The sequence below is a fragment of the Apteryx mantelli genome, chromosome 7, assembly GCF_036417845.1.
Source record: "Apteryx mantelli isolate bAptMan1 chromosome 7, bAptMan1.hap1, whole genome shotgun sequence".
Taxonomy (NCBI): Eukaryota; Metazoa; Chordata; class Aves; order Apterygiformes; family Apterygidae; genus Apteryx; species Apteryx mantelli.
The window spans coordinates 25,959,601-26,247,772 of record NC_089984.1 but is presented as its reverse complement, the minus strand read 5'-3'; the positions used below and the strand labels follow the sequence as shown (position 1 = coordinate 26,247,772).

General features: G+C 37.8%; 4 protein-coding genes across 5 annotated transcripts; 2 read left to right on the top strand and 2 right to left on the bottom strand.

Annotated features, from left to right (window-relative positions):
- Window positions 1-17,158: 17,158 nt before the first annotated feature.
- On the top strand, window positions 17,159-22,764 carry SLC35G1 (solute carrier family 35 member G1). Its single transcript, XM_067299527.1, has 3 exons — window positions 17,159-17,372; window positions 21,225-21,405; window positions 21,946-22,764. The coding sequence occupies exons 1-3, from the start codon at window positions 17,159-17,161 to the stop codon at window positions 22,703-22,705; spliced, it is 1,155 nt and encodes a 384-aa protein (XP_067155628.1). The 3' UTR covers window positions 22,706-22,764.
- Window positions 22,765-67,567: 44,803 nt separating this feature from the next.
- On the top strand, window positions 67,568-213,143 carry PLCE1 (phospholipase C epsilon 1). Its single transcript, XM_067300059.1, has 31 exons — window positions 67,568-68,899; window positions 114,052-114,340; window positions 148,860-149,176; window positions 165,354-165,499; window positions 167,283-167,541; window positions 168,236-168,444; window positions 173,036-173,711; window positions 174,153-174,335; window positions 175,254-175,371; window positions 175,766-175,925; window positions 180,210-180,332; window positions 180,418-180,554; window positions 181,010-181,248; window positions 182,426-182,487; window positions 182,634-182,799; window positions 184,522-184,629; window positions 185,079-185,195; window positions 185,286-185,444; window positions 186,489-186,618; window positions 190,406-190,530; window positions 191,266-191,383; window positions 195,994-196,125; window positions 198,093-198,380; window positions 199,184-199,347; window positions 200,240-200,501; window positions 201,423-201,541; window positions 202,578-202,706; window positions 203,453-203,662; window positions 205,576-205,737; window positions 205,898-206,116; window positions 207,287-213,143. The coding sequence occupies exons 1-31, from the start codon at window positions 67,706-67,708 to the stop codon at window positions 207,464-207,466; spliced, it is 6,900 nt and encodes a 2,299-aa protein (XP_067156160.1). The 5' UTR covers window positions 67,568-67,705; the 3' UTR covers window positions 207,467-213,143.
- Window positions 207,614-230,733, bottom strand: NOC3L (NOC3 like DNA replication regulator). 2 transcript variants are annotated; one of them, XM_067300058.1, is made up of 21 exons: window positions 230,674-230,732; window positions 228,596-228,803; window positions 228,029-228,155; window positions 225,905-226,062; window positions 225,725-225,784; window positions 224,587-224,717; window positions 223,773-223,934; window positions 222,980-223,073; window positions 222,584-222,759; window positions 222,247-222,375; window positions 221,711-221,842; window positions 221,212-221,292; window positions 220,272-220,372; window positions 219,739-219,811; window positions 219,601-219,664; window positions 219,442-219,513; window positions 218,304-218,485; window positions 217,950-218,078; window positions 217,218-217,315; window positions 216,299-216,383; window positions 207,614-214,648 (listed from the first exon to the last, which is right to left on the bottom strand). In XM_067300058.1, the coding sequence occupies exons 1-21, from the start codon at window positions 230,680-230,682 to the stop codon at window positions 214,517-214,519; spliced, it is 2,403 nt and encodes an 800-aa protein (XP_067156159.1). In that variant the 5' UTR covers window positions 230,683-230,732; the 3' UTR covers window positions 207,614-214,516. The 2 variants fall into 2 exon arrangements, with proteins under 2 accessions (XP_067156159.1, XP_067156158.1); XM_067300057.1 differs by lacking the exon at window positions 222,247-222,375 and having other exon boundaries at window positions 230,674-230,733.
- A 395-nt stretch (window positions 230,734-231,128) lies between these two features.
- TBC1D12 (TBC1 domain family member 12) lies at window positions 231,129-282,209 on the bottom strand. Its single transcript, XM_067300056.1, is given in 16 exon segments — window positions 231,129-232,825; window positions 233,692-233,950; window positions 235,770-235,879; window positions 236,212-236,340; window positions 238,182-238,253; window positions 239,010-239,104; window positions 242,116-242,196; window positions 242,904-243,010; window positions 243,387-243,504; window positions 245,823-245,905; window positions 249,017-249,132; window positions 256,325-256,381; window positions 263,783-263,906; window positions 281,184-282,145; window positions 282,148-282,188; window positions 282,191-282,209. Coding segments are annotated over 16 exon segments (2,442 nt in total). The 3' UTR covers window positions 231,129-232,756.
- Window positions 282,210-288,172: the final 5,963 nt, after the last annotated feature.

Below are 288,172 nucleotides of genomic sequence, written 5' to 3'. Positions count from 1 at the left end.
GAACCAGCCAGCTCAATCTCCTCTGCTATAGCGCTGTAATCGTTATCCTGAGTTAACTTTTTTCTGAGTTGTGGGAATTCACTCTTAGGTTTAAAGGAAGAGCTAAAAAGCCTGCAAGACTGTCATTCACTAGAATTTGTAATTCACAATACCTGTCAAACTAGCTATGGTACGGTCTAGGGTGGTATGGGATTAGTCTGGTGGATTAATCTACTAAAGTATGCAACTGTGTTATCAGTTTGGCTGTTCCTTCAGGCACTAGTGAGGCCCTAATACTTTGGGAAATTCTTTATGCCTATGTAGTTTTTGGAATGGCAACTAGTCACTATAAAATGCTGAATCTAAATCTGTTCTCCTTGGAAAATCACTTTCCATAGTCAATTTATGTCAGCCTGAGTTTCACAGGGACGGCAGTCAGTTTATTATTGTGCAAATGTCACATTTCATTGCACTGCATAAGGAATTAGGGTATTTTTAGAGCAGAACTCATGACAGTCAAACAATCCTTAATGTAGAAGAGAGTAAAGGCTCATTAGGTAACTCCCTATGTTGTTTCTTCCTCATTTCAGAGATGGGCATTTTAACAACCCCTTTGGGTATAAGGCCATATGCAATCCTCGTTCTTTGCTCAGAATTCCTTCTGGTATCAATGGAAGTCCCAGGCAAAAACTAGAATAGGACTTTTTATCATATATTTACACTTTAAAAAAATAATTTGAAAAATCCACTTCTTTCAGCACAGTATTTGTTACTTCTGGCTGACTAGTTGTATTCTGTGGTTGTAATGGATTTTCTAAGCTCCCTAATAGTTTTGTTTATGACTGACAGAGTATGTGAAGTACTGAAACTACTATAGATATTGAAGGTTATTAATGGATGATCCTGCTGGTCTTTGATATTGTGTAGTCATTTTAATGTCTAAGACAGAAACAACTGTTAATGGAATTGTTGTATTCCTAGAGCTACTTAATTATATTTTTAACAGACTATGAATATAAAAGAATATACACTTCTCTACTCTGGAAGTAATATATAGAATACATTCAGAATATCTGTATTACACCATGTGTAGCTTTTTTCTTTGTTTAATGTAATGTCTAGGATTTGCAGGTCTCTCTCTTTCTGCTTATTTTCATCTAAAAATATTCCAAAATGCACTCTTTCCACATACATTCACTAAGGAAAAATCTTGTTTCTGTAAAGTAAAAAAATAAACAGAAATAGGGATAAATTGTATCATATGGTGAGTTCTGTTTGTGTTGCATTTTTATTAGAACTTTTCTGAATTCTTTTATTTTCATTTTTTAAACTTTATTTGAATGGTTGATAACAGCCATTCAAAGTACACTTCAGGATGGGAAATAATTATTAGCAGATAATGGTGCGTGTGATATGTTTTGATATGTTCTAGTGGGAAGCTAAACATCTGTTTAACATTGTTACTTATGTATGTGATCATTATGATATACTGTGTTAGTATGCAATGGAAAATAAAGAATATATAAACCATATAAATAACAAACAGTCCTTAGACTGTTGATGAACATTACTGATAACAGCATCAAGAAAAATCAGAGAAGTCAGCATGCCCAAAATGTTAAAACTGGGGACAGAAACTGGGGACACACCGAGTGTCAAAAAAGTCCTGGATTCTTCCATTTCAAGGAAATATTTTCCTGATCATTGGACACATAACATGTTCCTTCTCCATGAAGATCCTTCAAAGTCCGCACAATCCCCCAGTCCTTGCAAAATACGGCAAGAGACTCATGAACTTAACCTGCTCCATCCACGACGTCGACTTGTGACAGATCCTTTTCCTCCTGGCAGGGCCTTGGTAGCGGGCGCTGCGCCCCCCCAATGGGGACCCGTGGGGAGGTAAGCGTGCTGCTGGCCTCCAAACGCCACGTCAGCAGAAGGGAAGTCCCAAACCAACCAGAGCTGATAACTCACTTGGCTCTTGTCTCCCCAGGTGTCTAGCACGCTTTCCCTCTGGTTTGTGCACATGCATTGCAAACAGCTGGAGCCCTGAACATGCTAGTGAAGCTGTGATTTAGGCTTTTATTGATTACAATGGCTAAACGTGTTTTTGTGGTCAGGAACTAACCCGTATGTGTGAGGGTCTTGGAGAGCTCAGTTTGACAAAACGGAGCTACTGCACACTGCCTGACTTTGTGCTAACGTTAAGTTTTCTTCATTGCGTATTACTCTGTCTTCTAACGGCTGGTGTTACTGGCATGTCGCTGTTTAGGGTTCACTGTATCGAAGTGCTCAGACACCAACCCATTGCACAGGAGTTTTCCTGAAATGAACTGGGACTCCGAGGAACTCCAGTGTGCTATACTCAAGTGTTGCTGTATTGGTACTTGGAGACTCTGAATTTCTCCAATTAGTTATGCTAGTGTAATACTTCCGTCTTCAAATTTGTTATGGCAGAGAGTATTTTGCTCCCAAATATGCATATTTGTACTAACATAATTTTTTATTTGTTCTCCAAATAAATTGAAGTGGATGATGGTTTTCTGTATGTATGTTACTAGCCCAATCTCCCATTCATCCAATCAATTTTTAATTTTAATTCAACCTTAGTTTATGTCCCATATTGAATTATATCAATTGTAAAAGGACTTTCTGCCCCATTCTCACTTCCTGTTTGAAGACCTGGATAGTGACAACAGTATGTTAACAAGTTGTCAACCTGCCCAGATGGTAAATATCCAAGAATGCTGAAAGAGCTCAAGGATAAACAGGCTGATCTACTAACAGAGCAACACAGAATATCCTTCACTAAAAATCATTTATGTGCAAAAGAGCTGAAAGTAACAAATATTTTGTTTTTAAAAAAAGTTCCTGGGATGATCAAGGGAGTTTCAGACCACTAAGATCGCATTTATATCTGGTCAAATATCTGAAATGATAATCGAAAACAGAAGTGTAAAATTTCAGGAGAGAGTAGACAACTAAGCAAGTGGGACAGGCTGACAAGTAGAATTTAGGGTTCATAAATGCAAAATATACGGGAAAGAAATGCTCACAAGGTTTTAAATTAGCTCTAAAGAACTGGACATAGCTGTGAATAACTCAGTAAGAAACGGACCTCAAGCAATAGCTATAGCAAAGGGCAAACAACATGATACCATGTACAGAACCGTATGGAGAATGCAACACTATATATTATGGCAAATCAGTGCTGTTGCCTTATCTGAGACACTGTATGTAGCACTATCCTCTCCCTCTCAAAAACACACTGCAGAATTATTAGGGACTCAGAGAAATGTGGTAAAACTCACTGAAGGTGTGGAAAAATAATCAGAAAAGGAGAGACTGAAAATACTGGAACTGTATTTTGCTTAAAAGGGAGGTATGGAGGGGATATGAGGACAAATATAAAATAACCTGTAGCATAAGAAAAGGTTATTTGAGATTCTGTTCTCCCTGGCTCAGTACAAGAACAAGATGGCATTTCACTTTGGCAAACACCAAGCCATAAAAGAAAATACTTTCCCACGCAAAATTAAACTGTGGCATTCATTGCAATAGGCAGTTGTTGAGAACAAGTACATGACGTTCCAAAAAAACAGTTAAATGGACAAATTACAGAACATGTTTAATTCTCATTTTTTAGCTCCTAAAATAATTTCTAGTTAATAGGGAGGAGGAGGTTCTTTGCACTTTTGTCAGAAGCATCTGGCTCTAGCCAACCGAAAAAAGGATAGCCAAGCAGCTGGATAATGAGTTTGCTTCAGTGCAACATTTCCTATATTCAGTCCTTGAGACACATTGCTCAGAAATTAGCTCATCTTTGTTGCTGAGATTCTCAAAATAAAATATATAGTATGTACATATGAACTATATTTACCAGATCAGGAACTGAGCACACAAGCTTTCAGGAGTATTTACACTATTAAAAACAGAAACATTGGAAAAATCTGGGAGATATCAGAAACATATGTTTGAAGGATACCAACAGTTAGAAAATTTTGGCAAACTATTTGCAAGTGCTTGAAAATGTAATTGCACAACTTTGTCTGGTTTCAGCTATGTAAGTCTTGACAGAAGTCCCTTGGGAAGAACTGAACTCTTTTTATACACTTTTTATACAGTTACTATTAAGAGTTGCATTGTAGAACTGTAGAAATAACTTATCAACTGAATATTTCATGACTGACCAGGCAACAACATTGTCCTGTGAGTGAATTTCCAGAATACAAGAGCAGTTCACCAATTTTGGCAAAACAAACAAACAAACAAAAAACCCCAGCAACTTTCCAAGCAGCGGCGAAGTTTGAAAACCCCATCCTGCTCCCTTTTCTCCTCCGTATACCATAATATGGTGATATTCTCCATTAAGGAAAAACACTGGCAAATATGTTGATCTGGTGGGCAAATGTAAATGAAGAAAAAGGACAAAGTTGAAACAGAAGCAATAGTTTGGGGTCAGGAAATCTCTCTGTTTTCAGAAAGTTTAGTTGCACCTGGGAATGTCTAAATTTTCTGATATGTAGAACATTAATGAATGGATAAATTCATTTTAATGTTACATGTTTGAAGGTACTAGCAACCTGGATTATAAACTGCAAGCACCAATAAAAAAAAACACACTACTTTTAAATAATCCATATGAGCTGTCATTCATCCAGTCTTAACCCCTCTCTCAAATTTTTCTCAAGCACTGTTTAAGATAACTATAACTCCTTCAACTTAGACTCACTTCAAGGCTGAAACTAAGAAAAATATCTGGTACAGCAGCCAGTAGGAAAGCTCTGCCTTTCTATACAGGGCTCTGGAATACATCAAACTGTAACAGCAGGAAGATAATCATACTGTATTAGTTTGAACCAAATAGGAAATGAATGTTTGTTCCAGAATTACAACTTGCTATTTCTGAATTTCTGTAAAGTTATTTTGAGAGCAGTGACACTACCAAAGGACCTAAGAATAAAAAAGTAAGCTAATTTGAATTGCTTCTCAGAAAATCCTACTATTGGGGTAGTTATTATTGTTGTCTAACAGTATGCACAAATGTAAGATGTAAGTAGGTAAAGTTGAAAAATTTTGGGAAAAAAAGTGAAAATGAGTTAATTCAATTACATGAACTGTAAAGTGTACTTGGCAAGACTATTACACATAAACTTTATTACTGTAATATCACTGTATACAACTGGAGCTGTCTTCAGCCAGTAAGTTGCAGAGTTTTGTTTCGCTGTCTGCGAGCAGCTCCGGACCCTGCCCTGTGACGGCCCCAGGGACAGGAGCCCACGGCTGCCCTGGCAGCGAGGGCGCAAGCTCCACGCATGGCTCCACATGCCCACTGCCAGGACGCACAGCCACGCACTGTCCTCTGGCACTCCTCCTGAAGCCGAGGAAACTCAGCACCACCACGGGGCCGCTGGCTCCTTCATTTCCCCATTTTGTTAATACTTCAGAGGGAGTCGTGAGTTTATAAGTGTCATCATCCCCAAGCTCACTTCATGGTCACTTGCCGGGGAGGCAAAACCAGACTGCAGAGCTCAGCACGCCCTGCAAAACCAGGCTCAGCCCAGGCCCGAGGGGCTGCCCTACCAGCACGGTTAGCAGCATCGGAGCTAGCCGAGGTTACAAGGACATGAACATAACCATTCTGGGTTAGGCCAAGGTCCATCTGATCCAGCATCCTGCCTTCTTGGCCAGAAGTGACACTTGTAAAAAAAAGGGTATGGGGAATAGAACATAGTGTTTTCCCAGGATACCCTCTGAGCTTCCAGCAAGGAAGGAAAAGAAATGATGCTTCCTGCCTTAAGGAAGCACTCTGTTGGACAGCAAAATTCCCTGGAACCAGGTACGTTCTGCATGCATGAAATCTGCATTTTTTTCATATGAGTAACAGAGAGACTGTTGTTCTGAATGCAGCTCCTGGAGGTAATAAAGGAGTGCTGACTTTATTTAAAAAAAATGAAAACAAAAAGGACCCCTCCAATATCTGTGACTTTGACAAATGGAAGAGATTTTAAAACCAATGTTGCAATGTTTCGCTTCCACAACACTTGTTAAGAGTTACATTTCAGATCATCCCACTTTGAACACACTAGTACAAGTAAATTGAGAGGAGCAGATATTGCACTAGCATGTCAGAACAAGACAAGAGGTGCACTGGCTGAATTGGGTTAGTATCTTATAATGCAATTAGATATGTGTGATAGAATCCCAACACACTAATACTGATCCATCACCTGTGACAGGGTGACATTGAACATTGCATTCAATTTTTTTTCTGGAGAAAAGTAAAAGCCAAGAAAGAATAACTTCCTTTGAGTGAAGCATATAAACGAATGCTTAATAATTCATAAGAGATGCAATTGAGAAAGTTTTCCCCTTTCTGCCCTGCAGAGCAGCCCCAGGCAGATACTTACAGAACAGGAAATGTACTTTGACAGCACCAAGAAATACAGTTGATTGAAACAGTTCCCTCTCCTTCCACCAAGATAAAATATACATTCAGTCCTTTCTGTTGCTGAAGAAAAGCAGCTAAGGTGACAGCGAGAAAAACATACTTTAACAAAATTTCTTCTTTTAACAGCCACAAATGCCAGTGTAGAACAAAACAAAAACAAGCCAAAATGATCAGAGGCAAATCTGAGCAATTTCCATTTCCCTCCACTCCTCTTTGTGAGCTCCTAACACTCAATGACTCAGATCACCTGTACTTCTACTACCCACTTTCATACCGTACTGCCTGCCAGAAAATAAATCTCTGGAAAATCACCATCAACTTTAAAATTACGCAATTCAGTTTTTGGTTACCCTTTCTCTTTTCTCCACAGTACTGGCTGCTGTGAAGAAGAAAGAATATCCTTTACCTTGTTTACTAGTAATTCTCTAATGCAGTAATTTAGAAAGAGCATCTATTTAATCACATGATTTCTGTTCAAGCATTCTGCAGCACAGTAACTGATACCTGCTGCCTCTTGCTGCTTCCTATACCTAGAGTTCAGAGACTATCTGCCCTTCCCTCTTCCAAGAACTCTGGTTGCAGTAGTCACACTGAACAAGCTGATATAATAACCACTGCTTAATAACTATGCTGTACATAAGTGGCAATTTGCACAAAGTAATAGGCTGAATTCCTAGGCAATTTCCAAAAGCTCCTCCAAAAGAGCACTGGAAAAAAACAAATATTTAAAGTTATCAAAATTGCCGAAAATGGCTTTTTGAAACTTCCAGAAATTGGGATGGATTTGGGAAATAGTTTTAAATTTAAAAGATGCTGGGGGCTGAAAATGTCCAAATGTTAAATTTAGATATTTCCAAAACAGAGTATTTCACTTCAGAATGTCAAACTGTTTATTTCTACTGTTCTCAGTAAAAAAGTTTTCAACTCTATGTTTGGCAAAAAAAGGCATGAATTAAAAAAGGGTGAAAGTTGAAATCAGATGTAGAAATATTTTAGTAAATTAAAGGAAACATTTAATTTTGGGCCTAACAAAATGCTTTAAATTAATCATAAAGAAGCTACTTTTTCCCTCCCCAGGAGATTTATAATATTTGAAATGAAAGTTTCAGTTGGCTCCAGACCAGGGTTTTTTTTCAAAAAAAGTTTATTTCTTACCCAGCACTAAATCCAAATACCATGTTTTGTCTGCCTTTAGTTCTTTCAATTAAATGTAGTTGTGCTAATAGGAAGTGTTGTTCCCACTCGTTTTTCCCTAGTCGCTGACTATTTGCTTATCAGACTGTTTTCTCAGATTAGCAATGGTCCTTTTCAAACACTTCAGAAGTACCTACCAGTGCAACGCACACACACACGCCAGCGTGAGCCTTTCTCCTCTTACACAGATCAAACACCACCAATGCTTTTTTTCCCTTTTTTTTTTTTTTTTTTTCTTTTAGCTCACTACATTTCTGTATGTCCTGGATGGTTTTACTCTGTGTGAGTAAAGATAATTAAAAGGGAGGAGAAGTTTATAGTTTTATAGCTAATCTCATGTTTGCCTTCCTAGCAATAGTCCTGAGATGCCAGATCAGAGAGGACAGTAAGGGAAAGGGAACGTTCCAAGGCTGCAAATTCTTGGCGCCTTAAATGACCCTAATAAATCAGTGGGAAAGGAGTGATGAGAATTACTGGGTAATACTAAATCTACGTTCCTCAAGTATAAAAAATTATGTGCATTTTCCTGGAAAACTTTACACACAGAATGGACTCAGACGCTTTCAAGCAACCAAATGAAGCAATATGCCCAATGAAACCCCACCCTCGTTTCTCTTGCCAGAAAGGGGATTTTTCCAAATTTAAACTTTTACGTCTTCTCTGGTTCTTTTGCCAAGTTTACATTCAAAATATACACATTCTCCTAAAGAAGTGTAGCCTTGGCAGTGTATGCTTTATCAACTACTGCTGGGAGTTTTATACACGTATGAGTTCTGTTCATTACCCTCACTGTGTCACAGTATAAACTAAGTATGATTTAGTTTTTTACCTGTCTTCTAGCATGTTGATTGAATCCCTGACAAATCAGATTTCAACAACATCATTTCATCTTTTGATAGCATGCTGCCTCTATCAGAGTCATATTACTTTTGCTTTAAATAAGGGAATACAGCTATAATTTATAAAATTCTCTCTTTTACATAGGAGAACATTTTCAAGTTATCTTATACATTTTTAGATATACCTATGTAGTGGTTGTGTGTACTATCATTGTTTTCAAAGACTCAGAAAATTTTGATGGCAGTTTTGATTTTTTTAAGTTGCACACTACTGCTGATCATCCCAGAGGAACTCAACCAGTTCTGTGTGTCAGCAATCTAATCCATGTATAATTGAAGAAACTGTACGCAATCCCTGCATTTGTATATGCACCTGAGATACTGAGACAAACATGTATCACTAGACATGTAAATAACACATATGCAGTTAAAAAATCTGGTCATTAAGGCTAACTCAGTGAGTTTTGCATTTTTAGCATGATCTAAGTGTTACATGATAACAATAACCCATAAGACTTCACTGCAGTAAAACAGCAAGTGATACTATGTTCCCTGTGAGTTCCAGGGCAAACACCTGAACGACACGTGCCACTGTGCAATACAAAACTTAGAGTAGTTTGGCCTGTGGTAAATAGATTTACGGTCAATAAAAACAGCACTGCAGTTCATTTTCTTGTTTCACAGTGAGCTACTAAAGTTCACTCTATTGGTTTGCTTAGCTGTGTATATTCTTCAGGGTACGCAAAAGGATAATCAAAGAAAGAAAGAGGAAGAATCAAATAGCTTTTTTATTATGAGATTGAAGGAAGAGATTTTGTTGACCTAGAAATACTGAAATAGCAGCTTTTTTCAGTCATGCCTTTTACATGTGCTTAAAGAAAAATGAAAATGACATCATATTTTAAATTTAAATACCACCAGCTAGATTTGCATAGATTCCCCAGAAGTTTATGTGAAATAAAATAAACGCTAAGCTTACAGTGTTTAGTGCACATGAGAAGTTATTTTTAAATTATCTTCCCATGAATACTAGCTACAGAAACTTGATTACTTAGCAAGCACTGTATTTAAATCCATCACAGGATAGAGGCAATGCCATATGACCTTTACCTGACCAAAATCAGACAAGCAGCATAGCTTCAATACTGCATTGAAAGCAGGCTAGCAGGTATAGAAGTAAATTTGAATATTTTCCTGTTTATCAATTATTTCTTCAGTTCTTCAGGGGTAAAAAAAAAATCTTTCATTTTGAAAACCATAAAAGAAGATTTTGGCTAAATATACTCCTTACTTCTGACTTAATGTACTTCTTGTCTCAATACATTCAGTCTCCTGAACAGCAACTGCTAATAGTGCATTCTGAAAAATGCAGTTAAAACAGAACCCCAGGATCTCTCCATTACATTTACTGTAATCATGGGATTCCCTATTGTTATAATGTTCTACCCTATCTCCAGTTATTATAATACTATTCAGTACTAGCACCACCTCAGGAGGAAGAAAACTGCAATACTCCAACCATGTTCTTTGACACAAGATTTGATGTGTATACAGCAGTCATGTTTGCATGACATGTGGCAGCAATTTTGTGGTGATGGCAAAGCTGAGTATCATTCACCTTTCCTATAACAGTGAAGCCAAAAAAGAGCGTGCTGGGTCTCTTCTAACACTTCAGGGAGACATAATAGATGCTGAGAAGTGCACTGGAAGTATGATGGAGCAACAGCAGTTCATATGGACCACATCTTCCCAGGACTGTGAGGCTGTTTGCAAGGATTACTCTGGTGACTGTCCTGTGAGAAGACACTAAGATGAATCATCTCATCTACATTCACTCAGCAGCTCTAAGGGCACCCTTGGTATGTCCTGAACTCAGCCACACTGCCCATTGCACACCTTCCACGCACTGCCTACGCCACATGCCTGTGTAGCACTCCCAGCAGGACTATCACACACTCATCAGTTCAGCCCAAATTCAACAGCAGCGTACCCACAACCAGCCTACACTGTAACCTTTGTCTTTGTTCACCTAAGGGGCCTTGCCTGAATTATACCTTTATGCACCTACAGCAAAAGACCAGACCCAGGCCTTCAGTCTTGTAGTTTCCCTTTTTTCCCCTGGGCCTGTCTGTGCCTGTACCTGGATGTAGATATGGCAAGACATAGCCCGTACGTCTTGGCCTGCCTGAATGGCTGCAGAGAACAAGCAACCCACTACTCTTTCTATTAAAGCACAGGGGCCAAGGCATAACCAGGGCACACTCTGTGGGCACCTGTCATCTCGGAGGCATTTGATCAAAGGCATGGACTCTGGGGGAGCCACTGGGATATCCTTCAGGAGGCCAGAAGGATACCAAGGGAGCTCAATAGCATCCAGGAACACAGCACAGGTGACAAGGGATTGAGGACTGAATAGGAGGAAAAAAAAGCCTTTGGGGATTTAGGTGGTCATGTAGGCAGTGGAAAGAGGGCCAAGGAAGAGAAGACTGAGAACTAAGGTCTCTCCCTAAGGACTTCGTAAAGAAAAATACATGCTATCCACTTATCCCTGGAAAGAGCCAAAAAATACATTGTTTTTTAGGACAAAGCACCTTTACTCTCTTAATTCAAGCAGGACATAGGCAAAAAAAAAGGGCCTTGCAAGCAGTCTCCAAAGCACAACAGTCCCACGGTTTTGAGGATTATCAGGCCTCCAAAGGCCACACAAAACCCTGGATGGAGAAGACTGTCTCTTGATCAGTCTTGGAATATTATAAAACCAGGCACATAGAGAAGAACCAAGGACACATTGCCAGAGTCCTGGAACAAAGATGTTGTAAAATCAGGTGACATCAAAACCAACTTCCTGTTGGTTTTGCTTTGAAAGGATATTGGTTTGGGGATATATTTAACCTCCTATCCTCAAATGCTCCCTGGGGTTCTGTTCAAATTCAGGTCCCCCCAAGAATTTCTTATGATTCATAACTCAATCTGAGGTCAATCTGAGCAATTCTCTGAGCAAGCCTTAACCTCCATACCTAACTTTAGAAACCCAGACCTTCCTTAGGCATGGCAAGGCAGAGCCATTTCCTGCTGAAACAGTAAACAAAGTTTTTTAATGATCATCCGTGTACTTAACTATAAACAAATTGTTAATCCACTGTGAATAAAATTATTATTTTTTATTCACTGCCTGGAAATCTGGGATTCATCCTTCCTTGAAAAAATTATCTATAATAAAGTATTATATGTTTAAATAAGCATATATTCAATCACCATATTTTCTGTAAACGTATAAACAATAACAATACATATAGTTGGTTGGTAGCTGTCGATCAAGGCAAGCCTAAAGGATTGTCCAATGAAATGGACTGAAAGCAAGCTGACCTACAGTGCTCAAAGGGTTATGATCAGCTTCACAAGCTGGAGGGCAGCCACTAGGGGTGTTACCCAGGGGTCAATACTGGGTCCAATACTGTTTTAGCATCTTCATTAATGACTTAGATGTGTTCCCTCGGCAAGTTTGAAGATGATACAAAATTGGGAAGAGGGGTTGATATGCCAGATGGTTGTGCTGCCATTCAGAGGGATCTTGTCAAGCTGGAGAAATGGGCTGACAGGAGTCTCATGAAATTCAACAAAGGAAAGGGCAAAGTCCTGCACCTGCAGAGGAATAACCCCATGCACCAGTACAGGCTGGGGGACAAGCGGATGGAAAGCAGCTGGGGTCCTGGCAGACAACAAGTTGAACATGAGCCAGCAATGTGCCCTTGTGGCAAAGAAGGCCAGTGGTATTCTGGGCTGCATTAGGAAGATCATTACTAGCAGGATTAGGGAGGTGATCCTTACCCTCTACTCAGCACTGGTGAGACACATCTGGAGTGCTGGATCCAGTTCTGGGCTCCCCAGTTCAAGAAAGACATGGACATACTGGAGCGAGTCCGGCAAAGGGCCACTAAAACGATTAAGGGATTAGAGCATCTGTCATACAAGGAGAGGCTGAGAGAGCTGGGACTATTCAGCCTGGAGAAGAGAAGGCTTGGGGGGATCTAATCAGTGTGTATAAATATCTGATGTAGAGGACTAAAGAAGACAGAGTGAGACTTTTCTCAGTGGTATCCAGTGACAGGACAAAAGCCTATGGGCACAAATTTAAATAAAAGAAATTCCATTTAAGCATAAAACTTTTTTTTACTGTGAGGGTGACAGAGCACTGGAGCAGGTTGCCCAGAGAGGTTGTGGAGTCTCCATCCTTGGAGATATTCAAAACCCGACTGTATCCAGTCCTGAGCAACCTGCTCTAGCTGACCCTGCTTTAAGCAGGGGGGTTGGGCTAGACAATCTCCAGAGGTGCCTTTCAACCTCAGCTGTTATGTGATTGCCAAACAACTCTGGGTTGACCATAAGTTTGAATAAACAACCTGGGCAATGGACTTCCTTGGTTCTGCAATAATAATCTGTTTTATAGCATTCCTGTGCAGAGGTAATGGTTATTACAATGCACTTAAGAGTTGGATGCATTTCAGGAGCTGATACAGTAATTCTTATCTATTTTGTTGTTAAACCTTTTCAGAAGGAAAGGAACAAATGTAAGGTTACTATTTATTGTGCTACTTTCTTTGCACTGGTCAATATTAGTTTTAATGAATTTATTGTCAGACAATTTAAATTCCAAATTAAGATCTTAAAAGTGGTTTTACAGTAGTAGCATTTTCATAGAATGAAAAACATCAATACAAGTTTCTGCTTTGATTTAAATCTCCCCCTATTTTTAGAGCTCAAACAGTACATAACTGTGATGACGCAGCTTTGTTAAGATCAAACTGGGATACACATAACTAGCAGTGTTCTGCGTGCAGTACCCAGAAATGCAGCCTGCCATCTTTTCCTCCTGTGCTATGCAGAGCCACTGCTGCCCCTATATGAGGCAAAGAAGGGCTAATTCAGTTCCAGCACTCCCTGGGTTCACATTTTATAGTTCTCACTAAACCTCCAAGAGGCAATGGTGTTTCAAAAAGCTTATTAGGATACCTCAGCGTTGGATAAAAGAAACAATGTAATAGAGGATAAAGTTCTCATAATCTCATAAAAAACTCCCATGGTTCTCCATGAAACTCATGTAATTGCTTTGTCATTTGTGTCTGTTTCTGTTAGAATCTCTGAAAAGCCGCTCTGAGGAGTCTGAGACAGCATTTGCAGGCAGGGAGATGGGAACTGAACACCAAAAGATCACTCACGAGGCACACGGACCCAGCCCAGATGATTCATTACCGTACTTAGAAGATTCTCCAGACTAAGTGCCTGTCAGGGCTATATCTCAACCTGAGATGTAGCACTGACTTGTTCTTGGGATTTGTGATGACAATAAATGTCTGCCTAAATTCTGGCTGAGAATGAGAATTTTCCTCCTTTGAAAAGAGTAACCTGAGAAAACTCTCTGTGTGGAAAGGAGAGTGGGTGACTGGAGAAGTGGCTCCCTCTCTGTGCTTATGATATTATAAAAAACAATTTAGATAAATAAGCCCATGCTAGCTGCTGTTGCATTTGAATTTTGTATATGGGAGCACTATCGGTCAGAGTATTTGGTCAAAATGTCCGAGTTTACTAAATCTTTTTCTTGTGGACTTTGCACACAGGAAAGATGCTACAGGAGAAGCTTACTCTTGTGCTGTTGATTGCAGTTGAGTAGCTGAGGACGGTAACTCAATTCTTCACATCCATCAACATCTACTTTAAAGAACTAAACACTAAACTAAACTTTAAGAATTTTATGACCAAGCTGACAATGTGCTGGGGAAGGGGATAACTAGTTCTCAGAACTATATTACATACACAAGGCTTAATCTGTATTTGAAAGGGCTACATAAAAAATTAACTTGTCACATTTATGCAGCTACTTAATTTTCCTACCTAGTGCAGCCTGACTACAAATTACATTTGTCTACTGGTTAGTTTGGGCAGCTGCAACTGCTCCGTCATTTTGGAAGTGCTCTCCCTATTCAGAAAAAGAGAGTTGTACTTTGCAAATAGAACTTGGAAGCTTTCAAGCTGAGACAAGTCTGGCAATTTCACTGGCAGTTTGACCAAGAGCAAACAGAACACTTTATATATCTTGGCATAAACAAACACTGCCCTTAGATGTTCCTGTTCAAAGCCAGGCACAGGGGGAAGGGCTACAGAGTCTCCTTCAATCTCTCTCCACAGGGCAGTATTTGGCATTGTGGCACTTCAAAAAATTATTTGGAGTCAGAAATCATAAGAATTCATTATATTTTGTACTGTGATTGTTTGTACTATGAATAAAAAATATTTGCTCTGTTCTTATTTACTCAACTGGCTCAAGTCAACCGGCTGCTTCTGCTGTCCCTGGCTATAGAGGTAATCTACCTAATGACTACAGAGGCAGGCCCTTTTGCAGGTACTTGCCCTGTGTAGGTCTGGTTCACACTCTCCGGCCAAGGGAAGTGCCAGATCTTCCTCCTAGAGGCCTGAGGGATTGCTGCCCACAGGAAGACTGATGAGAAGCAGTATTTCCACTGCTGTCTTTTGCTAGAACCTATCTGGGGAAGGATAGTTTTAAATTGCTGTTGGTGATTCAGAAAACAGTGACCTATAAAGGCTGCCTGGGGGGCTACAGAGAAGTATAAGCTTCTTGGCAAAGCAGCGTGCTTTCATGTGCGTTTGCACCTCCTCCTCTAAATTAAACCAAACTCTGATTGATAGATAAATGCATTACACAAAACTAACTGCCTCTTCTTAATTAAGGATGTTTGTTTGGGAAACTTTGCTGGCCTGATTGTCCCCTTTGTGGGACATGCAACTGCTGTCACAGCTCCTCAATGGACAGATTTGGTATAGCTTGCTTTGTATTGGACTGTACTGAGGAATTGTAATAAAGTAGGATGCATCTAGCGCAGCAGCTAATTACTTATCTTCTTGGTCTATAGCAAGAGGAGCTTAGATAATATAAACATTTACAAAGATTTAAGCCTGACTTTAACACAGATTTTTTTATTAGTTTTTTTCTCTTTTTTAATAATTGATGCAATAACACACATGTAACTTTTAGAGTTATCTGTGAAAGCAGTCTGGTCATATTAATCAGCTGCTAGCTCCTAGATAATGAAATACTTAGAGCCTCTGGTGGGTTAGCACAGACTATAAAATGTGCTAAATCAGAGACAAGGAAAGCTTGAAATAGCTGGTATGAGGCAGCTTGAGGGAAAGCTTGAAATAACTTGTGTGAAATAGCTTATATTTACTATTTAATACTGTTTTTGCTAAAGTTGTAGATTTCATTTCCCCTTGTTAATAATAAATAAATAAATAAATAAATAAAATTAATTTATGCAGCTAAAAGATTAGTAGGAGCATAAATCTTTTATTTGAATGAAATTCCTCCCTACTTTAATTATTGATAACATTCACAATTTATTCTGCGTCTTTTTCTCTTTACTCTTTGACAGATAAGGAAACAGAGCTGCTCTATTTCATATTTCTCCTGGCCAGCTCCTCTTTCTGATTCTCCTGCCTAAACATATAGGCAGCACTGTTTTTTAAAAAAATATACCACAAGAAAGTGGTTAAATGATTTTCCCACCCTACTAACAACCCTTTACAGTATTTTCATATGCCCATAGAAGCAATAAATTGCCCACTGAATCTCCCCTGCATCCCCATTTTGACCTCTACGAATGCGGCTGATGCAGGTAGCAGTGCTCTCAGGTACAGATGACGGTATTGTTCAGTGACATGACAATTAAATTTTAATGGGCCCATTGAAAGGAAAGCCGAGCTATTTAAATCGGTGTAGAGATTGGATTAGAAGGATTTCACACTGTGACATACAGAGCATGGAAAAACCGTCATAAAAGCTCAATTATCTCGGTTAGACACCAGTGCAAAAGCCCCCTATGATGGGCTGCACGCCCCGCTGCCTTGAGGTTTCACTCAGAAGTTGCTACATGCTTTTATTTCAGATGCTCAGATGAGGCAAGAACACCCCTAAAGCAACTTTGCGTCATCCCTTTCCACAGTTCTATTTCCTCGCAAGCGCACGGCCTCAGCCCGCTCCTGTCAGCGGCAGCCCGCGGGCGGCGCCACCCGACACCTCGCAGGCCGCAGAGCCCCCTCCCTCCCCCGCAACGGCGGCAACGGCCGGCCCCAACGGTCACCACGCGCGGCGGGGCGCGGCCAGGCAGGGCCGCCCGCGGCCCAGAGACGGGGTCGGTTCCGTTCCGCCCGCTGCCGCCCCGCCTCGCCTCTCGCCTCGCCAGCGAGATGCGAGCTCCCCCTCCCGGGTCGCGCTAGGCTCGCTGCCTCCTCGCCGAGACCCGGCGCGGCCCAGGCCCCGGGCTCGAGCAGCGCTCGCTGGGGAGGCGGCAGCGGCGCCCCTCACAGGGAGCGCGGGAGGCAGCGCGCCCTGCGAGGACGCCGCGGCGGAGGTGGCAGGGCGCTCGCTCCTGCCCCCGGCAGGGGCCTTGGGCTCCTGCCCGGCTTTCGGGCAGGTATCTGCAACGGGGGGAGAGCGGAAGCCCCCCAGTCGCGGCCCGGACTCGGCGGAGCCCAAGCCCCGGCCTGGCGTGCTGCCTCCCCGCCTCGGGCGAGGGGAGGGGAGGGAGCCGGGGCGGCACGGGGCGGCGGCACCGCATGCGCAGGACGCAGGTGCCTGCCGGCTGCGAGGAGCCGGTAGCATCGCACGCAGCCGCGCGTCCTCATGGTGCTGTGTCAGGGCGGCGAGGCTGCTGCCGCTGCTGTCTCGGCTGCCGGCGGGAAGGAGCCGGAGGTGCCGCTGAGCCAGGAGGACGATGCGGGGCTGGGGCAGCCGCAGCTGTGCCCGGCGCCCGGCGCGGAGGCGGCGGGCGCTGAAGAGCCCCGCGTTTGTGGCTGCTGCTCGGGCTTGTCCTGGCCGCGCTGCTGCAAAGCACCCGGTGAGGAGGGGGAGCCTGGCAAGCGGGGCAGGGGGCAGTGCCCTCCTGGCTGGCGCCCCGCGCCCCCGGGGTGACATTGCCGGCGGGGCGGAGGAAGAGGAAGCGGCCCCGAAGGCACCCGCGCTCCTCGCCCGCCGTGACGGGGCCCGGAGCGCGCCCGCGCTGCCGCAGGGGGCGCCCGGCACCTGGGCTGCCCGCCGGCGGCGGGGAGGATGCAGCGGCGGGGCTCCGCCGGGCGGGCGGGCGGGCGGTTCACCTGGCGGCGGCGGGGGGACCCGCGGCCCGTGCGCGGCCCTTTGGCCGCCGCTGTGCCCAGGCGGCTTCCCGGCTTCGGTAAAGCCAAGCGCCGCGGCTGTAGCAGGCTGAACTTGTGGCAGTCAGTGCTTCCTGAGAGGGGCACCAGCAGCGCGCTGGCGGTGAGCGGAGGGACTCGCGTACTCCCAGCTGCGACTGCCCTGGCAACTCTTTCTTACTTCTGTGTGAGCGCGCTCTTTAGTCTTAATCTGCGTGCTTCATTTTGACACTGGATTGTTTTGAATTGGTAAGGCCTTTAACTTACTGAGAAATATGCTACAGTGTGTTTTCCATAAGCTTAATGTGGCTTTAATAGATGCAGTCTTAAAATACTTGACTTTTGAAGTTGTGCTCCGAAGTACTGTATTATGCTAAATTTTTACATTTTAAGTAAACCTATTGAAAGTGTGTTTCCCATGTAAATATGGAATAATTGATTTTTCAGCAGAGAATAGTTAAAATAGCAGTCTTTGGTAAATGAGCTGTAGAGAGCCCCAAAGAGATAGTGTAAACTTCACTGGTGAAGAGCACTAATATCACTTCTGAGTCAAAGCTTGGAAAAAAACAATATTTGAAACCCTGTGGAATTTGCAGTTATTCACCCTGCTGTTTTTTTTTTTTTAGTAGTCTGCCTGGCTGAATGTTAATTGAGTCAATAGCTGCACTGTATGAATCATGCCCACATCTTGTCCACATGACCATGGTTAGTTCATAAGCAGGCTGGTGTGCTGCTTGTGCACACTCTTGCCTGTGCTTCTTAAGGTGTTAAGAACGGATGACCCTTTCCTGGCTCTCTTGAAGGTCTGGGTCGCCTCACCAACCTCTTTCCCCATAGGCAGTACTCTTCTGCCTCTGCTACTATTCTCAAGTTTCATGTACATGAGAAGTGTTGGGGGTTTTTTGCCCCCAGTGTATTTATTTTTCAAGTATAAAAACTCTTCATAAGAGAACATGACATTAAAATGCAGACAAAGAGGGTTTACACATAGAAAAGGGGGGGTAGTAGGATGTATTCAGCTAGGACTTAAAACAAGAGTTGTAAGATTGTTTGAAAACCTTAGATATAGAGTTGGCCAGATAATAAATTTGGAAAATCAAAGAGCTGCTGAAATACTTCTGTTTCCTCAAATGTGTTAGCCACTCAGGAAAGAGCACTTGTGTACTACTTTGACCTTTTTTATTTTTAGACTGCATGGGTTTGTTTGTTTGTTTGTTTTATCAGAAGGTATAAGTTCTTAAGTATCTTGATGGTAATTGGTTAGTGTTTGGAGGCTTAATGTTTAGTTGGGTGGGAATGTTATCTTAACCTAACTTCTTCTTAGAATACACTTTGAAATAAGAATTCTAGAGAACTGTAATTCTTGTTTTTGGTGGAAGAGCTTGTACCATTTTATTTTTAAAAGGAAATACCACACTTTCTCATTGCATTGAGTACATGCTTTGGCACTATGAGATGTTGATGGCTTAAATTCTAGTGTTATAAGATACCTTTTCTGATATGCTTGGTATATTAGGTAGTTTACAAAAGTATGAGTTCCTTCTCTTTTTCTTTGTTCCTTCAAATTCAAAGCTTCTGGGTATAACATCCTTTTAGCTTCATTTTCTTTAATTCTATTTATTTTTTCCATTTCAACACTTCTATTATTTAGATTGGCTTCCTTCTGTAGTAATCAGACAAGCTATCATGCCTGAAATAAAAGTTAATAGTTCTGTTTGTACTGTGTTCTTCCATAAGCCAGCCTGTGTTTGGGTTTGCCATTTGACTTACAGGCCACTCTGATTCCTCTTGCTTTAATATTTGAGACACTGTTGACTTTGTATTTCTTTTGCATGACTGTGTGGATTAGGACATTGTGTAATTTGTGAACATGTCTTTCTGCTCTGTTTCACAACTGGTAGATGTCCTGGACCAATGCTGGTTAGGGGCAATTTTAATAGTTGCTTGTATATAAGTGGCTGTTGCTAAATAGAAATATTTTTATCTAGTAGAAATTGCCATTCATTTTCAGCAGTAGTGTGACTGGAGTTCTGAAATTATTTTGTCTTCTGCAAACTTTAAGTTCTGGTTGGAGTTGCAAAGCCTGCTGTCTTCAAAACAGATAAAGCTAGAACCAGTGTGACACACAAGGTACCAACCCACAGTCTCAGCTCTTAGATAGCAAGAAGCAGTTTCTCAACCTTGAATGCTGATCTCCGGGAGGATCAAATGGATTGTGACAAGGTTTGTTAATTAAAAAAAAAAACTTCCTCAAAACCATATTAAGTTGCTAAGCAACTCTCAGCAGTGCCCTGCTGATTATGCTGTAGAGGATCTGTAAGGCTCACTGGCTCCCACACAGTGTAACATGAGGCATCTTTTATCAAAACAGACTGCTTCAGGAAGATGGAGTTCTCACTCCTATCTTTAGAGGGTGTAGTAGAAGAAAGAGTAACCCCCAGTATTTTATGCATACAGAAAGACAAAAAGATGGTGAGATGGTAATACCCCACTCTACTACTCAGATGGGTTCTCTTTTCTATGGTGTTCACCTCTAGTTTCAGTGCAAAGACTGTTCCTCTTCAGCAGCAAAGTTGTTTTCAAAAAGACTGCTTTCTTTGGAGACAGTGGTGAGGTCAGCAGCAGTTCACCCTCTCTGCTTTTCTTTTTTTCATAGCTGAGGGTGGAGAAGGTGGGTGGAACAAGGAAGACTATGTCGCTGAAGGGTGCCTGAGGCCATGTGGAAGCTTGAATAGAAACCATCAGGCTTAGGAACTGACTTCAGGAAGACAGTCTGATAGATGAGTGTAAACTAAGGTGAAACTTAGGTCTTCATGGAACTTTTAGGGATATCAGCACTTTACAGCAGGCAAATGATGTTTTAAAACTAAGCACTTAAAATTCTTCTGATTTAAAAAATCTATGTTTGATGCTCATTAGAAGAAGATATTTAGATTCTTACAGCAAGATAAAAAAGTTACGTAAAACTTGTGTAGCCCTAGGTCAAATTTAGGGTGTTTTGTTATACCTGATGCTTATCTTACAGCTCATGTGAGGTGCTTCCACTGTTTTTACAAATTTGTTTGTGCGCGGGCATGCTGGGCACGTGAGAAAAGGAACTAAATTGCTGCTTCCAGGCAGTAAGTTTCAGCGTTTCGTAATCTTTTCATGGACCTTTTTTGCAGTTGTATTTAGTGATCTTTGGGTGGTGGTCAGAATGATACAACACATCCTGTTAATGAATCTCCCAAACTAGAGCCTGATGCCTCCAAGAAGTAAAGCCTACTAACTGTTGTAGAACTGTGAGAAGTGTGGGGATAGTTTTGCATCAAAACTGTTCGATTTTACTTTTATCTCCTGTTTAAGGAAAAAATGGAGACCCGTGGCAGTCAATGAAACATATTCTCAAGGTATATCTGGTAAATAAATATAGTATTTGCATTTGGTTTTTTGCTTTCCTTTTCCTCTATCCCAAGCATAGCTATAAATTCATACAGCATTGCAGTATACAAAGCCATCTGAGAAATCTGGTAGGTAGCTAGGTCATTATTAACTGGAGGGGTTTTTTTAATCTGTTGCAGGAACAAAGAAGAAAGCTTCCTGTCCAGGACTTGGTCTGTTTTATACTGTACTGGCTGCCTTCCTTTTCTCGGTGACCTCTTTATTTCTAAAAAAAATAGAAGATGTGCACGCCGTAGAAGTGAGTGCATTTCGATGCGTTTTCCAAATGGCATTTGTTCTTCCTGGTTTAATATACTACAAGTAAGTGTAGCAAATGTTTGAATTAAGAGTTATTTCATAAAAATACATCCAGAATTATCACTCAAATTGAAATTTAAATCACATTGCAATATTAATTCAAACTTTAATTGAATAAATTGCATTGTTTTGGAGCAGCATCTACTACTTCTGACTAGACTAGTTGATAGTTTCTCAATACATTTCAGCAAACTGAAAATCTTTGACTCCCTGAATTGTGGAAGTTTCAACAGGGATTATATCAGATGTATTGATCTTCCATGAAGTGCTGTTATTAAAAATAAAAGGTAATTTGTAGATATTCTTCAGTTATTTTGCAAGCACAAATTTAATACCTAGAAGAATGACTCTGAATGTGATTGAGGGTTATGGAAATGAATAGGTCTGTGTGATCAGACAGTTTGAAATACTTTGACATTTGAAATGAAAAGTCTGTCATTTTGAAAGTCTATACAGTTAAATGTAATTGAATGTTGGTCACGAAATAAGCAAGATAGTAACACTAATGTGACTTTTTTCTTTCTTTCTTTCTTTTTTTTTCAGAACAGGGTTTTTGGGACCAAAAGGTAAAAGAATCTATCTTTTCTTCCGAGGATTCTTTGGCTCTAGTGCGATGGTTCTTCTCTACTATGCTTTCCAAGTAATGCCTCTAGCTGATGCCACTGTTCTAACTTTTAGCAGTCCTGTTTTTACATCATTGCTGGCTTGGATCTTTCTCAAAGAGAAATACAGTATTTGGGATCTTCTGTTTACCCTCTTCGCAATCACTGGAGTGGTCCTTATTGCCAGACCACCATTTCTTTTTGGGTCAAACATTACAGGGATTGAAGGAAATTACACAGATCATCTTAAAGGAACTATAGCAGCAATTACAAGCGCATTATCTGCAGCTTTGACTTTTGTTATACTAAGAAAGGTGGGAAAATCTGTGCATTATTTTTTGTCCATTTGGTATTATGCAGTAATTGGTTTAACTGGATGTGTTATAACATTGTTTCTTGTGAATGAATGGAGTTTACCCTATTGTGGTAAAGATAGAGTTCTTCTAATATTAATAGGTGTTCTAGGGTTAGGGGGTCAGATATTTCTTACAAAAGCATTACAGATAGAAAAAGCTGGACCTGTTGCCATAATGAGAACAATGGATGTGGTGTTTGCTTTTATTTTACAGATTCTTTTCCTTAATCATCTACCAACTTGGTGGACTGTGGGTGGTGCCCTTTGTGTAATAGCTAGTAGTTCTGGAACTGCCATTCGTAAGTGGCAACAAAGCTCAAAAAAAGCTAAACAAAATGAAATCTAACAATTCAGACACTATCTCATTACAGAAACATAAATAATCTTGAGAAATACAATATTTATTTATTTTAAATATTTCATTTATCAAATTATAGTATCCAGTTATACCCAATAAAAGTCTATTTTTCTTTTTAAAACAAAATCGAAGCTGTCTAGACAACTGATTAGGTATATGCTTTTTTGTCTCGTCTTTAGGCACGCAAGTATGAGAAGAAGATCTTTAAAAGTTGCTTGCTTCCTGTCTAAAGTGGATGATAGTTATTGGGCAAACACTTTTATTTTCCTTTAATTTTTAATCCTTCTGATTCTCCACTTAGACCTGTCTCCTGAGAAGTGGAAATCAAGGTCTTGCAGGCTAATTTCATATTATTCTGTGCTTGATTTCCAGAGGGACTGCAGTACAAAAAAATTAGACTACAATGAAGAATTACAGCCCTATAAACATCCAACTTTCATAGGACAGATAAAGCTTGCACATTTATAGACTTTCTAATATTTTTGCACAAAACAGATGCCAAATATGTAAGGATTTATTTTTGACTGAGCTCTAAATGAACAAAGGATGTTTCATCTTTCCAAGTAATGTCAAGAGAAAATATAATGTGAAAATTATCAGCTTTGCTTTCTTTTCAAAAAAATTTTTAAATTTTTGCACTTGGTTTACTGACATAATGAAATAACCAACTCTCGCTGCTTTAATGTAATGTTCCTGATAAATGTTTCTTTGGTTGCTGCAGTCTTGGTGATGAGAGACAGCAGTTATTCACAAGTGGTATACAAATTAGCTGTTTCTTGTGGTATGGAATGTTATGCTGTAGCTGCACTCTTCTTTAGTCTATGCAAAAGAAAAGTTTTTTTTTTTTTTTAAGTATTTAATATAGATTAATTTAAATGCTGCTTATGACTGCTCTGTTCAAATTTTTTGTACAAAAAAGTTCTTTATGAGACCAAGTTTAAGTTCTCTTGACCTTCATAAAGTTAGGTAAATGCTTTATTGTAAACCATCCTATTTCCTAAGAATATACTGGAGAGCACAGACTAATCACATTTTCACAGAAAATGCGAGTTAGCCAAGGTCATAGTAGAGAAACTAAAGAATGGGAGGGTGGAGTTAGGCATACGTGACTCATGACATGGAGGCACGCACACTACTTCAGGCAGGGCTAGTCAGCCGCTTCAGGCCCACTTCTCCAGCTGCCGCTGTTAAATCTGCAGCTAGCCACTTGCACAGTTTCTCATTTTAATAGACTGTATCTTAATAGCGACAAATACTAAGGAAAAACTGAGTCCTGCTATTGATCTGTTTCCTTCATGTTTGAGGAGGAATGTATTTTCAGTGTCATGTGGGGGGATTTTCCCAAGTGGATTCATCCATACTTTTGGGTCTTATCTCAGTAGCACTTAAAGAACGATTTAACTTGTATCTGAATTTGGCCCTTTACTTTGCTTCATGAGGTGCTTTTCAGTCATTTACACTTGCTCCAGTACTTTCCTAAAGGAGGGGAATGTTGTATTCTCCACACTTCATACACTACTTCTAATGATTTTTGGAAAAGAAAATACGTGTTTTCTCATTTTGATTTACAGATGTCTAGTCACACAACCTTTTCTTATGCCAGTAAGCATTGCAGCCTGGCAGGGCAGATGTAGCGGAGTTGATTCCTGAAGGACTGGAACCTGTATAGTCCTTTGGGATGCATCTAGATGGTAGGAGCTATCTTTGCACAAGATTCTGTTTTTAAATGTATGTGGATTCAGGGTGTTGGTTTATGGACACGAGCAGGTTATGTTTCAGTGACGGAAGTGGTTCCTGCCTATAGCTGTCCATTCTCTGCTTCTCCTGAAAGCTGACATTCAGCTACTCCCAACAGGGTCAGGAATGGTCTGAAACTGCTTTCACATCTCTTTGCAGCGCAGTGTAATAATGAAATTCCAGCTTAGCACCCGTTTCTATTAATACTTGGTATTGTAAACTGGGACTGTTTCTTCTGCTGCTCAGTCATTCTTGCCATTGAGCAACAGCTTTCAGGAGAGGGAAGGACACTGACATTATTTACTGCTTCTGTCCATGTTTAATATGACTGTGTTTAAATTGACACTCATAAAGGTACAGTTCCATAGCAGGTCAGATTGACTGTAAATTTGGCTTGTCAGCTGGTCTTGGTCCATCCCCTTGTGCCAGTGCTCGTGCTTATCTGATTATGTGGTGAGCTGGCCCTGGGAGCTGATCCAGCTAAATAACCTTTTTCTAGGGTTGTTGGAGATGGCAAAACCAGAGTAGCCTGAGCTTGATGACAGTATCAAAACATTAAGAAGGGGAATTAGATAATAGTTAATTAGATAATAGTTATTCATAGATAATCTATGAATGCTGTTTCATCAGTACAAAATAAAAATAACGTGCAAGTTTTTATTGAAAAATCTTTAAGTCATATATGATTGCAATGGTTATGAATCTTGCTTACACTTAGAAAAATACAGACTACTGAAGAAAGGACTCTTTCTGGCACTGGATATGTATGCAAGTGCAAAAAGTAAGCAGACCTGAAACCAACAACTTGGTATAGTAATTGGAAACTTTTTTCTCAAGTTCTAGTTGAAACTTTGTTAAATATACTTCCATATTAGTAGTGCTGGAAGCCCTAGATAATTTTTTTTATTTTTTTTGCTTGATCCAAACCTATATGTTTGTCTAAGACTCCATCTAGTTATTTTCTTTTGCTGTTCCTCAACCTTCTCAAAATTTTGTCTTCATAGAGAGAAGAGCAGAATAAATCTGGAGGTTTTTTGCATCTATTTGAAACAGAAACTCTTTGTTTCCATGGGTATTCTCATACTCAGTTCTATAAAGAGCTGAGCAAGTGCGTCTCACTTAGATGAGACATGAAGGCAATTTAGTAAGTTCTTAAAGTATCTAAACAAGTTCCTGTGTTGCAAAACACTATTTCTGGAGCATTATTCTGACTTTGAAATATCTTTCAGAGAATTTTTAACCAGTGTGAGAATGATGGACTTAGTTAGTGGTTCTGTAGTCATTTGTTCTCTTCATAAAGCATGACTTCTACAACTTGCTTTTCCAGGTTATTTTGCAGGTGTAAGATTTAAGCTTTAAGTTTTGGGGATTTTTTAACCACCTCAATCTACATTTGAGAAGAAAATCAATTAAAATTGACTTTAGAAGTTGAAAACTAAATTTTTCTTGAAAACCTTTAAGAGGTTTCACTCCAAATTATACAAAAGTATAGTTACTAAAAATACTGTTTTAGGGTAATTGAAAATATTTTGCTACAATGCCCAGTAGGATAGTCGCACTTTTTTTCCCAGAGTTTACATTTTGAGAATCTGAAATGAAACTGGCTGAACCGTGATTTTTCTAGGTGACGCTTCTAGAACTTTTTATTCTTCCCTCTGATAGATTTTTACTTTTGAAAGCTTTTTTTGTTTTATAACAGCAAATTCTCAGGGTCTCAAATGTTATTTTTCTAAGTTGTGAGTCAGAAATATATTATTAATGTTCATCACCTCTAGTGTCCTCTAGTGATGGTTATAGTATTTCTAAGTTTGTACTTTAATTTTCTAAATTTTTCCATTGTGATATTACAGAATATTGTTGCATTGCAATTGCTATAAAGCTAGTTACATTTCTCTTGAATTTCAACATATTGATTTCAGTATGCCTTGAACAGAAAGAGTAATAAATAATTACTGGTTGTGTTGTACATAAATCTAGGGTAAAAAGATTTAATTGTTGCTGTGTCAGTTTAAGCATGTTTTGGTTTTTGTTTTTTACTATGCAAAACACTGTAATCATCTGTTGTGTCTTCAGTATGACTTTGTAGCCTTAAAGCCTTATGTACCTGAATCCTTTATGTAAAGCTGAAAAAGCTATATACTGTCACTGTGCTAATTCCTTTTGGGTTAAGTTGGTTGTCAAAATCTGCTCTAAAAGCTCCCTAAAAACACCTGTACTGAGAATTCAAGAAGTTCATTGTGTAGACAAAGGCAGTCTATGTAATTAAAATGGATTTCCTACATTTCTCTAACACCAGAAATGGAGTGACCTCAGCATAAAAGCACTGGTGAAATAACAAGTTCAAGCTGTAATTTTTTTCTGAAACCTTAAACTGGGATCTTTCACAGTTCCAAAAGCTGTTTTTAAGACAGACCTTTGTGTAATTGATAATGACAGGATGGGTCTTAGTACCTTTATTTATCATTTAGTCTAAAGACTTCTTTCCCATTATTTTTTCTTCCTTAATGAGCTTTGTTCGGGAGCTGTCTGTTGGAGGAAAGCTAATTTTTAAAGAGGCAGCCTCTTAAAAGTTCCTTCCTTTGCGAACTGGCAGTAGTCAGCCAGGAAGAATCTGTTTTCCAGTTCTCTACTAAACATGCGGGCTCACCCTTGGCATCAATCCCACGATGGTAACAAAAGCATGATCTCTGTTCATGGATGCATTCAGGATTGGTAATGCTGGCAGCAGATGCGTAACACTGACTTCAGCAGGACATTGCAGTTACCAAGGGAATGTTTTTCTGGCTGTAACTGCCTATTCAAAAGAATGTTGTGACTTCATATTCCTGCAGATGCAGGTAACCTTGGCACAGAACGTACATAGAGTTCTGTGAATTGTTGGTGATAACACTTCTGTATATCAGAATGAGTAATTTCATATGTTATGTGAGCTATTGTTTGACAAAAATGGGGTAAAGATACCCTCAGCATAAAATAAAGGATTTTTATGTCCTTTATATTCTTGAACATATGTTGAATGATAAGTTTTGTAGAAGTTACTGGCTTTGTTATGTAGTATTATATTTTTATAGACAATTCTTATATCTTGAAATGTTAAGAATATTTTCATAAGAGGTTTATATTCACAATTGATAATAAAATGAACCTGAAGAATTAATCTTTGGTTTTTTTGTTTTTTTTATTGATTAGTAGAACGTATTTGAATGTAGTGATTGTAAAAGCTTTTATGAAAGAACTGTTAACCAAGCATGGTCCCTGTTAAATATGAGCATATGCCTCAAATTCTGGTACTGTTAATATGTTATGTCACTTTTTATACCTTGCAACAAGCTTGAGACAGCAAGGAGCTCAGTCAGCTTTCTCGAGGCAGCAGTACCTTAACTGGAAAACCTATGTGACATTGACAGGTCAGTAAAGTTAAATTTTCCTGTTTCCAAGTGGCAGTTTTGTTTTGTTTTGTTTTTTTCTTCCATATATCATCTCAAGGAGACCAGTCTTGGTTTGAGTAGTCTTGCTTCTTATGCAACAAGGTGATCCTTGGTTCATCCCAGTGCTTCCCATTACCTAGTTGCTTCAACAATTAACTTCTCATCAAAGAGAAAGAGCAGAAGAAAGACTGATCATCTTGTTTGTAAAACCACCATCACTTTGATACATATCACAAAAAGACTGTAGTAAATTTTATATTATCATTATAAAAGTGCTCCCCTCCCCAGACTGCAATTTTGTCTGGCTTTGTGAGAGCAGAAGGTAGCGGAACTGGACAAGGGAGTTAGTCTGCTTGAGAGATTTGTGCGTGTAATGAATCTTTATTTCTGTGTGTGACTTAACTTGGTACTAGAGAGAAAACAAGATGAGGGAAGACTAGTTACATAATGGGGAATTATTAGAAGCGTTAGTCTATCTACGCACTACCCTCCTCTTTACCTTACATGCCCCCAAATTAACTCATCATCGGCTGACTTGATGCCATCTGTTTCTCAGGCGCTGAAATAAGTAAAGGAAGAGCAGGGTACTTTCAAGAGAGCCTCCTGTGACAGGCATAGGCAGGAGAAGACTAATTGTGAAGGATTTCTGTGGAAAATCTTTCCCTTGGGGAAGTTCTGTAGATTCTTTGGAATTTTTATTAAAAAAAAAAAAAGTCCCTTGATAATAAGCGTGGAAGTTTAGTAAGTGTTAAAGGAAGGGGAAAAATAGATATTTGGATAGACAACATAAAATCTTCCTTATTTACAGATTGATAGTGACATACTGCATAGGCGGTTAGGGATATTATAAATACTAAGACTCTTGAAACAAGATTATAGAACTATGTCTACCCATTCCAAATAAAGCAAATACAATACTTTTCAAAGGAAAAATAATATCGCAGTTCCTACTGGGAAAACAGACTTCACCAAAGTTACAAAATACCTAGAGGGTTCCTCACACTGATCATTACTGACTTAATAAAACATTCTAAGTATCCCCCCAAATGGAGGCAATACAAGAGATATAATATGCAGATTAAACATTCAAATGGGTTTCCGTTGATTCTTTTGAGTCATCAGTTAACTTTGTATTGAATTTCATTTTCTGACAATAAGGAATAAATTTCCTCACTGTGTTATCCTGTCAAGTGGCAGTAAATTCTGAAAAGGATTATGAGAAACTACTTTGTCATCTGATCTTACCTATTGAGTAAAGGCAAGATTAGAAATTGGAGTTAGGCCTGCTGGTATAAAGTGATTCTGGCGTCTGTATAACAGAGATTGATGGAAAGAAGACATTTTCATGTTTTCTCATCAGTGAGTATGATAAATTCTTTAAATTTAATTTCTACTTTGCAGTGTGACTGTGTTGTCAGTAGGTGGGGCTGTCTTATTTCTCATTGTGTAAGGTTAAGCTCTGTTAAAATTCAAATGTGCAGTTTTAGACAATACAAGTTCCAATACAAATGTGTGATGTATACAGTATTATATAAATATCTAAGTTTAAATAGAGTCCAAATGCTATCAAAGCACTTAAATGACTATACAGGGCTTGTCCTTTTCAGCTACTTACTAAAATCCTGTGCAAGGCTTTCCATTCTCTCATGTTTTAATCTACATCCAGCACCCTGTGTGAAAGTAAAACACGTATTCCACACGAGTACAGGAGGGTTTTGACACTGTTCTCTCTGAGGTTCTCTAAGCTGTGTGCTGCCCCGCAATGTGCAATGGGCGTAGCAAGGGGGGAGAGGGCCTGCCGCCTGCAAACCAACCTCAGGGGGGTTGGAGGGAGGTTGCGATACAATTGGCATATCATCGTTAGTAATGATTTTGCTGAATATTATACTGTCTAGTATATGTCCTAAGCATCCTAAAGAAGGGCATTTCCTTCTTGTTTTGAAATTCTTCGGGGTAATTTGTGACTGGTTAGGATAAATTTAGGATAATAGTCACTTGTAATTTTGTGCAGAAATAGGGCGCATGTGCTGGCTGACTGGTTGATGAGCACGTAACCATTGCCTCCTATTTTTCTCCTGTTTGGGTCGGGGGGGTTACAGGTACAGCGGCTGTTCTGCTGTAATTTTGGGGGAGAGGTCTAAATAGTTTTTGAGCATGTTTCTTAGGTGCTGGTGCTCAGGCAGCGTCTGTACGTCTTCTAGCTCCTAATCCCTAGGGTTCTGTTGCCAAATGTTTCTAATGCCAGGGTTTCTCGGTAGCACTGTCGCTCTGGTCACCATAGCTTAAGGGTACAGACAGGGTCAGGTGTGCTGGAAGACAGTCTGTTCAGTCCGACCAGCTAAAAATGGAAAACTCAGGCAAGGTTTTAAGCACAGAAGCTGCAGGCTTGAAGATGAGTAGAGTTTGGAAACAATTGTTTCAGCTTCAATTTAATTAAAGGTGGGAAATATTAGAGAGGGGGAGGTGATACATTTAACTGCTGAGAGCTAGAGAAAGATACTTATGTCAGGCTGTTTTTCATTGGAAAGTTAGCTGGAAGATTTTTGCTGGTGTTAGCTGGCACTGAGCAGGTGTCACTCTATTTTATAAGAAATACTAGAAAGTTTGGGGAAGCTAAGAAACATTGAAGTAGAGTAAAAATCTGTTTAGTATTACTCGGAAAGGCTATGTTGCAATTCCCTTTCATATAAAGTACACTGCAAATCAGATATATTAATATGCATTTTATATGTTCCCATTTGTATTTTTTTTTTTTAAGACAAACATGTCTTTATGTTACCATAAAAACTGTTCAGTGACTATCAAGCAGTGATCAGGAAGTGAAAGGAAAAGCTCTATGCTTTTAAAAATGAATCCTGATTTTATTTTTTCACTCTACCAGAAATATTTTATGCCAGGCAGTGCCTTAGGTGTGTTAAATTTTTCATTAAACATCTTTATATAATATGAGTAAGGCTTTACCTTTTATTATTTGCAGTAATGGCATAGGATAGCCATACGAGAGCACTGTTAGCCAATGCTTTTTACTCTTGCCATACGGCAGAATATTCTTCTTCATTATTAGAGATGGAGAATGATAAAGAAAAACATTATAATCTGAAATCTCCTCTGGGAGGACTACAAATAGCAAGGTAGTCTTTTCTAGCCCAGAAGAATTCTCCTTGTGTTACTCATCTCACTATTCTGCCTTGCTTGCCAGAATCACAAAGTTGTATTTCCCTTGCAATTTGTTAGTTCCTATTCTGTACTAGAAAAGGTAGCTATTTCCAATTTACGATGTGATCAGCCCTGATAGGCCTTCTTGTATTTTTAGGGAAGGAAGGAAGGTATGAAATAGATTCTCTACTGTGCAGACTTCAGAATTTATAGATACTGTATTTTATATCATAGAAACCGTATTTCCTTAATGAGTGGAACTGGCAAATCTTAATGTAAATTTCTATCATAAATCATTGTGACCCTCCCAGCTTTAGTGAACAGCCTTGTGTGTCTCGTGTTCGCTTGGAAGGGAGCGGAGAAAAGGGAAAGGAAAAGCACGTGTGGGGAAAATCTTTGGACTTTCATTGGCAAATTCTCTCTAGCAAGACTCTCCTGATGGGCCCTGTCTGTGTGATTGGGGATGGATTTAAGGAAGAGAAAGAACAGTTTGTTCTCCTCTGATTATATAAGAATACCCTGGACAGTGTTGCTCACTTCAGCTTACAACTCTTATCACAGGATTAGAATGGAAGAAAATAGGAAAACCAGTGTTAAACCCATGATTTTTTCTGTACTATGTCTTTCCTGAAACCTGGAAACCTTGGTTTTTAGGTAATGGATGCTATTTTATATTAAACTGTAACATTCTAGATGACAAAGTTTAGATCAACAAACTGTTACGTACTGTTTTCCTCAAGAGGAATATACTTGGCAATTTGATTCAGCTCTTTTATATTTTCTAGAGGACACTGTTGTCCTTCCAAGTTTTGCAGTGTCCAGAGACATTTTGTAACATGTTTTTCTAATTTGCCTTTTGTCTCCTTTAATGGGATATTTAGAGCTTCATTTCAGGATTGAAGCATTTATCTGTAGTCTTTACTGATTCAATTTTTGTGACAGGACAGATTTCCTCTCTACAGGCAGGTAATTAATGAAGAAGCATTCTTTACATTTAAATTCTCCTGTGTAAATGTTCTCAGTGCACTAGGAACTTCTAGACAGAAGCATGAAAGATTAAGCTGCATTTTTTTTTTTTTTTAAGCAGTGCCTAGTTCTCTTGAGATTAATGGATATTTTTAGGCCCCCTAACTTTTGTATCGATCATACAATGCTTACGTACAATCTTCTATAAAGAATGCTGGCCACACAGAGTTTCTCAGTTGTACTTACTGTCCTCTGTCAGATGTGCAAGTGAGGATAGTCACTACACTTGTACTCTCAAAGGGAAGGGTGTATTATGTCTGTGGAAGAGTCAGTGACAGTGCAAAAAAGGAAAATGGCATGGCAGATTGGTCAGGACACTGCAATACTCTTCTAATCCTGCACATAATGAAGATTAATATGATTTAGAGATCATATGTCTTGTGCTCCATGTCTGCTCAAACACTCCCATTTATGGACTATTCACTGGAAACCCAATGAGCTTTACAACACACTAGCAACTTGCAAATTCTAAATTAAAGGGGCTAACCAACACTATAAAATCTCTAAAGGCTAAAATTTTGTATTTTGAACAAATTATTTAGCCCTTCCCATACCATCCCCTTTCCCAAACAATTTGATTCTATAACAACATTCTTATTGCCATAATCTGGATGACAATATTTTGCATATGATTTTAGGTCATTAGAATGTGTTGTTGATTTTCAGGTTTTTGTTTGCTTCTTAATTTTATTTTTACAATTTTGGTGAAAATTGCAGGTGTGCTTATTTTGATATGTTATCACACTTTGAGGAATTTTTCTCGTTTGTTTGGCATTTTTGGCATTAGATGCCTAATAACCACATGTATTTGTTTTCTTAACATTAGCATATGATCCAAGTTATAATTAGTGCCCCTGTTAAAATGTAACATGTCCATAAAATACAGCATATGGATATTCTGATGAAAGGAAATTGGGAGATGTTGCTTTTATAAAGCTGAAAGCTGCAGAGCAGATGTGGAAGGAATTACTGCAAAGAATCTCAACTGGCATATTAAAACAGAAGCTGAAGTATTTTTTGTTTTGTTTTCATTATAAAAGAAAGAATGCTTTACTAAAGTTCTGTTCTATTTAAGGTTATACAAAACTGAGTTGTTCAGGACTAGATAAGAAATTTTATGCATTGATGTGACAATGGAAGTAGAAGGGGTTTTTTGTTTTAAATATTTAGTAGTAAAAGTTCACACGATTGTAAAATGTATATTTAGAAATTACAGTAAATTTAATAATGTTCCCTTTTGGGGGAGAAGGATATCATAGATATTGCAAAGTTCATGTCCTTTTTTAATTTCACAAGCAAAGAACAAAGTTGCGATTACCCTTTTTGCAGTCTGATTGTCTGGCTACATTCATGGAAAGTCCTAGTCATATTAACTCATTTTTGAATAACCATTAAAATTAACTCTAAATACTCCCACGTTCTCACAGTTTAAACCTCTAATCAGCCAACCTGAATCTGTAGAAAAAGATAGATTATTGAAATCTATAAAAATAAGTAAATAATAAATCATTGAAGTGCCTACCAGGAATCTGTGGATGCTATTACAATACTAAAAGATGTTTCTCACTTTATTTTCCTACCAATTAATTAATTAGTGTAATGCTACATTAGAATTATAGAAAAAGTGTGAATTACTATTCATGACCTTCTTTCTGAATAATTTGGGGAGGTAATGGACTTGTTTATTTCTTTTTCATAAGTCTACTGTTGTTTAGAGCAATGCATTCCGTATTTTCATTCTCTATTGTCATCACTTCTAAAAAGCAAGATGAATTGTCAGGCATTAAATAGCAAAGCCACATGAACAACAAATAGGTTTTCATGTACATCTTTGATGTTCCTAGCTATCAAAGAAATAATGTTGAATTAATGTATCAATCAAATACTGCTGATAATATAACTATATGTTGTTATGACAAACCCAACACGCAAGAGCACAGTGATAGCAAGAGTCAATGTCATGTAATTAACGGAACTATAAAGGAGCTTAATCTAAAAAGTGGGTTGCTTTTAAATTTAAAATTACAGAATGTAGTCTTCCAACATTGGACAAGGTGGTTCCTTCAACCTATCACTTCACAGAATTTTATTCTTGAGGTTTTTTTGACAGTATTAAATGTCAAAGTAGTGTAAAAGACCTTTTGTTACGTCTCCAGAATTCATGTGCACTAGCAAATGCTAATCAAAGATGGCAAAAGTAATTGGTTACACATTGGAATATCTGGGATAGTCACATTGGAATATCTGGGATAGTCCAATCATGTGTTTTCTTAATAAAATGGATTCAATTTTATTTTTGCCGGATTGCAATAAGCTACCAGTTTAAGCGTATACTGGAATCTACCTCAGTTCAATAGCTTTTAATGAGAAAAACAAAGAATAGCATTACATTCTTATTCGAGAACTAAATTTGAAAAAGACACACAAGGGGCCATGCTTTCTTTTTTTAAATAAACACTGTGTTGTATAACCAAACCTACCTTGGTTTTCTGAATAATGTCTAAATTATACTTGGGAGCTATCTATATGCAATAGAATGGCGGGATTCCAAAATGCAAGTGTGATAAGGATGAATTTGTCTCTGTATGATGTGACATCGGACCTTGGCTTCTCCTGGCCTAAGTTAACTCCTTGTAAGATGTAGATCACAAGTTGCCCAGTGGAGACTTAAGATTAATTTAGCCTGCTTAATGGTTCTTAGACTTTCAACTCTCCTTTAAATTTAATCACCAACTACTCACCTTGTTAACTTGCTTCCTTTTTCCTGTTCTAACCCTCTTTTGTTAACAATTACATAAATCTCCATGGTTATAATACCTCTTTTTCTAGGATAGTAGTTCCCCAAAACAGTTATTGAAGTTTTGTGTGCAGACTGATTTTTGAGTTCTGGAGACGTTCTGGAGACATTCGTTTTCCAAAAGTAAATGCAGTTGTTTTCTTGCAACTACTTATACAGGGTAGGAGAATATAGCGAACATGAAACACATGTAATGAAGATGTTCAGAGAATCTGGATTCAGTGTGTTTTTTAAGATGTGTTTTTTAAGATTGAACAGTAAAAGCTGCCAGTTATTTCTATTTAAACTCTATCTTAATTCATATGAATGAGATAATAAAAGCGTATATAGAAGATAGCTCATTTACCTTTAGACTTTATACATAAATTTTTATATCCCAGTTTTGATATTACAACAGGCTCTAAAAGGGACTAGCTAAATATTTAATTTCAGGATGAGGCAAACTTTTAGTTGAGTTCTATATAACTTCATGTTATACAAGACTTTGGTCCATTCTGCAGTCTTTATATGTTAGTAATTCCAGAAACTTCAGTTTTTATTAGAAAACTAGAAGTAACTTAGAGATGCTTGTGTTTTTTTTTTTTTTTTTAAATAAGGTTATAGTTTCTTCTTAAGCAGTCTAAGAAGAATCAGGTAATAACCATGTTAGTACTTTGAAACAGATGTCAGCTTCTGAAAAAGGTACTTTCATTCTGGTATTATTTTCAGGAAGGATGTGTATTGCACAGATCTCATGTTTTGATGCTAAGATTGTGTAGTGTTAGCAAGTGGGATCATTATTAACTATTTCAAGCATTAGAAACTTATTAAAGATTAGTCTTAGTCTTGAGCTGATGATATTTCATCTATAGTCATAACCTTCAAGAACATTTTGAGAAGGCAAAATAAAAATCTGTGAATATTAAACTTTGTATGTACAATAAATGGTCTTATCTGACTGTAGTAAGAAGTGTTTCTGTAGCACAAGTAACAAATTGTATTAATAGCAAATATCAGAATTAAGATGTAAAAGAATAACAGCCCATTGGAGAAGGCAACAACATTTCTGACAATTTTAGGGGATTCCCTCCCTCCTCCTCCTCCATGTTTTTAATAATTAAAAATATAATCATATATCTGTGCAAAGGAACAACTTTTGCCAAATTTCACACGAAAACACTGCAAGATGTTGAGATAAACTTTTTCTTTTATGTAGAACATACTGTGACTCATCTAGAATGAAACATCTTAATGTTAAGAACAAAAATACTAATGTAGTTTGTAACTATGTGCTTTACAATATTATGGCCCATCACGTTGGCACCTAGGCTGTTCAGATATATTACAAGAAAAATATACTCTTTTTTTTTTTTTAAAGTATCTCATAGCATTAACAGTTTTGACTGGCTACCTAAACTGAGTCTTCTCTTCTTGAATTTGGTCAAATGCATACAGTGGCAGGGTGCCAGTAAAAGGAACAGAATACTAAAGTGACCCTGCAGACTGGCCATTGTTCAGACGTAGGCATTAAAGACAACACAGGATTTATAATTTATTACATGAACAGCACTTTGTCCTGGCTGCCTGTTTGCAGAGATGACAGTGCTGGCAGTCGGCTCATTTCTTGGTTCGCTGATGAAGTGAAGCTCTGAGTATAAGAATAGTTTTGCCTTCAAAATAAAGGCTATGGAGATGAGAGCAGTACAGCCTTTGGTAAAGCTTTTCTGAAAATGTAGATCAGGAGAAACAGACTAAAAAAAAAATACTGTTCAAGAGGATGGTCAGGTGAACCTGAACACTTAATGGGATTATACAAAGATAGATACACCTAATTAGCTCAGATAAATCAGGCTGTATTGTTTAGCTACTCAGGATAGTATTGCCTCCAGGTTGGATCATGTAATTTCATTCAAGAAACAACAAATGTTATAATTTTTGATTTATAAGAGATTTTACTGTGCATTTGAGGAACTTTAAATCTGAGACTGTTTGGGAACTTGATCAAGTAATAAAGTTGGTTTCTCAATACTCAAGATTTTCATAGGTGGCTCTACAATTTGATCTGGAATGTCACTGTTTCTTTATTACTTGCCACTTTACTATCACTAATTTTTATGCACTGTTCTTGACCCCAAATTCTCCTAATTAATTCAGTAATAGACAAATATATCTTCTGTCTTCTGTTGTCAGGGAGAATTAACAGAAAATTATAGTGTAATACCTTTATTCAATTGGCAGTAGTAGTACTTTGTTTGACTTTCATTGTTTGTAATACACCCTGAACTGTAGGATGAAGTAAATAAGAATTATTCTTCCAAAGTTTTAAAAACCTGTATTCTAATATATTTTCTAACTTTCAAAAAACTTTCAAGGAATAATGGTGTAGCAAAAATTAATACTAAAAATGCATCTAAGTTAAATGATGGGAATACAACTGAGGCATAAAAGGCTTCTTTTAACTTGGTTCTTATCAGGAGTTACTCCACTGAAATATGACATTTCTCAGATTATAACCTGTATGACCAAGAAAAGAATTAAAGCCATAATACAATGATTTCATATTTATAAATATTCTTATCAGAAATTTTCTGTTGATACCTGAAAACAACATTATTCTTTAAAACTTACTTCAAGAACTTTGGTATTTCTTCCAAAGACTAGCAACTACACTAATGATTTGAAAGCCAAACAGCTAAGGTCAATTAAAAAAAAAAGGCATATTAAAATTTTCAGCCTATTAGTCTTTTTTAGCAGTTATTTATATAGATTATTTCTTCCTAATTTAAATATCAAAAAGTCTTTGAGCATGTTCATTAGATTTTCAAAATGACCCCCAGGACTGCTGGTGTGATATATAATAATCAGATGGGTAGATAAAACTTCACATCATGTAAAGTGACATGAAATCTTTAATATAGCTACAAGGCCCCTGGAACATTTGTAAAACAACAGGCTTGATTAGAAACTTCCAGTCCAGTTAATAATTTAAAAACAATTTCTGCAACTCAAGTATTTTGTTTTCCATGTGTTTATTATTTTGAATCAATATGGAAATACTGATTTTACTTGTTTAGCAATTTACAATAAAATCGTTTCAAAATCATGCCTTTACTAAGATAGTTGTCATAACTGAAACTGCCTGTCCATAAAAACTTCTCATAGGGCAGAATCATCTTGTGATTGAAATAACTGTGCCTAGAAAGAGAGCTGAGCTGGCTCTGACACAGCAGCCTCCATCATGTGTCCAGTGGCTATAACTGGGTAGAATGGTAATTGGTCTAAAGGAAGAGAGAATTTATCGTAGATGAGGCCTATGTGTTCCTTCCCCCCCAAAATCCACATCCATTAGAAAATCACTGAAATTTTTGATATACTGGAACCAGAATGCAGTTGAGAAAACATTCTCTGTCCTTGTTTTCATGCGTTTCTAATTTTCTTTTAGGATTTCTCTTTGCATGCATGTGTGTGCTTTTCTTTAGTCCTAGCTGAAGGGTGAATTTTGGAGCAAAGCCTGAGGAAAAACCTTTTGGCTATTTTTTTTTATTAAAAGCACATTTTAAATGTTTTATATAATTTGTTAAATAAATTGTTTAAAGATATTGTTATAAAGTACAATGATTAAAGACAATATTTCTTTATACATTACACTGCAGGTTTTAGGCAAGCAATCAGTGTTCACACTGAGCATAGGAAAAAGTCAGGTATTCTTCAGTTCTGATCCCAGTACTCTAGTTACTTTTTCTCTGTGATGTTGGGAAAATCGCCTAAGTGAACTCACATTGATTTAGTTTACCCATCTGTATAGTATGAATAATACTCACCATCTTGCAGAAATATGTGGGATTTAATATTTATGCATCACTTTGAAGATCATCTCTAAATAAATTTTGTAATCCAAAATACATGGTAGCTAGAAGATTGTCGCTGGTAAGAGCTAAAAGACATACCAGTGTTTTCTCAAACTCCTGTATTTTTCTCTACCTATAAATACTATATATAAAATGGTAGATTAGTAAAACTTTAAGGTAACTGAACCTCCACCTTGAGCTTATATGTTCGCTTTATGTTGCTAGCGAATCTAGCGGCATGGTGCAATTCAGTTGGATGTGTTGTCTTTTCATATTGTCAAGCCTGATGAAGTAGGGTAGCCTGATGGAGTAGGGTATGGCAGACTAACATAGCCAGTTCTCATACGAAGGGACGGTGGGCACTAATGTGAGAAAAAAGACAACTGAAGCATTCTGAAAGCACCTTCTACTTGACAGAGACAATGTTAAAAAGAAACTATGATCTGCAAGTCAAGTCCAGTCCAGCAGAAAACTTTTTTTTTGTCTGTACAGTGTTGAGGTGAAGCAGCTCAAAATTTACCCCTGCAAGATTCAGGTATGGACGTGCCGCAGGGAGGAGCAGAGTCTGGATGCTGTTGAGTGCCTGAGACGACTCCCACCTCGCAGACAAATTGGTTGGGGAAGAAGGTCAGTGACTGTTGCTCAAGGGAGTTCTGTAGTGCGTACAACCAGGAAGAGAGGAAAAGAAGAGATCCAAAATGTATGACTACTGCAGTAAGGGAGGCAAGCAAATTACCTGAGGAACTATTGCAATTGGCAGCTTTCCAACACATCACCAAGGAAATGACCATTACATTTAGGAGGGAGGTCAGCATCTCAGAGCACCATATACTTATGTTGGAAGTGAAAGACTATGGCTTATGTGAACCAAAAATGTATATTCAAACTGCAAATTTGTCTTTATCATGACCTGCACATGTCTTCTGATTTGTTTTTAAACACAGAAATCACATTTATAACATTAGGCAGGAACTTATTTTTTAGATAAACCTAGGCATGTTATTCCTTCATATTTAATTTTTGTTAAGCTACATTGCTTTTCAGGGATGCAATTTCTGAACTACCTATCACATAAAAACAATTTAGGAAGAGGGCAGCTAAGTCAGAAAACAGCAGTCCTGCAACTTTAGAATCCTGGAGATTCTTTCCTACAGTATTCAGAGAAATGAATACCATCCTAGAGGAAATGACCATCCTAATTATTTTGTAGGGAGTATCTGTCACCATTATATCTGACTTGTAATTTTCACATTGTTATAAGTTTTCCATCTGGAGGTATATTGATATCTCCCATTATCACAGTAGTTTAAAATCTAACTAAATAATCTTCTAGTGTCCCCTTTGGGCATCAAAGTCTTCAATTTACAGGTGAGGAGCTGGATCTCAGGAAGACATCCTTAATACAACAAATTGCTTGAGCATGTTATTGATCTTTCATATGTTACATTGTCCCATTGATGTCTTGTGTACTTGAAGTTAGACAGATGCCTTAATATTTTGTTGAATCAAGGATACAGTGACTTCTAAAAATTTTCCATTCTGTAATGCGTGTCATTTTCTTTTCAGCATAGTATACTTTTTGTTGTACTTTTGCAAGCTGAAAAAAAAAATCAAGTGCTAACGGGTTGTGAGGGAAAATTTATATATGTATTTTCCACAGGAATAGTGTGATAATAACTTTCCTGAACTTTTTTAAACAAATGAAAAAGCAGAGAGAAGCTGGGAAAAGCTTCCATGGAAAGGTTCCTGTTGCCTTTATGTTTAGAGGGTAATGTATTGCTGCTACTGTAGTGCTGAAAATATGTGCATGATTTGTTATGAAGTGATTGCTCTGACTCTGACACTAAAAAAATGTAACGTATACTAACATATTATTAATTTAATGTATTTTGGGTCAGTGTTCAGCATACTGAAAGAATATATGAAAGTACTGAAAAATATACAGATTACAGGCATGCATATTGAAAACAACATGAATTGGAAAGGGAAAGCAAAGATTTACTACTCAAGTTTTACCCATTGCAAACAAATAGTGTTATGCCACGTTTTTGACAGTACTATCTGCAGTGAGTGAAGTCTAGGCCACACTGGAGGCAAGGTGAATATTGCGTTTTCTTTAGGATCCATATTTCATCCGATATATTATTTATTTCAGCATAGGATGATTAATATTTTCAGTTAGCTTAATTTTAATTAATTAACATAAAATTAAATAAAAATTTAGCGTAATTGACCATTCTCATGTCTCCTAAACACTATATGCTGCTAAAAAGATCGAGGTGGTTGGAGATAGTGGACATATTTTAACTCTTTGTTCTAATAATCAAAATCTTTAAGCCACAGAAAGAATCAAACTAAGTAATAAATGTAAAGTTGTGAAGTCATAAGTGAATAAATACTGTAATACTATGCCTGCACCTAGTTGTGTTAAAAAAAAATGTAACTTTTTTGAAAATCTTTAACTTCTGTAGGCTTTTAGTGGATAATTTCATTGACTTTTGTCATGTATTTGTTGAATTGTTGACTTTCTCCACTGTGATTACCATCTATATGGTATAAATACACACTATTGCATTTCTATTAGCCTTACAGGACAATTACTACAGTGAGCTACAGAGTGATTTCTGAAGTGAATAGAGTATGTAATATCTAGCAGTAAACCTGAGTTTCAAGTTTTCAGATTTGTTCTTCCCTTAGAAAATAGTACGAGTTCCCTACATTGGAAGGGAATGAAGTAAATTAACTGTAAGTTTTACAGTCCTGTACTGGGACACAGTCTCCACATACCTTAGTTATGAGAACTGGTGTCCTTCATATATAACTGCCCAAAATAAAATTGTGTGTAATCTATGGCCAACTTTCACCTCTTTAAAAAAATGAGAATGCTTCCTTTAAAATCCGACTTCACAACGCGCTACTTTACGAGGCTGTTTTTCTCCTTGTTTTACTCCGCAGGGAACAGCTCGCGCGCAGAGGTGCTCAGTCGCGTCCCCCGGCCCTGTTTTTCCACCGAGCAGCTGGAAGCAGGGCGGTGTTTCCCCCCTTCCACCGGCTCCAGCCTTTCTTCCCCTGGATAATGGCTGGCAGCGGAGCACGGGGCAGAGGCCGCGCCGCTCAGCGAACTCCTCAATGGAGCCGTTGTTTCCCCTGCGACGGCCCGCGCCGCTCCCTGCACGGCGACGAGGGCGATTTAAAAAAAAAAACCACCCCCAAACCCACCCCGTGCCTAACGGCCGGGCGCCCCCCGCGCGGCGGCCGTTACACCCGGGTGGGCGGGGCGGGCGCGCGGCACGGGGCGCGCGCCCGCATTCCGATGCGCTGAGGCAGCCGCGGCCCGGCCCCGGCCCGGCTCGGCCCCCCGGTCCCGGCTCGGCCCGCCCCCGGCCCCGGCCCGGCCCCCTCCCGGCGCCGGCCCGCCCCCGCCCCCCGCCGGCCTTCATTCACCGCGCGATGGCCCTGGAGCGGCTCCCGCTGCGCGGGGCGTCGGGGCAGGCGCCGTCCCTCGGCGGTCTCGGAGCGCTGCGCGCGACGCCCTGAGCAGCGCCGTCCCTTCGCGAGAGGTGGGAGCGCGCTCGTCCACGGGGGAGCAGGGAAAGCGCGGGACGTGCGCGCTGTCCGCCGCGGGAGGGAAATTTGGGGGCTTGCTTTTTGTTCGGATCCTTCTGTTTCCGCGCTCTGGTGCTGTTCTGTGGGTAAGCGCACGAGGTGGGGGGAAAGCAGCTGACTTTGCGGCGTTCAGAGGGGTATCGGTGCTGTGGCGCTCGCCCGCCAAACTTTTAGGACGTTCAAATGCTGCCCTAAGAGGGGGAAGGCTGCAGGGGAGCAGCGACAGAACACGCCTCTGGCTGCAAAGCAAGCTCGGTGCTGCTGCAAGGAGCTGTGCTAGGTGCTGTATCCACCGGGGTGCGGGGCAAGCGCGTGAAGCGTTAAAACTTCGTAAGCTGAATATATAGTATAGCTAACACACGCGAACTTTATAACGGCGCGTGTATCAGCGGAGGGCTGTCTCGGGGGAGGAGGCAGGCAGAAGCGCCAGTGCAAACGCTCACCCGCAGCCCGCGCATTTGGGTCCGCGAGCGAGGTTCTGGCGCTGGTGCATAGGTGCCCCCGTCCTGCCCACCCTGGCGGGCCCGGGACCGCCGCGCCGCCCGGGGGGGGGAGCAGCCCCCCGCCGCCGCCGGGGGACTCCGGCCGGCCGTCACCGCTGCCGCCCCCCGCCCCGCGCCGGCCAGAGGTGCCGCGCGGCCGCCTCCCGCCGAGGAGGAGCCTGCGGCGGGGGCAGGCAGCGCCGGCCGCCCCGGGAGCCCGGCCGCCCTCGCCCGCGGCTGAGTCAGTTGCCGGCGCTGCCCTCGCGGCCCCTCCCGCCCGCGGCCCCCGGCCCGGCCCGGCCCGCCGAGGTGGGCGCCTCGCGCGGCGCCGCCGGGCAGCGGCGGCCGTTGGGCGCTGGCAGCGCGCGGCGGGGGCGGGAGCGGGGGCGGCTCCGTCCCGCAGCCGCTGGGGCCGCCGCCGGCCGGGGCAGGAGGAGGAGGAGGAGGAGGAGGAAGATGCCGGCGAGAGGCTGAAAGGTGCGTGCTGCTGCTCGCCCGCGGCGCTTTCGCGGGCTCCCCCCCCCCCGCCCCGCCTGGCGCCCGGCCCGGCCCTCAGCGCCGCTGCCCCCGGCGGGGGAGCCCTTTCCGCGCCGGCGGGGCCCCGCTGACAGGGCGCCCTCGCGCCCCCGGCGGAGCCTTTTGCTTCGGGTTTCCCTCTTTTCTTCCAGGAGGGGTCACGCAGAGCCAGAAGGCAATTTGGTTGGGGTGGGTTGCACTCTTCCTACGTGCTGTAGATCCGTGCGATTTCCTCCTTCGCTTTCCACGTTAGTTCTCACTTTCTTATCCGTTGTGACCGTGCAAACAGGTTTTACTTTTTTACGTTAAAAATGGCTAATTGTATTCCGACAAAAGTGGTGTAGCTCACGTGAGATCTGGCGTTGGAAAGAGCCTGTAAAGTTTTAAGTTACTGGGGTGAAATTGTTTCTCCTCCTCCGCCCCCCCCCCCCGCCCACCCTTGCTCTGTGGCTCACAATGAGCCCCTCATCTTGCAGGCTATAAACATCCCTCGCAGGCGCTGCGGGCCCCCACGTCCAGGCCATGAAGGGCGAATACATTCTTTGCTAGCTCCAGACTGCTCTTCGACGTGCTTGGTAAAGTGCAGTTGTGTTACAAAGGCTCTAAATCTGCAAACACTTATGAGAGTAGTCTCACTGAAGTGTTTGTAGGATCAGGACCAAAGTGGTTGAGATGCGGTGCTTATCAGTTCTGCTGCACACTCTTGGGATGCCACTAGCGTAGATGATATGGAGAAGAGCCTATAGAGGTGGCTGCAAACCAGGCTTCTGATAAAGGAAGTTTAAGAGCTAACTAGAATGCCACAGAAATGGATAAAGGATCGGCTATACTTCAAGGAACAGTAAAAGGTTTAGAGTGTTTCATAGTTTTCACTTGAGTGAGGAGCAGTTAGGCTTGCTGTTAGAGGACAAAATCTTGCTAAATTTTAATACTGCACATTTTATATATTTGAAGGGGGATTAGAGAACCTGCCAATTATAAAAAATCTTTAGGAACTACTGCAAAGCAGTGACCATTACGTAGTTTAAGAAGTCATATATTTCCAACTACTGATAATCATCTTTGATCTCTGGTGTATCATTCTATGAAGAGTCAAAGTCAAACAACCTATATCTATGGTTGTTACAAAAACAAAACAAAAAACACCTAAACAAACCTGGGAGCAAAACAGAAACAAGCACTTTGTGTTTTAGGAAATGCTTCGTATTTTGTACCACCAGTAAAAACTATAGAGAGAAGTGCCCAAGTCATGAAGGAATCTAGTCTGTGCATGAATTAGCAAAAGATTACTAAAAAATCTGCTTTCTTTCTTAGTCATCCAAATAGAATTTATTCATATTCTGCCATTTTGAGGTATTAATGCAGTATATTATAATGATTTCATTCCTATTTTCACATATTTTGAGAAATGTTTGTTACTAAGAATCTTTGTGCCAGAGAATGCAACATCTTCTCAACTTACATTGGTTGAAAGTACATCACATAAAGTCAATAAAAGTGTATTGTTCAAGCCAGAGTTCCAACAACTGAATAAGAAAAACATCAAAGTCAAACTTCTAGTTCAAGAAACATGAAAACCCCACTGCAGAATAAAAAATTACTGAAAGCTTTATCTATTGGAAATCATGGAACAAGTTCCTAAAAAAATTGATAAAATAATTTGAGATTTGGGAAATTTGTAAAATGAGGGGAAAAAAATTCCCTATATTTAGTTTATCCAAAAAACGGTTCTGAAACAATTTGAACAAGCTTTGTGACTACCTGTAGAAAAGCATATTTCTTGTATCAATGGACTGTTTGATTTAAGAGAAATATAAATAATAACATCCAGTGACTAGAAGCTGCATGGAGATCCAGAATAAAAGCAAAGCACATTGCAAAATGACAGTTGTAACTGCTTATGAAGGATTGTGGTAGATTTATAATCTGGAAACTTTTAGCTCCAGATAGGAGCTGCTCTTTTTTGGAGAAGAGCTGTTGTAATTTGGGAATAGTTCTTGAATTTGAAACAAGAATTAGTTAAAGGAAAGCTTGTGTTATAAAGAAGGTAGAAAATAATTAATCTATTAGTTTATTAAAAGTTCATGCTTTGCGTAGGGATTTTCTGTTAAACCTTAAGATATTTTAGCGATCAGCTTAATTTATCTGCATGCTTATAAAAGTGTTTCTTTACTGTTTTTAAAAGAAGAAAAACTTAAAGCTCTGTGGAACAGGGACTGTCACTTTGCTTTCTGTTTGTACAGTGCCTACCACAAAATGGATACAGGTTCATGACTGTGAGTCCTGAACTTTATAAATGATAATAATAGTTTTATTAACAGTAATGCATATCTTATTTGTTGTATATACTTTTTGAAAATACCAATAGCTGAAGCATTGGAATGAGTCATGTAACTGCAGCATGGAGTGGCTTATTCTCACATCTGTTCACAATGCAGTTATTGATAGTGTCATTTGAGTAAAGGCTATCAAATTGTGCCTGTATCTTTAATATGCAGTCTGATTAATTTTTAAGTAAGGCTTTTCATCATGGCTTTATTTTAGAAAGTTATTAGCATGCTAAAATGAAACCTGTGTTTTTCCTTATGTTAATTCTGTCCCTTCTCCAACCTTCTTAATCTCTTTTAAAAGAGAGTTGTTCCATGTGTGTACTTGAGGGCCTACATGACTGAATACACAGTATATGAGAGCAGGACAGCTTACTCTGCATACTGCTTTGTTTGTCTTGGCGAGCCTACACATATATCTGCTTGTGGGTGGGGTTTCCAGGATCATGGTTCTGCCAGATATTGGTCATACTTCGCTCTTTTGATTTTTGGAGCAAAATTTCCGTTTATCGTAATAAAAATTACCTTGAAGAGATGAAGTTGAAGCAGTGACAGTGATGTTTTTCCCTGAACTTTCTATATGGGAGTCTCTTTAAACTTTTGCTCTTGTGGTACAGAATTTTGGTCTTACTTGAAACAATGGAGTTAATTGGTAAATACATCACTGTGGAATGAAAATCTGGCCCTGGTGTCATATACTCTATCACACTGATATTTCTGTGCAAGACATTATTAATATTAAATTTTAAACCAAGCCATCTACAATATTCTCTTCTTAACTACCTCGTCACTCATAAATAATCCAACATGCTAAAACAAATGCTAGAACACTGATATGCTTGCCATTGGTTTCTGAAAACTGGTAAGCTATCAGGGCCAGAGGGGATGAGTTTGACATTAAGCTCTGTCCACCAAAACTACCTTCTACACTACATCATCTCTGTCAGTAAGCTGTTGGTGAAGGTGTCTCGGGTGATATCACCTCTTTCAGTGAATGATTTAAACTAGCAATGACCCAAACCTTGTGGAATACATGATGTGCTACAGAGAATTGCCTTCCATGTTGTTTATGTCTGAAGCTCTTACATAGCTCAGCATAACTTTCGACTCTGGAGACAATGCAAGCTTGCATCTTATGCAAGGACAAGTATTCTGTGGGCCAGTATATTTACTGTACAATTTTATTCACAGTAGTCTGAGGCATATCTTAGTAGATTAAATAGGCTGTCAACTCTGGGATACTTTTTATTCTACATTGCTATCAAAAAATAATATTTAATAATTTGGTAGGACATCTACAATGGAGCTGTTCATTTAAAAAAGTAAATGAATCATTATATTTTTCAATTGCTATACCATTTCATAAGTAACTAAAGAATATTGAAAATACCGGAATATTTCGGTTTTGATGTTACTCGTATTCAAATGTTTTAAGTGAGACAGAAAAGGTGGAAACATTGAGTGCAAAGTCAAAGCTACATTTAAAAACATTTATTTTTGGGGTGATGGTTTTACTCTATTAATATGCACAAGTGCTGCATAACTTGCATCTAATAATAGTATGTTTTGTTAAACAGATGATTCTCCAGTTGCATTGACCTTGCCTTGTGTAGTAGGACCTTGCTGTCTGTTGTTTCAGACAATGCTCTGATGTGGGACCTCTCCTCCCACAGTGTTTTTCTTCATCTGCGCTACAGCATACAGCAAGAATGCTGCTGCAGTGATCTCTGGTATTTGAGGTTTTTGTTACACTGCATCTTTTTTTTTTCCCCCAACATTTTTATAATGCGTTCCTTTATTCCAAATGCAAAACTCTGTTGCTTGGATTAGGTTAATTTCTTTCTGTAGCAGTGCAAATATCTTTCAGCAGTATTAATACCCAACTGGGTTTCCCTTTGGAATTTAGCAAGATATAAAGGGGTTGTGTAGCAGAGTAGCTACTGCTTTCTCCACTACCACCAGTTCCCATTAAAGAACATCCTGTAGATTTCCTCCTGAGGAACTCCCTTGATGTGAATGCTTCCCTTTTAATTTCTTCAGTGTTGCTGTGACTGTTGTGGATTGCAGCTATTTACCACATTGGAGAGGAAAAAGAAAACCCAGTGTTTTAATATCCAGGCTGAATTGCCTTCTGCAGGTGGTATTCTGTTTCTCATCTAATTTTAGGTAACTTTCATACTCTGCCATTTTTCAAAAATGTATTTTCAACTAGTTAGTTACTGTTCAGACAAGTATATTAAAATACTTTTATAATCAGATTGTTGCATTAATGGTCAGAGATTGCTGAGAATTTTTTAGTATTTATACTTTTACCAACTAAAATTCACACTTCTCATGACTTTCAAAAGTATTAGATGTTTGTTCTGTGACCAACTACATCAATTCTACTGAAAACTATGGGAAAAAGCTCTAACTATGGGTATTTCTTGTGAAAGCTTCAAGTCAGTGTATTCCCTGCTCACTTTGTGTACACCCGTTTTGGTTCAGCATGCTTATGGGACGTAGTAACAGTAGAAGAATATCTGAGGCAGCAACTCTGTAGATTTCTGACTGCAGGAGAAGCTGACAAACATGCACCCTCCTATTTGGTCCTGTAGTTCATATTTACTATTTAGCTATGCTGTGGGCTGCTCTTCTGTAACAACTTGAGTGGCAAAGGTGTCAAAGAGTGCTAGACAGATAATGCTTCTTGAAGTCTTTTGTATCATGGTACTTCTGCATTTTTTAGATGAAATATATTTCTTAATGTGACTTCTTTAGAGCCCTTGAAATTTTTCAGTGTAGCTGTTATTTTTGTGAGTAGTCTGTTGTTTTCATTTTTTCCCCAAAGGACAAAGTGGGCATACAAAAAGAGAATCTTGCATAATTACCTTTGCTCTGCAGTGATAACACCATTTTTTCCCCCTCTGTTTATGCTTCTCTTAATGGTAAGCTTGTGGAAGAGAAAGCAAAAATAGGAACTATAAAATCAAGCAGTCAGGCAGCTGCTTATACTACAAATATTTTAATCTTAATAACCACTCAAAATGTTGACATTATAACTGACTTGAGTATGCGTCTGTTCTTATTTTGTGATTTATTCGGCAAAGTATAAACAAGAAGTCTCACTTAGGTGTTGTTCACTCAGTACACGCATAAATGAAATACAGAAAAATTTAATGTATTTTAAAGGTGCATGGCTTCATATATGCCATAAAACAAACCCTCCATGGCTATCGCATTTAAAGACATTCCCAATTTCATTAGCCTTGATAATTTAAATATATAAGTCCAATTATAGGGCTTTTTTCTTTATTTTATTTTTGTGGAGTGAATTTAGAAGGCACCTATCACTGTTTTGGCATCTGTCATTGTATAACAATTACACAAAATAATATCATCCGAATTAAATATACTACTCCTTTGAGTAGTCTTGATGCATTCTCAGGATATGTAGTTGGCAGACTTAGTGTTTCAGTTTCAAAACTTTGTGCTTCCTTTGTTTTTTGTTTTGTTTGTTTCCAAAATGATCTGTTCTCTGCGTAAGATACAGTTGTTGGAGGGCAATTCTGGTAATAACTGCTTATTGCTCCCTGCCCATCAATAATTTATCCAGTATCAAATTTTGCTCTTGTTCTGGATGTTTCCCCGTTTCACCTTCCCCATCATGTCAAATTTTGTTTCTTGTTACTCAGAGTCAGATTCTAAGAGGGCGTGATTGATACTAGGGGGGAGTAATACTATTTCATTCTTCCATGTCATCAGTACTTTTGGTTTGACAGAACCACAATATAAACAGTATATATAAATTAGTATATAAATATAGATTAGGATATTGTCAATCATTACCTAATACTGTATTATTACAGATTGCTGTCCGCAAGAGAAAATTCAATGGTAGCATGCTTTCATTTCCATGTAGTGCAACTTCCTGTGCCTGGAAGCCAGGAATTCCATCTCTGTTTTCAGGGTGTGTTTCAGTGTCTCTGTCAGAGATATTTGTCCCAGAGTACCCTTGTATCCAAACAGATTGGGCACCTGCTGAAGCTGCTTATCAGCTAAAAGGGTCAAATCTAATAGGCTGACTGTGTATTTACACACATCAAAGTCTTTTCCTCCAGCAAGCATATCACTTAGTAGCACTGTTACCTTTCTCTCCACAAGACCTCTCAGTGAGCCAGGATCTAGCAGAACTGCTCAGTTGTGCCCAAATGTTGAATGAAGTCCACGGGGTTTCTCACAAAGCAGAATTCCATAATTTACTGAGAAGGGAAAAGGGGACAGCTTTTTTTTTCCTAAGAATTAAAACTTCCCTGTCTGCACTCCTGACTCATATCTAAAACAGTTCTTTTTATACTTTAACTTTGAAAATAGGGGCTCTTCTGTTGAGTATACCATGTCATAGAAACCTGCAACCCTTCCTACATTTTGGATATATAGGTTATGTCGTATGCCTCTGTTACAGATAACATTATGGAATAATTAACATAAAGATGCTACCCGTCAACTAGTCAAATAGCAATTTAAAAATGCCAGTTGCTTGTACAGTGTTAACTCGTACTGAAAAAGTTGAGAGACTTCCTAATTTTGGAAAAGTCATAATGTTGACCTTATATATTTCTTCTCTTTCAAGCAACAGTAAGCATCTGGGTCTGTACTGTATCTGTCAGTGTATTTCTGGATGGGTTCTTCTTGTCTCTATAGAAAATTATATTAGCTTAGCCCAAATTCTTGTGACATTGGATGTTGCTGTTTTTATTGCATTATTTATTCCATGTTGGCAGAAATATGGTGTGTGTAAAAACACAGTTTTTGCTATCCAGCCATCTTTTAGTCCTCTATTAAAACAGATTTCAGAGATTGTATTACAGAATTCCACTACAGAGTTGAACTAACTTGCAGTCTGAAATGGATATGTTTGTTTGTTTGTTTATTTATTTATTAAGATGAAGGAGAACGGACTTTTTAACCTAAACCAAACTTCTTTCTTAGTACTTATACAGAAAACATTTGTAGATGAAGATCTAGAGTTTAAACTCATTTGGGAATACAGATGAATCCCAAAGTGTATTAATCAGTTGTTTCCATTCTCGTGAAACTTTCCTTTAAGCAAATGAAAGTTAAGAATATACGTAGTAAGCAGAAGTCAAAATGTTATGATCATTTCAATTTAATTTAAAATCAAGCTTTAGTGGCCAATTTTGCTGTATAGCAAGACTATAGTATTAATTTTGTTATTTTTTGTTTGTGTTAAGTAGATTTTGTCAACTACCAATCTAGTTGTGTAGATGAAATTTAATATTGCTTATATATGGTTATCAAAATGTTTTGGATTTATTATAGAGACAGAATATTCTTTTTGAACATTAGTTTAGGGCTATGGGTAAGGGGATTATCAATTTTTAATGCATTGTTTTTAATGCATTATTTTTAGCGATCTGCTGAACTGTTTCTTGTTCCAACAGATTCTGAGTTAGCAAATGTTTTGTTTTTAACTGAAATTCTATGTATCACTCAAAATTAATTATGAACATTTTTTGGAAAAATACTTTTCTTCTTGTTGAGATTACCCTTGTGCAGAAAACTGTAGAACTCCATGATGGCTTAACCCTTCTTATTTCTGTGTAAGAGGAGATAATAATGACCTGGGAAGACTGGAGAAAATATGAAGTCTGAGGTTTTTCTGCCCTTCATTAATTTTTTGTAGGTTCTTTCCTATAACAGAATAGGAATGGCTTATACATGAGCAACAGTGTTGGATGCAAATGGTCTTTCCTACTTTTCCAAGATAAGGAAATACTAGAATTCTGGATTTCTTTTGTAAAACCAGAAAAAATTGGTAATTTGTGATATTAATAAATGGATAACATCTACAATTTAAATTTATTTGCCCAATTATGTTTTTACTCAACCCAATCAAATTCCATTCCAGGAGCTTGCCAGCAAGCTGATTCTATTGTGAAAACTGTGTTGTCAGCAACAAATGTTCCATGCATCATTTTCCAAATCCTTGTTCTGCCTCCCCCTGTATCATTAGTTTGGCTTAAAAATTTTAAGTGTGGAGCCTTCATTTTTGTCTTAAAATTCTTGAGTCATTATTGTTCCCATTTTCCTATTGTTTTTATAACTAAACTTACTGTTTTTAATTAAAGCTGAGATTCTGAGTAATTATGTAACAGTAGGACTAGGGTCGTCTTAAAAAAAAAAAAAAAAGGCATTTTCTAAGACTGTAAGAATTACAATGCTATAAAGCCTGTTTAGAAATCATTTTTCCGTACTATTTGAACTGTGATTCTAGATTTGCAAGCGAGATTCAGTAGTGGTTTGTAGAAATAATCAGTTCTCTAGAGAGCAGCTTATAAAACAGATCAATGTTAAAATATGCAGTAACATCTTTCAAACGGCCATATAGTATTAGACTACAATGCCTGGATTCTTTTTCAAGATCCAGATCATAAATCTGTTTGGAGTTTTGTTACCTGGTAGGCATAGGAATCATACAGATGTTTGGACAGTAAAGGGTTGTCAGGAGGTCTTCAGGTCCACCTCTCCAGAAGAGGCAAGTTTGTGTGTTGTGGCAGATGGTTATTCAGTGTGTTCTCTTAAAAATTTTAAATGTCATTCTACTTTGCCAAAAGCTTACCTCCATGTTCATGTAATCCACTCATTTCATTCCGTATATTCTTTATTCTGTTGTGCAAGTTGATAATGAAAGTATTTACCTTTAGCAGGCAGTTGTCCCAAGTTGTACGTAAACACTGTTCCTGAGGCTGACATTTCTGAGAGCAGAAGGCAATGTGTGACAGTTGTAATGGTGCAGTACAACTTTATACTGTATAACAGCTTCTGTGTACTCCTGAACTTTGTTTCAAATGAGTGCTGTTTGGGATTGACTTGTGAGTTTATGGCGGAGCTGTAAAGATGTTTGAGGAAGGTGTGCACAGATTTAAAGCAAGGCAAAATAGTTTGGTGTAACAGCATTTGAGCTATGATGGCCAATAAAATATCTAATCTGTACATGACTCATTCTCTGCTTTAAACTCTGTGCCTTCCTCTGACTTAACATGGTGCGCTCAGATTACTTTTATTTTCCTGTATGATGCCATTTTCAGTCCTTTATCAGCTTTTCTTTGTTCATTCCAACTCTGACCCCCTCTCCCCCCACTGAAAAGAGGAAAAAAAGCTCCAAACAGAATCAAAAATGAAAACCCTTCTCTTGCTATTCTTGCTTGAAATGCTCTCAAACATTTCAGGTGCATTTGACTCAGTGAAGGCAATGGACACTTTGCAAAACAGCCTCTGACTCCTAGTTTTCCCACAATATCCATCTTGCTTACAGTAAGGCACTATTCTATTAGCAACTATGCATCCCGATAAAGGTTTTGAAGTCTGAATTGAGACAGAGACTGTCTCAGCTCTTGGCTGATGAATGCAAAGAAAGTTGGCCATGTTCCCTTTACTTGCCAGAAAAGCAAGAAGGCTGAGGCCCTTCCTCCGCTGAAGGCAAAAAGGGAGCTCTGATCTTTCTCCATGTGGATTTTGCAAGTATTGAGTCCCTGACCTGCTCTTGGTAGGACTTGTCTCTCCCTTGCTTGCTGTGTGTGGCCCAAAGCCCCCAGGAAAAAAGGTTTTATCTAGATGAACCTGTGCTTTTTTCTCTCTAGTTGTTGTCTTGCGTATCAATAAAAAAAAATCCCATCTCTACATTTACATTATGGTTTTTATGCATGTTGCTTGTCTCTGTTACTCCCTTTCTACTAGATATAAAGGCCTACTAGCTTCATCTTTTAATATTTGATATACATATATAATTAAAACAGCATAGATCTTCTTGTCAATTAGTATCACACTATTGTAGGTTCGAGTGTAGGCACTTTCAATTGCTGGTCATCTGCCATAGAGAGCTTTTATGCTTTCAATATTTGGATATCTGACAATCCGTTAAATCACGTATGGTTATAATAAAGTATAATAAAGATAGTAAAGAAGGAAGTTATCAGTGAAGTCAGGGCTTATTTTTAATATATGCCGATACAGTTTTAAAATATGTTTAATTCGTTATTGTCAAATCTTTGTAATTTGTAGTACTAAAATTAAGATATCAGATAAACTTGAGTTTAATAGTAGTACAGTAATAATAGCTACTGGCATGTATTGCTAAACATGATTGACAGATAACCTAAACCTGTTTTGTCCACATATGTTAATTACATGCTGAAAAGTAACTAAAGCAGTGACATGAAGATTCCTGTCTATTAATTCTGTGAACTGATGTAAAGCATATTGTTGATATCACTGACATGCATGAGGTGCACTCAGCATGCTGAGTATCAGGATAAAGGCTCTGTGCTGCTCAATTTTGTTTGATTCCTCTTCTAAAGAATTTAAAATACAGTTTAAAACATAACTCAGGTGAAAAAAAATATTTTGTATTCCTAATTTTCAGCCCTGTAAACTCAGAGATGTGAAACTCAGGCTGCTTTATTTCTGCCATGGTTTTTATCATTGTTAACAGTGATGCTGCAACCTTAACAAATACAGTAATAAACGTGCCAACAGTTAATTGATTTCACACTTCTTTCTAATTGTGTTGTGGCTGCAGAGTGAGTAGAAACAAACAGAAGTGTAAACTTACTTCTTTTGCTGAATAAATAACTGCCATTTTGACTGCACAAGAAGCAATCTGGATGATTATAATACCTTTTGTGTGTTCTTCTCAACATAACTGTACTTAAGTGTATATTGAGGTTCCTATGTAATTTTTTATGGCCAGCACATCATGAGAAACAAGGTTTTTTTTGTTTTGTTTTTTTTCTTAAGTGGACTGTGAATCATAATTCTAGGCAATAATTATGTACGGGGGAATTGTGTACAGCTATAATGCACAGTTACATAAATCACATGGAACTGAATATTGACTTTGTAGTTATGACAGATTTTTCTGTAATGTGCGTAGTCTTTATTTTTCATAGAAAAGTTGCATGCAAAATAAGTTATGATATGCGTATATTGCACTTTCAATAAAATTTGTTGAAGCAGTATAGTACTACTAGCATTATTACTTCCATTGATGTTTCCTCTTATATAATGACATCAGACTTCTTAAATAAAAAGTCAGCATTAATGAACTGTTAATAAAGCCAGAAAACTATACAGAACCCACTAAAGGGCTTGGGAAATGCTGTATGTTTCTAATTTAACCTCTTAGGTTACTCTCAGGAGCTGTTCTGAGTTTGTGAATTACTTGGAGAGGTCTACAGTAGATTTTGGTTTTGAAGAGAGAACTTGCTTTTTCTAAACTAAATTTCATTCTACTGATTTTATTTTTCTTAAAATTAGGTAAAAAGTGAAAGAAATATACCTTAAATAATTTTAGATCACTTTGGAAATCATTAATAACAAGATGATTAATAAAAAGGTGTTAATTGTATTTAGCAATTGCATTGCTAAATAATTCCTGCTAAATTAACAGGAGCAAAAGAGCAGGTTTGAGGAGACACTTAACCGTTTGCAAGATTAATTCATTATAAAAATAACAGGGTTACTGTTTTTCTTAAAAACATATTTTAAAAGATCCTAGAATTTAAGGGATGGCTATTGATTTGGAAAAGAAGGCAACAAAAAAAGTGTGGTTGAGCAGGTAACTATTTTGAGATGTGGCAGTAGAATGCCTAAGACAGATGAACAATAAGTAATTGGAAAACTCAAAGGACTGGTTAGTCTGCTGTGATTTATGTATGCTGGTTTTATATATTGGTTCTTCGTAGATACTGTTTTTTGTGTTTTGTTTTGTTTTTTTTGTTTGTTTTTTTTTTAAGCTGACCTCAGTTCTTGCATATGATCTGCTTCTTCCTTGTTGGCTTCCTAACAACCAGAAAATAACATATAGGAAAGCAATGCCATCCATAATGCAGACTTGTGTCTTAGTTTGAAACCTCTACACCAATGTTGTTTCCTTACTCTGATTTTTCTGAAGGGTTATTGTCAAATATTTTTATTTTTTTTTAATTATTTCTAGAAGAGACTGAACTAAGTAAGTTTTGAATTGTTACAGTCTTCAGTAGGCTCTAGTTATTGAAGAGTGATATTTTCCCTCTCATCCTTTGCACTGAATTTCTAACATATTTTCTTTAACTGTCTTGGCCAGTACTATTTGATTATACATTTCAGTTTTTATCTCTGCTTTTTATTTTTTCACTAGTGCTATGTAATCTAGTCTTCTTACTTCAACCTGTGTACTTTTTTAATGTGTAATTATTTTTTCTGCTCATTTTCTCAAGAAACTCTTCTATGTACCATATTGGGTTACATTTTGTTTTGTTCTGTTTTGTTTTTTATTCTGTAGGTTGCATACAGCCCGTTTTATAGACTGCATAAAATTAATTTCACAGGGATGAGTAGGTACAGTAGCAGTAAAATCTATGAATTCATTCTCCATGGCTCAGTTCTATCTTTCTAGAGCCTGTCCTTTCAAGTCTGTCTGTAGACATTTTGGGGATTTTTTTTTTTTTTTTTTTTTTTTTTTTTTTTTTTTTTTTACTTTTTTAGTTGCGGAAAGGTAGGGAGGACTATAAGTAGTACAGTAGTTTCAGATCTGAAATTTGCATGGTCTTGCTCCTGCGTGAGTGGGTACAGAGACCTGCTGTTGTTTAGATGATTGCGTCTGAATAACTGTAATGCAGATTTAACTTTCAAATTTTGTAAATCATTAAACAAACTGCAAAATGCTATGTTAAAAATATTCCTAAGTTAATGAAACTTGTCATTCCAGTCAAGGAAATACCTCTGAAATCTTCATTTAGACGCATATGCAAGGCAGTAAACGCAAGGATAAAAAGATGACTACCTGATTGTGCTAAGGGACTGGGAGATAAATGATGAAATAGAATGCAAATAAATGTAAATTTTTTCTACCTACATAACATAGTGAAAAAACTCTTTAAGAGTTCTGTAAAACCATGAATAATTTTTTCAGCAGTTAAGAACTAGAATATTAGAAATTATTATTTAAACAAAGAACTCCACATAATATTTCAGATATTAGTCAAGAAAATGGAGAGCTTCAGATTAACTGTTGTACCTTGTGAGTACTAGTAAAGGTGATATTGTAGAAAGTTTACCTTTTGCCTGCAAGTATTGATGAAACTGTCTTTTGGCAGAATAGGCAATAGGAGCTTATGAGGCTAGAATAGCAGCAGGTAAGTCTAGAGTATCTGGTTTCCATTTTTTTTGCCTCACCTAGGCAGAGTCCTAGAGTCCTTGTTGTCATCTTGCCCAAGAGAAACCTGATTACAAGGGTTTTTGCTTCTCCTTATCTTTCAGTTTGCCACCTAAATAAAGGCCTGATAATATTTGATTCAGTATTTCAGAATAATCTCTTCATCACCATTTTTGTCATTCCAGTTGCTGGTGACATATAAATGTCTCTATTCAGTGTGTCATTTGGGTGTCACTTGATCCAATCAAAAAACTTCCTCAACTTCCTCTTATCATTTGTAATAATAAAAATGTAGCCCTTGCTCACTGAGAATCAGAGCTTGTTATCGGGAGCAGCAGACTTGGGCTGCTCCCTGAGGGAGGACGAGCCAGGAGCTGAGGGTCTGTCACCAGCCCAGTGATCATCGGACCAGCATGAGCTGACCGGTCGGGTGCAATGTCAGTCCAAGTAGTCCAGTCTAAAGGTTATGAGCAGCAGAGAGCAGGGCTGGGCACAGATCTGCCTATCACATGGCCCAGCCCAGGAGCAGGGGCTACAAGCCTGAGCTGAAATGGCTCCTGTGCCCATGGGTGGGTGTCCCAGGTGAGGCTGCTTATGGCAGTTAAGGACTGTTGATGCACTCAGGGCCTTCTGAAACAGATCTGTGATGATCCTGGGTTAACATCACAGATTCTTAAGCTAGTTGCAACATTGTCCGTTGTTATCATGCCCGAATATGTTACAGAACACAGAGTAGTTTCATATCCATTAAGCATTACAGCAGAAATAACCTTGAGCATTTCAGCATTCCATGGCCAGTTCATTATCTTTTACAGTACTTTTGTGGTTGGTTCTTTGGCTTGTTTAGCTGTGACACTAACTGTTTCTTTTCTGGTGCTTTCCCTTCTCCTTTGCTGAATGGTGGGAGATGGATCAGGCATATGGTTGTGTTTCTTTCCTGCTAGGACCTTTTAGAAGGTCCTAAGAAAGATATTAAGCAACAAACTGTTAGCAGTACAGCTACACAATCATGTGGATATAAACTAGTCTTCCTGCTTGACTGAGAAAGTGTAGCCTATATATGTTTAGACATAATATCTTATTACCTGTATATATGAATATGAGAACATATGCGTATCTAGTCTGGAAAAAAAATCCCTTGATAGCATTTTCAGATTTTAATGAATCATTGCTGTTTGGATACTGGCAGTTTGGCACACCTTACTGCCTATGTCAAAGAGGAGGGTGTTTTAGAGAAGGAAGTCCAAATTATGACTGCATTTTTAGCCTGGTTTCTTATGGAAGGGACTTTACACGGTCACACTGCATGCCTGTATATCTTTTCTGCCAACTTTTGAACTTGTCCTATAGCAATCAGGTTTATCACAAAGGTACAGGGCTCAAAAAATTAAAGATTCAACAGATTTCATGAAGATACTATTCAAATACAAGAGAGGAGTTCTATAAATGATTCTGACTGTGAAGAAGTTGCTCTGTGAGTTTGCACATTATTGGATAACAGACAATCTGTATAGGAAAAAGTCCTTAGTAATACCCTAATTGTAAGAAAAATTTCAGTTGGAGTGGGGACCTTAGACATCAAAATTATTCAACTCTGAGACAGAAATCTGCAGAAAGCCAGGATAAACTATTTCTGGGAGTAAATGAGGTATATAATACTTAGTTATTCTATATTCTCTTTTTTTCTATGTTCTGTGTTTTTCAGTATACTTTTACCGACTGCATACTCCTCACGGACACTAAGTATCTTCTGAAATGTTTGTCTCTTACTTTTATCAACAACTTCACTCTGTATTTAAGTTGCATTCCATCTATTCAGGTGAAATGACAAGACTTTTAAGAAATGTAACAAACTTTCAACAAGTGATTGTTTACATTAGATAAGTCTAGAATTAGCTTTTGCCAAACATTCTTATCCCAATTAACTGTATTGTGAAGACTAAAGTAAACTAAAAAATCTGGGATAAAGTCCCATTTTACCAAGACAGCAGACTTTAATTTTTAGAGTTCTTAATTCTTATTATTCATGAAGCAACTAGCTTGACCACGGTAACAGAGTGGGTTGTTTTATGAGAATTACACTTGTTAAACGCTTGCTGAAGGTTATCTTTTTCTTCCGAATGAAAGGGTGAAGTCCATGTACACAGTTATAACATATTAACTGGAAGCTGAATAAAACCCTGAAGAAGAATCTCCTAAGTGCACAAAAATGCTTAATAGCAAAGATAGGCTAAAGTTAGGAACTCTTGTAGTTCCTCAAAATCTGTGAATGGATTTTGGCATGAGCTGTATATGAAGTTCATTTTATGTGGTAGTCTTTTCTTGTCATCCTTTTCAAGTGCCTAAGCTTCTTACCATTTTTCAGGAATTCCTTTGTTGCGTTCAGGACAAGAAAGTGGAAAGCATTATTCTTGTCCCTTGTGTTACTTCTGAAAGCATCAACAGGAGGAAAGTCAGACCTTTATGATTTTTCCTACTAGCATAACAGAAATGTTAGATTGGTTAGTGACATGAAAGATATGACATGAAAAGGTAATGATAATGGGAGACTTCTGTAATGTCAGGAACTGAAGGAAATTGCCTTTCTTTGCAATTTTGAGAAGAATTTTGGGGACCTAATTACAGTGTACATTTATAATTTACACTTATTCAGTATAATTTTCAAAGTAAAATTGAAGACCATAGAGTGAAAGTTTTGGATCCATAGCACAAAAAGAGAAACAAGCAACCTCATACCTTTATACATATATTCAAGCTTAATTGACTGTATTAAGCACATCAGAGTCCTTGGCAGACCAAAAGCTCTGTAGTAAGTGTGAGAGCTGTAGTCCTAGGGATCATAGTCTGCAGGCCACTTCCATAAAGACTTTGAAAGATAACCAAGAAAAATAAGTAAGTCTGCGTTTGCTCAGCAAGTATACATTCATTGGAATCATTTTAAAGATCTGTATATGAAGAATGGCCTAAATACGAGCATCAGAATGATACATGGAGATGTGGTATATTAACCTTCAGACATTTGTCTCTTTCAAATAGGCTAAACTGTTTAAGAAAAAAAAAATAAAGTGGAACTTAAGGAAAGTGGAAATTGCTGTAAACATACATTTTTTTCTGTGTCTGGTTCCATTTATCTTGGAAGACATGACAGTATATTACAAAGAAACCTTCTAATTGTGACCCTGGGTATATTTATGTCCTATGTATTTATTGAATAAAATTGAATTAATAATATTTGCAATGTGGATGACAGTGATGTCTACAATAGTTTTTAAATATAAAAACCACGATGTTGCTAATTGAAAATTTGTAATAACAGAAACACCAGGAAATTGATTATGTTGATAATGATCTCTTATGTTGACATTGTAAATATTGCTAAAAATAATTTGTAGTTCAGTGTGGTTTGCTCCTTGCACATTTAATTCTAGTAAAAGCCAACATCTTAGAGAATGCTTCATGGCTTCAATGAGTCAGATGTCATGGTGGGCATTTTCCCAGAGAATGATGCAGTTGACAGAGCAGTCGCAGGCAAAAAATGAACATAGTCTTGATTTGGGGAGCAAATACTGTTTGCTGTTTGACCAGTGTTATTTTCAGGCTCACAGTGCTTAAAATCTTGAAGTGTTAGAACTGAAGTAGTGTTACAAGATTATTTCATATATTTTCAGGGATGCTTAATAGTGTTATGAAAATGACATTTGTCCTAAGCAGATATTGACTATCCTCTAAGCAACAAAACAGCTTTTTTTTTTTCCTTTCCCCTCCTGCATTCTGGATAAAGCATGATAATGACTCTCTGAACACCTCTTCACATACAGATTAGGTTGTTCATTGTTACTTGAAATATATACTAAGGTTCCAGTTTTAATAGATTTACTCTTGTTACAGTTATGACAGTTGAGTAATAATATGTAACTGATTACTCGAGTAACATTTTTAATAGCACCAATCTGGTTTAACAATGTGAATAAAAGTGTTAATTTGGGTTTACAGAAGATAAACTTTAGTGATGTATATGCTTCTAACATACCATCAGGCATATTTTAGTAGCTAAAAATTTTTTTTTATGGATTTGTTCTGTTCTCACCAACACAGCAAGAATTACAGCTAATGGCATATGGGCAGGACAGTGAGAGGAAGGGAAATGAGAGGAGACTTGGGTGCTTGTACAAAAAAATAAGGATGAAGGAACAAGAAGAGGAATCTAAGGTGTTCTTGTCACTCATTGTGTGACCTAGTTTCGAGTAATTTTAAAATTCAGATAAAGTAACAGTCTTTATGGCAAGGTGCAGTTGAAATACATGTCAGTGTGCTGCTTTAAGTCCCTTAAGGGCATGGTTTCACGTTGGGCAGAAATGCCAAACTAGCCCAACAGGAAGGCTGCTTACCAGTGACACTTCATTGTTAACTAGGATTAGATAAGAAAGGGGACTGCCAGGGCTGGAGACTCCTGCTGAGGGTTGGTGTGTGTGTGGGGGGGGGGGGGGGCAGGGATTTCAGCCTTGTGATCCCAACCTCTCTGCTCTCCCTTTAGGAAAGGGGAGGATGAGAGAAAATGGGGTTGATAGGATATTTGAAAAATGGCTCTTTACCCTGAAGCTGAACTGGCATTCAGTTATAAGCTGCTGAGCCAAGGCTTGTAGATCCTCAAAATTAGTACTTGTTCTTGCACTGTCCAAATAGGAACTTATAGCTGTACAAACTGATTTGCTGTTCTGTTTCACTGCCACAGCTTAGATGCCAGTGCGGGGAAGAGCCTTGCTTGGGGGCATGGGTGGTGCTCCAGGCAGGTCATGGAGTGTGGTTGGCATGCTATGATGTCTGAACGCTGTCCACAAGTCCGAAGGGTGTAACCTGTTATAGGCCTGGGCTAGTGGCTGGCTAGCTGTGGGACTGACTTCTAAAGGCCAACTGACTTAGACAAACAGTATCCTTTGGTCAAGGTAGCATCCATGAAAGCATTATTGTACCAAAATGAACTAGCAAGAGAATGGGATCTGAGCATAAAATGCCAAAATCCTCACTGCTGTACCATTGTGATCCTGTGGTGTTTTTTTGCAAGTGAGGGCCTGCAATCAGTCTCTTACTTGCATTTCTTTTCCTTAGCATTCAGGAACCCTGTTGCCTTTCAAATAATGCAGATTTCCCTGGTACACATACTGAGTTTATTTGTGATAATGATTCTGAAGAGAGAGACTTTGATGACAGGAAAAAATGGAGGGAATATACCTTCCTTCAAATGAAATTTGGATGCAGTCCTAGGTTATTGTTGACTTTTTACAGACATAACAAGGTTATGCTTCCAGGTGGCAGATTTTGAATGTGCTAACCAAGTTCTTGGAACAATAATGCTTATATGTAAGCAGGGCTTCTCAGGATCATCAGATCCCAGTAAGAAGATGATCCTTGAGTATTTTCCAGAATATTTAACACTGGGTGGCAGGAGTGAAGGAACTTATTTATTGACTGGGGAGGAAACACATTAATAGATGCTGTGGAGAACTTGGAAACTTGTTAAAGCATAAGTCGAAGATATGAATGTTGGCATTGAATCCAGGGGAGTGCCAAAATCTTCAAAAGTGGACAAAGCCTTGAAATGAGATAGTGGCTAAATTATTTCCCAGTTTGAAGCTGTAAAAGTTTCAAAGGATTTGGGTGATCAGTTGCTGGTACTCACAGAACACACATGGTCAGTGTTGTGAATATGTTATTTGCTGTTCGCTCAAGATCTGTGCAAGATCCTTGGCAGACTTGAGTGAGGCAGTTCTGATCCAATGGTGAGAAGGATGTATTACTAGGCTAAGCTAATAGTGTTAAATACTGAGCTAATTATCTGGAATCCTGCTTGGGGTAGAAGGGGACAAACCTGTTGCTTGCCTTTGTCTCTTTGTGCTGTGTCTAGTTCATGTATTCCTTCCATGTAGTTCAGTTTCTAGCTAAACCAAAGTTGGAACGAATTTAGGAAAAGGGAGTTTGTACAGAAGCCAAAGAGGAGGATGGGTTTCTGATGTTTTCACACAGAAAAAGACAACCCCCTTTCCTTAGACTTAATCCTCATGCAAAGAAGAAAGGCAGTGAGAACCCTCTAATAGGTCTGGGGATCAGCTGTGGAGAGGTAGAGGACTGATGGCAGATCTCCACTACATGGAAATGATTAAGGAAAAATCACAACATGCATAGTGCAATTTATTGCCAGTAGTCACCAGATGAAAAAGTTAATAAAGTTGCTGCCTAATTAAACCATGTCCCCTGCATCTTGTCTGTTTTCCTGTGTGTCTGAGACAAGTTGCAGCTGCTGTTCAGTTGTTTGACCTCACATTTGGCTTCAAGGTGAAAATTTTTCAGCAGGCTATATAGAATGCAAAAAATCCACCTATTTCTTAATACAGTGATCTCTAATCCTGGTGGTTCTAGTGATCATAGATAATGGTGGGGAGTTGACTAAAGCTTTTCTGAATAACTCTTTTAAGTTGATTAAATGAAAATATATCTGTCCAACAAGCATCCTCATATATTTATCTAGTGATCTTTCCCTTGATAGCCTAATGTTTAAAAAGCTCTGAAATTCTCACAGATCATGTGACTAGTATGATCCTTCAGGTGCCTTTCCTTAGTCTAAATAACAGTGTAAGTCATAATATTCCCTGATTTTTTTCACTGAAACAGAATTTCTATGGTCTTCAAAACGAATTACCTTAAGTAATGAATTAAAAGTTTAACTGATACTAAATTAATGCAGCTTTTTCATCTTTGGTTATGTTGGAAGTATGTTTCACCTAGGCAGTTTTAGACTTTAATCCCAGATAGATTTTTTTGTTGAATAATGAATTATTACATGTTATTAATATTAATAATAATATTAATGACTAGGACTGGCTTGTGCTTTAAGTCTTAAGGTGAACACAACACAGGAAAAGAAAAAGTAGACAAATCAGTTTCTCAAGTCTGAAAGCATGTGACACGTTTTGCGCGTGTGTGTGCTGAAAGGTTGCCAAGTTGTTTATTTTCATTATTCAGTTGTCTTTGTTGGCTGACCTCTGCATCCAGGATGATTCACTAATGCTGGATCTAATTTCTTATATTTTTACTTTCCTTTACTGCTAGAAGGAGCACATTACATTTCTGACATAACTAAAGCCTTGTAAAGTGAACCAGTGTAGTTATTAATGGATTTCATCAGCTAATCTCGTGGCTTTAGAAAATGTCAGCATGTGTTGAGTACAATGGAGGCTTAATAGTCTACTTCATGCATTTTTATATTCAGATTTAACTGTGAATCGCAGTGTTTTGCGTGAATATGCAACAGACAGAATATGATTTTGAATAACTTCCGCATTGTTTTTGTATGTGAATGTGTGCATATGTTTCCATGAGGTTTTTAATAAAAGGCTCTAGGCTTTGGCATTGCGTGTGCAGGTATGCAAGTCAGGGGAGCCATGGGAAGTGAAACTTCTGCCATTTTGCAGTAAGCTACAAAATACTGTTTTATTGGTTGAGCTTGAGTTTTACGCTCAACAGCATTTATGGCACAGTGTTAACACAGTTCTTCATAACATGTTTAATAAATTCCAACAGTTTAAGGAATTTGCTGGGCACAGTGAATTGAAATCTGTTGATTAGAGTGGAAAGCAGGGGCTGAAAGTGGTGTAATGAGGGACACGTGAAACCCTTGTCTGTTCAGCAGAGCTGCTGCTTCAGGTATTTTGCAGTTCTCTGTAGATCAGAGGCTTGCTGATGACCCTTATTAATGCCTTCTGCCCTAACACAGTTTTTATTATGCTTGTTATTTCATGAGATTTTAGTGTACTGCTACACTAGATAGCTTTTCTCATAATCTATGATTTTTATGTTCAGGGTGCATTTAGATGTCAGAGCAAACATGGTCTAAAGTCAAGTTGCTACTGAGAAGTGTGGTCCTATTTTCCTTTCTGGGCATTCCTAATATTTCCTTTTCATGGGATATAGTGATCATGTGGTGACAAGGTGAATCAGCTCGTTTGGAAGAAAAGAGTTTCCTGACAAGTCAGCTAGATGAATCAACTTAACTCTATGGCCTCCTGAGCTCTAGGCCCACAAGCTGGGGGAAGTGGCGACTCAAGGTCAAAAGTGAGGAGTGAGACTGCCAGTTTTAGTGGCAGCTGGCTGTTAGATTGGCATAGCTGAAACATCAAACTGCATTTACAAATTGCAGTGATGTCTAAATCAACTTCAGCAGCCTTTCCATCCATTCCCTTTGCTGCTCATTTCCTCTCGTGTGGTGTTGCAGCACACCTATAAGTATGATCATGATGATCCGAATTGGGAAAATGATCTAGCTGTAAAGTAACTTGAGCAAAAAATTTTTGAGCTGGATCAGTTCCCTATCACATTGCAGTGGTCGTGAGAGGATGGGAACAGCTGGACATGGGTAGGGAGCTGCTTAAGCAGACATTATTCTTGAAGATATATATTTCAGACATAGGCCCAGATAAAAAGAGAAGAGTGACGCTGATAGAGAGAAATGGGGCAGGCATATAGCCTGTGGAGCTGACGGGAAACGTGACCTCGGATGGGGAAGATTAAGATAAAGTTCTAGAGAAAAGAAAAGGCGAATCCTGCGAGAGGCAGTTTGGAGAGTGTGGACTCTTTGGCATAAGAGAGAGGTGGGAGAATGATATTGAAAGAAACTTCTGGGAAGACTGTGAAGAGCAATTCTGGCCCCTGAGTGAGCTTTGTTGACAGAATCGGGGAAAGAAGTGGACTTGTAATTATAGCAGCTTTCAGTTCACAGGAGTGCATCAGTGATAGGATTCCCCCCACACACACACCCAGTTTCTCCATATAGAATGATGTAAAGAAACTTAATGTGTATGGTAAGCTTTTTTGTTTTTTAAAGTCTTTGTGTAGTGTTAAAATTGAATAATGAAGTTGCTGGCTTTTCCTGCCGTACATAATGACGTTGTTTTATAAGAATTTCATTCAGCAACCAGTATATTTTTTGCAGTGACAGTCCATTCCATTAATTTTATTTCTGGTTTAGCAGTATTACAGGGAGTACATTTATGAATATATTACAGTAGTTTGTGTTTTCATTGGATTGTCTGGAATTTTTCTGGTGCAGACAAGATGAATCAGTAGACTGAGGTGTTTTGATAGATGAAAGAAATCCTCCAAAAATTAGTACTGAAGAATATTATTAATACATGTACCTGCTTTGTACTTTTTACAAGTATTATTTTTATTAGGTATAGCAACAAAGAGACTTAAGAGTAAAAATAAAATCAAGAAAAAACAGCTGCTTCTCCTTCTATCTCCCCTAGCTCTTTCTCCTATGATAAGCATCATCATATGTAGATTTGGACTTGAAGACACAAAAATGATTGTCAAAAGAAATAAGATTGGAACATTTCTAGATGAATTTCTCACACTTTTCCAAGTGTGTTGTGGAAAAAAGTTACATAAGCTGTTATCTAGGGATTAGAAGAGAAAGAAGTAGTGGGGAAGAGGGATGGGAAATGGTAGAAGATTATTACTGATACTCTTTTCTCTTTTTGGTGCTTAAGCTTAAATACTTTATAATATAAGCATGTATTTATGTAATTTTCATTCACCATGATTTATCTGGGCATGTCTCTATTCTTGTTTCCTTTACTGAACTAATGATAACCTCTTCTGATTCCAAGGTTTACTTCTACTGTGCTGTATACAGGAAAGAAACTGAGAATTAATGGCGAGGTTGAAGGGCAAGTTAACTTTTTTGCCTAAATAAGGCATATAAATAAGTACAGGGGTCGAGAAGATTATTGATAACGTTTTAGTCTCTTATCCTGGTACGCCTTCATGCTTGTCTTTTTCAGTGATAAACTTTTAGCAAAAATTGTGTTTTCTTTATGATATCAAAGTACCAAACACAGCATAAGGGTTACTGGGAAGAAAAAAAACCCAAAAAACCTCAAAACACCAAAACAACTGTTGTCATGATAGACTTCAGTTTTGAACAGGAAAAGAATTAGCTATATTTTAAAAAACAGCATAAGTTTAAAAATAATATTTTTTTCTTCAAAATATTTTAATTATCCTGGCTTTAAGTTAGAGAAATTATAGATAGTAAACTTTCTTATTTCAGTTTGCATATATATCTTGTAAGTTCAGTTACTTACAGTGTAATTTCAGTGTTACAGCTTCAGTAAAATTAGTTTTATTCAGTCGTGTAGCTTTCTGTAGTGTAATGAAGACACTATTTAAATACATAAAATTGATTGCAATTTCCCCAAATTGGAAAGTGAGACTTGTAAAGACATATTTAAACTTGTATTTTGAAATTCTCTAGGTTTCAGTGTAATTATCTTCTGATGTTTTGTGTTCCTTCTCTTTACATAAAAGCCATTTCTTTGTGTTGTAATTGTGATTGTGGACATTGTGCCATGGATTCTGTTAAATATATATATATATATATATATAATATATGTATTTTTTTTCTTTACAGAAAACCAACTTTTTGGATGTCCTGCAGAGAGATACGTCTTTGGCATGGATTATACGTTCACTTTTTTTCTTTTTCTGCACCCCGAGGCAACAATATTTGTGCTACATCTGATAGAAGAATTAATTGTGGGAAAAGTCAAATGGCTATGTCACATTAAGAAGCTGATTTAAGAGTGTTTATATATCATGCAAATAATCCACAGCTGGGAAAGATTAATAGCCCAGTAGTTAAACGAATTACTCTTTTCTTTTTTTTTCCTTCCACCCCCCCCCCCCAATTAAAAAAGAACAAGTAACCAACGTATGTTTTACTGTGTGTTTCCTGATTATTTAGCATTGAATCTTTTATTGCACTGAAATCATGGTGTGATGGTTGGTAGAATCCCCTCAAACAAATATCCAACAGCTAAAGATTGTGTGTCAAGATGACCTCTGAGGAAATGACAGCTTCTGTTCTTGTGTCTGTGGTACAGGGTAAAGTGATACCTGCTCAGTCAGCTGGAGATGAAAATAGTGAAAATGCTTTGAACACCAGTGTTATAAAAAGACATACTGCCAGCCCGGGAAGACAAACCACACACACGCTTTCATACTTACACAGACTTGAACAAGAAAGTCTTCAGGGCTCTCTGCCCAAAATATTCTCTCTGGCAAATGAAGAAATGGCTGATGACAATAGTAATGAAAACTTCTGGGGGAGGAACAGCCCCATCCCTGATTCAATGGAATTTCTTAATATTAACCGTAACATTGTACAGAAAAACTATAAGAGCAATATTCCATGCAGCCAGTTATATAAATCATGTGATTCTTTAGTAGGGGGAGATATGTGCCTGGAAACTGGAATTCCTGTTTCACTGGAAAGAACCATGCTTGCTGAAATTCAGTTGAAAGTGGATGGACCTTCGTTAAGAAGCCAGTCAGCTGTAAATAAGAATGCAACTACCGATGCTGATAAGGTAGCCTTTTTTCACTTTCATTGTGCTAGTGAAAGAAATGTATCGAAGGCTTTGTGCAATTTACACAACAATTTCATTTTGGATAACTGCTTGCAGCCAGTAAGTACTGACGATGATCACACCACTGGTTCTACAGCCTGCACTTGCAGATTAGTGGAGTTGACAAATAATTGTGAGAATGGAAATGGGCAACAGTTGTATGATGGTTGTGACACTTTAAGGGATAAGTATTTATGCCTGGAAAGAGCAGCAAGAAAGGTTAAAGTGGCATGCTCAGGTCACAACTTCTGTGGAAATAACTTTACTGGAAGAATGCCCTCAAAGCCCTTTCTGAGCCATTTTGAAGACTGCAGTGATAACTGTGAAGAAGAGATGGAGGAGGATTTTTTTAGAAACAAAAAGGAACGTTCCACTTTATTAATAAGACGTTTTTGTAAAAATGATAAGGAGGTTAAAAAATCAGTTTATACTGGAACAAGAGCAATTGTTAGGACTTTACCTTCAGGGCACATAGGAACTGCGTCTTGGAATTATGTTGAACAAAGGAGAAACGGCAGTGGCTTGAAGCATTGTAGGATTACAACAGAACAGCTAACTGTAATTCAGTCCTTAATAAAATGGGAATTTAATTCCTTTCTTCAGAAGTCTTTGTGGTATGAGGTAAGCTTTTCATAGTTTTTTGTTTGTTTGTTTCTGTAAGACTTTTGCTAACCTGATGACCTTTCATTCAATGAAATGCCTTTGACTGACAAACATTTAGTACCACCTAATAGGATATTTCATCTAACCATATTGAATCTCAGCCTTGTGTTGAACACTGCTTTTTAGAACTACATAAGCTGAATTATTAAAAACTCATTTTGGTTTAAAATTAGCATGAGGGAATAATTATAATTTTACATTTCTATAAAATTGTATTTATGGATAATTATGCACATTTATATAATCTTTAATTATAATTATATGAAATTGTGTCAGTGATAGCAGAAGAATGGACTTGATGGCCCAGGAGCTCCATGATGATTGTGTCCTCCAATAATATCCTAATATCCTTCTAGAAACTAATATTTTTCTGTTTAGGTAGATGATTAAAGAGTTGTAAGTACAGCTGTCCCTCAGTTCTTGTATCAGATAGCAAAGCTTTATGGTGGTGTTCATTACTGTGATACTCACTATCCCAACCAGTGAAGAGTAGATACTTGCTAGTGCAGCATGTGCCCTGGTGGGTGATCACGCTGCACTAAAGGCATCAGCTCAGTGTGTTTCTACAGTCTTTTATGCTTTGTGGTGGGGAGGAGGAGAAGGGAGGGAAGGGAGAATGTTGCATTGCTGAGATCTAGGATAACTTTCACTTACGCAAATATGGAGAGGTAAGGATGTGTTCAGGATTCTTCTTCAGGTATTTCCAGTTTAACTTAACTGACATGTCTGCTGTGTTTTCTCACCACTGCCACATAAAACTGAGTGTATAACATTATTGGGTGTGAAAGGTTTAATTTGAACGCTTTTGTAGTACATATACAAACACAGCAATAACTGTAATAAATTCTGTCTGTGAGTGAACAAAAGATTAACAAGTACAGTAAAACAGTCTAACTACAATGCAGAGTGTCTTCTTGTGTTGAAAAGAGGCTTAAAACTACATGTTTTAAGTCTGTCTTCTTCCAGATGGACACTTCTGAAATTTTTTTTGTACCAACCTCTGTATTTAATCTTCTAATGTATAATAGGCATCAAACATTCTTAGCATTAGTTTTCTGTTATTTTAGTATCAAAGATAATTTCTGTAATTTCTATGTGTTTATGGTTTGTTATTAGCCTTACAGATGCTTTTATACAAACATGAAATTAATACTGTGGACTTTTCAAATACTTATTAAACATATGTACTGAGTTAAAATAGTGTAATGAATTGTGAGCATTTGTAGGAAGTGTTCATGTTAATAGATGAAGAAGGAGAAAGTAGCAAATGAATGTGGTAATTTGTTCTTTCTTTCCCCTTATCTCACCCTTTGAGTATGCATGTGTTTGGAACAGCTAAGTGAACAGTAGCTCTGTTTTTCAGGGCAAAAAAGTCAGAGAAATTCAGTTTTCCTAATGGTACTGGTGTAACAGAGAACAATAAAGACCTTTATGTTTTAAATGGGAAAATGTGGGTCTCATTGGTGCATATCTCTAACATAATTTTAGAGCTAATTTTGGAAAGGTACTGAATTGTTGTCTTTTTTTTTTTAATTTTTTGACTGTTCGCAGTATAGGAAGGTAGGACTGAGGCTTTGGATTATATAGAAAATACAAGAAATAATACTTTTTTAAATGTAGCATATGATTACTGCTTTTACATATTTTATATACAGATTTAGACTTCTCCGCTGTGTAGTTAGTGTGCATTGTCAGAGAGAAGATTTTTATGCTGAATTACTTTTTTTCCTAATTTTTCATGTACTTGTGTAGCCCTGTCCATCTGATAAGGATAAGCATTGCGCTGTGCATGTGTTTAACCTGGCTGTTGTGTCTATACATGAGAAATGTGCTTGTCAGTGTCAGAACAGTGAATGAGTGCAGGCCCTCATGTCAGTCCATCTTAAAGCTGTCCCAGACACCTTTGAAGACTTTGCCATGGAAACAAATACTGGGAGTGCAAGCTCTGTTGTTAGCTTTGCTTGCACTGGTGCAGCATGTCCACTTTTTTGGTCCAACTCAGCTGCATCACATTAGCAATCTGTAGAATTATAAAAGTCATAGTTTCTAGAATCATTAAACCTTCTGTGCCTGTGACACATTAGGTTCATAGTGCTGACGTCCGCCTCTTTTTTTTTTTTCCTGATAGGGTGGTGTTTCTGTGGTAGTGTTATATAATATGACAAAAGTATTCAGGTGCACTATTGACTAAGACATAAAATATGAGCAACTCGCTAGGCTACCCCCTGGGTGATTTTCTCAAACCAGGTGAGTGATCTGGTGATCTCCAGATGACAGTGTAATTGCGCAACAGCATAGCTGCAATGCATAATAATTGAATTTTGTAGTTAAGCTTATTTTGTAGGTGTCAGCACCGTCTTTGCTGTGTCATTACGTTCCTGATACCCATAGCTGAAGCTTTAAGAGGCAAGAATTCTGCTGGCTTGCGTTCTCTCCAGCTGTTTAGGCTCTACTGACATGCCAAAACCAAATGCAATAGCAATTGAAAAAAACCCTTAATTATTATCACTACATCTGTTTACAGATAGAATCTTAACTTTTGTCTGATAAAGGAGTGTTTCATAGTTAATTTAATTGGTATAATATTTCAGCATCTATGATCATTGCACATTTTTTCATGTAGGTTAAATTCATTTCAGTGTTTTTGATTCAAGTGTAAAACTGATTTAATGCAAGGATTCGTGATTTCTTGCATGACTAATGTAAGGATTCTTGTAGTAAGAATTCTTGCTTGCCATACAGTTGACCAATAATCAGCTGGTGGCATCTGTTAACTAATAGTTAAGGAGAGGAAAAAAGATTGGGAGGTAAAGAGTTTTACTGCCTTGTTTAAGAAATGTGATATCTGAAACAATCAGCTTGGAAAATACTTTTAAAGGAAACAGAGCCAGACAGAAGAGGCATAAGAAGTTTTCCCTTTAATATATGGTGTGTGTTTGTCTGAAATTTTTTATTTAAATTCTTCAGAATTAGAATTAATATTTTAATTCTGAGCCTATAAAGAGGTTAATTCCCAATTCCCCTTCCCCCTCCTCCACCCTTCCCCCTTGGGCTGTCCCAGCAACTCTAACCAGTGTATCTTTCTGTTGTATGCTTTCTGACTTCTCTGAAAATACAATTTATGTAACTCAAGTTGATTCCAGAATTTTGGGCGTCATTATGCTGGAGATGTTTGCATTACAAAAATGACTTTTCAGATAGATTGGTGTTTTGCTGTCAGTCATGGAATTAACATCTACTTTGACTATTCTCACAACCAATCACACTAACTAAATACAGGAGCACTTTACATTACATGAAAACATGTACTTGTATGTTTATGATCAAAAGAAATGTTAGTAGTGCTGTTTGTTCAGAGGAGGAGATTTTGTTGGGGGGGGAGTACTTTTGTCAGGTGTAGGATTTACTATTTACCTTTTATTGTCAATATTTTGTCAGAATGAATAGTGTACCCCTCTTTTATCTGACAGTATCTTGGAGGACACATTTTCTGGTACAAAACATGTAATTTATATAATTACAAGACCTATGCAGATTCTTAAGAGGTAAAACAAGAAAACTTGGAAGCATCTGATTTACCCTGTGTACTAAGGACAGTATGAGAAGCATAAGAGTCTTTGAGTACGTGTTTTGTTTCACTCGGATGACTAGTACGATTTGGTGAAACAGAGGCGCAGCTCAGTAGAGTGGCCCCGGGAAACCACCTGGCAGTAGGAGTGTTGCTAGTGAAGTCGCTCTGCCAAGCTCTGTGAGGTTCCCAAGCCACAAAGCAGCCTAAGAAACTAAAATCTCATAGGTGTTCTCTTGTCGGTTCGTTTTAAATTGTTTCTGTAAGAGTTTCAGGTCTAGATTCGCTGTGCTAAGAACATCATTCTGATAAGATTATATGTTTTTTCCACACTTTCTTCTTGCTCCATATTTAAAAAGAAGAAATTATTTAAATGGACTTCTGCATGTTTCCCTCCCACTTTTGCATGTATGCCTAAAATGTTACACTGCTCTTTATGCTAAAGTTTATGCTGCACTTTTTTATTATAAAAAGACAGTTTGCAATTCTCTACCGTATATGGATGTTACTATGAATTACAGACAGATTTGGGGTTTGAGATTCTTTTGTTTTCCCACTTGGAAATAAAATTTCTTAGTCCAACAGTCTGAAAGGAATTTACAGGAGAAAAATGACATAAAGCGAATAAAGCAAGTGGCCTGGGTTCTCTTCCCATTGAACAATCAGTTTTTTCTCTGACTGTGCACGAGTATCTTACCTGTTACTACTGTTGTCATGTTTCTAAACAAAAAGGTTTATTCATATGTTAAAGTAGTTTGAAGGAATGGATGAGCTTTGCTTTGTTCTATCTTGACCCTGCATTACTTTTTTATTTGTGTAAGAGTTACAGCCTTTTATTTAAAGGAAAAAAAAAAGTTCATGAGTGAAACTGACTAGTTGGAAAGAAATCAGGGAAGCAAAAGAGGAGCCAAATAGGCATGAAATTATGTTTTCCCTTCAGTAAGTGCTGTAAAAATAAATTGAACTTTGTTAAATGAAGCTCTGTACTTGTATTTGCTTTGGGTTGAGTTACTCCAGTTTTATAGGCTAGCTTTAAAAATAGAACTTTTACCTTGTCTGCCTAAGTAGTCAATTTTATTGCTATAATGTGTGATAGAGAGAAATCTGTTCGTACTTTGTGTTATTTTGCAGTTGCCTTACAGCTTTAACAATTTGGGGCCAAATTATGAACAATGAGTTTTAGCTGTGAGCACACTTATGTATTTAGAGCCAATAGTGTGGGAGTCTTGGCAAGAGCAATACATTATGTCTTCAGTTTTTCCACATTTTCTGACTTTCCTTCTAGTGACTGTTCATTAACTGTAAAGAAGCATGAAGATCTGTTTTAGAAAATCTCCCTGCAGCACGCTGAAGAGTTTATTTTAGAGTGTTATAAAGTTATCCCTTCTTCTAAATTGTTTTTAGTTTAAAAACTAATTTATCTCAATTACATATATGAACTATTGAAAAGTTTTGACCGTTCACTCTGGTATGTATGAATAAAATCTGTGCTGTATAAAGATTGCTCTGTTGGTGAGTGGGTAATTAAAATCTGAACTCATGAAGTTTCATACATATTTTCTTTAATTTATCTTGCTTTTCTACAGTCTTTTGGAATCTTTTAGAAAATTTATAAAAGAGAATAAGCTTGGGCTGACAAGAACCAATAGGCATATATCTTCTTGGTATGAAATTTTAAACAGGGACTTGTAGGAAATTTTCTGTTCTTGTAAAATGATACCTGCAGGAAAAAGGCCACAATATTTAAGGCATCCTCCATGAGATACAAGGTTATTCAGTTTCTTTATTTATGAAAAGTGTTTTGATATCATATAGTTATGAGCATCTGGTTACAAAGTGTGTGTGTGTATATATATATATATATATATATAGTAGTCAGTAGTATGTTTTTGGATATAGTAGTGACAGCTTAAAGAAAAGGAATAAAACTTGAACATAATGCAGCTGTCACGTACTATCCAAATACATATGAACCGGGTTATCAAGCGACAGGAAAGCTCTGAGCGCTCCCCCACCAAGGAAAGCTAATTGCCCGAGTGCAGCAGCTGGAAGCCTGGTGACTCAGGGCAGTGTGACAGCTCGCAACTTTCACCAGGAATGTCGGAAGTGGGGCAGCGCTGGGAACATAAACATTCAGTCGTGGCATTCCTAACTTCTCTTTCCCTTTTCTTACTCTCCTAATAACTTCACTAGAAAATTGCAAAACTAGAAGCTAGTCTTTATCTGCAAAACACACATGTCGTACAGTGCTCATACTGAGATGCAAAATTGTGTGGCAGAATCCATTTTGTTATCACTTTTAAAACCATAACCATAGTCATTTTTAAAATGAAATTGAAGCTTCATGTTTGAAATGTGCTTATCAATCCTCTAGATGAGCATGAGAGAGGAATATCTGATCATTCTTACTTATAGATGGTGGTATTGTCCTCACTTTTGTAGAAAGTTCAAGAGTCTTTTCATTTATGGAATTATAATACTTACTGTACAAAGTTACGATTTTCTTAGAATAATAAATGCTCAAGGATAGATACCTACAAATAAGTGTGCTACGACAGTATGGGAACATGCAACAGTAACAAAAAGTTTGTTTTTATTTTGAAATCAGCACATGCACCTGCTATAGGACTCTCTGAACAATTTAACTGTTGTGAAAACGGTAGATTTTTCTTTTTAGCTTTTCCAGTAACTATAATGTCTGTTGACTATTTCCAGCATTTGGACTTCAATTTCATAATAAAATTAATGTGAGCTTCTTTTGAGATGATTAAAAGTGATTCTTATACTCTCCATGACTATCTTGATTTTATTCTCCTGACATTTTAAAATTATTTTCAAAAAATCACATCAGATACAGACTTTCTTTAGTAAAATATGAGCAAAACAAAGTATGTGCTGTAGCTGCACTGGTTTGATACTGCGACAGTCTTAGTTCTTAAAGTGTTCACAAATTCTCCTCAAGTATTAAAGAGTGGGTGAAATTCTGGTCATACTGAAATCTGTTTAAAATCTCCTACAGGGCAATGTGACTTGGAAGGAAAAAAAAAAAGTATGTACAAAACAGTTATGGGCTTCATGGGATCCAGAATTTTACATTAAATCTTTTAATAAATGAATTCCAAAATCTTACATTAAACAGTTTTAAAACTATAGCTTTAAACTAAAATTATTGTCTATATAAATATGTATAATGCACTGAAAAGATGGTCAGTTTGGAAGGCTTAACTTGATACTTAAAACCTCCTTGAATTGTTAGCTGCAGATAGCAGTACCCTTCAGTTGCACAGGCTGTTACTTACTGTTCATATTACCACTCTGTTCAGAAGCCCTACTTCTGGACCTGACCCTGTTGTTCTAGCTGTCTTACAAACAAGTGATGATCTCAGCTGCTCTGTAGACTTAGAGACTGGTAGTTGTATCGCTCAGGCATTGGGTAAGAAGAATTACTGCCAAACTCTTTCATGCTGTGGCCTAACTTTCAGCAGGCTTAGTTAGCTCTGTGCTACACTGTAGTCTGCAGCATGGACATACCAAGTTTCTAGTGGTTAAAAAACAAAAAACAAAACCACCAAACAGTTTTTCCACCAGCATGAACTGTTAATGAACTGTTTGGTGATTTTGGAGATACATGCATAAAAGCAAACAAAAACTAAGGTAATTTTTATATATATATATATATATATATATCCAATCAATAGTAAAATACTATTAGTCTGAAATAAGGTTTTAATAATTCTGTATGGTTTATCTCTCAGCAAAACCATAAGAAAGTATCTGAGCCGTGGAGAATTGTTCTAAATGTTGTTTTTGCTTGGACCAAGAAAAAGACCTCAGAGAGAGAACTGTCTTCAGTCTCCTCTGTTTTAAATTAGGAGTTTGTTGTCTTGAGTAACTTTGTGGACTTAGAGCATCATGCTACACACTTGAGGCAATTATAATACGACCCTGTGCATGTGCCATATATTTTACTTTATATAAGCACAGTACAGTTGCCATGGAAACTATAATATTGGACTTCCTATCTATTGTTTACTATCTTAGTATTGCACTAAATGGTTAATGTTTTTAAACATAAATGTGTTTTTGAAGAAGAAAAGAGGTTATTTCATGAACACTTGAATATTTGCCTTTTCTGAGCTTTACTTGTATTCTGACTCACCTACATGTCCTTTTGAAATTCGCACCATTTAAAATACACCAAGGGAGAATTCTAGAAATGCAGAATTTTTTGGATTCTGAACATTTCATTGACATCTAGTGATTTGCTAAGAGCATGAAGGAGACTTTGGTGTCTCTATTAATGCCATCTCACTCGATAGGTTGCGACTATGTAGAGGGTCGGTAGAGGTTATCAACAAACTGGAAGTAAAGCAGGGATCATATGTAAAAGAGCAGTGTACTAATTTTCCTATTCTCTGGCAGTCCAGAAATACAACTGGGCCTTTTTTTTTTAACCAATAGGTGAAAGGGGACTTTTACAGTAATTTGAATGCTTCCTTTAAGCAACAAAGTTCCTTAAGCTTTCATCTTTAGCAGGCATTTGTGAATCATTTCATATTTAATTTGCCTTGCCTGGTGTTTCTGTGCCATTGGTTTGGAAAGACTGTGAATCCAACCTTTGCAAATGGTAGATCACTTTTGAGTCTTTTTTTTTAGTTTTGAACATGTTTCTCATCACAGTTTAGCTTTGACCAGCTGTTTCCTGTTTTTCCTTACAGTGGTTCAGCTGTTGAGGAGATAAATGCATCAATGGTTTCTTTCAGAATTAAAATTACTTTTATAAAATGAGGGAAAATTAAAACTAATAAATCAGATACCATTAAAAGTAAAGGTATGGTGAAGTTCATAAGATGAAGTTGTGCTTGCTGTACCTAGAAGATTTTTCACAGATTAAAAAGCTTTTGCTACACAAGAAGCTCTTTTGATGCAGGAAAATAAATCCATCATCAGAAACACTAGAGTGATTAAGCTTTGTGTGGGGGATTTGGTATGTGCGACTGAATTTTTTCAAGCAGTTCCAATGCAATATTTTTGTGTCCCTATGGGAATGTATTGGTTTATCTGATCTGTGATCTAGGTAACAACCTGACCAGTGCATGCATAAGTTTCTTTTCAGGATTTGGCCTGATTTGGATAGTGGATATGTTGTTTTTGTAATCATACAAACTATTTTGGAATTTTAGAACTGAGTTTGTACATGTATTTTTGCGGCATAAACCAAGATAGTTCTTTGGGTTTTTTTTGTAGTTGTTTTTTTCATAGTGAAGTTCTCCATATGCAGATAGCAGCTGCATCTTTTCCTGGCTTCAGACATCTTTCTTCAGGACCTTTAAATGAGTTATTTACTAACCAGGAAGGTGTTTATATAGATAGTAGGGGAACTACTGCCTTGCCCTCTGTCTTCAGGATTGAGGTTGTTACTATGTAGGATATGGAAGGATCACTTGTGCCCCTTCTTGTTTGGCCTGACGTAGAAGGCTGTCCTGTAGCATCCAGCATCGCCTGTCCCTTGCGGTGCTTTTGTCCTCCTTGTGACCTCTGTGGCCAGATCTTTCTTAGCCTGCACCCTCTGACATAATGGAAAAGCACACAGCGAAGGCAGTTGGCATCACATCAACTCCAATGACTAGTGATCCTCGCTCCCTTGGTTGAAGGCTTTAAATATTTTATACCTGTTAGGTCATTGAGTTTCTTATCAGTGGGTAGCAGAGGAAGAACTGGGGCCTTGTCTGTAACGAAGGTCCCAGCCCCAGAACTGTAGAGCATGCATTTGCTCCCCTGGACAAGGTGCTGTTTCCCTAGACTGCTTTTTATTTCTGCCCATTCATAGGCCCTACCCCAAACCATTTTCTAGGACTCCGCAGAGTTCTGCAAGTACCAGCCTTGATGACCTGTATCTCTCAGGGTATGTTCCAGCTGTTGCCATTTGAAAAAGACAGCCCTGCAGCTTGCGCTGTCTTTGTTTTGTCATGGTCTTTTCAGGCCTTTTCTCCCAGGTTCCTTTTGGAAGATGACCCAAAGATCTGCTCTCTCTTTCTAGGCTTCCTGATCCTGGAAGTCTCCATGGGACTTCTCACTGAATTCTGGGAGGGGAGGTGGGAATGTTGGTTTTTTGTTTTGGGGTTTTTTTTTTTTTTTGAAATTCTAGTTTTTTGTATCTCCTCCTAACTAGCTTTGCTCTTTTTACTTCAAGTCTATCAACAACAGTCTGTTCTTGCTCCCCAGTGTCATTCTTGAACTTACCTTCAATGTTTTGTTAACAGGCTTCAGCTTGCTTACTACTCATACACTGGTGGTCTTTATGGAGCCTTCTTACCCCTCAGTCTTCTGCATAGAGAAAAGCTTCCCAGTTTATTTCCCTTCAGTTATCTACTACTGGATAGTGTTTTTCATACTATTCACTATCTACTATCATGATCTACTCTTTAGCTGAGTCTAATAGTTAAGGCTGTAGTTCCTTCTTCATGCAATTGTGTAGCCTGTATAGCAGTCCTGCTTTTGTTAGGTTATGTTAGCTGTGTTGAGCTCATATCTCTTTGCATATGGCATCTGTACCATTTACAAGTATTATATTTTGGTTTGAGCATTTTTCTGCTTCTTCCTTTCCATGTTCTTTTCAGATTCTTCTTCCAGGAAAGTTTAGTAAACAGCATTTAAACTTCACATTAGATGATTGATATGCACATGCTTGTGGTATTACACTTTCAGACTGGAATTGGCTTTCAAAAAGAGCTGGTATTTTGGGCTGAAGCTAAATGTCCATTTCAACATAGTATCAGAGAGTATTACATTTGTAACTCCTTTTTTTTTCCTTTTCTCTTCACCAGTGAAAAAAGATGTGTTTATTCATTAGTCTTTATATTAGGAGTTAATGACCAGATTCCTCTGATCCTTGCTTGTTTTCTCCAGTCTGCCAAGAACACAAGGAAAACAACAGCCAAGATGAAAGCAGATTCACAGGAAATATCCATCTGGTTGTGACTCAGTTGGATCTGAGGGGACAAAAAAAAAAAGAAAAAGAAAACTTCTTCATTAAGTAAAAGAAGTGGAAATTCATTTAACAGTACTGGGCAGAATTTCCTAATGAGGTATAAAAGGTTAACTGAAAGAAGTAGTGAAAAGGAGCCAGTGAGTTATGAAGAGCTTGGAAGGAAAATAAAAGAGATAGTTGACAAAGAGTCTTTTGAATTTTGCATCTTTAAAAATATAGAGAAAAAACCCAAAATCTTACTTCTAAACCTAACAAGAAGTAAATGTTTTGCTCCTTTTCTGTGGAAATAAGACATATCTAAACCAGTGCTAGAACTATCATGATTGATCTGTGTGAAGGTTGCACTTTCAAGTAGAAGTATTAGGAAAATTAAAAAGAATTTGGAGAGAGATTGTTAGTCATATTTTGATTGCTAAACCATTATGAACAGAGGCGCTCTGGCAAGGCTTGGTGTGACAAGGCTGAGCATGTGTGGCAAGGGTCAGTTGGGCTGTTTTGCTAGTTTGTTCAATTTTTAATTAGATGGTGTTTTCTTTTTTTTTTTTTCCCCAGGAATATTTTCTGCTATGGTATGCATCTAATTAAAATAATATACTTCATAAACTGTTTTTTTTTTTTTAAAAAAGCACATCTGGAAGTTGAGAAAATGAGTTTCAAAGTCTGAAGAAAAAATTAGACTTAGGGTTCTTGTCTGAGAAGTAAATGAAATCCCTGTATACGGTGCAGTTAAACTTAATTTTGGAAAGGCTGAAATTCCAAAGTTTCTTAAAAGACTAAGATGGGGCATATCAGAAAATTTAACATGGTTATTGATACCTGAGTCTCTCTCCTTGCTTCCCAGATTCTTAAAGGCTACCACCTCTTGCCTGTAAAGAGGAGCAGGGCTTCCAAATTCGGCTTGCTCATGTATTAGTATCATCGTGGTAGCAGCAGCATTTAACAGTGTGCACATGCAGGAAGAGGTATTTGATTGCTTAGGTGACATTTGTGTATGCACCACAGTGTGGAAACCCATGCTCCACAATTTGGCTGAATCCAATTGGTAAGTTTGTGGTTTTTGACTGAGATGAGATTATTTTCTGCATGTTCTGTCAATAAATAAATATTAAACTGACTCAAATCTAAGACAGTCTAGACCATAATGTGATCTCCTTTTTTTGGGAAACAGAAGAAAAAATTAATGTTAAATATCATTTTTTGAGAAGTGAAAATATAGTGTCCCCAAAGATTCCTGTAAGCCCTGTATTATTATCCTGTAGTCTAACTCATCCCTCTGCCCCAGCTCCTGTCCAGAAGTCCTATTTCTTTGCTTCCCTTTTCTCTGTCCTGCAGTCTGTAGAGTAGGGGCTGGATGGCACAGTGTGCCTGCACGGTAATAAAACAAGTTCAATTTTTCCAGATACTTCTTTTGAATAAACCCTTGCCTTATGTCCAGGCCAAAATATTAAGATATTAAACTCTTCAAGACTCCTTAAGAGTGGGAAACAACTTCCTAATGAATTGTCAAGATTATCATTTCTGAGAAAATAAGTAGCTTATAACAACTGACATATAAAAAAGAGCAATTGTTCAGGGCGTATGTGTATAGAATAAATCATTACTGTGTAACATTGAAAGCCATATTCTTTTTTCTTCTAGATATTCCTCTCTCTCTGAAACTGTTTTTTGCAAGAAGAAAAGTCCATAAATTAAAAAATGGATTAAACGCTGAGCGGTTGTTAAGAGGAAATTTGAAACCGCAGTGTTTCTGTAATATGGCAGAATGTTGTTGCCATTGAACATTCTGAGGTTTTATATTTTTGTACTTTCCTAATTTTTAATTTATATGTTTTATGATGGTAAGCAAGTCATTCAAATCAGTTTGTCCCTACCACAAACTATCTGCTTACTGAAGAACATTACCCATTTTTCCCTATTATCTGGCCTTTTGTGATAGAGAGGTTCTCTTTATTAATGTGTCTGTTAAGAGATGTGGTCTGGCTGTTGATCCTCCACATTTATTAACAAAAGACCTAAGTATGAATGAGGGTTATAAAAGAAATGCTGCTTTTTATTTCCTGCCTGAGTCAAGTTTAATGCTAGGATCACAAAACTTTGTAAGTCATTGGTTCAAAGACTGGCCTGTTTGCTACTTGTTGCAAGTTGCTACTCTCTAACCAGCTGTTGACATTATGTCTAAAATGGTTGCTCTGTCTTGGTGTAATACCATGGACAGATACAAATGATCTGACTCCCATCAATCGAGAAGGCATGGAGGTTTGAACTGTACTTTATCAGAGCTGATCCTTCCAAAACAGGAGGGAGATGCTGTGAGAAAGCTTTATTTATACAGTAATTTATGTTATACTACTTCTTTGAAGGTAAAATTCACATTTTAATACTATTCAAAAGCATTATGGTCAACATTTTTAAATACAGACATTTAAATTATATGCCCATAATTCATGATTAGTCTACTGGATAAAATTATCATGATTTTAGAGATGTTGAATGTCTGATATTTCTCATAAACAGACCAGCTACATTTTGAAGTCTTGTTATGGATTTATAGGCCAACTGGAAAATTTGGGCCTAAATTCCACTGAAACACTGTGTTTGAAAATGTTGACAAGACCTCTTTCTGTTTGACTACAGTATCTGTGTAACTGTCATCACTGATTTCCACTTAGATCTGGTTTGTATGTATATACAGATATATGCATGTAAGTGTGTATTTTTTTATATATGTATATATATATTTTGCCAGATCATAAATAACCATGAATATATAATGCCCGTAATGATAAAGTCTTTGTCTAGCTGTGGTCCTTTTGACAATACAACTTATTTCATTAGAGAACTTGGATAAACTATAGTGGTAGAAAAACCCTTATGCTTTCTTTATCCCCAAACTGTGTCTCTGCAAGGATGGTTTTGCAGTATAACTTTACTTGTAGAACTATATTAGCATCTCCTTGCTAGGACAGAGAAGGCCAGGGTTTCAGAATGCTTCATAGATGCTTACGTTGATTTTGATTTTGAAAGCGTGTTCCTTATTCTGTACCTTGATTGCAACACACGTCTTTTTATGTGTTGTGTTGAAACAGTATATAATTTCTAAATTACTGTTGAAATGTATAAAGTTAGAAGAAAAACAGAAGAAGTTTATCTTTTTCATCGGTGTCGCTGAACTTTGATAGTATTGCAAGTAAAACGTGAGGCATGTGCCATCTGGTGGATAAAATTATTTATACAGTTTTATTGGAAATCTTGTTATATTTAACAAGCAGCTTCTATTAACATTTTAAATCAATTTCTGTTCTATGTTGCAATATCTCTTTAATTGACATTAGTGGATATTTCTGTAGTCATAAGCAAAGGAAAAAAATTCTGAAAGCGTAATTCTTTATTATTTCAAAGACAAAATGAAATTCCAAACTTGGTTCCTGTATATATCACATTACTAGGAAAAAAAAACACCACCCAAAACAAAATGGAAAAGTAACCATTTTTACTCCACTTTAAATACTAATTTTAAAGGTTTTAAAATGTCCAGTTAGACAGAGATCTTCTCAGAATTGCCTTGCTCAAGCCCCTGCCTTATTGCATATTATAGTCTGTTTGGTATAGTCTTTGCAAAAAGACTGGAGATTGCTCTACACGTGCTCCGACACGGCAGGTGAGCCTGGAGTAGCCTTTCAGAGCTGTCACGGTCATGGCGTACAGTGGCCTTCAGGTTCTATTGCCTGCAGCTCAGAAGTGCTTTTATTCAGCAGTTTGGGGCACAGGTTCTTCAAGAAAGTTTTGTGCACAAGGCTCTGCTTTTAAAAATGTTAGACTGCTAGTAGGTGTGAATGTAGACATCGCTTGGGTATTTTAAAAACCTAGATTAGGAAGATGAAGTAGAAAGTATCACCAGTATTCGAATACTGTTCTTTTCACATGAATGTGTGCATGATGTCAGGATTTAAGCTTCAGGGTTGTTTACTGAATAGACAGAGCGTGGCAACATGAAGTCCATGTATATTGATTCTCATAGAGAACTTCTCTATGTTGGTTCTTATTCTTTACTGTTTTAGTGGACAGGGAGGAATCTAGCATCCTGTTACATATTGGAAGACTATTATTGTGACTTCCTCATTTTTTTCCTTTAGACTGAACAGACCTAATTTATTCATTTTGTTTTTTTTTTTGTCTGAACTTACCATTTCAGAAAATAATTGAAAAATTACTTCATGTGTCTTTCATACTGTGATTTACTACAGATTTGATCAAATGAAAGCAAGTTAATTCTTATGGTCTGAAAAGGAATGAATTATTCAAATATATTGTAATCAATGCATGTGTGAAATGGAATTGTCATCACCAGGTCGTGTACAGGTATCTTTCCATTATCTAAGGTAATGGTGAGGAGAGATCTGAAATATGACACAATGGAAAAAACAGGTAATGCTGTTGCTTCTGCACAGTCTTGATCTCGCACAGGTAGTTCAGGTGTCTGCACTGTGCTACACAGCGTTCCCAGCTCTGAAGGTTTATTAGTTCAGTCATGGCACACACACAAAATGGAGATTTAATTGCATGTGGAAACACTTACAGTTTGTTTTAATACTGGAAGTAGCTGGTTTCTTTAGAAGTATTTTAAATGATACTTTTTGACAGTAGATTTACTTTTAGTAGACTTAGGTTTATAACGTGATTCAAATTTCATGGCTTTGTTATATTTCTTGTAACTAATTTATTTCTCAACATTCAACGAAAAATAACATTTAAAAATCTAGAAGAACAAGTGTTCACATTATTTGCAAAAATCACGGTTAAATGTTTTTGCACCTCCCTATAACTGAGCTTATTTCTGAACTAAGCTGCTTTGGCACTTTGTGACAAGTATTTTATGAAGGAACAGTGTGTACAAGCTCACACCCCTATTAACCGTTTCACTGGTTGGGGAGTGCATGTTCAATGCAATGTTCAGTAGAGCATTGCTAAAATGGCTACAGGTTTGTGCTTCTTTGCATGGTCCCGTATTCTTTCAAATAAATACTTATGCTATATTGGGATCCAGTTCTTCAGTTTGTGCTCTGAGTCTTACTGTGCCTAAAATGTTTTACGTGGTTATTTACCCTCAAAAACCCACAGGACTGCAGAGGATTCAACAAACACTGGGATCTAAAGTTGCTTTAAAAAGATCTTTTCCTTCAGTTTTGTAAGCACTTTCCACTTGCTGTTGTCTTTTTTCCATGAAATGCTGAATGAGTCCTTTCATATTATATTAAAAAAAAAAAATCACATTTTCCCCCAGTCTGATTGAACAGTGGTCAGACAAAAGAGAAATAGAAATGAATTCTGGCCTGAAACAGGCTAAGAGATTCAAAAAAAAAAAAGAAAAAAAAAAAGAGATTAGATATGTTTTCCTATCATTCTTGGAAAAAGGTACTTAAAAGGAATTCTTAAGGATTCCTTCAGGCAAATTATGGTGGAGCCCTCCTCCACTTTCATTGAAGACTTGGGCAGAAGTTTTTTCTTGTTTTCATTTCCAGCTTAAGAGGCACAGTTAGGGAGGTAGGGCTTCTTTCACCCTACAAGACCAAGCAAAAGAGTTACGGCAGTCCCATTAATTTCTTTAAAGGCTTTATGATGGCCTGTAAATAAACTAATTTGAATCCCAATTTTTATTTAGAAAAATAAAGTTCAAAATAGAGAATTCCATGTTGTAAATGACAAAATTTACTTTTCTGGGATCTTGTCTCCCTTTACCAGGTTGAGAATCTTCACAAAGTGGTGTAGAATTAGGGACTCAGTATTTTACTGCCTTTCTTCTACAAACCAGACAAAATACTCCTTCCCTGAGGTGAATTTGCCAGTCATGGGACTGGCATGCTACCCAGCATTCATGGCTTTCTGTGTTTATTTGGCTTGGACAGAGGCGATATTTTATTTTGGATAGGGTCCTATGTCATTGCATATGTTTATGTGAATATAAACAAAAAGAAGATTCACTCCAGGCAAATGATATGAATATGAAAAAAAAGATTTATTCAGTTTGCTTTGTTTTGTTGCTTAAAATGTTATCTATGTTCACATATATATTTGAAAAATATTTTAAAAATGGTAGTTATATATATGTGTAGTTATATATATGTGTATATACACACATATGTATGTAGTTATGTAGTTTTGCTCTTGGTAAAATGACAAAATGAAACATGGTTTTTGTGTACAGAGCGGTGCAAACAGTAAAGGAGGTAGATCAGATTGTAAGTGCAAATTTAAAAATGAAATTTAATTTTTCAGCCTATACTGCTATGTATTTCAAGCAAGTTTAGGTTTTAAATTAGGAACTTTTACAAAAGCTCAATCAAGCCCTGATGCAAACTGTGAATCATATGTTTGTATTTTAGAAGATTGGAGAGAATGTTATTATGTAGCTTGATGATTTCTTTTATTATCCTTAAGAGTTGAATAATTTCTTCAAAACCAAAGCTGGACTTTTTCTTAATTCTATACTTGAAGATGTCAGTGCATGGAAGCTTGGAAAAGTAAGCTATTCATTGAGATACCGATATCTGGAAGTTCTCAGGTGATAGATTTTTGTATATAAAAAAGGAATTATTTTTCCTGTAAAGCATAGGAGTAGCAAGTGGTGATAAAATAAAAATTATGAATGTTTCCCAACTGCATAAATTGGGAAGAAAAAAGGGATTTTGACCTGTTAACCAAAGATACTGTACAGTAATTTCAAAAAACATCATAACATTACTCATTAAAGTCTTTATCAGCAGATTTTTAAATGTTGGATATCAGATCCATTGTTGGAAAAAAACTGATTGCCAGTTTGACTTCCTACTATTTGAATAAGATTTTGGACAAAGCTTTTTTTGCATGTGTTTGTACTATTGTTGTGGCTGTAGAAAATAATTTTCCTACCAGTAGGTGGAATCAGATGAAAATCTTAACAATTAAACACAGTGTGTAGCTGTATTGTCTGGTCTGGCCAAAAGAAAGAATCTGAGTTTGCAGTTCTCAGATAATAGCAGCTTTCTAAATAAAATTTAGCTCAGAATATATATTATATTTACAAATAGCATAGCTTTGATTCTGGTTACCTACATGCCAGAGTGCACATATTTTATGATGTTTACCACTGTCAGATTGTAAAATATTCTCCTGGATGTCTTCCTTCTTACGGCCTTGTTCAAATATTTTCTAGAATTTCTTTCTGTTGACTTTATGGGCATTACCTTAGTGAAAGAAAATCCATAACTGACCAGTAGGCAGTTTTTTCCAGGCAACTTTTTTTTTTTGTAAATCTTAAATCTACCAATCTTAAAATTACCAATATTGATCTATATGATCCAAAAAGTAATGTGCCAAAAAACTTGGGAAAATGTGAACTTCATAGGCAGTATTTTAGAAAATAACCATCATTCTAATTCTTCAAAATTAGATTTGCTTTCAGTCTTATTTTATGACAAAAGCTGGCATTATAATTTCTTTTCTTTACATGACTCAGAAGCATTCAGAAGAAAAAAAGTGAGGAAAGGGAATGAAGGTTTCCTATTTATATTGTGTGTGTGAAGTTGTGGCAGAGCTGATACTTTGTTAATGTGATGTGTAATTATTAAGAAGATAACAGGATTGTCACGTGTTTGCATTTCCTCTGAAAAATCTGAGCTGTTGCGCAAAACTTGATCTAAGAGCAACTGACTCCTACACCGACGTATCTTTACCCAACTCATAGAAAGAGGTATGTGATCCCTTGGAAGAGTCATATAGTAAGCAAAGGTTCACCTAATCTTGTAGTTGTGGCAGGTGAGGGAGAGTTGTTCAGTGATGAGAGGGATACTGGAGGCTAGAAGTCACAGATTTTACTTCAGACTCTTCCTCTGAGTAGTTCTTACTTTTGAGATGTTATTTGCATACTTATTTTCTTCACTTCTGCCATATTTGTAAAACTATTAGTATTACTTACTGACTTTGGGGTATAGCTTTCCCACCTCTTGAGCCTTTTGGAAAGTAAGAGAAAAATTCACCTAACTAGTAGAAGTAATAATTTTCAAAAAACTTTAGAAATTAGGAAGTGCAAAAGAAAGAAGATATTAAAGTCATTAGTAACAGACATTTCTGGCAAGGCTTTAGCACAGCTTTTCCAGTTGGTCTTTGTCAGGTATAAAAAGCTCAGGCTAGACTTCAGTCTGTTTTTATGAATTCCTCTAAAATGGCCTCCTGGATTTTTGTCTTCCTTGTTACCAGTAATTTTATGAGTTGGAGAGTTCCCATTTATGTTCTTGGAGGAAATAATTTTTCATTGGAATGTTTTTCTCCTTTCACTGAGGAGAAACTTTCCAGGGACAGTTTGGATCAAATCATATATGTGATGAAAAGCTTAAGTTACTGGAGCTCAAAATATAGCTCTCTTTCTCAGTGAGGGGACTGGACTACTTAGCATGTTGTAAATGCATGTCTTGGTACAGACCCAGGTTCCATAGAGTCTAAGAAGTTAAAGCCCTTTGGGAAAAACTTACACAGGCAAATTTCATGAAATATATGTAGGAGAACTTGTAACACCGGAGTTCTGCATCTGTTTTTTTCTGCTTTGGGACAAGCTTGGCAAGCAGACCAAAGAGGATATGTTGGATGTTGTTTTGATTCCTCCTCCCCAGCTACTTCTGCATACTGTAATACCATTTCTTGTAGATTTTTGCTCTCCTCCAATTCCATTCATATAGAGAAGTAGAAAGCTAATGACATGTATTTAATAGTTTGTAGGAAATGTGTGCATTTCTTCCATACTATAGCACAAATTTTCTGCTCTTTCTGGTGTCAAAGCAGGCCAATAGTACTGCAATTAAAGCTATGTTGTAATGGACAGACTCTTAAAGCAAGAGTCAGTATAGTTGGTCTTCTACAGAGATGGTTTGTTCTCCTTGGAAAAAGAACAAAGCCAAATAATAGTGTGGGTCAGAGCACCTTCAACTTTCTGTCAAGAAAAGCCTGCAGCTGGGGAGAATTTCATCTTCTGCTAAAGCAAGTTGCACCAGCAGTTGCTCATGCACTGGCAAAATAAACTATTAACTGTCATCCCTCAGGCATTCTGCAGTGGTTTGTTTACCTAAAATTCCTTGACATTAGTGAGAAAACATAGCTTTTCTTTTGAGGATTGGTATAATAACAAATAACAAAAAAGCTGTTGGTGTGGGGTGGAGGGAACAACATTGTTAAATTGTTGGATACAGATGAGTGGAATCTGTTGTAAATCTTCTCATACCATTAGGTTACTATGTTGGGGCACTGAAAGAACAAGGAAAGCCTATTTGACAGGAAAATTATTTGGTTTTCTTGCTAACTCTGTGCTAAGACAAAGAGAGCAATGATATCTTACTAGTGCCTGCCTCCTGGGTGCTTCAGGCATGTCTTTGCTTATATCTAGTCCTGCATGTGATACTTGGTGTTTCTGGTGAGATCTTAGAAGAAGCTCAGGCCTGAAAGCTTAAAGAACTGATACTTGTCAACCTTCTTCTCCCAGTCTTTTTTTGTGCAGAGAGGCACTTCAGGGCATTGTGAATTTAGTTAGACAAGCCTGTTTGTGTAGCAAATAATACGTTTAGGGCCTTGGGGACATGGTGATCTTCAATACAACTGATAGACAGCATCACCAAACTATACGTGGAATTTAGATACTGTTTTGTTCTTCTGCACAAGCCCTAAGTCCCCAAAGAGGAAAGAGAATTTCATTTTTTATCTGCCAGGAGTGCACTTAAATTGTATTTGAACAAATCTGTTAGACTTTTGTTTTGTTGGGACTGCCAAGAACAGATTGGCTGTCTTGAAATACTTCTTTGCATAGTGGATCATGCTGCACATTCAAGAAGCTTAAAAGAGTAAAGGAGTTTCTGTACTAGATGGTATCAGGGTTAACACTATTCAGGTACTGATGTAGTCATAGGCACTTAGAGCGAAGGTTTTATTGAGGACTCCAGGAGTTTGGAATTTTCAGTTCAAATTATGTCCTTTGATCAGGTACCTTGCTAAATTTTCAAAGAACACTATTGCAACTATTGTAGAGCAATAATCATGAAAAGAATGTAGATCTTTACAGCCTGTAATATGTGGTTCTACAGCTGCTAATCTGTTGATTAGCTTTGAAGTTACTCCTTTTTATTTATTTTATTAGTTTTTCTTGTCACTTCACTTTTTTCAAAGCCATTTTGCTAACAGATAGCTGTGTCCTTTAAAATGTCCATATACTTGAATATATCAGTGCAGTATGAACTAAATGTCTGTACTTCCTGCCAACAAGCTTCGAATGTATTTTTGAATAAATTCTATTGTAATTAAGAAAAGTGATTAAAATTGCTTTATCCTAACTTTATTATATTCACTAGTTTGCTTAATTCAGAAGGACTCCTGTTGCCCTACTTTACAGTGGAATAGAAGCTGTCACTGGGACTGGAGAGTTTATAGAAGAGATGGGCATCTTTTCATTAATATCTCATATGTAAAAATAGGGCTACCCTTTATGGAGAAAGTGGTTTTGGTGAAATGAAGGAACAGGCTTGTCATGTAAGATGTCCATTTTCTAAGTATTAGATCTAGAAACAAAACTATCTGTAGCCACTTCTCCTTGTTTCCAGTGAACTTTTGGCAGGCCAGCTAAGGATGAATAGTTGTTTTTGTAATGTGTACTTGTAAAACATGCATAATTATAGGAGATTCCTTTGAAGAACTAATCTGTGCTGCAAACCTCAGCTTGATTAGGAGTGCATCCAACATGTTTCCTGTGGGAGAGGTATCTCAAGATATTTGAGATATGCCCTATCAAAGATATTAGATTTTGACTGATGTTCTTCCACAGAGTAAATCAGTAGCTAGAAAACAGAAAGCAGAGTATATGCACCTACCACATGTTGTCTTTCTGCCTAGAAACACAGTCATCACTGGGCATGAATTAGGTAAAGAAGAAATAGGACTACCACCTTCTCCCTCAATAATTTCCTCTATGAACTCTCCTTCCATTGTACTGGTCCTGTTGCCTTCTGCTCCAACATCGACTCATCAATATTTCCCAATAATATAATGAAGTTTCTGCATGTGGAGGAGATGCGTTTACCCTGTCTTTTCGTGCTTGGGAATTCCATGAAAAGATTTTAATCAGTATGGATGCCATTGAAATGATATGTCTACTAGACACAAATTGTCACAGAAAAAAAAAAGAAAAAAAAAGCGCCAAATTTTAGAATATCCTGTAGTCATGCCTTGTCTTCCACAAAATGCATTTCCCCGGACAGTAACAGACAGGAAATCTCCTTTGAGTTGCTACACTTGAGGAAATAAACTGCAAGCTGGTATCAGGGAGTTTTGGGTAGTAAAGAAGGTGGTTTAATGTCAAGGAATACCAGAAAATCAGTGATTAGAGATAAAGAAAATATTTTCTTGAAAGAATGTTTTTCCATGGATAGCTACTCTATGATAAATTTACATTTCATGATTTTTAGTAAAATTAAGGATTCTGTAGAAAGATAGATACAACTCTTCCAGAAAGTCATGTTCAATGAAAACATGCATGTGAAATTGTCTTTGCTTCAGTTCTGGAACAGTGAGCAAACTGTATTGTAGCATCAATTATAATGCCAGAGCTAACAGTATTGAAAATGGCTATAATGCACTAATCTTTGTAGTATTTAATGACAAATCTACAGAAAAGTTTCTTGGAATGATGTGTAGTAAAAACACTTAAAGTTAGGAATATAAATATGTATATTTAAGAATATTTTAAAGTTTTCTCTAACGTACGCAATATCTTTTCTTTCTTGTCAAACACAACCATGAAAATGGACATACTATGCAAGTTTTGAAATGCTGGAAGAAGTTTAATACAGAAAGGAAAAAATATTCTGATTATTTTTGACCCCAAAATTCTTCTGAACTAGTGAGGCCAGATAGTTTTGTAGGATTTATCTTGTAATAATTCTTTCCTTGTTTAAAAATTTTGTGACAAATGAATGTTAGGTGTAATGTATGTGTTTTTGTAAGTAATAAATTGTGTATTATGTTTAAAGTTAAAACACACCAAACAAGATAGATTTTATTCTTTAATAATGAACATTCAAAATATATTTATAAAAAAAGCATTAGAAACCCATAGTTCTGTTCACTGGGCAGTAAACCTTAGCAAAAGCTGTATCAAGTATATGATTTTTCATATCTAGTGTCAAATATATATATTTTTCAAATATATGATACCAAATAAATTAAATACAGAGAGAAGATTTCTTTCCTCATCTTTCCAGTTTCATAAGCTTTCATGACTGTGACCTGTGGTTGAATATCTGTATGACACTGTAGATTGAATAAGTATGAGAATTGAATTTATACGCTTAAAATCTAGATAAAGAGAAGGCAATAAAAAATCACTAGTATTACAGTTTCCATCAACTGATAAAGGTTTTGTGAATTCTGTTGTTTTTATGTTTTTACTGATCTCAGGTATTTCCTACTATCTTTACGTTATTTGCTAGATGACTTGTTATATTTAATAACACTACTAAGTACTATTAATACAATATTAAAACACTGTTACAACTTAATAATTTTTTTCAAAAATCATTGTGTCTGTTTTGTATAGGATAGGACAAATCATACATAATGGTCTTTGCTGCCATGTACCTTTTTCTCTCTATTTGTTGTTATTGGTTAATTATTCTTATAAAACACTGAAGGAAGCTGTCTGGTTTTACTGACAGTTGGGCGTTTTGCCTGGTTTTTACTTTCCTGACACTCCAGCATGCAACTGTAGCATATTTTTTCATTGTTTTTCTTCTGTGTTATTTTTTCCATAATGATACTAAAGGAAGGTATTTTAAAGAAAGTGAGGGGTGAGTCATATTATTCAAAAATATTTTCAAAAGATTTGCAATAATCACATTTAGTGCACATAGTCTCTGCTACTTGATGACTTTTCTACTTTTACATTTATCGTCATTACCTTTATCATACTTTCTTTTTTTATTCCATGGTTCATTATTCTCACTTATCATTGCTTTTCAGTCAGTGTTCAGTCTCTGCAGATCAGTGTTTTTAGATTATAATAGATAAATGCAACCATCTTGGTTGTTCTTGATTTAATAATTCTATTTTTGCTGTTGTCATCAGTGATGATTTCTGACTTTAGCTCATTTAGATTATGTGAACTTTTCTACTGATGCACATACTTGGAATGGCCTAGTATTACAGAGCTGAATTGTAATCATCCATTGGGTGACAAGTTTGATGCTTCAGTGTGAATATGGAAATTCGATATTCCGTCTGATGTTAAATTCTTTCTAAATTTCTCTCTGAAACTCTTCTGGTCATATTCCTCTGAAGATACCTTTCTTGGCCAGTCCTTCCCTTATAAAAGTAAGGATTGTAGTCATAGTTATCATTTATGTCATGTTTTTATAGTTTCAAAGTGCAATAATGTTTACAAATTTTCACATCTCTCATGTGGATTGATAAATATTTTTTCTTCAATTTGAAAATAAAACAATGGTGACAGAGATATAGTGAATTTGTCCAAAACCACATAATGAGTCTGTGACAGAGCTGGATTTGAATCAAAAAAGCCTTGATGCACAATCCTGTATTCTTATTTTCGTAACTTATATTGTATTTTTTGTTGTACTGCAAGGAGACTAGACGGTCTACTCTGGTAACTTGAGTGAGTGGCTGTTCCAGGCAGTTGTCCGATGATCTTCAAGCAAATAAGCAGTTCATGAACATGCAAATTTCCAAAGAACAACCGTTATTTGGATAGTAAGAGAAGGTCTGATGTCTTTAAAAAATGTTCCTCTCATCTTGGTTGTGTATGTTGTGATTGACAGCTGGTTGACAACACAGTTTCTGGTACACTGTATTTTATAGCAGCCAAAGAGTAGCTCTGAGTTTAGACATAGCTTGATTTGGATCTTTGCATCTTTTTTGTTATATCACAGAATTACAGAATGGTTGAGGTTGGAAGGGACCTCTGGAGATCATCTAGTCCAACCCCCCTGCTCAAGCAGGGTCACCTAGAGCACGTTGCACAGAATCGCATCCAGGCGGGTTTTGAATATCTCCAGAGAAGGAGACTCCACCACCTCTCTGGGCAACCTGTTCCAGTGCTCTGTCACCCTCACAGTGAAGAAGTTTTTCCTCATGTTCAGATGGAACTGCCTGTGTTTCAGTTTGTGCCCGTTGCCTCGCGTCCTGTTGCTGGGCACCACTGAAAAGAGTCTGGCTCCATCCTCTTGACACCCTCCCTTAAGATACTTGTACATGTTAATAAGATCTCCTCTCGGTCTTCTCTTCTCCAGGCTAAACAAGCCCAGCTCTCTCAGCCTTTCCTCATAAGGGAGATGCTCCAGTCCCCTAATCATCTTTGTGGCCCTTCGCTGGACTTGCTCCAGTGGTGCCACATCCCTCTTGTACTGGGGAGCCCAGAACTGGACACAGTACTCCAGATGTGGCCTCACCAGGGCTGAGTAGAGGGGGAGGATCACCTCCCTCGACCTGCTGGCAACACTCTTCCTCATGCAGCCCAGGATACCATTGGCCTTCTTGGTCACAAGGGCACATTGCTGCCTCATGCTTAACTTGGTGTCCACCAGCACTCCCAGGTCCTTCTCCGCAGAGCTGCTTTCCAGCAGGTCAACCCCCAACCTGTGCTGGTGCATGGGGTTATTCCTCCCCAGGTGCAGGACCCTGCACTTGCCTTTGTTGAACTTCATGAGGTTCCTCTCCGCCCACCTCTCCAGCCTGTCCAGGTCCCTCTGAATGGCAGCACAGCCCTCTGGTGTATCAGCCACTCCTCCCAGTTTTGTATCGTCAGCAAACTTGCTGAGGGTGCACTCTGTCCCTTCATCCAGGTCATTGATGAAGAAGTTGAACAAGACTGGACCCAGGACTGACCCCTGGGGGACACCGCTAGCTACAGGCCTCCAACTAGACTGCGCTGCTGACCACAACCCTCTGAGCTCTGCCATTCAGCCAGTTCTCAATCCACCTCACTGTCCACTCATCTAGCCCACACTTCCTGAGCTTCCCTATGAGGATGTTATGGGAGACAGTGTCGAAAGCCTTGCTGAAGTCGAGGTAGACAACATCCACTGCTCTCCCCTCATCTACCCAGCCAGCCATTCCATCAAGATAACACTAACTTTGATTCATCTAGGCAAGTATATCTTGAGAAATCTCTACTGTAACCTGTGTGTAAAATTGCAGAAGAGTAGGAATAGCACAGAAAAGTAAGAGTAGAAGAGTAGCACTGCTTTGTGCTGTCCTTTTATTTCATCATTTTTAATGCAAAGATTTAGCTCCTTTACACATATCTCTATTTTCTTAGCAAATCCACACCTGATATATTTTCAAAGCCCTTTTCAAGGTCATTTGTATTAGGATGCTAGTGGTTTGTGCTCAGTGTCTCCTGAGAGAAGCAGTACTGAAATCAGAGCCAAAATGGGTAGGGCATCATGGTGTATACTGTCTTTACTCCATTTATATTCTAAACTTCAGTGAGGGTGGACATAATCTGTACTGAAATTGGAGAAGTTCATAAACTCACCTTATAGGAGTCTTCCTGAGGAGTGTAAGGTTATGAAACCACAGAATATCTGCTGTGCTGCAGTACTTGAATGTTGGCTCCTTTATCTGTACTTTAATCTGTAAGAAAATGGATACATAAAGCTGCTTATTTCAGTTTCTGCACTGGGAAGAATTCTCTTTTGTGCACTTTGTGTTCCTCTGTGACCCTGATATATTCTTGAAGTAGCATAGAATCACCCATGTAATCGTTAGACTTACAAAAATTGCATGTGAAACAGGCTTTTCTTTCTAAATTATGCCCCCTTGTGAAGAAATATGGTGGGTTAATAGTAAAGGACATCTGCAATTTTACAGCAGGGCAGTGTACAGCAACATCAGAAGTATGCTTGGGAACTGTTTCAAGATGACAGTAATTAGAAATCATGTTCTTGTGTTTATATAATTTGGCTCAAAGTTTGTACCTATTAATCTGTATATTTTCTGGAGAAATATAATTGTATTAGTAGTTTAGAGATGAGAAATCTAATGTGGGAAGAATTATTTTACTTTTACTTACAATGAGTTTACATCATGCCAGCGACATACTTGGTATTTATAAACAATTTTTAGAAATTGCTTAGTTGCTAATGTTGTAAAATGTTTTATTTGTTTAATTTCCTACAATACCATAAGTCTAAATAAAGCAGTATTTTCAGATAAATTTAGCATTGCATCATTTCATTTGCAATAATGCAAATGTGAACTACAGTATGTCAGCAAAATTAAATATTAAATATTTCACATTTTATTTGCTGTAGGTAAACTAAAATGCATACAGAGTTTTTATAATGAACAGATTTCAGCTGGCTGTTGGAAGAGTAGAGCTGTAGGAGCTGCAGAGGTGAGGCAGCACCATGTGAAATGCAGCGAAGGGATTAAGATTTGGCAATACACTTCTTTTCTCTCCAGGCTCTTAGTCTGTAGACGAGAACAGACTGTCATCTTGTATTGCTGAAAGCTATCTTGCAGTTTCTGCTTGTGTCTGCTTGTTTCAACTTCTATACAGTTCTGTCATTTTTACTACCAGTTGATATGATATGGATATAGGAATGGTGAAACACAAGGGAAGAAGGTATGGTTCATATAATATAAAATATAAAAAAGCTTTTCTTACTGCAGGAATAACAGGAAGACTTTTCTTGTTCAGCAAGAAGAATGTAGTGCTGCAGAAGAATATATTCTTGGTGTATAAAACAGGATGTTTCTTATTGGAACATGCTTTTTTATTCAAGACTTATTCTGCAGATGTAAACAATTAGTAAAAGTATGTTATTTGCCTTTTATTTAAATTGTGCATAGTTTTGCATGAACATTTACGAGCTTGCAGTGGTTAATTGATTGTAAAGCCGCTTACAGAATTTTAGTATTTAAAGTTACAAAACTTGGATGAACTTCTGACTGCTTGTATTGTTTGGTTAGTATTTGGTCTAATTCTATAAATATAGTATAGTTATAGGCTTTGCTTTTTCATGCTTTTTTGTTTCAGTAAACAAAATTCTTGTACTTAGACACAGTTAATGATGTCGGCATTAAAACCCCCAATGAATATCTCACTGTTACATTAGTATGATACTGTAAATTGATGAAGAAATATTGCCTGTACAGTGAGGATTTGTAGAAGATGCTTGCCATTCACTAGTGAAGTATATTGAAATCATAAAGTGAATATATAGTATTTGGGTTTTTTTGAAAATAAAGTATAAATACAAGCAAATTATGTAGCTAACATTTCACCCAATGTAATCGATAGAAAAGATTTTAGTAGAGATACAACCAGGATGACAATGGATTATTGTGTATATTTTTATAAATACAAAAAATACAGTTTTGTCCTACTCTCCCATCATATGCCTTTGAAACTAACAGGCAGCTCAGTACACACTAGTGGTCGTAGTGAGAGAATTTCTTCCTTTTCTCAACTGTATGTTGTGCTTTAAATAGTTGAATAAACTTGAAAATTGTGTAATGTTTGAGTGTACTGGGCTAGTCTTCCAGTAAAGTGCTGTATTTCAGGAATTTGAACTATTAATGGTACTTTCGAGTTGGCCCAAGAAATTTAGTGTGTAGGTTGGATAATGAGGAATCCAAGTGTCTGCTTGTTAAAGTAATGTAATAATATTCTTTTTATTCTGTGACCTGTGATGATTATCAAGAGTAAGTTGTGATAATTTTTCTTAATGAACACAAACTATGTCTTTGCGACAACTTTTCTCATTTCACTTGTATAGCAGGAGGCGTTTTGCCTCTCTAATGCTTAGGTAGTTTAGTGTTGTAGCTTTACTTATGTTAAAATCAAACAGGTTGGGAATATTACAGTAAAGCTTTGAGGTCTTCAGTAAAGGGTTAAAATACCTACTTTTTTCTTTGTGCTGCTGTGCAATTATATAACAAAAGGTAGTTACATAACTGGAGCTTGATACGTTATGATTATTATTAAAAGTCATTTATGCTCTGATAATGTTTGGTGGCATTAGGCCGTGGGACTTATTTTACCAGGTGCTGTATAAATGTATGGGAAGATAAAATTTCTGTTGTAAAGTGTATACACAGTCATGAAACAAGTGGGCCGTGGGATATACAGGTATAGCATGCTATTAAATGATCATAATGGTAAGTAGCGTGTACAGGAATATGGATTTTTGCTGGGCGTGTTAGTAAGTCCAGAGGAGTAATGCCCTGTGAGGAAAGTATAGCACAGGCAGCCAATCGAGATAAAAAAGAATATCAGATTAAAATGTTAAATTACAGTCATATAAGTTTGTCAAGTAAATAATGAGGGTACAGGGTTATCTAAACCTCCTTAACTCAGTTTACAGAATAGTATTAGCTTCCATATTTACTCCTTACTTTTCTATTAATTTTGAGAGAGATTGTGTTTGATTCTAAGTGTTCTTTTTTGCATCAGTTATTTTAATAATACTGAGCTAGTGTTCCACATTTTCCACCTTAAATTTTTAAAAGCAGCTCTTTTACTAAATTTTCACTATTGCTTCATTTTCTGTTTTCATAAGGTCTTTGACAGATACATCTTCATAGAGAGGTTTCATTTCAGAGGACTGAATTAGTACAGTTTGCAGAGTAACTTTTGAAAAGGAGGAATGTAAAGACTTGGTTTTAGAAGTGTGGAAGTTTGTCTCTCTAATGGAAATCACTTTTTTTTCACCACAGCATTGATGTTTCCTTTTTCTATGCTAGTATGGTAATGTTTTTGTGGAGTTTCTTTATGTATGTAAAATATCTTGGGTCTGATGAGACTTCTGTTACTAAATGCATGCAGTTTTTTCCATGGGAATGGATTGTCCTTGATATGCCACTGAGAACCTAAGGGACTGAAAGTGATCTTTTGTTTCTTTATTCTGTACTAAAGTAAAGATCAATTAGATCTATATAACCTTTGTAAGGTATTTTTTTTCTATTTTGATCACTGATAGTGGCTCAAATTCTTATCATAGTGCTATTTGAGCAAGAGAAAGATTTCTGTTTACTTTCAGAATGATGCTACAGTGATCAAAAATCTGTGTAAAGATCTTAACAGTGTATTTGTCATTTAGAGTATTTGAGGTTTTAGTAAAATATGCTATTCCTGGAGTTTCATGAAAACATACTGTGCTTTCAAGGTTTTCTGTCCTTCTATGATGATAAGTTATTTCAAGCTATAGGGCAAACAAGCACTTCTGCTTGGGAATTCATTGAAACATCCAATACAAATTCTCCTCCTTCAAGTACATGCATACTTGACTATGTGCAGGAAAATTTGGTGCAGTTAATTCAAAACAAATCTGTCGTCAGCTCTCTCAAAGCTGTTCACTGGCACTATTTCTCACTAGGATGAACCTTTTAAAAAAGTTTAAAAAATCCTAAATTGGGCATGTGCAATTGTAGATAAATAAGTCCATTTTTTTTTAAAACTGGTGGGATGGTATGCAAGGAAAGCTTGTAATAGGAAACTAAGTTTTGTCCTTCATTTTGAGAACATAATCATTAATATATAGGTCACTTTATGCATGTAATTCATTGTAATATAATTGCAGTTTATAAAAATGATTACACTGAGTAGGATGGCTATGAATTTTGCTAAGGAAGCCGTTATATATACAAAGTTTAGTTGAAGCTAACACTAAAGCAAAATAAATCTCATGGATGCCTAAACTGTAGTCCCTGGATCTGTAACAATCCCCAGAGAATAAGGAAAGTTAATTTAAAATATTTTTGTTCTTCTGGTCTTAAGCCAGATGCCTTAAATTCTAAAAAATCGAGCCTCAAGTGACATTCCACTCCAGTGGGAAAGGCAGGAGAACATACGCTCTGGTCCTTCAGAATCACATTTGCTTTATTAGTGGTTAAAAATCATAATTTACATGGTGAACTAACTCCCCCGCTCCCCCTCCTCACTCTCTCCATTCCCCTCGCCCCTCCCCTCTCTGCCCTCTCCCATCTCCCCCCCCATCTCTCCCTCCCCCCTTCCCCCTCGCTCTCCCCCTGCTTTCCCCCTCTCCCCCCCTCCGCTCCCCCTCTCCCTTTCCCTCTCTCTTCTGACCCACACAGTTACTTTAGAAACACCTTTTACTCTGATGAAGGAATTAGAACTTTTGAATATTGCAGAACATTAGATTAGCTCTTTTGTGTATTTTGGGCAGCAAGAACTGAACTGGAAATACAATTAATGAATCATCTTCCCTGGTTTTGATCTTGGAATTGGCTTCCAGGCTCTGTTTGGAGACAGGACAAAATAAACCAATCAGTTTTAACCTAATGTGGTAGTGTTTACCATCATTTCATTCTTTTAGCAGATTTGGATGAAGGCATTCAAAGCTCTTCTAGTAATAAGTATTTCTGTTAGTACAGTTTTATTCTAGTATGCCGTTGTCTTAATAGGAATATGGCAATTAGTGTATATTACCTATCCACCATCAAAGTTATGGGTCACAACATAAAAATATGTGAAAATTCAGCATACTGTGTTCTGCAGGACAGTTGTTAAGTGTAAGGCAACATTTGAACACGGCAATTGAAAACAAGAAAAGGAGATTCTTTCTTTAGGTCACTGGTTTACCTGTTCCCAGCTGCTGTCTCTCAACTGAAACTCTCCAGTACTTGAGACGCTTCCTATAGATAGAAAACAACCTTCCTCGGAGATTAATGGCGAGGGACAGTGACTAGGGTTGAAGGTACTACGCACTTGATTCAAGATATGAACGTGAGTAAAATCGCTTCGCTCTACCGTGCTGGTTTATTGCAATTGCTTACTTTTTAGCCAAAAAATTTCTCCTAAAAATTTGCAAGATTTTTTTAGGATTGTTAGTAAGTGTTCATCATGAACAAAAACTGTTGGGTATGAAGGACAGTGATTAATGAAAACTCACAGTTACTTTTTATTGGTAAATCAAGATTAAACATGTCATTTTAAAATTAAGCTCAGATTATGAATATTCTGTTGTTACTTTGGGCAAGGAATGGTGCCTTTTCTATTTCTAGGTAATTAAAAAAAAACTTAGAGTGGAAAATGCCTCTTTATAGAACAAAGTTATTTTGTTTCATGAAATCATGTTCTGTAGCCTGACCTAAAAGTCTATTAAACAGTTCAGTCATGAAAACTCTGAGAATTTCCTGGCCCCTAAGTACTATCCAAAATAATCTTATAATTATTCATGTGACCCTAAGAACCCAACAGCTGAAGTACAAGCAAACAAATAGGCATGGATTCAGTGTCTACAAAATTAGAAAATGAGAACTAGATTTCCTGTGCTAAGGAAAATGCTCCCAAGTTGTTCTGTTATTAGCTATGGGCAGGATGCAGGAGTTTTACGGATGTAGTAATATACCAACTGGCCTTTACACCAATATTGATTATAATTTGTCATAAATGAAAATATTTAGAGATACATCTAGGTTATGTGGCACTTCACATATACATAATATTATGTTTCTGATAGATTTTAGAATCCACCTTTGGGAAGATCTACCTTTCAGCGTATGTCCACAGTGTATAGTACAATAAAATCCCAATATGGGTGTTCCTTTGATTTAAATAATAATAGTGACAGTATAAATATAAAGACAGTTTTATTACATTTGCTTTTACTTAACATTATAATCATTTCAGTGTTAGTTATTAAAATATAAGAGAAAGTGATACACACACACACACACACACACATATGTATCTTTCTAGTAATTGCAGTATTAACATTTGAAGTATTACAATTTTTGAATATCAAGGACCAAAACATTGAGGAACTGGAGATCTTCCCAAGAATTTTGATTGTTTTTTACTAGCTGGCATATCCATTCATGGGCCCTTAATAAAGTTTGTGTAAGATATTTCTCATATTTGCTTTGAGCTTGAGGCCTTTCATAAGAAATTGTAGGCAATTCCTTTAGTAACAAGGATGCAACGGCGCACAGTGTAAAATCAGAATAATTCAATTCTGTGAACTTTAAACCCTACCCTTAATTGTTTTTTGACTTTTAATGCCAAAAAGACAAAAATCTAAGTCTGTGTGCTTTCCGAATCAACTGTATAAGTATGCATAATGTAATCATATTTTTGCAAAGAAGTGGTAAAGCCAGAGTTCTGCAGAAATAGTTGTAGCTAAATAGATAAGATTTTAGAAAGAAGAAGAAAAACAGAACGTTAAAACCATTAAAATGGGGGGGGGGGGGAGGCCCCAAGGAGGGCAGGGCACCTTCCTTAGGCTGGGCCAGGAATGTTGAAGTCGTGAGCGTTCAGATTGGGGAATAGAGCTTGGGAGCCTGGTCCTCAGCGGCCATCCTTTCGGTTTTCTGTTTGTTTCTTCCTTTATAAGAAGCTCTTGTTGACAAGAGATGTTTTAATTTTTTCCTATTCTGTCATTTGTTCCTCAAACTTACTGTCAATTTATAGTTCAGAAACATGGAACTAAGTTTGTCCTTCAAAATTGTTTAAGCAAGCAGTGCACGTCTGTGTGTGCAATTATTTTTAAATGTATAAGTTCTGTGGAGGCCTTTCCTCAAATGGGAGAATTACTTTTAGTAATGTGAAAACACATACAGATTTCTATCTCGTGCTGTTTTTTAATTTTAAAGGAAAGCTAGACTCACTAGCGCTACACATGTAGGATAATAGTTGAAATGAATGAAAAGAAGCAGAGAAAGTAGGCTGTTTAACTCCCTTGATTGGCAAGGCGACAGATTTCTCTGAGGAAAGGCTTGGCCTTCATCTGTCTTGAATGCACCTATCTCACACTCAGGGTTTGGGAAATGAAAAAGATGAACATTATACTTGTTTGGAAACTTTGTTGACCTAATTATTATAACTAATTTATGTTGACCTGTGAAGAAAGTAAGCACTTATATATGTACTGAACACAGATTTTTGTGGTTTCTATTAGTATTTCTTATTATTTATTAGTTGCACTGGAAAAGTTCTAAGATCTCATTTTAATAGTGGTACCACATTATAGTTTGCAGTTCCAAATGCAGAGAATGAAGGGTGGAATTTACTGTGTAGAATTGCATCTTTCTTGAGTTGAAATTATTCAATCATGGCACATGTAATATTCTGGCATCTAAGTAGTTTAATTATGAATGATGTCAGTCACCTTTCTGACATGGAGTTTTAATCCTAATTACTGTCTATTTTAGATATTGTACTTAGTTACAGTAAAACACCTGTTCTTCTTTGGAAAAGTCAATCTGCTAGTCTCTTTCTTGCTTTAAATACTTTTTATAGCATATCTGAAAAATTTTAAATGAACAGAATATCTTTGTTTTACTGTATTCACTTGCAAGATAATCAGTAAGAGGTATCGAAAGTCATTAAATATGAACAAGTGTAGTATGATTTTAGAACAAAATATGTGCAGTGTTTATACATTTTTTGTTAAAAACTCAGTAGACAGTTTTGAAAACTGATAACTCAAGAAATTCCGGTCCACATGATCAGCTGTTCAAAAAGTGGACCACATCAATCTAGTGAAACGATCAGCTTCTCAGCAAAGAATATATGAAGAACATTAGTCTGGAGTTATTTTTAGAGTAAGGTTGAAATAGCACAGTTTAAATACAATGTATTTAATTTAATTAGCTTCTAAGACAGCATATTGTTTGTAAGAGCAATCTGTTGATAAAAATTTTGAGCAAATAAATAAGCACTCATTTCGAAAATGAAAAGAATAGCGGCTGCAAGAACTGACAAGAGCAAACAGTTAACAGAAATTAGCCCAGAGAACTAAGTTGAGAAGTAGGAAAAAAATATAAAAATTACGGTTTAGACTGAAGGAAAAGTTAGAAAGAAAACTTAGTAATCAAATACTTCATAACTATTAAGAAAGTGTATATTTTCATGTATACTTTTGTGTCAACAAAAACAGAAATAGGAAAGGCTGACCAGAAATTGATCTTTTTGGTACCTTATCTGGATCAGATTCCAGAAATTTTGGCTACTTTCACAATTTTGTAAGTCTTTGACATGACATTTTTTCATGTTGATGAAAAGTGATGTGAAGAGCTCCTATGTTTTTTTTTTCTTTAGTGTCATCCTTTCACTTTCTCCTAGTTCAAGTAGAAGTTTTAAATACTTATGAACAACTTTTCAAATGCCAGTTAGTTGATGCATCTTTTGTCAGCCTCTGTTTGATATCTGAAGCTGATTCTTCGTAGTAGTTATTTGGGTCTAATGCGTATTACCTGTCATGAGAAGTGACAAGCATTATTTTACAATTCCTTCTGCATAAGGATGGACAAATCTTCATAAAAGTGGGACTTTGAGAGTGGAGATGCTTTGATAATTCTGTGCCCCATTTATATCAAACTGTTTTTTCTAACTTCCAAACCAGTGAAGTTAATTTGTAAAGTCTTTGTATTACTTTACTTTGTCCTTTTTAATATATCACAAGGAAAACTACTGAAATCATGATTATTTCTTGAAGATCTTTAGAATTTAATTACTTTACGACCTAACAGCTGCCCACGACATGATTATTTACTGTTAACATTTATTCCTCTTGCTGTTAAGGAGGTCATCTAAGAAGTCCATCCTTCCTTCTATAGGGGGTTTTTAAACAATAAGTAGTAGTGTCTGACAGAAATAGGAAGGTAGTAAATAATACCAACCAAGTTCTATCAAAAGTGAAACTGATGACTTGTTACAAGTTTGGGGCTGGCTGTTATGAATCCTGGTCATGAGTAAATTCAACTCTCAAATTCATTTGGGAGAGACGTACTTTTTCTGTCTTTTAAAACTGTATCATGATTTCCTTTAGATCAGGAGTGAAAAGTTTTCCCTACTAAAGACATTGGTGATGTACCAGAACTGAATGGGGATGGCTGATATCATTTCTCAAAAATGTTGAGTTACATTTAAAGTTTGCCTCTGCAAGACAGTTTGATCCTCATTAAATTCAGTTTCTGCTCCTTGAAATGATCTCATGCTTAACAGGATGCAATTCATAATAAATATTGGCTGATGAGGTAATGCACATTCTGTAATTGCAATTGAAGCTGTAGAAAGTTCACAGAGCATCAGTTAATGAATATTAATGTTTGGGCACATCTGTGCTTTCTCCCTGTTTTGGCAATATTCCAGCTGCCATCCATACCGCTTTCTGTCTTACTGGGATGAACTAATCTGTTTCCCTGCAAGTCCTCTACTGCTCTGTCCTCTTTGTCCAGTTACAATATACTGTGTAAAAATTGAAACACAGCAGAAATTGCTGTTGAATAAGTGAGCATTATTGCTGTGTAACATGGCGCACTGTCTTGTGCTCTGTCCTGGCGCTCTACAGAGACCCTAGATCTTCTTAATTATTGATGAGAGAGAACGTTTGAAAAGCCTTTGAGAGCAAATGTTGCAACAAGAATGTTGGCAAGACAAATGCTAGAAGCATGACCAAAGGGGACAGGTCACTGCAGTATTTGATATAGATTGTCAAAACGTAAAGCCCATGTACAGGAAAACAAAGGCAAACGTGGGCCTCCAACAGTGCCTGTAACACTTGTCATTATTACAATAGCAGAATTTTGCCACATGCCACAAGTGAAGTAGAATTTGTGGCTCATGCTGAGACCACGTAGCTTCTGAGTATTCTGGAGCCAGCATTGATTCTAATGATGAAGAGGTGCCTGAAAACCATTATTGCTCTCCTGTGATGTATTCTTTCCTTTAGATGTGTAAGGAGACTGAGACACTTCTATAGACACCTCATCTGCCAGAAGAACACACCATGCCCTGGGGAAGGTAACTTCCTTTCAACTCAGGAGATTTATTCCTGTTGTAAGAAAAAAGTGATAGTATATCTATCCTAGACTGTATCTTGGCATTGTCTGTGGTGGGTTTTTCTTTGGCCCAGCTTTGTCAGTGGGAGGCCCCAACACACGGCAAGCTCGTTTTTCACGCTGCCTGCAATTGCAAATGATGCCAACAGAGATCTTTTTTGAAATCCGTAGTTTTGTGAAAAGCATTGAAAAAGTCTTTTGTCACAACTCACAAATTTTACTAAACTTCCTTTCTTTCCTCTTTTACATACTCATTCTGGTGACTACATTGGGATCAATTCAAAGCATCATCAGTGCAGTCATATTCAAGTTCTTTCTACCTCAGCTATCTACTCAGAAATCTTCCCTTTTATCTTTTGTGGCGCTTCCACACTGGTCTGTTGCTGCAGTAAACAGCATGTCTCTGGCATTCTCAGGGTGGTACTTGGTTTTCTTCTTTATAGTGCTCCAGAGTAAATGCAAAAAACACCTACGGACACACCATCCTGAAAACGCCTGAGCCACCCTGTAATAAATAATGCATTTGTCAGAATTGTGCAAAGTTGTAGCTGTATTGATTAGTGTGTGTATCTGACATTTTGAACAAGGTTTTTTTTACCTCCCAGATGTGACAACACCACTCCTAGTATGTTATGAAGTACATTTCAAATTATACTATTGCACTGTACCCTCTTATTTCCTAGGCATTTTTTCAAGTACAAAATAGCATTTCAGCAGTCCGGAGATATTTTAAGGCATTTTTCCATTACAAAAATTAGCATCTCAGCAGTTAAGATATTCTGTTTAAGCACCATGTGAAAATGCTTAGAGATAGTAAGATATGAGCAAATTAAAATGTAGAGGGCACTGTTAACCCCTGATATTCTGAACAATCTTTGCACAGTTGCTTTTACTTCACTGCATATGCGCGTGTTCATAGCTTTAACTTTGTGGCTAATGAGCTGTTACTGTGGCTCTGAGATTACCTCCATCCAGGTCTCCAAAGGTTATTCTTTGTCATCCTGACATGCTGTAGCAGATGCTGGGCATGTCGCACTATGCAAAAACAGTCCTTTATTGCAGTTTATTGAAGAGAGATGCATCGCTGCACCGAATGGCCGTGTTTCAGCAAAGGTTCCTTCAGGAGATGGCAGTTCTCTTATTGGTAAAGCTGCAGACAGACTAGGTGGCAAGTGCCATTGCTGAAATTACTATCTGTTTGGCTTTGCAGGGCAGTTTTCGGCTGGCACAGCCAAAACTGAAGGGTGAAATTCAAATAGCTCTACAAAAACTGTTGGGTATGAAGAACAGCATCATGATATGGAACAATTTTTTTTTTTTAATCTAGGATGGTTGTTAATAGTTTAAAAATGTTGCCTGTTAGCCAAAAAAAGATGGATCATGAGATGCTGGGAGAGCATTCATGGGAATTTGTGAGCTTGACCCCAATTCGCAGAACCGCAATTGCTTCCAGCTAGCTTTTTCAGTATTTGCCACAGTATACCTAGGGAGAAACCCTGCAATAGGGTGTCATGCCAAGCAAGAAATTAAAGAAGCTTGGGGTACCCATATACAATACGTAGTGTTTTGTAAGGAAGAAGTCTCTATTCTGTGAAAACAAGATTCTGTTGCAAACAGCTGGGCTTGTGAAGACAGCTGCAACACACCATCTAATACTCAAATGTTACAGTTAAGTGTGGAACTAGAGTCTCTGCCCCCTGAGAAAACTTGCATAAAATTTTGCTACAAAAACACTTTTTGCCAGATTCTTCTCTTTGTAATTTTATTGCACACTTGGCAGGCATAGTATGTTGGTATTAAAATACGATAATTTTATGGAGTAGACTCTGTTTGGACAAACTTGCTGAATTTATAATGATCTCTACAAACAACCAGACAAGATTGCCTATTGCTTATGTCGTAAATTTTCTCAGTCCGATTTCTTTTGGAGGCAGGGTTTGGGTTTCCAGAATTAACTCACTTTATGCATGAATTGTGGAGGGGTTTCAACTTTAACAGCGTTCTGTATAATAAAAGCTTCTGTATATCAAAAGAGATTAAAAGTGAATCTCATGCAAATTTGAGTTGCAGTATAGTTTACTAAAGGTTGTAGATGACTCTTTGTCATCATCCAGTTCCTCTTGAACGGTGAGTTAGGAATGGAATTTAATTGACCACAGCTTTTATCCCTTGCCTTACAGAAGCCTCGTAAAATATTCGAGTTTGGTAAGACACTTACTGCAATAGCCAATCAAATTTTTTGCTATGTGCTCTTTTGGTCGTGAGCCATGGACAGCTGAGTGCCACCAAGACAATTATGTTTAAACAGTCTAGATGTCTTAACTTTTGTACTCCAAGCACTGAAAATACTTACAAAAAAACTCAGATGAGTTCAATTTTTCAGAAGGATTTCGGAAGCCCTCACCTATTTCATCACTAATGCAAACAAGACATGCCAGTGAACAGAGCTCAGAAACAATTGCGATAGAGCAGAGACCTTTTGCTGTTCACAGCATTATCTCTGTCAAACTCAGTATCCTCCTTTAGCTCTGAACAGCCCGCATAAAGGTTTGAGATGTGGGGCTCTAGCATGGCTTCTTGAGGACATAAGTACATGATAGGGAAAAATAATTAGTAATAATAGTGTACTAGAATAATGTAGTATACTAGACATACTGGACATAACAGAATTTAGAGTGTTTAATGTATTTCTGTTCTTATCGTGAATCATTTAATCAAAAATAGTTGCAATAGGGTCATGTTTTAGAAAGTCCATTAGTTAAAGATTTCCTTCTTCCTGTAAACCAGAGAAGTATGGATACTGAATGGTACCTCTATTTTTCTTTTTTTTTCCTATGAAAGTCATGTAGGGCTGGTCAATCATTGCTCTTTTGTAGTGCAGAATATTTGCAGTGATGCACGTTTGAACCCAATACCTGGTCACCTCCAGTGTCTCTTGCTATTATTATTATTTTTTTTAATTTTATAACGGTAATTTTGTTGTTGGAAATCTTGTCAAAGATTTGTTTTTATCTTGGATCTCTAGAATTCATATCTTAACTCTGAAACCAACTAGCTGATGACAGAGTGTGTAAGATTGTCCAAAATATGATAAAATTTTCAATTTGTTCATTTAAAAAACTAATGCTTGCAAATATTTGCAATTTTACAGAAGGTTGGCCATTTTGTAGAAGAAATTTCAGTTATAATGAAGTTGTATGCAGCTGTTTGTTAATTTGCTGTTGAATATTAAATATTTGCTTTTAGGTGTGTCTTTACATTTTGTTACAAATTAAAAATATTTTTCAGACTTTTCAGTTAGTTTAACGGGAACAATAGAAAAATTGATACATCCATTTTTGCTGCAGCTTTGAAAGTTTTATTTAAAAAGTTTCTTTCCTTTGCCATTACAAGCATCCATCTGTACAGAATTTGATTTTGCGGGATATCTTCCTAACTGAATTTTTTTTTGATAGTGAATTTCTCTGCAGAGATACCTGATACCTGTGTGAGAACACACAGAGGAAGCTGGTGAGGGAAACAATACAACTAGGCTGTATGGTGCTGTCAGCAATAAGCAGGTACAAGCAAGAAAGCCTTCTCAGAACTGGGTTCTCTGCCAAGCACAGTGCTGAGAAGTGGGTAACTTCCATTTTTTAGACGAGCAGGCCTGTACGGTGCCAGCCAAGTGTCTTTGTACCTATAGCTTTTGTTCAGACTAGATAATTGCAAATGGAAAGTAGAGAATTAGCTATATAAAATAATGGTATTCATTTCTATTTATGCACAGCAGAAAATACTTTTTTGAAAGTATGAGCTAGATGAAAAACAAGGTCAATAATTATTCTGTATTGTCTTAGAGTTCTATACAAGTTGGCATGATCTGAATTTAAATCCCAAATCAGCGTTTCCTGTGATACTATTAATTGTGACTAGGTTCTTATGTTCTATAAAACTTGTGCTCTCAAAGGAAACACTTAAGTGGTCTTCCAGACATACTATCCAGAGAGTTATTACTGGATAATCTACCATTCTAGTTTACAGGCATTTAAAATTGCTTTAAAAATATCTAACAAATCAAGGTGTTGTGTAGCAGGAATGCTGCACAAGTGCTGTATACAGCACTCTGTAACAGAAACGTTCTGTAGGTAGTGATTTCAAGATTAATTTGTTGGTAGGCAAACAAGAATTCAGACTGGAATGTGTAGTACAAATTGAGCATGTATATACCTCTTATATTTCAATGTTTCATTTTGAGCCTTCAGGATATATCAGAGGAGGCTTTTTAAAAACAGTTTGGACAGGTACCTGTCAGAAATGATGCATTTATTTGTTGAGGTCCCTTTATGACTTATTTTCTATTATTTTTATAGCATAGTAGTAATAAACATACTTTTGCACGGCTGATCTTTGCTTCAAACTTTTTGAGTACACATATTCTTTATTATTATAATAAAGTTAGAGAAATTAAGCCTGTATACTAACTCAAGGGAATCTTTGATCTGTTCTTAAGTCCATTTTCTGGAGTTCATATGCGATGAGCAGCTTGTAGATGTTTGGCAAAATGATGACATGCCCTGAGGTTCTAAGCTAAATACCTGAAGCAGAAAAAAATATGAAAAGAGAAACAGCTAAAACACTATAATAAACAGAAAGAAAAGCATGTAAGTTTAAGTAAGAAATCAGAAAAAGTATTTTTGTGAACTTCTGTATCCAGTATTTCTGGTACATTGGCACTTGTGAACTCCAGCTTCATTTGGGATGAATATCAGTCATACACTGTAATGATAAGAATGGCCACAATATTTAGGTTTCTGCTGCTTTTACGTAGTAAACCTACAGTAGCATGTCTGGAAAAAAGGACATAATACAACTTGTAATTGTAGAGATGATTAATTAGAAAAACAAGTTAAAAGAGAAAAATTCTAAGTAATTTCAAGACCAGCTTGACTGAATTGTTCTTACAGTTATTTTTAACAAATATCTTAACAACATATTTCTGTTGTCACTGTAAAGAAGTTTTATTGCCTGAAGGTTATCAATAAGTTAACTTGCAGATACCATTTAAAATTATTAGAAGCAAAATTGAATATTTTAAAGTTTTTATGATTTATTAGATACATTATACAGAACAGCTGAAAGATATATTTTGTTTCCATTTATTTCCCAAATACAGACTTGTTTGTAAGGCTATAAGGATGGAATTCTGCCTGAATTTATTTTTTATTTCAATGTTAATTTTCATTTTTGAGTTGGAAAGTGTGTTTTTCTTCTGCAGTCTCCTGGAAAACTTTCTGTTAGAAGTAATTTTTATATTCTCTTTACTTACCGCCAACAACTCTTCTTAGACTTTAAAAAGCAGAAGAAAGTAAAAATGTCTTAAAGCCAGAGGATACTCATTTAACTGCTATATTAGTACATGAAGTTACCTGTTTTAGCTCATTTCTTATTTTCAAGTATCATGTAAAAAAAGAAAAAAGTATATTAGAATGTATGTTTTTTATTTTCTAAAGTAAATCTTTTGATCTTGTAGTTGCACATAATTTTACCATTTACATGTATGCCCATTACAGTGGTATAGATAAGAAAGCTCCCCGGAGGTTCCTCGCTGTAATCAGATCAGCAGGTACTGCTGCACTGACTATCTAAAAAGAAATTTGAGGTATTTCAGCACCTTTTGATGCACATACTCCCCACTGTTTTCTTGAGGATTCCTGCCTGGTGGGTGTGTGGTATGCGAGATACCTCAGCACCGGACTGCCGATGGCTTTGAAATCTTTAATTTGATATGAAAGGCAAGAGTGAATCAGGAGCGATACACCTGTGTGTATCATTGTTATCTGCCAGGTTGGCTGTCTGGTTAATGCTGCATTTTACTCTTTTTGGTTCACCTTTTTAATTACAGCAATCATGCTTTGGTGGAGATCTAGATCGATGTAACTACATCTGTCAGGATGAACTGTGAGCCCTCATCTGGAATCAACCTTTTCATCTCCCGGGCAGAATTAATCTTTCCTATTGTCTGGTGCAATCTCACTGAAAGGTGATTTTCCGTATCAGTTACCTGATGGATATGCTCCTATCCTGATGGTTTCAGTTTTTTTCAGTGGCTTATAAGTATATGCATTATGAGTCTGTATTTTTTTTTGTAACTTCATCTGTGTGCAGAAGAAGTAACACATTCAGAGCTTTAACACATCAAAACAGACAGTATTTGAAAATGTTATATGAAGCGTAGAGTCTTTGGAGACAGCTAGTGCCCTGAAGTCTTTATACAATAGAGATTAACACCATTATTCTATATATAATCTTTCCAGCAAAACACTGTCGCCTATTTCTGTCAACAAATGGTTTCTTTGCTTTGGCGGCTGAAAGAAATTTTAATTCCGTGTAGGCAGCAGAACATGCCTTTATAAGTTGCAGAACCCAATTTTAAAAATATTTTGGAAGGTAACTGCAGTTTTGAGAAGTTAAATTATTTTCACTAACTAAATATTTTTTTTAACATGCTAAAATGACTAATTATGTCTGCTATGTGTGACATACTCATAATCTATGTATGAGACAGGTTCACTATTTTACAGTACACCTTTTGGAAAGGTGTATCATATGCTCATCCCACTGTGCCCTGCAGACTCTTTTCTAGTTACAAGGTAGATGGGCTATGATCTGCATGTGGCCTCTGCTGATAATGCACACTCTAAGAGTGTATTTTTCTTCTGAATGAAGGTGAAGATGAGCAATGTTCTTACTGAGAGATTAAGAATCCACAAAATAGTTGTATACCAAAAAAAAAAAAAAAAAAAAAAAAAGGCAGGTAAGGAGGCTCAAGTGAAAGCTTAATATTTCAAGAAGCCTGTTAGGAAAAAAAAAAACAACAAACAACTGAGATACAAAATAAATTTTTGAAAACCTGCAGAAAAAAGAAATGATAAGATACCTCAGCACTGCATTGAGTAATGAATCACGGAGGATATATTTCTAACAGAATTGAGTTCTACAAGTCATAGTCACAATGCAAAGAAAAGTTTCTTTTTTATTAAATTCTATTTTAATAAATACATCAGTGTTCTTTTGAAATCATTGGATTACATTACCATTTAATACATTATTATATTTTAAATAAAAGTTGACTGGTCACCCCAATAAATTATTAATACAAAGTTAACAAAGCTAAGATAAGAAATACATTTTTTAATAAATGCTGCATGATATTTAATTTCTTGTGTTATGGCAAAAAGTAAACTCCAAAATATTAATTAGAATTTGAAAAATTTTGAGCAGTTGCTTCCGCTATTTTCAGTGTCTTTACCTGAGTGAAAGAATTACGCTGTTGTTCACAAGTCCTGTTGATAGCGGGCCAGGCACCGCGTGGGAGTAGCACGTTTGGACCCTCCTCGGTTACACGACAGGGTCAATGCAAGGCACGCGGCAGAAGCGCAGCACCACGGGACTGGGAGCTGCTCGCCTCTTTGGTTATGTGACTGGACTTGTGCCTGGCCTACGGTGAGAGTGCAGGTGCCCACGTGTGACTGTGCAGACAGTTTCTGGGTGCGCTTTCTGCCGTGTCAAGGGATAGCTGCGTTTTGTTCAGCAACAAGAAGCACGCCGTTCATCACAAAAACTTGTTTCTTGTTTCATAAAGCTTGTTTCTTGCCCACGTCTAGGGACTGGTGAGAGCAAAATTTGTATATTTTTATTTCCTACATTAACATCTGTTTTTTGTGACATTTAATAAATACTGAGTTTTAAAATACCTATTTCAGATAAAATCGCTTTATTGACTTATGTGAAGGTACTGATTTAACTGATAGAATGGCAGTTATATGTATGACTGAGCATTTGGGGGAAAACCGCATGAAAATTGTCTCAGCAGCTATGCTGGTGACTGTTAAAATCATCTTTTCCTGTCTTAATTTTTAGTTTGGTAGTTTACACTGTTTAATTACAGAATACAGATCATTGAAACAAATTATTGAGGTTAATCAGTAAGTCAGCCTACAAGAATGCAAAGAATCAAGTCTTTCCTTGTATAATAAATGAAAAGATTTATTCCAGATTCTTGCTTTGATCATTAGGCTCTTTTAAATAAGCAAACATTACTTAGCTGCTAAGCCACAGCCTGAAGTTCATTAGTGTGTGAGCACAAATATTGGAAAAAGAGTACTAAACCAATATTAGATAGAGGACCTGTGCGTAGGCTGGAAGTAATGCAATGAACGTGACACCAGAACGTTCTGAAAGGTTGTTCACAGTGATTAAAACCACTTCTGTTCACAAAAACCCTCCCCACTCAGCAAGAAAAAGCACGATGCTTGAATGGACATGTGTTTCTGCTACTAAGGTCTGTAAGATTTTACTGAGAGTACAAAATATTGTATAGTCTTATAAATAATTTCATGTATATTCTACATTTTAAATGTTGACCAGATTTATTGTTGTGGCACATCTTTATATTATGGTGATCCTTAAAAAACTGTTTTCCATTAGAATGCTTTTAACTATAGTTTTAAAGCTAGAATGCAGTCTTATTTAAAGAGCCAGTCTGGGAGCCTCATGCAAAATCTTTACAGATCAGTTTTGGATTCTTAGAATTTTCAGGCTTAATACATAAATGCAGTGTTCTAGCACAGTGCTCTCTTGCAGAGGCTGCTGAACTTTACAACAAGTCATGCTAGTTTTGATGTTCAGTGTATAAAGCAAATGAACTAACACTTCATGTTTTTGTATTCTTCACAGATCTTCAGTACAGTGGGAGAAGAAGAAGGAGCAGAAGATATTTTTGAATATTTTCCTCATCTTCTGAGAAAGCTCCCAACTTTAGATGCAGACTGTGTATGCAAAGGTGTTGGTTTTTGTGTAAAACCATGTGTAACAGGTGCTTACTGTCAATATCGTGCCACTTTACAGAGGACTGCACTCTCTAACTATATAACTGGTGCTTTACTAGAAGCGACGACATCATTAGGAGCAAGAAGTGGTCTTCTAAGTATCTTTGGAGGATCAACTGGAAGAACAATGCTTAAAGGTAATAAAGATTTAATGTTTGAACCCTATCCACCTTAAGTATAGGGAGTATTGAAAAAAACACAATACTATATCATATTCTGTACTTTAGGTACTCGTGAGAAATTAACAGATAAAAAGATTTTTGTGTTCTCAAAATTTTTCTTTGCAATGCACTATCTCATAACTAGCTGTACTAAAGTAAAATTGTTGTAAAGCTTAAGAGTCTTATTACAAAAGTAGACAAATTTTCTTTTTCTTTTTTTTTGTAGAAATATTCCTATCTGCATCCAATAATTAATGCCTAAGCCATTGTTGTTAGGGTGTTCCTTTGTATAGTATGTCAAATATTTATACAAGAGCTCCTGTTCATGGGCTGACTTGGTTTGGGATTTCAGAAAGGAGTAGGCACTATACTTTATTATTGCTGCAGTCATTGTTATTTACATAGCACTATGTGATAAGTATGTACGATTCATTACTTATTTCCTGTTGGTCTTCTCCTGGATCTGTCATCTTTCTAATATCTGATCACTTCAAATACCTTAGGGATTGTCTATATGGAAAATATCTATTGGATAATGGTTGTTACATCCTAACTATCCATGTTGATAGTCTGCAATAAGAATACCGTTCTGTGGTTTAGTTTGGTCAATTTTGGAAGTTAAACAAGAAAAAGGCATTCTTGGTATAAATTCATTGCATAAAAACAGGGTTTTGTAAAGAAGAAAAATTGTATTTTAAATTAATGCCTATTATATTTCCCAAGATAATCAACCATTTGGGGATTATCACCATGTTATCTTTTAACAAAAGGAAGTAATATCTGTGTTGTACAGTTGTAGAATTGAAGCACATAGGTATCACAGTTTGCCCAAAAGTTGTACAGGAATATGACAAAATCATTACAGAATTCTCAGTGTAGTTTCTTAATGCAGACACTGACCTTATTTTACAGACAACTAACGGTATAGTTTGTACTCAGATCAAGATGTCATATGCAATTGCATCCCTATGAGTGGGCCTTTCTGGTTTTAATTAGTTTCTCTTTAGGTGGGTCAAATTACAGAGAAAGGCACTAAAATGGTATAAGAGCAGCAGGTACAGGTGGCAAACTGTAACATCTGAGTGAATTTCAGTAGCATGTTGAGCAGCATGACTAACCTTCACATATCTATTTTGAACGTCCTCTGGGAGACAGAGGTATGTACAATGTTGTGTCCTATTGTTTTTTCTTTGGCTTTTGTTTGTTTTTTATTTGTTCTGGGGATGGAGAGATGATTGCTTTACAAAAACAAACAAGCATATGTGTTTCTGTGGCACCTATGGAGAGCAAGGATAAAGACCTGAACTTAGTGGTGCAGAGTGGTGGACTTTCTGCCTACAGAGTGGGAGAAGAGAACAGGGGATTTGATGTCCCAGCCTTGGATGAGACCCTAAGGATGTTCTGTCCCCTCAGTACAAAGCTTGGCCTTCCAAGGGCAGGATGTCGTGGGGACCGAAAAGCCCAACTTGTCATCTGAGAACTATAGGCAGAACCGACAGGTCTGAAACTGGAAGCAACTTAGTCACCCTGGCAGTTTTCAGTCTCAGCAGAAGTAGCTAGCTCAGGCTCACTGACATGCTAATGTGGCCGTACCTTTTTTTAGAACCTGAGCTAGTAACTGCGCGGGTTTGCACTGTGTACCAGCACACTTTGCACTAGTTTGGGGATCTCAGCAGTGGCCTGTATTATATAGTGTACACTTGCTTTGTTATATTCTGAGCTCAAGCAATTGAGTACTTGAAGAAAAACACCAAGATGTTGAACTTGATTTGAAATTCCGTGGGGAGTCTGTGTAGAGAGCAGAGGTAAGATTTGATTTACTCTAGCGGTCTCTGTTGATGAGGAGATGTTCTGTAGTTTTCTGGATGTGAAAGATTCTTTTTCAGGTATGTCACAGTGATACAATATAGCCAAGAAATGACAAAGATACCAGCAACAATTATTTTTCCTCAGAATGAGGCAGACTCCTCTCTAAAATCGCTTATGGAGAGTGTTACTTGGAGATGTTATTACCTGATGTTATTACATTAGCTTTCAGCAAGGAATCCAAGAGTATTCTGAAGTCAGAGCCGTGTTGATCATTCGTGATGCAGATTCGTAAAAGGGTTTTTTTCATCAGTCCAGAATCCTCTCTTGGATTTAACTTCAGTTATGATTTACTCTCACCCAAACCTGAGAACTTTTAATTGATGTTGATAACAGCTCTGTTGTCCGATGCAATGGAGTATTTATTATAGAATACAACGTGTCATCTGACCAGTTCACTTGTTGTCTGGAGTTGTACAAAAGGAAATACATTGATCCTAGCGTGGTTCAATAGTGAAGGTGATACTTCCATCAGTGTTTGTGGACTGTAGTGCTCCAGAAATGGTTCAAACTATTGCGCATCTAATCAAGACTTTGCCAATTTTTCTCAGACGAGATAGCTATATACATGTGTCGTATGTTGTAGAGAGATCCAGCAGATGAAAACAAGTGTCTGCTTTGACATTCAGAGGTTTTGAGTACCAACGTAGTAATTTCAGTGCTGTGTGCTAGCCTGAATTAGTATCTGCAACAGGAAATTTAGCATTGTGTCTTTTTAGGTTGGGTTTCTTCATATTGCTCAGCCTGTTGAAGAAAGGAGGGAAGACCCCGCTCTGATTTTGCCATCATTGTTCTGGTCAAGAATAGCAAGAGTTTCTTGCTACTGTTTTTCACAGGCAGTGAAAGGACAGGACAGACTTTCAGCTTGTTGGCTTGCTCTAGTAAAAACTTTAAGCATAGGTAATTGACGTTCACATCTTCATAATTAATGTGTTCATTTATTGTTGTTTTACTAGAACGTTAGTGTTACAATTCTTCATTTAAATCCTACTTAGAAAAAGAATCTACAATGTAGTAAGATATTATAGTACAATGGAAGATCCAAGTAGAAAGGCCCTGATAGCAGTGCAGGTGAGCACTGATGAGAGCATGAAAGAAAGAAATTATAGACATGTCTGGTTTGTACGTGTCATGCTGTTAACTCTTCACTCGCTCGTCAGTACGGCACTTGACCTGTTGCTGACTCATTCAGACCTGAACTGCAGTGTTCTCATGAGGCAGGGAAATCCCCTCTGGAGACTGGTTTGAAAACAACATAGGCAGCCCCAGTTAATAATCCTTCAAAATATGACTCCTTCTGGTTGTGGCACTAGCTGAGATAGTGACAGTTGAGCATCATTGCACCATAGTTCATTGTACAGAGTAGGCATGCCCAAATTCAATTGGTATTGTACCGATTGCTTGAATAAAATAAAAGGAAACACTAGCAAATGAAAATGTGAACAGCAATAACATTGACATAGATGGAACTGGAATATGTTATGAAAACAAAAAATTCTATACATTTATTTTAAAGTGCCTTCAAAAGTAATTTGCTATTTTATATAGGAATAAATAAAGGAATTGCTGAATTATCTAGTTGCGATTCTGCCACTCAGAAAAAAACTTTGCAGTCAAACTTCCTTTGTGTTATAGATCCTATTTACATTTTGATACCTAAAGATGTTGTAAATAAAAGCTAAAGAAGTGATGAATTATTAAGTAATTGTAGTAAAACATTTGTGTGGTGGATCTGGTTCAATAGATATTTTGCCTTGTAAAGATACACTACATAAAGCCATTTTAAAAGCCAAAAGCTTTACACCATTGAAGGTTTGCTATATTGCACTTTACATACAGTATTAGACACTGACAAATATTCTTGTGTGCTAGAGTAAAAGCTTAAACAACTGAGGTTGTGAATTGATGTTAAGTGGCAATTCCTGTGTAAACTGTTCTTTGCCTCTCTCCCCCTCCTCGGTTCTTGTTCTTTTGCGTAAAAGAATTCCGTAAAAGAGGGGAATAGTAAGGGGTAAAGTCAGCTTAAACTATTTTGCCATTTTGTCAAATCATGTCCTGAGTTAAAGATCTCTAAAAAGCCTTAGCTATTTGAATACATATTATGCATTTCAGTTTGTTGAGTTAATAGGACTTTGTCAGAATGTTTACATACAACATAGGCAAAATTATATTATGTTTAAAAGACGCTGTGATAAATGTTTTAGTTTTTAATGCCTGTATACATTGTCATACATTTTATTTAAACATATCATTACCTTTGTGCAGGCATTGTGCAAACATATTCTTAAGTGTAAGAGGATTTTGTTTTTATTTGATTGAAGAATATGGATTGTCTGGGTAATTCTGAATTTATTTTGTAAAAAAGTTTGGGACTAGGAGGGTTGTATTTAAAATTACCAGTGAAAAATTATATTAAAGAAAAAGGTATTTTAATAATTTATATGAAAGGAAATTTAGTTTAAATGAGGTATCTTGCAAGTAAACATAACAAATTGTTGGTTTCAGTTTATTGGCTTAAAAAATTTTTTTTTTTAAATTCAGTATGGTTCTTTGTCTTCCAAACTAGGAAACAGCTTGGACAGACTATTTTTGCAGGGCTGGGGAATATTGTCTACAGACTGTGGTTTTTTGGGAGCTCTTTTCTTGTGCTGTCAGAGAAACATGACATGCTGGAGGAAGTAGAGAGTAACAAATGTGTGACTGTGCTGAAAGGAAAATTTGAGTAATCCACCTATGCAATTTGTTCAGTGATGGTGATAGTTCTCTGATGAGAAAAAGTTTCCATCTGAACCTGAAAGGAAGGATTTTATTCTACTTGTAAAAATAATAATCATAAACAAGTTGACTAATTTTGTAGTGTTTTTTTTAAGAAGTTCATTTACAGGTTCAGTGTATTCGTACAGTTCACTGTATGACTGTAAACTGTAAAATGTCACTATTTACAGGGCATATGGCTAGACAGCAGGTATAGAACTTGGTTGCTTCCCCACATGCCTTTTGGTTTTGTGGGCACTGCATTTTTAGTGCAATTTGTCAGCTCTGTGGTACTCAGAATTGCTGACAACCTTTTTACTTATGTTTTCTAAAGCTGTGAAAAAACAGAAAGGTTTACCTGTTTTGTGTCTTGAGCATACGACTTCCCACCATACCTTACCAAGACAGTTGAAACAGCCAGCAGAGCACAAAACTTCTTCGCTCTCATCTGTTCACAGAAGCCCTCACAGTAGCACATGCAACATGGGCTGGACCTGTGCTATTTAGACCAGGAATAGATGCTTTTTTCAGAGGTGAGCGGCTTGCATGGAAAGTGGTCTAAACTCTTCCCTTTCTCTTACCAATGAAAAAATTCTAGCTTGTGCGCCTATGCTGGTCACTAGGACACCAATATGAGGGAGAATGAACTTTTTTCTGTTAAAAAGATCACAAGCCATTTAGAACGTTATAGCTCAGACCAATAACTTAAGTCCAACTTAAGTTGGACTACTGAATTCCACACTTCAAGATTTCTGAAGGTGTAGCCACATACAGACTGCATTGCAGTAAATCCAGTCTTGTGCTGAAGACGTGTGTCATGATACCAATGTCTCTGTCAAGTGGAGGTATATCTTCCACCAGGTAAAAACATTCCTCAGCTTTGCTACCACAAGTTAAGTTGCAATACAGACCTGAAACTGTGGACACAGTTTAGATATAGTTGCAAATCTAGAATAAAAAATTTAACTATTTCTTCTCTTGTTGCAACTAGGAATGATGTTCATGTGTGTTAATCTACACTGATGCTCTTGGAATGATTTTTGAACACTGTTCTTAAAGCTTCAAAAGTGGAAGTGAGTTTATTAAAACTGGTCTTTATCAGTCAGTCTTGAAAAGATCTCAAGGTCTGCTGGTTTTATGCTTAGAGGACCTCTTTTGAACCAGATAACATGCCACTAATCTTCTTCCAATAAGTTTGCAATTTCTGGAAACAAATAAAATCTCCCTTGCATAATGTATTTAAAGAGAAGTCCATTACTTTAACGGGAGTGTCTTTTCATAATTCAAAAGGAAGAGTTCTCAAAACCTTTATAGGCTCTGTAGTTAGGCATTTTTTGTGGTATCTGCCCTGGACATGGGGTTTCTGCAAACACAGAGTCCCCAGTTCTGGGATGGTCCCCTCAACTTGTGCCTCAGTACTAAAAAAGTTGCAAGTTCTTAATGTTCAGTCCTTTAAGAGTTCACTGGGTGACCAGAGCAATAACCTTACAGTCATGAGTAGTCCAGCTCCTGGAAATACTGTTGCGAGGTTTTGTTCAATAGCTAAGTACCCTAAATGCTCTGAGTCACTAACAAAAGGACTTGTAGCCTTGCTGGCAGATTTGCCCCAACTCTTTGCCAATTCATGTGAAAGCTTCCAAATATACCAAACCTCAAAAGCCTGAATTTCAAGTCAAGTGCTTCTGGGATTGACAGCCGTAGCAGAACTGCTGGACTTCTGTCATGGAGATAGGAGTTTAAAAAGCCTTGAAGGCGTTGCTCCGTAGGAGACTTACCTCTTGGGCCTGGAGCAGTAAGCTTGGAAGCCCTGCTCTCAGAAACTCTGAGATTTCAGGCTCCCGACTGAGGAGCTGCAACTCAAGTCCTAGTAATCTAGGAACAGTTTGAGAGTCCAGTCTCAGGCTGTGCTCGGGAACCACAGATGCCTGGAGTTCCCACAGCTGGTCAGTGAAATTCACATTCTTGTCAGCATCTTTCTTACTATAGAGAATGTAATTTTTGCTTAACAATCCTGACATCATTGTCTCTGTAATGTAATTTAGAATTTCTGGTTAGCAAGAGATTTTGAGAATGTGTTTCAATAGGATTGAAACCAAATTTCTTCCCATAGAAAGGAAATCGTACATCTTCAGCCTTTTCTGCTGCTTACAAAGTGATTGTTAGAGAAGTTTGTTCACAGTTGTTAATGAGCCAGAATTTTCACTGGAATCATATTTGAGGATTCAGTCCTTGTTGTAGTTCATGTGTTGTTGACATTTTTTTAACACAAAATGAAAAAAAAATTTTTTTTCTTAAGCAAAGAACTAGGGTATGTGAAAACTTGTGCTATGTATTTGATACTTGTATCCAAAGTCATTGTTAATAAAAAAAACTTGCACCCTTCCTCCCTCAGTCCCATTAAGAGAATAACTTCTGTAGCTTTGTAATCTAAGAAAAAAAAGTGTGGGGGGGGAGTGAAAAGTCTGCAGTCTCTGAGGATGGAGCGCGCAACAAACATTTTATCTCAAAATTTTTTTGTTTAGCGTCTTTCAAAGCTATTTAAATCTGATGCTGCTTTCTTAAATGTTATGTATTAGACTACATTCTTGATCACTGTCATTCATCTGCCAGAAAAAGGACAGCCAGAAGCTGTTTGATAGATGACAACAATTTTTGGGCAAGAACAGAAGAAAACTCATTCGTCATGAACATGTAGGGAGAATATATTGGTTTTAGGAAAAATCTTCTTTTTCATTCATTCCTCAGTATTCAGAGATTACTTTTTTTCTATAATCAGACTTTGCCATTAGGCAAAAATTGGGTAATAAAGAGGACCTAAGGCTCTGTGGCTTTTTCCACTACTATTTCCTGTACTTTGTGCACAAAGCTTACCGTCACTGGGGAGCTTCCAGGATTTCTGAAGCTGAGGCAGTTGTCTAACCGCTATGTGTCAGAGTCGTGAGCTATATAAGCTTTATGTGCACAGATTTTGGAGGGCCAAAACAATTTAGCTAGGATATGTGTTTGGGCCCAAAAGTTAAGGCCAGCTAGAGTGGGGGACAGAGCCAAAGTATTGTCAGAATGAGCTGATTATAACCTGAAAAGAAGAAACTTGTCTCAAGCTGAGATTCTAAGGCAAGAAGATGGGTCAGGCGACATGCTGTAGGAGAGGAAATCAAATCCAGGAGATGTGGCCGACCAGATGGCAAGTAGGTAATGTGGCCTAAGGCGTGGGTGTGGGTCAGGAAACCAGGGGTTTCAGGCTACCAGGTTGGCTCCAGGACGTAGAGCAGGAAGACCAGGAACAAGCTCAGGTCATCTGGTGAATTAGGAATGAAGTGATGGGAAGCACAGGTGAAGGCTGAGGCGGGGAAAGCAAAAACGATTTGGGAGTGCAGCTGTAGCCAAGTGACACTTGGAGGAGTTACAGAAGCTCACCTACTGGTCAGGCCTGTCAGGCGCTAGATGCAGCCAGGTTGGGGCACGGCAAGAGCAAGAGAAGTAAGACCCTTTCCAACATTAATTTAGCAAAAACTTTGTTTAATTCAGCATGCTTAATACATTGTGGGCGCAAACAATTAAGCTCCACCAGCACAGCTCATCCTGCCCTTATGGTTTTCTTTCTGGTTACAGTGACATACATTACTGCGACTTGCAAAGGTACATAGTTGCATCAGGCAGTAGATTCAAGAAAGGCAGTAGATTTAAGAAGTTAACTAACAGTAGCAAATAAAAAAACAATAAGTAGCAGCCCCCCCCCCCCACACACACACAAAAAACAACCCCCAAAAGGCCATCTGTAAAACGGTACAGGAATGTACATGTTTATATGAATCTAGAGATCTTAACAAATATATAGAGCTAAGCAGTTAAGAAACGAAACTGAATTTGTGATAATTTTATAATAGATTTTAGTTCCAATAATATCTTTTGGCAGTTTGGTAAGCAGATGATCCTTTAATCCGTGCAGCTGAGACTCTGCTTCCAGCATTTTTTCTGTTGGTAGTCTATAGCTGCTCTTTCCACCAGCAGAAAAGAGTTTAAATGCACACCGTGAGTCTGACCCTACTATTAGAGCTTCGTTTTGAGGACGGGAATGAAGGATATGCTAATATGTCTGGGGATGATGTCTAAGAGATCAGAAGTTTGTGCAAACAGTAGGGTTAGTTTCAAAATCAAATTTCACAGATGTGCAAAGAAGAGTAATTAGTCTTCAGAAAAAATGAAGTGGAATTCTAAATGCAGATCATTAATCTCTAAATTGCATTTTATGTTTTTAAAATCTGAACGTCTGTTTGAATGGGCCTTGTAAAAGTAATGTCCATGGGAACTTGTAAAGTGTAGAATGGAACTTCTTTGGTATGTTTGTGTTAGCATGTCAGTCAAAAGCAAAAAACCCCAAGTATCTCAAGCCGTTGAGTCATCTCTAAAGATTCCCTTGAAGTTCTGTTTCTAGGAAATGAATTAGAAGATCAACACATTTGTAGTACGATGCTATTTTATTTAAAATCAGCAACAAATTTTGTAATTAAATTCTAAGATATGCTGTACAGTTTTCTTAGTAGAACTAAAGAGTTTTTTCTTTAGATTTTCAGATATTTGCTTTTATAAATTGTGTGATATTCTTTAATATTGACCCTATAACGATGAGGAATATTTAATCTAATGGTTTATTTTGTATTTTATAGATAGTTAGCATTAATAAAATTAAGGAATAAAATTGATTTTAACATTCTATACTGTATTTCCATGATGTTTCTTATATTATCATATTTAATATGAGTTCTTCAGAAATCTAAATGGAAGTTGGAAAAACACTGAATTGTCATTTTTTCAGTTAAGGATATGCTAGTGTTGTCAATGAGAAGAAAATGTAGTGGTGTGTTGGCTGAGTTCCATGACAGTTCCTTCAGCAGTGTTTTTTCAGACCAGACATATATTCACCATATAAACAAAGTGACTGTAAGTGTACTACTTGCATTCCAGTTCTGCACAGCTCGCGCCCTCAGACTTCCTGGGGAAACGGAGAAAGGGTTCTCGTGGTAGTGTATTCTTTTTAAAGCTTGTGTACTCTAGCAAATTTCGTAACTGATTTTCCACGGATGTAGTCCTGCTGCTTGTTAAGGTGATGTAAACCGTATGTAGGCAAAGCTAAGGTTAGAATGACGAGAGAGAGTGATAAAAATGCCAGAGCTGATAGGAACTGCTGCGAGGACCAAAGCAGAATTTTGGAGTCTATGTAGTTTACTAACATAGATGCAGTCTGGAAGACTATGTTGTCTTTCTAAGTCCCTCAAATTGTAATTTTTTTACAGTTAATCATACTCTTGGAACCTTGGGAAGGTTTTCTTCTTTGCTTCTCAAAGGAACTTTTTTGGATTGTTGCCTAAGCCATAGCCCTTTGTCCCATTAAAGCTGATGCTATTTCATTTCACTAGAGAAACTAGTGCAGAGTACATAATGGCTGTAAAGGTAGAGCATTTGCTAATACAGAAACCCATGCCACAGTTTTTGTAATGCTTCAAGTAAAGTTTCCTAAAACAAAACTAACTCAGTTTATTACTTTTGGCCTGTTTAAACAACACTGATATAAATATAACTTGTGCAAAAGCTTGGGTGTAGGCTAACTTATTTCTTAATATACGATATTTAAAGACAAAAATCCAGCAGAATTAAACTGGCTTTTGTTTATAACTGTGCTGTCAAAATCGAATGCTTTTAGTCTTAGCAGGATGTTGTGCTGGTCCTTAATTTCTAAACTTCCTTCCATTCGACTGCCGATGTTTCGGCTTTTCTCTGAGGAGGTGGGTAACCTGACCTTTCTGTGCACGAGCCAAGCGCGAGTCTTCCTCAGGGCTTACACAAGGCACGCGGGTTAGGCGCTTTGCCACGGTTTGTGGCTTTAAACTGAGCAGCTGTTGCCTGACTGTTAGTTTGGGCAAGTGCAGTGCACACTCTTGGTGTGATATTGGAAGTACCTGCTCTTCTGGCATTTTAGGGGGAATCTAAGATTCAATGGAAGACACTTTTGCTGGTAAGATTTGTGTTTTTATTGCCTGTAATACAAGGTCCTGCTATGTTTAAGAAGTTAAAGCGATAGTTTTATCTGCAGAGTTAGAAGTAGATTGGGTGGGATTTTTTTTACTCTAATGTTGGATCTATAATGTATACATTTAATAATAATGCTTTAAGGACACTTAAAACTGTTTCTATGTGGAAAATGAAGTAGGGATTTAATATAAACAATACGAAATGTAAAGGTCTCTCTCGCTCTTAAGTGTGTATTTTGTGTTTCAACTTGTTTGAAATGGAAAATATAAATATTTATAAGTAATTTAGATATAATTTGCATTTATTTGGTTCTTACTGCAACTATTTCAACATCAACTTAAATTATATTGTGAGATATCCCTTTGCTTCTTGTTCTACAAAAATAAGTGACATATGAAAAACGCTGGACTAAATATAAATGCCAGATATAATAACATTTTGAAAGTACTAGAGCAAGGCAATTGATTATTTTTTAAGTTTAAAATTTAGTCAGATGTTGCAAGATAGCAACATATTTTTGCATGTAAATCCACCTCTGCTTTTGTTCTTATAAAAGCCCTTTTTTGTGCATCTTCAGTATATGTTATAATTTGTAATGAATTTGTGTTTTGTGGATGCTTAAGGCAGCTGATGTTTTTTCCTTTTTGAATGATGTGAGTGCATAGTGACATGTAAAGGAAATACTTCATACCTAACTGAAAAATACATATGTTATATTATTATGTTCTGTTCTGTTTTAGGCTAACCCTCACATTTCCCTAAACTGGCTATTAGATAAAGAAAAACATTTACCTTTCAAAAAGAAAGTATCCCTTTACCCTTATCCTTACACCTTTATTTTCACTTCAGTGATTTAGAGCGCAAAAGAAAAGCCCTGACATCAATTATATCTGTATTAATTACAAAATAATAGGATTTTAATCCCTTTATTCAGTCAGTGATAACCACTGTAAGATACCTAATAGGATTAACAGAAATTGAGGGAAAATGGTATTAGTTAATTTAAGAAATGTTAAAATTACAAATTCAGCTCAAACCTTGGCTTTGATAGGCTGATTTGTGGTGTTTCTGGTTTTGAATTCAGATAGAATTATGCATGCATTTGCTAGAATAGTAGCTGATATGAGAGGGTTTGATAGTGCATAGTTTGTTTTTTTATTTAAATGACTTCTATATTGACATACTTCCTAACACCTAAGTATTTTCTTTGGAAATAGTTGTATATATAAAAATGCATTGCCATGTCTTTTAACAATTCTGAAATGAGTAAATTGTCAAAGAGATTATCAAACCCAAAAAACCAACCCCCCCAAATTGCAATTAATTTACTTACAAAGTATCAGAACAGTAACAAAAGAACTGGAAACACAAGCTGAGGCTGAAAGTAGTTTTCTTGTGATTAATTTTGAGGGCTTTGCACACTGGTACAGTAATTAAATACTTTTATACTTTATTTCCCATGGACCGGGAACAACAGGTTATGTGCATATTTTTGGCTGTCTTTATGAAATCAGATGTTTAGATCTCCTAGGAACGGGGTAGATCTGGTTCTGTTTCATTAGCTCTCCTCTCTTCTCTCCCTCCTCCACATCACTGTTTCAGTTCTTCTTCTCTGTGATATTATAGAGTAAAGTACATGTCTTTTGACTTCTTATATTGCCACAGCAAGAAGTGGTGTCTTCCGAGAGCATTATTCATTGGGGAAAAAAGGAAATTTAATCTGGAAATGAATTAAAGTTTGGAATGCCTTTTAATTTGTTACTGTTAGATTTAGAGAAGGTTTATCTGAAGTTGCCCACCTGTATTTACTTGTCAAGAGTAACATGGCCTTTTAAACAATTCTTTTAAGACTTTTTCTCATAAATTGTTCTTCTACAGAGTTTTCAGAAGTAGAAGAATTCAGATTGGTGACAGTGTTTGCCTTTGGGCCCCAATCCTGAAAATACCCATGCCGAAAGCCATTGAACTATATATGATTTTTTGACTACACTTTGTTTTGTAGGATATTTGCAGGGACTAGTACCATTTCCTGCCATCTCCAGCTGTGGAGCTGCAGCCACTGGGACAGTAGTGAGACTTTGGCAAATCTCAGAACAGCGTAATATGCCAAATATCCAGGTTACTTTCATGTACTTAACCATCTTGAGCCCCTCAATGTCCTTATCTATTAAGGTTAAGGTTAAGAACTTTGTCTTTTAAAAGTCTTTAAAAAGTCATTTTTATTGGTGAATGAATTAAAAATTGGGTATAATCATAACAAAAACCATAACAGGCCATTATGACATTAATAATTTAAACTAAGAAACCAGTGCAATAACTAATTTGAAGTTTAAGGGACGAAGAAATGGTTAGAGTGGTCAGTAAAGTATGCTTTTGCTGTATTTTCTGAGAAGAGTTATTTAATAGTTATTAGTTGTGGTTTTGTCAGTGTAGGCACAGATACTTTCTTGACTGAAAATATACTTGTAATTAGTTTTTTATAAACTTATTTGTGCTGTCATACACTAAAGGGCTGTGAAATAAGTCAGTTATTATTTAAGCTTACTATTATCCTCAATTTTAGAGAGAAAAAGAACAGCAAAAGCAGATTTTTTTTCTAGGTTTCAGGTCTTTGTAATGCATTTTTCTGAAACGGCCATGAAGTAAAAATGATCAAATTTTAAATCAAATAGTTATCCTCTGCTGCATAAGTAAAGGATGTGTGAATTTAAAACCTAAAAGCCACCACCAAATCATCTAAATATGTTCATGGAGCACAGAAGGGAAAGAGGTGATGGCTTCAGTGAGTTGGTTGTCTTGGTGGTGGTATCAGCAGCAGGATTTTGCATATGAACTTAGTCTTCAGGAGAAAAAAAACTTTAGAAATTTTTCATAGCTATATGTAGAGTGAATTGTTTTATAAAAGACAACAGAGAAAAACGAAAACATATTGAAAGATAGAGTATGCAGAGATACAACTAGAATTGTGTCAATACCTAGGAATTCTATTTGCTACGTAAACCAGAAAGTACTAGACTTTTTTGTGAGTAAAAACAACCAACCCCAACCCAAAACTTATTTTGAATCTTGAAAGGGAGGATAGTCTTGTTTTGTCTTTGTGGAATTATGTCATTTTCAAAAGAAGAAATGTACATCAATTTCAGAAAATATCAAGGTAAGTCCTGATTTTTACAAAATGTATGAACTAATTGGCTAAAATGTTGGCTAAATTCAACATAAATTCATAAACATTTCAGTCACTTAAATGTGAAATTTTCAATGGAAATCATTTTATCCTAAAGTTTTGTGCATCGGTTTGGGGTTTAACACGTGCACTTCTTCAAAATATTTTCTTTTTAAAAGTTACTTCTTTTTACTTATAAAATGTTACATCTGTGAAAAAAGATAATCTCTTTCTTTGTTTTCCAAAAGCCACATAAAAAGCCTGAAAATGGCTGTTCTATATTCATGTCTTATTTGACTTACAGAAAGCTTTTATGGACTACATTCCTGCATATTTGAACTTTCTCTCACGTGACTGAAAGTTAAAGAACAAGCAGCATATTGGGCGTCACGTACTCATTGATACAAAATTATGTCCTCAAGTTCCATTTCTAAACAACCTCAATATTTGCATAATTTGGAAATTCACTACATCTTTTTAAAAGCAAACAAAATTACTGTTTTCCATTACTTTTGGACACCACAATGAATGGAGTTACAGCCATTTATTTGATGGTAGAATATGGTTAGTATTAAAACATTTTATTTCTCAGTAATAGCTACAATAATGAAATAATTTCCTGAGCAATGAAAGTAGTATTTTCTTATTCTACTGTGCAGAAAGTTATATCACTGCATGTGAGAGCGGAAGGATTGGTGAGAAACAGTCTGCAAGAAAAAGTACTGGATGATTACAGGTCATCACAAGCAGTCTTTTAGTTAAGTATGTCACATTGTGGTAGTTTGCTATTTTACTGGGAGGCAGAAAGAAATGTGTCATATATAAAAGCAGTGTAGCAATCCTCAGTGTTGTCATCACTGACTGTCCAGTTTTGAGCGTTTATTTCAAAGATGATGTGAAACAACTAGAGAGAGTGCAAATGACAGCTGAAAGAAAAGGTCTAAAAATACTAATATGAAGAAAGATTGAAAAAAATTGTGATTGCTCTATACAGAAAAGTCAGGACATGCATGATAGTCTTCAGATAGATAACAGTTGCTGTAAGGGGAAAGTAGGATGTTCTTTGTATCTACTGGGAACAGGACAAAAAATAATGGATCTGAACTGCAACAGCTCACCATAGGTATCGTGGGAGAAGGGAGATTTGAGGGAGGAGGGAATTCAGTCAAATCAAAGCAATTCTCTGTGTGAAGGATGCTGAAGAAAATGGACACAGGCGATGTTGGCTGGCATAACTAGCAGAACAAAAGCAGCAAAGGTGGTGAGAAAGCAAATGTATAAGGCTGAATACAGAGTCACTAATTTCAGAAAGAACTTGCAGGAAAGAAAAGGCAGGAGAGGCCAAAAAAAAAAAAAGTTTGGTAATTGTAAGGATGATGGTGCTACAAATTTTAAGACCGGAGGGCAATAGCAGCGCGTTATTTGGAAAAGCAAGTCAGTTCAGAGAATTGTAAAGCCTGATGTTAACAGAGACCTCTAGCTATCGTCTGACTTCTTTTATAAGAGATCATTCACTTTAACCCAGTTGTCTCTATTTTAAGCCCACTAGTTGAAAGGCAGCACTGTTAATTTAAAGCTTTCAGAGGATGCCTCAGAACTATCATCCATGTGCATAGCTTTTTCCAGGGGTCAGTGACACTCAGTCAAAGGGATGTGACTTATTTCTAGTTCCAATTTGTCCGTCATCAAGTACCAACTGTTTGTTCTTGTTACACCTTCTGCTGGACTGAAGTCTTTAAAAATTGGTATTTTTTTCCTGTTGGAGACGTTTACATGTATACTCCAGTCAAATCACCTCTCAATTCTCACTATGTTGAACTAAAGCTACACATTTCTGATCTAAATCTCTCCCTCCAAGTCTTTTTATTCAACCTTGGGATACTTTTATAGCTCTCTTCTGCATGCTCTGTGGTTTGTCTGTACCTTTAAAGAATGTAGAAAAGATACAGCATTATTGGTATCATCAGTGATTTGGGCAGAAGGTTTTTTTTTTTTTTTTTTGTCACCTCCTTTTTGCCACCTCCTCCTTCTAAAAGCTCATAACAAACATTTGCTTTTAGCATCCCTTCATATTTTTTTCAGAACTACTGCTCTTCGAGAAGCAGACCTCCATTGCATAGATATGGCCTGTAGTTCTTGTTTCAGAATAGCTCCTACTTCGAAATGCGTAACTTAAAGAAAGAGTTTGAACGGTGCTGGTTTGGCAAGAAGAAACTGCCCTGTTCCCATCATTTGTCTCTTAACAAGTCTTTGTCTGATAGGTAAATTTTGTCAGAAGTTGTTTTATCTTTATTTCCATATATTGACAAAAATTTTGAGTGGGATAAGCCTAGTACTGATCTGTGTCAAGTCTATTTATAAGAACCCCCATTTTACGTTTCCGCAGTGGCAGCTATATTTACAGATCTGTCAGTTATCCAGTTCTTAATCCACTCAAGGTATGTTATATTAGTTATATATTGAGCTGATTTAAAAAAGGTCAGTGTCAAGTGGTACTAATAAATTTCCTTATAAAAATATATTGGCAGTATGTTCATATTTTTATCATCCAGATTTAGCATACCATCAGCTAGTGAAATCTGCTGAAGACCTGTTTGGCTTGCAAGTACACTAACTGGCATTAGTTAGATGATTTTCCTGTAATTCTTCATAAAATGGACCCTGTATAAGATTTTCCAGTATTTTACCTGGCATTGATATTAGGCCGTTTGCTTGCCTTTTTGTAAATATTGGCACAATATTACTGTTTTTCCAGTCTCCTGGAATTTTCCGTTTTTCCCAGATTACAAAATCAGCAAGTGAGAGAGCTTTCTGCCATTACTCAGGTATGAGAGAGCTGAACATGTTGCTTTTAAAACGTTTGTAGAAAGAGTCTGATAGTGTCAGCTTTGACTTCTCAGCAGCTCCTGTGACTGTGCCGAGTGTGTTTCGCTCAGCTGCGTCCCACCTTTTGTGTCTCTGAAACATCAGTTCTTCCTCGGGCTGCACGAAACCCGAAGCATACCAGAATATCCGTCGCGATGGATGAAGGCGTTAGAGCTAGAACCGGTTTCTGAGGGTGTCACCAGATTTCAGCAAGCAACACAGCAGTTCATCTGTTTTGTAACTGTTAGCCTGGTTAAACCGCAGCTATCGGAATAGGCTGAATTGATGGGTCTTGTAAAGAGAAGTCTCAGAGACCAGGTAGATTATTAGCAAATGGTAAAAGAGCTGCAGTGTATCTAACCGCTAGCTCAGAATGAGAAATTATTAGTCTTATTTTAAAAATGAAGAACCAGCAGACTGAGAGAGTGAGATGCTTGCTGCTGTTTTTCAGGAAGTTTGTTGCATTCCCTGAGATCCAGGCCGTGGCGTTTGCTAGAAGCTTCTTTACTTTTCAACAGAGGATTCAGGCTGTGATGTGTTATTGCTGCTTCTCCTAATAAATTTGCAAATCAGCTTTTACGTACTGGTGTTTAGCTCTGGAAGTAACTTAAAAAAAGAAAAAACTTAACTTTCCTGCATCTGAGTGCTAAGTAACCACAGAAGCAGTACCGCAAGAGGCAGTCGGTGGTTCTTGTTGTGCTCCCGCAGTGCGTGAGTGAACCCACGGACTTAAGGATATTTGGAGCAGTTGAGAATCTCGTGCGTGTTTTGTTGAATCTAGTAAGATATTTAACTACATCAGTTTGAGGTTTTCATTCAATGAGAATTTTATAAATTCATATACAAGTGCGATGCATTTATTCTGTTACCAAGTTAGTTTTTTCTGGTATATTTGTGGATAATTTTTAAATGCTCTGGTTTGCTTGTACAGATGTGTTTTCCACTTAGTGAAATTTATCTTTTTCTACAGGTCTGGCAAAAGGTGCGCGTGCCACAAATTTCCAATAAGCTGCATTTTAGGTCTCATGGTTGTATTCCATGGAATTTAAGAGTTGCCCTAGCATTTGCTGACTTAGGATGGAAGTGAATTTTCCCTTTGCCTGTAATCATTTCATTTGTGTATTTATGAAGATTTACTTGCACATGGACAGTGTGTATTTGCTAACTTTTTTCTGGTAATATTGGTGAGAAAACCATTTTACTAGCTCATCAAGAAAGATGACCAGAAAAATTTAAAGACTGTAAAGCATTACATTCTATATTCACTGACACATGGACATTTAAATTGAATTAAATGATATTCGTTAGCAGAATGGTATTATAAAGTAAAATACTAGAATTTTATGGAGTCCAATTATGGACTGGGCAAAATATTTCTTTTTTTGTTTGCTTGTTTGGAATGCTAATAATTTCTCATGAAAAAGTGTATGCTCAGAGTTTTCATCTTATGCACAATAGAAGTAATAATTTCACAAATAGAGAAATCATTTTGACTAGTTACATATTCACACAGAGTAATACGTTTTCTTGATGTTTGCTGTGTTCCTATTTCTAGAATTATCGGCTATAGTGTCAAGAGAAGTATTTTGTTTGATGAGTAGTCTTTCCATTATGGATAGACACATTGAACGTGAGGCTGTAGCTAAACATGTATGCAAATTACTAGAATTACAGGAGTTTCGGGAATATTGATTTATATGAGGAAAGCTTTCACGAGGTGAAACCTTGGCCTTGTCAGTTGGTGGCAAAATTGTCAATGACATCAATGGAGTCAGGATTTCATGCAATATTTTTTTATATTTGAACTAATAAAATTTTAAGAACTATTCCTTACCTCTGTATCATATCAGGATTGATTTTGCTACATTTAACCATCCTGGACAAATGTTTATGTAGGTTAAATTAAATTACCTTAAATCGTGATTTGATTTCTACTGTTCTCTTTGTCATTTGTTTCGTGACTAACATCTGTCAGACTTGCATTATGCTGATATTACAGTGACATCTGTATAATGTATATTTATTGAGCTAATGCCAAACTAGCAGTGATTGACTAGCTGCATTTGACCCAACAAGTACCTAGCTCCTGGTGAGTTACACGTTAACCCAGCTACCTGGCTTCGTCTACTCAGTTTTGCAATTTACACTAAATTGTGGGCTGCCCTCAGTAAATTGCCTGGCTAGGTGGTGAGTGCGCCTGGCCGCAGCCGCCCCACGCCGCCGTCACGGCTCTGCCGGCAGCGGGGAGGGAGCCGTCGTGGCTGGACGCTGCGGTCATTGGTATAAGCGTTGAAATGCAGTGCCCCTGCATTCGGTGTGTGCTGTCCGTCAGTGGATGGACTCCGTGGTCTGCTCAGTTATATTGACCTGATCAGAACACAGGTTTTGCTGAATTTTATTTCTCTTTTTCCTTTTAAAGTGCCTTCCAGCATCCTTTAAACTGAACTGGCACAGTCTTTGTGATTCCACAAGGTTTGCTAAGAATAGCTGGGTAGTAGCAATACTTTCTTAAAAGAAATACTGGCATGATATAAAACTTATATAACATCACAAGCATGACTTACTATGATGGGAAGTTGTGAAAGCATGTTAATCTTTTATAAAAATAGTATATGAATTTCCTTTAGCTTCCCATCATCCTTCTCACGTGGGAAAACTAGCTTGCTAAGGATTCCCACTGTTACAACTCATTTGAAAGTTTTCTGGTAATTGGTGTAATTAGATGTTTGCATTAAAGGACACCTTTTAAAATTTGGAAATTACATTCTATAATGAAGAAGTTATTTAAAAGCTTCTTTCATTTGTGTGGACTCTTTAAGCAGTCTTGTTCTTTACTTAGTAAGTTTAGCTACAGTCGTTGGTCTCTACCAGACTGTTACTCTAGCACACTGGAAACTTGCATTGAAATTGCACCTTAGGACAAATGTGGGACAGGAGTGCTATTCTAGGCAGAGAGACTGGTTCTACTTTTCCCAAGTTAGAGAGGGCAGTAATCGGCATAAGCAAAAGAGCTTGATTATTTCCCTTCAGAAACAGCACTATGGCAAAAAATAGATCATATTCCTCTGTAGTTACATGGTTCCCCTTTCTCGGGCTGGATTCCTGGGTTATAGTTTAACCCTACATGAAAAACCCTAACTGGACATGCTTTATAAACTTACAATAATCTAATTTTAGTAGGCACTACATATTCACCAATGAGTTGGGAAAAGGAGTATCTCAGTGGGGGGAGGAGGAGGGAGAGAACATAAACTAAACCACCGCAAAAATAAACAATAAACTTTTATTAGCAATGACGCCTGTTCTTTTCTGCACTGATCCCTTTTCACGTTGCATGTGGTAGTTTATATGTGAGGTGCTCTCCAGCTCCCTTTGGCTACCCCAATTGGCAGATGCTCTTCAGGGTTCGCTCAGCTTTCAGCTCAGTGTGTGTTTCCAATCACTTGCATCTTTGATAGTGCAGAATGTGTGTGGAAGAAACATGCTACGTGACAAGAAAATTTTAAAAAGTTACAGTAAAGTAATTACAAACTTTTTGACCTGAGAACACTCGTAGAATTTAGCCCATGATATAGTATTTTTCAGAGGAAGAGTAAAACCTGTTTCTAGTTTTGTTTTCACTTTATATCCTTTTTTGTTTTCATTATACCTCTCCTTCCCAGCCAGTAAATGTCAAAGACATTTATCAGTTGCTAAAATCATTTTAAAGCCAAAGTATCTTTTTTAATTCCTCCAAATATAGTCCTTTAAGACAAACATGCTTAACTCAATGAGACTATACCTGTATAATTCAAAATTGCTTTTACAGAAGCTTATAAATTTGACTGTATTAATGCTAGCTGTGAAGATAGTCCATAATTAACTCCAACTACAGGAAAGGAAAAAGTGTAAATTACATATAACCAGCCTTAATTTCTTTTAATCCAAATTTTAAAAATTGTATCTATGCTTACCTAGGAATATATGGAAGGATTCCAGCACTGACATGGTCTCTAGTTTTGCTTCTGTGTTTTGTGCATCCTAGGTAGGACACGGACAAAATGACATTGGGAAGGCAGAAACCAAAGCTGAGGTAGCACAGCTCTGGATTTGTGGGGGTAGTGGGACTAGGCAGCTGATCGCCCTAACAGCCCGTGCCAGGCTGTGTGAGCAGAGCCGCTCCTCTGCTGCCCAGCCTTCCTGGTGGGGGTTGTGGCTCTGATCGGCTTATTGGGTCACTGTGTACGACTGAAGCTTGCAGAGGTTTTCCTGTCAATTAACTGTATATTCACTTGTTGCATCTAAAATGTTCCCCCTCCTCCATCTTCTTGACTAGTTCCAGCGAATATTCTTTTAATCTTTCATAAAATACTTGTATGCTATTTCTTTAAAAATGAAGTGCAAGTGCTAAATGATTGTTAGTTCTGACTTAAGAGTAGTATCTTTGCCCCTTCACACTATTGTGAAACCGATCAATTTATTTCCTGTTCATCAGTCCTCTCCAGTTTTTTGGCATTTTGCTTAAATGTATGTCTTTGATTCATTTGTTTATTTTTGTATGGGAGGGTCTTCCCATATTTCCCTCATTGTGCATTGTAAGAAATAATTCTTTATAGCAGCATAGGATTCATTGTTCTTATCAACTCTTTATTAAGTTTATAACAGCACCTGAAAGGCTATATTGTTCTTGGTATATTCTTCCTGATGTACATTGCCGGCATGAATAATATAAAATTATTTTCACAACAACTTAGAGATATTCTAATACTTTTTTGACTGATACCTTAGTACATTGTACTGCCTTTTCTGTTGTGTCGTATGGCATTCCTTTCTGTATATTAAATTTGTATTTTTGTTTAAATATAGATATATTTCCTGGTTTTTCTTTTCATTTGACATCTGAAAATCTTAGCTGTCAAATTAAATTACAGCTGATACACTCTAAAATAATTCTCCCATCTATAAAATACTGTTTGCTCTGTTTCATGATGAGAATAAAGTAACAAAATTCTTACTAGAACTAAGTGTTGAAGGTGTAGATTAAAGTTTTTCTGCTATTTCTAACGGTTATGGGGATAATAATTTGAATTTTTATTGGACAAAGCGTAATACAGAAAATTGAACAAGGTTCCTTAGCAGATCATTCACAAGCATTTTTTGAACACAAGTGCGTGACCAACAGTATTTTCTGTCAGTGGATCTATTTTCTGTCCTTTTTCTGTGAAGTAATTGTGTAGAGGATTGATCTCGAAACAAACGTGTTGGTGATATTTGTTACAAAATAAGTTTCTGAGGGTATCAAAGTCAAGAATGCAGTTTGGGGTTGTGCTTGTGATAATTCGTAAAGGTTGTGCAGCAGAAGAGCAAACTGCAGCAGGTCATTAACTTAAATACAAGAATTGCCGATGTGAAAGAGCAATACCCTTAGACTAGAAAGAAATGATTTAAATCAAGGGAATTTATAACAGGCTGAGGCTTTGAAACATCGACAATGTCTGTTATGGTAGTTTTACCATTACTTACACTATGTATTTACATTACAGTACTATATTTTATCACAACTACAGTTGGTATATTCTTTTAAATTTTAAAAATGCCTAATGCAAAAGCCAAAATATTAAAAATGAAGTTCATGAGCCTCCACTTTAATGGGTACCTAACTTTATATATATGTTCTCTTTAATATCCTTGTTTTCCATAGGTGTATACGTATGCTCGGATTAATTTTGTTTAACTTTTCCCTTGCTCTCACTAATTTGTAATAGAATAGTTTCATTTTTAATACTGAAAAAATGTTTAATTTCCACTATGTTAGTAGAATTGTTTTGAGCTTTTTATGCGTCTTCACCAAAATATTCAAATATTGGAACCTAATCTAAGATTCCTATGCTCTGTTTAACCAATGGATATTTCTCCATTGCAGAGTTATCTCAAAGTTGAATGGATTTCATTTTAATTCTGTTCTGTCGGTGCACGGAAACTTCTGCTTTGATTTTGGACGTGCTTTGTGTTAATTTCTGTGATTGAGGTTAAAGCTTAGGTTCTGCTGTAACTCAGGCGGTAGCCTTTTCATTTTGCAATGAGAATTGTAGAGTGGCTTTAACATCAATTGGAAGTTTAAAAATTCCCATGATTCCCTCTTCCTTCCCACTCTTGGCTGTCCTGTTGATCCAAACTAGATTTCACATTTTTGTGTGTGTGCATAAAATCTTTCAACATACAACTCATGTTTCATTTTTATTAAGTTTTAAGTGAAAGTTGCAGGACATTTATTTGTTGAATCATTAACGTTTAGCAAAACATGAATCTGTATTTCAGTGTATACTGCTTATTTTTGTAACTCATCGCACTGAGATTGCTACAGACTTACTTTGTTACTAGCATTCAAATAATGCCCCAGACAGCACGGGTTGTGAGTTTCCCAGCACAAGTGCTGAAGGGAAATAGCTCTTTCAAATAGGAATATGTGACCTGGTGTTTTCTGTTGATAGTGTGATGGAAGAATGAGAAAGTTTGAAACCAGTTGAAACTGTCAGCAAGCCCTTTCCTGTTGCTTAGCATCTTGTTGCTCTGCTGTCTCCTGGCTGGCATTGCTTGAGAATTTTTCATAGAGGAAGAACTCAGACTTCCATCAATTGCTGCTGAAGCTTACTGTCCCTTGCCATTCTTTAATATGCTCTCAGGATATCATCTCCTTTGCATAAATAGATGTAATTCCTCAACTGGCTTGAAAAATTTGGTCTTTCTTTAAGTTGGGGATGTACAATATGTTAACATTGTTGGTGAGTCTACTGGCCTAAAATAAAGTTAAAATTGTACGCTTTGTCTGGTGAGGGATTTAAGTTCCCTGATTTTTCATCTGGTCCTCAAAGCTCCTTCAAAAATGTTTGTTTACTTAAAGTTAGTGAAATCTGAAATATTTGCCACATTAGAGTTGTGGTCTTGGAACCTGGCTAGAAGTTGTTTTTGAATAGATAGAATTGAAATGAAGGTATGTCAACTTGTAGGTCATCATGGCATTGAATTTAAAAGGGGATTTCTTTCTTTTTGACATGGGCAAAAAACAGTGCAGTGTCCTGTATGCGTGGCAGGATATTTCATCACAGCTGGACTGAACTAGACACTCAAGCATAGGAAGGGAGCTTGAACCAGCAGCAAAGTGCTCTAGAGCCATCTCCTCTGTGTCACAGATGGCAATCTTGGGTGCATGTGATATGAGTACCTGGACTACCAAAGGGAAAATGAGTACCAGGAGATGGAAAAAGCCAACAAAGAAGAAAGAATGAGAATATAGTGATATATTTGAGATGTGAGGATGAAAGAGCAATACTGAAGAGCAGCAGAAAAAATATCTGAATGGTTTGGATGATTATTTACCCCTGTTAACTTAAAGGCTTCAGCCACCTGCTCTTATATTAGCTCAGGCTTCATCTAGGTGCTACAGTCTCATTGTGATGATAGATGCTCAGGGGTCGTGTGGACAGTGAATCACTGTCATGTGGAACGGGTGAATGTATCCTGTTCATGTTCTTCTCCTGAGACCAGCTACATCAGGAGAATAGATACACTTTGGACAACTACTTCCGCAACCAGTGAGATCGATAACTTGCACTTTGCTGCCTTGTTTTACACAGGAAACATCTTGCAGGCTGTAGTAATTTTAGTAATGTTTAGTAATTTTGATATGGTTGGATAATAAATTGATTTGGTTGAAGAGTATATTAACATATGGGTACTTTTAAAGAAGGAATATTAAGGAAATTGGATTCAAAGCTTGTTTTAAAATTTCAAAATATCTTAGAGCTATATGAAAGTAACTACGAATACGGTCGGCATATTAGGGCTCCACATACCATTATGTTACCTCTTAACATCCTTACATTTCTATCTGTCTGTTATACTGTGATATAAAGATGTAGATTTACAAGTCATCCCTGATTTCCCTTGATCACTTCAAGCAGACCCCATGATGATAATTGCACTTTCTAGTTGTCTAGATGCCTCTGAAGCAATACAGTCTTAAGTCTGCTCTTGTGCAATGAATGGTGCAGCATGCCACAGTAATGCAGATACCATACTGATATCAAAAAGCTTTTAGGGTCTAATTTTCAACTAGCCAGTTTCACAGTTACTGGCCATCTACCAAATTTATAATTAAACCTTCTTCTGGCAGGTGTTCTGAAATCAGGATATAGTTTCATGAGCTACGGCGATAGGTGAAGGTCCCCTAAAATAGCAGGGCCCAGGCGGCGCGTTGCCAAACACGTAGACTGAAGCAGTGAGGTTCCGTTCTGACTAAACACGTAGATGGTGGATCTCTTCAGACTTTTGGCAATACACACTGTGCTGATTCATCTCTCCTTGATGTTTATGAACATGCCATTGTGTTCAGCCAAACCTTGCATAACACTAAGTGCCCTTTATAGCTGAAATACCCGTTTGCTTCAGTGATAGCCCCAGGGTCATTTGTTAAGGCACTGCCTTCAAAACCTATTATTTCAGGCACAGTGGACACATATACTGGCTGGTGTTAAGCCACAATATCACACTGATCCTCATGCAGAAATTCTGGAGGCATTGCTACTCATCTTGTGTCTTCATGAAGATGCAGTCTCAGCACTCTGCTACATATCCTGAACTGGGAGGAATAGAGGGAATCCTGCCCACCATGTCAGCACCAAATGGGATAAATTTTGCTTGGAGATGTGCTACCACTTTTGTAGAGTCGCGATTGCTGTTAAAATGCCTCTATCCGTAACTTTTTTCCAATGAGAATACAGCCAGAAGCAAAATTAACTCATTCACTTAGTAAGAACAGGTCTGTGATTGTTTCTATCAGCTCTGACCAGTACGAACCAAACAGCATACGGGATCGGAAATGGTTGGTTAAATGTATTGGCAGCACATGGTAATTCAGAGACGAACAGCCAAATTCTTCTTTTGTACACTGCAAAATATTTCTTTGGATGACTCAGGCTGACGGAGTGGTAGAAGCCCTGCGATACACTTGGCAGAAGTCTGAGCAGCAATGTGGATGCAGTTTCGCAAGGCGGTGTGCAGCTGGACACTGCGGGTGACTGGAGGCAGGCACTGCAGCCTCAGGTGCGATGAAATCGTGGTGATACTTCAATTTGAACTCCTCTGTATGTTATGTCAATGTGCCTATATGTTGGTTATGGCCAGGATCTTCTGAATTCAAACACAATTTAAATGGATTTTACTTACGGGTAAGAACTTCGTATTCAAAAGACTTGTTGCCATGTTGGAGTGTTTGCTGTGGATCTTCTGTGAGAAGCACACGTCCCGTCCAGTTCAAACTGTGGGCTCTGTCGAAGGATTACAACTACCTGAGTCACTCTAGCGTTCTGGTAAGGTGAACTTAAATATGCTAGAGGCAAATTTGCAAAGGTAACTGTTCTATTTCTGTATTCTTAGTTTAAGAATGATAACAAATTATGGGTGTTGTCTTTCTTATCATAGATCAGCATTTTAACTATGAAATGTATATAGAGAAAAATCTTTTTGCAAATGTTAAACTGGTAACACCTGGAAAACTAATTAAAAAGTATTTAAAAGGTATAAAATGTAACAATTAGCTTATAAATGGAAAGAAAGTGAAGATTTAGTTTCATAAGTATAAATTATATTTTAAATTAAAAACTGATTGAAAGAATATAGAATTTAAATTTTAAAATGGTTTTAGAATAATTGCTACCACTCTACTTAGTAGTGGACTACAAAAACAATTAATAAAAATTTTTTTAAAGTCACATATTTAAGAAATTTTATAATCTCACCCGTTAGATGATATTGCATCAGAAAAATTCTAACCTGGAAATTTTATTAATGAGTAAGCTGACAAATTCTTGAAAGACAATGCTTATGATAGAGTGTTGCATAGTTGTATGTGCTCCCTTTGGAAAGTTTGGGAGGACATTTGTTAAATTGTAAATTATCCCTCGGGACTGCTATAGTTGTTATTCTGCAACTTCTGAAAAACATAAGGATTCCAACATAATGGTTTGTTAATTTAAAGTTAATATGGTAATAAGGCCTTCACATTGTTTTTCTTTAACACAACTGTAAAATTTGAATTAATGTTTCTCTGTGCATAGGTTTTACCCTGTAAGAGTGTTTACGCACACCTTTTATGGTTGAGGAAAATGCCTGTTTTCTTTGACCTGTTCAAATCATGATATGTAGGTCATTTGTTTAGTCAAATTTGTTTTAAGTCAGAAGTGATATAGGCAGCCACTCTCTCCTACTATAGAATTCTTTTCAGTTTTTGTCAGGATTTTGTTTGACTGATGATAAAATTGCAAAAGATGTAAGAAGAGAGCACAGTGCAGAGTCTGGTTTTCAAAACTGAACCCTTTGCCATTTCCTAAAGCAAGCAATGATTTTAGGAATAAATATTTGTTTGTAATTTAATGTCATGGTTACAAGCACTCCATATCTTTGTCTGCTAAATACACTATGCTGGTCAGTTCATGAGTCAGTATTTTGTGGTACGTAATTGTAATTTAATTCAATTATACCTCAGCGTGATTGCTACCTTTTGTCAAATCCTCTCTAGAGGTTTCTTAACTCTATTCAACAATAAAATCTTAGCCTCCAAGAAGGTATATGTGCTTTATAGTTTCCTAACAGTTTATTTCCAGCAAAACTCTGTATTCTCGAGGTGATTTTTACCTTTGTCTTTTCCCCTATGTACTGCAGGGGCTAATGTCCTTTGTACTTGGTCCGTTGCGCTCACTCCCCGCTGCTGTACCAGAACAAAACACCACCTTCTCCAGTTGTCGTGTTACCGTGGTGTTTGAACTCAGTGCAGGTGTTCTCAGGCGAGCTGTGAAGTTTGCTGTTTCTGTTCCAAACCTGAAAAGGTCTTGTGCAGCCACACTGTATCAGTAATATTACTAGGTCTAAAAAAAGATATTATTTTTCTCTGCAGACCCTGGTTAAATTCATTTTCTTTCCTTCAAATCCTAATCTGGGAATCTCCCTTTGTTCAGAGTATCATCTTCTGCTTGCTGATTCGCAGGTCAGGCTGAACTCCAGTTTCAGAGCTCCCCTCTAATAATTTATAATGTGTGCTGATACACAGTTGTAAAAGGTAGCTCAGATTTCTTGATTTAGGGATATGGAAAAAGAACATGTTGGTCTTCTGATTCTTTGATTATTTTAGTAATAAGTTTGAAGAACAAGCAGGATCTATCAATTTCAGTTGTTTCTACAGTGAAATTAAACTTGAACTTGATCCTGTTGTTCTGTGGCAAGCTTCCAACTGAGTTTAATGTCCTTTAATACTGGAGTCAGTTGTTTGCAGGCAAAATTGATAACGGTGAACTCATGTTATTAAAAGAGAGAGGGGGATGTTTTTAATTGTACAGAAGAGGAACAGGAAATTAACATAAAGCTTATTGGTTTGGCTGTTATGGTGCTGAGATGTCACATCCCAGGGACAGCAAAAAAAGTGCGATCCTGGTTACGCTGATCTCTGTCTAAAGCTCCTGTTCACATTCTGTCACACCTTACAAATGCAGGTGTTTTCTTTGGGAGGTTTTGATTATTTTTCCTCTTGTCTGAACAGAACACTTCTGTATTATCTCTGCTGACGGGTTTTCACCTTTGGCTTTTTTGATTTTGCCATGGTCTGCTTTTATTTTTTCATTGTAATCAAAATGCATGTGTTAAAGCATATAAACAGCCTGGATGATGTCCATAGCATTGCTTGTTAAAAAGGCTTTTATCACGATGTTTCATTTATTACAACGTGTTAGTGGTGCCCTGGGAATTGGTTTTAATGAAGCTGATGTTTAAGATTATGATACATGTTACCTCTTAATGCCAGCTGAGGAAAATAACCCTCCAAGGATTTGGAGTCAGTCACATCAGTATAATTTCATGGCAGCAAAGTCTGTTATTGAAAAGCGAACCGAGTGTATCAGTTACAAGGTGTTGTAGTAGGTTGAATAATTACTTTTCTTCTTCAATGTATTGAAATCTACTTTTTGCTTTAGAGCACTCAGTTTGTCCTAATCGCAGGATCTTCCCCCAGCAGCCTTCTAGAGAGCGAGCACTCTTAAGAGATTGTAAATTCCATGTTGTTTTCTTACCGAATATAGAGAGAGAATACTTTTTTCTGAAAATGAGTTTAGAGAGAAGAGCAACCTAGATAATAAAGCTAAGACACAAGTCCTATAATGTTGTTTGAAAATTCGTCTACTTTGTTGAAAATCAATTTTTATCTTTCTGGCAGGTTTACTCTTTTCACATTTTTTCTCTAGGCATACTCTCTTATGACTATGCACAGCACATTTCTACAAATATCAAATTTAAGAGTTATTGTGTTTGAGTTTGGGTGAAAACAATTCTGTACCACTGTCCATCCTTTGCCGGATTTCACATGGAAAGTGAGGTGATTTAGTCAAAGTACAAATTGCAGGATTGGAAACTGTAATTTTAAGCAGGATTAGCACTTTTGACATTGGTGTGATTACAATAAGGGCTGTATTTATTTTCCTTCTGTCTTTGTACAAATTCCACTTAGAAAATGCATTGCTCAAAACCAGTCCTGGATTTTTGCTTCTAGAAAACTGATGGCAGTAGCCCAACATTTATAAGATATTATACAGTAATAAGTTGTCTATGTGCATGACAAAATAAAATTTCATAAATAAGCAGCTTTTAATTTTAGCTTTACAAGTAATATAATAAATTACCAGATAATTTGCTTTTATTTTTAGGAAGTATTACATATGTCTTACAATTATTGTATTTAGTAGAACATACAAATGTGGAAAAATTTTACGAATGATTACAGATAATTAACACTAGCATCCTAGTGGTATTTTTCATGTTTTTCTTTATGAAAGTATCTTTGCATTTTTCTTTAAAGCGAACTCCCTAAACTCACTGCTAACATATCAACACAAATCTAATAAGACTTCAATAGAGGAAAAAACATCAGTGAAAATCTCTGGGTTTTCAAGGTTTAAAACTTCTCTGTGCACACATAAACTCACTCTCACACACACACACACACACACACACACACACACACACACACTTCAGTGTGTCTTTTGGTAAGCTTGTACATGTACCAGATGTATGGAAATTTTAAGTATTGTGGTAAGAAAAGCTGAGTTAATCTGAAAGTAATCTGTTGATCTTCTTGCAGAAAGTTTTAAATCAAAACCAATCACTGAATGAGTGAATGTTTTTCAGGAGTTTATGACAAGCCCAGGCTGAAGAATATCCTAAAGCAGACTGTCTGTATTTTTCTCACATTCTTGAATAGATTATTCTTTTAGTAGAAAAGAAAGGATGATATGTTTTTGTTCCCATGTGTATCAGCAGAGATTAAGTCTACCCATGAGTCTGAAGCTTGGCAGAGGTTATCTTGGGTTGATTAATAGAAGCAGTGCTTGCTATTTAAAAGATTATCTTCTTTGGCCGCTTATCAAAAGGAGAACAAAGCTATCAATTCCAGCACTGAAAAACTTGCATGTGAATAGTCAAGGACGTTCTCATTTTCTTCTAGTAGTTCTAGCATTAACTTGATGTCTTAGAGTGCAAAAAATAACACAATTTACTGCAGCAGCTGCTGATTTTAGTGATAAGGTAGAACTGTATCTTACCTTAACTCTAACAACAAAATCCACTCTGATTTGGGCCTGAAAGTAGCTCCATTTGGCAAGTTATTCTGAAGAACTGGTCTTTTTTTGAAGCATGGAAAGATATGATCTATTTCCTGAAGAACATAAACTGACAAACAGCACAAAGCTCGAGACTTTATGGATGAGACTAGTTAGGAAGCTTTATAGAAGAAACTAGCAGACAGAGAGGTGCAGAGCAGTTCATGACATGAAAAATGGTAAGAGTCTTAGGCAAAAGAGACAAGGAAATAGTCCAGAAACAGGACGAGGTTAGTAAAGGCAATTTAAAAAATGAGAGAGAGAAAAAGAAAGAAGTAGGAGGAGACTTTTGTGCAGGGTGTAAATTATGGAGGGTGGTGAAGTTGAGAATGAAGAACCTGAATTTTCTGTGATAGAACATAGAAGACTGGGAGTAGGAAAGGTAAAAAATCAGAATCTGGAGAGGTAAAATGTATCAACAATCAGGGCATGCAAAGATGTAAATCATGAATGAAAGAAATATTTATAGGTATAGAAACAGTCAACAATAAAAGAAGCAAGATTTCCACTTCATCAGCATTTATATCCACACTTCAGCCATGGGCTATGAGCCCTTTCAATTCTGTTCGGCCTGTGCTCCTCTCATTGGATGTCAACTGCGCTCTGGCTGCAGCATCTTATTCTGTGGATTGTTAGACTAAAAAGACATTTTTGTAGTTCTTTCAGTTTAGCAAATTTAAGAATTTAGAAATGCTAATCTGAAATTCAATTTTTGATTCAGAAACGGTTTTATTTATTTTGTATGTTCTTTTCAAATTCAGCAAGAATGGTAGCAGATCTTATTTAGCCTCTGACTTGAAACACCTTGGCTTAGCTTCTTTAAAAAGATTTTCTCCTTGACAGTTTTATTTTTCCATGAGAATGAAGCTGACCTGTAAAATCTTCATTATGGAAGATGAAGGTCTCTGTTGGGTAGTTTCATTAAGGGCTTTGAAAATAACTTCATTAGCCTTCCACTGAGCTTTATTCAATGGGCAGCCAGTATAGTGAAATGAAATTCAAATGATATATTCCTGGTAGTCTCTGGCAGTCGGCAGATACACTGTGGAACAACCCTGTTATCTCTGCTTGCTTCAGTGTGTTGGACCTTGTTCTTAGATATCAGAGACTGCAATAGTGGAGCCTGAAGACTAATTATGCTTAGGCAAGGCAAAGTCCAATAGGGTTACGAACAGCATTCGAGCCTGTTGCAAATTCAGTGTCAGTCTTTGCCAGTTCATTCAGGTGTGTAAGCAAAACTGAAATTCTTAGACAAGTGTGGAAGGTGGACCTGTCAAAAGTTTGAGTGTGGATAATTTTTGTAGTTAGTATTATTATAATGGAGAAGGCAAAGTCTTCAGAATTCCTTGACCAGCACCCCTAAAGCTGACCGGGAATCAGTCTATCAGAGAAGAGCTCATCTTCACCCATATTTTTAACTCTCTTCTATCAGCCACTACTTGGCTTGGCACTCTATAAAGAGTGATACCTTCCTTTCCTACCATGTTAATACATAATAATTGGATGATTGTAACTGTAGTTACCAAATAATATTGAATTTGCAAGGTATTAGTATTTCTGTGGTATTGTGTCACCCATGCTACTTGCTGTCTTTTTCCCCTGCTTTCCATGACCTCCAGCAGCCAAACCACATCCTGCACGCTCTGGTCCCGCTGTGCTGCTGCCTCTGACCTCAGTGTCCCCTCCAGAGCTGGGGTGCTGCTAAGGGCTGAAGCTCATCAGCGGTTGTCATGCACTAGCTGCCCTCCTGGAGCACGTCTTCTGGTGCCCTTTCATGTGAAAGGGATCCTGGTTGTGTGCTCTAAGACCGTAAACTAGAGCACAGTAAGTGGGGACAGTTGGGAGATTTGCTTGAAAAGTGCATTTCTGGTCCAAAGTAAAATGCTGATGTAGGCGCACCCTGAACACCCTCCTCTGTTTCAGCAGCGAGGTGCAGGGGGGCTGGAGACAGGCCGTGCTTTCTCTGTCCCCTCCTTGCTGACAGAGCTCCTCGTGCTTCGCGGTGAAGCGCTTGGCTGAGAAGAGCAGTCTGTCAGGTGGGGTCAGTGAGGCACTGTAAATCCTAGGAAGCAAATGGGTGATAGTGGATGTTGGTGGCGTGTGTTGCATATCCTCTTTTTATTTTTTTTTCTGAACTAATATTGGTTGCAATAGTGGCAATTCTGCCTATATATGCAAAGAGTTGTGCAAACATACGTTAAGCAGATCCCTGTAATATAAAATGAACGTTATATTTTGTATTGTTTTTATTTTGGCATATGTTTATGTTTTGTTGTAAAGTCAAAAACACTCCAAATCAGCTTTTGAGAACCTTTTCTTACCAAACCTCTGAACCTTTCAGAGCTGTTCAACACAGACTGAAATGGAAAATAGAACTGGAATTCCAAGTGGAATTGGAAATTGCAAACAAGACTGGAAGGAAACCCAAAAGCTCACTGCACTTCACCTATTGCCTAAAACAGGATCAATGTATTCATGTTATGTTATTCGTAACTGATCTTTTCTCTAATCTTTCTTAAAAGAGTTTCCGTGATAGAGATTTCTTGACATCTGCAGATAATATGTAGCAGTATTTCACTGTGCTTGAAGTTGCACCTGTTCCCTACTATGTAACCCGAATATTGTTTGTTGCAAGTTAAGTCCATTACTTTTTTTCTAGCTACTTTAGTCATGGAAAACAGATTATTCCTTTTCTCTTTCAGAAGCCTTTTATATATATATATATATATATATATACACACACACACGTATGTATGTATGTATATATTATATATAAATATATATTTTATATATATATATATTCTCAACAGCTTCTGTTAACAGTTTCTGTTAAAGCCTAAAGTCTTTATTTAGGGCTTCTGTAATTTATGTTGTGACTTTTAATGGAATATATTAAGAAAAGGTCATTTTCTGTCTTTTTAACTTCCCACTAGTTTGCATATAAGTTTGCATATAAGGAATGTAACAAGGGAATCCTCATATAGCATATTTTATGTTTGTTATAAGGGAATGAATTGTAATCAGTCATAATTAACTTTTTTTTTTTTCTAGGGAATAGAAAGGGTATTTGCCCACTGTATGAAATTAGAGTTTATTGATAGAAAAAATTATTGAAGTGAAAGATAGGTCTAGAGCATAACTCCATTATATGTACAAAGAACTCCAAGGATATTTTGTGAAGAAACATATATATATATATATATGTGTGTGTGTGTGCGTGTGTATGTCTGTGTGTGTATATATCTATATAAACACACATATATAAACTCCTTTTCCTGGGAAGGGAGAAGAGTACAAAATATACTACTATGACTGTTTATATTCTTGGAAAATTATTGTTCACAGTACCCATTCTAAACTTATCTAGTCAGAAGACTCATACTCACTATTTTGGAATCATTGTGTTGATATTTCAGGCTTCCCACATGGTCTTACAAAGCTTGGCTTCTTCCTTCTTAGGAAAAGTTTTAAATTTCAAGGGATATCACTGCTAGGATATTATAAAACTACCCTGAATCTCTTTTGTAATAATGGATAAAACATGCATACTTCCAAATATATGCATTTTCCCAGAGGAATGGAAAATGTTTTGTATCTTCGGATATTTATTTTCAAAATGCAGTGAGCTAAGATGAATCTTATCTTCTAGCAAGAGGAATATGAAGAAAAATGCTGACCACCTGGGTTTTTCTTGGTCATTATACATTATTTTTGTGGCAGTAGAGTCCTGATGGCCTTAGTCAAGGCCCCAAAACCCTTTGTATCATGGACTCTACATGGAGACTAAATAGAGTTAACACCCTATCCATAAGATCGTTTTATGCAAGGTTATAAGAAGACAGGTGTTCGGAAAAGTCAGGAAGCCAGCACATTTTGCCAGGTAGATTAACAGTCTCAGAAGCCCCAGTTACCAGCTATATAACTAATACCACATGTTGTTTAATAGACATATACAGAAAGTTCCCAGCTAAAAGAATGTATTAGATTGTTGAAATATAGAATAATTATGAAATACTGTACTACTGGATAAATGAATAAACAGTATAAAAGAATAAAAAAGAAGTTGTCATCTTAATTTTGCACAGCCCAGTCCATGGGTTAAAGGAGAAGCCTAATAAATTTTTTGTTTGTTTTGTTTTAGAACGTCAAGCGTGTACATCTATGGCTGGTTCCAGTGTCCTTCCCTCCAATGTGGCTGGTATCAGTAAAGAGCTGATCGAACTACAGCACCTCATTCAGTTCCCAGAGGAGGTTGCCAGCATACTGACCGAGCAGGAGCAGGAGCTCTACCGGAAAGTCCTACCCATCGACTACCTCTGCTTTTTAACCAGGGACTTGGGTAATGCTGAATGTCAAAGCAAGCTTCCGAGTATTAAAGCTTCCATATCTGCTACTATTCTTTCTTCTCAAAATGATGAACATAATGCTGTAGAAGATCTTGTGACAAGATTTAATGAGGTAAGACAAAACATTTATTTACTTTTTATGAGGATTATTACCTATTTGATGCAATTTGCAGGTTAGTTATTTTCTTTATCTCTAAGAGCAGAATTTAACTCTAAATGCAATGATGACTGAGGGACTTAGCTAAATAACTTCCACTGAATTTACTGGGAGTTATGTGACCGATTTGCTCAGTGAGTTTCGAAATTTGCAATCTAAGTTTTTCTTGCACATTGCAAAGTAAACAGGAAGAAGAAAATTACAGACTTGTATTTCTTTGTATTTATATTGACAGTATGGGGACAGTATGACTTTCAGTCATTTTTTTATTTTGTTCAGGAGATGAAGGTTTGTTTATTTGCTTTGAATTTTATAGAATAAGCATGATGTTAGGAGTCAGCACAGAAGTATTACAAACTAGAAGTTTCTGTATAATATAACTAATCTGGACTGTTTGTCCTGAATGTTGTTACACAAGAAGTGTCATTTGGCAGGTTGTATTTCCACGAGCCAAATCTTGAGGTTTTTATAAGATTTTCCTTGAATTTTTTTTACTCACGTGATCTCCTGATGAGTTTAACAGAAAATTGATCAAGGAAGGATTGAACAAATGGTTAAAAAAACAACAACAAAAAAACCCCACTGAATAAAGACCTCAGGTTTCAGCTGCAGAAAAATGGAACAATTTCTTCTCCCTTTTTTTTGTGTGTGAACCGTATACAATATGGTTCTCAAATTTGTAAAAGTGGAATAAAATGAAGATAGTCTTGACTTCTGTTCTTTGGTTTATTTTCCAGTGCATTCCTTTTCTTTAACAGCAGATTATAATTGAGTGGGTATCAAAAAAGCAGCACGAAATTAAGTGGACAGATCAGAATATGGATTAACCGCAAGTGAGCTTCCTGCTTGCTAGACAGAGAAGGATTGGGCGCTGGGCGCTTCGTGTGTTTCAGAGGGTTTCTGTTCCTTGCCTGTTCCTGAGGTACAGGAACTAAAATACCCTGAGTATACTGGCTTCTCTCACTTAATTCTATTATGGGAGCATATATAAAAATTGCAACTTAATTTTTAGACAGAGCCTTAAAATCATTTAAATTAGCTCTAAGTACTGTTTTTTTAGAAAATACTGGTCTCATTTCCCATTGCATCTGGTACTTAGCCGGAGAAGAACCTGGCTTCTGATCCAGCTAGAGGCAGGAGCGTTCCTCCTTCCTGTGCCGTTTCTGCCACGACGGTCACCGCGGTGGGGGCAGGGGAAAGGTGAAGCTGTCAAGCGCTCGTACGCTCTGGTGAGGCACAGCGCCAGAGCGGTTTGCTGGGATGTTGTGCAGTTAGCTGTACAAATTAGGTGGGCCTTCATGTGTGCCGACGCTCTGAATAGCCACAGGATTGAAGAGCAAGTAGTAGTGAAAAAGACTTGTCAGAAATGACTGAGCGTTTCAAAGTGAAGCTTAACTTTAAAGTTGTTTCTTGATAAAGGGCTCTTTTTTAATGTGTGATTTGCAGTTTTTGTAGTCTTAACAGTACTCGTTTGGTAATGCTACAGGATCATTTTTTCATATAATTTAAATGAATTCCTGAATATCTGGTGCACATATTGCATAATATTTAGTGCAGTATATATTATTCTACATATAATTCAAATTTTTTTTGTTTAGCGTAAATGTTACGTGTTTTAATGGAATTATTGTACCATATTCACTGCTTGTAATAAATCAGTATCTTGCAGTCTGCTTTATCTTCTGGTGGAGTATATAGCCAATCACCAGCGTGGACTTTCTAAATGTCTTTGTTTATAAATGGCAAGAAAATTCTTGTGCAAAGAGTCATGCTTTTGTTGGCAAAAGTCAGTGAGTGAGCGCTTGCTGATTTTTTGGCACTGCTTATAGAAATACTGAAGTGTATTTATACTGTGGGAGCCAGAACAAATTTCAAAATGACAGCTTCTGATACATAATGGGAGAAAATTATTTCATGCTATTGTTCTTTTCAATGAGCAATTATAGTGTATATTTTTCATATAACAATCTGCTTTTTAATTATTTTTCTGATACATATAACTGGGAACACCTGTTTATAACACTTGTTTAATGTGACAGTCAGTAACTGCTGTTTTGTGAAACAAAGGAACATAAGTATTTTTTAGTGGGCCAAATACTGACTTTTTATGGAAGCTTAGATTGAATGAGGATTGCAGGAGTATGAATTAGATAAACTAATAGTTTAAAATAATGAAGTTTAAAATATCTTTTGAATTGTTAGTGAAAAGTAGGGAAGATTTTGGTCTCACTGAGGTAAATTTTATTAGTATTATTTACTATTTAAATTCCAAGAACACCCAGAAACCCTGTTCATGACTGACGCTGCAAACTACCATTGATGACAGAGTGCAAGGCCAAGCAGCAGGTACTGGGAAGCATCGCTTGATTCCCTTATACGTTAAATATATTTGCTGTTACGAAACTGTTGTTTTCTAGATGTAAATTATTTAAATGATGCCACTGGTGAGGTGCACATAACACAGTGTGAATATTTTCTACTCACTTTTATTTGTTTAACCGATAGTAATTAGAAAGGTTTAATGTTGCTTAATACGATGACAGTATTTAGACCTCAGTGGAGACTGGAAGGTATGGGGAAAGAGTTATAAGGGAGAAAGAGCTTATGATGGTTGGTCAGTCTTAGGATGTTTGGCAGGGAAATGTTCTGTGAAGAACTGTAGAGCAGAATCAGAAATTGTTTGCCCTGTTCAGTAAGTAAAGTAAGGTACTTGAAGGCAGCTAACACAGCTGAATGCAGAATAAATAACTGCTGTTATTTTCCCTGCTCTGTTCTTATCTGTGGAAAAGCGTATTAGTGGATGTACTGTCTAATACTGGATGAAGTTTATAATGTGCATTTTCTTTTGTTGTATTACTGAAGTAAGGGGTTTTGACTTAAATTACTGGAAGTGATTCAACCGTCAACTTAATAATGACCCATCCATCAAGAACACTTTCCAAAAAATTCTTTTTCCACAAAAAGATAGGATGGCAGTAGCTGGAGGTCTTGCCCACTGCAGTGTTTCATTAGGCCTGTAACTTTCTTTAACGTAGATCTTGTGGATCTTGCAAGAATTCTTAAAATTGTTGGATCTGCTAGTATGGCAGTGTAAATACATTTTTGTCAGATACTCTTGTCCTAAGATCACAACACGGTGAGCTTGACCAGAGGAGATTAAAAGTGCAAAAAGGGTTTTAAAAAAATTCAGAAACCAAATCAAGAAACATATAGTGAGAAATCTGCACCACAAGTACCTAAATATATAAGAAGAAAAGTTCTGAGTTAAAATGGGATGTATGAGCCTTTTCCTTGATGAAGGTTGAACAGGCTTTTGGCAAGCCAGACGTTGACCAGTGTCTTAGTGCTGTCTAACAACAATACAAAAAGGAAATACAAATAGGTGGTATAAAACTAATCTGTGCACTTTACCTGATCTCTGGAAAACAGGTACTCTATTGCTGCTGTGAAGGCAGAGCGACCAATTTTAAAAAATACAGTGTCTTGTTAGGAGAGTTCCTTTCTTGCAGCCTTTGTGGCAGGGTTTCCACGGCTTAATTACATGTTGCCTGAAGAGCCACATAGTTTGGTTTCAACCCGCAACATTATGAACACAGTTGTCACAAGGTCTGCATCTGTTCAGAGTTTGGTGGATCGAGTCCTCTATTACTATGAAAGAGTAACAGTGCATTTTCCTCTGGGAACCGTGTGCTTGTGACGGCTCGCCTTAGCCTGTTCTGTGTAGCCTGAATGAGTGCTTTTCCCTTAAGGTCATGGCTACAGCAAGAGACTCTACTGCAGTTGGAGAGACCTTTTTTTGTCAAAGATGATTAAATGAAGCTAAGCACTGAATGGCTTTTATCCAGTATATAGGGAAAGAGTGACTAACAACATAGAGATTGGAGAGAAATAAATTACCTGTATTTAATATTCATAAAAGTTCGAAATTCTAGCACTGTAGATCCTTTTCATATATATATTTTTTTCATTATCAAGAATAATAGAAAAGAATTGAAGCAGTGTAGAGACACTGAAGATGGTGGCGTACATTGAAGCTACTGTCAAGCACTCCTTGAATAGTAGCACAAACAGGCAACTGGCGGATCGTGCTCTTAACTGCTGAGGCTGGAGAATAGAAACTGCCTTCGTTTAAGAAAGCATGATTATATGACATATAGTTACTGGAGATGATTGAGACCAAATATGTTTCTCTCTGTCTTTTCTTGTCATGGGTTTCCAAGCATCAGTTTCTTCCCTACAGCGTTAATGAAGATGGCAGCCAAGACAATAGCTTGACACCCAACAGCTTGTTTCAAAAATATGTTAGGAGAAATGTCAGTCAAGAATGATTTGTAAAAACACAAAATGGGACCACTTTCGGAGTGGAATATATTCTCTGATGATATTTTATCTCTATTCTAAAAGTTTTGCATCATTCCAGCTCCTGAGTCTGTGCAGAAATTCACAGGGAAATGAAATATTCACAGGAGGAAATAAAAATCCTATCACCTGTTAAAGCTGTGGATTGTCTGTGGGATTTGCTATCTCTCACAGAGCTTGCAGATAGATAAAAGTTCATAGTATATACAGTCAAGTCACAAAATATTTCTAGTGTTTGCATACATATCAACACTTTTTCAGACTTCACTTCCTTGAAAAGAAGACAGTCATGGTGGAGATCGCTACTGAAGTTTAAATAATTTCTATAATGCTGTTATAGAAAGGCTGGTCAATTGTGCTTAAGAAATAGTTCATAAAACTAAAGGTAAATGAAAGAATTAGATGACTTTTTAACATGGGAAATCAATGTACTAGACTTGAAAAAAGAAAAGTTAAAAATAGTTGGTAACCAGAGAAGGATAAGAGATACAGAGGAAAGGTATTATGGTAACATACTACTTTGTTAAAGATCACTGTGATTATAAATTACTATGCATTAATTATCAGGTGTTTAAAGAGGAGGAAAACAGAACTGAGAGAAATCATACCATGTTCCTAATGGATTGGAAATGCACATATTTCAGAATTAACAAAGAACCAATATGTGGGTTGCTTACGAAGAAATGCATCCTGCTGTTCTGCGATTGGCAGTTAGTTCATGTACGAAGAACAGATCCAATCAACCACTTCACTGGAGTAATACAATATTGTGGCATGAAACACTGTAAACGACACAAGGAATTATGTCAAATTTAGAAAAAAAGGAGAAAATGATGTTGTCTTCACCTCCATCTACAGCTCTTTAGGCAATGTGTGCACCATTGTAGACATCTGAATATGGCTGAAATTGAAACTCTATTTATTGGAAATGTTCTTTAATAATGCTACAATTAAGCTGACCTTTTTTTAGTCTTTCCTTAATCTTGAAATTCATATCAGACTTAACAAATATACAGTGTTCAAGGAGAAGTTAATTTAATTGTAGGAAAAAGTTTAACTGCCATGCTTTTAGACTGCAAAGATGTTCTTAAACTTTCATTGATCTAGTGATCACCCTAGTTTTCTAGGGTGGCAGACTGTTAATCTCAGCTGTCATCATGTTTATGTGTTTTGACTTCTTGTCTCTGTTATGTATATAAAACTTAGCAAAAATTAATTGTACTGTTTCAGGGGATATTTAAAGGAAAAACTGGAAGTGGAGTGTTTTTTTTTTTTTTTTTTAACTTTATGATGAGTAATTTGGATCATTTGTTTTTTCTTTCACTTTCTTCTTGCAACAGCCTGAGATTTAAAATGATCTCAGAGGAAGGGAATGATATTTCTATCCCTTTAACCTATTTGTCTCAAAATTCTGTTATTCTGTACATCTTGTTCCTATGGATTATCTGTTCCCTTATCTGTTAATAACAGTATAAACATTTTGTAGAAAACATTGTTTCAGGTACTGTGAATGCATTTGTTTCAAATTTTCAACAGCAGCTGACTAAATAATATTCTGATAGAATATTCTAAGTTTGTCCCAAATTCTATCTTTATTGTCTCAAGATACTAAGGGAAGCCTCCTTTAAACAGTGAACCTTTCCTGTATTTTGAAGTGCAGAAATCCAAACTTGGAAGTGTTGCAGTGTAGGAATTAACATCTATTCAAATCTTCTTCTGAAAGAGGAGAATCTTTGGAGTATGTTTTAAGGGTGCATGGTATCACTGATAAGTGTGTTGTTAAAACAGATGTATTTGAGAAAAAATTGTGGGTCTGTAACAGTTAATAGCATGTAACTTTGATTCAGTAATTAGTTCATTTGTACACAAGTGAAAGAAGCAAATTACCTATAGATTTCAAATATTCTTAAATGTTTTAGCTTTTTAGCTTTTTTTACTTTTTTACTATACTAACAGAATTTAAAGCTGTATTGTAGCCTGAGCCCTGTGTACACAGATAATTTATAGGGTGTTTTTCTATTTGGTTTTTATTTTTCATGAAAAGTTTGGGTATGACCATTCAGTATGACCAGCTATAAATAAAACCTATAGTCTTAAAAAGATTGATTAAAACTGCAGTTATATGATAGCGGAGACTTGGGCACAACGTGTACTCATAAACCAGACACAGCTGATATTTCATTTGCTTCTATTAATACCAAATTTATCATAGGGCCTTGTAAGACCAGGGCAGTGGATCAAGTTAAAGACAGATACTCTTTCCTATTAATAAAAATAATTAAAAGCTGATTGCGAATTAGCAGTTAAAGTGGTAGGAGATGAGTGAAATATAGTAACATCTAGTTTTACAATACTTTTGGATTTACAATGCTTTTGGATTCTCTGCGACGGTACACATAGTAGCAATAGTAATACACTCTCCTTCTGTGATAGAGACCCAAGTTCTCAGCTGCCTGTCCAGTATATTACAAAAAGCATGATATTTCACAAGTAAGCCTGAACATATATTTCTTTAAAAAGAACTAAAAAAGACTCAAGAGAGGGTGCCAAACTACAAGAAGGAAAGGAGGAAGGTAAAAGGCAGGTGCCATTTGGAAAGCTTGAAGGGTATAAAATGTCTGAAGAAATGCCTGAAGGGTGGGTCTAGATACATCAATGTCTCATCTCCAAATCTTTAAGGGAGCTTTCAAGGACAAATGAATCTTAAAGAGGGTATAGTATGAGCCCAAAGAAATACCCCTTCAATGTTAAATAAAGTTTAGTTATTTTTTAATCAATTTTATCAATTTTCAGACACCAGAGTTTAAATTTCATGGATATATAAAATCTGTAGGTCAAAACTATTAAGGAGATCCCACAGAGGTAGCAGAACCTTGGTAGCAGGGAAGGGACTAGGAAAACTGTACCTATGTGAGTTTTAGGACCTGGAGAATTATAACAAAATGTGTTTTTTCCATCTTTACTTGTTGCAAACTATGTCTTTCTCCTTCATTTAGTTCTTCTTTCTGATTCCTGTATGCTATTGTGTTTTCTTCCTTTTTCAGCCGTCCCCTTCATGGGCTTATGCACACTGAGGACACTCCATATGCCATGTGGTCCTTACTCAGTATCCCGCCTTTATGAAATTCCCACAATTATTCCACAGTCTTCCTGGGCACCTGTTTCTTTTTCTGTATCCTTGCCTCGCAGACTCCTGCTTATCTGTGGTTTTTACTCCCATCCATTCTCTTCTACCTCTTTCCAGCAAAGCAACCACAGAAATACAATTTGAATTTGTGTGTTGAAAATATATATGTTTACAAACATTTAAAATAATTTCAAGCATTGCCTTATATAAATATGAAGATATTCTTTTATAGCTTGAAGTTTTTGGCCACAGCTTCAAGTAAAAGGAAAACAAGAAAAAAGTTAAAACAAAATAAAGCATTTAATATTCCATGCTGAGATATGTATATACAGCAAGTGTGACATCTTAGACTGAAACTTGTTTCAGACCATTCAAACAAGCAGCCTGAACTTAATCCCACTTTGGAGCTGCAAATTCAAAACAAGATGTTCAATACATAAGGTGACTTTTTTTTTGGAAAAATTAAATTATCCCAAAATAAGCTGATAAGGCAGAATTTCTGATCTATTCCAATATAGCACTGTGGTTGTGGTGGTTTCATCATTCACTGGGTTGTTCTTATATTCAGTATGATTAATCAAAAGTCTGTCTATTTGGCAAACTAAACGATAATGATAGTTTTATTTTTAATGGTTTAAATTTGTAAGTTTTTTTCAATGTCATTCAAAACAAATTTAAACTTACTAGCAAAACAGAGACATATCATTTTACTGAAATAATGGAATGTAAATAAATATTGCACTCTGTCTCTTAGTTCAGAATTTTTTTGCAATGCCTAAATGGGTTTGCATAATACTTTTTAAAAGATCGTGTTTGTACAAATATCAAACTGTTTCCAGTCCTTGTTTGGAATAGTGTTTAATCAGATTAAAAATGGTAAATGTTCTTTGTAAGGTTATATAATTTCACCCAAGCATGTAAAGGGAACCATCTGTTCATAAGATATGCAATTTTAAAATACTTAGCTTAAAAATGCACCTGAAAATTATGTAGTATATAATACCTAAATTAAAAAAATTTTAATAAAGAAACTTTAATGAAACCTGTTTAACTAAAACAATTCTGTGTTATATACTGTAATCCTTTATATTCATCAGTATGCACTGATGGGTTTGTGCAGTTAGCTGTACAAAGGAGTATGAACTCATGTTAGCCAGCTGATTAATCCAATTGCTAAATACTGCTAGTGCTTTAAAAAGCCTCATAAATATGAATCTGCTTTGTACAGTTTTATAAAAATAATTTCCCTCAACAATAGTTTGACTTTGCAGAAAGACTTTGTGATATTGGGTAAGTCGATTTTTTTTTTTTAAGAGAGGGAAATCAGAGTACACTGATATACTGAGAATTCTACTTTTAAACAAGATAATGTATGTTTTTCTCTCTTGCCATAATCACTGCATCATACCTGATGAAAATTATTGTTTTACATAGATTTTTCATGTTCTTCAAATTTGACTTAAATTTCCTGGTTTTATCAGGCAAAATCATTAAAAACAGAATAGTTTGGTTAAATGGGCCACAGATGGTCATGCTTATCCTTTGGATAACTGAAAAATAAATTTTTTGTTTTGCATTCAAAGCTTTCTCATACACTTAAATATTTTGTCAGTATTAAAAATGTTTTCTTTCTCGCTTCAGGGTAGTACTTATAGTATAGAAAGATATTCATGGTTAATTTTTATGTTAGGTGTTAGAGAGGGTACATACAATAATCTTATTTTGTAGTAAACCAAAACATTTTATTGTGCTTATTAGCAATGGTAAATGCTAAACTTCAGGTAGACAACTGCATTTACTAATTTTACTCTGAAAGCTGCATCTCTCAAGTATTATGAAATGGCTAAAAAATGTAATATAAAAATAGAAGGCATCATTTCTTCCATGTAGCAATAGCCTCTGAAGTATGTAGCTTGGGAATTGCTGTAAAAGCCTTATAAACATAAGAGCTGGGGAAATGAGTGTAAACCTCTACCAATGACAACGAGAACACTGGGCTGCATAGGTGGAGATTCTGAATAGTTTCCTCCCTCAATACCACCTCTGCATTTATATTCCTATAAAAAATAAGCAATAAATTAATTCCTATTCTAAAACATTCATGGCATACATTCTCTGGCAGTTTTATAAAGAATAATAAAAAATGCTAGATATGTATGAATTACGATAATCTTGAGTATTAGAGGACTAAAAAAAAAAAAAAGAGTAAATCCATGACAGATTTAGGGATATGGTTATTAATTCAATATGCATTAAATACCATTTCATCCTGTATACTGCATAAGGCAGGGTTCCCGTAGAGTAAGTGGTAAATAGTCATGTAATTCACAGCTGTAAAGACTTTAAGGTTATGAGTCATAGCTTGCCGATTAAGTTCCATCTTGAATGTTTCTTTTATGTCCCATCACAAAGTCCTTCATACTCTATTAGTAAAAGCAGCCGAGCATCAGTAATGAGCCATATCTTGCCAGTGTCAAATTGGGCGTTTTTTGTCTGTGTCATATTATAACAGTACATAGAACTGGCTTTAAATTGATATTTCAATGTTCGGGTCATCAAAAACATAGGGGTCATGTAATTGTTTGATTGATATAAATTTCCCACATTTAAAGGATTTAGAGAGGATTTGTTTTACTTTTCATTAATAAAATGCTATAAGTTTAAAAAATATTTATATTAATTCTAATAATTGACTTATAGGAGCTTTTCTGTCTATTTAATTGCCTTTTTAAAAAAATTACCGATGAAAAGAGGATTTTGAAAAGCAAAACAGAAATATATGGAGCCTTCTGGGAGTGTCAAATCCTGAAAACGGAAGGTTTGTCTGTCCTCAGTAAAGGTTTATCATTGCTACATTTGTGAAAATTTCCAATTTAAATAAGTTGAAACATTGAATGAGAGTCAGTCACTGACTTAAAATTATTCACAGCGTATTGGAGGATTAGTGCTGAGTTATAATTTTGCCTTTCCAAAACGCATTGGAAATATTTAACTTGAACTTATCTGAAAACTTTGAGCAAAGTAATATAAGCCCAAATACCTAATAAAAAGTTTATTAAAAAGAACAGATTTTAGTGCAGTTAAAATTGTAAGAGGTGATATAAAAAGATAATTTCAAAAAATCTAAAACTGTACAGGTCTTTATATACTGCTGGGCTTGAGACCATTGTGCAGCTACTTTTTGCATTGCTTGGACAGCTGGCGCAGACCCGTTGTGCTTAGACTAGAATTTCAAGGAGGCTCTTGTCAGTCTGAAAAATTCCAAATGAGGCTTCATATTTTTCACATTATGGTTGAAATTTGGCACAAAGTTGTCAGTACTTCTCTGTGTTAGATCTCAAGAAAATAGTATTTGTATCTTAACTAAGTATCTATTTCATTTGTTTGTTTATTACTTAATATTTGTATGCAGTAATCCCCCAAAACGTTCATTTTTATCCATCCGAATGAAAAGATGAATTTTGTTATCAACTTGTTTGAGTGGATTGTATTTCAGTTTATGACCTTCTTGTGTCTTGCTATCATGTGGATTATAGTAGAGCCCAGGATACCTTTTCTCATACTTTTCAAACTCATCACCAGTGCAGTGGAAGTCTAATTATAGGTTTAAAGGGAGTTTAAAATGAGAGTTACCTAAACAGAGCTATGTATGTACAGCATGAAAAAAAGTAAACTAAGGAAATCGTATTTCAAATGTCTGTATGTAGATTGTGATTTGTAGCTAAAGAGGTATCTGACACACAAACTTGGTTGAAAAAGTGTCACGGGTAATTCTGAGGAATACTGGTTGTGTGTTTTGAACTTCTTGGCAAGGCTACTGAGCACTCTTTTGGCTTGGGTATACGGTCGCTGTTTCGGGAGCTAGTTTGGGAGCTAGTTTCGGGAGCTAGGCATGGCCAGAACGGTGAAGCCATTGCACTGCTGTAGTTGCAGCCTGATGCCTAGCAGCTTGCTACCTGGTGGCATTTCATCCTCAGGTCAGGTGCTCCTCAAGTGTAATGCAGCTGAGGAGATAGGTCTCTAAGCCATCCACTACTGACCTGCAGGAAAAGGAAGTGCCCGTTCTGTATCCATGTAGCTGAAGTGTCAATAAGTCAGTGCCCACTTGTGGCCAGGAAGGGGCCTCCTTTTGCCCAGCGCCCACTGCGGAAACTGCCTCTTGGAGTTAGAGATCACACCTGGTTTTAGGGGCAGAGAGAGTGTGCAGAATCGTTGGTACTCACTTGCCAAAGTGGTAAGAGCAGGGTTTTGAATACGACTTCCAGGTGATTTCCATAGCCACCAAGAAATACATACCTATACAGATTTTTTTCTCTTTCTTTGCGTGAGCTGCACTGAGCTCAAGTGTGCCCAGACAATGTCTGAGGAATCTCACTTCTGGACTTGCATTTGAACGAAGGTCCTGAAAAGCTCACTAGTTCTCAGATACCATCTGTGCAAAGGGAGCTTTGTGCATGCCAGTCAGCAAAAATGTAGTATATGCATTATCAGGTCTTTTGGGGATCCAGTGGCAGCTATAAAGTCATTTGAGAAATGTCAGTGATTCCTACAGAGGCATACCTTTGAGGATGTATCCCGGGCTGTTCATATACTGATCGATAAATCACATAAGAGTACATTTATTGAGTACTGTTTATTCTGTCTATGTTTTAGTTAATATACTTAAGTTGCCTGCAAGCTGTCATACATGATGTTTTCTGAACAACTCAGTCATTTTAATTACCTTCATTTCGGTGGTGTTTGCATGTGGCTGGTTTTAGCTGTGGCCATTATGAATAATCATCTCAAATTAATACCATAACCAAGCTATTTCAGTATACATTTATTTAAGAGATTTAGAATATTGTTCTTCATGATAAAGTTCTTGGATCCATTAGTTCAGTCTGCCTGGACAAAATAAAATCTTTAAGGAGCTGGGAGCTGATTTCAGTCAGCTTAAGTTCTGCTTAGTTTTTCTGCTCCTTTAAAGCAGACTTATTCGAGCAGATCTCCCACCTTCAAAGCTTCCATGAGAAAAATTCCCCATTGCATTTTAAACAGGTAACTACTAGTTTGGCTCATTAATTCTGTATTTTTTTTCCTGCTATGCTCTGGGACCACATTTAATTTGGGGGAAATGCTCCCTCAGCTCTGTTATCCAACTGAATTATCTTCCTTTTCCAGCTCTCTTCACTAAGAAAGTTAGGAGTAGGGATGTTGTTGCAGATGTTAGGCACAGCACTCAGCGAAAACCTCCCTGAAGCAGACAGCCCTTGTTCACAGCTCCTTTCCTCTATTGCCTCCTCTGTGACAGGACTACTGCCTTTTAATGATCTCCATTCGAATCCCAGACTGATGAAACCTGCATAAAAAGCACAAATCTTTATGGCTTCTAAGAAATCCATTTTGGAAGCTAATATGCTTTTTGAGAAATCCATAATCTTCCTGTCTGGGGAAAGAATGATACATGCAGACTAATCAACTAACAGTTCTCTTAATAATTCATAGAAGATCTTCATAGAGAGCTGATGCTAGATATGACATGAAAAGAGTCTGTAAAGCTGAAGCCTGTCACATAGAACAGACGAAAATACCTCTTGCAACCAAGCAATATTTTGAGTTCTTAATTAGCTCTATCTGGAGGACAAGTCCTGACTGGGACAAAAGGGCTACTTACTTACAGGTTGTCCAGCAGGGATGCACTAGGGAGCTACCTACGAACATATGCAGAGTAACAATTCTATTTCATTCCTAAATTCATTAACACATAAAATAATCTGAATGAAGTTTTCCATTATCTGCGTCTGACTGAAATATCACAATGTGCTCCTCAACCTTTTTCTAATCTCAGAGAACCAGAAAATAAGGAAATTTAGAAGTAAGTTTTTAAAGCAGGCATGTTAATTATTCTTAGATGGTGGGTAGTATCCTTGGATGCTCAGTTCTGTCTTTTGATTCTGTCTGAGCCATTAGATCTTCCTTTGCCCGTTCTGTTTCATAGCTTAGAGATTCAGACAGTATTTTTCCTTCTTGTTTAGTGAAAGATTTAAAAAATGCCTTCTGTTCTTCCTGTAAGTCTATTCCTGTCCAGTAAAAGGATGGAGGATCAGCTTCATGGGAGACTACTGCCTTTTGCACCCATATTTTGCTCTTATATATACATATGCCATCTCGAGGCTGCAAAGGCTTGTTCATGCTGACCTTTATCATTTTCTGTTTGCTTTTACAGAGTGTTTGTAAGAGTTCATCATAACTGTTTATAACAATTCTAAACTCTCTATTAAATAAAATTTCAACAAGTGACTGTCCTAGTTTCAAGGGTGCTTCTTAGTGGGGAGTCTGAATTCAACTGCCTTTTTGATATTCTTTATCAATTTTGATACTGTTTTCCCCCAACCATTACCTCTTCACTACCTCAGATTAAAACAGATCTGTTTAAATTTTATTGTCCTGTAAAATATTTAAACCCATATCAGTCAAACTGTCATTACCATGCTTGGTATTTCATATGAAGCAAATATTAATTTTTTCTGTGAGATTGCATATTTATCATTTGTGTTCTCTAACAGAGCTATTTCTGGCAAACAGGAATAATATCCAAAAAAATATGTAATTTTATTCCAGCATACGCAAATTATGCCAGTCTTGGCTGATGGATTTAACTGTTTTGTTTCACAGTTTCTGGAGTTTTATGTATTTACCTTATTTCATCTTATTCTGTATTTGCCCTCATCTGAGCCCTGTGCGATGCAGCAGTTGCCTGTATTTCTCCATGGCTTGATGTTCTTCATCGAAGTAGTTCTTAGAGGATTCAGTTTTTACAATCTAGGAATAACCAATCAAGTACTTTGAGTAAAATTTCATCTCAGTGTAAGTTGTCATTCAGAGCTGGTACAGTGGTTAGATATATGTTGTGTAGGGCAGCCAATGTTAAAAGATAGCTTTATTTTATCCAGCCGTATCTTGTATTGTGGCCTCTCCATCCGCATAAAGTCTTTGACTGGGAAAACTTCTTGAGCATGTTTACATGTCCAGCATCAGACTCTGGTATTTGTTCTACCTTTGCTGAGAGCTCTGTACCAGATATCTGCTCCTGCTAAGTCTTTTATTGTATGTTTGTTATAAAAACATACAGTAATTACTGAAACAGTAGCTAACTAGTTTTCTTGTGGTTATCTACTAGACCTGCAGGCCGTTTCTTCCAGCCCTCGTCTTCCAAACCGAGTTGATTCATGAGTGCTAGAGCAGGTTGAACGTTGGTTCATAGGGTTCCTTTGTCTCCTGAGCCTCACATCTCATCAGAGCAACCACGTCTCTGTGGTACGCACTCCCGAGGGCGTCTTCCCTGGGTGAGAGACGGGATGGTTTTATAACCTCATTTCTTTAAGAATTCAGTCTTAAAAATTTGATTCTTTTTGTACACACACATACATATTACAGCTATAGCTTGTTTTCTCATTTGCATGTTTTTCATTTGTTCTTGATTTATTTGGGCATCAGAAAGACTAAATAGCAACTTAATTTCTTCATATTCTTTCACTGTTCTCCCTTAGGAATGAGAGGCTCGGAACACTGTGTCTATGAAGACTTGCATAAATAGAAGCCCTATATATTTTCTTGTTGTTTTTTTCAATTAGTACTAACACATTTTTATTTTAATTCTTGTGCTTGTTCTTTAAAATAAAACAGGGTATCCCCAGTGAGAGGAAAACTAACATTTTCTAATTTTTATAAGCCTCTCCTCACACCAGTAATGTCTGTAAACACTTGAAATCCTTCAGGACCAAAGAATGGAACTCAGTGTCAGTAAACAAATCACGTTTATTGCTTCATAAGTGTTTATACAATGACAAAAATCAAGCCCCAGGGAATCATTTTGTAAAAAGGAACAGTTGGTTTAAATTAGATTTCCATGTGAAATATAGCTACTTTTTATGGATGTTGTGGGAACAGAAACTGGAAAGAAAATTTGCACACTGGTAAAATGAAGGTTTGATTTTTTTAATGTGAACAGAATCATGTATTAAGTTAATTTCTGATTCTGTCATTAATTAATCATCAGACAGAAGTTGGCAGTATGGTCACACTTAGGAATATGAGAGTTTTATATTTCATTCATGATCTGGCATGTGGATAACATGAATTACATTAAGTGTTCAGTGCTTATAGGACTTAGCAAATTTGTACATTAAGTAAAACACTTACCAGTTCAGTGAACTTAAGCAAAATCAGAAATTATGATTTATTAACTTTCACTGTCCCTGTTGTAAGAACAAGGATTACTTAGTTTACTTAGTATGAGCCTGAGATTTTAATGCTATGTTAATGAGAATTGGCACTGCAGATCACTCTGGCAGCTTCAGAAATCAGCATTAACTTAAGCTGCCCATCTTCTTCAGTGACCTCGATGTATATTTAGAATACCAGGTATTAACATACAGTAGTTTTTTGTTTAAAATAAGTATTTTCAGACTAGTTAATCATTCAAGTATAGGAATGTGTGGATGTCTGTGTGTAAGGTGTGTTTGTAATGCCTGTGTGATTTGCCATGTGTGTATGAGCAGAATTTTGGCTGATACCCTTCTGATGGATGGAAAAAAAGAAATGCATGAATGTTCCAAATATTATTACTTTGGCTGATTGTCCTTGTCTGTTTTGTTTTACAAGGTGAGCTCATGGGTTACCTGGCTGATCCTGACTGCAGGTTCTATGGAGGAGAAACGAGAAGTCTTCTCATATTTAGTACATGTGGCAAAATGCTGCTGGAATATGGGCAACTACAATGCTGTAATGGAATTTTTGGCAGGGCTAAGGTACTGGCAACTCTGTTTTTGAATGATGTTTCAGTGATGGATTACATTGCAGCTTCTGTTAAGCAGACCTCTCTGAAGAACAATGAACTAACAGAAAGCTGTGACTAAATCACATCACCTCACCCTGTGACTTCCTAATGACCCTCTTGGAAAAAATAAACATGCTAAAAGACATTTTCTCAAATGAAGACACCATCGTTTATCTTGGTGCATTCTAAATACGTTACATTAGAAAACAGATGCTTTTTAAACAAAAAGTTTTAAAATGAGAAAAGAAGATGGAAAGCAGTTCTGGTTTAACTATCTGTAATCAACCAAAACTATTGTAGCTTGGGGTTGGAGTCTGCAGAACATAAGTGAAGTGTAGTAATAGTATCATTCTATATAGTCAGACTTAAATTGTAAAAATAATCAGCTAAAACTCTTTCTTTAACCCCCTCCAATATTCTTGCGCTGACTGATACTGATGTCTCATACTGTAATGATCTTACATAGCCAGACCTGCAGCGTCTCCAGGACCAGGACAGAGTAGGGGGATAAAGACACTTTGTTGCTAGCTTTTCTACAGAGTTATTGGTATGTATGGGGCTGGGTGAGTGGAAGAGCCATGCCTTTGCCTAGACGTGTAGTTCAGAAGGCAGCGAATTACGCTGTGCAGGCAAGAGTCAAGATCAGGTTTCCCATCTCTTAGCTCTGACCCTCTTTGTATTTTGTGTTTGTGTAACAGAGCTTTAATGTGTTTGTATTGTCTCTCTTTGTGGTTTAATAAGGACTCTCATTGAACTATTTGTTTACATTTTTGGTATATAAAACACATTTCAACTAGTCACAGACACAGAGAGTCTTGTTCAGCAGAATCCATCCACAGTCTCCTAGCCATATAAGTTGTGAGGGAAAATGCAAAACAAATTAAGGGCTTAATTTTATCTCTTTAGATGCATCTGCACTGCACAAGGGAAAGAGAGGAAAGGAAGGCTACTTGCACATTTGTAATGTTTCCAGGCCAAGGGCAGAATGTGGAGTTAGGGCTGTTCTGTTGTTAGCTTTTCTACAAAGTTTTTGGTATGTCTGGGGCCAGGGCTGGCTAGAATGACCATGCCTTTGCGTAGATATACAGCTCAGAAGGTGAGAGACCTCCTGGCAGTACCAGCAGTCCTTCTCAGGGAGCCCCAAGAACCATTTCTGTTTGAAATTAAAATTTTTTTTTCATCTACAATAAAAACTCTGCAGCTCTGCATTGGTGCTTGAGAGTCAAAACATGATCTTGACTCATGTATCCTCCTACTAGAGTCAAAGTAAATTGGGAAAAAATCAATACAAATTATTTTAAATAATTTTTTTTTTTTTACTTTTGCTAACTTCATGGGTTGTTCATAATACAGAAAAGGGAATTGTAATAAACCATCTGGTTTGTCCTTATGCCATTTCTTTAATCTTTTCTTATTTCTTCTTAGGCCTTTATAATTTTAAGGCAATGGCACACTAAAAATGTAAGAAAGCCTGCTTGTTTTTCTTATGCAGCTGGGCTTATATTAAAATCACAAATGCTGCTCCAGTCATATGTAGATTGGACTGCTTGTTTCTCCTCTTTAGATTTGATGTTTAATAATCCAAAGGGGAAAATGGTCTGCTATCCAGAGTTTTTGTAAAAATAATGAGCCATTTCATTCATTTCTCAGTAATGATTATAATTTCCTTTACTACATATGCTGCAGGTGTTGAGCTTCAATGTAAATTGTGCTTTTAATTTTTTTAATAGATGTTTGATCTCTATTTGCAATAGGTCAAGAAAAGTTTTAAAAATGTGGCAATTCATGGACCAGTCTGATATTGAATCTATGAGAAGTCTGAAAGATGCTATGGCGCAACATGAGTCATCATCTGAATACCGGAAAGTGGTCAATCGGGCACTCAATATTCCAGGCTGTAAAGTGGTTCCTTTCTGTGGTGTATTTTTAAAAGAGCTTTGTGAAGTTCTGGATGGAGCATCAAGCCTCATCAGACTCTGTCCACGATATAACTCTCAGGATGAAACACTAGAGGTAAATGGGAGTGATGTTGTAAGAGGTTATGTTCCTATCTGTATCCAATGACAGTGCATTATTTATTTCTTTTATTTTATATTATTTAGTATTTTATATGACAATGCATCTAATTAAAGTTCTCTAAACCAAACTGTTATTCACAGTTCAGTTAGATGTACCTCAGTCTAATTCTCATAATAACTGTAGTAGTAAAAATGATTTAAAGTTAATGGTTGTTTATGCATAGTTCAGCATAAGAGTACTGAGAAATTAATGTTTGTACCAAAGTACCACGTTCTGAAAGCTGTAAAATACTTGCTATTAAATGCTATGACCTTCTGCTTACCTCATTGGTAATGGGAAGGTTTTGAGTCCCTTAAAAACAGAATTCAGAAGGTCAGTGGATGAGGCTCTTGTATGAAAAGAGCAATTCCATCAAGCTTTATTGCTTTGTTTTGAAAAAAATGTCCCTGCTATTTGACAAGATTAAGACTGGGGCTTTAAAAAATCTACAGGAATTACTGTTACTTGTGTTACTAGATTTATGCAGTGGTCTGGTCTGTATTGTATGAAAAGTAGATATAAAATCCCATTAGAAGTTAATGGGAAAGATATGCTAAATATTCTTAATTCTTGTAAAAAATTTCTCTAATGATAAGAAGATGACACAGTATTCTAATTGTTACTATACTAATCTTTTAGTTATCTTCAGTTTGTTTCAGATTACAGTGGACAAGATAATTTCTTGCAACGAGTGGGTCAAGATGGTTTAAATAATCCAGAAAAAGAATCAACAGCAAACAATATATTTCAAACTATTCGGAGTTGTAATCGCAGTTTGGAATCTGAGGAGGGTGAAGATAATTTCAGTGAAGGGAGCAATTCAAGAAAAAACTCTTTGAAGGACAGAAACCAGTACCAGTAGGTCTCATATTTTATTGTTCTGTCTTTATCTCTGTATTTCACATTTTTCATCTTTCATTTTTTTCTTCCAAGGGTCATTTATAGAAAAAATGTGTAACTTTAACATCTTTCCTTGTGTTTATCCTCTTCTAATTCAAAACTTTACCCCCACCAGAGTTATGCTAAGTAGCTCATACTCAAACGCTTGAAACTCTCTATCTGGTTTTATTTTCCCTCATGATGTAATTACTTCCTTTCATCAGGATAAATCCCTTTCATCCTACATGTAGAGCTTTAAAAATCCACAGTTATGATTACAATTTTGATCTGGGGTGCCAGGAATAGCACCAGGGTGTATCTGTTATCAGAGCTCCGAACATTATATTCTGCATGCTAGGGCAGCGTTCTGTTCCGTTCAGAATAAAGGCTATTTATTATTGTTCATAAGAACACTTCTTTTAAGGACATGTTCATTCGAGGCTTTTAAATTATGTCCAGAAAATATTTGGAAGTCATTAGACATTTTGAATTTTCAGACTGGCTTAGTCATACTATTTTGCCTAGGTGTCCACTTAGTAGCACCCCATGGAAAAACTCACTGTTCAGTAATCTCAGATATACGGAAGATCCAGTATACTGTATACTATCTACCAGCAAGAAATACACTAAATGCAAACTTTAACAGTCCGCATGATCTTCCAGAGTGTTGCTTTGCAGTGAATTGCAGCCCATAATAGACATTCATGGGTCTGCTTTAAACTAAGTAACCTGGGCAGACCAGAACACTGCTCCTTCGGCCTGGAGCTTCGCGTGAGCTGCACAGCAGCTTGTGGTGTTCCAGCCTTGTAGGGAGCTGGTCGATACTCGGCCAGGCATTGAGTGTTGAGTTCCTGGTGCCATGGCTGCAGGACTGTCACTAGCCAAGTTAGCTTTGCTATCTCTTCCCAAGCTGTAAACATTTTTATGTGTGCACATACATAGATTAGGTAAAGATAAAGCCTTTTCTAAGGGGGTTAAAATTCATTTTGATTGATATCTTATAGCAGCAGCAAAGTATGTTTCTGACCAGGCACAGCTATACGGTTCAGAGGTGAGGTGATGTAAAATGACACATCAGGTATTGCATAAAAGAGCATACTTATTTCACTAGTAGAGTTATTAAATAGATGATGTGTAGCAGAAATTCTGTATATTCAGAAGTATCCAACATATTTCAGCTACTTATACATAAAATCTAATAAGTGACTGCCTGAGAAGGAACTACCATCTTCCTGTTTTAAATGCATTTATTTCATTAACCTGCAATTGTAAATTTCATTTCAAATAAATAATTGTTATTTCCCGAAAAAATGTTTTCTAATAGAATTATTCGCATCTGGCTTTAGTTGCTTCTGGTCAGTGGAGCGGTAGATTATGCCAAGAAAGACAGTCCCACTTCTCTGTCCATTTGTGTTGTCTCTTGACTTATTTCAATTTAAATGCTTTCTTCCAGAAATTATTTTTCTTAACTAATATACTTCAAAACCATCTTGTAATTCACAACTCAAATGGAAAATGAACTAGGGAAATCAAAATTTCACTTGGTTAAGCAAAGTAGAATTTGAATATACAAGAATAATATGGGGAAAATGAAGTCTGCTTGGTTAGGTTTTTATGAAATCACTTCTTGGTAAATTAGTTATTTATGCTTTATATTGAAATACAATGTAGTAAGTTCCACTAAAAGTAGGAATTAAATGCAAGAAAAAAAAATTTAATAGAACATTGAAATGAAAGCTTAAAATTTAAATGAACAAAACTGGAAATAAGTATGTTTCCCAGTTCAGCCTAATACCTACTCAGTTTACTAGTATCGATAATTCTGGTGCAGTAGATACTGATTTTAATAGCGTAATGACTTGCAGAAAGTACCTCTGAAATTATTCTTTTACCTGAAGTCTTGCACAGACTTTGGAAATTCCTCATTCTCCTGTTATCTCTTTCCTGCTCATCCAGAGAGCCGGGAGAGGCACAGAAGCGAATTGCTGCAGAGAGGCACAGGGGCTCTATTCTGTTGTCCCTACTGTATGGAGGCAGCAATGTGTGTTTTATTTTTAATACTCTGAACAAGTAATAGCCTTTCTTGTGAAGCCTGGGTCATATTTGTTATATAGTAATATATAACCAAGATTATATAATAATTATGTACCACCTCATAATTGTATTATTGCGGTCATAAAGGCAGAAAAACACACCGCACAGCATACTTCTCATATTTCAGAATTGAAAGGAAGATTTGCAGTTAGTCTGCTTTTTGCTGGTTTGAGTGTGTATTTTAGAACATGAACCCAGCAAAACTGGTAACTTAAAATTGAAAGGCATCTAATAAAATCGGTCAGTATTGGGTAAAGTTATTACTTTCCCAGTTGTAATAGCAGATGAACTCTGTGTCACTCTGTAATCAGTGACTTATTCACTACCTAATCTAATTATAGGCAGTGACCTGCCTATTCATCCAGGATTTCTGGATGTGCCAAATAAATATGAAAATTTAATTTCTGTTAAGAGCTTTGTCTTGTCAGTTGTCAAGCAAAGAAGGGCAGGTAGAAGAACAAAAAATTTGGGTTTGAAATACAGTTTTTAAAGAATTGTTAATCAAATTACTTACTAAGTTGTTTTAAACTGTCATATCGTTCAATTAGCCTGAACACATCTTCCCTTTTAAATTTCCTAACTGCAGTAAATATCTTTTAGAGTAAGAAGAAAAAACTCAAGTTTTTTCCTTTTCCATGCAATTTCTTGCCTAAAACTGCAATCTGTTTTAACATTTCCTTTGTCCTTTCTTTTCTTTTCCTTGCATCTCAGTACAGCACATGTAAAGAAAGCTTCTGATTCAAAGCGAGTTCTGTAAGTTAGTTCTCGGTAATTGATGGCTATATTGCTTTTGCCAGCTGATGCCATAGATTGTGTTTCCATATATGCTTGTGTGTGTGCTTGGCTTACCTGCTTATACATTTTAATCTGCAGCCTGCCTGCACTATCAAATGTGAAATAAGGCATGAACAAAGCTCTGCCGTTTCCATCTCCACTGTACTAGACTTCTCCAGACATGCGCATCTAGTCTCAGAATAAATCTAGTCTCAGGATTTTTGCAGAGACTCATTTGAGTGTTTTGAGGGCACTGGGGAGAGAGAGACCATTTAGTTGTTGGTTTAATTCAAAAATCTTAATCTTGCATAGTCCTGTTAAATATTTTAATATACAGATGTGTGACAAGATTCGTCAACTTCAACACCAGTTTATACCAGCTAGGGTATAAGACATGACTTTTATTTTTAGGTGGATTTCTTAAGGAAATAAAGTTATAGTTTGGGCTTATACAGTTATTCTGCCTTTGTCTGTCAATCTCCCCATCCATCAATTACTTCTAAACCTGTTGGCCACTTTTAGCTAAATTTGACAGAGAGGTAGAGGTCTCAGTAATTAATAAATTCATATAAGAATCATTACAGTTGATGTCTGGATATAGGGGGAAAGTTCAAATTAGTGGCCCAGTGAGAGAAAAGTTTGAGGAAGAGCAGTAGTGTTTTTGCTGTTTAGCTTAGCGAGATAGTATACACGAGCAAATCACAACATGAGCTGCCTTTCGCGTAGCTGCTAGGACATGGGCAGGGGCTGAGAGTACTGGGGGGAAATGAAGGAGGAGCGCTGAGGGTGTTATGACAAAATGCCTTGAAGAATATGCAGAGAAAACTGTCGTAGAATATATTGGCCAGGTATCTTTAGGAAACTGTGCCAGTTCTGCTGTACATAAACAGTTTGCTCTTTTTTATGTTCATTAATGCAGTATCAAAATATTTAACATGCATTCATTTTATATGTTAATTAGAAGATCATGTAGGGAAGAAATTCTCTTTAAACTACCACATTTATTAGTTCAGCTATTGTCACTCTATATCTACTATTTCTAATTATGGTAAAATATTTCAAAAATGTTAATTGTTGGATACATGTTTGGTGTTGATATTTTGCTTATGTAAAATTTCTAAAAGGAAGTGTCAGCGACAAAGTTCTTGCTACGTTCTTCTGAGAAAGGTAGGTATATTAATCACTACTTTACAAGTGGTAATCAGAGAGTTTAAGTAATTGGAAAGGGCCACATATTACATCAGTAAAAGAACAGAGATTAGAAGTCCTGTCTTCAGTCCACTAGATCCTGCTAACAGTCTCCATGTGCAGTACTTGATATGTCAACCAAAGCTATCTTATGCAGTGGATATAGAAACTGGAATCACTTGGCTTTCAGATGCAAACTATAGTTGTTTATTATTAAAGTAATATATGGAGAACTCTAGGAAAATATAATTACACTATTAAAGCTGTTATAATTAATTGTACCACATCTTTTAATTAATCCAAAATTAAAATAACATAAAATGTAATACTGTAAAGAAATTTAACCACAGATGTTCCTGTCAGTCCAAATTATATAGTGATTTTTTTTTAATTTAAGCTCCAGCAGAAAAAATATTAATCAATCAAAGCATAAATCAGCACGTGTATCAGGTGTTTCAAAAGGTAGAAAGTAGGTGTACAGAATTCTAAGTCTCTCATCTTTGTTCACATACAGATTTATAATTGGAGATCTTTCAGATTCTGAAAGTGATATATTTGAGCAGTTAAAGGAGTGGGACACAAATTCAGTCGAAGAGCCACAGAAAGCTTTCTGTCATGGGATAGAACTCATTCCTTGGTACGTGTTATCAATCAGAGCCGACGTCCATCAGTTCATGCTGCAAGGGGCAACTGTCATTCATTATGACCAGGAGACACATCTCTCGGCACGTTGTTTTCTTCAACTTCAGCCTGACAATAGTACTTTGACGTGGACAAAACCCACAACAGTTTGCCCTGCAAACGCTAAAGCAAAACTGAGTGTGGCGAGCAGTACTCCCGAGCTTGGTAAATATCAGTTTCTTGGCAATACTGGACTAAATGGATTGGTGGAAGGTTTTCTGGATTTGTTTTCAGCAAAGGCTGTATATATGGGACACCCTGGCATTGATATGCACACTGTGTGTGTTCAAAATAAACTGTGTAATATGTCTCTTGAAGAAAATGGTATAACACTACTTTATGGACTTCAGACTACTGATAATAAGTTGCTGCACTTTGTTGCTCCAAAATATACTGCTAGAATGCTATATGATGGATTGCTGGAATTGTCTAAAGCTGTAAGAAAGATGAGGCGCTTCCCTGATCAAAGACTACAGTGGCTACGGAAACAGTATGTCAGCCTTTACCAGGTAAAAAGATATTGCGATTATCTGTAAGAAAAGAAAAGTTCAAAGATAACAACAACCTAATGTTATGCAATTAGTTCCTATTATTAGTAAGCTAAGATGAAAGATGCATGCCAAATCACCAACTTTGTAACATGGTCTGATTCTCTGTATAATGTTTCCAATACACTGAACATAAATCTTTTTTTATTATGAAGTTCTTCATATATTTGGAATTTTGGAATAAGCATTTTATTAAGCAGCAAACAATGACTGTATATAGGATGCTGAAATATTGAGTGCTGAGAGAGTCAAAACAAAATAGCAAACAAAATATTTTACTAATGTTTTAAAAAGCCCCATCGTATTGTTGCAATAATGATGTTCTGTCTTTTGTTGAAAGAAAATGTGTCTGTTCTTTGGCATTTTTTCTCCTTGTTTTGTTAATGCTGTGAATTTTTGTAGGAGGATGGAAGGTTTGAAGGCCCAACCTTGGCTCAGGCTGTTGAACTGTTTGGAGGCAGGCGATGGAGTGCAAGAAACACAAGCACAGGAACCCTTACCAAAAGCACTGAGAAACCTAGTGTGCAGAGAAACAATACTCTGGGAATAAGCACAGCCAAGAAAAAGAAGAAAGTACTCATGAGGGTAGAATATTTTGTTATTCATGTTTTGTTATTTATCTGGCAGATTTGTTTCTTTCTTGTAGTTATTGTGTACCTGACTATGTATTCTGAACCAGAGAAAAGATATTAGATGATAATTTTAAAATTGTTCATTGGAGTTTCAGGTTTTTGGCTTATTAATTTCAATTAGCTTTTGGGGTTTTTTTTGTTTTTTTTTTCTCATGCTTGGAGCTTTCTCAGTACATGTGGGCACTGTACAAGCAGAAGGGGACAGAATCTGATTGAGACCATTAGGTGCTACCTTAGTATAAAAGTTAAATGTGCTAATAATAAGAGTAGCAACATGCAGAGTGATGTGTGGAGGTTATAGTCAGTTTCTTTGCTCCTTTTCATTTTCGTGTTCCCCAAAACATCACCAGAATTCTTCTGCCTCACATTAGCATGAAGTTTTATCTCAGGTGGCTGACAGGAACACTGGACAGTGTCTCCTCTTTTTCTGGACTCAGTCACTTTCAGCAATAGCCAGAAGAGAAAAACATGCAGAACCTAGCAGCTCTACGCTATCCAAATACTCTAGTAGGCAGGTAGAAGTCATCCTCAAATGACAAGATCCATCCTCTTTAGGGCTCCTATGCACCAGTGGAATAGTGTAAAAGCAGCTGGACCACTTTAGAGAGGCGCGATCATTGTCGTCTTCTGTGCGATGTCACACTGAGGTGACACCTACTGTTCCCACACTTCGTTACGTATCCTTTGTGAGGCTTACGTTGCCTTTCTTCTGCTTAGACGGTTTCACTGACAGTGCACTTACCAGCTTTACAGGAGTCTGTTTCATATAGAATAGCTGATTCATCTCATGGTTTTGTTGCAGATGACACTGAATAAGGATGAAAAAAAGTTGTATTTTCAGAATGTTTATTATGGTGCTCACTGTTTCTAGGGTGAAAGTGGAGAGGCCACTGATGATGAAATGGCAACTCGGAAGGCAAAAAGCTGTAAGGAATATCGTAATAGAAGTGGTTCAGATCCTCAAGATATTGATGAACAAGAAGAATCAGGTAGATATATAGCCTCACTACTTAGAAGTCCTTCAGGGTTTTCTTCAAAATCTTTTCATACAGACATTTTTTACAGCATTGAGAATACATTTATGATATAAAACTGCATTTTGCAATTTGAATGGTACAAATGGTACAAACTTTTAAAACTAACTTCAGTAATTGTTTATGACTCTTCTTTCATTTTGTTTCAGAAGCACTTTCTTTCTAGCAAAATCAAGTGCCTATGTAAGCGTTGTTCAGTATATATCTTTTTGACTAATTTGGGACAAATCTAGAATCTCTTTGGAATTTTACTAAGCGTTAATGAATTATGGTGCAAGTCTCCTGGAAGAAAGCATTTTTATTGAGCCAGATGTTATAATAGTGCTGCTAACTTCTGTTTTCTCCATAGATCAGAGTATTATTATTAATGCTTCTCCATCTAACACCTTGTCATCAAGAAGAGCTCACTCTCTGACAGCATCTGGATCTCCTAACTTAGCAGCTGCAACATCTTCACCAGCAAGACCGGTCTCCTCTCCTGTAATGTGTTCAAGCAAGAGTCAGTCTAGGTACAGACAAAATCAGTATTTTGATTTAAAAAGAAAAATGTTGCTGTAACTTAATTATGATCAAATGTGGTTTTCATGAAAAACTTCTACAAAATTTGATAAAAACAGCACTAGAAATTTGATTAGCCCTTTGACAGACAACTAAAACACATTATAGAACAACATAGGACATTTGAGTTATCTGAGGATAACTTTGTAAAAAGTGACTGAACAGCATGCTTCAGTTAAGTCTATTACAGAAGCAGACTGGAACGCTGTCACAAAACTACATAAATATGAAGTTTACTTCTTTCTCCAGATCTTCTCCAAAATATAAATATCTTATGTATTTTGAAAATCAACAGAAATGTTGTAGATGTGTTAACTAAAGTACTGAGTTTCCTCAGCACAAGTCATTTCTGCCTGAGGGAATATTAACTTTTGCTAAGGTTTCTGGTGATGATTGCAGAATGTCAGGAACTGAAGGAACAGTTTTGAAGTCTTTCACCTCTTACAGTCTTCCCTCCTCTCCTTTAACATTCATCATTATTCAGTCACTAACCCAGTCCCTTGGGTCATGCTGTGGTTGTGCAGTGACATAATGCACTAATGCATTAATTCTATTAATAGTAATAATAATAGTAATATAACAATGATAATATATCAGGGAAGTGGATGGTACTTTATGACATACAGGAAGACAGTCTCAACAGAGGTCATCCAATGCTTTTTAACAAAATGAGTGCTGTGGTGCGGGTATAAGTATGGATCTTGCAGTTGCAAGAAGAGCCAAGTGGTAAAAAATGGAAGAGATTACTGCTGCTGGTAGAACATTATTTTTAAAGAGACCTGTCTCATATAATCGTTTATATTGCCTATTTCATAGGGGTTTTTCACATTTTAAATGGTTAGGTTTGACAGTGGGAGTGAGTGGTAGAGCCTCCTGTGGATATCTACCATGGAAGGCTGGCTGCTTCTCGACACCACTTTCTGAAACTCTTACTGCATTCTTTGCTTTCAGGTCTTCACTCCATCATTCAGAACAAGTATATGCCAGAGTAGGATTTATCTCTGTAAGGCATCTGTGCTTTTTTTTTTTTCTTTTTAGGCCTGGAGCAATTTTCTTTTCAATGAAGTGAAGAAATATTGCATTGCTTCCTCTGGAATTTGCTTCTGTTTTGCAAATCTGCTTTTTGCTTTGTATGCCAAAATAGTTGTTGTTCTGTAAATGAGATTAAGAGGCTCAACTGAGAACTCACATTCCCAGGAGAAGGGCAGCTAATGTTCCTTAAATCCTCTCAGTCCTGGGTTTCTGTACAGATCTCTACAGCTTAGTCCTGCGGGCCTCCCCGAGTTATGACAGGTTTTCCCTAAGCTGGAGGGCAAAGCTGTCTGGAAACTCTGTAGTGTTGCTCAGTAGAGCTCTTACCAACTTGATATGCCCCTTTATGCTAGAATTTGCAGGAGGTTACTCTGGATGCAGCTTTACGTGTGCTCTCATTTGTCCTGAGGAAATCTTCCTGGGGACAGAATTACATGTTTATCCATTACTCTGCCCCAGTTTTTATGATCCATTAAGGGACTTGGAGCACTGGCGAGAGTGTTATTCTTGGTCTTTACATCCCTTGATGGGTCTGAATTGTGTTTATCAGTTTTCATGTGTATGGATACTTTTCATACCCTAAAAGAAATAAATATGTGCAGTGCATCATTGGTAATCAGTACATCTAAGCTATCAAATAGTTGGCTCTCTGCTTTACTGCAAAGTCCTGTGATTGTCCACACTATATATGTATTAATTCACTCCTTGGATCTCTTTTGGAGTAAACCAGCTAATTGCCCCAAGGTGACATTTAGGTACAGTTCTGGGAATATAGCTCCAGGGACTGCTGCCCTTAGAAAGTATGGATGCAGAGCTTACTAGGTTTCAATCTGTCTGCAGTATACCCCAGCTGTTTGGGAACTGAGCTGGTGCTGCCTATAGCGGGGAGGAGGTGGGAGGCCATTGGGAAATAGGCAGCAGGATATGGAAAATAGAGACGGGGGCTTATTTGCAAAGAGAATTTCCTCTTGTTCTATCTGTGTACGTACATAACCCAGCCTGCTCCTGCTTACACAGTTGGGGGAGGTGGTGGGGGTGAGGCGTCCTTTTTAAAAAAAAAAAAAAAAAAAAAAAAACCTTGTGGTATTACCTGTGACAGTACTGTAGAAGAAGCTACTTCTTAGTGACCGAATCCCAAGAAATGCTGAGCGTGCTCATCTGCTGCTGATTCTGGACTCTACAGTTCTAGTCTGTTTTCTGGAGCCAAGACACTTGCCTCATGATAGTTTATTTTTCTTGTTCTCACAAAAATGTTAGGAGTGGTTTTAGCCAAAAAGTTACGTGCAGCATGTCAGTACTTGCCATAGTGATGCCAAACAAATGGAAAATTATCAGCCGAAGTAGATGGTATTTTTAAAATATTTTAAATTATATTTGGTTTTCAATTGCATGCATCCATGCCAGACCAGGAGTGAATGAGGAATCTGATCTAGTATATTTATGTAAAAAAAAAAAGTCTGCTTACAGCACAAATTTCAAGGGACTGTGAATGTCTTTAAGACACTGGACAGAAAGTTGGTCTTGTTTCCCTGTCACAGCTGTTGGATCTGCTTGTACTGAACCTGATGGCAGAATTCATAGATTGATGGATTTGCAGGTGTGTACATGATGTTGGACACATGATCACCTAGCATGATATTTGGTAAAAAATGCTGTAACTTCTGGATTTACAGTTTGGGCTAGATAATTGGTCTTGATATTTGTACTGGCTGTTTAGATCCCTCCCTTTTCAGGGTGTTGGTGCTGGTGGATCCTGGTGGATCCTGGAGCATGTGTTGGTTGTTGTTTAGGCCTAGGAAGGGGCTCTGGAGTTGGCCCATCTGGCTGTCATCGTGACAGACTAGTACTTGAAATTCACTAAGGACTTGTTCATACAAGGAGATAGTTCAAGTCAGGGCCAAGTTACGCTTGCTAGTCTGTGTCCTGTAGTAGTCTAAAGATTTTGGGAGGTGGATTTTGGAAAGTTACTATTCTGCTTCAGGACTGATTTCTATTGTATAACTTAGGTTGACAATTGCAGTTACTAAGAAATTGACTGGGCTTGATATTACTCAAGCTCTCAGGTTTTATTGACTTCTTTTATGTATTTATTAACTGTGAAGAATACTCTTTCTTGGTTTTGACATAAAAAATAAATAGCTTAAACTGTTGCTGAAAATAGGCTGAACCAGCTTATTTTACTTTCCACTGAAATGGATAGGAACACTCGCTTACTCAGCTATCACATCTCAAATAGGGTGTGGAAACTGCACTTACAGTTGATCTGCATTGTATTTAAAGAAAAAGATTTCATATTCACAGCATGAACTAGGCATGTTTTTGGCCATCTGAATAATGGGGCTTCTGGAAAAAAAAGGCCTTGTTTGGATTAAAGGGTCAATGTATGGAATAGCAGTGGGTCTGTGCATTGCACTCTAACGAACTTGACAGAGGGTACCAAGTCAAATAAGATAATTTGCACCAAACAACTAGTTATTTCTGTGATCATTTTCTTCATTTGCTCTCAAGAGATTCCAGTCTGTGTTCCCTTCCTTCAGCCCAAGAAGCTGAAAGAAGGATATCCCTAGAACCTTGTTCCTTTATGAAGGAGATGGCCTCCAGAGGCTACTATAAAGCTGAAAAGAAGCAGCTTGTCCTGTCTTTGAGCTATCTGATGGTACTCCCAACTGTTTTGGGGAAGTATCTGGGAAACCCATGTGGCTGGGAGATAATGAGGGTTGAGTGCTAGGAAATCTGTATCCAGTTAGAATGTTATTTATTTTTTTTTAGCACTGAGCTTTAAGGAGTTCTGTATCCCTTTTAATTTCCATTTAGCAAGTCTTCAGTGATGCTTACGAGCAACAGGACATGGTTTTTAAAGCTTGTGCTACAGGAATGCTGGCATTGTTTTGTTAAAAGGGAAAATGAGAATGCTTTCATTTGTGCCATTTAAATCAGGCCCTTCTGCACAAGGAAGAGTTTTGAATAGTATTTACATTATTTGTTCTGGTAAAGTTTACAGTTGTCTTGAGGGAAATGAAGGGCTACTATGAAAAAAGAAAGTACAGACTGTCATTATACACACCATGAGATACTGCTTTTTGGTTGCTTTCAAAATTTGATAATACATACGTTAAGAACCACAAATAAGCTGTTAATGCATAATATTTCAATATGTGTAAATTAAATGTAACCAATCTTAGAGCAATCTCTTTCTGATTTAGCACATGGAGCAGCAGTAGCTGGCATGGCCGAGTTAAAGGAGGAATGAAGGGGTTTCAGAACTTCATGGTTTCTGATAGTAACATGACTTTTGTGGAATTTGTAGAGCTCTTCAAATCTTTCAGGTAAAATGTATTTTTATTTTGTATTGACCTCATTCACCCAAGTTTACAAAAGAGCAAAAATTGAACTTACCAACTGTTTTTACAGTGTTCGGAGCCGGAAGGATCTTAAAGACCTGTTTGATGTCTATGCAGTGCCATGCAATCGATCCGGGCTAGAGCCTACTCCACTTTATACTAATTTGAAGATAGATGAAAATAGCAGCGGATTCCAGCCTGATTTAGGTGTGTTAAAGAAGAAAATACAACTGTTATACTACTGAACAGTTTCAGTTATTGGCCTTAAAAAAAGTGTCTCAGTCAGTCTTACAAAGGATGACAAGTTATAAGTTTAAGTATAGGATTGCTGCCATATTTCCATGATACCTCAGAAATTAGAAGGAGAAAAAGTATACTTGCTTTTTATTAGATATATTTGTAACTGGTATAGGAGAGGCATAAATTTTTTTGCTGAGAGACTGAGCCCTACACAGGCAGGATGTGGCTGGGCAGAAACTCTGGAATCTATGGTAGGGCAGGCTAAAATAGTGAGCAAAAGTAGAGTGGAGAAATGAAGAGACTGTGGCCTGTGGTTGGTTTGTTTTCTACCTGCTTTCCTTGTAAATCTGCTTTACATGGAAGAACTACTATACATTAGTGCTAAAATATTCAAGTATTTTTTACTTTTTTTTTTTTTTTAGATTTGTTGACTAGGAATGTTTCAGACCTTGGTTTGTTCATTAAGAGTAGGCAGCAGCTATCAGATAACCAGAGGCAAATATCTGATGCTATTGCTGCTGCCAGTATTGTAACTAATGGTACTGGAGTTGAAAGCACATCGCTGGGAGTATTTGGAGTGGGCATCCAGCAGCTCAATGACTTCTTAGTGAACTGCCAAGGAGAACACTGCACTTATGATGAAATCCTCAGTATTATCCAGGTTTGTAATAAAAACATCTTGCAATTCCTTATACTAGGACTCTTGTTCCTTCTGTTTTCCCTGCCAGTATTGTCTGCCTGGAATTCAGAATACTATAGGTATGGGGATATCTCCTTTCAGACTAATGTTGTCTCTGCAGTTTGCTTGAAACTCCTTCTGTAAGTGTGCCCAGCAGTTTTGTTTCAAGAGACCAAGTGTTTTACTTTGTAGTCCTTGTTTCTACTTGATAAATTTAAAATGTAATATTATGTTTATTATGGGCTATAAACTTGTGCAGATGTCCATAAATATGCCCATAAAAAGGAAAAAATAAGTTGAGGCGAATAAACAGTTTCATTGGCTATGAGTGCCTTACGTGGGAAGGGACATCAGACTTGGAAACGTTATTCATGCCATTGCCTTGTTTTCTCCTTGTCTGTGACCACCTTTGATACAACTTGTCCCTAACTTGGAACGTCATCCTAAAACAACACCATTTCCACATATTCTTATTTTGTTTCAAATATTTTATTCCAGCCTTTAATTAAAACATTCATCCTCTCAGAGTAATTTTCCAGAATCACATCTTATTCACTTCTGCATACAATGGCTGAAGTGATTGAAAACATTGTTGTAAATTTTTAATTCCTCCAAGGATGCATGATTAATATAATCTAAAATTAAGCCCCTGCTGAACAAAGTTAAGAGTTAACAAAGTTTAAAAGATTGAATGTTTCAACCATCAGGCAAGCGTATGCAATATAAATTTGCAAAGTTTAAAAGATGGAAATTCTAAGGAAACATCAAAGTACTACACCATAAATCTCTCTTTAATTCAAGATGATGTTGTGTTCTGTTTAAGCACAGCAGATAGGAGAAGGGTCCATGATTACAGATCCTTCTTAATTTCTGCTTAAGTGCTGACCCTGCTATGAACAGGAGGTTGGATTAGATGACTTTCCAGTGTCCCTTCCAACCTGAATGATTCTATGATTCTGCAGGTATTGGTTTAATATATTTGTTAACTAATTTGTAAAGCAAGCATGAGCATACTGCAGACACTTAACTACTTAAACCACATAAATACTGTTTTTGGATACTGACTGATTCCATTGATGTACAAGCCATAAAAATTTAAAAAAGCCTTATCTATAAAAATTGTTATAATGTAATCTCTTAAATTTCTTCTTCCTTACAGAAATTTGAACCTAGTGTGAATATGTGTCAGCAAGGACTGCTATCTTTTGAAGGATTTGCAAGGTAATTAATTATGTTAATTTATATACATATACATATACATATACATATATATATATATAAAGGTGGCACCAGTATATTGATGCTTGCATGACATTCACAAAATACTCAGCACCGCATAAAATTTCCTCACATCTTCTCACCTCTAGATTTTTGATGGATAAAGACAACTTTGCCTCCAAAAACGATGAGTCACAAGAGAATGCTGAGGAATTGCAGTTTCCACTGTCATATTATTACATTGAATCTTCACACAATACTTACCTTACTGGCCATCAGCTTAAAGGGGAATCCTCGGTAGAGCTCTACAGCCAGGTATACAGGATTAGATTGTTGCATAGTTTTCAACATGAACTTGTTTGTGTAACTAGCAAGTCACAGAAACATGACCTTTTTGCTTTGAAAACCTAAATGTTCTAAGCTCCTGCTTGTAAAATGTTGGAAAACATGATGTGTGGGAAAGCTGCCTGTGAGTGCAGTTGTGCTCAAATGCCTTTTCTAAGGCAAAAAATGGGTTTAGTTCGAGATTCATAGCTTTTAGACACTAGTCAGTCTGACCCAACCTACTATAATTAGACTTTCCCACAGGAAAGACTGATCTAATATTTTAGTTCATTCAGATGTCAAAAACACTATTCAAATACTGTACATTGCACTGCAAAGAAATTTCAAACAGAACTATAACTTCTAAAAACATTACTTCTAGGAATATTCTAAAGTTTTTTTAGACTTTATGCCTGATTGGTGGTGAACAGGAAAAGAACAGTTTCTCCCTAGGGCTTGTCGTTCTGAGTTTGTTTGTATATGTACATTTGCCTGTCTGTGTGTGTTTACCAAATGCTAGAGAAAACATCAAACTTCCTATGAGTGGTGTTTTCATTACTCTCAATGTTAATGACTCACCATGTTCATTAAATTGGGAAGGGTTCACCTGGAGTCACACATGCCACTTCTCTTTGAGTTTTAAGACAGAGGGGTGAGGCTGTGTTAGGAAAGCCTGAATAATGCAATTGCAAAGGAGAAGAGTGGGAAAGCATGGTGTGGGAAAGCCTCTTCCTATCCCTCAAGTAGTCATCCCTGGAGGAAGGAGGCCTTCTGTTCCAGCTCAGTGTGTCTGACTGTTGTGGGCCATGGTGGTGTGCTGACCATTGACACAACTGCCTGAAATCTAATTATTCAGATTTCTATGGAAGAAGTAAATTTTTCCTTATGCATATACGTTTTTGCTAGAGATGACTTTGACTGTGGAGAGCTTTGTTTTTAGTAAAATATTTAACTGTAATAAAGATAACTTTTGCAGGGATAGTCATGCTAAATAGCAATATCAATAATAAGCTAACCCATCTGTCAAAAGCCCAGAGCTTCTCCTTCCTTCCATACTACCTTCTTGCTTTCTTGAGTGGTTTTCTAACAAATAGGACTTCCAATGAAAAAGGGTAGATGTAAATCCAGCTTAATGTCATCAAGCAAGATGGCCTGGTACATTCCCGTTCCGACTATCGTCATGTAAGGTGTTTGCTAGAAATTATTTTCAAACCTCCTTTTATAAAACAAATAAAAAAAACAAAAGCAAAACCCACACCCCAAAATAGAATCAGCAAACAAACTGCAGCTGCCATGCCCAGAAGCTGTCATGGTAGCAACCAGGAAAACATTGCCATGTAGCTTTCCAGCTGCTCTTGTAGCTAGAAATACAGAAATGTTTCTGTCCCTGAGGACATCAACCTGTGCAGTAAGAACCACTTTCTGTGAACAGATTCCATGTGTCCTGCAGAAGTACCATAAGCTTCTAAGCTTCATTTTACTTCTTGTAAGGACATATATGCTTTCTTCTTAATTTTCCCACTGTTTCTCAACCTGGTGAATGCAGTTAGCTGGAGACTGTAGATTCTATGGGCTGTGTTTACTCCACAGAGATTGCTCCTTCCAGCACTTTTTCTGAGTCACTAGGCTTTCATTTAGCTGTCCAATATATGTCTTCTGCTTTGATGTGAGACTACAGTTCATTTGTGCTCACACTGTTCAATTGTGTTGTAGGTTCTCTTACAAGGCTGTAGAAGTGTAGAATTAGACTGCTGGGACGGCGACGATGGGATGCCTATCATTTATCATGGGCACACTCTTACAACTAAGATCTCTTTTAAGGTATAGTGGTAATTGTATATAGAAATTAAAAGTGAAAAGAAACGAGTATTTTTTTTTTCTAATGAAGAAAAAATTTCTCCTAGAAGAATACAAATCCTAACAGGTCAACAACATAGAATAGAAACTATACAGTACTTCATGAAAACTCCTCTTCATGAGAAAATGAGAACACCTCAATTATAAACATTATGCTTTTCAAATTAGTTTTTGTAGCATATGTAGTATAATTTTCTGTAGTTTTAGTTTCAACATAACTATAAATATATGTATTCAGTTCTGCTGTAACAAGATGCTGGGCTGATCTGTAGGACCTCCACTTTTGGAAGCAAATTGTGGATTCTTTCTTAGAGGAGAAAACAGATGCCTTTTTTCCCCTTTCAACTAGTAATAAGTTAACTAAATGCTGCAAAATAATCGTATGTTCTTAAAATAATCTTTCTTCCTCATAGGAGGTAGTTGAAGCTATTGATCGCAATGCCTTTATCACCTCTGATATGCCAATTATCATATCCATAGAAAACCACTGTTCTTTGCCTCAGCAACGCAAGATGGCTGACATTTTCAAGGTAGGCCACAGAGTGTACTAAATTATTCTGAGCACGTGCCTGGGATTTTTCATATTATCTCAATATTTCATAATGCTTTCAATATTTCAGAGTGTATTTGGAGATAAGCTGGTAACAAAGTTTTTATTTGAGAGTGACTTTTCTGATGATCCCATGCTTCCTTCACCTGGCCAATTGAAAAGAAAAATCCTGCTTAAAAACAAGAAGCTCAAAGCCCATCAAACACCAGTGGATATATTGAAACAAAAGGTAAAGTCCCTCCTTAATAGCAGGAAACGTTTCATAGAACTCTTGTTAGAAATAATTGATTTTTTTTGCCATTCCTGTATGTACAACAGAATAATCTAATGCATATTGATGCTTGAGGGACTCCCAGTGGTTTGTGACACTTGCAAATAAATAGAGAAGCCACACGGTAAGGTACAGATACACCATCACAGAATTTTAGTCTACTTGTTTCTATAATATTCCATAATATTCTGATTAGCACCACATACCATTTGTTCAAAGTAAATGGATTTTCACTCTGAAGCTATAACATTTGCTATTTAATGTTTGCTGAGAAATGATGAGAAGTTCCCAGTATATTCTATTTGTTTGTAATAATCTCTAATAGACTTCTACTGTGTTTCTTCTTTCATATTTAAGCCTTCTTACTTCCTTTTTGTGGAGGACTGTGTTGTTCAAGTAGTGGTCATACCTACATGAGGTACTTCTTGGTTTCTAAAAAGCTGCAGCTGCACCTCTGGTAGACTCAGCTTGTGACAATTTTGTATAGATAGTAAGCAATTAGAGTAATTCCTTGAAATCTAATTCCTCTTAGCCAAAACGTAAATTTTGTCAAATGTTGTTTTAACAGTTACTAGGAGGCAAAAAGTGTTTCTTTTCTTCTGAGTTTTAGGGCTTTCCCTTGCAGAAAATCGTCCCCAGTTATGCCAGTATGCTTATATCAGAATAAGTAAATCACAATGGTAATACCAGTATGTGGACATTCTTCATCTTTTAACAAGGTTTAAACTGCATAAAACAGAATATCCCAGTCTGGAAAAAGACACTCTTACTCTGAATAATGTGCAATGGGGACATTTTTCCATAATCAGTCAGGATTCATATCTTACTGTGTATCGTTCTACCAATGCAATTTATATTTGATCTTGATAATTTCATTTATCTCTCATTATATCTCTTCAGTGCTTTCATATACACAAAATAAGATGCAAATAATGAAGAAAACGTGTGCTTTTTTAAAATACTTACCAGTAATGTAGTAAGTGGTTGGTTTTGTTGCTGTAGGCTCATCAGCTGGCACATATGCAAGCACAGGCTAGCAATGGTGGCAGTGCTAGCAACCCCACATCTACCAATGAAGAGGAAGAAGATGAAGAGGATGAATATGACTACGACTATGAATCTCTATCTGATGGTAACAATATGCATTTATTTATTACAGTGCTGTTGCTAGAGAACTGTAGCAGTAAGGCATTTAAATCTGATCCTAGTCCTTGTTCAGAAATGATGTAGATAAGTTGATTTTACCTTGTGAGAGGAGGATGGACTGTGTGTCCTCTGGCACTTCGGTACTGTGAAAATAATTTGAACAAGTAGAGGACTTTAGTGTTAGTTTATCTCCAACTATTAAATGTTCTAACTGTGCAAGGTATGCTAAATTACAGTCTTTATAAATTATTTTTTATGTTCATCCTAAATTATGCAAAAATGATCACGTTCATTAATGTAGTGTACTCTAGCTGTGTTCACCTGTATTTCATTTCCAAAGGAGTTCAGGCACCTGAAAGTTCAAGACTGACAACAGGATTAGTCATCTGCCTGACTGCCGTTAAATCAATCCAACATGCAGATTCTCCAAAGCCCTCCTTGACTACTCCCTAATCCCAGAGACCCCACTTTCAGCATAAGCTGTTCACTTCATGGGTGCAGTTGGAGAAGCTGCTGTGCCCTTGGTTCATGCAAGTAGACAGGGAATAAAGAGACAGTGGGTTTATGAAAGCTTTACCTGCTCAGTGAAGAAATGGCAAGGGATGCCTTACTGACTTGCCTTGTAGATTTATGTGCTGTCCAGGATTCCTTTTTGCCAGAAGTCACTGCCCACAAAGCAGGAATAGCAGAACAGGATAAAATTCTGTGCTTCAGCTATCGGAGCCCTCACGAACTGGCTGCTTAGTATAAATCCACCTTCAGTGGTGGTTTAAACAGATCTGCTAGACAGTAGATTGGATACAGTGATTAGCAAGTCAGGGGTGATAAAAATACTGCAGTTAGTAGCTTCCACCACATCTTCAGTTGCTCAAGTTCAGTCTGAAATGCCTGATTTAAGTACTGGTGAAGGAAGGATAGTGTATGTCAGACTGAGGCAGCTCTGATGAGGATATACATCTTTTTATACTTTCCAGTGCTATGGGGCTGGTAGATGCTAGTAGCACAAACAGCTGGAGTCTGAAACACTTAATCCTCTGAAGTTTTATCAAAGGACATTTGTCAGAACCCCATGTATGGGTGAACAGGCTAGAGGCATTTAAAAGGAGTACATGTTGTTTTTATTGGTAATTTTCAGAAAATATATCAAAGTAGATCACAGTGTGTTTGGAAAAGGTATATTGGCCAAAGAGGCAGCAGTGAAATCTCACAGTGTGCAAGTTAAATGCTGCAACAATGGCAAATAACTCCAGAAACAGGTCATAAAACAGAGCAAGTGGGCAAAAAAGTTACAGATGCACTTCAGTATACATAAATGTAAGGTAGCACATCTAGAGGATTAAATTTAAACCATGCTTGCATGATTCCAAAGTCAAAACTGGCAGTAACAATTCAGAAAAGGGATCTTAGAGTGATTGAAAGTTCTCTGAAATCATCAGCTTGCTGTGCAGTGACAGCCAAAAAAGCCAGTAAAATACTGGGCATCATTAGGAACAGTACTGCGAACAAAACAGCGTCTTTTTGCTTGTATATAAAACCTTGATGTTCCACAACTTGAATTCTGTGTGCAGTTCTGGTGTCCGAATCTCAAGAAGGATATGGTAGAGTTATGGAAGGTGGGGAGAAGGGCAACCAAAAAAGGGAATGGGGCCTGGCCCTACAATAAGAGTCTAAAACGGCTAGAATTCTTCACCGGGAGAGGAAAAGACTGAGGAGGGGGTTTGACAAAGGTTAAAATCATGAAGTGGTGGTGAAGGGAGTACAGAACTGTTATTCACTAACTCCCACGATACTAGTTCTAGGAGGCATGCAGTGAAATAAGTATAAGATCTGTTCAAAACAGGTAAAAGGAAGTACTTCTTTATGTAGCTGGTAGTAAACTTCTGGGATTTGGTGCTACTGGAAATTGTGGAGGCAGACAGCGTCAGAAGATTCAAGAAAGGACTGGACAAATTCAGGGACCACAGGCTTATAAACAGACGTTACAGGCAGGAAAGTACCCTCCAACATCCCTAATATCCAGTGATTGTGGATGTTGGGGTGGTACAAGGGGAATCGACCATACCTAGGGGCCGGGTGCTCTCCCTAAATAGCATCTCCTGTGGCCACTGTCAAAAACGGAACACTGGTTTAGATGGACCATTGGTCTGACAAGTTGAGCGTGTTCTTCTAGCTAAGCAATGAAATACTTCACTTGCTGAACCCTGAAGTCTAATGGGTACCTGTGTAAGTGTTACACACTGCATTTAGAAAAGATGCAAGGGTTGAGCGTGCCCTGCAGCACAGGACGTCTTTCCAGTCGGTCCCTTATTTACATTATTTGCTTCTGTGTTAGTGATTAAAAAAAAAAATCACAAAATTAACAAATGCGCTTCAGGACCTGACAGTGCTTGTAGGATAGCAGTATTATTTAAGCTAATAAGAAAATTTATGGGTCTGGTTGTGGTGCCTTCTCCAGCTGTGTTTTGCTAGAAGTTTTCCTAACTGGCTGCTTGAGAGTTCTCTTTGTGTGGGACAGCGTGGAGAGAGCTTCCATGAAAATTAGTGTGAAAAACTTAGATGTTTGTTAATGTGTTTGCAAGGGAGATATTATGAGCTAACTCAGTAAGTAATGTTTGAGCAATGTTGTAATTAAGAGAAGGTCTGAAAAATCTGAAGCCAGCGGCAAGCATTCACACCTTGCAATACATGAAGGGCTCTATGGCATGGTTTACTGCTTTATTACAATGAGTAGTCTTTGGGATTTTTAATTACTTTAATATTTTGGCAAAACTAATTTAAATAATAGTCTGTAAACTTTCTAAAGATTTTCAGTTTTATTTTCCTTACTGATACATTAGGTTTGCATAAGGCTAATAGTTTTAAAACTGACACTTAATTTTCATTTCTCTGGCTGTAAATCTTAATTTCCTTTACTCTTATTCCCTCTCTGACTCCGTTTCCCTGTAGCTGATGTCCTTAATGCTTCTCCTGCTGCTAACAGCCAGGAAGGTAAAGGCCATTTGGTTAAGCATTTTAACTGCATGAAATCAGCACCGCATTTCCAGCCTGTTAAAAGTGCTAGTGTGAATTTATGGTTTCTACTTCATATTGAAAATGTGATCAGACATCGGGTATTTTATATGACATTATTAACTGGTCAGGAACCATTAGAAGATTGCATGTGCAACACTGGTTATGCATAAGAAGAATATGGTCAAAGCATCAGGAATGAATAAAAACCATTCCTTTTGTGACAGACAATTATAATATTTTGGTCCAGAAAGACCAATCAGTAGTTGTATTATACTCCAATAAATATGTAGCTTTGAAGAGGAATTTCTCTAGAAGTAAAAAATATTTGTGTGTTTATGCACAGTGAACATAAGGAGAGGGGAATGAAAGCTTAATGTACAAAGGCATGTACATGTTTGATGTGGTTAAATTATTTGAACATATGCAATTATTTGTTGTTCACGGATGCCACTTAGTTATTTTCAGATGGCAAACTTGAAGAAGAAATTTTTAATTTATTAGATGATTTTGTTTTAAGCATCTTGTGAGCACAAAAGGATGGACTTTCAAAAAAGTGCAGTGTATTAACCAAAGTCGGGCCTTAACTTTTTAAGTGGAAAGTTACTATTAAAGCAGAATGCTTTGACCAATAAATGCATTATTTTGCCATCTCGTTATTCAGATAATCTTCATGGCATTATCCACAAATATGGTTAACTGAAATCAAATTTCCAGTTGAAATTACTTGGCTTTATGCTTATTAAAGTCCCATTGATTTTTAGATAACATTCTTGAAGACCGACCTGAGAGTAAATTATCAAGTGATAAGCTGCAGTTTGAATATAATGAAGAGACTGCCAAAAGAATAAAGAAAGCTGATTGTGCTACTTACAGTAATAAAGGAAAGGTAGTACTGCTTTTTTCCCTCTTCCTTCTCTGCCACACTTTTGTAGGTAACAAGCTTCAAAAGAGTTTAGGTTGCTTAGGTAACCGAGACATCAGATGGCAAATGCACTTTAATGAAGGCATATTAGAAAGCATGGAAACACACCAAAGAAAATGGATTACGTAGAAAAAAACATTCGACATACTGTTCAAGAAAAGTCCTCAGAGGTTATTTTATGTCTAGGCCATTTGGATGAAAATTTTAATTGTAGTCATCCTCATTGGAAAACTTTTTTGTAGCTAAATCCTGAAGTTTATTTATATATCTAATTTCCATCAACATTGATGGGCTTTAGATATCTAGGAACTGAAGATTTCATGAGACTCTTCAGCATTTCTGTGTATCTAAATAACTTTAAAATATGGAACTATGTTATCTATAGCCATATTACCATTTATTAAATCATCAGACAATTAAACCCCTGCATTGTTGTTTAGTAAACTGTAGTTTCTCCTGAACACACATCCTTTTTGCCTAAATTTTTGTAGAATAGACCATGACTGAGGTCTTTGCATATTTTCCCAGTATCAGTGACAGGTTAAAGCGTAAACCTGCACACAAGAGATCTGTTAGATAAAGACAGCAAACCAAATAGGAGCAATGAGATAAAGGATTTTAAGGACATGAACATCATATGCTAGAATACCTTCATATTCAGTAATATTATTATTATATGTTATTGGAATTGTCACTTAGGTTTATGATATGGAACTGGGTGAAGAATTTTATCTTCCACAGAATAAGAAGGAAAGCAGACAGATAGCCCCTGAGCTATCAGATCTGGTCATTTACTGTCAAGCTGTAAAGTTTCCAGGTAAGTATACTTCCCTGTTTTATTGCTTTAAACTTTCTAATTCTTTAGGCTATTATATTTGTGTTTTGAATTATTTAGTACAAGCTTTTTCAAATTTAAGTAGTTTAACTTTCTTTTTGAAGATCTGATGATAGTCTACATAATAGCTCCTGGCTGAGAAGTAGTATGCATTATGTGAAGACATACTGTTTGTCATATAAAAATGTTTACAAAATTGAAATTTCCCAGTCTTTATGACTTAGAGAACAGTTTTCTTAGTGCTGTGTGGGTGACAGATGAGAGAAAGCTGTATCATAAAAGCTCTGAGTTTCCATGTACAGAGGTACTGAATTGGGAATGAGAATAAAACCTTGCCGGAAGAGCTTGTCAGATCTCTTTAAGTGAGCGCAGTTTGGCATGTTTCACCTTTGCCTGTGCTCCCCATTTTGTGCCCTTTCCTAAAGGGGTAGGAGGGGAGCCGTTTGGGGAGTGGGCTGGGGTGGTAAGGGGAGAAGCGCAGGCCTTTGAATGCGCTTATGTCGTCTGCCTGCTTGACTAGCGAGGGCAGTTCGGGAAGGAGGAGGACAAAGCTAACAGCCTTTCCATGGGGTGGGCGAGGACAGCTGGTTGGGGAGACACACACACACCTGGACATACACGCAAAACTTATGCAATGGGTTAGGAAATAGGAGGGTATTTCTTTTGTATGGTAGGAAGAATAATGTTAGCAGAAGAGAAGGAGAGGAAGTAACTGAGGAGGTGATCACTGATAGTTACTTGTTCAGTGCTGAAACGTGAGGATGAGTGTGTTTTGGCTCAAATATTGTACATAAATTCTTTTAAATTGAGAATATATTGTTTATCGATGTGTTTAATGTTTTGAATGAAAAAACAGCTTTTTAATGGAATGGTTCTCTGTGGAAATATCAGTAATCCTGGCAAATTGTGATCTTATACAAATAGAACTATAGTCAGATCAGAGAAGCTAACCAAACATAAAATAGAGTCAAATATGCAAGATAAACATGCTGAAAAATGGAAAGACATACTTTCGTAATCTTTCCTAATTTAAGAATTGTAGGTGTTACATGTAACAATAATAACTTCTAAAAAAATTTAAATTTGATACTCTCTTTTTAATGAAATCTGCAATGCGATATCTTTCAAATAAAATATTTTCTTTGAACGAATGATATTAAAGATTAAACAGAGATAGCTTAAGTTGTTCCAAACATTTTAACACACAATGAAGTTCTGGTGTTCTAAAATAACTTTAAAATATTTCAAGTTTTTAATGTAAGTTCAATTAGAAAAAAAAATACTTGTTTTCCATATCGGATTTCTTCCTCTTGCCTTAATTAGAACATGAATGGAACAACTAAGAAAATGAATTCCTTTCACAGTTGAACACATGAAGCTATAGAAAACAGTTTTCCAACAAGTTTGTGTATGTTTCCTCTTCTGAGACAAATGCTGTCTTCTCTGCAATGGATGTAGATATGCAGGCTCACTGTGCTGCTGACTTGATCTCTCTGCTCAGCTGGAGGGCACAAACACAGTGCATGCCTCTGTTCCACTGCTGTACCCCAATGGTGTCAATTAATGAGAACAAGGCCAGTAGACCCATGGCTATGTAGATCTATTGACCAGTTTCCTTTTCAACTCAGAAAATGCAAGAGTTTTGGAGAAAGGGAGGGCAGAATTCATATTAGTGGCTGATCATTGATAAAAATACTTTTTCTCCTGTCCCCTTTTACCTCTATTCTGTGTTTATAATTGCCTGTGTCTGTGAAGGTTATCATTGATTTATGGCTATAAAACAAGACCATGACAATTGTGGTCACCTGGCCTAGTCTACTGAGTAACACGGACTTCCCAAATGGCTCTCTGGTCAAAACAGACTTTATCGTGTGGAGAAAAAAAACATTTCTTGTTTATACAATTTCTGGAAAGGAGGAACCCACCACAGCTCTTGTTTCAGTGGTTTTCGACCCTTACTCTCCTTGCCTGACTTCAGTTTCGGTCTGTTGGATATCATCATACTGTTGTCTGAGGTGGTGAAGACCCGTTTGTTTGGGTCCCCGAAGATGAGAGCAATGAAGCGTACTTGAGCATAGTACTGCTGTAACTCGCTTGTACATGGCTTGTTGCCTTGATGCTGAGGATCTTATACAATGAACAGAGAAATTTGGGTACGTTAAAATAGGATCTGTACAACCTAGTGTAGTGAGTGGGGTGTCACCTAAGCTAACCAATGTGAAATTCAGTCACCGTCTCCACTGTATCAGACTATCTGCTGCTGTGGTATCAATTTTCCAGAAATTAAAGTGGGCATAAAAAATGGCACCCTGCAAATGTGCCATAGATTGTTTTCGAGGTCTGCAATCCCACAGGCTGTTGGCTGTTTGCTAGGGACACACGGTGAGAAGGTGACAATTGCATCTTAACCTGTTACCTTAGCATGGTTAGAATAGGAAGGACATAGGAGTTTGTCATCCCCTGGATTAAAAATCTGAAAGCAGTAAGACAATAGGGTTGTATCTAATCAGAGAGAGTAGTAATAAATTCTGTAACTTGAAGGATATGGTATAGAGTTGTAGGGAGATATGAAACAAGACTTGCTCTGTCATTGTGGTGATATGACAGGATCTAAGTTGCTCCTACTTTGAGCAGGGGGTTGAACCAGATGACTTCCATGTCTCTTCCAACCACCATTATTTTATGAATTTATGATTCTATGAATAGATGATGCTGTATTTTGGAGTCCAGTTTAAACTGGAGTGAAAAATGGAGCTTGCCTCTGAGAGGAGGCCTGTCACTTGCAAAGCGTGCCTGTGGGAAGGGCTGAAAGAAAACTCCCAGCTTACCCTGTAGCCATCACATACAGCTCAGTTAACCTTGAGGTTTTGCATTGCACTCTCCAGTGATTTATGAGGTTAGTTTGTTTCCTCAGTGACTGTCTCCACAACAGGATTTTGAAACCTGGATCTTGCTTGCCAAATCCATTTGATCCATTGAAAACTGAGATTAAATAGTTCTGGAAGCACATAGTCCATAACTCCTCATTCTTCTAGTCGGTTCATATTCCTTGATCTCAACCTCTACCATCTTCTACTGTTTATGTGTATGCTTTGGCCCGGAGAGACAGTAAGTCTCCAATCCTGAAAACATTTATGTACATGCTAAATTTTACTAACCCAAGCAGTCCCATTGAAACTATAAGCATAACTTTACTATGTAGATATGCTGTAAAGATTGAGACCTGAAAATTTACATCTGTGGACTGATTTCAGTAGAACAGAATCTAACATCTCCTCTTATCATTTTCAGTTGTAGTTAAAATATTAATATTAAATCTAGAGCTGTCTTTAGGCAGGTGTGAGTTGGTGGGATTGCATTGGACCTTCTGTGTCCAAAAACCTCATGTCTAGTGTCTGGGCTGACACAGCATTGCCAGCCTGGTGAGTGCCCCCTCCAAGAGGCGTGCGCGCAGGCCTGGAGGACACCTCCATGGTTCACGTGAGGCATTAGGGAGCAGTGCTGACATTTAATTTTTTTGTATGAATTTTGGGTTTTATTTTTGTCTTTCTAAAACTGAGGATCATCTTACAAGTGACACTTAGGCCATTACAGTGTGCTTGCTTTGTCATGTTGTAAATCACAAGTGCATCTTGGGGCTCTGAGAGCGTTCCTCACCTCACTTCCGTGTGTGTCAGAATAACTGTGGTGCATTTTGACTTTGTTTTTAATTTTAATCTACTACATGGTCTGTCAAAGTCAATGGAAAGAAACTGACCTTAAAGGGAATGAAATTGATTTCCTTCACTGGGATTTAGATCATAATTTTAATGATTATTTTGCTGGAAGGCATATGTTTGAATAATAGCTATAATAGAGCTTTCCAGCCCCACTTCTGTGTACATATTGGCCGTTAAATGTTTAATGGATTTTGCACACCATTTCCCATCACTAAAATACAAATTTTAAACAGAAGGAGATAGCTCTGAAAAGACTAGGTTAAGTTAAAGGTTAAACTGGTACATTTAACCAACAGCATTTTGGGGTTTTCCTTTATTATATATTCAAATCATATTTTGGCATTTAATTATGCAGCTACCATAACTCAGACAAATCCCATAATGTTCAATACTGCACAGTTTTATTGCCTGTGTAGAAAGGATTTTTTAAACAATTTTCAGAATGAATGTATTGGGACTGTTTCTGCAGAACTTTTTAGTATTAATTAGGACCATTTAGTAATTTGAGACAGAGCAGCTACCTTCCTCAAGCCAAAAAGTAAAATGAAGAAAAGTTACATCGCACAGATTTTTCTGTGCTGCTTCATATATGTTTTTATATACATTATATGGGGGTGTGTGTGTGTGTGTATACACATATATGTGTGCGTGTGTGTGTATATATAATATGCATGTATGAGTGTATGTATATATAAAGGTATATATGCATGTAAGGTTGTTGGAATTAAATTATGGGGAAAAATACACAGTTTGCCCTGTGTACTATATAGCGGGAAAATTAATGTCTTAGAAAACAATGTAAAAAAATGATGGAAAATGTCATGCCCTCTTGGTCATGTTTTTGGCTCATTTATTTTACATTTATGGGAACAGGCTTGTCAACTCTAAACCCATCTGGCTCTAGCAGAGGAAAAGAAAGGAAAAGCAGGAAGTCCATTTTTGGCAACAATCCTGGCAGACTAAGCCCTGGGGAGCCAGCAACTCTTGCCAAAGCATCTGGAAAAGGTAAAGTTAGCATCTTCTTTCACCAGTCACATGGAATGACTCTGTAATCCAACACATGTACCAGACCACGTTGTTAAAGATCAAATACTTTACAATGTATAAGCAGTTGAACTGCGGAAAGGTTTTTCATTAGCATGGCAGCTATTACAGTAACACTTTTACAGTTAAAGAATTGACTGTATAGTAATGGAATGTTAGAATAGAATTAATTGATCAGGACTATAAAGACCCTAATTCATAAATGATTCAAAACTAAAATGCATTTCAAATGATACATCTTACAGTTTATATCTTAGAAGACATGAATTAATATGTTCTTTCGAAGTGCAGTTGGAAGGTAGGACTATCGGGCTGGTTCCAGAAAAAGATTGTTAAAGTCTGAAGTAGGACTCAGTTGCCTAAAATTTAGCCAAGTCCAAATTTGTACTCCTGGAACCGCCCCCCCCATTCCATCTTGGAGGTGTTCAACTCCACAGGTGCTGCAGTTTGTGAACCTGGAAATTCTACTTAAATGCATAGAAAAGTACACAAAAGGTTCTGGAGCAGGGATGAGACCCAGATCTCCTGCCTTTCAGGAGAATGCCATAAATGGAAAGTTAGAGAGTTGTATCCTTTCTTGTACTCCTCTTCTGTCTCACAGAGCCATGTGTTTCTTTCAGCACAGTGGCACAGCTGCACCAGACAGGTTAGATTCCCTTCTAGAAGCCAGTGACCTAAAAATAAAGAATTCTAGCACTTAATTCTTATGGCCTTAAGTTTTTTGCTGAATTTGTCCCCTAACTCTTATGGCACTCTAGACTTTTTGGAGACTTAGCAGATGGGCTTCAATATTGCCCCCCTTCCTAATGTAAAATGTATGTATGAGAAGAATGGAGTATTGTCTCCCAGAAGACCCTGCAGCTGGCTGAGTAGGGTGTTTTCCTGATATGTTATAGTTACAGATTCAAATCTACAGAGGCTAACCCTGTAACCCGGAGCTTGGACTTAGTTGTGAGTACTCTACCCATGGGCTGTTACGAAGAGGTGACCTCCCCAGGCTGCCTGTCAGCAGCCCAAAAGATTGTTGTGGCTGACTTTGACAGGCTCCCAGTCCATAGCTCTGAGTCAGGATCGTGGCTTCCAGTCTGCTTACTTCAGATGGCACCACTCTTGCCATGACAGGCTTCTGGGGTACCTGCTTACTTCCACTGAATGTAAAAGGGGTTTATGTATGTAATTTAGAAAATTCGGATTGCCCAGATGGGACCAGATGCCTGTTTTCTTTAGCCATTGCCGCACTTCATATATGGTGTTTAAAGCAGGTAGCCTAAGAAGTCCTCTAAAGGACTTGGTTCTTGTGGTGGTATTTTTAGCATCACCCAACTTTTTATATGCCTAACAGAGCTTATATCTAAGTGAGCTTGTATCTAAGCAAAGTAAGGGAAAAGTTAGATATTTAGGAATGGAATTGCAAAAGCCAACACGATTGAATGAAGTGGTTTTTTAACCTTCCTAGGAGAAGCACTTCTATAGTGCTTTTGCACTCTAGGTGCTGCTCCTGCCTGCAAGGCAGCAGACCTTTTTAAGCTTGAGTCTTTTTTTTTTTGTTGTTTTTTAAACAGTCTCTGCATTGATAATACTTTGGTAGTATTGCTAGCAATGGGTTAAGAATTAAAATTCATTTCTAGCTAATATCTATCTCTATTACAGTTATGTTATTCAGGAATGCCAGTTAAATGCTTCTGTATGAAAATTTTTTTTTTAACACATCTCCTTACAGTATAGTTTAAATACTTAGACATTGTTTTCTCTCATTAACTGTTCTTACTGTATAAGAAGAAATGGGACACATTTTGAACAGTGTCATTTTCCAGGAACCCCTGTTTGCACCATAGCCAAAGTGTAAACATGCACTTCACTAGAAAACTTTGAATTCTTGGAGTCTCTGCACCTGCAGCTGTAATTTGCGGGTACTGTTCATTTTCCAGGTCCTTTTGATGTGATGCGGCAGACCTGGGAAGATCCTTGTTCTTTTAATTCACCAGCTTCTCTCAGTGCCATCATAAGGACACCTAAATGCTACCATATCTCCTCACTGAATGAGAACGCTGCCAAGCGGCTGTGCAGACGGTATTCTCAAAAACTGATCCAGCACACCACCTGTCAGCTGCTGAGAACGTACCCCGCTGCCACACGCATCGACTCCTCAAATCCTCATCCCCTTATCTTCTGGCTCCATGGTGTACAGCTCATGGCTCTTAACTACCAGACAGATGGTATGGGTAGAATAGTGCATGTTTTTACACATTTTAAGTATGATACAAGTCCTTCTTAAACTGTGACCTTGTATTTGACGTTTTCCTTTACGTGCTATCGTAAGGGGACTTACCTGCCCGTGTGCCGCAGCGCAAGCCAATTCATACAATTACAATCTATAATCCTTAAGAATAGGGGTCCCAGAATTCAGGAGTTTGTGCCAGTGCTGGCAAATCTCCTGATAGCACAAAACCACCTGGACAGCAGCACCTTCAATTTTTTTATTACTGTGGAAGGCTTTTTTTTTTCCCAATTTCAGTGGCCATTATCCATTTCTGCTAATTTTGAGCATAAAAATATACTGAACTATTTTTCTTTAGAGTTACCTTCTTGGATACTGCTTTAATGTTGGTCAAAGAATGTTTGCGCCATGTTCTACCCTATCTTGTTCCTTCACCTTTCTGGAAGAAAAAGGATCTGTTAGGTTGTCTGCAAAGCTTTACAGTTGGTGCCTTTTCATTCTGCAATTCAGGACAAATATCTAGAAACTCCTCAGGGAGTAGGTGTAGGTGGTCCTGTAGTTGGATAAAGATATCAGAAAAGGGTAGAAAAGAATGAACTGTTCTTACAGTTTGAAGTAATTGAGTATTGGATAGATTGGATGCGTAAATTACAGCTAGCTCTAAAAACCAAGCATGAGTTTATAGTACGCAACTAAAATTCAAAAGAAGATACTAACTAAAAGCAAGTCCTTGTCTTCACTGTTGCAGTTTTTCCATTGTGCCGCTGCTGTGTGTCAGTTTTGGCTGCCTTCCTTTCACAGATCTTCCTCTGCAGCTTAATGCAGCAATGTTTGAAGCTAATGGGGGCTGCGGATATGTTTTGAAACCTCCTGTTCTGTGGGATAAAAGTTGTTCAATGTACCAGCAATTCTGTCCATTAGAAAGAGATCTTGATAATAAGGAACCAGCTATATATTCTTTAACAGTAAGTACATTAAAATGGAATTTCAAACAATCAGATAGATAGGAATAAACATGTAACTACGGTCTTAAACCAGCATTATAGTCATACTTCTGTATGAAAAGATTGTACCTACAATTACTGCTTGTACTTCTGAAGATCAGTGTAGCTAAAAGAAATTGGATGGAGAAGGAGAAAATGATAATCTTTATTTTATTTATTTGTTGTTTTGTATTCATGGGTACTTCAACTGTTTCCTTCACAATATTTGACAGAACACAGTCCTGAAAACATTTTCAGTGGGACTGCCCAACAGTGTAAAATTATATGTGTGATCAGAAGTTTCACACGTTTCTGAAACAAAAAGCTGTAATGAATATTAAAATATGTTTTTTTTAAGTTATATAATAAGATAAATTATTCATGGATTTATCGCAAAAATTTGGATTCTAAGAAGCTAATGCTTCCAGGAAACGTTTCAGAAAATTGAGATCCATAAGAATCAAAATTGTCCCAGCTGTGGTAATTGCAGACCTAGTTCTTCTTTTGTGTGTACCAGAGCAAGCCAGAGGTCAGTGCCATTACCTCACAGTAACTGAGAAGAAAATTTGATCCTTTTGACTACATTACTAGTACATTCTTTCTGGATTAACTTTCAAATGCCTTGAATGGTTGCAGCCATGATATATGGTTTACTTTTTTCAGGGGAAAGATACCGTAGCAACGGCACGTGGTTTAAGCATTTCTGCTTCTGAATTTACTGTCTTGGCAATTACAAAAGTAAAGGAGTGTTGTAATTAAATCAGTATGCTAACAAACTGTGCTTAGGAGTACGATAAATAATATTTAGCTAAGAATTGTGACAGAAAAAGAATTACTTCACTAATTATTTTCTCTGTGTGCTTCTCGGCTTCAGATTGTGTCTGGCCAGAATGTTTGTCCTAGCAATAGCACAGGAAGTCCATGCATTGAAATTGATGTCCTCGGGATGCCTCTGGATAGCTGCCACTTCCGGACTAAACCCATTCATCGCAACACACTCAACCCTATGTGGAATGAACAGTTTCTTTTCCGGGTTCACTTTGAAGATTTGGTCTTTCTTCGATTTGCAGTTGTTGAAAATAACAGCTCAGCTGTAACAGCTCAAAGAATCATTCCACTAAAGGCTCTAAAAAGAGGTAAGGTTAAGTTTGTAGTAACACTTTATACTAGAATGGTCCAGCAGACTCCTGGCAGACGGAATCCTTCCTGAGGGGATATTTTTAATCAGCTTGCTGCCTTTTTCTGGAGGAGACAAGGAACAAGTATCAGGCAACATACTTTGCCCTAGCAGTCTAATGCTGATCTAATGACCTCCCTGGGAGCTGCCACAGTGACTTGTAAAAAGTCCCAGAACAGAGCTGCATCTCCTGCTGATGCAGAGGAGGGAGCACCTTGTACGCAGTGGCTCCGACTCTGAGCTGCGGTTGTGAGCGCTCAGGACTTACTGCTCCTGTAGGAAGACTGGAGTGGTTTCACTCTGTTAACTGTCCTAATTAGCGGTCACCAGGGCAGAGGCTTGCAACCTTGGCTAGAGAAGAGGTGAAAGAAGAGTGAAAAAAGGCAGAAGAAAGACTAGCAAGCACCAATAATTCTGTGGCACTTGTGGGGGATGCCATAACAGCAGCAGCTCTTCAACAGAATGGTGAAAATAGTTTCAGGTTTACCTCATGCAACTGTAACACCACAAAGCAGATTTAATGTATGAGGAGATCTGGCCATATATATTCATTTTCCCCCATGAGAATTTGTCCTTGTTTCATTCATATTTAAAATTGTAATTTATTTAGCTATTTATTTCATCTATAAATAGCTTGACTATTGTGGTGAATGCCAAAAGCAAAAATTATTTCAGTAGGAGTTAATAAGGGTACACAGCCACACGAGCCACTCAGCGGTTCATAGGATTTGGCTTGGGCTGTTGTCCAGACAGGAGCGTTAGTATAGTGCTTTAATGCTATAGGTATAGCAAGGGCTTAGATATCCGAGTTTTTCATCTCTGAGTCAGGTGTCCTAGGATGTGGCCAAGTACTCACGAAAGGGTTTTTGTTCGTCTTTAGGCTATAGACATGTCCAGCTACATAACCTGCACAATGAAGCGTTAGAAATTTCAAGTTTGTTCATAAACAGTCGGAGAATGGAAGAAAGTCTGTCTGGAAACACTCTGCCTGCATCTGTGGTAATTTAATTGTATTTTTGTGAATGCCATGTATTTTTGTCTCAATGACTAAAATGGTCTGAAGAGTTTTAGGATCAGACTGTTCAAAGAAGTTAGGCCCCAAAACCTGCACATCTTTCAGAAGTATCTTGAAGCCCCAATCCTTTTGGGCTTCAGTGGAGGTTAGGTTGTCCTTCCTGGCTAAAACTGTGGGTGGGTACATCTTTTCAAAGTCTGACTTTTGGTATATTTAGGTATAGCACAAGCAGAGCTTCCGTGCTGGAGCGCACTCATGCATTCCTTTATGCATGGATCATAAACACTGCATTTGAGATGCACAAAAAAGATGCAAATCAGCAAAAACTATGTTTTGTTGGAATAGTGAGAATACATTTGAATTCTATTACAAAAGAAGATGGAGTCCATGTTTACATACACATATTTTTTTACACACACACACACACACACACACACACACACAGAGTAGCCCTTAATGATAGGCTACTTGTGTTTGTTTCAGCTTCTTTAAAGACGTATAGTACCACTTTGCTGATTATCCTAGAGTGTTGGATAAAACCTCCTGAGCTACTGAGTGTGCAGCAGATGTGCAGCAGGCATTAGCCTCCTGTGAATACAGGCCAAACACTTATCTGGGTGAATTATTAAGGCAGAAAGGTTTGACTGGTTTGGAACATCAAACCAAGTTACTGATTTTTATCCAGTAATTTCCACATTGAACCAATAGCCTCAGTTCAGTTAGAATGCAGAGAGATGGTGAATGATGGAGGTCCACGATATTCTGCTTGTTCAGTGGTGGTTTATGTACCCTCACTGTAAAACTTTATTCCTATTTGAATTTTTCTTCTGCTTCAAGGTAGTGGTTTTCTTTTTGTTTTGTTTTTTCGTATCTTGGTCTGTAGTGTAAGAAAGAGCCCGGTATTAGTTGGGTAGCTTTTTCTGTCAAGGTCCTAGAGCTTGTGTGTGCAGTTTCTTTTAATGCAGCCTATAAATAATATGCCTATGTAGATCAGCATCCTGATGAACGTTGTCTTAACAGCTGTTCAGCACAGCCGAAAGGAGAGCTGCCGTGGCTCACAAAGTGACCATTCATGGAATTCCAGGCCCTGAGCCTTTTACTGTTTTTAATATAAGTGCGGGGACCACAGCTGCACAGATGCTTCATCAGGTAAGTTGCCCACTGTATTGCAACCAGATTGCAAGAAGTCAGACATCATTTGTCTCCCTGCATTTCTCAAATGCAGAATCGTCGTAGCTTATTTATCACAGCCAGGAGTTATTTGAGTAATGTATTACTGTGGAATTAATTGCACTGTAAATGCAGAGTATCAGTGAAGTTTTCCAAATCTTGACTTCTGATAACGGGTTTTAAATCTTATAGCATATCCCCTATTAGTATTTTAATATTTGGGCATATGCATATGAGAAAAGAAATCTTTCTGACTGATGGAGCCAGCAGGCTGGAGTCAGCAGGCTGTCCTGGAAAAGGGCAGATTTTTTTCTGTGCAATTCTTTGAACTTGAGCATTGTAGGAATACAGAGTAAAAGTTAGAGGGCTAAGTTCATGAGTAGAAAAACCATTTCACTCAACAGGGATTGTTATTCCAGCAGTGGGAAAAGACTGTACTGTCCTGGGATTATGAATAAATTGTCTGGCCAGCCAAAAAGGACAGAAATAAGCTTAAATAGTACTGCCTTGTCTGGAATAGTTGAGCTGCTTGGCTAGTCTAAAGACTACATTACCCTGGAGTAAAATATCTGAGTAATAAATAGCACATCAGAAATCTTGCCTACACTGTCAGAATTGTTATTGATTTTTAAAGCTTTTTTATTCATATTCATTTATAACTACTAATTATGCAGTGTTTATATTTAGCCTTCTAAATGCTGTGTGTGTATTGTGGTCTGTCTTAGCTCTTGGCTACCACAAAAGGCACTGAGTCATGTGCCACAGACTATTTTCTGATGGAAGAGAAAAGTTTTATATCTAAAGAAAAGAACGAATGCAGAAAACCGCCATTCCAGAGAGTAATTGGTCCTGAAGAAGGGCTCGTGCAGCTTTTGAACAGCTGGTTCCCAGAAGAAGGATATGTTGGAAGGATTATCTTTAAAACTCGAGAGGAAGTAAGTCTGTTTTAGATAAATTGTTATTTACATAGGTAGCTAAAAATAGCTGTTAGGACCAGGAAACAAAAGAGCGCGATATTTATATCATTGCTTGGTGAATAATGTCAATGCTGTGTACATCTTTTAAAAACAAACATAACACTGACCGAGCACAACTAGCTTTAATACACCTCATTAAGTATACCAGTGGAACAGTAATTTGACTTCACTCAGCTCTATCATCAGCTCTCACTTATTCAACAATTGGATACTATTATTAGCTTCCTGTTGTAACTAACTGATTGATAGTTCCAATTTAATGTCAATCAAGATTTTGACATGATATGAAATTAATATAAGGAAGGGAGGATAGTAATTAATACCGGAGGATCACAGGTAACAGAACGCCAGGCTACAGTTATCAGCCAGTTTAGATGGCCGCAAGTTTGGTTTTTTGTTCAGTAAAATTGGAAAGGACTTCTTTAATATTAAAGTACCCTAAAAAACTCAAACAATGGTGAAATTATCCATGGTAAGTTAGAATAGTGAAAGAGGTGTTTCTTTTAATTTAAGGTAGGAAGATGGTGTGATTACTTCAGTTTAAACTATGGGCAAAACATCCACATCTTGAATATATGCTAATGCTCAGGCTTGTGAGAGAGAATAGTCAAAAAAGTAGAAGACACCTGATGATCTAATGTTCAGAGGCACTTCCTTTGACCAGTTCTGCATATAATATTGCTTGCTTAGTCTGAACACGGTAATGTATGTACACATATATTTATATATATACAGATTTTACATTCACAACTAACAGAAACACCCAACACCTTTGCTTATGTGCAGACCCTTTGGAATGAAAAAAATATGCACGGCTTTATTATATGGTAAATTTACAAACCAGTGTTTTTAACTCTGGTTATTTCTGCACATCTTTTGCTACAACTTCAATTTGACATATTATTTTATTACACAAAGCATTTTTTTTTTATTTCTAATCTACTCAAATGATTTTTGAATTTCTATTTCATTATTTAGAGCAGAAGTTAGGAGGTTAAAAACAGCAGTATACTTCATTCAGTTGACTACAAAACTTAATCTGCTAATGTGTGCAGCCACACTTACATATATTTTATATGCATTTTTATGTATATGTACGTATATATTTATATATATATATATAAGAAATATGTGTTACTGCCAGTCCCATTCTTTCAGAAAACATGGATTAAAATCTGTATTAAAATTCATGAAAATTATGCTGTAGTTTTGTCCTAGGATGCTAGTACAGCAAAGCATCATCTGTAATTTGGAGCCTTTCCGGAGATGGCAGCCAACTCAGATCTTGGAACTGGAAATGTAGCTGCCAATTTGCATGGAAAAACAAGGAGCGGGTCCATGTGTAGCTCATGTTTACATCTTATGAATTCAAGCTGTGTTACAAAGGGAGGAAGAGAAATGCAGAACCTGAGAGAAGGTGCAGGAAAACTGTAGTAATGTCATAGATCCTGAAAAGGGACCTAGAAGTAGCCTCGCTCTTGCTCCACATGGAAAATCGACTTCTTGGTCTCTAAATTCCTTTCTTTGTGCCAGAAGCCAGCTGTAGCACAGGGGCAAAGAGAGGAAAAAGGATGCTTTGCACCATCTCCCACCTTAATGCCACCATTATAAAACAAAACAAATAATTTTGCATACATTAAGGAATTTCTTGCCTCCTGTGACGTATATTTAAGACCCTGATTTTAGAAACACAGCTATTAGCAATATAAACTTGACAAAACAGTTTATAGAGAAGATTTGCATGTAATGAAATAGAGCCAGGGCAACAGCAAAATCTCTGATTTCCATGAGTTAAAAAAAATCTTCTGTGACCCCCAGCAATTAGTTACCTCTCTGAACTACATAAGTTTGGCTCTCCTTTTTTTCTATAGAATTTAAATGAGAGAAACTTCTTTCAAGAAACAAAGGAAGATGCAACCATCAGCTCTGAGGATGACAGCTTCTTTGTTCAGGTGCATGATGTCTCCCCAGAGCAACCACGCACTGTCATCAAAGCTCCCCGCTTTAGCACAGCTCAGGACGTCATACAGCAGGTAAACAGCATGCTGGTGCCATTTAGCAGGTTCCCTAAGACGTAGGGTGGAGGCTGGTTTCACACAAGATATGTGTGTTTTGTTCTCAGCACTAGCTGAAGAGTCTGTCCAGTAACCGACTCACTCTGTGATAACGTCATCTCTTTCTGCTTTTAAACAGACTCTTTGCAAAGCCAAGTACTCTTACAGCATTTTGAGCAATCCCAATCCGAGTGATTATGTCCTGTTGGAAGAGGTGACAAAAGAGCCAGCAAACAAGAAGTCCTCAACGTCTAAACCATCTCAGAGGATTCTCTCCGATCAAGAGTGTGTGTTTCAGGCCCAAAGCAAGTGGAAGGGAGCAGGAAAATTTATCCTTAAGCTCAAAGAACAAGTTCAGGTAAAAGATTAAATACCTTGCTGCAGGCTTTATATATCGATGGTATGTGATCAGTTGTTTGACAAGAACATACTGTTAATAGGAGGGAGATGCTAAACAGTCAAATGAGATTTTGAAGTGGCAAAAAGGCTGACTTGATATGTGGTAGTAATGGAATTAATTAGTTTAAAAAAAAAAAAATCCACAAACTGTAGAATTAACAGAAGGCTGTAAGCTAGCCTCCAAAAACAGTGTTAAGAGAGCCTGCATTTAACAACTCAAACGTTTTAGCCTGAATATAGTATGAAACAATTTTATAAAGCAGAGCCTCTTGCTGCTGTGCTTTCAGAGCCAAGCTGCCACCTCTCGTACTTGTATGACCAGCTGGTACTAGGGACTCGGTACCTCTGCTTGACATTTTTATCAATATTTATTCAAGCTTAAGATCAGGCGGTAAATAAAATCTTACAGGAGATGCCTCAGCATTTTACAGGATGGGGGGGGGGGGAAGGAGACTACAACAAAAGGCAGAGTCCTATTTATTTTCCCCGCACCTCCATTAGTTTCTTCATTGCAAAACTGCATCAGTTGCATCCAGCAACATGATTTTCTCACAGCCTGCAACTCCCATGACAACCTTTATCTTTTGCTACCAGCTTTCTAATTTTTGAAATCTTCTGGCTGTGGTGCCCTGCTTCCCATCAGAGTAAGACAGGAATATTCAAATGGGCAGAACTTAAAAACTACTGGAATAAGGTCCCCTTTATTCTTATCCACTGAAAAAATTGTTCTGTTGCTTTATCTCAGGCTCAGGAAAATGGAAGGATTGTAATACTTATCCACATGGGGAAGTAACTGCATTCTCCTTTCCAGAAGATGCCATGAATCCATAGCAGCTGTTGCTTTAAAGTAACAGTGTCGTGAGCACAGATTTTATAGAAGTTTATACCAAATTTGCTAAGCATAGTCTTAATCTTTGACAACACATAATTTTCAATTAATTCGTTTATTCAGAACAATCAGAAAAATGTGCTTGGCTATGAAAGCACAGCTGCACTGAATTTGAAAAGTCAGGCCTGCTTAGAAAAATCTTGTTTTCATATTAAATTCCTGTATTTTGCAGCTTTATTAATAGCTTTGCAGTCTATTAAACTAGTCCTGCAATGTTTTTTCTTTTCATTTTTTTAACAGGCAGCACGAGATGACAAAAGAAAAGGCATTTCCTTTGCCAGTGAACTCAAGAAGTTAACCAAGTCAAGTAAGCAGTATCGGGGATTTGTATCACCACCTCTGCAGGTCTTGCCAGACAGTCCACAGAGCAAGGATGAGAGGTCTGCATGCAGTTTGACTTTCAGCGACATCATGGAGTGACATCCACCACTGCCCACAGTACAGTCTGTTCAGGTATGGTACTTGCTTTTGATTCCAACTCTGAGCAGTCATTTAATGCATAATGTACAGTGTGTTTCTTTCAAAGATGTGGTTGGGTAAACCACGGTGAGGTACAAGGGACGGACAGAAAGAGCCATGAAAACTTTTATTAGTGGTGTGCACAGACACAAGTACCTGCATGTACTGGTAGTCAATAAGATCTCAAATTACTTACTATGACATTTACTAAAGTGAATCCAAATGGTATGAAAACTAGAATTTTACTCTGCCTTTCCCCATTTAAAAAACAAAACCAGAATGTTGCAGCCTATTTTATTTTACAGTATGTACTTTAAACAGCTAACTGCTTAGTTAACAACATCCTGTTATTCTTTTGCTGTGAGCCAACATAAATGAAAGCATCCAGTGGAGCTTTTGGTATTGTTACATTACATGCATATAATAAAATCACTGGGATTGATGATCTCTTTTCTAGCTGAAACAAGTTTATGCTTTTAATTTCTCCCTATGTGGAAATTTTGCCACAAATTTTTAAACATTTTTACTATCCTTTCTCTATTTCTTTAGTTTCTTCTATCTTGCTTGACTTTAAATAACAAATGAAATAAATACACAACATAGGACTGTCCCATTTATATAAAGATAATGCATCCAACTTCTTGCCTACTGATTTACACTAACCAGAGATTTACATAATGCTGCCTACTACAGCACTGAGATATCATCTGAGAAGTTACAGCTTGTTATAAATGAATAAGAAATCTTCGGTGGTGTTAATCCCATCTCACATATGATGACTTTTAGGAGGTTACATTTCCTTTCCACATATACTCAATTATCAAAACATTATTTGACATGCATTGTCATACTATTGATAAATTATTATACTGTCAGAATTCAAATAATATCAATATCATTTGCAAAATATTTCAAATATGGACAAATTTGGTATCTTCTTTCTAGGTTACTATAAAAACCCTAAATCATCAAAAAAACTGAATTCAAGGAAAGCAAAGTAAATAATGGAAAGATCCCAGAACATTCCCTCTTCTTCTGCATTTGTTCTTTCATTTTGTTGAGAACTGGAATTTACATCACTGACGCCTTCTGCAGTGCCCTTGGAGAAACCCGCTGTGGTCTGAACTGGTCAGTAATTGTGCGGCCTGTGCTACAGATGCTTAATCCAGACAGTGCTTCTGGATTCACACACTCGCTCTGGGAATGCTAAGTGGGATGGTGTAGATTGGAAAGATGCCTGTCACCTATCGGAAGATTCCCTTCTTCCCATTTATTTTCACATCTGCAGATTCTCAGTAGGCAGATGAAGCAGTTTCCTTGGACTGTATGTTGTAAACAAACATGTCCCCCCCACACCTTTTTGTTTTAAAAAGATAATTTTAACTAGTTGCCTCAAGGGAAACCGAAGGCAGAGAACTAGAACCAGAGTGTTATGTGTATTATATTAAAATAATGCACTTTTACCTAAAGATTCCTGTTAAACACTGTGTTAAGTGATTGTAAAGAGATTTAAATATATTGTAACTTCCTTGGCATATCAGTTTAACTTTGGTGAATATACACAAAATGCTCAAATTATTTATGGTTTATCTACTTTAACAAAATAATGTACAATAATAACTAAATACACCTAACTGGTAGTGATCCTTTGACAAGAAACAATATTTTCTTCTTATAAATTCTAGTTTTCCAGACTTATGTTTAAAGAAAGAATGAATATTTATTATCATGTTCCAAAGTATGTGCCATTGTATAATATATTTATCATATACTACTTTTTAGAAACTGCAGAATTTTCACCTCTCTCTGGATTTAGAGGAAAAAATATTTAAACTTTTCAGGTCGTTTCTTTTCAGCTAAAAAAAGTTAATATCTGAAACTGACCAAACTTAAACAGTGTACTGAAAAATGTAATTAACATTTCAAAATTTCACATTCAAAATACATTTTTCCATAAATCAGAAAATGTCTATAGCTGTTTTTTTACTTGCCTCTTAAACCCAGAGAGTATGAGGAACTCTTACACTATAACTCCTGACATTTTTGTTTACATATAAACACTGTTGTAAAGTTTTGTACGTGTTTGCTGAATTTGTCTTTTGAAGTTTCAATTAGTTATGGCTGTCTTTTTTTCCCCCCTCCGTGGGAGTTATTGTTGTGCTTAGTTACTTAAAACAACCCCTCCCAATTTACAGGGGCACAGGTGAAAAGCCATCCCTCTCCTTTCCCACATGACCTCTGTCTATCTACCTGTGGTGAACACGTTGCTCAGGCCAGGTTTTGTCTCCCAGCAGCCCACCCTGAACAAAGCATTTCAGTCACCTGGTGCAAGTAAATCAAGCAGTCCATGAATGCAGGCGGCGACTCCCCAGCAGCATCAGTGCTCAAGCACAAACAGCTGCTGCTTCTAGGAGAGAAGCTGTATCAGGCAAAGGATAAAACAGCAATGTAACTAAATGTTTACTTTTGCTAGTCAGTGCAAGGAGGACAGGGAAAGGAGTTACAGACAGTAGTCCTGTAACAACCAAATAAATAGAGAAATAATTAGCGAATAAAGAAAAAAAGAAAGCAAAGTCGTTAATTGATTTATAAACAAGCAGGCAGAACCTACATTGTGTCATCAGAAGCTATGAAGTCTAAGTATATGCTAAGGAAAATTCCTACAAAACAATCATTACCAAAGCAAAAAGTGCCCCCTTGAGGTCACTTCAGCTTTCAGGAAAAATAACCAGACTAAAAAAAAAATCAAATCTCCTTGTGGCATATCCTGGAGGCCATGCACTTCCCACTGCTAATCTTCAGTACTGATGTAGCAAAACAGCATTTTGCAATTCAACAGTCATTTTCCCACTCAAAAAAACCCCCAGCCACCTTGCAGCTCAGCCGCTTCAGTCATAGTACTGTTCTGGCAAGCGTGTAAGAAGTTAGATATTCGGATTTTTCCTTGTCTGAAGTTATTAGTTTAGATTTCCATTGCAAATGATTATGGCTAACGTTTTCAAAAGTGACTCATCCAAGACTCTATACAGTGCTGCATTTAAATGGATTTAGGTACATTATTTGTTTGGCTACTATATAAAAAGCCTGAGTCACACCAGTCTGTACACTTAGAAATCCAGAAATGAAAACAAAATTAATCTATCTATCTGAAGGTAAACGAGTGACTCTTAAAAATGCTACCCAAAAGCTTCAAAATCTGTTGTTACCTCTGTGTGCGTGTGTGTTTACTGGCCAAGTGAACAGAAATAAGCTGTTCATACAATGGCCAGGCTTGTCTTGACAAATTTTAACTGCAGCGTACCCAGCCTCTCTAAAAATGAGCTATGTGCCCTTCCCTGCCATGGCACATGCATAATGCAAGACTGATACTGAATAAAATGTTAAAAGTGACAAATTATGCATAGCTTTATATGCACAGTTTGCTTTGGGAAATATTTACATTGACCTACTGCACAATTCAGCTAATGCAATTTTTTTTTTCCATGCTCTAAAGAATTTTTCCTTTCAGTGTTTTTAACATTCTAGAAACAGCATTTACTTTCCTGTACAGTTTGCCTGTACCTATTTAGCAACTTTTTTTTTTTTAATATTCAGCAGCACTGAAAATAAAATTTTTAACATCACCTTCAGTATCCTAGAAGTCTGGGAGACGCTGGCTAATTCATTAGGGAGCCAACCAAGCAAGTTTTCATACACGTCATCATCCACTAATGGTTTTCTTTCACACTGTGTTTTTAAAAAAAAAAAAAAAAAAAAAAAAAAAAAAAAAAACTTGGGAAAGTAAGGGACAGCTGTAGCCCTGTTACAATGTGTAAAGCAGCTCTAATACTAGCCTGAAGTCTGGCAGCAGTTTAAAAAACAATAGTTTGTACTATTTCTGCTAACACAATAATTTTCTAGTTGTGGGAACAGTTTATGAATAGAGATACCTGCCTCATCCGTCAAGGTCTAAGCTGCTTTTGTTGCTGTTCATCACAGTGAAAGGAAACTATGTGGCTTTATAGGCATTTAGAGGTTTGTGAGGCTAATTATACTGTTCAAGTATTTTCATTAATGTACATATATCAGTTAATCAGTTTTAGAAAGCTTCTAGGTATTGGTAAACATCAGAGTAAATTCTTTTTGTTGGTGCAATGTGGTTCATTTTTGGTGAAGACAGAAAGGATTACAGTATCCTTCCATTTGCATTGGTTCCAAATATCCTAAAAATGAAAATAAAACACTAATTAAAGCATTAAACAGAGGGTTTTTGTTAACTTTCATGAAAGCCCAGTTAAATAGATTTCATGTGCTGAGTTATTATTCTAATAGGAAAGTTTATCCTGCTTATCCACAGATTTTCTTGCTGCAGGAAATCTGTCCACAGATTCCTAGGACAAGACTGACAAAGTAACTTTTGTCCCTTTCTATGCTTTTGGCTGGGCATAGACATCAATTATGAAAAAAATACATTCATTTTTCACATTACAAACTATTTACAGGAAGCAGCTTCCAGGATAAAGTTTGAAAGAAAGGAATGTAAATAATCAACACCTTCCAGAAGCGCGCAGTCTCTGAGTGGTAGCAGGCCTCACTGAACAGTTTGCATGGGGAAATCTCGCACCCCGTTGCCTGTGGGCCATACAGAAGTATTTTATTCTGCACTACTTTCAAACCACTGTTACTTTTCTACCAATGTCTTGTATTTCTCTGCGTAGCATGTGCTGCTTGCAGTGCTGTGACTGTATGGGACAAAACTCGGGCAGCTGTGGATCCTGGCCCCATTGCAGCACTATTCTGTTTTCAGGAATTGAGGACGCCAGGAGGTCATCAGTAGAGTCCGAAGGGTTATCTGTCTGTTTTTTTAACTGTTAAATCTGGGCTCAGTATGATACAAAAATACTGTCTCATTTTTTATTTTTAAAGTGTAGTCACTTTTTTATCTTTAGTACTATGAATATTGCTAGATGAAGTATCTCAATAGCCATGTTTTGAAAGCAGTCTGCCTCTAGAGATCACGTTTTAAAGAATTAAAGACTTTAACGTGGATGTATCTAACTACCTTAAAAACACATCCTCTTTTATTTATCGTTTGCCTTTACAAAATAAGAACTTGCTGGCAGATTTACATTGCAGTAAAAGGTTGAGTCTGCAGCTTCTGAAACCGAACTGTTCATTCTGCTCTAGCTCTCAAAATGCTACTAAGCTTCAGCTAACACTGTTTCTTCATCACCTGCCGTTACTAGTCCACTATAAAATTCAGTTTACTTTTAGGGTAGCCCACTCAATGTAACGATGGTGAAGTTTTTTCTGACTGTGATAAATATTTTGTAACTGCAATAGTGCTAGACATTTGGCAGAATTAGCAAAATAAACACAAAAATAAATAGCAGTAAATAGATTTCTCTCCCATACACATATAGGATATTTCAGAATGACTTATTAGTTGTACAGTCATCTTCCTCTGCCTCTTAAAGCATGTCAAAGTATTCTGACAATGCAACATCACTATGTGCCAGTCTTCACATTGTTTTGAAATTATGTAAAATGTACAATTTTAAAAGTGACCTTCCACCTGGAATATTTTCTCTCTGCTGACTTGAAGAATAAACTTGTATTTGTATATGTTGTAAAAAAAATAAATGGTTTAAGATGTGGACTCTGTTTCTGCTTTCCTGAACTGACAAAGTACTGCTAAATGACCACCTTGGAGTTTTTCAGAGTTTAAATCATATCCGTCTTTGCAATCACTTAAAAACTAGAATAGTCAGAATTAGTCAAAAGCTATGGGAATGCAGACCTAACCAGTCAGAAACATGTGGAAGATGCTATTTATTCATGTATTACCCAGTAGTATTATGCAGGTTATTTTTTAATCCACATAGTAAAATATGTATTTTCTAATCCATTAATGGACAGATGCCTATTCCAAAAATGTTTGTGAATTTATGTTTAACTACTCAGGATTAGGTGAACCAGTCTTAGTGATACTAAAAACACTTATTAAAAACAAAGTAAATTATTGCTAAAAGTATCTAAGAACCTTAAATCAGGATAAAGGACTAACTTTTCTAGATAAAAAATAAATATTTTCTAATTATTGTAAGGCTGTCAGTCCCTTGAACAAATGCTTTGCACAACTCACAACATGCATCATTACCACATCACACACTAAACATTAAAAAACATCCCCTATACAATGGAAAACATATAAAGCTAATTCTCATTTTGAAGTTATTATTTCATATATTTTACTTACTGTTTGCAAAGCCAACATGAAACTGAGCACAGATTCTGAGGCCACCAGACTGACTAGCATTTGGGGAATGGGGATAAAATTGTATTGCCAAGATTAAAAGGTTTAAAATCCTTACCTTGAGTTTGTCCGGTATTCTTGACAGGGATGGCTTACTGAAGGCATTCAATAGACTTGTAGAAAATTCAATTATCGAGTTATTTCAGAACTGGAATTTAGTAATCTCAATTTGCTAATAAATACCAAAGAGATTTCATTGGGAAAAAAAAAACATTAAAGTAAAATCATTTCAAGACAAGAGAAATGGTTAGGAGACATAAGAAGAAAAACAGAAAAAAATATGATGTGTACTGCAAATCTCCAGGTATTTTAGCATCAAAGAACTCAATACTACGTAAAAATTTCAAAGAATATATTCATTTATCAACACAACTGTGATTTTTTTCAGAAACACGTGTATATTCTATTAGAAAAATAAGAAAGTTTGTAAACGAAAGTATTATACTATAATACGTGGTTGCAAACAATTTTTAAATGACCTGTTTTCATATCTTTTTAAGTTACTGATGTGACTGTTCATTGTGGTTCCCAAGTCCGGAGAACACAGGCGAGGTGGTGAAATGGAGAGGTGTTTTAACTGTGTGAAACCTGCTGCTATTTTTTTTTAATGCTTTTCTATCTTCAAGCAAAATCCTACTTGAATTCTTTTAATGAGTGAAAATTTCTTTCAGCTACTCTTTCTCCATAATTAAGTCAACTGAATGTGATAGAAATATTTATGAGAGGGATGATTCCTTTAAGTGTTTAGCAAAATCCAAGGGTTTGTGAATAGCAGTCTCACTGATGTGTTGTTGAAGCCGTTCATGTAGCTCTTCATTTAGAAATGAATCCGTTTGTGAGAATGTATCCTGAAAATTACAGAAGAGTAGCTGTATTAGCAAGCAAGACATGTATGTGTTTTCAATGAGCATCTCAAAGTAGCAGTCCTGTTTCTCTCCCATGCCCTTCATCATCTGCTAGAGCAGATCTATGGAACTGGCAGCCCACTGAGATCAGGCCTAAGAGTAAGTTTCATTTGGATAGCAACAAATCGATGTGTCCAACAGTCCTTCAGAAGCTCTTGGTTTTTGTAAAGATTTTCTGTTTTGTTTTAAACTGTTCTCTGTATTACACACAGCCACAGCCCCCAGCTCTGAAGGAGCTTACACATTTCTTCCTGTTCAACACACCTTACAAAAACTAACTAAGCAGCTGTGAGCAAAAGGCTAGTGAAAACATCAATGCTGGGAGTAGAAGGTGTTTGCGCAGGGAGCCCTCCACTCTTACCTGGTACTCAGGCAAGGAAGGTCACGCACATGATTTACACCTCCCTGTTCAAGTCTTAGCACGCACAAGGGCAAGTGCTTCATGCAAGCTCACTCAGAAAGAATGAGCTCCTCTCCTTTAGTGGTGCACAGGGAAAGCAAATTCCCATTCAGAGCTTCTGTCAATGTGGGACAGATATACAGCAACACCTGGATACTGCCAAAGTTTGTTAAAAGAGCCGAACAGCCAGACAGCAAGCAGGGCCCCAGGGTAAATTTCCTAGGTATGGCCATTACAACCACCTAAAGTCACTGCTTTCTCTCCTATCTTCCTCTTTCTTTGTTTCCAGTATCTTAAAGAGCTTATGCATTTCCTTGTTCAAGCCGTAGAGAGTCTCTCCCATCTGCTGTTCCCAGCCTCATTCTGTCAGAACTGCTAATGTGACACCCTGGCAGGACAGACATGTCTAGAAGTTGTTACAAAAGGACAGAATTATTCGGTACAAATACATTTTCAGAAGCTGCTTCGCTATAATGGAAAAACTCTGTGCTCTCAAGGCCTTAACTGACATTAGTGAGTTATGAATTGGAAGCATTACTGAGGTTAATAGGTTACAATGTTTTCATTAGGAAGAAAGAGAATTAATTATCACTTTTTGAAGGGCACAGCACTCCCTGGACCTTTAATGGGGGTTGGCATCTGGAACACATCCAATGCTGAAGATGTGAAAACTGTTCACCTCCTTCTCCTCTTTCCACATTAGCTCTTTGTTCCCTTCAAATTTACACTTTAAAGCTATAAACTGACACTAATGGGGATCAGTGTCCTTCCACATACTGAACCAAAGGCTCTGGGAATTTAGCTGTCTTGCCAACTCCCAACACTGGGAAAAGAGAGCTGGCTTTTTATTATTGCTTTATAAACAAACATTAGTTCATCATTACAGAAAAGAGACAAGAAATCTGCACTGAGCCACTGGAGAGTCCAAAAGATGAGAAAAATACTAGACACCACATTCATCTTGCTACATTAACTGGTGCTATGGGAGATGGAACTATCCATATAGCTTTTCTTCCTTCTTTTAGAGTCAGTGCTATCTTAGGCCAGCAGAAAATACTTAACTGAGAAGGTACAAAATTCAGAAAGCCAAACTAAGTGTGCTCATGCCCAGGCACTGCACAGTGAGCCAGCAGATGATACAGACTGTATTGGTACACAATAACATGTTAAAAAAGGACAAGGAGAGACAGTACCTTTCTTCTGGGTGTTACTGATGCAACAGGAGGATTAAAAGTCATTCCTTTCATGCTGTATGTCTCAAAAAGTTCTGTAGCAGGTCTATAATATAACCACAGTTTTCTCAGTGAAAGAAACACGGTATGAGATATATTTCCAAAATGAGAATATACACTTTAATATTACCACCAATCAAAAGCAACCCTCTTTCCCCCATTTACCCTGATCCCCCAGAGTGATGAATATAAACTGGAAAAGACTGGAAACTAGCCGCTGGGAAACAAGACAAGTAAAAGCAAGTAAAATGTATCTGGTTAATACTCAGCAGGAGCACAGAGGAAGAAATGGGAGACAAGAGAAAAGTTACTAAACAGAACATGACATCAGGTTCAGGAAATCCCCTGGACTGAAACCAGTCAGAGGCTAGGACACTGCTCACAGGAACTGTCTTACATGCTTGCCCTGTTTTTGCTCTTGCCTAGGCATCTGCTTACAGCCACTACTGACGACAGGATACTGAGTTAGACAGATCCCTGATCTGAATTGGGATGGCTGTTCTCATGTTTTAACACACTCTGGACTTTCTGCTGCATCTTGGTTTCCAGTGTACACAGGACAGCCACAGTTCAACAATCTTGATCCATATTCAGATCAGGGCTGCTACTGGGGAAGTCCAGCTATTTTGCTCCCGTGGGAAGAAAGCACACTGCACACTGAGATTTTTACCCTTGTCAAAGCCTGGCAACAAGCCTCACAAGAAGAAAAAAAAAAAGCCAATTTTCTGTACTGGCAGAAGAACAGAGAAAGTGAGTTTCAAAAGAACAGAATCTTTTAAGTTTATAGATAACTATTTTTAGGGATTCCTTTAATACAGTGTAAACAACTGCTACTTTGCCAGAGCACTGTTTTTAAAATGAAAACTCTTTGATAGCTCACCTTCGGCTCAAGTCAGGTGAGAGAGCTCCTGAGCCTTCAGCTGGCGCTCCAACAATAAGGTGAGCTGCAAATTTCTGCACTATTGGATGATAGTGCCTCTGAAAGAAAGGAAGGAGAAAGTCAGTTGAGTGAGGGATAAGTGGTGATATATTTTTCCATGGATTCTCCAATTTATTTCCACTCCAGTAAGATGGAAGGTTCTGCATTTGTTTTAGATAAAGAAGCTGAGCACACAAAAATCAGTCAGTTTCTAAGGTTAAATGAACAAGAACACCCAGTCGTACAGCTATTCACTAGTAGCTGGCATGCTGTGAGCGTAACTCTGCAGTTAATCTGATGCCTTCTGCCAGAAGGCAAGAGAAAGGGTGGAGGAAGTCCCCCCCAAACCCCAGACCCTCGCTGGAATCAGGGTATAAGTTGTTCCCAGAGAAGGGTTGGACTGCCTGGGAACTCAACAGATGAAAAAGCCTCCAAATGAGTCTGTTAGGCAGCCTGCAGGGAGACCCGGGTGGTAGTATCACTACTGGGGATGTGTAACATCCTCTTTTGAGCTCCCTCACTTCCCTACACCATTGTGCTGCTGTTCCTCTTTGTTGGAATATGCAGCAGGCTCCTGTGGGTTAGAACTGATGCATAAGCCTGGAGATCTCGGTTCTCTATTTGTGTAACCATATAAAACACTTAGCAGATGTTTACTACTGACCTTCCCAAATCACTCAGCTAGTCACCAACCTGCAGTAAATGAAGCTCCCACAAAGCTGTGTTCTGAGCGTTGCAGTGCTCTGGTTCATCTAGTTCTGGGAGATAAACTCCACTGCCTTGAGATTCATTGTCTAGTAGGAGGTCCATCTTTGGGAATGTCTGCAACGGAAACAGGGACTGAGTTACTTTTGTTGCACATCCAATTATAAAACAGTTAACTTAAATCCAGGATTCATTCCATTTTATTCAGTCTCAGCAGCATTTAAGAAGATTCTTAGTCGTTCCTGTTTAAGATGCTTCAAAATACTTTGCAAAAAATTAATTTGGCAAAAAATTCAGTCACCTTTAACCAGTAAGCTAAAAATTCCAGCAAGTAGAACTTACGTGCATTAACACCCTGTTTGTTGCCAAGATCCCAATGCTGGAGTTTGGAAGTACATGGAGACCAAGTGTAGAAAGTCGCTTTATGAAAGCAAGAGCTCGTTGCTGGGAAACCTGCTTTCTCCGCTTGGCAAGCATGACATCCAGGCACTGGAGCACAATCCCTATATCATCGTTGGTACCACCTCAAAAACAGGTATTTAATACAAAGAATAAATAAAATACTCTGCAGTTCATGTTGACTGCACACTGGAACCTGAGAAATAGTATGAAAGTGTAAGATGTTAAACACAGCACTAATGTGATACAGGTAGAAACACCCAACCTTTTTTGGTAAAACTAGTCCAGCTTTGAGCAGAAACAATGTATCTTTCCTTCTGAGTTCCTTTCTAAGAAAATATTTATTACATCAAAAATGTCTAAAAATTAGAGATAGTGTTTTAACCCTAAGTACACCCACTGTTCCATCTTTTATAAATTGTTATATTGTGCACAGATCTACTTTAGCCTACCCAGAACTGTAGAATGTTTTTTCTCCTTCTTCCCTCCTTTTTCAATATAAATTTATGATACCCATTCAAATTATGTGAATTTTAAATTTTATAAGTATCTTTTTCATAAACTATTAAGCCTCAGAATTATTACTGGAAAATTTGATTAGAAAAATTGAAAAAACAGAACTACAAAAATTAAAAATTTTAAATGTTAATTTTAGAAAACAATCTAAATTAGACATTAAAAAACTAAAATAGAAAAATTAGAGATTTTTCTCCATTAGAGAAAGAATCAGAAAAAAATGATTTAAATTGACAATGAAAGAACCAATTATTAAGAAGTCAAAAAAATTAATCTGAAGAGAGGATAAGTGCTTTTCCAAGATCACATGCCAGGAGTTCCTTACAGAAATGACATGATTAGAAACTGTTACCACATCCTGCAGTAATAGTTTTAGTATCTGTATTGCAGTAGTGCAATGTGCATCTTGAGAAAAAAGCAGATTAAAACAGATAGCTACCCTTTTCAAAACTCAAATATAAAAGGCATCTTAACACGTCTGCAGTTTATTAACACTGTATTAATGCTAAAAGCAGAATAGACATTATCATCTAGTTAAACACTGAAAATAAAAATCTGAAGTTACCTGCATGTAGGCTGAACAGAGTCTTATAAAGATGTGTGTAGAACTTCATCGGATCAATATTAAGAACATCACCTATTAACATAATCCCAAATAAACAGGTTAACTCCATTAATTTATCAGACAATATTAAACAAAAATTTGTTTCTAAAGAGCTCTTACCCTGACCAGAAAGTATGTGGAAAGCACTGAGAATGCAATGAAGAGTCTCCCGATAGGTTAAACCCTGAGAATACAAAACTGATAAGCATTCAGAAGAACTTCATTTTAAGAAAACTAAGAAAAGTAAGTTCAACTTACCCCCGATGCAATGAGAGAATGAAGAACAATCAACAGGTCATCAAAAAATTCCACATTTATGAGATGGGCAAACCTTGAAGCAGAGGGATTTTTATTTTTAGCTATAAGCATTATCTACAAACTCAGTTCAAAATATTTTGACTTGCCAAAGTCCAAACCTTAAAAGCGGAGCTAAATCAAATGCTGAACATCTGCATCTTCCCATAGTTACACAATTCAGCCTCCAACTGCTTATCACAGCTTCCCTATAGCACTAGAGACATGCTCAGTTTCTCTACTAAGCTATCAAACTTAAAAAATGCAATTGCATCACACCTGCTGGGTTTGCATCACAACAATTCTATCCTGGCAATTTCACTTCACATTGAAATGCTTTTAGAAGTAGGGAAATACTTCCGCATAGAAATAGAGGAATTTCACCAAATTCATCAGAGACAGTCTTCTGTCATTGCTTATAAAAGATACAACCAAAAAACCTTTAGCACTGTATGTCTTCTCTAATACACACAAAAGAACATGGACTCAATTCTTACTTTGCAAGGCCTTCCAGCACGGCTGGCAAAAGCGGAGACTTCTGAGCTTTCTTCAAGATTCTAAAGTATGTTAAAAATACAATATTCAAAGTCTCGGTGTGCTGAAGAAAAGAAAGGAAAAGAAAATACGTAAGCATGGAAAACAGACATTTCTAGTTCACTTAAACACAATTAAAAATATTCCTAGTACTACTGTACTATCACATTAAACTACAGTGATACAGTTTTGAGGGCCAGCACCAGTGATTCCTGGGCAGCACACTTATTGGTGGGGCAAGAGACATGAGAGAGGAGCCTCAGGAAAGGGAGCAGCACAGCATCTTCCGTCCCTCCATGCTTCAGGGTGCCTTTCCAGGGGGCTGGCAGAGCTGCGCAGTACAGGAGAACAGACAGCAAAAGCCACAGCACTGGCCCTGCTGCCGTGCCTCCTTGCAGTCCAAGCCTGCACTCAGGCCTCCGAAATCCGGTCTGCCACCGCCATCTCTGCTCTTCCAGTGCTGAAGAGCCCAAGCCCTGTCATCCTGCCCCCTGCTCTGTGCCCCCACGCTGTCTGAGCTAATCAGCCCCTCTTCCCCTCAGTTCAAGGTAGCCACACTCCTCCCCTGCCTAAAGGCCCCTTTGAGAAACTGGTAACAGCTATTACAAAGTACCATATGTAGCAAGGAACAGGACACCTGGAGGGCATGTGCCTGGGGATTCAAATACCTTTTTGTGCAGAGAACAGAAGGAAATAGGCATGGCTAAGTTGAGTTTTCTGGATACAATGTGAGGGTTCTGTTTACTAAAATCTATCCCTCCGGCACAAGTAAAATGTAAGCTGCTATGGTTAACCAGAGGCATGGAATGCTGCTAACTGGGGGTGGAGGGGAGATGCTTGGTAACAAAAAGGCTAGAAACTGCTGCCTTGTAAAAATAGGAAAATAAATTCTAAATTACTTACCAGCTTCAGTTTTTTTTCTTTACTTTCTGAAGCTTCTGCTTCCAAGAGTTCTCGTTCCAGCTTCTCTTCTGCTTTCTTCCACTGAAAACATACAATTGATTTTAAGACAACAGCCATTCCAGGAAATTAAATGTTTTCAGCCAGCCTGGGTATCCAGGTTCCAAACACAACTAGAAAACAAATCTTCCATCTTAGTGAGTTGCTTAAAGTTTGCGATGCTGCAGGATAACCAGCTTCTTAGATATGCCCCTTCCCAGCAGCCAACAAAACCAACCAATTGAAAGCATTATCAACACCAGAAAGACAGCACAAGGATGAGAACAAAATTAGGAAGATCACTTAAATTCCCTTCAGAACCTCATGAATGCTCTGAGTACAGTGCAAACACTGATTACTGATGCTGAGAGCTAACAATGGCAACAAAGGAAGTGCAGTCACTGCTAGAACACTTTGCTACCTAAACTCATTAAAATAGAGCAAGAGAAAGCACGAGTCATACCTTTCTTTGCATTCTTGAAAGATTTTTTCTTTTCTCTTTGTAAGTCATGAACTTTTTCTTTGGTGCAATGTCTTCAGAGTCTTTTTTTAATTCTACTTCCTTAATTCTTAAGTGAAGAAATACTTTTAAGACCTATAGTAAAATAAAATAAAGAAAAGATGAGCCACAACAGAGGAATGGAGAGTCTAAGAACTCCTGGATTCCATTCTAATTTCCTTCATGTTCCTTTCCATCGCCATTGCTCATCTCTGCTCCCAGTCCCTTTCCGAGCACTGTCCATTTCTATCCCTTCCTCCATTTCTCTGTCTCACTTCAGGTCTCCCATGTCTGCGTCTCGATGCGCTCTCCTCTTCCCAGTCTCTGTCTCCAGCCCCATACTCTCCTTTTAACCCTCTGGCTCAGCCTACTTCTAATCTTGTCTGTTCTGTCAGAGCGATGAAATGCTGCGTGTCTATAGATAGCACCTGCATTAACTTTCAGATTTTTTTTAACCAACCACAGAAAAAAACTGTGAAGTACAACAGAAAGACTCTTACCTCAGGTCTGACATCATAATTTCTACCCTTCACAAGACCAGAAATGACCTTAACTACACCGAGTGAAGCAAAGCCCAGCTTGTCTTGTTTAAAGAGCTTTTTTACTGCCTCAAAGCACAGTTCAGAAATCTGAAATGGGAATCGAAACAAATTCTTCTGTAAAGTCAAGTCCATGACAATAGCTAATGACCATATTGACAGTATTTACTAAGTGGACAAAGCCTGTGAAATAGTGAAAAGATATGGCTACATGATTAGGATACTGTGGGATAAAGTTCTGAAATAAATTATTTTCAGGAAGAACAAGAACTCTTTTCCTGATCAGAAAATCGCTTACCATTTTTGATGTATCATTCATGAGCGGAACAATCAGAACAATGATGTTATTGTGGAAGTTAAAGTGGGGTAAGGCCACAAGCAGCTCACACAGACACTTCACTGCAATCTCTGCTAGACCTTTATATGCTTTTAATGAGATGACATTACTTTTCTTCAGCTTCCTTTGTTTCCAATCTGCACAAAATAACATTCTTAGTTATTACTGTGCAAAATGTAGGAGAGCTTCTACACATTTATATTTTTAGTTTTTGCAGTTTGCTACATACTTATATGAAACAGTACTAGTATGAAAGACAAGGCTCAGGTAGCAACATTCATTCAGTCACAGCAGGCAAACTGTGATGTTGCAAACAATTTTGCTTTTGCTGCAAAAAATGGAAAGTGTTGACTTTACCTTTAATTGTCTGTTCCAGATTTTCCAAGTAAAACTTGTACTGGCTCACAAGGCCTTCTTCAAATTCTCTTAATTTCTGAGTTTCTTTTTTAACCTGTAAACATAATACAAATGAAATTTTATTTGGAGATCTAAATACTGAAATTAACCAGTATTGCAAAAAAAAAAAAAAAAAGTTTTTAAATTAATATCAGATATCTGAGATGTTTTTTCTTCTAATCAGGCATTCCTAGAAATGTATTATTAAAATAACACTTATTTACATGTTCTGTGCTTAGAGGGCCTTTCCAAATTAGGCCTATTTCATTAAAAGGGACTGAACTGAAATTTGGCACAAGATGTTATTTTAAAGTCATAAAAAGCTCCAAAAAACAAGTTATCCTACGTTTGTTCAGCATATTATTGAACTCATACACAGAAATCTGTGGCAGTTAGGTGACAATGCTGCATAATTTGCTTTCTTTACAGCTTCCTCAATCTGAAACAAAACACTGTCTTATTCCAAGGTTTACGGTGAAAGTCACCCAGGTTTGGGATACTACTTTTGTATACTACTATTTCCCTCTGTCACCACCAGCACGTCACCTGCTTATTGAAGGAACTATATAAGAATCAAAGGCTCAAAACAAAAACCTCTGCCCCCCAAAGTGTCAGAGTTTCAAAATTTCCACAAGTACTTTCACCCTTTGTTCCAAACTGTAAATATTTATTAAAAAAAATCAGTATTAGTTTTTGGCATAATTTAAAACAATTTGAACTACTAATGACACTATAAAGAAACTTGGAATTTTACCTTGGTAGCCTTTTCTGCTTCAGTCAGAGGCCGAATTTTGTAAGAAGGAGCAATATCTTTGAATATCTCCATCAAAGAAACCATGACCAACTTCCGAACAATCACAGCCACATTAGGATCCTGCTCCATCAGCATGGCACGCAATTCTTTCAACTTTTTAATCTGGTTGAGAAAAGAAGCAGTCAAGGTCAGCTGAAGATCACCTTCCAAACCAATTTACAAGCATAATGCACACTACAGCAAAAGTTAGCCACAAGAAACATGCCTCATACTATAATAGGAAAGCGAATAACTCAGCATTTACTCAGACTCTACTTAGCACTGCATAATGAGTCAAGAAACATTAGATAATCCAACAAAATTAATAAATATTTTGGGAATGTTCAAACTACCATGCCATTACAAACTTACACAGAATAATAGAAAAATAATAGCATATCCCAAAATATTATGTTTCAGTTACCTTGAAATCGGAGCTTAAATAAGGGTCATACCCAGGAACAAAGTAGCTTGAACAGCAGGTACTGACAATATTATTCCTAACATCATTTGTATTCACAGAGAGACCAACTACTTCTGAACAGAGCAGATACAGTTGCCTGGATCTTCACTGGATTCAAAACCACTGTACCAACCTCTGGCAAAAGCAACAGTTTCACTGCTTGGAATCCCCTGGGAGGGGGTGCAAGACTGATCTTTTTTGCTTGTTCCAGTGACATATTTTGCTGCTTTTGCTATTATTTGGTCACTTCATTTATTGATTTACTGCACAATACAAGCACACATAAATGCACATCAAATAAACACTACCCACATTGTTTTCTGGGTCAGAGAGAATGGCAGATGCTAAAGCAGCAATATGAATCTTCCTTTCTTGCAGCTTTCTTCTCCTTTGAGCAGCCATCTCCTCAGGAGTGAGAACAAGCAGGGGTTCTTCATTGGAGTCTAGCACAAAGCGTAAGGGTTACAGAGGAGGGTCACTGGGGAAAGCACTTAACAAATACCATATTGCAAACTACAGTTCTAGATACTACATTTCAAAAGGGTACTGTGATAACCCCACACAGCAATACCACATGCAGTTCCATAGTAAAAGCAGCTTAAGGAGAATTACCTTGCTAGAGCTTCTATTAAGCCAGGGCTTAATTTTCTCCTGCACCCCAAAATCTTATTCTTGCAAAAAGAAATGGACCAAATCTATTTTGAATCTGAAAATGGTTTTCCCTAGGTACAGTGGTAATGTATTAACATTATATATCAACATACTATCCCAGTGGTGCCAAGAGACAGCAGTGCCTTGCAACTTGCAGCATATTTTTCACCATCCACTTCTTGTTTTAAAAATACAAGTCATTTATTTGCCTTTTCTGAGGATTAACTTGCCTCGAGTATGCCCTTCTGACCTATAAGTGGCAGAGTTAGAACTACGACTGTTACTTGAATATGACTCTCACTAGATAGCAAACCAAAAATTGAAGTCTACATTTCCTAGTGTTCTGATATTTGATGTTAAAAACATCAAAGGCAGTATATACTCAAAAACCTCCGTAAGCCTGTGTCCTGAACTGCATTTCAAAACTCTCTCAGAATAACAAATCTAAAACCACACCATACTTTCCTTAACTAAGACTGAGATTTCCCTTCTCAATAGCAAAGATGACACAACTGATGTAAAGTTGAAGAAAACATCAATTCCAGACAAAAATCAAAGTAATCTCAAAGAGAGAGTGATTCTGAAACCAGCTGTGAAAATTCTGTTCCCTGGAATTCTAACAGTAAGAAGGAAAGATCTGACTCACTGTTATACTCTGGGAGTAACACAACAAACTGAACATATTCAAAACCACCCTAAACAAAATGCACTTCCATTACAAATTTCCTTAAAGAACAGCAATGTACTCTTCAGTTACGTCAGTGATTTGGAAAAAAGAATAAACAGGATGTTTTATTACCCTCTGCTACCTCCATTTCTTCTGTATCCTCCTCCTCTTCATCCTGTGCAACATTTAGAACTGCAAAGATAGAGTTTCTAGTGTCAAGCATGTAATAAATGCTTTGGAATTTTAAAAGAATACATAATATACATCTTGGATGACCTTGTTACTACACTGATTCCAGGATCTGTGTCTTACCTGGCTTTTCCATGGTTTGAGGAATAATGCCACCTTTGTCTTTGATGGGGAGCAGATGGATGAGTTCTTTTTCTGGCTCAGTCTGCATGCGTCTAGGCATCTTCTCATATCTGTCAATCACGCTTTCATGTTTTCGTTTCTTGATGTGAACGGGTTCACTGAACAATATAAGGCAAACTAAATCAATTAACCATCTAATTAGACATGAACCATATATGACAGTATATTACCTGGATTACGTGTTCACAATTAGAAAAACAAATGATGGTTGATCTTATTACGTGGAATATTTCAGTGCGTTGACCATGACAGAACCAGTCACCACTCTCTCAATCAGTGTTTATGTGGATCCACATAGAATCTTTGATATCAGGACAAAAAACTGCTTCCTATCTCCTTTTTAAAGGAAACATAAATGTGATATGAGCAAAGAAAAATGAGAATTTAGTTAATCTAGCAGGTCATACAAGTTATTTGGTGAATTTTGAAATGATTGTACATGAATGTAAACATGCAAGCAAAATGCTTACATCGATTTAATTAAATGAATTTATAGAAAAATCTAAGTAAAAGGTGTAACCACTTGCAGTACAGGCACATCTCTGAAGCGTGTTATCTGTTTTCCTTATCAATAACCCAAAAGCCAGGGATGAAGAATCATGCTGTGGAAGTGAGCCATGTGATCACATGCTCTTCCCTTCCCCTGTCCTATAACAGGAACATCTGCTTTTGATCTTGTAAGATGCAGAGTTTCAGCTAGGCACATTTGAAGAACTCTGGAAGCCCTGGGCTGAGCGACTGCTTGGCTTCAGAAAGGAAAATCACACGTATGTGAATTAACTTCATACCACAGTGAGTCTACAGAGCACGCATGACACAGTTGCCCTGCACAGCGCATCAGCTTTGCTGTTCCTGTGCAGATCAAACATTCATACGTGCCCAAACGCTACGCAATGAGCACAGGACCTCTGCACATCTGTGACTGATCAACTGAGCATGCAAAAAATACACCTGCTGCGAAAACACAGGAAATTCTGTGCTATAAAGGACACCTGGAAACTGTAGTGCTGGCTGGTTTTGAGATGGCACTGCTTCCACTAACGTAGCAGCAAGGGATTAAGGGGCCATTCAAAGTAAGGCAACAGTGAGCAGATCAGATGAATCCAGGTAAGGGCCAGCACCCTTATAGAACATTATTTCAGGCCCAAATATTAGAATTTTTGAAAAAGAGTAAGTAAAATAGAAAGAGGCAAAATGGCAACCATAAAGATGTCAGCACAGCCTTATTAATTTCCTTAGAAACTAGTCTACATTATTAATAACTACAATCAGCATTAACAAATTAATTTGCCACAGATTGGCAAAAGAAAGCTAGAAGATACACTCCCTCTTTTTTCATAAAAACGGTGAACAATCAATTTTACTCGTTTCAATGTTCCGTCTGGAAAAACTGTTTCATAACTAAGGAAAACGGAAATTTACAGAGAAAATTCAAAGCACCTTATAGAGGCTAGGTATCCAGGGTCTCTTCCCACTCATCAAAAAGGCAAGTTAGCAATTTTAAACAGTCATCTAACTAGACTACTTTGTAGAAGTATATTTTTAAAGACTTCTAATTGTACCACTTTTAGCACCATCCTTTGCTGATTTTCACTGTGAATTCTTCCTAACACTTTGTACCAGAAAACTGGAAAGGAATTTTTTCTATGTGTGTTGTGTTGTATGTTTTAACAGACATGACCTCCAGAGCATTTTTTTCAATTTGCAAAGCAGTATGTAACATAGAGTGGCTGAAAGCCCAGGGAAGGACCTGAATACTCTGAAAAATAAACACTCTATATAGAATAAAGCATTTTTCTGAGTTTGAGGAATGCTACTTCTCTCACAGTTAGGGACCTCACAGGAGTGAACACTGTGCAGAAAGAGTATCCTGAAGGTCGGAGAGGGCAGGTGAATGTACTGATAGACATTAATACAGACTACCCTGACACACTAAGAAAAGGCTAAACCGGAACTCCAAAGAAACAATTGACTGAAAGTGACCTCCTGATAAATGCATTATGTTACATATTAACCGCACAAAGCTAAATTACTGTGAAAAGTAGACATCACAACAATACTCACTTAGAAGAAAGATCTCTGGTTAAAAATGATGCTTTTTGAGCCAGATCTTCCATTAATTTCAAGTCATCCTCATCCATCATATCCAGTGGAAGAGCATCTTCCTCCTCTTCTTCCTCTCGTTTTTCAGCTTTTAGAAGACAACGTATACAGATTAATATCCCATACATATATTTAAACTTGAAAACCTACCCTGCCTACATCTGTCAGGTCATTTTAGACCTCACTTCAACCTTGAGCTCATCAATCTTCACATACATTGGGCCAAAAAAATTTATCCCAGAAAACTGCACCTTTATTGAAACATACAATGCTGATTATAGCAAACAGGGTTTTACCACCTCCATCTGTCAGATCTTGTTGCCAGAACGGCTACAGTTTGTGTTTTTCGTAACTTTGTTTCTTTAACCAAAAGAGCAATTATTTGTGAACCCTAAATTAAACTTTTTTGAAACAACTTTACAACATAAAGTAGCAGGATATTAGTAACCCTCGTACCTTTGCCTTCCCCTACAAAAAAAAAGTCTGAGAGGTTGATAAATTCACTGCTCATAACAAGCAAACACTTACCAACTTGTTTTTTCTTGTATTCCTCCAGTGGAACAGGTTTTCTACAGACAGCATCTCTGACAGCCTGCCTTAGCTTCTTTTGTTCTTTTCGATACTTCTTAGCAGCACTCTGCTGCTTATATTGTTTATTCTTTAGTTTGTTGTCGAGTTTTATTTTACTAGTTCTCAATAACTTACGAAAGCTTGGAACTCGTTTTGTGTTTTTTCTCTAGGAAACAAATAGAAAACTATAAGTAACTGACCTGTTTGTAGCCCCTGTAAAATTTAATTTCACTTTTTCAAATCTCACTAAGCACATTATTTCCATCAGTGCTGAACAACTTGTTTCTTCCAGTGGTATCATCAGCTCTGGATCTACCCAGCTATGTTATGAGAAGATAGAATGTGAAGAATGTTTTACAGAAAACATCCTTTAACAATTCTTTTATTAAGCATAATACTCATCCACTTTTAGACACAGAAAAAATACAGCTATTCAAAGTGTGTCAAATAGCCAGGATACAGTTCTTTGGCCCGCACACTCCCAAGCACTCCGTCTCCTTTCTTCATGTCCGTTTTCTTCCCCAGCACACAGTGAGGTTAGGAACTCTGGTACAAGGCTACAGCCTCAGGCAGATGTCCTGATGCAGCACACTTTACAGTGCTGAGCTGTGGCTCTCTCCTGTCCCAGACTCTCCACAACAGGTCTGACACATGGGAGAGCCCAGGCCGCTCTCAGCAAGGCTCAGAACTGCGTGACGCAGAAGTCGTGAAGGGACTACGGGTGCCCAGGCTCATGCAGCCACAGCGGTCAGGAGAAGGAGGGTAAGGGGAAATCCCAGATGCAGAGATCAGTACAGGCGCATTGGACCAAAAAATGCAAAACGCTCCACAGAGCGTTCAGGATCCTGGAAATGGACACGGTTTACATGATGAGGGGCATGGGAAGGTAGAGACTGGGGGAAAAAAACTGGCCATGATTTTAGCATATTGGTGAGGGAAGACGTGTTTCCTCAGTAAGGAAATAAGTGACCAGACCAGCATGGAGCTCTCAGGTCTGGAATTTCTGTCAGTTCACCTTAGTTTCCCCTTTTAGATCTGGCTGTTGGGAAAGAACTGAAGAGACAGAATCAATCCACAGATTACCCTAGATATCATCAGTCTACACCAGGCCTGAATGAAGTCGTGAGCCATTATTTTTATTGCGATCTCCTTCTTGTGAAGAACTCGGATAAAATGTTCACCTTAAGACCCAGTTATCCCAGATACCAGTGATGACAGCATTGACTTGCTTTTAAGGTTTTTGTGAAGGCTGATGATATGAAAACTCCAAAAGGGTCACCTCTTGATTCTAAAAGACCTCTGAAAATACTGCTGGTCAAATCCTCAACCTCTTCACAAGGGCCTTACAAAGGTGACCCTTGTCTCTACACCATCCACATCAGACCATAAGCTAGAACAGCTTTAGTTAGCAATACCACCTAAAAGTCCCTTCCAATTCTGCTTTCCCTCTCCAGATACCACGTCAGAACTCAAATAAGTTTGAGCAAGAAACACTGCAGATTATCCTGCTCTCTGTTGACACTCCTACACTATACTCCTCATTATAACGAGCGAACTGATTGACATCTGCCACATGAGATTCATTTTTTTCCTATTTTATTTCTGACAAATTCACTTTTCGGTGGTGAGACACAAACCTTTACTGTAAAGAGCAAATGTGCAGCAGAACGTCAGAGCTGCTGCCTGCCCTCAGTACTCACGCCGTATTTTACCACCTGCGCTGCAGCACTAAGAGCCTTCTCGTGTCTTACAGCCTACAGCCACGCCGCACCCGCTTTGCCCGGCGGGATGCGGAGCCAGTGCAGGAGCGCAGACCCTCTGCGGGGAGCCCGCAGCCCGCCCGGGCTCCGCCAGCGCCGCCCCGTCGGCAGCCCGGCCGCGGCCATGCCCGCCCAGGCCGGGCGCGTCCCGCAGCCGCACACGGAGCCGCGGGGAGCCCGGACACCGCCGCGCCGTCCCGTCCCGCCCAGCCCAACCGCGGCGCGGGTGGCCCCGGAGCGCCCCCAGTCCCGGCAGCCACCCCCACAGGCTCCTACCGGCTTCATGGCGGCGGCGCGCAACGGCCCCGAGCGCGTGCGGCGTCCAGCCCGGCCAACGGAAACGCCGCGCGGCCGGCCCCGCCCCTCGCAGCCCCGCCCGCCGCGCGCAGCGCCCACAGCGGCCCCTGGCGGCGGAGGCCGTTGGGCGGCGGGAAGGGGAGGGCGGCGGGGGGGCCTTCGTGCTACGGCTTTAAACGTTAACATACCCCGAACCGAAAAAAATCGCTCTGGGACCAGGGTTAGTATCTAGCACCGCCATCACCACCATCTCCTCATCCCAAATAACGGGGGGGGGGGGGGAGGGGGAAGCAGCCACATAACTGAAAACCACAACCAGCGTTCAGACATCAATGCCTCAGCATTTACAACACTGCTACCTCTTGTCCGACACTCACCAACCACATTATATACAAATATACATTAGGCAGCTCCTCAAGAAGAACCACACAACATTTCTGCTATAAGTTTTATTTACACTGGAATTGTTACTAGTGGTCTTAAAGGAAGGCTTACTCCTTCTATTTACAGTTATATACAGAGATTTATACTTGAAAAGTAAGAAAACTGTACAAGTTAACACAAAAATATAAGACAAATTGAATCCAATTAGAGTAGTGAATACATAAGTTAAGAAAAATTTGACATTTAAAGTTCAAATTGTAATGTTATGAGTAATATATATGTAGTTTTGAAACCAGACAGCAATTTAAGTTACACCACACTAATTTAAAACTTTACCCCAAGTTATGTAGACTCTGCTTTTAAACACCAGACAACTGAAAGCCTCCTGCACTTAAAAAATAGGCAATGATAATTTTGACTTGATTTCCACAGAGGGACCAGTTACAAAAATCCACATGTAAGGAACTTATTTACATTAAATATTAGCAAAAATGGACCAAGAGAGTGCAAGTGCTGCTCACCTGCAGTGCTATCCATTTTAAATTTCCAACCTCTACTCAAAAGTTCTACGGTGTATCTTTGAGAACAGGAAACATTGAAAATATCTGCTGTGGCATGTACTGTATGACATTATTTCTCACAGTTAAGAGTTGGTAAAGAATTAAGCATCACAATACCATATGCTTTTTGGATTTCAGTATTGCACACTAATAAAAGATAGTTAAAAAAAATTCCATGTCTGCATTATTCTGAAGTGTTAAAGGTGGATGCTCCTTTGCCAATACAAAGTCTGTAGATAGCTTTATCAGTTTCTAGTGTTTACCATTACATACAAGCATATCTCTTATTTGAGAATGGCTTAATGAAGTACAACTTCTGGTGGCAAAACCCATTCACAGAATACCCACTCCATTTTTAATAAGCTGCACAACTAATACACCAAAACAAAGGCTTAACACCATTCATTTTGAAAGCTGTACACACTGAGAATAGCAGCCCTGATCTTAACACTTTTTAATTTCAAAAAAAAATTTTTTTTTTTTTGCTCTAACAGGTTAGGGCACAATACTTCCACATTTCCTGAGTTGATTATACTCGCCCAGACTGAAGAATGAAACTGTAACTTAAAACAAGTAAATAACAATACTCCTTCCCAAATCTTACCCACTTTGCACATACGTATACCAATCAACCTTATTTGGTCCTCAATACTTTTAAATGGTTAATTTTGGAGGTAATATTTGTACCAAAGCATTTGGTCTGGATAGCAGTTCTGGGGCCTTAAGATGTAGCATTTTCCTCACCCCCCCAAAAAGTGCCTTTGTGGTATTTGTAAAAAAGTTATGCCTCAAAAATTTTTTAAAGTACCAACAGAAGTTATTACAAATGTTTATTGCATTGAGCTGATTTTTTTTCTTTTTAAGTATTAAATATGAACTCCCCACTTCTCAGTTTCATAGGTTTTAGTATGCTGTGTGAAATATATCTTCCCACAAAAAAAGCTAATACTGGCAAAAGGCTGAAGATTTCATCAGTTCATTACTTCACTGAGAGCTATACAGGCTCTCTCATTCCTTACACTCTTTTCTACAGTGGCTTTCCGCATAGAAGTGATGCAAAAACTCCTTTTTCATCAAGTGGTTTTCCACATTTTCAATTGACCTCTACATTACGATGATTAGCTTTTCAGTGCTGGGCTATGGTTCTTGTCCCCTTCCTTGTTGTCCTTCATTAGTGAGGCAAACACCTGGAAATTTAAATTATTTAATGAATATAAACAGGCTAATCTAATAAAAAGAGACCAATATTAACACAGTACCAGCACAGAGACTAATTTCCGAAATGAGACACTAGAGAGGAAGCATCAATTAATACTAACCCTTACCAGTCCTATTCAAAAATTTTTTTTTCCTCCATCTTAGGAAACACTCCAATGCAGAACTGATCTCAGGCATATGGGGAGACACAGTGAGGCAAATCAGTCCTAAGTATTCTTTTACTTCCTATCCATTCGTCACATCTCAGTTTGCATTAGGAGTTGAGCCAAGAACAAGCCTATCTTCTGGCAAGCAAGACTACTTTGCCCTTTTAACTTGATAGGGGTTTTATTTGCAACAATTCTAGTCTTTTCTTATATAGGTATTTTCCTATCAGAATTTAGATGAATGCCAGTACGGGGGACAGAGGTGGGAAAAGTATGTTGAAAGCCACAAAACAGAACTGTGTGGACAGAAATTTTGTTCAAATGTGTCTATACAACTCACTTTAGACTCTGCATTTTTGGTTAGTTTCAGGCAGAATTTGTTTTGAAGTGTTCATCTTTCGCTTCCTCTTGCCTGGCATGTAAATCTGTACTAGAAACTAGGGATTCCTCAGCAACTGTTTTATTGCTTCCCAAATAAGCAAGTTTCAGTGCTAAATTTGTTTTCCAAAAGGAAAAAAAAAAGAGTAACCATCTCATTGACCAAATCTGAGCTTCTGATGCATCCCATGTCAGAGGTGAGGCCCCAAATACAGCATTAACCCTCCCTTTGAACTTAGACATGCAGCATAAAGTAGTCATTAAGGGAAGTGCCCCATGTAGTGTTCTGAGATTTATAACCAAAAACTCACCTGGGCCCATTTCTTGTTACTATTCTGCATCTGAATAGCTGCAATACAGCTAAAAAGCCTTTCTGATGTAATGTCTTCTGGAAGTTTTGTTAGAAACTGTGCTATATGAATGAAGTCCATCTGTAGGAGAATATCTTCATATAATCGAAGGATTCCTAATCCTGTCCTAAACAAAAATTCTTCCCCATCTCTACAGAAAACATCCCAGACACGACAGGCCAGATCAAGTGGTAGCGACTTGCTGTAGAGTGTAAAAATCCTACAATTAAGGGGGGAAAAAAAGGAACAATATAATTTTAATGTATTTCAGAAACGAGAAAATATCACCTCCTTTAAATCTAAATTACATTAGTTGAGAGCAAGCAGATGACAAGTTATTTAAAGTGTTCATATTTTTTTTTCCTTATTTTGAAGATACACAAGTCCCCAGCTCTTCAAATCGTAACTCCTCTGAAACTTTCCATGCTACAGGAAATTCCCCATTTGAAAGCAACCTCTTTTAGGAAGCTCTAGCTAGAAAAGTTACAAGCATCTTTATGCTCAAATGAGGTACAACATACAAGGGCTTATACAACAAAGATCAAAAATGGGATACTTAGACTATGTGGCTTATAAATAATGGATTTATAAAACAGCTCTGTTCATCACTTGTTCTTTAAACTAAGCCTAAAGTTTCAAATCTTCCCTGTAGAAGGCTGTATGTGGTAGGCTACAGCCCACTGACATACTAATGAGAAACTGGCAACTACATTTCCATAATACATTGAGTTTACATCCAAGTTAAAAACAAAAAACAAACAAAAAAAGCCCCATCAAAATCTAAAGATAGTCACTCTTCCCATCCTCTGTTCTATTTTTACTGGGCATGTCTAAGGACTTTTTTTAATTATGAAGTTTACTTTAAAAAGCATTTGTTATATGTGCTATATGCACCATACTGCATAAACCCTTCCATAAATTTGTAGGGGTTCCATTGATCAAAGGCGTAGTGTTCCGTTTTCCCACTATTCCTATTAGAAAGCAGTTCAAGAATCTCAGAAGACTCCTAGCCACTGAGACTACTACAATCCTCTTGTATTCTCTCTTCATAAGGAGAGCTCTATCTCAAGACCATCATTGGAACAGGTACAGGAATGTCATATCAATTTATTGCTGGTAATCAGAATATTTTAGTACTTTACACAACAGCACTGTTTCTGCAACAGACACACCTCTTCTGATCCCCCTGAACTCTTGAGGGCTACATCGCTCATGGGGCAATACTGCTATTGTGTGCCTTGCTCCTGCTGAAACTTGCTGCTCACTGATAAGCTGCATCTTGTAGCAGAAGTTCTTCATTCCTAAGCACTGGGATGACCTAGCATTTTTGTATTTTTTAATTCTATGCAATTCAATTTGCTCCATTAAAAAAATCTAGCCCATACAATAATCCTATATATACATACATACATGTGTGTGTGCATATATATATGCACCCACACTTATGAGGGAACATTCAATATTTGGAAGCACTGCATGCACTTGGAGGGTGCTTGCATAGGTGGCCTCCATTAGTGGTACACAGTATAGTTTGGCACTCTGCTTTAGAGCATTCAATAATTCAAAACGTTAATCTTATTTCCAAGTTTACCCTTCCTGAACTAAGAACGATATTTCATTTTGCCTCTACTTTATATTCCTTTTAGAGTTTCCTCTTACATTCTTCAGTAGCAGATTATGTTCATTTCATCAAGTCACTTATGATCAGTCATAAAACAACTGCAGTTCTCTCTTCACATTACAAATAAATGACTATTACCTGCAACAACAATACAGACCTGCAGAAGTCCTCCACATCTCATTTCCTATCTGAATAGATGTCTCCACTAATCCCAGTTCATAATGTTTGAATTCTGCCAGAGAAACTGCAGTTGTATAAAGCAGGCCACAGGCATTTCACAAAACCTAGAAAGCTTAAGTACACATACACCTGACAAGTGTTTTTTTATGTTGTATTTCTATTGTTGAAAAACCTATAGCAAAAATGGGAAGTGTTTCAACAGTTGTAAGATTAGATATACTATGTTCTCTGAACTCACCAATCTATCAAATATATGTCTGGAGTAAGACTGTATGATTTGAAATGAAGAAACAATTTGGGAAGATTTTCTTCAAAGAATACTTCAAAGGCTGCAAAGTATTTCAGCATCTGTAGAGATAATAAAGCACCTCATAAGCAGTCTTAAAAAGAATGAGTTATAAAATAACATAAAAACAACCAAGGATTGAGGATCTCAAAAGAGCGTGATGTGACTTCTTAGATAAGTGCTATGATTAAGTATTTCTAGATGAAAAGTCAAAAAGACAGAATGTGTTCAATGGATTAGAACCTAATCTATTGATTAGGTGCTTTCAATCTTGTAACCACAGGTTAAAGTTCTCCATTATTCAAAGGAATGAAAGGAAGGAAGTTACTAATAACTCAAATATGCTTCAAGTCAAAAGATGGTAAGTTTCAAAACCAGAAAACTATGTGCATACCATGCTGTGATCCACACGGAAAAAGGCCAGCTGGCATGGCTTGTTTAGAAGGTTAGCAAAGGCAATGAAAGCATCTGCCTCTTCCAGATTGAGAATGAGTACAGCAGCAATGAAGGACATCCCTTGTACCTTCGATGGGGGAAGAGCATCAGGCAAACATAGGTAAGTAGGTTCAGTACATTGTACATCTTTGAAGCGCAAATATTTACAGTCAGCAATATATCAAATACCATTACATAACATTTCCAGATAAACACAAAACAACATGGATATCTTTTATGCATGCAGCCAATTAGATTTCAACAAGAAATTGAGTGTTTCTTCAGGTACAGGTTTTAGATGCTTGATGAAAATTCTGGGAGGTCTTATAATCACAAGTCCTTGGGGACTTGGAATGCAAGAAAGTTAAAACCACACAGGCTGAATGCAGAGCTCACAGGAGACAAAACTTGGCCTTAAGTCTGTTGTTAAGCTATGGGAAAAGCAGACATGGAAAAGAGTCACATATGGGACAGTTTAGACCCAGACAAATATGTTGGAATTGAGACAAAATTCTCTTTCACAACAGTCAATACAGATCTTCCCAGTTGCCAAACACTATTTGTTCACATACATAAAACTAGCTTTTAAGTAGTTAGCTACAATGCAAGTTTTATGTTTTTCCACAATCACATTCTCTCAGCAACTTTAGTCTCCAATGAAAGTGAAGAATATTACTCTTGTAGTTGTTAACTGATGATGTGAATACTTGTTATTCTGAAACATAATTCTACTAATTTCATCTGCAATGATGATTATTTTGCTCTTTCTAGGCACTTATGCTGCCAGCTCCTCATTTAAAAAACATGCACAGTATTTTAACCAACTAGGAAGAAAGCATTAATGTGCATCAAAAACAATCCATCAGTTTTCCATTTTTGTGGGATGGAGGGGTGTGGAAATAAAATTACACTACCTTTACTGCCAAGCTAACATCAAGAAAAATGTACAATCAGAAATATACAGGCTAGCCGAAATTGTCGCATCGTCTATTTCTACTGAAAAAGAGGCCCATCCATGAAAAATACTTATTTGCCTTTTAAAACTCCACCCTGGGAACAAGCAGCCTCAAAACCTGCAGAGTTTGTAATCTCACTGAAAGAGTGTGGGAAGGTCTCCAAAAATGAGGTCACAGATGACAGAATTCAGAGATGAAAAAAACATTTAAAAATGAAAAGCCAGCTAGATATTGATGCAGAGTGCTAAGTGTGTATGACTTGGAGAGAAAACACACCCTGTGGTATTTAATGCTTTGTCTCATGGATCAGTCTTTTAAAACTCTTCAAGTACTTTAGCCTAGAAGTGATTAAAAAGCTTTTGAAAAGTATTCCTAGCTTCACAAAGAACAAAAAGAAAAGTCAGCATCTGGTTGTTATTTAACTGCTTCTGTCAACTGACACCATTGAGAGAGATGTTAGATTTTTACACGTTAAGGTTTTTGCTGCAAGCAATCTTATCTCCACTGAACTCAGATGAGCTGATTAACCTTTTATATCAAAACACCAATAGGGAGTGTCTGGATTCTAAGATGTGAAGCGAGTGAAGCAGAGAGTGTCACTATGGAAATAGCAGCAGTGGGAGCAACAGTAGGCTAGAACAGGGCGAGAGCTTACTGAAGTCTGCTGGCAGCTTCTGTAGTTACTCTGGGTCTACCAGGGCTGGAACGCCTTGTGAACACATCAGTTCAAAAAAACTTCCAGAGCAAGCCAAATAGTACACTCAGTATTAAAATTCAGCAAGTTTTCAGCTATTTAATTATCTTTAAGAACTACCACCACTGTAACTACTATACAATGAGTAAGTGCTAAACTTTAACTTTTTCTGAAGTGCTAGCAGCATAAAGTTTAGAGAACCTAGTTCTCTAGTATACTCTGATATATGGCATTTAAGCATCTGTACTACGCTACAGATTTTTTACCACAAATACTTACATATCCCACATCCGGTCTGTAACATGTATATGCTCCTAAAACACTATGCAGGAGATCATGATAGGGACCACCCTAATGCAAGGGGAGGAAGGGGTGGGGGGGGGGGGGGGGAGAAAAAAAGAACTTTTCAGAACTGCTGTATAAATTTAGGTAGGTAACAAACCAGTTAAAGATGCAGAAGTGACAGTGAATTATTGCTCTGTTCACACCCTGAAAAATACCTCTTTTTACTGTAAGCATTACTTTTTATGCTTTTAAGATGTTAAAGTAACAGAACAATAATTCCATACGAAATAATTCCCTGGAAATCGGTATATAGTGGAAACTGAGGATATCTGGTGCAGGTATAGGGCTGTTTTTTCCCTTTAAGAGACACCAGATGTTTTAGCTTTTAATAACACAAGTTACTGTATTACAGTAATGCAAGTTATTTTATATATAATTATGTGTACACGCATATAAGTTCTTAAAAAACTAAAATAGGTACTAAGATTTCTGTAAACTAGTATATTCTCATTATTAAATGTTAGTAACTTCATAAACATTAATAGGAACTGCATGCATTTTTTCTAGGAGAAAAAGCCTCATAGTCCCTCATATTTACAGCTGTCCAAAAAGCAAGACAACTTTATCATAGTAAGTGTCCTACCTTACTTGTCAAAAACAAAACAAAAGGCCATTTGCGGTTGTATGTAGGAACCAATTAGTTTTAGTCATTTAGTTTAAACAAACAGCTTCTAAAAGTATTTGGCATTTAGCCAGCCACATTTGCCTGTTTAACTATTCAGAAGTTTAAAGTTGTCATAACTCAAGTTACAGAATTCTCACCTTCTGGAAAATATACAGGGATGGAAATGTGCGTGATATGTCCAACTTAATTAGCTCCAGGCTGGCCTCACGATCAGCAACAGATGCACCTGCATCTGCAAGCAAAAACACCACCGATAGGTAATTCCACAGACTTCAGAGCAAGTCTGCCATAGCCACATAGAAACTCTAAGGAAAAAAGTCACTTAGTTCTTGTTCTTGAAGTGTATTTCTACACTGCTGTAGTTTAAGAGCTACATTAAATACTGTCCACTGATACCAGGCGTATACCACCCACTCCAGAAAGTGAGGGAAACAATCAGGAATTACTGCCTCTGTCCATTCCTTCTCTTCAAGTCATACACCTTTACGTCATTCAGACTTAAAACAGGTTACCTTTTACTTCTGTATAGCACTCTATTCAGGCCCATACTGCCACTGTATTCACTAGCACTTCAACTCTGACCAGCCCTCAAAACTGTTCTCAGTCCTTATTTTCTGCTGTGACCTCAGTTACTGTATAGGAACAGTTACTACGTGTAAGTCTGTAAGAACAGAGTGAGATTACTGCTCTTGATCTAAACATGGTCCTGCGAGATCTCACCTTACTCAAATTTTTCATTCCTAATCTGGCTAATTTGGTGGCTCATTTCGATCAATAGCACTAAAATATATTCTATATACTGGGGAGGGGTGGGGGGGGAGGAAGATGGATTATTAGTCCTCATTTCAAGCAAACCAACACTCTTCCACCTGCAAAGTCAGGCAGGTACATCCCATGCTTGTCTCATGTTCCAGTTTTACTGACAGTAACCCAAAAGTGTTGGGAGTTGATACTTCACCTAAATTTCCGAATTTAGTAGGTATAACCTGCAGAAGTTACATTACTTCTGAGCTCTCATTAGCTCTCACTTGGCTCAAACAAGTTCCTTGCAACCTTAGGACTGGCACTCAAATCAAAGGAAGGCAGGCAGGCAGCATTCACTCAAGAAGCTCCTGAAGGATTTCAGCTGGCCCTTGAGTCATCTATATCCTGTCCTCCACATAGGGACATAGTGCAAATAGTAGTGATAGTGAGGAGAAAATACATGTGGCATTTGGGGCAAAGGCTCTTTGCCCCAAGCACTCTTTGAGTGCTTAAACTAGAGGAGCCAAGAGCCATCTGGGAACTGGAAGGTTGCAGGACTTGATGAATAGGCTTAAAAGGACCAGCTTTGCTGAAACCTGGAAAGCAGTATTTTTTTCTAGCCCTCCTAAAACTAAAAGATAGTCACAGAGCTGGGACTACCACAGGCCATACTAGGAAAATTTGTTGGAGAGAAAGAAGGCAAATTATAGAGAAAGGATGTACACTATTTAAAATAAAAAGTTCAAGAACTGCTGCTTAATCCCCCTCTTTTCTTTCAAAGAGACAGGTATTATCAGAATCAGGTTCATTTTGGTAGCATCCATTTAATCACAATGAGGCCCAAGGAAGATGGAAAGCTACAATACAGAGCACAAGAAACTCTGGATTTATGCTAGAAATTTAGTTCAGTGAACTAGAGCAGTCACTGCAGGTCTTCTGAGCAGATCTAGCAGATAACATCTTTTGACCAACCAAATTCTTCACTCCAAGGCACAGGAAGATACTTTCTATGGTTAATCTTTATGTGCCAAATGAAAGAGTTAAAAATTATTCAGACAGAAAAATAAACTCAGAGCTACTCAAATATGTTAAAGAAGGCAGAAGCAATTGATTTTTCGGACTTTGCTACCAAAGATTCCTAATAAAAACAGTAGGTTGGCTTGCTCTTTTTATCCAGAACCCATTGGTTTGAGTTTTCCCTTAAAATTATATTTCCTAAAATATCTGACACAATCAAAATGGTGTTTCCTCCAGCTCACACTCATCCAGAACTACCACTACCCTTCTGAAATACACAAACTACTTAAGCCTTCCCGCACTCTGTCTCCCTCCCCCCCCAAAAAACACTGAAAAAACAACCTCCTCTCCACTACACACACAAACCAAGGGACATTCCAAATGTATTTTCCAAGGCTAAGCATACAGTCATGTACATGCACAAGTTTTCAGAGTTTGTCTCAGATGAGTTTCAGATGAGTCACAGATGCAGTCTAAGGAAGACCTGAATAATTTACTGTCAAAGCAGACAGTAAATCAGGACTGGCTATGAGGGAAGGCAAACAAAAGTACTTCTTGCATTACAGTGACATTTTCTTTCCCAAAAGAGACTAACTCAAAAAATAGTTATTTCATGGCAGCTGGTACTGACAGTGTCACATAAGACAGTACCTTAAAAAAAAAAAAAAAAAAAAACCAACACCCACAGCCAAACAAAAAAAGCATTAACAGCACAAGAAGTTAGTATTGGTGACAAGGATAAATCCACTATTAAAAGCACATTATTGATGCTATTTTTAACTAAAAGAACACCCACAGGAGACAACAATAAGCCAGTGATAAAACTCCATCATACATACACTTCCGGATTAGGCATAGATCTATAAGAAGTGTGGTAACATCTCCATTTAATAGATTTGGGAGGAAAGGCAGTCTGGGATTCAAAATGTGTGATGAATTACATGCTCTTCACCTTTCAGTTCCACAACCAAAATCAAAGATAACTTTTTTGCTCTCCCAAAATTGTGGAAGGGATATTTCTGCAGAAAGTGATCTAGATGCCAACATACGAATCATCTAAGCAGAGCTAAGCAACTGCACATACTAGAATTTAGTTTTTTCTTTTTGTTCTTTTCTTCATTCCTAATCTGGCTAATTTGGCAGCTCATTTCAACCAATTTTGTTCATGTCTTCACGTTTCATCTAAAATTTTCAAGATAGTGTAGTGCTGGAATTTCAGGATTTCAGAAGAAAACATTCATTTGAAAGTGAATTAGCACATGCCATATTTCAATGCATTTTTATTGATACAGGAATAATTGTTGAGCTCCTCACTCATTGACTTGTTATAAAAAACATTTAAGGAGGAAATCACCCAGGTAACTTTGAACAAATATTCCTTTCACTGCATTACAGCTGAACTTGAGAGATTTTGCAGAGTTGTAAAAACAAATAAATAAAAACAGGGTAATAGGAAAACATCTAGGATTCAGAAGACCCTACCTTCTATGTCATTCTCTGAACTTGTCTCACTGAAGCTTTTCCATCGTTCCTTAGCTCTAGATAAGAAGATTTCATAGAGTTCTGCAAAAAAAAACAGGTAGAGGTAAGTAACAAAAGTGACCCTCCAAAATAAAAGCACACGAGGTACGTTTGGCTTTGTTATTGTTTTTGCTTGGCTTCATCTTACAGTTGGACATAAATCTATTATAAGGTTACCACTAACTACTGGAGTACCACTATACAGAGTTTTATATTTTGCACTATACTACGCTTTCTTCTGGGGTGAAAATTCAAATCACAAGAGGAAAATAAAGAATTAAATCTTGACAATCATGTCTTAAACTATTTGTATTTTTATTCTTTTCCGAACGGGTTAGAAGAAGCACTTCTAGCTCATCAGAATCATTAGTTATGAAACACTAAAGCAACCCCTTCCCTTCCCCCAAATCAGTTAAAATTCTCAATTTTAAACATCAAAGATTTTCTTGGGAACCACACGTTTAAACTCTAAGACAACTAAAATGTTTCTATAAGCAGATTTTGAACCCTATTTCCATGACTTTACAAGCTATGATGTCTGTTTCACTGTTAAAAACCCCCACCTCCCTGACCCTCCCCGCCAAAACACAGAAATAAGACAAAAGAACACCACCACCACCACCTCGCACACTCCTGCTTCTCAGGCTGTGAAATATAATTATTTAAAAAGCAAATATGTCCTATTTATGTTTTTTATTTGAAAATGACCAACTTAACAGATAATATTTTTATGCAAAATTAAGGCATACCAGGAGTGATATTCAATTCGTTTCCCACGGCTAGACTCCAAACCTTCCCACGTACACTTGGAGGTAATCCCTGCCACCACAGTTCTCGAACTCTTCGGGTAGCACGCCTAGGATAGGGAAGCAGAAAAAAAACAAAGACAAAAAAGAAACAAACAAAAAAATATTCCAAATCTTGTTTTCTGAATTCATTGAGCAACTCATAAGCAAGATAACATACTATTTTCCAAGTCAAAATTCATGGATCTCTGCTTATGCTAAAGCTCCATGGGGGAGGGGGACCTGCCACCCACCCATCCAGCAAAAAAACCAGAAAATTCAGAAAGCAGGTTTCATGTTGCTCTGTAATGACATCATATTATATCATGGCAATGGACTTCTTGACAGAAGAGAAAGAAAAAGGAAAATAAGGTATGTGGTTCTTCTGTTTTCAGAGGGGAAACACAAGCCATACGCACCTCATTTACACAACAGAACTTTACTTACATGCCTTCCCAGTTAGGCAGTATTTCATTGACCCAAATCACCATAGCACTAGCGATATTCTCTTCTTGCTTGAAACGCTCCCTCATTATTTTTTTCCTTTTATGTGCTTCTTTAATTTCTGTTAAATATAACACATTAAAAATTCTGTGTTAGTGCATTTAACAGTTGAATTATTTATCTAATAATTTATCTAATTATTTAAATGACACCTGAAAGATCAAGGTTAAATTACAGTTGTGTGAGCTATCCTTTACTAGCTGTTTCTATTGATTGCAGGCAAATATTAAACCAATTCTGTAGAAAACCAGACAAGATAAAACACAGTGGTTATTGCATGTCCTACACTGAAAAGTAATTGGGGACAGGGGGGGAGAAAGAGCAATACCAAGCTCCATATCCCTTGTAGCTAAGCTATTTCTATGCCAGATATTCCCAGTTTGTATTTTGCTTCAACTGCCAAATCCGGAGTTAAGTTTCCAGTGGGTAGACCTATTTGGTGAGAAAGTGCTGAGTTCGTCCACTCTTCAAAAACAGAAAAATTCCTAGTAGTACACAGGTACTGTGTACCATTCTACATAATGGCAGAGTACTGCTCTTAAATATATTATTTAATTTAATTCCTCCTTATAAGAGATACATGCACCTTCGGATAAGAGCATTCAAGTAATGCGTTCCACTATCTTTTAAACAATTTTGGAGCTTTAAATGCTAGAATAAGATCAGCTCTTTCAGCTACCAGTAGATCAATTTATCAGAAACTGTACCTTAGAGGGGGTTTTTCCTCAGAAATACACTGAGCTAAAACATCTGAAGGATGTCACTAAATAACATAAAAATGCAAGTGAAGCTCTCCTGCAACTTCCTCTACATGCCATCAAATTATCGGTCTCAAAAAGTGTTTGGTTTATTTTAAATAATCTCTAGAGAAACCTATTTAAGAATCATTATTCAAAGATTAGAGGCTATTTTTAAGTTAATTAAATAGAAAGCAGTTTGGACCAGGAAAAACCTGATTAGAAAGCTAGCAGCACTTTTTTCTGCAGTATGGAGAAGGACTAATAAAGCAAGCATATCATCAGCATTGTTCTTCTTGTAGTGAATTTCATACCACATCCTACCCAAAACATACTTACTTCCATATTTAGACTATTAGCGGTAACTATAAAGTTACTGTTCAAAAAGCGCAATTTTATATCCATTTTCAAATTGTTCAAAGTCTACCGAAGCTTCCAACTAAAAGGATTACTTACCTGCCTATTTCATTTCTGAAAAGAAGACCTAAAGATCTAAGACAAAGCCACTAATATTTCTGAACAAGAGAAAAGCAAGAGTTATTTTGCCTTATGTTAAAATGGTTCATTTCTAAATCCCTCCTATTAAAATGGCTAACAGCAAAAATGGACCTTCTACCTTAACATCATCAAGAACTGTTGTGAAACTGCAAGATGTGCTCTTTTGAAAGCAGCTCTACATCAGCTCCATTAAACATACTGACACAGTAAACTTGCATCCTCAGGAAACTGATACGGCTGGCTAGCTGCAGTAAGTCTTTCTGGAAGCCCTGTGCATAGCAGTTTATTTAGCGAGTACTAGGGCACACGCACTGGAACAGGATACGCAAAACTGTGCGCTGCTGACCCTTCAGGAAAGACGCAGTTTCAGAGCGTGGCCCACAGATCACACCTTACAAGATGCACACCGCGAGAGAAGAGTGAAATGAGTTCTGAAGTGCCTTGGATTTCTCATCAACTTTCAGAATAAGATTACTCAGATCCATAGAGAGGCTCAATCACTTCTGAAGCTTAGATCTGAGTGACAACAGCTCAAGTAAAATGTGCAGCATAGATTCTTAAAATAGCTTATTCCCCAAATACTAGATGTGAAATGGACCCCTAGGGAAGTCCTTATAACAGTCATTGCTTATTTTGAACAAACTATTTATAGATCGACACAGTACAAAATGCTACAACTATGTTTAATTTAAAAAAACAGAACTAGTGGGAGTAGGAAGTTTCACATAGGTACAGATGGTCAGAAAAAACAAATTTTCAACTGTCTTCATATTGAAATTGATCACAATTTCCTGGAAAAAAAAGAATCTTTAAGCAGTCAACTTCATTATACTTTTAGCAGCAGCTGCAGCATGGCCACCAAAAGAAAAGTCTGAGCATCTTGAATGTTTCCAGCTGGTCACGTCACACAAGTAGTTAAAAAAACAAATTTCTATTTAAAAATTATGGAAAAAGAAGTTAAACTGGAGCAAGGAAACAATCCGAGGATAGAGTTCTGGTTTTAAACTGTGTGCATTCATGTACTAGAGAGAGAGAAATATCAAACAAGGTTGTCTTTAGCATAAAGACTAGCCTATAAGCCATAAGTTATTTTTTTTTTTTTACAGTTAAAAAGAATTATAATGATTTTTGGTAGTTAACATACCTCGTTTTTTTGCCTCTGCCACCATTTCATCATATTCTTGTCGGTGACGTAAAGCCTCCTCCACAGATTTGGCAGGAAGATTTCTGAAAACAAGTTGTTCCTGAATTCAATACACAAATAATATTCTGAACCATTTCAAAACAGGTTTTAACTTCGGTCCTCTCTAAGGTGAGCTCTGGAGATGTCACACTACTGATGTTTCAGTAACAGTAGTAGCAGACTGCTATTTTTTCCAGAACTAGCAGATATTTACTGTACTGCTTCAGTTTATTTGTTCTCCTATGGCTTCCCTCTAAAGCAGGGCAGGAGTACAAGAAACTAGCACCCTATCCAAAAATCAGTGAGGCACATCCAAGATCTCCTAAAATTCTAGCTTTTTATCCTTTCAACTTGCGTGTAGAAAAATAAACCACTGGCAGAAAAGTTTGTTCATACTCATCTCACTCACCAGTCTCTGAAACTACTGGATTCATTGAACATCTGTAATTACGTGTGGTTACACAGAACTTTCCAAAAAAAAACACAAAAAAAACAAACAACAAAAAAAAACAAAACCACACACCTACAAACATTAGTATGATAATTCAGAGTTTCCATTATGAGACCCAGTATATTATCAGGGTCATTTTTGTGGGCCACAAGCAACTTCCATTCCTATGGACACCTGCAGCAATAAAGAGTATCTATTGAAGCAAAGACAGCTATGAAGACTTCTGCTAGAAAAGTTAACTGAACTACAAAACTAACTTTACTAAGTCAGCCTTGGGGAGAAAAAATTAAATAAAAACCAAACTCTTCGAAGACAGTCTCAGGAAAAACCCTTCATGAACCAAGAATTTCTATCAAAATTATTCTCTTTGATACACTACAGAAAGTAAGTTCACATAAACTGAGGAAAGGGAAACACTAACATTCCATATAAAGTTTATTTCTTCCACTACAGTGCCATCACATTTATGCATATCTATACTTAAATCATTAAAGACACCAGCATATCTATGCTCCATTTTTTCATATGAAATTTATGATTGCATATTTTCAATAAGAGGTAAAGGTTTTCATTCATTATAGGTAGTCCCTTTAAAACTGTCAGAAGAGAAGATGGGTTTATCCAAAGGAGGATAGACCCAATTTATGTCTAGAGCTGAAGTTAAGGAAGTTTGCTGTAGAACTACCAGTTTGCCAGTTTCACATTCATTTGTTTTTTGGCTCTATAGTGATAACCTACGTGCCAAATGCACACCTCCTTTTACCTCAGTGGACTCATTCTAAAACAAAACAGAATACAACAACATTGGGTCTCAGTCTCTTACCCAAACTCTAGCCTACTTTGATTCAAAATAAACAGAAGAGTTTTTGTCATTTTATTATGCAATAAAAATGAAGTATCCCACCTCCTTTTATGCAAGTAGAAAAGATAATTTTCTTAGTGTTTCTGCCAGAATGAGACCAGATTTTATTTTCAAAGATCATAAGATATAGCAACACCTTATGCACTTGAGATGGTACTCAAATTTGAAACAAGTGGAAGTGCCACAATATTAAAAGCATACTTCTGGTAAATTTGATTTTTCAAATTGGGAAAATTTGAAAGTATAGGAAAACATCAGTAAGGCAGTTAATTCAACGTCTTACTGTCCACCACAGTTAGAGAAACAATGCATTTATAAAGTCTCATAGCAGTCTGTACATCCATTCAAGATATTCCTGTTTTAGCACTGAATAAACTAGAGAATCTCTAAGGAAACATTCTAGCGCTACATATTCTGTTTTCCACGTTCTAATTGAAATTCATTAGAGCAAATGCTTAACAGTTCTACCACAAGCTTTCTCAAGGTGCAATCCGAAAGCCTTGCTCCACATTTACTTTCCACATAAGCATGTGTTACTAGTCAGGAGGTTCTCCTCTTTCCTTCAAATTGTTGAAGGCAGTATAGCTGAAAATACAGACCAAAATTACAGAATCACAGAACAGCTGGGGTTGGAAGGGACCTCTGGAGATTGTCTAGTCCTAATCCACTACTCAAGCAGGGTCAACTAGAGCAGGTTACTCAGGCCCTTGTACAGTCAGGTCTTGACCATCTCCAAGGACAGAGACTCCACAACCTCTCTGGGCAATCTGCTCTGGTGTTTCATCACCCTCACAATGTTTAAAAAAAGTTTTCTGATGTTTAAATGGAATTTCCTTTGCTTCAATTTATGCCTATTGCCTCTTGTCCTGTCACTGAGCACCACTGAGAAGAGCCTGGCTCCATCCTCTTTACATCCTCCCATCAGATATTTGCACACATTGATAAGATCCCCCCTGAGCCTTCTCTTTTCCAGGCTGAACAGTCCCAGCTCTCAGCTTCTCCTTGTATGAGATGTGTTAGTCCCTTAATCATCTTTGGGGTCCTTTGCTGGACTGTCCAGTAGGTCCATGTCTGTCTTGCACTGGGAAGGCCAGAACTGGGCACAGTATTCCAGATGTTACTTGTTATTATGGTTATTACCCATTTTTCATTGCTGTTCTTATTTGTACATAGCACAGTGTTGCACCTACACTTGCTGCTTTGTCTTCAACAGTAGTTTTAAGGAGCTAAGACTACTTAATTGGGATTTGGGGAGGGGGGGGGAGGAAACAGTTTCAGTAAACTCATTATCATCTTGGTACCAACAGAGCATTTAACTGTAGTTACCAGATACCTTCCGATCACAAATGTTGATTACTCATTTTGTACTTCTAGTGTTTTAAAAGCAACTCCTCCCACTCCCTGCTGTTACTTACCTACTACTTAAAAAGACTCTTCTGATAGAGCACTCTCCAAGTTTGCCGACAGGAAAACTGTTAGTGTTGAGTCTGCCCTACTGGTCTAGGAAATTAAAGTTTTCAAAACTGGGGAAAGGAGAGGGGAGTGCACACTCAGTTGGTCAGGGAAAGCACAGGGAAGAAATCCATAAAAGTCTTCAGAAATTTTTCCTGATTAAAGGTGCCTACACCACTGTCATAGGGTGGGCCCCATTAAAGAAAGAAAAAATTTTATTATATAGACTAAATAGTTGTAGATCCTTCTGGAGGTATTTGTTAGACTATCATTTGGGATAAAATAATCGAATGATACTTTTGTGCAAGAAACTTGAAGATTAACTCATCATAAGCATAATCAACAAATAATTCACAGTCATCACCTACTCCACAGTAGAGTTATACTTACGCTGGTCGATCCTCCAGAATCAGAGCAGTAGTTGAAAGTGGTTCAAATTCAATATTCTTACGTCTTGTTGATGGGGGTGGAGGTTTATACATTCTTCCTGTCCGTGCTTCATATTCCTAAACAAGATTATTGACAAAAATTAACTTTAAACTTTCAGCTTCCCTTATAATTAGTGAGCATATTATTATATATTTTAAAATTATTTAATAAGTGCTAAAGAATTCATTTAAGATGGCATAGAGCTAACATTTCAAGTTAAAGTTATTTATAGCAAGACAATACAGCTTTTCAGGACTACTAAGTAAAGATGAATGAGAAAGTAGCTTCATGTATCAGCTTGATCTTTTATCCATTCCAGTTCAATATTAATACCGAGCACTCAAGTACATTTACATTTAGGAAATCTGCATAAGTATACTTCCAATATTAATTAGTAAGCAATTATATTTGAGTAATTACTGGTGAAGTTAAGGGGGGGGAAAACAACACTAATCATGTTTTTTTCATGTGTTCATGTTTCTGACGTCTTTAGCAAGGCCACCAAATCTTTATCATCTAGAATATCTACACTGTACTCAGTGACAGTATATGTATACATTTATTATTACCAAGCTGTTTTGCCTCATCTGTTTCTCACATGCAGTCTGTTTGAAAAGGAACACTTAAGAGCCCTTAATACAGAGATGATGCTGGGGAAGAAAGAATACCATTCCTTTTTCCACTGAGCAACTCAATAAAACAGAAATATGAGAATGTTTTTAGGAAAAAGGCTGGACAGAGCCAGATGAAAATCTCAGATCTTAAGTGTTCTCTTTTATTTGACCTCTGCCTGCTGCCAAGTTGCTGGAAAACCCATTCTTACAGTTCAGCAAGTTTAAAAAGGTTATCTGTGAGAAGATATTCAACTTATATCCAATTCAAGTTCACTTGTGGGTTAATATTCTCCTTATGCATGAAGACTAAATACTAATTTTTCTGCAATTCTTTCACATGCTAGAATTCAAACACAGCATCTTAAGAGTTGAAAAATCATCTTTAAGAGAGCAAATTCAAGGTATTTTAGTAATGTACTTTCAATGTTCCAACACCTCTGTTCTTATTCTTAAGCACAGCCAAACAGGCTCTAACTTTTAAATTTTTTTTATTTTAATTAAGGACAGCTTATTCTTGTACATCTGCTGCTTATTAATTGTAAACCAAATTCCATCTCATATTAACCAAAATATCTCATGTTGGTCAAGACACCAAAACCAAGAAGTGATCAATTACCAACTAATTCGGTCATATTATCTCCCTGAACAAATCTAACAGTCTTCTCTAGAAACTGCTCCCAAATGAATCTACACCTAATAAACAGCTTCTCATACACATTAGTTCTCCCAGGAAAAAAAAAAAACAAAAACAAAGGGCATTACATATTTGGGGTTATTTGATAGCATTATGGAAACATAACTGACAATTTTGAAGTTATTATATACCTTAATAAAGCTGAGTACACAAGTTGAAATCCATAAAGTTAAATGGGATAACAACTCTTACAAAGGCAACAGCGCAGCCTCAGATTTCCAGAGTAGGGACAAAGTCTCTGCTCAACACTAATGTGGCTTAAAGTTTTCTGCTCAACAGCTTCTTTCCCTACCACTTTTAATAATCTCCTACAAAATTTCTGTTCTCCCATATTGTGTGTAATCCATGAAGTGATCCAAAAAAGAAAACAAAACAAAAAAAACCCACTTGATTAAGTCATGTTGATTTCATCTTAAGAGACAGATACCAGATAACCATTGAGGCTGGAAGGCACCTCTGGAGACTGTCCTGTCCTAACACCCTGCTCAAGCAGGGTCAAGTTGCTCAGGACCTTACCAGGTCATTCCCAGAAAAATCTCAAAAAAATCTTTTGAAATCTTTTTCTCCCCCAAGGGTTTGACCATCCTTCCAGCTATCCACCCTTTGACTTCTGCATCATCCTCTGCCCTGTGGCAGTATACCAAACTCCTCATTTTGTTAGTGCCATGGAAAGAGAGGCACAAACCCATAGCAATCAGCCTACATGGACTAAAAGAGAAGTGTTGTTGCTTTCCTATCTGCAGGAAAAGCCCAAGCATGCACCTTGTAAAGAAAACTGGTAAGAGCAGTGGCAGCACGTGCTATCAACATTTATGCATACAGTTACACAAGAAACCTAATTCTTCATAAACACAACGACTCAAGAGTTATTAGTCAACTGTTCTTAGAAATATTTAGAACTAAGTTGTATTTATTAAGTCTCTGGCCAAGAACAATAGGCAACACAAACCGCCTAGGACATATTCCTCTCCTGAATGATAATTTGTCCAACTTATCTTTTGATTGAAAACAATACGCATCCAGTATCATTTAACACATTCAAACAAGGATCTTAACAGCCAGGCATATGGAATTGATAGAGGTTTTTTGTAATTTACAGCAGCATAAAAATCAGAAAACCTTAAATCCATTGTATGAATGAATATATACATTTAAAAGCCTAAAATTATTTCATCTCACCTAAAACCTTAGAGACACATGTACCTCCTCCACGCTTCATTCCTCAGTCTACCCTAGTGTAATCTCAGCTAGGAAAGTGTCCTGCGATAGTTCCCCAAGACCAGCATTTAGCTCCAGTACTGAAAACAGGCCGACAATATCAGAGCACAGTAGCAACGCCATCTCTCCAACCCCTGGTAGAAGTTGAGTGACTTTACACTTTTTCAGCACTTTGCAACAGAAGTCACAAATCAACCACATTCAGTGGTCAGAGATGAGAAAGCGCGGATGGCCCCCAACCTTTTCAACATGCCTACTATTTGCATGCAAGTTAACTAAAAAGCACTGAAAGACAGATGTTAGAACTGAAGTCACTCTCGCTTTTTTTCTACAAGCAACACATCTGAATGGTGCTAATGCCTCTGGCTATCATGTATGCTAAGAACTAATATACTACTTCCAAAGCACTGAGGAAAAGAGTTCTTCACAGGGATTTCTATGAAAGGCTGAGCTCGTTACTGAACTGTGAATGAATGAACTGTGTTTTTGGAAATAAGCACACTTTACAAACAGTCTCCCCTCCCCCAAGAAAAAAAAATAAAGCACACACACAGGGAGAGTGAAGCCTACGAGCAATACTGGAAAGAGTCAAAGCAGAGATCAAAATAGCTTCAAGCTCAAACACTGTCATGGCTGCATATTTCCCCAAGATGAAATATATTAAGAGTATCACAACCTTCCTATAGGAGATGATTCTTGCCCAAGAAGCCTGTGTTCTAGAACTTATTTGAAGATTAGATCCAAGAAACCAATCAAGCATGCAGGGAACACACTAATTTGGGCAACTAAAATATCCATTACGTTCTGGTGCCTTTCCTCACACATTTTGTGTTACTACGCTCAAGGAGTCCAATAACCTTACGTTTGATGTAGAATCAAAGATTCTCAACACTGGATGAAAGCTTGAGCTGACACAGAATTTCATTTCACAAGACGTGAGGTAATACTCTTCCTTAGAAGATACAATTTAAAGCGCTTGACAAGAACTGAAGTTGCGGGGCACATCCCAGCAGACAGAACAGCCGACAGCTACGACTGCAGCCTCTGCAAGACCTGTTGAAAATAGCTGATTTTTGACTCATCTGTTCTGGTGAGTTACGTTTCGAAAGTCAGTCCTCCTACAAGCAGGGGAAGGCCCACCGCTCACCCAACTACAGGTAAGAAACTAAACTCAGCTTAAGCCAATAGCTTTTATCTGTAATTACTCATGCTTGGACAGAGATCATTTTCTCACATTCAGAGTCAAGAGGTCACAGAAAATTTCCCAGTGATGCACACTCTGCTGTTCTGAGTATCATTAAATAAAGTTAGGAATTATGGGGACTACTCTTACTGTACAGAACTTGAATCTTCATTTAAGTGTTGATTACCAGTTTTACTGTGAACCTCTCACCACAGACACACAAGATCAGAGGTTTTATTACTTTTAGCATTAACTAACTTACAGTTTATCACAAGATAATACAGGCTTGTACTACAATACAGCTCCATTCCCAGACACTAAAGAAAAAAAAAAAAATCAGGATATCCTTCATGAAAGGAGTTTAAAAAATAAAGGCATCTATTCAACAAGAGCAAGTAAAACTGCTCTCTCCAAAAAGAATAGAAAATGGGTGTGACTTAACATAGTAGCACTGTACTTCAAAAGGGGAATCTTTAATTTATTCTACATTCAAGGTTTGTAATGGATATCCAAGTTTACTCATACACCCATACAAGATTTTTTTTTTTAAATCACTTTCAGAAAGTCTAGAAGTGATACCACAAAAACTGATATTGGTAGATCATGTATAATGTTACCTTAATAAAAATAAATGTTTAAGTAAAAAACAAACAAACAATTTTGGAAGTGTCACACGCATGGTTTCAGTAGTTTAGGGAAATTTGTTCTTAAAAAAGGTATTTAATTTTTTATTGAACCATATTTAGAATTTAATAAAAGTTACTGAATATTTCACAAAACCAGACTAGGTAAGAACCAAATCTCAGTTTTAACAGAAAGCAAGAATAGTAATTTTATTCAAGAACAGTACTGGATTCTTTTACCTACTGCCAATAACAAACCTGTAAACAGACAAAAAGCACATTTTTCCTGAAAAACACAGTAGCAGTATTTGTAAGACCACTTTGGAAACTGGCATCTGTAACTGATATGTAGAAAGATGCGTATTTTACTTTTTATTCCTATAAAAATACAGATAAGAGTATTAATCTACAGACAGGTAAATGCTTGGGGTAGAGGAAAAAAAGCCTTTCCTTCATGAACTACCTTTGGGCTTAAGATAAAGATATCCCAAATTGTCTCCCTTATTTATTGCTTTAAAGGAAGCAGATTTTTTTTTTTCCTCTCTCATTAAAACAAGGTAGACCTGCACAGTTCCTTTGTGCATGCACCTTTTGATAGCTAACAGAAATAGCTACAGAAAACATCCAAAGCTGAAGTTTTTCATCCTGCCTCAGAAGCACCAGGTACGCCAGCTAGCCCTTTCTCAGCTAATTTAGGGATCTCTAAGCGGTCCCGGACTGCACTGTGCAACGGATGCATGACTGCCCACAGCTACTTCTTCCAGCACCTGAGCAGCCTGTGCAACTAACTTGTGTAAAGGAGAAACAGCTGCATTAGGGCATTCCACAAGCCCTAGCTGACCCCAAGTGAAGTAGGGCACACTAGTCAGGTAAAGTACTTCACTGGATGTGGATATAATGATTCAATTTTAGGAGACAAACTTTCATCTTCAGTGCCAAAAAACATACAGCTTTAAAAGAAAAGCAGTAAATTTGACAACACTAATAATAAATACTACAAAATTAACATGCACCTTGCTGGGGTAAGTTTTGATCTAGCTAGGACCAAACAACAAAAGCTGAGCTCCTAGAAATGAGTGACAAGAATCCTTGGATTACAGACAAACTCCCAAGAGACTGACAAGTACCAATTGTACCGATTAAATACTGCAGATCTAATTATGTTTTAAGCATGCTAGAGGAAAACTGACAGTGATAGGCAGCACCATGAAATAACTTTTATTCTATTTTAAGTGTTGTCTCTATTTAAAGTAGATATCAAGCCACATTAATAATCCAGTTAAACAAAGCACTGATCCTGTGTATTACAGTTTTTTAACACTGTTCTCTCCCCCCAAAATCCTGACACTGAAACAAGTTTATGCCCTCAGTTGCAAGTTCTGTGGAGGAAGCAGTAGGGATTGGCACCTGTTCTGCCGAAGTTTTTAAAACTTCTCCCCTCTACCTATACACACGTCTCTGCAGAGCACATGGGCCTCTAAAAACATCCATATGATTATTCTGACAGTGCTGCGCAGCTAACTAGAACTATCACGACAAAGATCATTTCCCTTCAGTTCAAGAACAGTCAAAGCGCCCAAGAACGGAAGCGTTAGTAGACTCTCCAGGAGGGCACCTTCCTATGGCACTGTTTAAGTGACTCAATTTATGTAATGTCCCCAAAAGAATTTCTGCTAATGCCTACGGACTCCTGCCACACGCCCCTCCCCCCCCCCCAAAAAAAAATCCCAAGAGTTAAATCTTGTTAAAATTGCTGAACTAGCACTGGTTACAAGGTGATTAAAGCAAAAGGTGCTTATAGCAAGAATAGACTTTACTGAAAAATTCTGGGGGTCAGAAACTACACGTTTCCTCAGAACTAAGATGCCAGAGGCTACCAGGACAGACACCACAGCAAACTCAACCTATACCGAAGAGGAAGGGGAAAACACTGAGCTTTGGCACAGCAGGCGAGAACAAGTCCTATGTATCAAATCCCAAACAGACATTGAGCAGGTTTCTAGGTCCATCTCCCAGCTTTCAAAATAACATCAGCCACCTTCGGGTGCTGATTTTGTTTTTCCCTTCGGTTGGGTTTCTCACAAGGAGTGCCAAGTTTCATCTCTTGCTGCTTACAAAAAGCAGGAAGCCATAGGCTTCTTGACCCAGTATGGAAGAGATAAGAGTGACCAGACTATGTAACGTGAACAACAGGCATCACGTGCCAACTAGGTTATATTGCTTTCTTTCATGAAACCAGAGTAACAGTGTATATATATATATATATAAGGCTATATATAAGACTAAAAAGCAAAGTTGCACTACTCCTGCTTAGCAAAGGGTGCGGGGTTACGTAAAGAATTTTCAGAGCAACGAGCAGGCGCACTAGACCCGTTTCAGAAGCGTACCAGTTACAGCATAAGGGAGGTATAACCGCATATAACAAGAAAGCTTCAATAGTTACACTTTACTAGGTTTCCAATTTCATACTTTGAAAGAGTGATTAAAAGCATCTGGAACTCTGAAGCACCACCATTAATAGCTTGTGCGACTTAGTAATAGGGAAGAAAAGATTCTAGAATATCAATTTTCCAGGCCAACACAAGGTGTTCAAAAATATTATGAATTAAATCATTAACAACTTTTATCATTAAGCAAGGAGGCACAGCGAACATGCGTAACACTAGAACTTGACAGGAATTTACTTTTTATCTCCTGCTATTCAAGAACAAGCAATATTAATAAACAACAATAATACTCTATCACTTTTCAAGTTGTTAGTGAGATTCATGTGTGAGGTTTTTTCTTTTTTAAACTAATGATATCTAATGAGTTGATGGTTAGTGCCATAAAATATTCATGCTACTGTGAAAATGTGATGTTCTATTTTTAATGAGTGCTATACAGTCCCATGCATGGCATTGAATGCAACTAGAAAAAAAATATTAAATTCCATACCCCTGTGTTTAATAGACTGAGAGCAGATATTGACGCAAGACTGCCAGAACTGTCATCCTAATGAGAAAAACAGAAGCAAAGCCTTAGTGAATAAGTGAAGAAAAAGACCATTAAAACATAGCAACATGCAAGCCAAAATTTAAATTTACACGCAGAATATTTATACTTGATGATTGAAATATGTGGCTGTTCCTCCTCCTCCAGCCCTCAAAATACACCAAAAAAAAAATCATAGAGACTTCATACTTCTGGAATCTGTGCATAAGTTGCTATTGGATTATTTCTCCATTTTAATTGAAATTTTATATTCTTTTCTACAATCAACACCTGTGCCCAATGGTAGACTTTTTCCTCCTCAATCATAGCACCTTTGTCAAGTGAATGGCAGATTATAGTCACCGAAATGTCTTTCTCTAGCCCACACCACCCAAAGCAGTTACGCTTTTCACTCACCCTACTTTGGCAGATAAATTGTCAAAGAGAAGAACAAAACATTGTCTATACACAGATGTTCCAGAAGTCCAGTTTGCTCTGAAAATGAATCATGAACGTCTTGCTTTCATTCAACTTGTTGTAGAATGCATTTCACTCCCAACTATATCATCACCTAAAAACTAGTTAGCTTTAAAGTTGAAAATAGTACTTTTAAATAGACTATTTACACTGTGGTGAAGGGGGGTGGGGGACCAAACACACACACACACACACACACACCAGGCCTGAAATTGGATAATATTTGGCAGGAAAGCAAACACTAAAGTTAATGTGGAAGTTCTGTCTGAAAGTTAAGTTTTTTTGTTTGGTTGGTTTTTTAACATGAGAGAATAGAAATCTGTATTAAATAGCACTCAGAGTGGGTCTTTAAGTTCTACCTCGCCTCCCCCTGTTATAATTGGTATTTCTAAATCAAAAGCTCACAAGTATATCACACTTCAGTCTCACTGGTGAGCTGGTAAGAACTAAGAGATATTTGTAAGGCTTTGAAATAGTCGCTTCAAAATGACAGCTATAAGATTCTGAAGAGCAATCTGAAATTCATCCCACCGCATCTGAGCAAGGGGATCAGGCAAAAGCAAGCCCTACTACTGCATGCCCCGTACAACCATGGCTTAGCAGCCTTCCACTCTAGATAGAACCTGATTTTCTAGTGCAAAAGTCAAGCTTAAGAAGGATGGCAAAGAAAGAGCCATTTTAAATATTACACTAGAGCTTTTAAATTAGATTAGAGATTTTTAACACTTAAGATTTTAAGCATTATATAACACCACAAGGAAGAAGGAAGAGAAAGTAAGCCCTTAATTATGATTGCCATGATATTTCTGAACACATCTGCAAGCTTCTTGTACCATACATTCCCAAGACTGAAAAAGCATTTTAAATTCCTTCTCCCTTACTATACTATTTTCTCTTTTGTACTGAAGTACAGCCTGAGGAAGCTGATAAGCTCCATCTTCAGATTTAGCATCAACACAACCTTATAGTCAGGGGAAAAAAAAATTGGGGGGGGTGAAGGGGGGAAACACACAGAGTACATGAAAGGCAGCATTTTTACCACCTGGAAGGCAATCTTTTTGCTAAATCTAATTCTTTTGGAATTGATATAGCCTGCTTGAATACTGATTTTGCTGTCACCCCCCCCATATTTTAGGTCCTTTATGCAGACAAAGGAAGAGGCATTTTTCCCACTGAGGTCCTACCAGCTTCATTACCATTTTAGAGACAAGATAATTATTGCAAAAGCCTGTAATGCTGGGAAATGTCTTTGAAATAGTTAAAAACATAACACTTTCATTCCACCTGTAGCATAACCTTTTATTGACTAGCTACATGACTGCAGATTCCAGCTGCCGCAGGAAAGACTGCAGAAATTTCTAGAGGATCTGATAGCTACCACATCTGCAAAAATAAAAGTATCACAGCCCTCTCAAGGCTACTAGTAGACAAGCTGTTATTCAAAAGTTACATGTCCCTTACAAGACCTAATACCATATTTGTCTGTCCTGATTTCAAAGGAATTTGTTACCAATGTGTTCCCACCCATAGGTGCTATACCAGCAGAATTCATGTCTCTTCTTCTCTTTGCAGTAGCACTGCATAAGAGGAGCCAATGTGACCTCTGTCTAGATAAGAATCTGCTTGAGAGCCATTCTTTCATGAAAAAGCTGCCAGTATTGTATTTACCCATCTCTCTTTCAAAGATATTCAGTGCTCACACTTGCTGACAATCAGGTCATACACACTTTCTAAGCCTTAAGGAAGAGCTTTGTACACAGCTGAACTGAAACCACAAAGATTTGAGAGAAGAGTTAATACTGCAAGTTGAAAGGCCTGAGTTGTATGAAAACTGATTCAAAATGCATCTGTTCCTCCAAAGAGAAACCTCAGACAACTCCTGTCCCTGGGAGACCATGGGAGTTCTGCTGATTCAGTGAATGTCATTTCGCCATTAGATTTCAGACCAAAGATAGTGACATAGGAAAGTGTGCAAGCAAAAACACTTTGAGAATTCATTAGCCCTCAGGTACAGAATCTTTTTCAAGATTTCATAAATGTCCCAACAGAATGTTTTCAGATGCTAGTTGAGGACAGTGACCCAGTCATCTAACCCACAGTTAGTATTTAACTGGCTAATACCTTCCATTCTGTAGACAAGGTGAAAGCTTTTTGAAAAAATGGTTTTTATTCCACTTCTGAATAAGAAATTCAAAATCATTGCAAGCTTCCTCCCCATTCTTATATTTAAGAATGGGGTGGGGGGGGGGAATAGCTTTTCATATTTAAATATTGTCAGCTCCCACTGACAGTACTCAATGAAAACAGTAAACTCAAAAACGTGGAAATATGCGTTGCAAGACAGAAGTGAGATATTTACCAAGTTCACTTTAATTCAGGCTTATTTTAGAAAAAAAAGTGTTTTAAAAAAGCTAATAAAAAGATTCAAATCTGCTTTAATAAAAGCAAGAGCTGAACCTAATCTGTGATCAAAATGAGTCTGAATATCCAGTCTTTAAAACCTCTTTTGTTTAAGCACAAAGATGAAATGGAGTTTCCGTCTTAAAACAGATCTTGCACTTTAATCAATACATACCAAAATATTACACATGATCCTACAAATCAGTTTCAGCTTTCTGCACATAAAACTGCTTAGGCTGCTGAATTTACCAGACAGCATTAATGAAACCATACTACTTATAACAACCAGCTTTATTAGTTGCAGTTCATGGAAAAAAGGCACTTCCTAAAACCATCAAGTGCATTTGACATTTGAAATCCTAAGGAGTTGCTATTTTCCCTTTTTAAAAAGCAGTGAAGGAAGGAAGCCCAGAGGAGGGAGATGTCCAGCAAAAGACTTGGCCTCAATCACATCCTGCTTGGGCAGCTCTAAATCCAGCGAGAGCCGAGCGCGCCAGCAGCTGCGAGCTGGGAGATGCAGCTGCCAAGGACTTGCAGCCTCTGACCCAGTTTGTGCTAGAGCATCTCGCCCAAAGCACACCAACAGCAGCACAGCTGCAAAGCAGACCACCATCTTCTACATGGGCAATCCCCGCAGGTTGCTTTAGGACAAAAAGAGTTTTGTCTTCCTCCTTATATGCTTAGAAGCTTGCAAAGAAATAGTGTAAGGTAATATTCATTAGACATTCTCTGAAGGCAGGACCTGCTAGTGTCATTGTCTAAGAAATATCTGAAGCAGTATCTCAAATTAAATACCCGACTTCTTTGTAGAGGCAAGTACAACACTGTCTAGTTGATAGAACAGCTGACTGAGAGCCACAAATATTTATTTTCATTTAAATGAAATCGATTTACTATGTCATCCTCACTAGAACAGAGAGATAACAAAAGAGACTGCAAGAGCAAGGATGAAAATACAGAAATTTAAGACTCACAATACTTAAAGAGGCACATCACTTACCAAATAGCAGCACTGACCAAAATATTCAAGTTTAAAATTTTCAAAAGCTGGAAGAACTCTGATGCTTCAAAAAAGTTTTTTTAAACACAGGATTCAGTTTTAAACAGTCTTGCCCAGTCTTGGGCAAATAAGAGTTTCCTACCACAAAAGAAATTTTAGCTTGTCTGAAGAAGGCAACACAAAAATCAGTACCATATTGCACTTCTATAGTATCTTCCACAGACTAGTTCAAGGGGTTTAGACTGGACTGCCAAGCAGGACTATCTCCCCTATGACAAACTATTACCATACAACTCTGGCTGGCAGAAGTGATGCTGCATGAGCTGGAGGAGGTAGGCTAGTGAGCTTAATCCATAAAGGAGGATGACACAAAAAGCATGAAAAACTGAGGACTCTGTGCCTCTATAGTTGGATGCAAATGAATGGCGAGTTATTCAAAAGAGATATTTCAGGTAAATTGAACCAAACTAAAATATTTAGATTCAGATCAAACTGGCCCTGTTTTACCTGCCCTCTCCCCAGAGAGGATGTCACATGGAAAACTTTAAGCAAGTCCTTTTACAAGAAGCCTGAGCAGTATGTGTATTAAAGTAGTAACAGTATACTGATTCCAAAATATCATACAGCAAACCCCAAAACTTTAGGTTGATTAACTTAATCTTAACATGGAATGCAAACTTTACCATCTCTCTGACTGTATGAATCTATTCGTATAGTAGGGTATGTATTTTTTGTTAATCTACTAATAGGGAAGTCCTTTAAACTTTGCATTATTGCCAAAAAGCTTTGACTTGGACATCACCCTTAACCAAGGGACTTCTTTTATTATTACTGAGTTTCTCCTGTCATGATTTAGTTTTCCTGCAAAAGGGCTTCTTACGAGGCCTCATCCTTTATCTGAATGATGCTGACTCAATACTGGAGTTTACGTGCACTCTCCCAAAGCCAGCCATTAGCATCAGCAACGTCACAGAACATCGTGTTCAACTATGGAGACGCCATACCCGTTCAGGAGTGGCAAGATTTGTTGCTTATGATAAACTACTGCCAGTGCCTTCAGAGGTGGCTTGTCTGGAGCTTAAGCCCATTCTATCTGAACAGCCTTAAACTCAGAACCTCATCTGACACAAGCGGGTGATGAGTCAGTAGCCATCACTGGCCAGAGATGAGTGAAAAAAAGCCACACAGTTTTGGTCATTTTGCTCACTTGACTTCAGATTTACCAGGCCAATGTGGAAGTTTGTAGAGATATTTCATTTGGATACATTTTATTCTGTCAGATTCACAGAAGTGGTTGTGAATAGAAGTTATCTGCCTTAATCATACTCATATCAATTTCTGAAATGATTTACAATTGCAATCTTGCCTAAATTCACTTTAGTTGAATCTCCTGCACAGTGAGCAATTCTAGCTTAGGGAACTTGGTCAGCCATTCTAAAGTGGGGATACAATTTTCCACTCATCCTCAATAATGAAACGTGCCCTAATTCATTCTAATCCATTGCCAGATTAGCAAATTTGAACACTGTCAAGAAAAGAAACTATTCACTTTTCTTTAAAAAGACATATGCACAAGGGACTGTATTGTAAATTTTAAAAACATATGCAAGAAAACATCCCCAAACAAATTTGGAGATGTTTGGGTCACCTCTCCAAATTTGAGAGAAAAAAAAAAAACCAAATATTCTCAGATTCTGTTCAGAGTATGCAGTCAATCTGAATCCTCCTTTGATAACAGAATAGCTTAAAGCAGGTGGTCATATATGCTTTATAGCATATCTATATATGCTTTTTAGTTACAAGTTAAAGTTAACAACTATAACCCATACATTACTCAAATTATATAAATGCAAAAGCAACCCTTATCTGACAATCAGTATAACATAGGCGATGTGACTAGAGGTTGGGAAGAATTCAATCACATTTAAAGACAACACGTTGTTTTAATATATTCTCTTTTCTGCCACTTAGTTTAAAAAAAAAAGAACACTATATTTTAAAAGAAAAATAGTCACTGAGAGACAACAGGAGAAGAAAAAACTATTTTTGCAGATTATGATTTGTCTCTGGAACAAACACCTTCATTACTAGAAAAAGGGAGCAAATAATTGGTAAGCATTATGCATACACTCCATTTCTCAGGATGGAAGAGACATCTGGATTCTTAGCACAGTGTTTTCACAGCACAAAGCCAACAGCATTCATCAGCAAGAAAACTAAGAACACTCCCCCCCACCCCCTCCCCCCAAAGCAAAAACATTTAAATAAAGGAAAATTGTATTTGAAAGTGTATTGAAAAAACATCTAGTTTACTTCAGAGTAAATAGCACTTGTTGTAATCTCACATAATTATTTTCTTACTTTCCTACAACATTTCACTTTATGATATGTCCCATTACACGGAAGCCCATCAAAAGGAACATTTTTTCACTTTAGTAGCTCCCAAAAGGCCCTCTTTGCCATAAAGCCCTTTCTAGAAGACTGACTGAACAGAGCTTCATCCATAGCCTTTTGTGCCTGCCAGATACATCAGCTAATGTGGAATTGTAAGAAAGGAGACACAGAGACAGCAACTCCCAAGGGACTCAAGGACTCACTGTTTTCGTCAGCACAAGAGGCATGCAAATTTCTTATGTCAACACGTGTTTCAACTTCAGGACTGTATGTTAAAATTAAGTTAATGATACATTACCAGTTACTCACCTTGAAAGGCTATGCAGCTTTGTTAATGATATTTTGGCAAATTAAAGACATATTCCACAGGAATGAATATACAGAATTGATACATTAGTACAACTTAGTATTGGGTGAAGGAAATCAGAATTACTTTCCTGTGATACACCAGTAACTCCAAAAGTAATTTCAACTTACAGTATCATAACTATTTTCAAACAAAAATACCCGAAATCAGACCAAAAGTCTAAATGAAATGAGATTACGTTTCATAATTCTTAGCAATTTGTCACAAATTACCCAGGTAGCAAGTCTTACAGGCCAAAAAGTAGGGACTCTGGGAAGATGAGTTAGCTCTAAGGAAAAAACAAACATCAGAAAAACCCAAAGGTTTTGTAAGACTAGAATATAAGAGAATGCTTCAGAACAAATGTTTTGTGAAGAAAAATTGTACAGAGAAGTACAAATATGGTTTTATTGCACAAAAGCAGGCAGGAGCAACTCCAAACTAAATCTCATAATAGAAATCTAAAGCATTTCACAATCATTTTACCACCAAAAATCATATCATACCATGTTAAAATAAGGCAAAATTTTATGGAAAATTAATACAAGTTCTAGCTTTTTGATCTAAACAGTTTAAACACTTTTTGAACAAGTATCAACTTTTTATAAGCACTGGAGGTACTGAAGATTGTACTAGATAATCATACAGTTCAAACTCCCTTTTCTCAGTAGCTACTATTCTTCAGACAAAGCCCCCAAGTCCTCCCAGAGCCCTCTATGGCTGTACAGAAGAGACAGAGATCACTGCAACAGAGAATTGCAATATCTATGCATTCACTTTTAGAAGTTGCGTGATGTTTACTCACCTGCTGAATTATTTTGGAATCTTTCTGAAGATTTTCCCTGGGTGGGACTTTTCCAAACAACTTCCAACCAGGAGCACTTTGGACAGCAGGTTTGAGTTCCTTTGTCCTTTTAGTGAAAAAGTTTCTGAAAAGAGAGGAGTGTTCTGTTTGAGGTTTTTTTTGTTTGTTTGTTTTTTAATTATAAGCATATAAAGAGTGATATTCAAACCAATTCACATTTGTTTAAACCAAGTTCACCATTGTAAAGATTCATTGCTCAGCAAATGCATGATATCTTACTTAGTTCTCCCTCACACTTTAAAAAAAAAAAGTTAATTTGAAGCAGTCTTCATTACATGTGCTTTGATGTTAATATATTCATTCTTAGCATTCAATTTTACCCCTGACTTCTAAGCTACTTAACTGTGTTTAACATCAAAGCTCATTTAGTAATATTGGACACTTTCTCAAACGTACATTAGCAGCATTCAGCAGCTCTCAAAGACTTTTGTTTGGGGTTTGCTTTAGTGTATCTTATCATGGAGATATTTGGAGACGGAAAAGGAAACAACAAGAAGCTGCTGCGTGGCATATAGGTTTACAAAATAAAATGGCAAAACTACTATTTCCACTAGCATTTTCCACAAGCTTTGCTAGAGGTCTTCAGCTTTCATTACACAGACTAGAAAACTAGGGAACATGCACACAGCTTCAATTTAGCAGATATCCTTTGCCAGTGCCTAAAGCAATTACACTCAAACAATTATTTCTTCAAAGGCCGACCACCACAAGGTCACATCAGCAACCATTTGTCTAGATGCATGGCTGTACTATTTGACTTGGACCAAAAGCTCCCATAGAGCATATTATGTATGAATGCTTTGAAAATAAAAGCAGTACATCAATCCTGACTATTAGAAAGTTACTATCCAGAAACTTATGAATAATAGGTACAGGGACTACGCATAAGCAGTCCGTAGGCTCTTGGTCAGGATGCTTACATGTTGGCCTCTGAGCATTCAGAGCACTAGATCTCCCTGCGAAGACTTGCATAAGCTACCACACTTCAGGATTACTTCATGGAGCACTTTTATTGGAATTGGTTTTTGTGTAGCGCTAACTAGCTAAGCCTGTACTTTCACACTTCTAACACTTCAGTCCTCTGGGAAGAAATTCCCAAATTTATTCTTCACTTGAAGCATTTTCTTTATTTTAAAATACATTTCCTTCTCAGGTGGACTGTATTCATATTTGTGCATAGAAAAGTCTTCTGGTTTTGTCCCGATAGAAGCAGCATGCTCCAACAACTGCAGTCTGCCTGAAAAAGTGTACAGCCACTCAACTTCCAGTACTGTCAGGGTTTCTGTCAGTGTAAGACATGCTATAGTTTTCAGAGACAAACCCGATCTTTTCGGTTACCAGAACGTCTTATGTGATTTCAGAAACAAGCAAGTGCCTCTGTGATAAAAGCCCCTTCTGTGCAACCTTGCATGAATGGGCTCTATAGATACCTACGTGTGTAGCTGAACACACAGCTACCAGAAAACAGCAAACGAGAGAGAGAGAAAAGTACATGCTGAGGTAGTGTGTGAAAGTCCCCCAAGAACTGATAAGCTCAAGACCAGTAGTCCTGTAGAAGCCACAAGAACCAATAAACTCAAAACACCAGGACTCAGCTGAATTTGTTCGAGGCCACCAGCGCACATTACCATCAACAACATGTGGTATAATTCAGACCACATTCAAGAAGGTAGTGGCTGCTATATGCAGACAAAGACTACAGGATTTTATACACACCTGATTAAAAAGACAGACCCCTGAGGGACTTCCTGAACACCTACCTAGAAGCCATTGGTAGCATCAATGGAAGCATCAGTACAACCCTGTGCTTCCGAGTGAACAGCTGAGGTTGGTGTCCCAGCTGTTGTCCCAACTCAGCAACTGTGAGCAAGTGTGTGCAAGAATAATTGTGTGCTGTATGGATACCTGCTATCAATAGAATCAAGCTATTGCTATTAGTAATAGCTTAATTAATACAAGGTGTTCTAATAAGTACTGCTCTCTGTTATGCTGTTTCCCCCAGTTCAATGCTCTATCAGGGAAACCTGCAATATCTTAGTTCCCACCTGCTAAGGCACAACCTGCAAAGTAAGCACACACAACACCAGGCACGCAAGGATTTCCTGACACATGACCTAGAAGGAAGGACTGATGAAAAAGCCAAGCCGCGATACAATGTCTTTAAGGGACACTGTCCTCAATCAAGCCCAAGGCTGTTTATCATTGGTGGGATGAACAGATCCCTCCATATGAACAATAAATAAAAAAACCCCACACAAGATGGAAAAATGTGCTTATATAGATAACAAAGGCTCATTTCACAAGTACAGGACACCTTTCACAATGCTTTATATTGTATACAAAAGCAAAGGGAAGTGCTTAAAAATGCATTAAGGCCCTACACAACTGTTCTGTTAGCAATTCCATAATAGCTTCTTAGAGCTTTTTCATACCCACTAGTAGTGAGATCATATGTTTTTTTCATTTTGCAGAGGGGTGGGGGTAGGCGGGGGAAGAGAGAAGTTGTTTTTTTTTTTTTTAAATATGAAGCTCACTGGAAATACCTTTTAAGTACTGTATTTTTCCTCCCCATTCTAGATCCTATTCCAAGATTCCTCATTATATGCTTTTTCTCACTTATACTGTATTTCTCCTCCTCGTTGTTTCTGTTTACCTAATGCTTTCTAGTATATGGCCCTACTCTTTCAAGCCTCTAATAAGAGTTTTGACTTAGTCCACTAAGTTCACAATTTTTCATTCGTTGTTCAGAAGTGTCTGAAGTTAACATATTGGCGGAGGGAACCAACACTCAACTTAAAAATACCATAGAACTTCTTGGCTAAGTTCAACTTCATTTAAGAAATGAATCCACAGTAGAATAAAAGCCAGCTTTTGACTGAAAAATTAACAGCTTTAGCCTGGGTGCAAATGCATCTTTCACATTATCACTGCAAATCACTACAGCTGCTCTAGAGGACATCCTTCTCCATAACACTACTAAAAGGAGCCTACAGCACTCAAGGAATCACCTTTTCCTCATCTTCCTCTTTACCATCCCTCATATCACGCAGACAGGAGGGAGACACCCCTCATGTTTCAGATACCTTTAATTTCAAATAAAGGAGAAAACACCCAAACCAGACATCTGCATTAACATTTATTTTATTTTTTCAAAACAGGAAAACAAGAAAAGTATTCTGAAGACTAGCATGTCAATAAATACTATACTACAGTCTTGCCCTTAAGTCTGAACTACTACAGTGGCTGAATCTGAACTTACTGGAGAAAATGTTTTTCCAAAAGCAGGTACGCAAGAAGATACATTTTAAAGTACCATTCTTGAAATACAAAATAGTTCATGTATCCTGCCTACAAGCATAGCAATAACCGCCTGGTCTGTGCACATACTGTACTGTGGAATACTGCCAGCACTACCTGGCAGTTCAGCTTCATTGGTTCTGGCACTTGTGGAAGCTGCAAAATGTAAAGCTTGAACCTGATGGCAATCTGTTGCCATATCAAAGCTGTTTTATGATTAAACCAGGAAGCTGGTAGATTAAAAAGGAAGAAAAGTGTAAACATACAGAAGATGTTTTAATTAATGTTTCTGTACAAAAGCTTCAGGTATGCTCAAGGCTCTTCAGAGGGTTTTCTTTTTCACAATCACAATATTAACACATGCTTTTCAGAAAATAATCCTCACCATGAATTTTTTTTTAAATATTCTTTAGTGTACTGAATTAAGCAAAGGCTTATTTTGCTTTTTAGGAACATGCAAGCAAAGAGATACAATTTCACTTTTATTTAGTGGTAGATATTCATTAAAGTTTCAATTTCTTCTGAAAGTAAGAAACCAGGTCAAGTTTTGTATCATTCACCAGGATAAACCTCATGTAGGAATTCTAATCCAAAATAAATTTATGGGAGGTTTACAAATAAATTTTGTATAATTTAAGACAGAAGGACAGTATTTTAACAAGTTGTTTCGGCAGCTAATGCAGCATCACATTTTCTGATGTGACCCTGACAACAGTAAAGCCTTACAAAAGCCATGGCCTTTAATCAACAACATCTGTGACTGCTTACAAAGTACATTCACTGAAACGTAGAAAATGTACTGGATTTGATATATACAATGTCATTGCTTAGAGTATTCATAGGTTTCACTGATCCTGGGAAAAATCATCCAGAAATTAGCTAATTTGGTATGGAATCTCAACATCCACTTGAAAGCTTCAGTTTCTTAAAAATAAGTCTAACCTTTAGAACTCACTTCATAATGCTTTCTGTTATATGGACCTGTGGGATAGAGATATTGAACTAGTTCACTGAATTAAGCTTTAGTTTACAGAAGTGCAGTGAAAGAGTTGCATGTTTTTTTCACTAGTTTTATATAACCACACTGGAATGCATAGAAATGCTCTCAAATGATACTTAAAAACACCACAAACACACAGTAGGTGGATTGAAGAGCACAAAAAGAAACAACATGAAGTCACAAAAATAAGCCACTATCACATGCCAAGAAATCTATTCCTAACATTGTTTGGATTACACTAAACAAAACCTATTGGCTTTTATGATCATTCAGCTAACAGAGAGCTGTAGCGGCAGCAACAAGAGGCAATTTTCTTGCTTATTTAGCAGCATTGCTCCAAGTATTCCAGCTTATGCCTGCTGTACTTCGTGCAAGAGAAGGAGAGGTTGCAGCATGATCCTACTTCTTAAGTATCAAGGATCCAGCTTTTTAAACTCCATCTTGAGACCCAAGCTTCACTGGTTCTGCTACTTATAGAACTATTAGTTATCTATGCACAGATTTCAAGTGGTAGAGGAATGGCACCCAAGCCACTTAAAATGGTTATCAGCATGAAGCATTTCAAAATAAGCCTACCTTTCTCCAACTTGTTAACCCTGCAATACTGAGGACTACCAGAATCAAGCAGTATCATCTACTGAAATAAGGGTATGGTCTCAGAAGAGAGCATAAAACACGTTATCATTATTATTGTTACACTCGATTAGTCAAGCATGCTTCCTTACGGTTCACTTTAATATACAGAGCAACCTAACCCAAAATATGCTGCATCATGTTAGACAATAAAACCTGTGTTGCGGGCAACTACCAGAAAGCAATCTGTGTTAAACTTGAAGCCTTGCACCTGGCACCAAAAATATGAACTTTTCCAGGTAAAATACTTAGAGCTAAGGGTTATCCGAGAAATAAGTGTCCAAATTAGAGAATAGTCTTCTTGCTTTCGGAATAAAGATTTATTTCCCCTGCAGGGTAACTTTGACCTTGCTTAAAATGTTTACTCACGAACCTACAAATAAAGTAGTTCCAACAAGTGCTCTGTTAAGCTTTGCTAGAGTATTAGCAGTTAGATATATTTTAACAATAAGGAAATTTGTTTTTAAAAAGATTGTTCATCTTTTTCCACTTTTACTTTACACATATAACATGATCTTGTGTATTGTTATTTTTGATCACTAATCATTTCTTCTCACTGCATGCATCTTTTAAGATCTGTGAAAAGAGGGAAACACTGAGAAAATAAGATTTGAAAGCTACAAGAACTGACAAAGGAAATCAAAATTGTGTTTCCTCCAGCCTCCCTTTTTAATTAAGCATCCTCATACCTGATATTAGACATGATACAACACAACTGCCTCATGTTAAACCCAGGGAAGCATAAAATGCAAACAGCAAAGAAAGAATCACCATCACACTAAGTCATCAAGAGCTTCCTCACTATATCCTATATAGCCTTTCTTCACAGAAAGATAATGGCTTATAGAGAGGGAATCCAGCATGGAATTAACTCTACAGATGAGCACCGAGTTGGACTACAGTCTAGAGGGGCTTTTTGATATTATATGAACAGTTTAAAAAAAATCCTGGAAAGTCACATCACCCAGCAATACCTGAAGTACATAAAAAAATCTCAAGAGATCATGATAAAACCCTACAATTTGTAGAACAAAAAATGGAAGTACCAAACTAAACACATTAAAACACTGTGTATGTGCTACGATGCAATTGAGCTTGCACCACCACAAAAGACAGTTCTGCTTGTGCAAAGTTTGTTTCTGCTCCGTCCCCAAGCCCTCCCCTCCCCTTTGTTATCAAGGATCACTAAGAAAAACCTTTAATCTCTAGCAGATACCCATACCAGGCTTCTCATTTTATCTGAATGCAAGACATTCATATGGTGTTTGCTTATGAATGAAGAGAAGCCCCAAAAGATAACAACTTCTATGCTTGTCATCCACGTACACACCAGCCTAAATAAGTGCAATGGCCCAAGCAGCATGTAGTAGGTCGCCATGAGTGGAAACCAGAGATACTAAAGTACTAGCAGAAGCTAAAGTTAAAAGCCAGGGTTAAAAATGAGCAAGAGAGGCAAACAAAAAGGCAGGACAGACTAAAGCCAAACCTGGAAGAAACTAATTTGGAATCTCATATGATGAAGTACTGTAAGAGCTGAACAGGCTCCGGAACCTCAGGCAAGGCCCTAAAGAGTCTGAAACAGCAAAATAAGATAGTGCTGTGCGTCACAGCTATATAGAGAAGCAACACCTGATTAGAAAGACCTTCACTTCCTATTTAAGCTGTCTTTTTTTTTTTTTTTTTTTTAAGTTTCCTAAGCACACAAAAGTAGTATACATTTGAAATTTCAAATTAGCTAAAAACAAACTGACAAGAAAACTACTTATGTACCCAATACTACTTATCCAGAGAAGTGCATAAGTCAGGACTTAGAAAGGTTATGACCCAGGAATTGTTAAATATGTATTTTTACTGGTATAGCCTGGGGACCCCCCCCACACCCCTTTGGCTTAGACCCATGCTTCCAGAGCATTCGATGCAAACTCTGAAATCCCCTGCAGGCCTGCAGTTCCATATTCTTTTATGACTATATACAAATTGCTTTATAAAACAGTAAGAAATATTACATTAATATGACCATGTTTTTAGCAGGTGTAAAATGCAAAAGCTGCTTAAAAAAACAGCAGAATTTTTCATATTCAGGTTTTGTCCATTCTATGTCTTATGTGCAACAAAATGGAAATAACAGCAGAAAAACATTGCCCAATTATAAACAATTAGCTTCCATGCTTTTGAGCAGACTTTTCAATAATTTACATACAGAAACAATTGTAACTCAACTCCAAGTGTAAACAATGAATCATTAAAAGGAAACAAGACCTTTTTGCTGCCACTTAAAGCTTGCAGAGCAAGTAAAATTTTATTCCTACATTTTAAATGTTTTAAACTGTTTTTATACAGTACAAAATTCGTAGGAATTGGTAAGTGTTCAAAAAGTTACAATAGATGTTCAGGGTGCACACATGAACAGTATTTGGTTCTTACATCAACAGATAGGATGTCACTGCTTGTCCATAATTTCATACTTGAATTGTGTGTCATAATCTAGAAGTTATTTTCTCACCTACACGTGCTCAGAAGTACATGTTTTCTCGCATTATTGATTATGTCTGGAAAAATTACATGAATAGAAAAATATTAAGAGCAATCATTCCCTAATTCACAAACACACTGCAACTAATCATTCATTCTCAGATTTTGGTCTTACTTTGTGCACAGATATCACAAATAAACATGCAAGTGTTTTTAGGTTTAGCTTAAGAAACTTAACATGGAGATTTACAACATCGCAATGCACTGTCTAAAACTTAATTTTATGCTAATTCTAAGTTATTAATTTCAATATCTTAGAATAGCATCAGCCCACTTTGACTCAAGGCATTTATAAAACTGTTCGAGTCCAAGCTTCACCCTCTACTGGGGGACAGGGGGCCCAACTGATTTTACAATTCACATCCTCCAACACTTTGACACAAGGAGAAGCTGGACAGCAGCTTCTCTTTGGATTTTATTGCCTCCAAACACAGACTAGAAAAATCCTTTAAATGATCTTAGCAGCTTTCAGCAGTGCAAAGCTCTTCCCCCCCCCACCCCAAACCAAGACAATCCAAACCATCTCCTCCAAAGGAGCTTTGATATATTTGAATCTGTAATACTCAAACACTACAGTCAATTACACACTAGATGAGAGTGAAGCCCCCTCCCCCAACAAACCAAAAAAGATCCTAACTAGGAGAAATGCATCTTCAGCAAGATCAAAGTTTTGTTTTTTGTGTTTTTTTTTTTTTTTTTTTTTTTTTTTTAAACTTTAACATTTCTGCTGATATTACTGGTCAACTAAAGCATCAGCTACAACTAGGCCGACTTGAAATCTAGTGAGCTGTCAAAGAGCAGTTACTATGGATCAAGGCATAGGAAAGGAGGAGGTTTTTTGACCTCCTAGATGTGACAAAGACTGTGAAACTGCACAGGACAGACTACCAAAATCAGAACAACTGTACTGCTCAGGTTGCTAGCTGGTAGCGGTCCCAAAGAGGTCTAAAACTCTGTGGGCAAAACAGTTTTACTACAGGTACATGAACACTGAGAAAGTTAAGAGTTGAAACTGTTTAGTAATATTATATAGAACACTCTGTAGAGAACACTCACTAGAAAACAATGTTTTAATAGTTTAAATTATACTCTTAAAAAAAGAGCTGTTGTACAAGTCAGCTTTATGAACAGACTCAGGTATTCAAAAACCTAGATAAACAGGCAAGCACGTATGCAGAACTTTAAGGTAACAGCCAGGGTTAAATTTCAGAATGCTCAAGCACAAAAGAGTGAAGGGAGATAATCAATATAGCTTCATGCTTACTTTTAAGAATGAATTAGCAAAACAGAGCTCTGTGCTAAGTTATCATATCATCTTCATACTTAACCAGGCAATTCAACAGCTACTTAAACACCATACCAAACACTACAGCCAAACTTCAACAACAAGTGTCATTCATCTGTAGAGTCCAAACCAAAATCCTAGGTCACAGAGCTTCAAATGCAGAACTTCCATCACTTGAGCTAAAAATGTTATGCCATTTCTTGCATGGCCAAGACTTCTATTCTCGCAAAGCCACAGCTAGTTAACCAGCAACAGACCTGGAACAAAGCAGTGCTAGAGGAGTAAGAATCTTTTTTATATGCTGGCAGAGTTGTATTAACACAGCTAAGGAAAGTGCATTTCTCTTCCTGGTACCAGTAATGTCCCACACTCCCTCTGCTGCATCGATTCTGGGACTCTCCAAATATCGCAAGCCAATTCAAATCACTAATCCAGCAGAAAAACATCCAGATTTTTTAACCCTGCAGCTTCCTGGGCTGCAGCTGCTCAGAGGATCAAATAAACACCACGGCAGGTAAGAGGCATTCCTTTTGTTTCCTGACAACAGCAAATTATTAAATCAGCTCCTCAAGATGTCTCATGAAAGTACAACTGTTCTATCAGTGACTCACTTCTAGTTAAAGCAAAAGTTATCAGCATTATCAACAATCAAACTATTCACTTAGTCACTGTATCTATAGTCCAAATGTCCCATATGAGGAACATACTCAGGACAAAGATGAGAAAGATTTCCAGTCTTTGACACAGTCTGCGAGTTATTAGTTCAAACACAAGGCAGAATTTTATTTTGAAGGCTGCCCCAGCAGTTAGCAACACTTTCTATTCAGACCAACTTGGATTAAACCTTAGTTAATATTTTTCCCCCTTCAGGTCCCAGACAGACTGAGTACCTGCCAATTATCACATTGGGTAATGTGCAATTATACTGACCAAGTAAGTGCTGCAAATTACAATAACTAGTTAATATATCAGGCACGTGCTGTGGTTAGCAATTCACAATAAATTTATTATCACCATTCGAAGATAAATTGCAGAACTACTACAAAATGCAGGAATTCATTTTTGAGCTGTCATATGGCTGATATCAATATGCAAGAGTTTGATTCTTTTCAGTTTTGCCCAATGACTTCATATTTTAGAAAGTAAAGAAATTCCCCTCTGTACCACTCAGCTGCCTATAGAATTTGAGGAACAGCACCCAGCACACGAACAGCCTCATTATCCCACAGCAGTAAGACTGACAAGACCCTACCTTAATGGTTGCATTAGGCAACTGAGGTAACGCAGGACTAAGCTTTGCTGGAACTGGGACCTGGAGTGGAACTGGCATCAACGACTAGGTTTGCTGCTCTTGCAGCACGAGTAAGACAGGAGAAGGACATCACCTTTTTCCCACAGCAGTAATCTTCCTCAGTAATCCCACTAGTCCCCAATGACAGTAGCAGCAGCAGCAAGCTTGTTTTTCTGTGGTTTCAGTAGAGGCAGAAGGGCTATAGAGGTCTTGCTGATGTCGTCTGTGTCTCAGGTCTCTTCTCTCTTTTACTTCTGCTCTAAACAGTCACCTAGTTTGCCTATTCCTGTAGCTGGCCTTCAGCCGTTTGTTTAGGTCAGCAGAACTCCCCTAGATGTGGGGAGCTGACAGGCAGTTTTTATTATACTACCTGATAAAAGGCACCCTTTCACTTACCTGAGAGCATATTAGGTCTGAAAAAAGAAAAAAAAAATCCCAAGATAACAATGGGAATTGAACAGAGCTTGTTCTTAGTTAAAGGAGCAGCTTAGGGGAAGGTTTGGGGGGTGGGAGAGAAGAAACTCAAGTCTTTTCCTCCCACAGGCTAGAGAGATTATCTTCAGTCTGGAGGTAAGAAAGGAGGATATGACTTTACGAGAATACCAGCTTCTGGGTGTTTGGCTTCCAGAAGTTCTAAAAAATAAACAGATCTACGAGCAAAGCTAATGAAGCCTGTTTTTTATTAATTCAAATCAAATTCACCCATAGAGCATTCATCTCACCCTCTCACCCTGCTGCCGGGCCAGTAGCAGTACACTCTGCAGGTGGCCTGCAGAGCTAACTGGCTGCTGCAAATACAGAGCTAAATTAGCAGTCTGTCTTGCAGGGTCTCCTTATGCCCAGCCTCCATGCAAAAGAACTGCAAGTTTTCATATCCATGTTCCCTCAGTCTCAGAGAAATTTGATTGAACTTTGTTAACGGACCGCAGTATTGGAGTATTGGATCAGGCAATAACTGTAAGCGTCATTCCTTTAGGAAGCACAGCACAGTCATGGCCATTAAGACACTTAAAGCAATGCCCACCACCCAGTCTATTAATATACCAAGTCTCTTCCTAGCTCTTCAACTAACCAGACCGATAAGGGATACAAAAAAAGTGAAGAGCTGTACATCTGAAATATCTGACAAATAACTTTAAATTCCTTTTTATTCTTAAACAATTGAGACAAGATATCCTAATGGATAATTGAACAGTCAGAGAAAAAAGTTTACAATCTAAGAAAGCTACCTTTTTATAGGACAGCTGTGATTAAAGCGACCTTCTCTGGTTGTTGTTTTCCATTTAAACATTCTCCCCTTGGTTGTATGCCATTCAGGAGAAGAGAGGTCCCATTCACTTGGTCACACTGCTCAATATATTGAGTCTTAAAGAAGTTCCATGACACAAAATAAGTAGAACAAACCAAGGAATGAAAGAGTCCTTCTGGGATGCGGGGAGAAGACACTTTCGGGTTAAGTGAAAAAGTCTCTGTAAAACACTTCTTGGCAAAGCAGTCTGACAACACCAACAGCATGCTAAATGGCCATTTCAGGCATTTGGCTTGAAAAAGCAAACTACCACTATAGTTTAAGAACTGACTTCAGAAAAAATCCTATTAGGTTTATAGGCCTTCCAGCTCAAATACCTGTGCCAATATCAAGTATTACACTGCCTACCAAGGAGAACAGAGAAATTAATATTTTGGGTAGTTTAAATTGATTAAGATTCCACATCCTTCTAAGACCTTGGCGCTGTAAGTGTAATCTATTAAGCCAATATTTTAGGAAAAAAATGAGGGTACAGGGGGAGGTTGTAGCAATATAGCAATCTCATATGCAACCAGAGTTACATCAACATGTGCTTGGGCACCTGAAGATTAACATTGGTCTGTTACTGAACAGATGTCCTAACCAAAGTAATAACATATACACACAACATTTTACATACTTATGGCAAAATGACCATTTCTAATGTTTTTCAGAAATGTAAAATTCTTTAAAAAGTATACAGAATGAGGCCTGGGAATGAAAGTTGCTCTAACAGCCATTTTTCAACTCACAGACCATGAGGACCTGTTAATTTTCTTGAACTGTTTGGAACTAGTTCACTAACAATAACAAGACTGCTGTGATATAGATTTAATTTGCTACAGTGGGATCTGCACTTCCAACAGAACCTTGAAAGCCACCATTTTAATACTATATATTACATCACTGCAGTGCCATCTCTTTATGTAGTAAAAGCTAAAATTAGCCAGAAAGCTAATTACCAACCTGCCAAGGAAACAATAATAGAATTAGGACTGGAGAGACTGTAGATATGCAAAGACATTTCCTTGACATTTTTATAAATAAAAAAAACATAGTTTTGGTAAAATTTTATATATGCACAGTTATTAACAAAGATGTTGGGAACTAGAGAGAAATAGCTGGGGTTTTGTCTTTAAAGTTTATTATAGTTTGTTTTACTTCGGAGATAATATTTACTTAAGTTGCAATTATATTCATTATTCACATAACTGAAAGCCAGGAACTGGCCAACATGTCAGTGCAACTTCGTAAAACAGATCATTCTTAGTGAACAGTGTATGAAGAATCTTCAGAGAAGTTTCTCATTTTTGATAACATGAATGTTTTTTCTTCTTTGTATCAAGTTATTACGCCTCTTAATTCAGGGAAAAATAATGCTGTTTGAAGTTAGTCACAGTGATTCCTGCAAGATCTGGGTCTGGGAGCTTTTGCTTACTTTTTCCAGAGTTGCAATAAGTTATTAGTATCTGCTTTTTCACTCAAGTTTAATTTTTTTTCCTCCAGTTCTCTTTTCTATATTACCACCAGTATATTTCCTTCGCCTGTTAGAAGCTTTCTGTGCACCTCCTTATTTTCTGACCTGGACAGAGAAAGTGAAAAATAAGTGTTTCAGCATGTCTGCAAGATGAGCTAATCAAGATTCAGGCAGAAGCAATACAAGTATATAAACTAAGCATTATGAAGTGCCATCAATCTGTTCCTTCATCTTTAGACAAACAGGTTTAGATCTCTAGCTTTAAACAAGCCACAAGGGCAGATCACTTCCCACTTGACTCTCATTTTTGACCAAAACCCCATACAACAGATTTTTTCAGATGCACAGTGCATCCCCTGAAGTTTTATAATGATTTAAGATACAGAGAAGTTTAGGATAAAAAGAGAAATATCAATTCAGGTATTAAACATTCACAAGATGCAACTGTAGACTACATGTGCCTATATAGCTCAAAGCCGCAAATGCTACTTAGTAATCAACTGAAATTTAAACTAACAGACCTAGAGACATTCAGTACATACAGAAGTGACAAAATAATATTCAAGGAAGTGAATCTTTGTAGCCCTCCACAGTCTCTGCCAAAGACATTTTCAGGAGCAAGAAGATTATCAGCTTTTGAAGAACTACCTACTTACTGACCGACAGAACTATGGTTTTATATAAAGAGGGAGAAAAGATGTGGGCTTGAGTGATTTCTCCACTCGCTCTCCCCCTCCCCCCCACATATTGCCCTCATTAAGTTTTCCATTTTCTTTAAAAGTTAAGATTTTTCAAAACCTCTGGACAATAAGCGCAGCAAAGTTCCGGAAGAAGGCAGGGGTAAGGAAGGAAGGATGAGACTAATGACAGTTTTTATAAGTGTGCACATGCCAACTACCATATATGCTTATAACCCAGGTACAAGCAATGCTTACACCACACTCTAAAGAACTGTGAAGTGCCATAATTATGAATTAAGCTCTTAGCACTTTTATCAGTAAATGGGAGGGAGACAAACAAACAAACAAACAAAAACTAACAACTTTGTTAGATGAATTCTGGAAAAGGTGATTTCACTATAACAAAGCAAGTTTCACAGCTGCTGTCAATCGCAAGCTTTGAATCCAGGAATCAAAAAGCAATTGGGCACTTTGTCAACTTCTGGATACCTGAATCTATCTAAACACAGCTCAGAAAGGAACAATACCTGCACAAGCCAAGAAGATGCCTGGTACATACATGCAAAAACAGGAAATAAGTCACCTTTAAAAGAGGTTCAGAGTTACTGTGGACTTATATAAGCCACAGTATACTAGAATACTTACTGCTGCTTGTCCTTTTATTGTTCTGCTCTGCACGTACTGCTTGGGGGGACGAAGCAAACTGCAAACAGTTATCATTGCTGCTTTAATTCAACTGTCCACCTAACACGCCCTGCTCACTAAACCATACTTTACCCAACAATCCTCCACTGGGGCCACCCAAGTGATCTGAATAACATACGAACAGAACATTGTGCTTGTAAGCTGCTACATAAGACCAAAACCCTTAAGAACTGTGCCTATATGACCGTATTATGAATCATACACAGGAGTACACAGCAGTGACAGGTGATTTTCAAGAAGCCACTTAATGCTCTGACCATAGCAGTAGCACAGTGGAGACAAGTGACCATAGTCACGCAATCTTCCATGCCACTCTGCGCCACTCTGCTCCACATATCTCTGATTTACTTGAGGCATCCCACTTCATATGCTGAGAGAAACAGAGGTAGAACAAAAAGACAGCAAAAATAATTATTTTCAGTTAAAACCTGTTAGCATTATTTTGACAGGCTTAACAATTTGGCATAAATACAATTTAAGATCCCAGGATCAACTATTATTCCTAATACTTACCTGAAAAAGAAACTTTAATTTTGAATATTTGATCATTTTAAGTAACACATTACTGTTAGATCAGGGAAAGGTTATACCTAGAAGGGCAAGGGCACTCTTCCTGTAGCAGAACACAGGCAAGAAGTTGCTGTTCACAGCTGCTTGTTTCTACCCCTAACTCACCTGACCAGTTTCTCATCCAGTTCAGGGAAAGGAACAAAGACAGTTAACACGGATCATTTCACAGGACTGTGGAACAGGCCAGTCCGATAACCGAAGAGATGGAAACAAGCAGCTGGAAACAGCGGCCTCCTAACCCAGCTCTGCCATGACAGAGTAGTTTGTCTGACCGGGCTGTTACAACAAAGCAGCTTTCAAACACAGAAGGCAATATGACTTCCCCCTTGTCTTCTCTCAGTCTAAATCAGAAAACATCTTTTAAATGAAAGAGTTCTATATAATTGAGACTATTAGAAAAAACAAATGAGAGGTATCAAATTTTAGACAGTTTGTAAACTAGACAAAAAACACTACAAGGATGAAATATTCAGTATAAGACAAACCAGACTGGTGAACTACCTATGTACATTTTGCACATCTAGTACTTTTTCTCCTCTCCTGAAAACAGGCATACATTTTGACACAACATGAAAGAGTTGTTCTCTTTCAGCAAATACTTTTGCTAGAACACTGCCATCCAGTACAACATAAACGTTAGGGATCAGCATCATTTATGGCTCTGCGCTCATTTAAAAATACAAGCAATCATCTGCTGAGAAGCTTCATAAGGAAGTACAATGTGGCTACCAACATTCAATCACAGAACAATTTTTAACAATTTGAGTCCTTATTTCTGAGAGTCAGGCTACTTATCTTTATGGAGAACTGGAGAAAAAAAATCTGTTCATGACAGCAACCGTCAGTTTCGGATGAATCTGAGCAGTTTAATAAGTGAGAAGTCTAAGCCTTTACACTGTCAAAAATCTTTCAGAAAACAAACTGACTACTCAAAAAAAGAGAGAACATTTTATTAGTACTTTTGCAAGCAATGGGACAATACAAACTCAAGTGTTACTGTACCTAGAAACAAGTTTTTCAAGAGAGGTTTGTTCCCCCCCTCAAATCAGTAGAAGGTTTTTTTTGTATTAATATGCCTCATTTCAGCTGCCCAGACAAAATTAGCTGCAACTAAAACACTTTTGTGCAAATACAGGCAGAGCTGAAGGTAAAAATCTTTGAAGCCAATGTTGCTCACAAGGCTAAATGCACATGAGGAACAGACAGCTGGACTTGAAAGGGGCTATGAACTCAGCTCACTGCCGAATCCTTTTTTCAGAGGTGCCAGCACCATAACTTTTGCCAGGATAGATGTAATTAAGTTTTTCCAAGAAATACCCAAACCCTTCCCAAAAACAGCAAGTGTCAGTCTACTGCTGACTGAGTTCAGTCCTCTCTAGAAGCCAAAATTCTGCAGAATTTCACTAGGCTATTGCTCTGGAACAAAAAGCAGCAAGTACCAACGCTACTGGTTAAAGTGTTCAAGTAATGAGGCACAGGGAAGGTAGCGTACTGAATCCACGTAACACAAAGAAGAGGACAGGGGAAGAAGACTAAACAGAAATAGTGGGGATAGAAGAACATCTCTCGATCTATCCTTGAAACAAAGGGGAGGCATCAAACATACCCTGCAACTGCCACTATCTAACCCTGTGACAGGAACTCCATATCCCCCTTTTCTAACTGTTGGCAGAGGATGCCTGTTTCTCAATTTGGGATCATCCCTAGAGATCAAAGATCTCTTCTTTCATATCAGTCTTCAATTAGCAGGTTTACTCTTAATCTGCCTTTTCAAAACACTTAAGAGACCCACTGTGTTAGCAGAGTGACTGTTACACAGTACTTATAATCCCAGGGTTTTGGAGAACAAAAGTTAGAAACTGCAGAATTAAATTCCCCCCTTTAAACATAAGAGAAGTAGCACAGAGTAAGTTATTATAGGCAAGGCGAATTTCCTGTGGAGTATATTCAAGAGCGAGCCATACCACAGACGCTCCAAATAGTGAAGTCTGATGTTCCAAAGTTTTTGCTTTTGTTTTAGAAACTTAACAGAAGCCCAGTCAGCTTGAGCATAAAGCCTAGTGCTTGTAGCTTTCCAAAACACACTTTGGAATAAAGTAAAACAGTAATTTCCTTGCCACATTGCCAGTAATGCTGTAAAAGCTTTTACTACTTCTTAGCAACTTTCACGATGATACTCAGAATCACCTGAAAGTAGCTTCCAAACCCAACAGATTTCACCTTATTCCCCAAGCAGTTCAATTAGCAGCACTGTGTTCATCCAGACAGTAAAATACCCTGGCACAGAAACCAAATTCCAATTTTAAGTGCATGTTGTTTGTGGTAGCACAAGTACCTTTACGGTCTTACCCTCGCTTCCAGCCCAAAGCCTCTTTTTCACCGTAACAGTATTTACTCAGTGGCCATAAACTATATCTGAGGCGGAATTGCTAATCAGTCGATAAGCAGCGAATACCGCTGGCACCGCAACGCCGCCTTCCAGGCGGCATCTCCGCCCTCCAAGCGCTGCCCGGCAGCCCGCGGCCCCGGGAGCGCCCAGGCCGCCCGCCGCGCCCCGCGCCGCCGCCGCCGCCGCTCCGTTACCTGGTGAAGAAGTCGGCGAGGCTGCTGCCGGCGCCGGCCGCCCGCCGGGCCCTGTCCGCCGGCTCCTGCGGCGGCGCCGGGGCCGCGGGCGCCGCCGCCGCGTGGGGCAGGTGCTCCGGGGCGCTGCGGCGGCGGCTCACCTCGTAGGTGTTGCGGGAGCTCAGGCTAACGTCCACGAAGCCGAAGGGCGCCGCCCGGCCCCGGGCCGTCCGCGCGGCGGCGCCCCCCGGCTCGGGGCTGCCGCCCGCCCCCCCGCGCCGCTCCGCCTCGCCCCGCAGGCGGCAGCTCCTCAGCGGCTCCTCCAAGGCGGTGCCCGGCGGCGGGGCCGTGCGGGGCCCGCCGCCCCCCGGCGCGGGCCGGCAGAGGAGGAAGCCCCCATTCTGCAGTTTCGCTTCCGCCCCCTCCAGCCCCGGCTCCGGCCGCGGCAGCTCCGGCTCCTCCCGCCCCTGCTCGGCCTGTCCTGCCCGAGGGGGCGGCGACGGCGGCGGCGGCCCCTCCGGCGGCGGCAGCAGGAAGCCGACGTCCCCGTTGGTCATCCTCCCGCGGGGGCCCACGGCGCAGGCGGCCCCGTTGGCGGGCTTCTCCGGGCAACGCTTCGCGTCCGCCGCCGCCGCCGCGGGGCCGAGCGCCGCCAGGTACCGCTGCAGCAGCCGCTCCTGCCGCGGCCCGCCGCTCCGCCGGCTCAAGCCCCGGCTCCCATCCCGCTCCCCGTCCTCCTCCTCCTCCGCCTCCTCCGCCGCCGCCGCCTCCTGCCGGCCCGCGGGAAGCACGGCTGCGCTGCCCTGAGCCCCGGCATCGTCCGGCCCCACCATTTGCCGCCGCGGGGCCCCGGGGGTGCCAGCGGCGCGGCCCCCCCGGCGCGGCGGGGGGCGGGGCGGGGCGCGCGCCTTCCTCCGCACCGGGCGCCGCGGCCGCTCGCTGCCGGCGCCGCTCGCCGCCTCGGACAGCGGCCTCGCCGGGGGTGGGAGCAGAGGGCCCGGCTCACGCAGGCGCGCGGCGCCGGCCCTCCCCCCGGAAGGGCACCATAGAGAGGCAGACAGGAAAGACACCCACCCCTCCTTCTCCGCACACATACACAGGCCTTCTCCCGGCGCAACGACATCCGGGATCATAGAGATGCCACCTAGATAGGATCTTCCCTCCAGAGAGGAGCCTCGGCGACCGCCGCTCCTTCTTCACCGTATTCCATCTAAAGGCTGCCCTGCACAAGCGCCTCTCCTTTACCGCATTCCATCTGCATTCCGCATTACCTTTACCATGAAAAAAGCCCAAACCCGCTGCCAATGTCCTTCCCCTCCCTTTAATCGAAGCTGAGTTAACACCCAGCCGTCTAAGCAAGCATTTCAGACTTCACCTCCTAACCGCTCTTGCTGGAATTAAACAGTTCTGCAGGACACTAAGATAGTCTGGGGAAAACTCGGTATCACTCACATGACAAGCAGGCCCTAAAGCACAATGTGAAAGGAGCATTATACTTGCAAATCATTATGAATCAGGGTCATAGTCAGACTTTCTGCATACACTTTTCAAGAGGCACTTCCTAGAGTACACATTTATCCAGACTGTAGAAATCCTGCAAAATACGTACAGTACAACCCAAACCATCAAGAATCCATTTATGATGTCTACTTGAGTCCAGTTTTAAAGCACCCCAACGTGTACCCCCTGCCTGCCGGTAAGTATGCTGGCACACCTGCAGGTTTCAAAGGTGTTATTTCCACATAAGGACCCATACCAAGCCTCAGTCAGACAGATTACAGGGCAGAGATGCACCCTGCAGTCACCTTTCTAACCTGACCCTGCGCCCCAGGGACCTTCCTGTGCATCATGCCCTGGGAAGGCCATGCCAGCTGCACAGCCCCCCCGCGGCACACAGGGCCCCACTGCAGAGCCCCAAGGCTGTGCCTGAGGGAAGACGTGCGGGCTGCAGCAGGACACCTGAGGTTGTAAAGGGAGCCCTTGGGGTACTCAATTTCACTGTGAACCTTTTTTATTTTCCTGGAGACTTAATAGTAAAAACAGTTAGCTGCTGCGAGGGTTTAGGGAGGGACAGGCGGTATCCGAAGCTAAGATCTACTTATCGGAGGAGAGACGGGCCGGGGGTGGCAGCCTCCGGCGGAGCCGCCGCAGGGCGGCCCGCAGGGGCAGCGCGGGCGGCTGCCGGGGGCGCCGCTTCCCGCGGGAGGTGGAGCGGCAGCGGCCGGGACAGCCTTCGTGGCTCGCAAGGCGGTGCCGGGGAGGCGAGGGCGGGCGGGGAGCCGCCGAGGGGCGAGCGGGAGGCCGAGCCTCGGAAACGGGGCCAGAAAGACGAGGGCGGGTTTTCGGGAGGAAATCAAGGAGACTCGGCAGCGATTTCCCCGCGGCCGTGGAGGGAAGCGGGGCCATCGGGCTCGTCTGCGGTTCGCAGGCTGGGGCGCCGGAGAGCTCACCAGAGGCGGAGAGGAAGCCGCAGCGGGAAGCGGGGTTGCTGCCCCTGTTGACCGAGAGCAGCGCCCGGGCGCCAGCGGGGTGCCGGGGAGGCGAGGGCCGGGCGGAGGGCGCGGCCGCAGCCGGCGCGGCGCGGGCAGGCTGCCGCGGCGGCGCCACGCGCCGGCTGGCGGCCAGAGAGCTCGAGCCCGGCAAAGGAGAAGAGAAGCGGCCGTCGCCGGGCGCCGGCGGGGAAGGCCAAGGCCGGGAGCCCGCAGGGAGCCGAGAGCCGGCGGAGGGAGGCCGGGCGCGTCAGGGCTGCCGGGGGGGGGGGCAGCCTCCGCCCCGCCCCCACCCACCCAGGAGCCGCCCCGGCCTTACGGGCGGCACCAACGGCCGGGGGAGGGGGGAACGGACGGACACAGTGCGGTCAGGCGGCGGCCAGCCCTGCGTGCGGCTCCTTCTAACAGTCAGGATGTGCTTGGGCTTGGGCTTTTGGGGGCGGGGATGGAGAAAGAGCGAGGTCAGGCGCTTCGAAAGCGCAAGGTGACTCCTCTCCCCAGCAGTGATGTTAATACTGGGGAGGTAGATGGAGGATGCACGGGAAGGTGGCAGTCAGGGACTGTGTTTCCTACTGCTTGTCTCAGGCAGGAAGAAAAATAAATTATTTTTCTCCCTTCTTTCAAGTGACAAAGCAAGACCAAAAGTCACAGGCAAGCCAAAAGGCCTCAAGTCCCCAGAGCAAGCGCAACAGCACAGGAACTCTGCAAGGTTTTGTGGGCTACCACTCTTCCTAAGGATGCACCAAAGGTAGCCCCAAGCCTAACAGGTTACTTTCATATTACTATGATAAATACTCACAGCTGGTAACAGGGAAAGTACAGCTCTTTTGGAAATCCTTGGCCAGAAGAGTCCTCCATTTAGAAACTCCACCTTCAGATGTCCTGCAGCTTGATGGAAGTCCTTGCTTTTAAAGGCAGCCAGGTGGAGCATGCCCAGAGCGGAGGAGGCCTCATCCACAAAATGGAAATTGGGGGGGGGGGGAGGGAGGAAGAGGTATCCTCTTTTAAAGCTTTTACCTATTCATGGGAATTTTAAAAAAGGTTTAAACTGGAAGTCTTCCCCCCCCCCCCAAAAAAAGGTCAATACATTTCCTTGTGCTATGGCTTGTTGTGAGGCCTTTACAATATAAGGCCTGCTTGGTCTAATTTCAGTGAATAAATAAATAAATAAACGAACAAGTTTGTGATGGTTTTCTTCCCCTTCTTGTCATCTTTTAATTATACTTCTGAGCTCAGGCATGCAACGGGGGATGTTTTACATGTGAGATCAGACTTGCTTGTCACCCCTTTTGACTAGAATAATTAGCAAATACTTGGGATCTCAGAGGTTGGAGAAGAAACTGGAATCAGATTTTTTTGTTTTGTCTTGCTTTGATCTTAATAGCAGACATGCAGCCTCATCCCGCTACAGCTGTGCCAAATAAAGGACCTATTGGCCTCAGCTGCTTGGAAAAATGTCCCAAAATGCCAAGATTACCTATCCTTTGGATATGCCAGCTGAACTGCTTGTGGGAGTACTTTGTAGGCTACTTCAGTCAAAACAAGCTGGTAGCAAAGATGGGCTAATTATGCTCTTTGCCAGCCTTGCTGGTGTAATTAAAATGGTGGGGTTTTTATTCTACATTGTGGTCAGGGTCATCTCAGATACGTTGGAGTCCGATCACCATGCCTACCAAATGAGCCTACCTCAGGGGTGCTGCAGTGGCCCTCTAGGCAAGCATGGCAAGTCAGGCACTCTGTACTCTACGCGAGGAGACTGTGCAACTTGTGCCGTCAAACTGATGACCAAGCAGAATATCCCAAGCAGCACCTGACTGGTTGACAGCCACAGAGAGGGTAGATACTGCCTGTTCAAAAGTGATAAAACAACCGTGAAACTTAATATTATTCTACCTATCTTAAACTGGAGACTTCCTACACTGCAACAAGGGATCAGCAGTGATTTCACTTTATATATTCTTTCTTATCCCCGTTAATGTGCTATAAAGTGAACTCTTGCGGAAACACAGCAGCAGTTTATGTCTTGCAAGCAAGTAAGGAAGGGCTGGATGCAGTGTGAATCCATGGAGAGAGTATAAATTATCCAGGAGCTCATTCTGCACCATGACAAAACATAAGAGAGATACCTACCTATTAGAGGGGATTTTAGGTTTAAGAAACACTCAGAAATCCATAAAAATGTATTGTGCACATTTTCAACGAAGCATTCACTTTATAACTGTGAAGCTGTATGGCAGCTTCACTCTTGAAGGGACTGTTACGATTTAATTAAGCTTATGAAAACCAAGAATCTGCCTAACAGTGTGAGATGTTGAAACAAGCTAAGCAAAACAAAGAGTGGCACTGAGATTGTCACCTAAGGTTGGCTTAGGATAAACATATATCAGTCAGTGCAACTGGGAGAGTTGAAAATTGTGCTAGGGATTCCAAAGGATAGCAGGTTGTTTTGCACAAAATATAACCACTTGGTTCACTGCATTTGCATCGATTCCCAACTCTAAGACTTGCTAGACAGGCAGATTAATTTTATATTGTCTTTTTTTTAAGACAGATTCACAGGATAATGTATTTTAAATCACTCCTGTAGGATAGAGTTCAGAAGTGAATGAGGATTTTGTAGCTCCATATTGGATTTTCCAAAAATGCTCAAGCTTGAGGAATACCTGGTTACACAATCTAGCAGTAAGAAGACAGAAGCTTCATTCTTATTTTCCACTAACTTATTATGTGACTGCAGGCAACCTACTTCATCTTTAGTGCCTCAGTTTTTTACTGGTGAATAACTATCGTGATTTCTATTATGTTTCTTAAAGATGGAAAATGCTATATAAAGTGTAAAATCCAATCACTATTTGATGGAGGAACTTTGTTGTCTTTCTGTTTTATGGGCTAAAATATTAAAGATGTGATTAGTAGGGATACATATTTTACAGTTCCCCCATAACTGATTATGAAACAGCCTTGAGCCAAGTATCTGAAAGTAAAGGCAATAATTCAGAGAAATGTGCATGCTCTGGGCAGCTAAGTTTCATGTTAGGAGCACATTCTGATTTGGCAGGGCAAGGGGAGCAGGTAATCTAGAGTCTGTGGAGGGTCATCAGCAGTCCACAAGGAAGAAGTGGGGATTAAACAGTATGTTAGTGGCTATAAAATCCAGGAAATCTGAGAACAGGGTTGCAGAAAGCATTGTAATAAGGACTAGGAGTGAAGGAGCACTTATATTTTGAGCCTTGTGAGAGTGCAGTTCTGTGTTACAATTACTGCAGCAGATCAGTGAAATGATCTGGTTTGGAAAATTAAAATCCCAGATCATTTCACTGATTCTTTTTAGGGCAAGGACCCCAAACAGTTGAATCACTGCAACTAAAAGAGAGTTAAACTATGGCTGGAGGTTGAGAATGACTGCCCGAAGTATGAATCTCTTATCCTCACCTTGACATTGAAGAACATGGAATTCTCCCCTAGCCACACTAAACTGTAACTGTGCTGTTGCCCACTACTGTTAAAAATGACCTTATTTATACTACAGTTCTGATCTGGTAGTGAGATCCTTAGTATCCAATGTTTTAGCAGTATTTGCATAAGAAATAGTTTAATTTATTAGTAAAAAGAAAATAGCTGCTTCGTTGAATATTCTGAATAGTTTATGCAGTGGTTTTGTGTTGTCCTGAAACTGCTCAGGGTGATTTGCATGTAATAGGAACCTTTGTGCTCCTGCCTCTCTAAGGTGACCTGTATGAAGGAGGCAACTTTACCAAATAAGATTCTATAAAGAAGGGGCAAGTCACGTGAAATGAACATGAAGCTGAGTTCTTTTTACTTTGCTGAAAACTTTTCCGCAGTAACAAAGCCTCTAGCTCAATCTATAAAATATCTCCACTATGGAGAAGATAGTCCAGGTGTTCTGCTTGACAGAAAGAGGACCATAGTATCTTTTCTACCTGAGAAGGCTGTCAGCTCTGAGACTGCTATGCCTGTTGGGCGAGGTAGCAAGAGGATACATATGAAATAGGAGCTGAGCGTGAGGAATCTGGCTTTGTTCTCACTTTTAGTCACTGAAGGATAAAAGGAAGTATCTGATCTTCACCTTATTCATTATTTTGTGTTACAAGGAGCACGTGCAAGTGTCAACTGGGCAAGTCTTCATTGAGTGAGACAGTGTACAAATAAATAATGCATGTAGAATTTGCTGCAAAGAGTTGATAATTAAAATATCATATAAGGAACAAATCAGGCTTTTCAATACTCCTTACTTAAGGTTTGCACCGACTGCAACATTACCCCATGTTTCAAAGATTTCTAGTGTGCTACAGTGATCCAGTCTGGATGTCTGAGAGAAGCAAACTTCTTGATTGTTAAATAAATACACAGGCAACAGAAAACTAGATCTGTCTGCATTCATGACTGTTTTTGACAGCTGACCTTTTGACACAGTCCCTCATTAGGAATAGCCCCTGTCTATAACTGCAGCCTTTCAAACTGTGAACTCTTCATTCTTTGGTGTGTGGTGCCTGCAGAATT

Bases quoted from the DNA above. Each gene is read 5' to 3' on its own strand.
- NOC3L (XM_067300058.1), bottom strand. The intron at 228,156-228,595 runs GTAAGTGTTTGC...GTCTTCTAAAAG, and splicing joins ATACAAGAAAAAACAAGTTG to CTGAAAAACGAGAGGAAGAA. The intron at 221,293-221,710 runs GTATGACTCGTG...GTATGTTTTCAG, and splicing joins TTTCAAGAATGCAAAGAAAG to TGGAAGAAAGCAGAAGAGAA.
- SLC35G1 (XM_067299527.1), top strand. From the start codon at position 17,159: ATGGTGCTGTGTCAGGGCGGCGAGGCTGCTGCCGCTGCTGTCTCGGCT. The intron at 17,373-21,224 runs GTGAGGAGGGGG...AATCTGTTGCAG, and splicing joins GCGCTGCTGCAAAGCACCCG to GAACAAAGAAGAAAGCTTCC. The intron at 21,406-21,945 runs GTAAGTGTAGCA...TTTTTTTTTCAG, and splicing joins CCTGGTTTAATATACTACAA to AACAGGGTTTTTGGGACCAA.
- PLCE1 (XM_067300059.1), top strand. From the start codon at position 67,706: ATGACCTCTGAGGAAATGACAGCTTCTGTTCTTGTGTCTGTGGTACAG. The intron at 114,341-148,859 runs GTAATAAAGATT...GTTTTGTTTTAG, and splicing joins TGGAAGAACAATGCTTAAAG to AACGTCAAGCGTGTACATCT. The intron at 191,384-195,993 runs GTAAGTATACTT...TTATGGGAACAG, and splicing joins TCAAGCTGTAAAGTTTCCAG to GCTTGTCAACTCTAAACCCA.